This window comes from Xyrauchen texanus, chromosome 13 (genome assembly GCF_025860055.1).
Source record: "Xyrauchen texanus isolate HMW12.3.18 chromosome 13, RBS_HiC_50CHRs, whole genome shotgun sequence".
NCBI classification, from domain to species: Eukaryota; Metazoa; Chordata; class Actinopteri; order Cypriniformes; family Catostomidae; genus Xyrauchen; species Xyrauchen texanus.
The window spans coordinates 9,585,278-9,847,072 of record NC_068288.1 but is presented as its reverse complement, the minus strand read 5'-3'; the positions used below and the strand labels follow the sequence as shown (position 1 = coordinate 9,847,072).

General features: G+C 39.6%; 6 protein-coding genes and 1 pseudogene across 6 annotated transcripts in view; 1 reads left to right on the top strand and 6 right to left on the bottom strand.

The window, feature by feature from the left end:
• Positions 1-7,297: 7,297 nt before the first annotated feature.
• Positions 7,298-17,721, bottom strand: notum2 (notum pectinacetylesterase 2). The gene is made up of 11 exons (XM_052141377.1): positions 17,411-17,721; positions 16,852-16,904; positions 16,114-16,209; positions 15,945-16,005; positions 15,770-15,846; positions 15,598-15,697; positions 12,471-12,659; positions 10,093-10,193; positions 9,541-9,688; positions 9,187-9,234; positions 7,298-7,598 (listed from the first exon to the last, which is right to left on the bottom strand). The coding sequence occupies exons 1-11, from the start codon at positions 17,719-17,721 to the stop codon at positions 7,298-7,300; spliced, it is 1,485 nt and encodes a 494-aa protein (XP_051997337.1).
• A 42,224-nt stretch (positions 17,722-59,945) lies between these two features.
• On the top strand, positions 59,946-90,733 carry LOC127654172 (multidrug resistance-associated protein 1-like). Its single transcript, XM_052141221.1, has 31 exons — positions 59,946-60,115; positions 61,054-61,230; positions 61,645-61,770; positions 66,783-66,920; positions 70,003-70,122; positions 71,169-71,230; positions 71,316-71,447; positions 72,124-72,330; positions 73,216-73,393; positions 73,549-73,710; positions 73,913-74,005; positions 74,603-74,806; positions 75,029-75,175; positions 75,330-75,417; positions 79,396-79,465; positions 79,591-79,717; positions 80,201-80,377; positions 80,832-80,999; positions 81,101-81,293; positions 81,463-81,541; positions 82,102-82,219; positions 82,334-82,541; positions 82,958-83,268; positions 83,456-83,655; positions 84,366-84,492; positions 84,767-84,868; positions 85,092-85,238; positions 86,121-86,279; positions 86,468-86,634; positions 86,734-86,928; positions 88,346-90,733. The coding sequence occupies exons 1-31, from the start codon at positions 60,074-60,076 to the stop codon at positions 88,452-88,454; spliced, it is 4,533 nt and encodes a 1,510-aa protein (XP_051997181.1). The 5' UTR covers positions 59,946-60,073; the 3' UTR covers positions 88,455-90,733.
• Positions 90,734-90,881: 148 nt separating this feature from the next.
• Positions 90,882-95,444, bottom strand: LOC127653940 (small ubiquitin-related modifier 3-like). Its single transcript, XM_052140813.1, has 4 exons — positions 95,310-95,444; positions 94,240-94,368; positions 92,179-92,250; positions 90,882-91,960 (listed from the first exon to the last, which is right to left on the bottom strand). Exons 1-4 carry the CDS (start codon positions 95,328-95,330, stop codon positions 91,898-91,900), a joined length of 285 nt encoding a protein of 94 aa, XP_051996773.1. The 5' UTR covers positions 95,331-95,444; the 3' UTR covers positions 90,882-91,897.
• Positions 95,445-96,890: 1,446 nt separating this feature from the next.
• Positions 96,891-107,629, bottom strand: LOC127654251 (pituitary tumor-transforming gene 1 protein-interacting protein-like). The gene is made up of 7 exons (XM_052141362.1): positions 107,348-107,629; positions 106,947-106,999; positions 105,920-106,028; positions 102,981-103,083; positions 101,919-101,984; positions 99,281-99,327; positions 96,891-98,665 (listed from the first exon to the last, which is right to left on the bottom strand). Exons 1-7 carry the CDS (start codon positions 107,421-107,423, stop codon positions 98,619-98,621), a joined length of 501 nt encoding a protein of 166 aa, XP_051997322.1. The 5' UTR covers positions 107,424-107,629; the 3' UTR covers positions 96,891-98,618.
• A 2,977-nt stretch (positions 107,630-110,606) lies between these two features.
• Positions 110,607-209,550, bottom strand: myo10l1 (myosin X, like 1). The gene is made up of 40 exons (XM_052141214.1): positions 209,225-209,550; positions 176,222-176,320; positions 166,192-166,350; positions 154,740-154,927; positions 153,097-153,231; positions 152,661-152,785; positions 150,788-150,801; positions 150,505-150,589; positions 150,258-150,364; positions 150,017-150,146; positions 145,866-145,984; positions 145,582-145,728; positions 145,367-145,467; positions 145,076-145,142; positions 144,783-144,875; positions 144,588-144,656; positions 143,547-143,629; positions 143,287-143,395; positions 142,938-143,018; positions 142,617-142,741; positions 142,393-142,522; positions 142,151-142,257; positions 138,202-138,466; positions 137,193-137,984; positions 134,833-134,956; positions 133,262-133,505; positions 132,432-132,527; positions 132,243-132,336; positions 132,047-132,102; positions 129,644-129,786; positions 129,302-129,496; positions 128,200-128,357; positions 127,583-127,706; positions 126,438-126,735; positions 121,289-121,496; positions 120,984-121,120; positions 120,705-120,828; positions 116,656-117,135; positions 116,187-116,378; positions 110,607-111,325 (listed from the first exon to the last, which is right to left on the bottom strand). Exons 1-40 carry the CDS (start codon positions 209,243-209,245, stop codon positions 111,221-111,223), a joined length of 6,129 nt encoding a protein of 2,042 aa, XP_051997174.1. The 5' UTR covers positions 209,246-209,550; the 3' UTR covers positions 110,607-111,220.
• A 28,352-nt stretch (positions 209,551-237,902) lies between these two features.
• Positions 237,903-249,077, bottom strand: LOC127654313 (ubiquitin carboxyl-terminal hydrolase 40-like; annotated as a pseudogene).
• Positions 249,078-260,453: 11,376 nt separating this feature from the next.
• LOC127653975 (ubiquitin-conjugating enzyme E2 G2) overlaps positions 260,454-261,795 on the bottom strand; it is an 11,939-nt gene continuing 10,597 nt past the window's right edge. Inside the window, exon 6 of the mRNA XM_052140866.1 lies at positions 260,454-261,643. Coding sequence (XP_051996826.1) covers positions 261,531-261,643 — 113 coding nt within the window. The 3' untranslated portion in view covers positions 260,454-261,530. The remainder of the gene's footprint in view (positions 261,644-261,795) is intronic.

The following is a 261,795-nucleotide window of genomic DNA, read 5'->3' as shown; positions in this document are numbered from 1 at the left end:
CTGAGACAACTTGTGTTAGATCTTTGTATCCGACATGTAACATTTCGAACCAAGACTTTGATGACACAAACAGTTATTTTCTGTTATAATTTCATACCCTGATTAGGAAGTACAGGAAGTCAGGGTAGTTTTGCCTGCTTTCCCTCCACCATTGTCTCCCTCTCATAATGAGTTGTTTCCATGAATGTATATAATTGTGAAGTTCCCCTCTAGACTAATTGTTTTAACCTTGCTGAGAGGTTTATTAGTCACATCTTTGCTTAATCACGTGAAAACAACAGGTGAATATTTTCACTTTTGAAACTCCCAATCAGAGTTTCAGCTTGAATCTTTCCTATGAAACTGCATGGGAAACAACACCTTTTTGCAGTTACTTTTTCTAGATTAGCCAAAAATAAACATTGATCAACATCCCCATATAATAATATTCATCCCTTTTTCTCCCAAATTTGGAATGCTCAATTCCCAATGTGCTCTAAGGCCTCGTGGTGGAGTAGCGACTCGCCTCAATCTGGATGGCGGAGGACAAATCTCAGTTGCCTCCGCATCTGAGACCATCAGTCCGTGCATCTTATCACATGGCTTGAGCGCATTACCGCGGAAACCTAGCGCTTGAGGAGGCTTCATGCTATTCTTCGCTTCATCCACTCACAACTTACCACATGCCCCAGCGAGAGCGAGAACCGCATTATGGCGACCACAAGGAGGTTAACCCAATATGACTCTACCCACCCTAGCAACCAGGCCAATTGGTTGCTTAGGAAGCCTGACTGGAGTCACTCAGCACACCCTGGATTCAAACTTGTGATTCCAGTTGTGGTAGTCAGCGGCTTTACTTGCTGAGCTCAGGCCCCACATTCCTATATTATTAAATTATGTTTACATTTTAGAGTGCAGTGAGTGCAAGAAACAACTGAAAGAGAACAGCTAGTTATCTCTTCTTCCACCTCAGTAACATTGCAGTAGCCTCTAAAAATGACCAACTGCTGTTGAAATGTAGAAATATTTATTGATGTGAAATGGCACTCTATCACACTCTGCTTAAGTTAGTTTAGTCAGTATTTGAATACCTTCATTTTGGAGATGATGCACAACCTGGTATGTCTGAAACCAACTTAAAAGTGTGAACAGAAGATATATGATAAGATTGTGGTTGAACATGTGATTTTAAGACTGATAAATTTGAAACATTTGGTTTAATCAGGAACCACTCTGACCACCTTGATATCAATCAATGTTTATGACCAAACTTGCCACAATGTTTTGTAGTGCACCTAATTGTGCCATTCCTTTTGGGACGATTTTCATTTAAAAAGGGTCATAAAACTTATGTTAAGTCAACCGCAATCACACAATATTTTGTTCGTTTTTAAGATGTAAAATTCACAGTCTGATAAAACAAGTTTGAAAGCAATAAATGTGTCAAGATATTTTTGAAACATCTATTGATATTTAGCATGGCTTCTCTATGCTACTCAGACACATTAAACATACACAAAAACATTGAGTTCCCCTTCTGTCACTCACTCGACATTGTGTCAAAGTAGTGACACTAGGAGTCACCCATGGGAGCCCCAGACACCTCTGATCTTTGAGAAAAGGCCAAAGGGAATTGGTGAGTGGAATTTGCATGCCACTCCCTCGGACATACGGGTTTAAAAAGAGCTGGAATGCAACCACTCATTCATATTTTTCTTCGGAGCCGAGCGGTTGTGTTTCGTCAAGCTGAATTCCTCCTCTGATTCATTCACCTCTACAAAAGCTGTTGGATTTACTGTGCATTACAGTGGCTTCTCCCACTTTAGAGAATGCCCCTGGATGCTATCTCAAAAAGAGTATATTTCCCTTCTAAAAGAGTGGCACTCATGGAGAGCAACTTTTTAAAGATGCCTTTTCGTTTGTGTATATTTCCTGATTGCTATCGTTACCTCTCCATTACCTCTCCACGGGCACTATCACTGCCTCACGTGATGGGCGCTGCCCACACGGGGACAACGTTCGTGGACGGGTCATGTTCTCACTGCGAGAGCATGATTATTGCAATTTTGCAGTCGTGGCTTTCTCCTTCTACCTACGGATTTGAGGCTGCGTCGGTTTGCACTGGGGGTGATTTGGGGATTTCAATGGTAGTCACTCCATCGGGAAACCCCCATAGACCTCCCATTCCCAGCACGCTCGTTTCCCCAATTGAGTTCTACGATGGGCCCGCCGGCTCGTCTCAAGGCAAGTTTGCGATCTCATTCGCAGCTCGCGAAGCAGATGAGCTTTTGATTACAGCATCTGAGAGTGGGCTGGTTCAGTCTGACGCCATTCGTAGCTGACGGCCATGGTTGCCGAGGCAGCTGCGAGCGTCACTGGAGTGGATCCCTCCGCCCTGCCCTGAACCCTCGCAGATTTTTTAATTGGTTCCTGGGCCCAGAGTGCCGCTCAAGGCCCAGCCCAACCCCAATACCTTGGGGAACCTTTTACTGCCCGGACCCGGTCTCTGAGCTTCTCCACTCTCACTACCCTTGATGGTGGGGCTGCCAGGGGGCACTTGGCAATTCCCCAGGTGGATAAGGCAGTTGCGTTGCTCCTGTGCCCGCAGAGCGCCACCACCTGGCAGAACCATCCGAGACTCCCGTTCAAGGCCTGTAGGTTTACGTCTTCTGCAAGTACACCAAGCCAAGGTTTTTAGAGAACTGCACGAGGGTAGTTTTGACACAGATCGATGCAGGAGCTGCGCTCGGCAGCCGATCTTGCCCTCCGTGTGCCGAAGGTCACGGCACGGTCTCTCGAGCAGGCGATGTCCACCCTGGTGGTCCAGGAGCGCCACCTTATCTCGATGACTGGCTGATTCTAGCTCACTAGCAGGACTTGTTGTATGCGCACAGGGACCTGGTACTCAGGCATCTCAGCTGGCTGGGGCTTCGGGTCAGCTGGGAAAAGAGCAAGCTCTCCCTGGCTCAGAGCATCTCTTTTCCCGGTATGGAGTTAGACTTGGTCTCAATGATGACGTGCCTCATGTGCGAGCACATGCAGTTGGTGCTGGACTATCTGAGAACATTCATGCGGAAACCGACGGTCCCACTGAAGTTATTTCAGAGGCTCCTGGGGTATATGGCATCATGCTGCTCGGGTTGATGCATGTGAGACCACTTCAGCACTGGCTTCAGACTCGAGTCCCGAGATGGGCATGGTGCAACGGCGCACAAAGCGTGCTCGTCATGGCAGTCTGCGGAGGCTTTTGCCGTTGATCTGGGGCAAGCATGTGTTGCTCCAGATGGACAACTCTGTGACGGTGGCATACATCAACCGCCAAGGTGGCCTGTGCTCTCGTCGAATGTCGCAACTGGAGTCAGCAGAGACTCAAATCGCTGTGAGCCACTCACATCCCGGGCAACCATAACAGCACAGTGGATGCGCTGTCACGGTAGGTCATGCTCAGGGGAGAGTGGAGACTCCACCCCCAGGTGGTCCAGCTGAAATGAGTCGATTCGGTCAAGTGCAGGTAGACCTGTTCGCTTCCCGGAAATACTCCCACTGCCTGCTCTAGTATTCCCTGACCGAGGCTCCCCTCTCCACAGATGCGCTGGCACACAGCTGGCCCCTGGGGCTACACAAGTATGTGTTCCCCCCAGTGAGCCTACATACACAGATGTTGTGTAAGTTCAGGGGGGACAAGGAGCAGGTCGTCCTTGTAGCACCTTACTGGCTAACCCAGACTTGGACCTCACGCTCCTCGCAACAGCCCCCCCTGGTGAATTCTCCTGAGGAAGAACCTTCTTTCTCAGGGACGGGGCACCATCTGGCACCCATGACCAGACCTCTAGAACCTCCACGTCTGGCCCTTGGATAGGATGTGGAAAACTTAAGTGGCCTACCACCTGCAGTGGTAGACACAATCACTCAGGCCAGGGCTCCTTCAATGAGGCGCCTGTATGCCTAGAAGTGGCATCTGTTTGCTAAGTGGTGTTCTTCCTGACGCAAAGACCCCCAGAAATGCACAGTCGGATCAGTGATTTCCTTGCTGCAGGAGAGGGTGGAGGGACGGCTGTCCCCCTCCACCTTGAAGGTGTATGTTGCCACTATATTGGCAAATCACAATGCAGTGGATGGTAAGTATTTAGGGAAGCACGACTTGATTGTTAGTTTCCTGAGAGGTGCAAGGAGGTTAAACCCCCCAGATCACATCTGATCCCCTCGTGTGGCCTCTCTGTGGTTCTTCTGGACCTATGGGGAGCTCCATTTGAGCCCTTAGAGTCAGCTGATCTTAAGGCACTCTCTTTGAAGACTGCCCTCCTGACGTTGCTCACTTCCATCAAGAGGGTAGGGGAACTGCAGGCGTTCTCTGTCAGGGAAACTTGCCCGGAGTTCGGTCCGGGTTACTCTCACATGATCCTGAGACCCTGTCCAGGCTATGTGCCCAAGGTTCCCACGACCCCATTTAGGGATCAGGTGATGAACCTGCAAGCACTGCCCCAGGAGGAGGCAGATCCAGCCTTGGCATTGCTGTGTTCTTTGCGGATATATTTGGATCGCACACATAGCTTTAGAAGCTTGGTGGACAGAAGAAAGGGTGTGCTGTCCACCATCGCTATGGCATATCATGCCCAGGACGTGCCACCCACCTTGGGGCTGCGTGCCCACTCTACTAGGTGTGTGGCAGCCTCCTGGGGTCTGAACAATGGCGCTCCTTTAGCAGACATCTGTAGAGCAGCAGGTTGGGCAACACTCAACACCTTTGCAAGATTCTATAATCTCTAGGTGTAGCTTGTCAAGTACAAGCAGGTAAGTTCTGGGACAGCTGGCTGGCTGTACCCCTCCCATGAGGTGAAGATGTGTGCTTTTACTCCCAGTCATGTTCACAAAGTCCTTCCTCCTTAGCCCTGTGGCAGGTGAGTTTTCGGAGAAACTCACTGCCAGCCAGGTACGTGTGCTTACTGGCCCTGTACTGGGATAGGTGCTTTACATGCGCATGATGTATTTTCCGCAAAATAGTTTCCCCATTGGTAAACCGTGTCTTCCTTGTTTTCCTTGGTCCTTCCCACCCGGGTAGGACCTACCACAGGACTTCTCCACATGAGATGCTTCCGACAAGGGTCGGTAAGACCATGTGAAGTATTTCCACTCAAGTGAAGTATTTCCACTCAAATGCCCCTCCGGGCGGGGTGTGGTCCTTGCAGTGTCCTCCCATTCAGAGGGACACCACCCAATGCGGACCCTATATGGCCCCCAGCTGAACGATTTCATTCCTTTTGGGGAGAAAAAAGAGAAGAGGCTGCGGCTGGGTCAGCCATTCCTTATTTGTTGGGCAGTCCACTCGTCCCGAGGTGCAGGGGACTGTTTTTACGCCTATAAGAGTGTTGGGGGAGGTTAAATGACTAATTGCTTCAGGCAAAAAAGTAAATTTGTAACGGTTTGTGAAACACCTGATTGTCCTTAAACACCGCCAAGGGGCAACCACTTGAAGTAAAGGGTTAAAGGGTGTGTGCTATCTCCCATTATTTTATGTGCCATCCTCAACACTTGCCGCTCATAATAATGATGCTTTTATACCTGTATGTCTGGGGGAGTGGCATGCAAATGCAAAGCCTTTTCTCAAAGATCAGAGGTGTCTGGGGCTCCCAAGAGCAACCCCTAGTGTCACTACATCGACACAACGTCTCCTTCCCTCCATCAGGTAACGGAGGTTACAACAGTAACTGAGATGTTTTTTATACATTTAATCGTTTTTTTAAGCATGAAAATATTAAGTTTATTATACATTTGTACACAATAAATTAGTGCTCTATCTTCTAAGTAAATATTATTCATCTTAACAATGCGTCAATCATGTATCAATCCTAAAAATAGAAAACCTTTTATTTATTCACTTATTTTAGTAAATATAAGTAAATAAATTAAGTAAATTTTACTTATCTTTTCAAAGCTGGTGTTCCTAGCATGTTTGGTAACTTCTTGTTTTGTGAAATCTGTCATTTATTTTCTTCTGAGTATTACCCGTTCATGATAATAATAAATTCTGTTGATTTTTACCGTCATCATGTTTTATGCACCAAATGATGATGTCTGCATACTCAGACCTGTATCTTAATCCAATCACCAGTAATTCAATGTGATGTTGTCTTTTAAACTTTATAGCATACATTAAGCTTCCCTGTGAAAAGGCTTCCATGTGTCATCTGGAATATGATTAAATATGAAATAAGGATAATTCAAAATGTGAAATAAAATTGTTAAATACAATGTTCATTTAAGTTTAATAAGTTCCATGTACATCAGGTTTGGAAGTTAAAGGTACTGTATTAACTGAAATGTTTAAATTAAATTTACTCACTTTAATCAATATTATTTTATGAAGTTAAGTTGATTTTACTTAATTTCATACAATTACAATTTACTTAGAAAACCTGTGTGCATAAAAGTGAATATTACTAGTAATTCTTTCAATGCACTAAGATCAAAACATCATACATACAAAAGCTTCCATTTTTTATTTTTATTATTAGTGTTAAAGATAATTCAAACCAACCATACATGTCAAAAGAGTTTGATGGATATTACATATCAAGAAAATCATATCATACATATCATATCACTAATCTTATACAAGTCAGAAAAATATACAAATAACACATTGATAAATGATGCTTTTGGCAATATTCAATATATGTCAGCATTTTTATGACTTGTCTGCAAAATGAACAATGCACAATGCTAAAACAGCATGCACTTGCTAAAAAATATTTTTTAATTACAGTTTTAATCAACAAAGACAGTAGTTTGTTTGAAATCCACTGCTGCTAATATATCGCTCACAGATTTTCTTAAAATGGGATGGAAATAGAAACCTTCTAAAACTGCTTTTTTTGGGTGAACCTGTTAAAATTTAGTTAATTCTTCCAATTTAGTAAATAGTTTAACTTTTGGTAAAATCAATGGTTCTATTGGCAAAGAATAAACGTTACCCACTTTAGCAGTATTGTTAACAGAAAAGTTGTATCAGACAGTGTTAGCTAAAGCATTCAGACACTCATCCTCTTACTGAAGAGATGAATTGGATTATTTAGTAGTTGTCTAGTTATAGGCACTTAGAACTGATAAGTCGCTTACATTGATAACTCAACATCACTCCTGATGATAGAAAGTCAGACTGTCAGTATTGAAATCCAGTGACATGCTCACTAGAAAAGCATCCCAGGTCAGTTTGGAACTCAATAGAATGCTGAGTGGCCAGAGAGAAAGCCACTGAACAATCTCTAAATATTGCTAAGATGAACTGTGTTGATGAAGACACCAGCACCCATTAACCCCTTTAGCCACCATTGCTGATCAAGCCAGCTGAAATATCCCCTCTTCCATCCAAGCCAAGCTTTTGCAGGTCCAAGCCCATACTAGCCAGAACCTGGAGGAGAGACATCTCCTGTTGTGTGGCCTGGTCAATCAGGGCCGGACAGGTTGGATTGCACTGTGGCCATTGGCAGTTATCTACGAGATGAAATGGACAGCCCTTCAGGGCCGTTTTGCTGTTCTTATTGGCCTCCTGGAGACTTCTGTCCCAGCACTGCAGAGCACGGGAGAGTGACGTCCCCTTGACCTGGAAGTCCATCCAGTTACTGAAAGACAGACAAATTAATAATTAGAAATAGTGTTGTGAAGTGTAGAAAACAGGGAAGATGTTCAAACTGATCACAGTGTAAATTTGATGACAACAGGGTGAAAGTTCTACTGCTGAAATCAGTCAGTGCTAACCAAAATTTGAGCCAAGTGTTGTTGACTAGTTACCTGGACAAATGTCCAAATGATGGTGCCAAAATCAAGTTGTATTTTGGTTCTAAATGATGTTATACAATGAACAGGAATGTCTATTTTGTTAACAGTAATCCCTAACTCAAAGCCCAACCCCTAGCCTACCCAGTAGAGGAGAAAATATGTAATTTTATAGCAAAAATGCAACCTCAGAATCGCGCTCACCATTATTCAAGATGTTTAAGTCAACAAGATTACTTCCTAGATCCCATGGGACCAGAACCTGTTTCTTGGAGATTGTTCACACAACATGCTAGCATTAGCGCCACAGGGAATAATTAACAAGTTTGAAAACATGTAAAGATGTGTTATGGGAGATGATTCTTGTCGGTAATTTGGTAGAAAAGTATCGATTTCAGGGTACATGTACATTTGGAAGCAGCAGGTCGATTTCCTTTATCATCAAAATTAGACGTTTCCTTCCCAGTGATTTCTAGGTCTGTCTGAATGATATTGTGGGATTAACATCAAAGTGAAATGTTTTGGAACAGCATGAGTGTGCATAAATGATGAAAATGTAATTGTCAATTAAATGACAAATGAACATGAACAAGAATTGGGTTAAAGCTTTAGACTTTGGTTCTGCAGTTTTGTAGTTCTTTAACTTTCAATTTCTTAACCTCGTGGGACCCTGTGCCTGTGGCTTCACTATACATAACGCATCATTTAAATGAATTTAAACCAAAAGAATACAGTTCACAACACTCTAATTACACTGTAATTTAAGGGTTAAAATTCTGGCGCACCGAGTCACGTGACACAACAGAATGGTGTCGATTTCCGTGAAGCGCTTTTACGGGTGCAGATCCAACAAGAGTGCCTCTGGTAAGAAACCTCTTTTTAAGGGTTTTCTTTGTAACCTTTTTGGGGTTATAGAGTATTGTCTCTAGTTTCGTTTAATATTCTGCTTAAAAAATTATTAATATTTCATGCGTCAGCATACGTGAATATTGGGACATTATTTCTTAAAAAGTGGAAAAAACATGTTAGTTACACTAAGCGGTTTGGGGGAATAGATTGCAGCAATTTGATACCAAAGGATAGGGTTAGGGTTTAGGGTCAGAGGTTTAGAGGTCTTGCAAGCACTAATTTGTGTATGCATATTTAATAGGAGACTAATCAGCGAGTTTGTCCATCTGTCTCCTTATAAGCCACCTCTGCTGTAAGTGTGACCTCATCCTTGTTTCACTTTAACCGCGTGGTTCACCTCGCAAATCATCTGCCCCACTGCTCTCTCTCAGCTGAGCTCGCGGAGGGGGCTATTAGTTAAGTGTGTGAAAGCATGAAATGGAATTTTGGTGACACCCAGAATGCATCATGATTGATGAGTGTTTAAATGCAGGCGTATGAGCTCACCCTCAAGGAGTTTGTCTTACGGTGCCTGCATGTCCTTACCTTTTGGTTATCAAAGTGTGGGAAAGACAGGAGGGGGCAAACACAGCCCTAAAACAACAAACAGTGGGATATTTTCAGCATTCATAAGATACACAACATTGAGCAAACCATTTTACCATATTGTAAAATATTACAAAAATTATCCATAATAAAACGTAATCAAATAACACTTATTAACAATCAAACCATAATATTTATGTGTAAAAAATAATAATATTATAATAGTAATAATGCTGCTATTTATAACAATTTAGCAGTTATCTGAAAGCATCGATTAAAAGCACAAGTATGTAAGATCTCATAATAATATACTATCATATAAATGATATAGTCATATATTATAAATGTACTCACGTAACATCCTTGAGTGAATTTTTAAACTCTTTTCCCAGGTTCTGCATGTAAGTCCATTGTTGCTCAGAGAGTGACTGGCCACCCATATAAATGTTCTCTACTCGTAACTGTTCCTCATCAAACAACCATTGCACCACAAACAGCGGAGCTGCAATTAACACATTCTGTTATTCTAAAGGAAGTGAGCCTTAAAAACAGTTAAAGAACATTTATATTACTCTCTTTAATGTAAATTTATTTCTATAACCTGTTTGTTCTGTTCTTTGTTTATTTTATATAATTCTTTATGATGGTTTTGTTCTGACTGTTTAGTTTGTCCCGTGTGGGCTGGGTTGAGATGGTTTGGGGGATAGAAGTATTGGTGTTCAATGTTTTATGTTCTAGTTGTACTAGAATAGTGAGAGTGCTGCAACTCTATTATTGTGACCCCATAAAAAAACTAAACAATTGAATGACAAAACACACTTACAAAACTTACAAAACAAACAAAGGTATGAACACTTATTTCATTCTGTTTTGATCAAGACTAACTAAAAGACAGCAAGGCCTCACCGGTTATGTGGGAGTACAGTTTGTGTCCGAAAAAGCATTGCCAATCCTCGCCTCTTTTATACTGCTGCTTGCATTTGTCTGGAACAACTCCATTCCACAACCTAAATATATATTCATGAAAACAAACATATCATAACTGTGTGATGTATCTCGCTGCATCAGAAAATAGACAATAACTTATTAAAGCAACTACAGTTAAACTTGACATTAAATTGGTCATGTTAACATGCCGTGAAGTATTTTTTGCTTATCCATGCAAAACTTGCCACTACGATGCTAAAGGGTTCTGGCGGTTGCCAGTGTAACGGGAGCCAGCTGGTAGATAGCTGTGCAGTGTGTAAACCTCACTTTCCTGACCTCAAGAGGTGCACTAGCGACTGATCCTGAGGCTGTAGCCTTTAGCGTCCTTGTTAGAGCACCCGCCTCCCATGCCGGAGACGCCGGTTCGAGTCCTGTTCGGAGCGGGGTGATTAGGACCGGTTACAATGGTGCCGTGACCCGGATGGGAGTGAGGTTTAGGGAGGTGAGTGTAACAGGAGCCAGCTGGTAGATAGCTGTGCAGTGTGTAAACCTCACTCTCCTGACCTCAAGAGGTGCACTAGCATCTGACCCTAGAGGCTGTAGCCTTTAGCCTCCTTGTAAGAGCACCCGCCTCCCACGCCGGTTCGAGTCCTGTTCGGAGCGGGGTGATTAGGACCGGTTACAATGGTGCCGTGACCCGGATGGGAGTGAGGTTTAGGGAGGTGAGTGTAACAGGAGCCAGCTGGTAGATAGCTGTGCAGTGTGTAAACCTCACTCTCCTGACCTCAAGAGGTGCACTAGCATCTGACGCTAGAGGCTGTAGCCTTTAGCCTCCTTGTTAGAGCACCTGCCTCCCACGCCAGAGACATTGGTTCGAGTCCCGTACGGAGCAGGTAGAACAGGAGCGTCACACCAGCGGGTTGCTATGCAGTCGCTAAAGTGTTCTGGGTGGTTGCTAGCTATAACATTTGCAGGAATGAGTCGAGAGAAGGAGGATCTATGTGCAGATTTTCAATAAAGAACTCAAAGAAATAAACATAAAGAAATCAATACTCAACCACGGAACAAACCATTACATCCATAAAAGGAAAACAATTAACAATGACTGAGAGAACATGAAGGCAATATATACAAAGGAACTAACAAGACACAGCTGGGAATAATTAAGGAGGAACACAGAGAACAGAGACACAACAAAAACCAAAACAAATATTCAAACTAAAAGTCTTCCAAAAACCTTTAGTGGCCGCTAGGGAGAATGTCCCAATTGTTACACTAGGGTGCTGCTAGGGTATTCTGGATGGTTACTCGCTGGTTGCTTTCTGGATCAAGTCAAAAGACACCAACACTTTAGTCTTTATGATAACTGAGTGTCTGTTTGCACCCTGGTGTAAATAGCATCTGCCACACAGTGCAGCTATTTGCACCCCAATAGTCTAGTGGAACCACAGAAATATACGACAATCTAAGCATTCAATGTCATTGCAGTGGAGTGGGATATAAAGGCAGTGGGTAAATGTGCAGTTAACCATGGTTTTAGTACAGTAATATGGTGGCAATATAGAAACCATGGTTCATTTTGTGGTTTCTGTAAATGTACAAAAAATACCATGGTTAACCAAGATTATTTTTTCGAAGGTAAGGTTAAGGTTAATGTAGGTAATGTAAAGAAACACAATAAACACAATGCAGTGATGCCCATACTGTTATTATTTAAATATGGGCACAAATAGTATCTGACACGATTTGCAGCAGGATACAATTAGAATCTACCATTATTTGCACAAGGGTTGGGGTGCAAATAATATCTGCCACTATTTGCTATTTGGGTGTAAATAGCATATACTTTATGATAATCTGGTTCCTACATATATGGTCGCTCCTTCAATGTAAGTCTGTTTAGTTTTACACCTGTTTTATGGTCTGGTGAAAATCCAAATGCTTAGAAAAGTATAAGTACACCTTTCTTCAATAAGCTGCACAATTTGTCCCATGCATGTCTGTAGCAATAATAGTGCAGGACGAAGTGCACAGAAATCATTCAAAAAGTAGTTTTCAAATACCAAAGCATAATCAGTACATTACGCACTATTTATTGGCATTGGCTGATTGGTAATCAAAAATGTTATTTATAAAATGTAACTAATGTGATTATGTGCATTAAATATGTAAACTAATTACAAGTACTTTATTTTTGTATTCTGATTGCATAATTAATATTACATGTAATCCATAACTACCCAACACTGCCAACATACTGCATAATACTATAGACACTGTAATGTAAATCGGTTCTGTAACTATTCACTATTCTGGTCAATTTAAAACCACAATTTGAAATAACATGTACAATTTACCGAAGTCCTTTCTTGATGGCATCAACAGGGGTACACGAGGCACCGTCTGGACAGTCAGGTACTTTTTGCTGTTTACTCTCCAGAAACCAGCCTGAGTCAACAAGACCGCGGACCTGAGTATCTGCACCCAACTGCTCCAGAAGATTGGACACCTTATCGATGTTAAGCAGCACACCTGTTCCCCCGGCACTGCAAGAGAGAATATGCACCTGACTCTTGTTTCAATCAAAGGATTACCTCAGCCATCAAATATGGGAAATTACTTGTTTTTGTAGCAGCTGAATGGCCAGTTTTGCCAGCTGTATTACAGGTTGCCGGCTACATTGTCTGGTAGATAAGTGAAATAACCTGCCACCCTGCCCCTGCCCCTGCCCCAAAACTAAAGTTAAGTTATAAGACTATAAATGTCTCTGCTGCGATAAGAAATTAGCCTCAGTGTATTCTATTTTATTTGACTCTTTCATTGACCAAAAAACCCCAAAACATGTTGCTAACCTGGGAAGAATCCTCAGAACTCATTCTGCCTGCTTAGAAGGACATATATAGATATTATATCATTGTCTATAGTATTACAGGCTGCAGTAAACATTTTTATGGTAGACAAGAGGAGGCATTGAAAATAGGTTTCGGTCAGTGTTGTGTGTGAAGGTGGTGTTGTGGTAAAACTAGGGGGGTGGTCCATGGAGGGTTCTAACATTTTACAGGACCCTTACCAGATGGCTCTGTTTCAATTGTTCAGAGCATCTTGTTATTAGATCTAAATGTGTCACAACAGGTGGAAGAGTGACTGTTGTTATCTTTGCTTATCAGTGAATTCAAAACCAATTAGGGGATTTATAATAGCCACAGTTCTTGGATTGTGGAACTAAATCGCTTAGAATAAAGTAATACGTTTATGAACAATTTGTTTCCTTGGTCAACATGAGGTATTTGTTCTGACATTTTGGAAAGCTAAACTGTATTTAGAATTAAGAATTAAAGGTGCACTCAGTAATTTATTTCCTCATTAAAAAAAGTCCTCAAGAAATCAATTGTAATTTTGATACATGTATAAAATCATGAGCACTCACATGAGATGACGACTCCAGTCATATCAGTAACCTATAAATACTCTTTTATTCCACATGCAGAGGGTCCCCTCATGGGGGTTGCCATATTAAAATCACATGACCAGCCGAATACCACTCACTTATTTTCAGGATTAAAGTAATCATGGATGACTGTGAATAGTGAATTTTATTGTGGCGCAATGCTGCCACATACTTATAACTGAGTGAACAAATTAATGTCATAAAAATGACATATTTTCTCATAATAACAAGATAGCTGTCATAAAAACATGAGATGTTTTGAGCATCTTACAAATTAAATTAGGCTACGTATCACTTGTCATGTCCCGGCCCACCTGTGCTTACGGTGTAGAGTAGGCTACTCAGTGGTAAATGAAACCTACACATCAAACTGTTTTATTTTGTAACATTTTGTCAAGTCAGCATGGATTTGGGGATTTTTCTCTAGAATCGCCAGGTGTTAGAGGACCATATTAACAATGAACAATGTTTTCTGAACTGATGTTTTGGAGTGTTTGCAAAAAGGACGAGAATATAATATTATATAATAAAAAAAAAGAAAAGATAGTGTAAAATCATAAAAGTAGTTATTTTAATAATTAGAAAATAATGCAAATATTTCCTCGACAACTTATCAAACAATTTATGTAACAAATAATTGCATATAATAAATACTGTATATTGAACATGATTATTAGAGATTGTTCATTGTTCGTACACTTCGAAACAATTATTCTTTAAGCAACGTATATATATATAAATATAAATGCAATCCAATGTTTTGTCGGGCATTAAAATGAATAAATCTACAGAGGCACTGTAATGATAATAATACATAAAAATATATTTTTTGGATTGAGATTTTATTAGCCGCTTAATAAAGTGTGCAATTAATATTTTTTTTTCATATTAAAAACTGTTAAAGCTAAATTGTACATCAATATGTCGATGCATTTTCTTAATCTAAATGAACTTATACACTCAAAAAATATTTTAGAATATTTTTACGATTTATTTTATTTTTTATTAAAGATTACTCAATTCAATTTGATTGAATTTTGTTATGAACCTGAAATGCGTATGTTTTTTTTTTTAAATTACAGCTCAACAACCAATTCACAAAAGCCAGACCATTCATATTTTGTGTTACTGTTTACTTTCACATGTAAAATTTCTTTATGGCTTAAACAGAGAAGAAAATAAAAATGATTGATTTCAAATAACTGTTCTATGGTTATATGTTGAACTCATTTGTCATTATTTATTTGTCGTTTAAATTACCATAGGAACTGTCAGTTGTTATGTGTCATAATTGAGTTACTACAGGAAAATATATAATTTTTATGATTTAATATATCATTAATATGAGAACAAATTTTGTTTATTCAACATCATATCTCTATTACTAGAAAATTAGTAATTTTTACAGCATATTATCTTGTTATTTTGAGAAAAGATGTTGTTTTTACAACATAGTATCTCATTATTATGATAAAAGATGTCATTTTTACAACACAACTGAGTGAAAAATATAATAAGTACGTGGGAGCATTGTGCCACCTTAGATTTTGCAATGGCATCTGTAACCGAAAATTACTGAGTTTAATGATGCTACATCCACGCCACTAGGTGTCACTGTAAGTCCAAGATGACACGAACAAAAAGATGTTACTGAGTGCAGCTTTAATTAATCCCTCCTTCACTGTAAATGCACCCTGGTATTTTAAGAACAGCCAAAAGTTACACTGTAGAAAATGAAGGTGTGCAGTGGTTATACTAAGAAGCTAAAACAAATGACTTTTGTTGGGGTCACTTAATGTATTCAGGTTGATTCAGTTAGGTTGATTCCTAACCCAGTCATATAAAATAATAAGTTAGTTTAGAATAAAACCAGATAATTACATTTTCAAGTTTCTTGACAAAACATCTTTAACAATACATTTCATAAATAAGTATTTTAGACATGCTACATAATATGCATGTTTACAAAACAATAGTGAAACAATTATTCCTAACTCTGATCTTATACAGTCGTAACATGGACGGTGAAGTCTCACCTGGTTCCTGCCAGCATCACAACTTTGGCTTGTTTCAATCCTTTTGTAGCAAGGTCTTTGATCACCTCCCGAATGATTAGAGATCCCAAGAAAGTGTATTCTGAGGTGAAATAAAGAATTATGGTGACAAAGACTTTAATGGTCTGGCAAAGGCTACTAGGGAAAAATGTACCTGTTTCTTTTCCCTGTTTGGGCTTTGATGCTGCTTTGTTACCACTCCACACATCACTTGAACAGTAGGGAACAAACCTGGTTTCAAAACACAAGTCAGTTAGATGTGTTATTTATGAAGCTTACATGAAGTCTCACTTTTGCATTTACCAAACAGAACTTTTTCAGAAACCTACACAATATTGGCATTATACCAGTGAGGATTTTCTTCAGCTTGTGGTGATAGTATACCACTCCCTGCAATTAATCCAAGAGGGGATATTTATTAAGAAGCACTAAAGTATTGTTTGAATAGCAAGATCAAGAAAGGATGTATTAATGTGTGTCTAGTTAATATCAGCCCACCTTTGCGTGTTTGTGGCCAGTCAGTTGAGCTCATAAGGCGGGGGATAGTTTTGTATCTGGAATCGCAAGTCTCTTTGTTGTAGCAGCACCAGCCACCTAAACGTGATTAATAACAATTTGTTTTACATTTAGACACTAGGATAGCTTGTAAGATCATTGTGCTGAGTTTGAAAGCTCAGACTACTTAGCACAATTTGTCGAATTATTCCTCCCCTCTTGGGATGAAAAATAACAGCTTGTCATAAAGATCATACAGTTTTGTAGAACTAATAAATGTATTTTATTATTCTAAAATGTGTTTTTAATCCCCAAAAACTATACACTGTACAATGAATCAATTGCAGCCATCTAGCTAGCGCATAGCTATAGCTATACTATTAATACAAAAACATGTGCCATACCAGTAGGTATGCTAGTCTATAAACCTCCATTTAAAGTGTACTTCCTCATAGTGAAGCTTTCTAAGTAATGATGGTATGATATATGTGCTCTCATCTTGTTCTCTTTCTTGTATTGTATAATTCTGAAACTGATAATTCAACAGCGTAGCATGTTTCTTTTCTTAACCATTGACACCATATACCTTCTCTGAATACTGGTGAGCATGATATGATGTGCTCAAAAAAGCAAGAAAATGTACATGTTGAAGAAGATGACCAACAGTCAAAATAACGCAGAGCACTGCGTTTAAGCTTGCTGACCTCTCTCGACAAAATTAACTTTGTTTTAAATACTCACCTTCCAAAAATATCAGCCATCTCTTGCTTCCTTTGAACTCCTTTAGGTAAAACCTATGGGCCATAAATAAATATAGATGGTCTGGAGAACATTGCCATATGAGGGTATTTTTGAAAGTGTTTTAGTCATTAGTCAAAGGAAAATTATTATACATGACATTGTAACACCGCAACAATTTTGTATGTATGTCACAGTGAAATTGGCCATCACCATAGACAAATGTCCAAAGTTTTTACAGATCATTAACTTGACACATATCCCAGCTACAATTTAATGCTCCTAAAAGGTTTTCCAAATGTTACATTGTCGTGTGAGCATGAAATTTTTTCTTTATGAGTGAGTAAAATGCTATTTAAAGGTTAGCACATTTCTGAGGTTGTGAAAACTTCTTTATCAATTTTCACTCTCAGAAAAAAGTAAAGAAATCTGTTTTAAGGACATAAGAACAATGTTGTAGTAAGAATATTTTCTCTTAACAATTATAAGCCTTTTGATGTTTCCAAACATCAGTCAAGTTTGCTCTCAGCTAAAATGTGAGGATATTAAAACTGTATCTTACCCAGCGGCAGTACCGTCGTTGCATGTGACTAATGTGTTCTTTACAAAGTGTAGCTTCATTTCATCAGCAACCTTGTTGACAGATGCGCTTTGTTGTGTGGTGCTACGACCTCCGGAGTTTGTGTCTTTGCTGGAATCAACAGCACCTACTAGCCCAAGGTGTGGGTCATCTTCAGGGCCATGGTGGGTTGTGTCTGTAGCTTGGCTGTTAGGCTTTTTTGGAGCTTTCCCGCCTGGTTTGGCATTGCGGTTGTTCTGGCAAGAAATGACTCCCAGCAGAAGCAGGTACGTAACATGACACAGAATATTCATATCAAATCCAGCAGGACCTCCCTAAAAATACCAAAGAGAACAGACTGCATTGACGTCACAAAGACTTTAATCATCACCTTAATTATCTTCCATTGTGACCAAATACTGAAAAGAAGGAAGAGTGGTGGTAACCCTCATCATTCAGTGAAAGGATTCCAAGGCCATTTTCCATTCATCCTTTTTGAATTCATTTGCTAATGAGTCAGTCTATAACCACCATTGAAACCAGAAGAAATCAATCTCTAAAAAGTGATCTATCAGTCCAAAGTATTGGAGTGAACAAACTTACCTCTTTGAGTAAATGGTCCTGGTCCTCTTGGTGTCTTTCACACTGCACAAATCCTCAGTATTACGGACCACTGTGGCTGCTGGAGGAAAGCTAGATTTTTGGTGTCCTGAACCGTTCTTGGTCTCTGGTTGTGGTCTGGGCTAGACTTATAGTGCCACCATATGGACTGCATTTCTCAACATCCCCTTTGAGCTAGTGCCAGCTCTGGGCTTCAACCAATGACACACCAAACCTGGACGTCTAATGGCGAGGAGAAAAGATAACATGCACTCTCCCAACCATATTTCAAAGACTTCCCCTCCCCACCTAACTTGTCCCACAACAAGCCCTCCCTCCCTCGACTTTGATTTAAACACCTAAATGGTTGAAATACCTGCACAGCCCTGCTGCTACATGGCATGTGGCTTCAGGTCAGTGGAGCAGACCTCTCCCTGCTTACTCTAATGGGGAGAAACTCTTCACTCACTCTAAATAATCCTATTAGTCTCTCATCTCAAAATGTAAATTCCTTTTAAATTACAGAGATAACAGTTTGTAGAGTGGCAGTAAGTTGTGTGCAGGTTTATTAGGTACCTGGTGATTTTTATACCAGGCGGTTTGGGTTGGTGTCAGGCTGATGCTGCCATTAACTGTTCTGCTGATCTCTCATGGAGAAATCTATATGTAAAAGTTGTTCAGGAAAATGTGTGTCTCTACGTCTGACCATTAAAGTACACATCCAATACTTAATGCTTGAGTGTGCCATGTTTGAAAAACAGCTTTTTTATTACACTGTTTCATAAGAATTTAAATATATATTCTACAAACCTTTCACTAATCAAATGTTAATATAAAAAGAAAATCCAGAAATGTGCAAAATATAATTCAAATATAAAATACATCAAATTATATATAATATCCTAAAAATAAAAAGAGTGACAGGACTCAGTACAGGTTCAAAGAAATTTCAATTAAACCTATGACCAATTATAACTAATTTATACTGTTACTGGTCTGTTATAATCAAAACTCTACAACTGCTAGACATGAATTTCTTACAAGAAAAAAGTTATCTTGGCAATTATACCAGTAATAAAACCCACTGACAACATTTTACATCTGGGTAATTCCTACTAAACCTTTCACAAATTACATGTACATAATATTTTCCTGAGTATTCCACAGGTTGTTTCTGGATCCAGAATAGGGAGACAGCATGGAAGCATATTGGAACCAATGGGATATTTATAGGCTGACATAGTGATTAGCAAAGAGATCACAACTCTGGCCTCTGAAAGCTTCATCATTGAAATGTAGACAATCCTTTTATGTCAATCAAATCATTATTGATATCCCAAGTGGTTTTATTTATAAACGAATCAGTGATTCTAATCAGCTTTGGTTCATAAACGATTCTGTATCCAGACATCTTACTTGTTTCTTTATTACTGGACAAGTGGTTTCATATGGATAGTCTTTCACAATTAGATAACTTCGGTGTATCAATAAATCTACATCTTTATATGTTCAAAGTTTTCTTGTAATTAATGAGAAGGGCAAAATATAACAACATGCACATCTTATTCTTGACTCTTAGGTTACTTAATAAGGTTATACCTGGACTTAATGTTTGCAGGTTCTAGTTTTAGATTCAAGATGTTTATATCTTTCATTGTGTCAAGGGAGCTGAAGGCTTTAAAGTGTTGCCAGAAGTGCTTCGGCTATGTGAAAATATTTAGATAAAAAAATGTCTAAACAGCTAATCAAATGACATTGCTTTCTGAATTTGATCTACTGAGCTTAAAAATTCTTCATTCTTTCTGTATTTAGAAGCACGTAAAGTGCTCATGCCTTCCTAGAATTCACTGCAACAATCTGCGAAGCAGACCTCAAAATGCAGAAAAACAGAGAAAAAAAGATGTAAATCCTTCACTTTATTTTCCAATACAAGCCAGAATGTTTTGAAAAAAAACTTTTAGATGGCATTTCTTGTCTTTCTTGTCTTTGATATCTGCTTCAATCGATTTTTTCAGAAGCTGGCAATATGCGGAAGATTTTCAGACTCTGTCTGTGGGTCTGAACCTGAAGCAACGATGCATTGTTATGTTCCTCATTGATAATGACACGAGGAGGAGCCCAAAAATGTTACTTTGGTTAAAATGGAAAGCAATCACACGTCATTGGATAAACATTGGACCAAGTAATTGCCCAGAGGACAGAGAACGACTTGGTTTTGTTTGGAATGTGTTTTTCGAATCTACACCCAAGGTCAGTTTCTGACATTAAGCACTCGAGTGGTCCAAGCACTTTGTCTGTGGCAGTGTGTGTCATCACTGCATTTGAAGCTAAAGGCAGGCGAATGCATTTCTCAGCTGACAGGCATCAAAGCATGCCGCACCTATTCGAACTTCAATACATGTGATTTTCAGAGCAGAGTAATGTGTAAAGGTCATGATCCAGAGGGTATCAACATCTAAACTAAATGCCTGGGACTTAAACATCCACAATTTACACACCAGGCAGGTGTTCGGCCTGTTCAGAGCATGCAGATCCAAGTTCATTTGAAGCAGTAAGTAGAATTGAACCGTGGGAGTAATAGGATCATTTGAAAATCTCAGATACTTTTTACTGTCAACAGTGCTCAAGTGCATTTTATGAAAGTAATATATACGCAAATGCGCAGGTGACTTGCACGCTCACAGTGTAATCCCAAAGAGGAGTGATGATTTTTACTGAGAGGGATTCAGTGGTTAAAGCTGTTTGTCATCAGCACTGACATCTCAGGCTTTGCTGGATTGGTGCAAAGTGCGAGACTCCCACTGACGGGGACAAGTGTCCTTAAGCTGGCATTATGTTAGATGACATGCTAACCTTCTGTAAGCAGTCAGTGGGATTGATGGTCTTGGCAAGCTCCATGATGTAATAGCCATAGAAAACAAGTGGCATGTTTGAATTGAATGAGGTTAGGTACAACAAGTGCCGTACTCAAAAGTCACTTTCATCATGCCAGAGATTTAACCCATGACTACATATCTAACTGTAGTGTGGAAGAGTAATTGTCTTCAATAAAGTTTTGCACAGCATAGCAGTGCCAGAGTACTACCGCAGAACACAAGCTTCTATATACCATAATTACCATTGTGTGTACGGTAGAGAATTTACCAGATGGTAGTGGCATTTCGGTTGAACTGTGTATTTGGCTTAGACTCTGCCTAACTTTGAAAACAGCATGTATCAGGGCCAAGTGCTGCAATTGTGGTTGTTCACACAGAACGATAGATAAAGTGCAACAGAATGGAATGGAACATGGGATCTCCAACTTAACCCACCAAGAATTGATAGCTACATCATTCAGTCTGTCATTCCTGATCTGTCCTGTTGGAAATCTCCTAGTCTTTCCTCTGTGTGCCTACCTGGTCCACAATGCCACCATTGCCTTGCCGCCTGCCACTCTCCATTGTTCTGTGCATCCGGTGCCCTCTTGGTCTACCTAACTGTCTCTGTTTTGGTTCCCCGTAGGTTGCTTTTTTGTGTTTATGGGTTTCTGTTATCAATGTTCTGTGCCATATGTTTTGCCGTCCCTCTTGTTAGTCCTTGATTGTGTTAATTAGCTTTACCTTTGATTTGCCTGCCTTTTTATTTGTGCTGGTTCGTTTCATTGCCTCTCCTGTTTTAGAGTTTTTTTTCTTCTAGTTTCTAGTAATCTTGTTTGTTTTTGTATTCCCTGTTGGTCCTGACCTTGATTTCCTCATGTTTTTCCTCATGAAATCTACTTTCACCTCTAAGCCTGTGTCTGAGTCCTGGAGTGCGCTGGAGTAACCTCAGTTAAAGTGCTTTGCTCAAGGGCACAATGGTATTAACTCATGGATCACCCTTTGTGGGATTTGAACCTACAGCCTTTAACCACAGTCTTTAACCATTATACCATTGCACCATGCAGCATGCATTCAAATCATCATGTACGCAATATTGAGATCAATCTGTAAGCGTTTGTTACTGATCACTTGATGTGGGGCCTCAGCAAATGCTTGGGCAAATAGCTTGAAGAGCCAGCACAAGCTCATGACAGTGCTGAGCAGCAGAACGGCCTTGAAGTCATGTTGGTGAAGCCACACTCCTGTCAAAGCCACTGATAAATGTTCCCTGGGGTCACAGCACCCTCTGGGACCTCATATAGGCTGACTCATCTGATCAGAAACACAGCCGGTGGAGATGCCAACACAACTGCAGGCTCCCCGAACAGTGTAATGACTTACAAAGAGAAACATTCATACATTCACACATATGCTCCCCTGTTGTATAAGCTAATATTACAACCCTAGTCGTGTGTTCATATGAATGAATTTGTAGCAAAGCCATGACAGTGTTTTGTCATCCATTTAATACATTGATGTTTATTTTTAATATAGGCACAAATTACTTTTTTATCTATTAAAGATTCATATTTCTTATTTTTTTTAATACCAGTAAATCCAAGGAAAATATGAGGTTACAAAGATTGATAGAACAGTCCATTTAAATAATGGTCTTTGGCCATACTAATATATTTTCAGTTGAAACGCATATTGAATGGAGACATTCGAAAACGTTCTCTAGAACTGCATATGTTGGAAAACGATGATGTTAGAAAACAGAGAACTGAATTCTCAACCTAACAAGCTAAAATGTGCGCAAAACTCAACAAACCAGCCTGAAAAAGCTAAGACTAGTCAACTAGCTTAGGGTTGTTGATTTTTTTTCAGCAGGCTTAGCAAAGTAAGGCCTGAAACCTGCTCTACATACTCTTATAATGTAGATAGATATACTGCAAAAAACACAAGACTTTTTTGGACACTTTCTGGTTGTCATGTCATAATATTCAGCTAATGAATTTAGCTAATGAATACACATTTGTATATATGTTTCGTAAACACACATTATATTAAAAACAGGACTAACAATAGAAAAATTATCAGCTACACTTTCATATGTCAGGAAAAACATACTCTAGAAAAAAGGTGAGTCAGAGAGGGTGTCTGACATTATAGTCAGTGATTCATTGGGTGCTTCTGATGTTGCCAAGAAACAAAATTATCTGCATCCGAAAGATTTTATGGCTTATGTAGATTTATATTACCATTGTCCTAAAATTTATGGCAACAATTTTTCACAGATACAGGATCCATAATGCTTAAATCTCGTTTCTGTTGCTGATTTCCTTAAAATAAAAGTAGATTCCTCTGAGAGGTGAATTTAGGCAGTCGCTCTCCCACAAGTAACTGCATAGCTACAGAATGTGGAGGTTAGTATCCAAAAGACATTGTAACTGGACTGTAATGATTATTTATGAATTGGTTTTGATGCAGACCTATGTTTCCTCAAAAACTTTAAAATTATGACTGTATGTCTTGTGTTATACTGTTTTAACTTTTGTAACACTTTCTCTTAACTTCTGTAACAGTTTTAACCGACTTTCATGATTTAAAGGTCCCCTGACATGCTTCTTTTTGTAGGCTTTGATATAGGCCTTTGTGGTCCCTAGTACTGTATCTTAAATCTCTTTTACAAAATTCAGCCTTGGTACAGAATTATAGCCACTACAAGCCAACCCATAATGAGCTTTCCTTCAGACGTGCCGTTTCGGTGTCTGTAGTTTTAAATGCTAATGACGAGGAGAAAGGCGGGGCAAGGTGTAGTGTGGGTGTGGTCTTGACCAGCTTGCGGCAACGGTACCATGCATGTTTACATTGGATATATTGCAATGGCACTTAGACACGCAGTCGTTTGAATCAGAATCAGAATGAGCTTCATTAGCCAAGTATGTGCAGATAGCATGGGGAAAAAACTGTATTTTTGTGCCTAACGTTAGATGTTCTAGTACGCAGAGATCTGAAACGTCTGTAATTTTGTAAACATATCACCAACAGGAGAACGGATATCCAAATAACAAAGAAGTGTACAACACTTGCGTTACAGTGTGTGTATTCACACATATACCTGATGCTATCTACCTTTACATTAGCGACAGTAACTCGGCTGTTAGCTGCATAGCTAATGTTACAGCCACATTCTACGTGTAACAAGCTAGGTAACCATAAATAGTAAAGCAACACAATTATATATAATTAGTTGACTTACTTGTCCGAGGTTTGTAGGTGAGCCAAAGAGAGTTGGTACTGATCCAGACTTCAGTTTCAGACGTTCAGCATGCCCAGCTCTGAACTGACCCATGTTGTGAAAACAGTCGTCTGTGAAATGTTTGGCGCAGACATACAAAAATTTGGTGTGTTGTGTCGGTGCATTCCCAGAGTAAATGAAATTTATCCATTGATCCTTCTGGGGATTGGATGAAGAAAGTAAAAAAAGACTTCTGTGATCATTTGTGCATTCAATTATTGAGCAACTTTTGTGCTTCGATCGCTCACACGCCATGATATCTCTCGAGGATAAACTAAAATCGCGCGTGTTCGTACTTCCTAGCTCGAATTCTCTGGGCGGGCAAAGCAGAGAAGGGGGAGGTAACCTTTCCCCCGTATGACGTCATACAGGGGAGATTCAAGATCAGCCCGTCTGAGATCTCATTTTCTCACAGGCAGAGAAAGATAGCCAAAACTCGGTTTACACCGACTGAAATTTCTAGACACGAGGGGACCAAATACAGGCTAGGGGAACTAATATTAATGTTAAAAAACCTCAGAAAGTGAAAATTTCATGTCAGGGGACCTTTAATATCAAGAAAATATCCTTAAATAGTTACACTGTCTGATTTCAGTATTACAGACATACAGTATATAGAGTAACCATCTTTTTGCACAAATATGATCATATGAAAAATCGCTGTGCTAGTTCCGAAAACTTTCCCACCTAATTTCAGACGCAAATAACCTTATTCACGCAAGTGCCATCTTTGATTTTTAATGGGAATAAAAAGAGGCTGTGAGGGATAGATTTACTGTCTCTTCAGTGGGCTGTATTGCAGTTTAACATGTTTTTGGATCATTCTATGGACAAGCAGACCTGACCACCGACCTGAATGAGCTTACAGATACTGTGACATCATATATCAGTTTCTGTGAGAATATGTGCATCCCTACTAGGACATTTTAATAATTAATTAATGAAAAACCATGGTTTACAGGAAAAATCAGACAGCTTTGTCATGCCAAAGAGGATGCTTACAGATGTGGGGATGTAATATTGTACAACTAGGCAAGGAGAACACTGACTGAGGAAATCAGTGGCTAAAAGAAGCTACTCTGAAAAGCTGAAAAAAACTTTTTCAGTCAATGATCCTACATCTGTGTGGAGAGGCCTGAAAAACATCACAAAAGTACAAGACACCACCCCCTCACTTTGTAGAGAGTCAACTAATGGCTGATGAATTTAATGTGTTTTACTGCAGGTTTGAAAAGCCCAATCTCACACCCCTCTCCCACTCCGATCTTCAATTCACACACACACCAACACCTCCTGGAACCCCCCTTATCCCCCTTCCCGCTACTCAATCTGTACATATGATCTCTGAGGTGGATGTGTGCTGGGTCTTTCGGAAACAATAGACTAGAAAAGCTTCAGGCCAAGATGGTGTTTCACCTGCCTGTCTGAAAGTCTGTGCTGACCAACTGGCCCCCATCTTCACACAGATCTTGGAGCAGCATGAAGTTCCCTGCTGCTTCAATCAATCCACCATCATTCCAGTCCCCCCTCCCCCCAATTAACTTAATGACTACAGACCTGTCGCTCTCACGTCTGTGGTCATGAAGTCGTTTGAGAGACTGGTTTTGGCCAACCTGAAGGACATCACTGAAATCCTGATGGACCCCCTTCAGTTTACTTACTGAGCAAACAGGTCTGTGGATGATGCTGTCAATATGGGACTGCATTATATCCAGCAACACCTCGACAGACCAGGGATTTATGCAAGGATCCCATTTGTGGACTTCAGGTCAGCCTACAATACCATCATGCCTGATCTTCTCTCAGCCAATCTGACCTTGCTCTCCATGCCCACCCCAATCTGTCGATGGATCACCAGCTTTCTGACAGATAGGCAGCAACTAGTGAGACTGGGGAAACACACATCCGGGAGTTAGTTAGTAGTGAGTGCCACTATAGCACTGATGCTCTTCAGGGATGCCTTCTCTCTCCACACCTCTTCTCCCTGTACACGAAAGACCCCACTGTCAAGCTCCTGAAGCTGGCAGATGACACCACAGTCATCGGCATCATCTGTGATGGTGACGAGTCTGCATACAGACATGAGGTTGATCAGATGGCTGTCTGGTTTGGTCACAACAACCTTGAGTTGAACATGCTTAGAACAGTGGAAATGATAATAGACTTCAGGAAAAATCCCCTGAACTCCTCACCATCCTGAACAGCACTGTAGCAGCAGTGGAGTCATTTAGGTTCCTGGGCTTTGCCATCTCTCAGGACATGAACTGGGACACCCACATAGACTCCATTGTGAAGAAGACTCAGCAGAGTTTGTACTTCCTTCACCAGCTGAGGAAGTTCAACCTGCCACAGGAGCTGGTTACACAGTTCTACTTGACTGTCATTGAGTCTGTCCTGTGTACAGTGCATCTATACCTGTCTGGTTTGGTTCAGCCACCAAATTAGACAGATGGAAACTACAACAGACAGTCAGGACTGCAGAGAGGATTATTGCTCTGGACCCCACAAACCCTGCCCACTCCCTCTTTGAACTGTTGTCCTCTGGCCAGTGCTACAGAGCACTGATTGCCAGGACATCTATGCACATGAACAGTTCTTAGGCCATTTTCCTCATGAACAATTAAACTGTCTCAGGACTCCCCATAGCGCAATAATGTAAATACATATCTCATGTACATATGTAAATTCACATATTTCATTCAATAACGGTACATAACCCTACCTTGCACGTACATTACCTCTTGCACATGTACATACATACACCATTCTGTTATATGTCCTATTATTTGTATGTCTATTTATACTCTTTTCTTGTTTTATATACTGTGTCTCACTATAATGTTCTGTGTGCACTTGTTTCTCCTATCACCAAAAAAATAAAAACATTGATAAAATATATCTTCAAGAACATTCAGTATACAAAGAACTCCAGACAACATGAGTTGTGGAAAATCAGATGTGATCTAAGAGCTTTATACAGCTTTATACCGTTGGTGCCATTGAAGAGATGGTAGTCTATCCGTCACAGCCTCATTGTCATTCCCATTAAAAATCAAAGATTTTGGAAAAGCGCCACCATGTGGACATACCAAATATGTGCTCATTTTATGGTTGCCATTATAAATAAAGCACAATGTTGTTGCTTTTCATTTTATTAAATTTGTTGACATTATGAAGTTTTTGTAGTAATAATCGGGTCTATACAAAGGCATGATTCCGGGGGAATGGGGAAGGTAAAAGGTAAAACTCTCTATGTTTTATGATGTAAACACATTTCTGCATTGAAGCGTTTTTGTACTTGGAAGGCTCTGCACTCCAAAAGAGTGAGTTAATATAGATGTCGGTTTTATGGTTTACTGTTATTAACACCTGCAGCTTGACAGATTTCATAACTCATGTTTTTATGTTATGGTAATTTTGTCACCCAATATGCATGCCAAATATGCAGTTCAATTCTTGTTGCTTTATTTAACATCTTACATCATGCTATGAAGCTGTCAACACTATTAATCTAAAACAAAAATAATCCCCTGACATCGGCTATAAGATGTGCAAATTCTGCTGTCGTCCAGCGAAAAGATGGGCAGCAAAGAATATGCACTGTTTTAACATGTCTTAAGTCAAAACTTCTGTGATGGGACATATTATTGCTTATATTTTATTTTGCATTCCATTACACAAAGTAAACTAGATTAAAACAAAAACAAAAACTGTGTTGTTCAAAGGTTGCAGTAATCTAATACTGTAGTAATACCATTAATATCCCATTAGCTTACACGGTCTAGTTATAAACACTGTCTAACTGCATGAGCCAAGAGAATAATTTATATCAGTATTCACTGAAATCTGACCACAGTTGAGGTTACGAGAAATGAACACATCTCATGTAGAATGGGTTTGACAGCCCAGTCATTTACATAATGTCTGTTTCTAAAACAAAATCAGTATGAGAACACTGCTGTTTAACCTCTTTCAAACCATTTTAAATTTATAGGGTGTTTTGCAACAGGATCTAAACAGGGGACATGATTTATGATTTATGAACATACACATCACAGTTTATATATGTGAACTAGGGCTCACCAGTAGTTCAGCTCAGTGTGCTATATGGGTATAAGGTGATGTCATCCGAGCACTGAAATGTGAGATCCCTTGTCAGGTAATTAACAGGACAAACTCATTATCCCTGAAATCTAACATGCATATTACATAGATAATTGCATAAATGTGTGCATAAATGGCTATTTTTCAGCTTATTTTAGAATTTTGACCTTCGATGGTGAAAGTGGGGTGGGTATTTTCAGTAATGCAGGTAAAACTAAAGTATCAGTTTGGACCATGAACTTTTCAGGTCCTGTTCTCAATATTCTACAGTATTCTTGTAGCTTAACATAGAACATGATGCTAACAATGCCAGGCTCATGGGTTTGATTCCCATGGAATGCATACCGATTACCCTCTGATGCATATATATTTAAATCACAAAGCAAAATATGTTTCTTTTTACAGCAGAACAAGAATAAAATTGTTTCCAACTTTCATGCATTTTGAGAGCGTTATCGTAGAGCGGAACATTGTGAAAGAAGTTAACATGGCACCTATAATCAGTGTTGGGAGGGTTACTTTTGAAATGTATTCCACTACAGATTACAGAATACATGCTGTAAAATGTCATTTGTAATGTATTCTGTTAGATTACTCAAGGTCAGGAACGTATTCTAAATACTTTGGATTACTTCTTCAGCACTGGTAGATTTTTTCACTTGTTTTGATTATAAAAACTCTGCCAGTACAGTAGGACAAAATACACATGTTAAAAATACATTCTCTGAAAAACATAAATATCTTATGCAGTGTTGTTTCTAAAACAACATCAATCTAATTGATGTTGTTTTAAGGGTTTGTAGATATTTTTACAGGAAAACAATACAAAAATATTATCAAGAATACGATTTCTGCCCTAATATCAAAGAAATTATGATCCAACGTGAATTTTCTTGATAAAAAATATGATCGTGTCTGGTAACGTGCATGTAAAATGGCTAGAAATAGCATTTTAGCTTAGCTGACAAATGCAAAGTAATCTCTTCTGTAATTAAAATACTTATTGAATGTAACTGTATTCAAAATACCAATGCTTTAAATAGTAACTGTAGTGGAATATAGATACTTATATTTTGTATTATAAATACGTAATCAAGTTACATGTATGTCGTTACTCCCCAACCCTGCCTATAAGTAATTTATGTTGTGCATCACCACTTTCATCACTATGTTAAATAAATGTTGTTATAAATAAAAATCACAATGAAATATAGAAAATAATGAAATTAAAAAAAAAAACTATGGGATTACCTATAAGGTAATTATAGTGGTTTGGCTGTAACATCACACCCAGAATGGCTAAAATGGCTTTATCTGGCCACTGAACCAAAGGGTTAAATCTCTAGTTTGAATGTAAACCGCTTTAAATAAAAGCATCTGCTAAATGCAAACACATAAATGTTCTCAGGTCATCAAAAATCCTTCTCACGAAAAAAATAAATAAAAACATTTCAAAAAGGGTTCTATGACATCATACTACTTGTGACTATCATCACACCTTTATGCATTTTAACATTTCCAAGCATTTTACAGTCATCTTCCATTAAATGAACCACCAGGTGGCGCCATACAAACAATATATTTAGTTGTATTTGACCTTTTATTACTGGAATGGCTACTTTTTATGAGCAATTAGGTAAACATTTTAATATTTTATATTTTATTCAGAATGTTAATCAAGGACACAGTGTGTGTGTGTGTGTGTGATAATGCAAAAAAATGAAATGCCACTTATTTTTCTGTTATAGTCTTTCTGTTAAAGACAATGTTCACCCAAAAATGAAAATGATCTCATCATTTACTCAACCTTATGCAATCCCAGATGTGTATGACTTTCTTTCTTCTGTTGAACACAAATGAAGATTTTTAGAAGAATATCTCAGCTCTGTAGGTCCATACAATACAAGTGAATGATGACCAGACATTTGAAGCTCCAAAATGCACATAAAGGCAGCATAAAAGTAATCCAAAAGACTCAAGATTAAATCCATGTCTTCAGAAGGGATATGATCGGTGTGGGTGAGAAACAAATCAATACTGAAGTCCTTTGTTACTATAAAATTTCCTTCTTTCCCATTAGGTGGCGATATGCATGATGATTGAGAATCGGCAAAAACAAAAGAAGAGAAATGTGAAAGTGAAAGTGGAGACTGATTGTACAAAAGGACTTAAATATTGATCTGTTTTTTACCCACACCTATCATATCGCTTCAGAAGATATAGTTTTAACCATTCATATCGTATGGATTATTTTATGCTCTCTTTATGCGGTCTTTGAGCTGAACAGAGCTGAAATATTCTTCTAAAGATCTTTGTGTTCAGCAGAAGAACGTCATACACATGAACTATTCATGTGAACTACTGCATTCCTTTATGAATAACCTTATGCCAAATAAAAATGATCAAAAGATTTTTGGAATAACAATTCTGAACACTTTGAGAACAGATTTAATTGAAAGACAAAAGGCATATCATTTTGTTTGTATCCTTTAATTGTAAAATGGCATAAATGTTGCAGATATCTAAATTTTTTCTTTTCGATCAGAGCCTCTTTCAAAAATTATTGTTCTGACATCAGCTATTTACTGTAGATGATTGACAGAGATAAAACAATATTTACATGTCATGCATTGTTAAAATGACTCGAAATATGCTGGGAAATCTAGATTGCAGCTTTACAGCCAGCCTGTATTAATGCTTTCAAAAAGAAATTCAAATATCATGGCACCTACAGAGAGGAAAATGTTAAGAAAAGAGTTTAGAAAAACATTCCAACTTATCTAACCAACAAATTAACCTACTCACAGATTCAGGGTCGTGCTCCAATCCAGTGTCATGATGTTCTATTTCATCATCTTGAAATTCTTTAATAATCTAATTAAACTGAAAACATTTAGTCTTGACGTTGGCTTGTATTTTAGAGATTTACTTTTCACATTTGGTAGCTTGTACTTTTCCAGCCAATTTTGGAACTTTGCAGCACTCCTAATGTTACTGTCTCCCTAAGATGAGTAAATTCATAGGTCTACCTATAAAATACATGCAAATATACACTAGCAGCCAAAAGTCTGGAATAGTGTACAGGTTTTGCTCTTATGGAAAGAAATTGGTACTTTTATTCACCAAAGTGGCATTCAACTGATCACAATGTATAGTCAGGACATTCATAACATTCAAAAATGACTATTACAATTTGAATAGTAACTTCTATTACTAACTTCTAGAACTTCTTAAACTACTTTTTAGTAGCAGCATTTTAGCTGTCAGATTGTCCAGATACTCAGGTGACATTTCACCCCACACTTCCAGTAGCACTTGCCATAGATGTGGCTGTCTTATCGGGCACTTCTCATGCACCTTACAGTCTAGATGATCCCACAAAAGCTTAATAGGGTTAAGATCCATAACACTCTTTTCCAATTATCTGTTGTCCAATGTCTGCATTTCTTTGCGCACCCTAAACGTTTCTTTTTGATTTTCTGTTTCAAAAGTGGCTTTTTCTTTGCAATTCTTCCCATAAGACCTTTTCAGTCTTCTCTTTACTGTTGTTCATGAAACTGGTGTTGAGCGGGTAGAATTCAATGAAGTTGTCAGCTGAGGACATGTGAAGCGTCTATTTCTCAAACTAGAGACTATGATGTACTTATTCTCTTGTTTAGTTGTACATCTGGCCTTCCACATCTCTTTCTGTCCTTGTTAGAACCAGTTGTGCTTTGACTTTGAAGACTTTCTATGAAATCTTCATTTGTTTTTCTTTTTTTTGGTATTTGAAGCATTGTAAAAACAATGATTGACTGATGAGATTCAAGAGAATGCTGTTTCGTTTTTTGCTGTTGCCATTTTTGACCTAATATTGACCTTAAGACATGCCAGTCTATTGCATACTGTGGCAACTCAAAAACAAACACAAAGACAATGTTAAGCTTAATTAAACAAATAGCTTTCAACTGTGTTTGATATAATGGAAAGTGATTTTCTAGAACCAAACTAGCAATTTAGCATGTTTACTCAAGGATAAGGTGAAGTGATGGCTGCTGGAAATGGGATCTGTCTAGATTTGATCATAAATTACTTTTTTCAAATAGTGATGGTGCTGTTTTATTTTATTCTTATTTTTTTACATCAGTAATGTCCTGACTATACTTTGTAATCAGTTGAATGCCACTTTGGTGAATTAAAGTACCGATCGTCCAAAACAGCAAAATCTGTACTTTATTCCAAACTTTTAGCTGCCAGTGTAAATATTCAATTTAATTTATATTAATATATGAATAATATTAATTTTAATGTGTCTGAAAATATATATGGTTCAAATCCCTGTATTACAAACAAATGCTTTGCTCAAATTTTAATCCTCATCTGCAAGTTGTTCAAATTTAGAGGAGAATAAATAAAAATCCCATTCTTATTTTCTATATATAAGTGAGTAAGCAGCTGTCATGTATGCAAATGTTTACCTCTGTTAAGGGCAGGAGATTTTCTTACGTTTGACGAACAGAAAACAAGCCTGAACTGTAAAAAAATAATTAACAGAAAAATTAGAGAGAAATAGGATATATTATCACTATAGTGATGGCAGTAGCACTTTAAAAAGACGTCATCGTGGTGCTGCATAACTACACTCATGCAAGTATAATGTCATGTTTTAGGACCCTTTAATATTTATGACAAAGAAAACTCTTTGGAAAGACAAAAATAGCATCTCTTCTGTATCACAAAAGATAACGTTTTGGTGCATCACAACATAAGCCATGTCCTTTCAATATTTCACTCAATGGCCCATAGGTGGCTCTCCCACACAAATGGGTTGAAATGGAAAGAGCCCAGTGACATCAGTTTGATTACTTAAAATGGGCAAGTAATGCAGAAAACATTTGTCAACAAGACATTTACACTAAACCTGTGATTTGTTCAATGTATTTCCACCTTCTTCTTCCCATACTTTCCCAATTGTTTCCAATGGTACATTGCAGTGGTGTAGACAGACAGATGACCTCTACATTTACGTTCAACTTCAGGCCTTTGTAATTAGAGAAACAGTCTAGCGAATCAGTACATGAATTTTCCAAAAGACATTTTCATGGTGTGTAAACTATAGGCCCTTGGATACTGCAGTGGAGCTTGGCCTTCTGAAGAATGTTGAAGTGCTGACTGCTATGGATCTGCGACTAGCATTAGGTAAACATTGAGCTGTAGGTAGAATTTGCCCTGCACAGTAGATGCAGTGAATTAGTTATGGGAATCGGATACTAGATCAACATGACAAGACAGCCTCAGCTTTAAAGGAGACCTTGTCATTGTCCTTTTCTGCATATCGCGGCATCATTTTGTGGTCCGTTCTGCATAACACGGCAGCCCATTCGGCCCTTTTCTTGGCCGACCCACTGGCCCACTCGGTTCTCCCGATGGCCAGTCCACCTCTGATCGGCCCCAAAGTGCGTCGGCCCTGAACACACCCCCATCTGCTGTTGGTTGGACAAACAGATAGGCCTGCTCCAGTTGGTTGAGCCATTGTTGCTACAGTATGCCGGTGGGTTAGGATGATACCCCAAAGAGTGGGATAAGAGAAAGTATTTTAATATTGAAAAAAACTTACTCCAGCTTTAAAATCACCTGCATAGCACAGCAGACTCAGGGAAAAACTTGTGCATATAATAGTCTGTGATCAGGAACTGGGTTACTTGCTTGGGGCTGTTATGTAACACTGGTGTAAGTGTAAAAATTGGCCCAACAATATTTATTTTATTGTTGCTCAGTGGTATCCCCCTGGAAAAGACAAATATACTCATAAAAGCAATGACAACAGCACAGAAATCAAATTCAGATTTAAATATGCATTGTCTCCCTGCAGACGCACACCTCTTTTTATAGTCCACTATATAAGAAGGGAGAGTGACCGCCAATACTGAAGAGTTCGACTCAGAAATGCCTCTCCTCATCTGCAGACCTTGTTAAACCGCTCAAAAACAGGCTACTCTTGCAGACTGTGGGATTATCAGAACGATGTAAGATAAAACATGCCACTGCGTCTGTCTGTGCTCTTTTAACAAGTCGACTACTGAAGGGGAAGACGAGGTGTCAGGGGCTTGTCCAACATGTTTTGCATCTGCACCTGGGTGTGTGTCGCATGCTTTCATGTCCAGACAAATCTCTCTGTGGCTGGCTGCAATGAATCAGATTTCACAATGAGCTGGCAAATAAGCCATCGTCTGCATATCACAGACAAAATTATACACAAATGCTTATTACTAATTTTTGATTCACAGAGAACATTGTCATGTGATGTGACAAGCTTACTGTGGATCATTTTGAGCTATCAATCATTAATTATGAAGCTTATTTCTTTTTTGTAATCATACAATATTGTGTTCTCAAGAAGTTCCAAAGTGCAGGCAGTCGACCGGTATTGTTGAAAAGGTGTGGTTAGTCCATTATTTATGGAAACCTACAGTTTTATCCACGGTGAAATTTGCCTTGACACTTGTGTGTCCGAGATGCCTGGGCATCTGTGTCATAACAGAAAACTCTTACAAAGTATCTTTTGATGGGCCATTTAATACAGTACAAGTGGAAGACTCATAACACTGAACTGTGACTTTACTCAATACATCTTATTTTAAATCATGACCTAATTTTTTATGGTGTTCATAAATTCATACCAGATGAAAAATATGATTTTTGAAGACACTGAAAGGATGCCTGGTAAAGGATTTTGCCCTGTTATAATGGTTCTCTGGTGTCCCTCCTCTTCTATACAGACTGCGGTGAAGTCCATCTGGATGACAGCTGTGCCATTTGTTGTAAACACAACCCTGAAAAAAATAATACAGTAAAAATAGCTTTTTTGTAAATACAATTTGAAACCTTTCATGTTTAATTGAACAAAGTATACAATTGGTTAAAAGTCCCCTGTTTGATACAGTCATACCAGGGTAGCTATGGTTATGAATAAGGACATATATGTTACATATCTGAGCCCATGTAGTCTCAGTACCAATCACAATAAACTTATAAAACCGAGCACAAAATGGTTTAATAATTTGAACATTTTTAGAGCTCCATCTGATCCCAATTAGCTGTGGAAAGCAAGAAAATAAAATATTTAGACTACACTACAAAAATTATTTGATTTTTGTCGCTGGCCTCGTTCTTTGTGGAGAAACACTCATAAAGGACTCAGCGTTTCCGCTTACTTGAACAGTCCTGCAAAAATATTTTTAGCCGAGATACACCAATAAACATTAAGTCGTGTTTTTGTAGCATGAGTCCGTACCACGAATTATGTCATAAAGGAATGGATGTACGTCACTGAGCTCGGGGTGCATGAGTAGGTGGTATACTACATTAGATTAGAGGACAGACTCCAGTGAACTGTCTGCGGGCCGATCCCACGGATTTCCACAAGCTTCTATTTTGGAGCAAGAGGGCCTACTTTTAGTTTGTAAAAAGCCACAGTACCATATTAAGGAAGGTTAAAGTAATTGTACTTTGTTTACTCAAAGGCAGAGTCTTGCCACAGCATAGTGCTTCTTTTAGTTGGCATGGGTACTGATCAGGTTTTCCGTATGCTGCATGGATGCATGTATAGATCTGTGTGAAAAGTGTGGAGTTTTAAGTCTTTAATCAAGGAGACTTGACCACGTTTTTTGTGCTTGGCCTTTGATCTACAGTTTCGGAATAATAAGAGACACTAGTCAAAATGACACAGTGATGCATCCAAGAGTTCCAGTACCCTAAGATCAGCCACATTATGCTGACTCACCGACAAGTGGCTTCTCCTATCAGACAATTTTGCATCGTCTCCAATGTGTTTACCTTCCTTTGTGGTGTGACTAGAAATGGGTTGTGTCAGCAGTGTGGGAGACCCAGGTTCAGATCCATCATCCTGGTGGCCCACACATACTGCCATACTATTGTGTTCCTCTATAATTGAAATGCAATGCTACTTTAAAAATCTGCTAATGGGTAAAACGACAATGTAAAGGATCTTAGTTCGTGGGCAATGGAGGCGTCAGAATACAGAGAACAGTTGAGGTTATTATTTATTTCCACACACACAAACAGGTCAACAAAAACAACGGCTCTCAGTGGACGACTCAAACAGAGCTCATCGTACTAGAATTTGCAGTCTCTATTCTGTCGCTGCCAGTCGTTTAGACATTAGTCCCTTGCCACTCTCTCGCCCACACTGTTGCTATCAGGTCTCCCTCCTCCATCACTGTAATGAGAGGCAGGTGTTAGAATAATTACAGCCCAGGTGACAAGCCTTACCACTTTCCCACTCCCACAGACAGACACATGACCATGCCCCCATGCCACATTTCCCCACCACCAACTCAGGCCAGGCAACATCCAGCCCAATCGCTGTGCGAGTTGTATTACGCCAACTTCAAGTATTGCCTCCAATTCTTCTTGAACAACCTTTTTCTTGTGTTCAAGTAGACGATATGGACAGCTACAAACCACCACCCCCGGGGTGCTCTCAATATGGTGCTCTATAAGGTTCGAGCGACTGGGAAGGGGTCCAACAACAGGGATGAGATTATTTATCAAAATATACCAGTCATATTATCTTTGAATACAGATAAACTTTATTGCTATTCTAAACATAAAACTAATCTAACACATACAACATGAAACAGGTTGGTGAGTAGTGACAGAATATTAAGTAAATTATCAATACAGAGAAAATTTACTTTATTATTTTTTTATAACCATTTACCCTTCTTTGTGTCTAAATCGTTTTGCAGTCGGATTACCCAAAGTATTTAACTAGTACACCAGCACTTTGAGCAAAAGTCTTGGAGATGTACTTGCGTGTCGTTGCGTTTCCTTGTGTTGCTTGGCTATTTGGCATTTGTAGAAAGTTCATTCTGTCAATGTTTTGGATGCTGTTATGATCACGTATAGCTATTGCGAATTCCACGAATTCCACTTGAAACCTGGGAAAAGTCTGTAAGCTGCGACAGTGAGAGGTGGTCTCCACAGGGTACTGGGGTGAATGAATTTGTTTTTTGGAGTCACCTCCGGCCCGAGCTCCGCCCTCTCTGGGACTACCGTCACCTACCTCCATGGTTTGAGGAGGTTGAGGTGATAGATTTGCCGTGCCCCTCCCCTATTTGTTCGCCTAGCCTCATAATCGAGATCTCTAACTTGTTGCGTGACCTCAAAGGGTTCTTGCAACTTGGCGAGTAATTTGGAGCTCAAAGTGGGCAGCAATACAAGAACTTTATCTCCCTGTCCAAATTTGCGTAGTCGAGTGCCCCTGTCGTGCAGTCGGCATTGACATTCTTGTGCTTGGAGCAAATTCTCCTGTGTTACCTGACCCAAAGTGTGGAGTTTTGCTCTAAGGTCAAGAACGTGTTAAATCTGTTTTTGCTATCCCTCCTCACAAGCTTCCCATATGGCATTGAGCATGCTGCACAGCCGATGCCCATACAGTAACTCAAATGGGGAAAACCCTGTGGAGGCTTGAGGGACCTTTCATACAGCAAACAGCAGGGGTTCGAGCCACTTATCCTAATTTTTAGCGTCTTCGTGTACGAACTTACGAATCATGTTTTTCAAGGTATTATTAAATCTTTCGACCAACCCGTCGGTTTGCAGGTAATAAACGCTGATGCAAATAGATTTAATGCCTAATAATTCATACAGTTTGCATAGTGTATGTGATGCGAATGTTGTGCCTTGATCAGTGAGGATTTCCTTTGGAATCCCCACTCAGGAGATAATTTTGAAGAGTGCCTCTGCAACTCTACGTGCTGAGATGTAATTATTATTCTTGGGTATTTTAACAAAACAAACCTCACACGTGAACTACAATTACTGTATTACTGTATGAAATATATACTGAAATACAAACAGCACATTACATGCCAAACCAGAGACAGAATATACTGGATCATTGCTACACAACAATAAAGGATGCATATCGCTCTGTCCCTAGAGCAGCTTTGGGACTCTCTGATCACTGTCTGTTTCATCTTCTTCCAACCTACAGGCATAAACTAAAATCAGCTAAACCTGTAGTAAAGTGGAAGAGACAGTGGAAATTCATTTCCAGCACATGTACAATCAGCACTGGTGTCCCCCAGGGATGTGTGCTCTCCCCACAACTCTTCTCCCTATATTCAAATGACTGCACCGCCAAGGAGCCCTCTTTTAGCTCCTGAAGTGTGCAGACAACACTACAGTCATCTGCCTCATCCAAAATGATGGTGAGTCTGTATACAGAAGGAATGTTGAATGACTGGTTCACTGGTGGAGTCAAAAGAGCTGAACATGCTCAAAATGGTGAAGATGATTATGGATTTTAGGAGGAACACCACAACATTGAACCCCTCACCATTCTAAACAGCACTGTTGCAGCAGTGGAGTCATTCAGGTTCCTGGGCACTACCATCTCACAGGACCTGAAGTGGGAGCTACGAAATCAGATATCAGAAGACTGAAAAGAACAGTTTGGACTGCTGAGAGGATCATTGGTTGCCCCTGCCCTCCCTTCAAGATCTGTACACTTCCAGAGTGAGGAAAAGGTCTGGAAAAATCACTCTGGACCAAACTCACCCAGCCCACTACCTTTTTGAACTGTTGCTTTCTGGACGGCACTAGTCTTATTGTGTATTTCTATATGTACTTTATTTTCTATCCACTTTTTATTTTTATTCTATTATTATTATTATTATTATTATTATTATTATTATTATTATTCTATTATTATATCTAGGTCTTATTGCTGTATTGTTTGTGCACTGGAAGCTTCTGTCACCAAGTCAAACAAATCCCTTGTTTGTGTAAGCATACTTGACAATAAAGCTCATTCTGATTCTGATTCTAATAGACAATAATCTTTGTGTTAGGCCAATGAACTACATTGGCGGAAGAAATGTTTATTCTGATTATTGTTATTTATAATTAAGGCTGTCAATCGACTAAAATTTTATAGAATTAATTATGTGATGTGGCAATTAATTAATCAAATCAATCATAATTAATCGCATATATCAATATTTATTGGCCCCCACAAGATGATAATCTTAAATATAACGATTTAAATAATTATAAATAAAATATATAATAGTAATTCAGATTATTAAAATGTATTCTTTTTTTGTGGCAGACAATAAAAGTATTAGACTATACAAAAGTGGCTTTAGAATATATTTTCTTCTTCTATTTCCATATTTTTAATTCCATAATTTTGTCGCCACACTAGCAGACACACTAGCAAACAACTGGCTAAGGGTGACCCACATGCAGACTGTTTTGCTGAGATCTCACTCTCTTCAATCGTAGGTATGACACATGTGCCGATTGAGAATGGTGGAGGGGTGACAGAAAACGCAACTCTCTCTCTGATTCCCTGTCACTTGGAGCTTGCTGTAATAACAACAGTAGTATGACGTGAGCATGAAGAATTGTAAAAGAGTGATTTAGGATGTGATTCATGGAGTAACTTACCTTGTGAATGTGTGTGATTGTGTTTTTTTTAAGCAGGAGTAATGTGCTTTTTCAGTTTTTGAAGCCATTAACTTAGCAGGGAGTCCCAAAGTTCAAGTGATTAACACCCTCCCGCTGGCAGACGCTAATGTGCGCTTCTTCTCCCTGGTGGTTGATTATGCAAATGAAGCTCTCTTCTGAAAATCAGTGGAAAAATCGGCTAGTGTGGTGCCAGCTTAAGCTTATTATTGGCCTACTCTAGACAGTTATCCATTTTCAATTGAGTTTGTCAATCCCTCACAGGTCATGCATGTTTTATTAAACATATGCCCTAACCCAAACCACAGCCCTAAACCTAACCATCAGTAGTGAAAAAATGTAATCTTCAAGGGAAAATGCAACCTCATAATCATACTAATCATTGATTATGTGAACACGATAATCAATGCTTCCTGCTTTCCACAGGACCAAAACCCATGCCTCTGAGGCTGCTTGCATAATGAGCTTTAGCACCACAAGACAAGGATAACAGATTTGAATTGATACAAAGATGTCTGGTTGGAGATGGAACATGTCAGTAACTTAGTAGAATATAATTTTTTTTACATTTACAGGTTTTGGACCCTATTTTGCAGAAGTAAACTATTGTTTACCCATTTTCTTTAACCAAAAGAAAAAGAACAAAATATTAAGTTTGCTAGACTTACACTGCTTAATAAGGCAGAAACGCATCATCAAAGTATGGGGTTGGTGTCAGGGTACCTAAACATCTGTAGTTCCCATGTGATCAAGCAACTTAAGGGCATGAACTACTGTGATTTTACCATGGGTAAAGGTTTTCTTTAGAAGAAAAAAAAAGATGGTTTCCCAGCAGAGGGGTTACCAGGATATCATGTTTGGGGGGGCAACATAAACAATTGAAAAAATCGGCGCAAAATTAAGCTATACTACACACAATCTGTTTTAGTGCATATCTTTTTCTAAGCCAGGAACCCAGAGATAGGCACAGGGCCCCTATTAGTCTATAGGGCTTAAACTGGATTTTTGTTGTGTCAGACCTCACTCATCTGCTAGCGATGGAAAAATATGCACAAAACAATCCACTTTTAAATTGTAATTTATCATCAGATGCAGAGGTGTTTCCAGCATTGAAGGACATCTGGGGCTTAGCCCAAACAATTTTATTTTCACACTAGCAACCACTTCCCTGTAGTCCAAAGCTGGTGAGAGGGTATTCTTTGAGTTTTGCTCTGGCTGGGCCTGTTTCTACAGTTCCTAAATCTTCCACTCTAGTACTATCCTCAACATCCTCTCTCCTCCCTGAATCATCTGTGATGCAAAAGAACAGATACAGCACATAACTTATTGCAAATCAGCTTCAAACAACTAATTCATCAAGTGCTACATATGTCAAATTATAGACCAATACCATTGAAGAAAATGTATTGGGAAGAGCAGATCAGTGGGATTGCCCTAATATCTATCATGATTCTTGAATTTTCATGTACATTAACATAAAGTCATCACAAAAGAGTTATATTATAGTGAGTAAAGTGAGGTAAAAAATGTTTTGAATATAAATAATTTATATTTTTTGACATAAATAGTCAAAATGATGTATAAGATCCTAAGTTAAATCAATACATGAATGACTTTAGTCTAAGTTCATTGACACACTATGGCATCGAACTGTATATAATTCTCATCATCTCTATGAGAATAATTCATCTGTCAAAATCCTTTCATTAGGATCATTGAGATAAACAATGTTTCACTTTTAACTTTCTCTAAAGTAAAGTGACTTATTAATTGTTACCAGTTTCCATGCCTGATTCTGGCACAGCTGCTGCTGCTGCTCCTCAGTCTGTTGCTCATCTTTGCTACACTCTACAAAACCATTTAATCAAATCAAAGTGTATATTTCCTACAAACTAATATCACACATACATTTTATATTAATGCTTATTGGTTATCCTTAGCGAAAACAACACCTGATAAACAAGAAAAGTACGCTCCGAACGGGGCTCGAATCGCGGTCTCCGGCGTGAGAGGCGACTGCGTTAACTCAGAGCTACCAAGCTGCGTCAATCTAAACAAGGAGGTTAGAGGCTACATCTCTTGAGGTTTAGCCTACTGTGGGTGAAAGCCAGCTAGATGATGATCTTAAGACTTTAAGGACAAAAACAAATGTGAATTCTCACCCACTGACTTCTTTCGGAAAAATCCCCAAAGCCTCATTTGCTTAATTTTTGCTGTCTTTCCTGCTAATTGCCGTTAACTCGCCACAAAGTAACGTTAGTTGATGTCAACGACTGTGCAAGCTCCTCCTCTACCTGCTGCATATTCAACAGAGAGGAAGAAACGGAGTCGCCCATAGGCTACCGACAGCAAAGGAACTTATTCTATAGGCTAGATTATGCCTATGTCTATTTTTACAGGCTGTATGCAGTATGTGCAAAGCCAAAACACAATGAAATAAGGCAACTTATGATTTAGGGGGTTTACATAGGCTATTGTCCGGTTTCATATTTGTCAGTCAACTATTCAAAAAACATTCGGGGCTACACTCAAAACATTCGGGGCTGAAGCTCTCAAATTCTCAGGGGAGGCAGAGCTTATCCTAGGAGAGGCACTGCCTCCCCCAGCCTCCCCCTAGACACGCCCCTGTTTCCCAGGGGGTCTCTGGATCCAAAATGTTGATTACCTTTGCTCTAATATAAAGCTGTTACTACAGTTGATATGCCTGCCATAAACAAGTAATTATACGGTGGAACAAAATTTGTAGAGGCATAAAATTAAGACATATTTTCATTTAACCATCCTGTAATTAGGAGAGTGACTGCTGAGATGAAAGATCTTGACATAAATTTCCGGTAAAAGCAAACTATCATCTCATCCAGAGGATTCCAGACAGAAGTGCCCTCCGCTTAGCGTCTGCAATTTAGCAGGATTCTGTGATTTTCCTTTTCTGTTTACCAAAGAATCCCATCTGTTTCATCAGTAAAATCTCTTAAGTGATATAATGTTCTTTGAGACAATTCAGTGTAGGGTCATTAACAAAGATGGGATTTAGTTGGAAAAACCCTAGATGGGTCCTGATTAAAAACGTTTAAAAAAAAGCATATCTGTCAGTGGGTACAATGTGTCGCCCCCTTAATCTAGCAAACTGTGCATAATTTCTTTCACATGACCATTTATTTAAATGGCATATCATTTTGCCTGTGATTGTGAGGTGCACTTGAGACAAGAGTATATTTTTATGCTAAAACTATATGTCAAAGTGCATTTTCTAAGGCATGTTAAATTAATTTTATGTCAGATGATACCTATGAAGGTCTAAAAAAATATATGTAATTGCAAATGTAAAAAATATAAATTGTTTGGATAAAGACTGGCCATGAATTATCACATGAAGCATCGTTCCATATAGGGTATAGTACAAAATGCTAGTAACAGTAAGCTTTGCCTCCAAATGTAGGAAATACCATTAAAAATTACCATTTTTATTTTAAATAAAAGAATACAGAATATTTCAACTTTTCCTGGCTTGTTTATGAAAATGCTGATTTGATTTGAAATATAAATCATTTACATTGCTTACCCCTAATGTGTGGTACAGTTGTGTCACTACAACACTTTTATTTTTATTTTCTTCTTTTTTGAGAAATCATATTTATTTTTTCCTATGTACCTCACAAAGTAACTTTTGTCTAATTTCAATTAATAGCAGACATTCTGAAATATCAAATTAATTGCTAACTAATGTAACTAATTAGGCATATTTTATTACTACTTGCTTAAAAAGTGGCACAGATTACCCTACTTTCCCCATTTCCCATTATGAAGTTTACATTTATATATGATTCAAGATATACACATATAATACAATTTCAGTTATTAATATAAAAACTCAATACTTAGTTCTCAGAAAAGTCTGGTGGCAAATGGCTCAAGAATAGAAGGACTAGCCTAAACCTGTGAGACAGGTCTGTAGACACATATCCAGACACTTGATCCCCTCTGATTCATGAAAAGGGGCAGACAACACAGTAAGATGGAGGGAGGAGTGGAAGAGCGTGGCAGAAAACAACACAAGTCATAATTGCATGCGTAGGCTGACACATCTGGATTTACCACTGCTTGGCCTTTTGCCTACAGACTTTATGATGTTTTTTTAAGGATGTTTTTAGAATATTAGCATATTTTCTTACTTACTACAAAAAGCTGTGTCTTAATGGGCTTGGCACCTCTGCGGCCAGTGCTATATTTGTCTGCACTGGAGAGAGTAGGTAGAAAATGACACCATTATTTTCTGTAGTTTCCCCTCCAGAATAAATTAAAGAGAAAGAGATAGAAAAAGAGAATGGCTAAAAGAAATGCAGGGGAGTTTGACTGGTGAAATAATGCACTGGCACTGTTTCTACTAGATTGGCACATACAGTAGATAGACTCTCTGGTCACCTATATGGCAGCTCAAAAGACACTCTCTTTGACAGTGAGTAGGCACAATCCAACTACAAACTGCTTTAACTTCAGCTTCCTGCCCCACTTCCTTAGCCTTTATTTACTTTATTTACAGAAAGTGCAGATGTTGCAATCAGAGCTGAAGTTGCACTGATCTTGTACAGGTACTATTACGTAGCATAATAGCATTCTAACACAAATGGACAGCTTAAGTATAAAAAAAGTCCAGTAAGATTTCTTAGGACATGAGCAAGAATTTGGGGATTTTTACAAGTCTGACCCAGTTTGGTGACATGTTAAAGGAATAGTTAACCCAAAAATGAAAATTCTCTCATCATCTCACCCTCATTCCATCATGCCATCATGCCATCCCAGATGTGTATGACTTTCTATGTTCTACACACACACACACACACACACACACACACACACACACACATATGTTGTGTTTCCATGTTTTATGGGGACTTTCCATAGACATAATGGTTTTTATACTGAACAAACTTTATATTCTATCCCCTAAACCTAACACAACCCCTAAACCTAACCCTCACAGAAAACTTTCTGCATTTTTACATTTTCAATAAAACATTGTTTAGTATGATTTATAAGCTGTTTTCCTCATGGGGATCGACAAAATGTCCCCACAAGGTCAAAAATTTCGGGTTTTACTATCCTTATGGGGACATTTGGTCCCCACAAAGTGATAAATACACGCTCACACACACACACACACACACACACACACACACACACACACACACACACACACATTGTGGTTCCTATCACAAGCTGGGGTCGAACTCTGGTCTCAGATGTGGAGAGTTGAGTGTTCTACCACTTAGTCACAGAGGAGGTAATGTTGGACCTAAACGAAACACTCAAGGCAGTAGTCCAGGCAAAGTAGATTTATTAAAAAAAAGGGTACTTTGCAAGTCCAAAAAAATCCAACAAAAGTTCTTCTCAGAAAGAGTACAGTAGAGATAATGCAAATAATAACAGAAGAGAAATAAAATAACTCCACGAGGGGAGAAAAACTAAATCAAATAACTAAGAACATCTTACTTGGGATAGCTTGGATAACTTGGAAGGAGTCGGTGGGACACAGCAGGAGACACATAGCAAGACTAAAAAACCGAGTGAGGGACAAGGGGAAAAAAAACACAGCTAAAATACTCTAGGGGAAACAAGGCACAGGTGACCTGGATAACGCGAACAAGGACGGAACAAGGACGGTAATGAAACATGAAAAATGGGGTTAATTCTAAGTGAACAAGGGAGAAACAAACGATAAGAAACAGGGTTAACTTTCCTTGCTATGCGAAAAGGGCCGATGTATTTCTGGGAAAGCTTCTTAGATTTGACCCGGAGGGGCAGGTTCTTAGTGGCTAACCAGACTCTTTGACCAGCTCGGAAATTAGGGGCCATATGTTGGCGGCGATTAGCCTGGCTTTGGTATATCTGGGAGGTCCGAAGGAGGGTACGCCTGGCCTTCTTCCAGGTCCCCCTACAGCATAGGACAAAGCGCTGGGCCAAGGGAACACCAACTTGCGCCTCTTCCTCAGGAAATAATGGAGGGGTGTATCCAAACTGGAATTCGAAAGTGGGCATATTCAGCCCAAATGATATAGGTGGCCCAAGACGTGGGATTACTGGCCGCCATACACTGCAAGGTGGTCTCCAGATCATGATTAATCCGTTCCGTCTGCCCATTAGACTCTGGATGGAACCCAGACGACAGGCTGGCTGTGGCCCCAATAAGCCTGCAGAAGGTCCCCCAAAACCGGGACGAGAATTGGGGACCTCGATCAGAGACAATATCCAGGGGAATTCCAAATATCCGGAATACATGGTTCATTAGGAGCTCAGCAGTCTCCTTGCCTGAAGGCAGCTTGGGCAGGGGAATAAACCGGGCAGCCTTAGAGAACCGGTCTACAACCACCAGGATAACAGTGTTGCCCTGGGATGGAGGAAGTCCTGTAACAAAGTCCAGAGAAAGGTGTGACCATGGCCTGTGGGGAACAGGTAAGGGACGGAGCAGTCCCTGGTGTCGCTGACGTGTAGACTTTCCCTGGTTGCACACAAGGCAGGCCTCCACATAGACCTGAACGTCCTTCTTGATGGACGGCCACCAAAACCTCCGCTAGAGGATTTCCAGTGTGCGAGCACTTCCTGGATGGCACGTCAAGGGTGACTCATTACCCCACTGCATGACCCGGGCCCGAACAGATAGAGGAACGTACAGGCGTCCGGCGGCACCACTGCCTGGCTCGGGCTCATGGACAAGGGCCTCTCATACCCCTCTTTCTAGTTCCCACTGAAGAGGCGCAACTATCTTAGACCCCGGAATAATCGATGCCAAGGGCTTCTCATGTATTTCAGGAGAGTGGACTCGAGAGATGGCATCCGGCTTGACATTCTTTGTGCCGGGTCTATAAGATAGGAGAAACTGGAATCGATTAAAAAACAGGGACCATCGCGCTTGCCGGGGTTCAACCGCTTAGCCTGCTGGAGATATTCCAGGTTCTTGTGGTCCGTGAGAACTTGGAAAGTATGCTGGGCCCCCTCAAGCCAATGGCGCCACTCCTCCAAGGCCAGTTTTACCTGGCCTTGGTAGTTATTCTCTTGCCTCAGACAGGCTGCGAGACATGAAGGCACAAGGGTGTAATTTTCCATCCTCACCCCTCTGTGACAGGATGGCCCCCACCCCCACCTCTGAGGCATCCACCTCCACCACAAAAGGTCTTTCTGGGTCAGGGATCACAAAAATTGGAGCGGAAGTGAAGCGGCACTTGAGATCTTCAAAGGCCCCCGCTGCCTTTGGACCCCAGTGAATCTTGGTTCCTCCTCCCTTAGTAAGTGCTGTCAAGGGGGCTACCACAGAGCTGAAATTCTTAATCAGGGCTTGGAATACTGCGGGGGTGTAGGTGAGCCCGAACGGCATCACCAGATATTCGTAGTGACCCGTGGGGGTGTTGAAGGCCGTCTTCCATTCGTCTCCTTGCCGGATCCGCACGAGCTGGTAAGCATTGCGGAGATCCAGTTTAGTAAAAATGGAATCCCCTTGAAGCAGCTCAAAAGCAGTGGCCATGAGAGGAAGGGGGTATCGATTCCGAACCGTGATCTTGTTAAGGCCCAGTAATCAATACAAGGCCTAAGACCCCCGTCTTTCTTCTCTACAAAAAAGAAGCCTGCCCCAGCCAGGGAAGTAGAGTCACGGATGATGCCGGCTGACAAGGACTCCTTAATGTAGGTATCCATAGCTGAGTGCTCGGGGGAGGACAAGGAGAAGATCCGACCCCTGGGAGGGCAGGGAGTAGATCAATGGCACAGTCGTAAGTGCGGTGAGGCGGTAAGGAAGTAGCCCGGGACTTGCTGAACACTGCCATGAACCGATGGTAAACACTGGGGACTCGGGAGAGGTCGACAGACTCTTGAAACTCGGAACTAGGGGCCGAGGGACTCTGAAGCATGCAGATCAGTTGGCAAGTGGAACCCCAGCTTAGAATGGTGCCAGTATGCCAGTCGATCTGGGGGTTATGTCTGCACAGCCAAGGGTGACCCAGGATAATAGGATACTCGGGGGAGTCAATGAGATAGAAGGTCTCCTCCTGCTGGTGTTGAAAGACGGTAATTTGTAGGGACTGAATCGCCTCTGTTACTTTGCCTGGTTCCAGAGGTCTGCCATCCAAAGCTGTAACTGCCTGGGGTTGAGGAAGTAGTTGGGTAGGGATCTTAAGTTCCTTAGCCAAGGTTAGACCAGGAAGTCACCTGCGGCACCAGAATCGATCATAACCTGGACCTGATGCTGGTGGCCCTCCCAGGACAGAGTGGCTGGAATAGCTAGGACAGCGTTATTAGGAGGAGCTCTAATTTTCCCCATCACAGCCCTCCTGTAGCTGGGCGGGGACAGGCGTTTCTGGAAAGCTCGGGGCAAGTGGAGTGGAAGTGGCCGGCAACCCCGCAGTAAAGGCACCGACGCTCCCTCATGCGACGTTCCCTTTCATTGGGAGAAAGCCTGGAACGGCCTAACTGCATGTCCTCCGGGGAATCATGGAGCTGTTCAGGAGCCGGGGAAGCTCTGAATGAAGGAACACAAACTGGAGAAACAGAGTTGCTCAGAGGAACTTGGGACTGAGACATCTGGCGGCGAGCTGTTCTCCGCTCTCTCAGACGATTGTCCAGGCGGATGGCCAATGCTATGAGGGACTCGAGATCCCCAGCTGGTTCTCGGGTGGCTAACTCATCTTGAAGGGGCTCAGACAACCCTCCATGAAAACAGGCCCTAAGCGCTTCATCATTCCATCCGCTCCTTGTTGCTATGGTCCGAAATTCAATGGCAAAATCCGCCGTGCTGCAGGAACCCTGACAGTGAGAAAGTAGCTTCTCGACCACTGACAGGATGATCAAACACCCGCTTGAACTCTTCCACAAATGCCGCGTAAATGTTGCGTCACAACAAGCCTCCTGGGATTGCCACACTGCGGAGGCCCAAGAGAGCGCCTTGTCTGAAAGAAGGGTAATAATGTAAGCAATCTTGGAACGGTCTGTGGGAAAACTTGAGGGTTGGAGCACAAAGGTGAGGGAGCATTGGGTGAGGAAACCCTGGCAGGAACTTGGATCTCCAGCAAAGGGCTTGGGAGGTGGAAGTCAGGGCTCCACCACTGGAGAAGGCCTGTCACCACTCGGGGGTGATCTGGGGGAAGGTGAAGGACCAGGGAGGCATGCAAAGAGCTGGCAGATGGAACTCATCATATCAGCCAGGAGTTGAGAATGACTGGTCATCAACTCTTCTTGTCAGCTGAGAACAGCTTCATGGCACTGGAAAGATGCCTCATGTTGAGCGATCACCACCAATAGGTCCTTGGAACTTGGGTCCATGACTGACTCAGTTTTTCTGTCACGAGCTGGGGTCAAACTCGGGTCTCAGATGTGGAGAGTTGAGTGTTCTACCACTTAGCCACAGAGGAGGTAATGTTGGACCCAAACGAAACACTCAAGGCAGTAGTCCAGGCAAAGCAGATTTATTAAAAAAAGGGTACTTTGCAAGTCCAAAAAAATCCAACAAAAGTTCTTCTCGGAAAGAGGTATTGCTACAGTAGAGATAATGCAAATAATAACAGGAGAGAAATAAAATAACTCCACGAGGGGAGAAAAACAAAATCAAATAACTAAGAACAGCTTACTTGGAAGGACTCGGTGGGACACAGCAGGAGACACATAGCAAGACTCAAAAACCGAGTGAGGGACAAGGGGAAAAAAACACAGCTAAAATACTCTAGGGAAACAAGGCACAGGTGACCTGGATAACGCTGACAAGGACACACGAGGAAGAACTAAGGCAGAGGGGAACACAGGTGACCTCTAGAGGCCCAGAGACAAACAACAGGAGGCAGGATGCTGACAGTTCCATGTTTTATGGGGACTTTCCATAGACATAATGTTTTTTATACTATACAAACTATATATTCTATCCCCTAACCCTAACCGTACCCCTAAACCTAACCCTTACAGAAAACTTTATAAATGTTTACATTTTCAAAAAACATTATTTAGTATGATTTATAAGCTGTTTTCCTCATGGGGACCGACAAAATGTCCCAACATGTTCAAAAGGTTCAGGTTTTACTATCCTTATGGGGACATTTGGTCCCCACAAAGTGATAAATACATGCTCACACAAACACACACACACACACAAACACAAAAAGATTTTTAGAAGAATATTTCAGCTCTGTCGGCTCATACAATGCAAGTAAATGGTGATTAGACCTTTGTAGCTCCAAAAATCACAGAAAGGAAACAGAAATAAACAACAAGACTTCAGTGATTAAATTCATATCTTCAGAAGCGACATTATAGGTGTGGGTGCAAACAGATCAAAATGTTAAAAAAATTACTCTAAATCTCCACTTTCACTTTTACATCTGAAAGTCACATGCTGTGCCTTTTTAGTTTTACTTTCACATCTGAAAGTTAAAGTTAAAGTGCAGATTTAGAGTAAAAAAGGACTTAAATATTGCTCTGCTTCTCACCCACTTCTGAAGATAAGGATTTAAACACTGGAGTCATATGGATTACTTTTATGTTTCCTTTATGTGATTTTTGGAGCTACAAAGGTCTGATCACCATTTATTTACATTGCATGGAACTACAGAGCTGAGATATTCTTCTAAAAACCTTTGTTTGTTTTATGCTTCAGAAAGTAAGTCTGGTAAACACATCTGGTATGGCATGAGGGTGAGTAAATGATGAGAGAATTTTCATTTTTGGGTGAACTATTCCTTTTATGTGATTTAACACAAATATTTGTACAAAATGTTCACAATAATAAAATAAATAACTATAAATAGATCACATCCATTGAGGAAACATCTGCCACCACCAGAATTATTTGGCTAAGTATCTGAAGTCTATGTTAAATCCGAACATCCTGACTATTTTTAGCTTCCCACTCAATACCACAGACTAATTATTCAACATACAGTCATAATGGACTATACGTTCTAGTGGAGAAGACAGGATGTGATGCACAGTGCTATGCGTACGATACAAACAGCCCAGCTGTGGGAAACCGTTTGGCCCCACCCCATTGCATAACCATAATAGCACTTTGACTATTTGGTTGAAAGACTGCTATTTAACTGTCTAGTCTTAATTAACAACAACAAAAGTGGGCACCCATGATCATTTGAGAGTTTTAGATGAGAAACACATAGAGCTGTTTGTTCTCTCTGAAGTTTGAGCTACTGTAAAATGTAAATAGCATCTTCAGCAATGTCCCACAAGCTTTGCTGTTATCATGCAATAGATCAATGTGGCATTTTTCTCAGTTCACGTTGTTTTGGCTCATTTAATGCCTTAGGCGCTGTCCTCAAAACTATAGACAGAATAAGATGGTCATTGTTGTTTGGAGTCCATTTGCCAAACCCCTGGTGGATTCATGGTTGACCAGGAAGAATGCATCTATTCATCTCTCTGTGTAGTTGTTCTGACAGTATAATGTTATGTTTCTGTAATTTTGGCTTTTCTATAGGTGGTCTATCCACTGAGAGCTTGAGTGAGAGTCGATAATACGATTGAAAAGTGAGCGTGCTATTTTTTAAAAGTCCATCCATCCAACCATCCATCTTCTATAGCCGCTTGTCCTATGCAGGGTCGTGGGTAGTGCTAGAGCCTATCCCAGCTGTTTTTTGTTGTTGTTTTTTTTTAAGTGAGTTATATAAACATTAAAACACATGAAAAGTATTTAAAACTGATCATATGCTGTTTTGCAACAAACTACATGCTAGATTTAGATTAGGGGCTCTATTTTCAAACCCACTTTAGGTTCAGGGCTACGTGCTACAACCGTGCGCTACGTCATATCCAATTGTTTTCTAGGGCAACACACAATGGGTATAGGTGCTGTCTGTGGGTGTATTCGCTCAAACTGTGGGTGTGTTCATGAAAAAACATAGGAGGTTCTTGTCAATAGTGTCTATTTCTTGCGCAAAGTCTAAACTCAGTTTGGGGATTTTACTAGCAAGTACTATCAAAGTGCATGTCCAAACTATGGAATTATAGTGGAACATAAAATTAAGTCCCTTTAAATTACAGTAAATACCAGCCGTGATTTTGCTTGTCAGAAGATCAATATGATTAGCCATTCTTTATCAAATTAATTATAATTGCATTATTTAATGGATCTAACAACAAGTTAGTCCTGGTGAGCACCGCCTTTTTCATGGGTATATAATGTGCTTGTCATAGGACTATATTCAAGGACTCAGCTACTGAAAAATAACATAAGACAAAAATTGTATCATACGTTGGCTATATTTCTGTTGTCTACCAATGTATTGCATGCAGCCCATTTACACTTCTTCTTTTGAATTAGCTGTCTTCACTTATATTGTTTGCACTTTACCTGCCATTTTGCCAACCCAATTATGCCTAAAGGCCGAAACACCTTTGAGTCAAGTATGTGAATACAGATGCTTCTAGCAAGTTTGATTCTGTGCATTGTTGCGCTCCAAAATGTGTCAGACCACATTTTATAACACAACGCAAGTATGCTTTGAATTCTCAACATTGACGCAAGGGGCACTTTATCGAACATTATTGTGAACTCTCCGGATCTACTGCCATTTTTCTCTTTCAACCCAACTGCTGTTATGGTGGAGCAACAGTTTGAAGAAAATATTGCTGAGCAGGAAGGTGAAGACATATTAATAACCTCTTTTGTACTGAAGTTTGTTACCAGCACAGTAATGCAAGAACGCACTGTGTGCAAGCATGTTTAACTGGACTGCATGTTGGCAATGCGTTACACGTATTTGCGAATGTACGTTTATGGCCTAAGAGTTAGCGCATGCTTGCTCGAAAGCACCAAAACTCCTTGGCCATGGCCAATGACTTTGCTCAAATGGCCTATCACATAGCACTGTGCTTAAGATGTAGTGCTCTTCAAATTGGGCCCTGAGACTTATACTTCGGTTTTTCATGTGACTATGTGCACAGTTAAACGCTCCAGCCTATCAAAGTATACTTGATTTGACTATCGGGCTTCTCAATCAGAAGGCTGCAGCCTAGTTAGGCTGAATATCATGGCTGAAACGTCATCAAGCACCATCTAATCTTTCTCAATTGTGAGGACCCTTGCAGTCTTCATTCACCATATTTTGGAGGATGCATCAAGTGCTGAACTTTAATGGTAAATGGTCTGCACTTATATAGCGCCCTTTTAACCTTAGCGTTATTCAAAATGCTTTACCCTGCATCTCATTCACCCATTCACACACATGTTCACACACCAATGACGGCAAAGCTGCCATGCAAGGTGCTAGCCTGCCATTGGGAGCAACTTGGGGAGCAGTGTCTTGCCCAAGGACACTTCGGTATGTGGAGTAGTGTGCGCCGGGTATCGAACCACCAACCCTGCGATTAGTGGACAACCTGCACTACCACCTGAGCCACAGCCGCCCCATATAATCACCCACAATCCCTTACACTTGTCCAAATTTATTAATAAAAATTCCATAAAATGAGTCCTTCTGCATGCTATTGCATGACGGTGCACTGTCCTGGTTTCTTCCTCCATATCTACAAATAACGTGTAGTGTATCAGAACAATTTCCACATCTGTCATCTTCGATTCCGCTTATTTTCTCTTCAAAGTTTTCATACCATGACAGCGGAGGCGGAAACCTTTATGACATAGCCATGCAAACTTACTAGACAATCTCTAGCTCTGAATGCTGAGAAGGGGTCTAGCCTACAGCCTTAAAAGGTCTGGTCTAGGAAGGACACAGCCTAGGCTGCAGCCTTGTGATTGAAAAACACCCTATATGCATGTACAGAGGTGGTGGACGCATGCTCAATTGCACATTTCTTCCACTTCAAGTGTTAAAATCTTTAAAATCTTTCCAGCTAGAGTTATACAAATGCAGGTATCTCCTTACCTTCTCACTCATGTGTTCTTAACATGTAATTCCACTGTTTTTGTTCCCACCTTAGTCTCCTTTTGTTAACCGGTGTGTACGTTGTATTCCTGCACTCCTTCATGAAAGCAGTGGTCCAACTGTGAGTGTTGCCATCTTGTAGACCCACTTATTAGTGCAAAAAAATCCAGGTGCCTGCGCAGACTATGCGTACAGAGTATGCGTAGAAAAATCAGGCTGCCCTATCAGGGCCCTAGCAAGGTAATCTGGGCCCCCTGACTCTACATTGCTCTGGGCCCCTTTTCTATTAAAAAATAAAATGTATAATTTTTTGTGGGGCCCCCTGGACCTTTGGGTCCCTACAATCTTTAACACCTTTTGCCCCACTAGGTACGGCCCTGAGTACTAGCATACCCTGCTGATGACAGAATTTATGTCACGCACCCTGGCTGTATGCATACACTAGCATAATTAGTATAGAAGTATACTTTTGGCTTTAGTTTCTTAGACATTCCCAAGAACCATTCCTTTTGGAGTCTTCAGATTTGACTTCTGTCCTCAATTCCAGGTTCTTTCATAGTGATTTTGGTCAAATTGCATCAGTTTTTGCTTAATTTGTGAGCTTTACTAAAAGCTAATAAACTAAGAGGCATTGTCAACCAGCAAAGCAGGACAGATAATATCTGTGTCTCCACTGTGCCTACCTCCTAGTGATTATCAGCATGAGTGTTTTTTGCCAATATTTTACCACTTTCTTTCTAACAACCTTGCATCGGGGGCTGCACAAATACGCATTTCCCCCAGTGAGCCTACTTCCACACGTGCTGTGCAGGGTCAGGGAGGACGAGGAACAAGTCATTTTAGTGGCTCTTACTGGCCCACTCGGAATTGGATCTCAGACCTCACGCTCCTCACTACAGCACCTCCCTGGCGGATTCCCCTGAGGAAGGACCTTCTTTCTCAGGGACAGGGGACCCTCTGGCATCCATGCCCAGACCTCTGGAACCTCCATGTCTGGCCCTTGGATGGGATGTGGAAAATGGTAAAAAATGGTAAATTGTAAAAATGGAGCCACAGCCGCCACAAGATCTAAGTGGCCAACCACCAGCTGTCGGTGGACCCTAATCTCCCTTGGGCAGCTCCCTCTGACTCCGGTCGCTGTGTTTGTAGAGCTCCTTCCTCACCAGGCAGGACCTACCACTGCGCCACTTCCATGTGTGGCTTGTAAGCTGATGCAACGTATTTGCCACATGTTGACCTCCCCAGCCTGGGCAGGATGTGGTCTCTGCAGGGTCTTTTCCACCTGAAAGAATAGGATTGGAAAAGAACACCTTCCCCGATGCGTGTTATAGCGTTAGATGGCCCCAGCCGCATCTAACACTCTATGGAGAGAAAACATAGAGAGAAAAGGCCGCGGCTGGTGCGGCCTGCTCCCAAGCTTGTCACATCACTTGTTCCCTCCCTCAGGGATGCTGGGAACCTACAATGTATATTATGTTTTATGGGGCGTTGGGGAAGGTTACGTGCAGCATGATGCGGTCTGCTCCTTTGGCACACAACAGCTTGCTTGCACCTGCATCAGCAGTTCACGTAACACGGATCAGTGTCATGGCGTTATTGGATAGGAAACCATAGTGTCACTACATCAACACTACTTTGAGTTAGTGACAGTATGGGAATGTCTAGGTTACTGTTGTATAAAGCCTCAACAGAACCAGATATTATGTCACAGCTCAAGAGTAATGACTTCATGAATTTCTTTACAGATAAAATTGAAATAATCAGAAATAAAATTGGAATTATGCAATCATCTGTCATAGCACCTCAGAAAACAGTGTCTAATAATTTTCCTCATGTGCAACTTCAATCCTTTGCTATCATAGGTCATGAAGAGCTAACAAAACTTATCGAAACATCAAAAGCCACAACTTGTTTGTTAGATCCTATACCAACCAAGCTCTTAAAAGAGGTATCTCCTGTAATCTCAGAACCTTTTCTTAATATCATTAACTCCTCGCTATGCTTAGGACATGTCCCAAGAAACTTTAAAATGGCAATTATCAAACCGCTTATTAAGAAGCCACAACTTGATCCTGGAGAACTTGCTAATTATAGACCGATTTCAAATCTCCCGTTTATGTCAAAAATACTAGAAAAGGCAGTATCTTCCCAAATATGTTCATTTATACAGAGAAATAGTATATATGAAGAATTTCAATCAGGATTTAGGCCTCATCACAGTACAAAGACTGCACTTATCAGAGTTACAAATGACTTGCTCTTATCATCTGATCGCGGCTGCATTTCTCTTCTAGTGCTTTTAGATCTTAGTGCCGCATTCGACACGATAGATCACGACATTCTCTTGAATAGGCTGGAGAATTATGTTGGAATTTGTGGAGTTGCATTAGCATGGTTTAGGTCATATTTAGCAGACCGCTACCACTTTGTCTATGTAAATAAGGAATTGTCAAACCAAAGAAAAGTAAAATATGGAGTGCAACAGGGATCAGTTTTAGGGCCTCCATGTATATGCTTCCCCTGGGAGATATTATCAGGAATCGTGGAATAAGTTTCCACTGCTATGCTGACGATACACAACTTTATATTTCTTCAAAACCTGATGAGATTTCACAATTCTCAAAATTAGCAGATTGTATCAATGAAATAAAAGATTGGATGGCCAGAAATTTCCTTATACTCAATTCTGACAAAACAGAGGTTCTAATTATTGGACCAAAATACTCTAAAAATAAGCCGCTAAAATATAATTTGACTCTAGATGGATTTACTGTTACATCATCTTCAACAGCGAAGAACTTAGGTGTTATATTTAATACCAGTCTGTCCTTTGAAAATCTAATTACATATGCTCTCTGTTGCTGATGCCGAAAAACTAATTCATGCGTTCATGACCTCAAGACTAGATTATTGTAATGCATTACTGGGAGGATGTCCAGCAAGATCAATAAATAAACTTCAATTGGTTCAAAATGCAGCAGCCAGAGTGCTAACAAGAACCAAGAAATATGATCATATTTTATCATTGTTACATTGGCTTCCTGTTATATTCCGTATTCATTTTAAAATTCTGTTAACTACGTACAAAGCTTTGAATGGTCTAGCTCCGCAGTACTTAAGTGATCTTCTACCACACTATATTCCAACACGTTCATTAAGATTGCAAAATTCTGGCCTGTTAATAGTTCCTAGAATATCAAAATCCACAAAAGGAGGTAGATCCTTTTCATATTTGGCTCCTAAACTATGGAATAGTCTCCCAAACACTGTTCGAGATGCAGACACACTCTCTCAGTTTAAGTCTATACTAAAGACTCATCTATTTAGCCAGGCATACACCTAATTTATCCTCCAACCCACAATTAGGTTGCTTTAGTTGGGTCTGCCGGAACCAGAAACCAGAAACATTGATCATGATCTATAACTCTGCAATAAATTGAATGGCATCTACGCTAATATTATTGTATTTGTTTCCCTGTCTCAACCTCGGGACTCCTATCCTGAGGTCACCAGAACCAGCTGGATTAAGCTCCATTCCTGCTTTGTGTTGGACTCCACTGCTACATGTCGCTGAATGATGATGACTAATAGCAGCTGGTGCCAGTCAAACATCACTTCAGTCTATTACGATGGACTTCAGAGGATGAACTGATGCCAACTCCAACCTGCATCACCTCTGTCTATTGATGGATTTCGATCTTGAAATGGAATGCATAGACTAACTATTGCCAACAAAAGCCTTCATCAGCCAATTAAGAAGGACAATTGCATCTATGTGAACTTCTGCAATTAATCAAGATGGACTTCAAAGACTTTGGTCATTAATCTTACAGTTCAAACACAATCAATGTTTAAACACTGACCCTTAACACTTACTTAGTTTAATCATTTTAAACCATGATTTTAACTATACATAAGTAATATTTACATTACATTCATAATGTTAGCCAGAGGGGAACTGGCCCCCACAGTGAGTCTGGTTTCTCCCAAGGTTATTTTTCTACATTATCTACATCTTATGGAGTTTTGTGTTCCTTGCCACAATCGCCTACAGCTTGCTCACTGGGGTTATTAATACAATTATTATTTAATTATTTTTAAACACGATTAATAATCGTATTTTATCTAAATTACACAATGATGATTCATCGACTTTATAGACATTACAGTTTTATCGTCTGTTAATGCGGATCTTCTGTAAAGCTGCTTTGAAACGATGTGTGTTGTGAAAGGCGCGATACAAATAAAATTGACTTGACTTGACTTGACTTGTATCCCCCGTTCCTTGACGGAGGGAACGAGACATTGTGTCCCTCTTGCCACAACACTGTACCAACTGCTGTAAAACGCCGAACCTTATTCCCGGCTCCTCAGTGCAAAACCTGAATGAACAGCCATATTGCGCCCTCCTTTAGGAGTGGCACGCAAATTCTGTTTGCCAATTTTTCATTGGCCTTTTCTCAAAGTTCAGAGGCAACTGAGGCTCTCAAGAGAGACCCCTAGTGCCACTACATTGACACAACGTCTTGTTCCCTCCATCAGGGAATGGGGGTTACAACAGTAACCTAGACGTTACTTTTATATTTCCTTTATGTGATTTTTGGAGCTACAAATATCTGATCACCATTCACTTGAAGTGTATGGACCTACAGAGCATATATATGTATATATATATATATATATATTATTCTTTGTTCGTGTTCTGCAAAAGAAAGAAAGTCATACAAATACCATACCATATCTGGGAGGGCATGAGAGAGAATTTTCATTTTAGGGTTAACTATCCCTTTAAGTGCTTTATGAAGTCTCTTATATGGTCATTACAGTAAGAGAATTGAAAATGGAGCTACGATTTAATGTACAGATTTGATGTACAGATATATAAATATTTTCTCACCTTAAAAAATACCACAATACAGCTTGCTTTTTGCACATGACTGGCCAAAGGGAGTGCTTGTGGGTTTGTCCATCCATTGTTTTTTCATGTCTTTGCTGAAGCTCCTCGGTTAAGGTCTACCTAAAACTTTCCACCAGTATATGGGCATTTTCCAGTGTTTCTGTTGGACTGATGTTACCTCATAACAGACTACTGAGAGCTTCAAAAGAGACATACATAATATCTGACTGTCTGTTTAACTTGTGCCAGTCTGTGCCATATAAATGTGTCTATGTCTTGGTGTGTGAAAATGTATGCCTATGTGAATGTTAGTTTTTGTCAGTGTTGAATGTGTCTTAGTGTATCGTTTTTTGTCTATTTATAACAGAATTCTTGAGCACTTCTCAAATATTCTTGACCTTGAAATGTGACAGTTCTCACATTTGAAACTAACCTGTTTGAGACCAAATACAGCATATATATATATATATATATATATATATATATATATATATATATATATATATATATATATGTCACTGCATTTCATAAAAAAACACATTTCTGTATAAGGCCAATTGATGGCACAGATTAAAATGCAGTCAGTGTCTTCTGCCTCATTTGTGTCTGAAAATCGATGATTTAGCCTATTGTAGTGCTTCTCAACTGGTTCTGCTTCAGCACCCACATTTTGCATTGGACAACATGGCTACCAAATGGTTTATTGTACAAACCTGTATCTAACATAGTTTGGGTCATATTTTCTTCTACTTCATACTTTCATAGATTTGTTAATGGTTTTCAAGAATGTTCATGGTTATTCGAGGAGGGCATGCGACGCAATCTTTCCATGTTGGCATCTGCAGACAGATGAATTTGTGCCAAAACACTGTAGAGTTTGAATGGATGTAGTTACATTGGATAAAACGTCAGCTAAATGTCAAAGTAGTAAAGTTTTAAACTGCTTCTGATCTGAACTGTACTGACATACCTGATGGTGTAGAGTGTGGTAGCTTTGTTGTGTCTGATCTTACTAAGTGTTTCTCAGGTACATGCAAGAAAAGTGAAAATAGCACTTGCATAAGGACAAAGAAATAGCGCTGAAGTGCTACTAGCAGCACTTTCTGTATTTTGGATGAGGTGAATGCTTGGGGAGAATGTGAGTGATTGTGTTTTAAGGGGAGAGGAGGGAAGATCGTTAAGGGTGGGGATTTTTTTAGGATCGTGTCACAGAGCTTTGCACAAACCACAGTGCTGTTTTGATAAAGAACCTAAATTACGTGGGAGTCCGGGAAAGAGACATATAAACAGAGAAGGAGAGAGAGAGAGAGAGAGAGAGAGAGAGAGAGAGAGAGAGAGAGAGAGAGAGAGCTTAAGGAAGAGGGCTGGAAGGAGAGAGTGAATATAACCACCCACCTAAGAAGCTGTCAGTCCAGTGGTCAGAAAGCAGACATTTCCAGACGTTCTCAGAGACAAAAGTGAAAGAAAGAGTGAAGGAGATTCCAGGAGTATTTAACTCAGATATTGCTTCAGTGTGACAGAACAGTTGAAAGAACTAGGATACACAGCAGGAAAGGTACAGCTTCAGGACCAGACAAGTGAATGGACACCTTTTGCAGTCTAAGCGGACTTGATCCTCTGTGGGTGAGCATCTAAAGTCCCTGAATCATGAATAATATTTATATAGATCTTATAAAGGATTCTGTTTATTATTTGTAGGTTTCAATCTTATACTAATGAATAAATATTGTTTTTTAATTTTATGAACACAATGTTTTTAAAAAAAATATTTTGTTTCATAACATTTTTTTTTTTTTATTCTATAATTATTTTTATACTTACAATTTCTTATTATTTTTGTCATTTTTAGTTTTTTATTGCTTTAGTTTTTTTTTTTATATGTGCATTGAAAATTATTTGGAGACTGTATTTAAGACTTCACTGGTTTTTATGTGCGGCTTAATTTTTATACATTTCAAGAGGAATATTTAATAAATGTGTCACATTATGTTGTAGTAGTTGGAGATGTTGTATGTTGTATTTTAGAATTTTATTTTGCATGGCATTTTATATTTTGAATGAGCTTGCAGATGGTAATGCTACAAGTGTACACTGATTTCATCTGCTCCAATTGTCAGAATTCCTGGCAGGCCTGGATGAAACTGAATCCAGTCACTGGACTAAATTAATTGAACATAACAGAATAGAAACATCCAGTTGAAAGCAGCCCCATGTCATTGATGAGCTAGCTTGGCCAAGACAAGCAATGAGTAAACAAGTAAAAATGTGATTGAAACACAATGCATATTCTAGATTTTCCCAACTACCAGTGTCCTAAAAATGTACCAGCATGCTATACAAAAAGCACAAAGAGTACAAATTTGTACCTAATTTTGGATGTTCCGGACCATTCAGATCATATCTGGTCTGTGTGTGGACAGGGTTTGGATCAAGACAATGTTTTGAATGGCCATTGTATCTCTTTCTTCAGAGCCATTGTCAATGCATTGTATTTTCATCCATCAATTATCAAATAACTGGTAAAAAAAACACCAATACCACACCCATCTCTTCATCTCTAGGACTGGAACCAGACATGGTACACGCATAACCCTGAACTGAGCATCTGCTTCCAGAACACAGTCCTGGTGTGGGCTCCATGCATCTACCTGTGGGTCTTCTCTCCGTTCTACTGCCTTCATTTGTACTGCCATGGCCAAAATCGTCTACCACTCTCTTCACTCTGCAATGCCAAGCTGGTAAGACAGACGGCTAAAACCTATTAATGTAATACAAATCTGTCCAGGGCTCACAAGTACCAGTTATGTGGGCCAACCCAAACCAGAGAGTGTTAAAACAAAGTGAACGTGGTGGTCTGGGTAGACATAAGTGTCAGGTTCACGCAGAGGTTGAGGAAGACAGCAAAAGAGAGCAGTGTGTGTAACTTCATTTTGTAGTGTAAATGCAGTTAGCACTCTAGTGAGCTGTGATGTCGATTTTCATTCTCGTTCGAAATATAGTTGTTCCTCCATTTGTTTAGAGTCAAGTAGATTCCCAACTTGTCTTATCATAATGTAAATTGCACCTCGCCTCTACATGTCGGTGCTCACCGGAGCTTCCGGGAGACTGACTCAGTTCTCACACTCATATGAATTGTCTTTGTTCTTTCACAGTTGTTGGGGTTCTTCTTGGCATCCTTTGGTTTTGTGGAATTCTTTTACATCCTGTTGGAACGAAGACAGCAAATCGAGCAACACCTTGTCTTCTTCATCAGTCCCATCATACGCAGTATCACCGTGGTAATGTAACCCTTAGGTTCCATCCTTATTATGAATCTGCAAGTCAATATTATTGAAATTTCGTTTGGTGCCACTAGAGGCACAAAAATTGGCAACTTAATCTCATGACAAATCTTGGTAATTTGTATGGGATGGCGAAGAAGATTTCAAATATAGTACAGATAAAGTGTGTAAGATTAAGATATAGTATGACTTGACTCGTACGAATAGGTACGACTTTTATTACCATAGAGAACAAACAATCAAAAAACATAAGTTCAAATCAGTACAACACAGGCATCATATTTAATGCTAGCCTCCCAAGCAACACATTGTTTTAAGAAAGAAAACATCTGTGATTTACCTGTAATACGCTTCCCTCGTCTCGTTCCAAAGTCCAGTGTTTTCTTTCTTCCATGGTACATATATACACAATGCATACAAATACATTTTCTTATGAAAATCATGGTTATGGTTTGGGTTAGGTTTAGGTTTAGGCAAGGGCTTAAACTTAGGAAAAATCATAATAACATTGTTTGTTGGTTAATTAATGTTTCTCTGTAGGAGTAAAAAAGTAGAACGTTTTTGTACGAGCCAATTTTTTTTTCTTTTCATCCCCTTTCCTCCCAATTTTGAATGCCCAATTTCCACCACTTAGTAGGTCCTTGTGGTGGTGCAGTTACTCACCTCAATTCGGGTGACAGAGGACAAGTCTCAGTTGCCTCCGCTTTTGAGACTGTCAATCCATGCATCTTATCACGTGGCTCATTGTGCATGACACCACGGAGACTCCGCTTGTGGAGGCTCATGCTACTCTCCACGATCCACGCACAACTTACCACGCACCCCATTGAGAGCGAGAACCACTAATCAAGAGGTTACCCCATGTGACTCTACCCTCCCTAGCAACCGGGCCAATTTGGTTGCTAAGGAGACCTGGCTAGAGTCACTCAGCACACCCTGAATTCGAACTCGCGACTTTAGAGGTGGTAGTCAGCGTCAAAACTCGCTGAGCTAACCAGGTCCCCCCATAGCCAACTAATGTCTAACAATTTCACCATGTCACTATGACCAGGGGTGGAAAGAGTACTGAAAAATCATACTCAAGTAGAAGTACTGTTCTCATTCTAATGCATGATGCACAATTTTCTGAAGTTTGTGACTGGTGTAATGTTCTGCTGAAGTATTGCTCTGCAAATGTTGATACATTTCTATCTTTATAAAGGCTAATCATAATTATAAATTATTTTATCATCATCTCTTCCCAAAACATTTTGTGTGAGTAGATTAGTAGTAGCTGTCCTAAAAACTACCCAAGTAAGAGTAAAAGAGTAGCTCATTTAAAAGTACTCATGAGTAGTGAGTATTGAGTACCGAGTTGCAAAATCTATGCCTCATTATAATGAACTCTGTATACCAACTTTTAAAATACATCACTTATCTATGATAAACTACATGAATCTGATTCCAAAAAATAAAAGGGAGACATGATAACAGAAATGAAAAGATTAAAAAGTTATTTTCAATACACTAATCACCATTTTAAATTGTAATGTATGAAACAATTACATTAAAATCAGTTTATGTGGATCTAGATCACATAAATCAGCAAAAAAGTAGTCTAATCCATGTACCTCCAGTGGTTTAATCCATGTCTTCAGAAGCGATACGATAGGTGTGGTGAGAAACAGATCAATATTTAATTCATTTTTTACTAATTCTCCTCCCTGCTCAGTCAATATCCACTTTAAATGTTACTTTCTTCTTGTGTTTTTGTTGATTCACATTCTTCATGCATATCGAATAGAGAGAAGAATTTCTAGCAAAAATGGACTTAAATATTGATCTGTTTCTCATCCACACCTGTCATATCAATTCTGAAGACATGGATTAAACCACAGGAGTTGTATGTATTACTTTTATGTGCTTATTGGAGCATAAAAATGTTGGCACCCCTTCACTTACATTGAATGGACCTACAGTGCTGAAATATTCTTCAGAAATCTTAATTTGTGTTCTGAAGAATGAAAGTCATAGACAGATGCATGAGGGGGAGTAAATGATAAGAGAATTTTCATTTTTGAATGAAATATTTCTTTATGTAGCACATGGGGGGGCCACATTGTCCTCCTTTTGAGATACAATGTTCCACAATGATGGAATGTTTTTTTATCTTTTAAGCCCAGAAATATTTGTGTTCTCATTCTAATGCATGATGCACAATTTTCTGAAGTTTGTGACTGGTGTAATGTTCTGCTGAAGTATTGCTCTGCAAATGTTGATACATTTCTATCTTTAGAAAGGCTAAGCATAATTCTAAATTATTTTATCATCTCTATTTTCCTGGTAATTTATTATACCAATTAAAACATTCTCTACATCAGGGGTCAGTATTATTAAAAATGTAACTGGTTTATTCTATTACTTTAATACTTTTAAAGCTACTCAAGTTATTCAGTCAAAAGTAGTGACTGGTTTTCTCATTTCCTTGTTATTATTGTTTGAATAATAGACTTTATATGACATAGCCTACTAGACAGTGCTCAATTCGGTTACATGTACACTTCAAGTCTGACATTTTGATGCAAATATGCTTTTTGTCCCACTGTTTAAGTTCACTTTAGACATAAACGACTGTGTTTATATTAAATCCTCACCAAGACGGGCATTGGCGGAATTATAAAGTGTATTTGATCATTTAGGCACGTAACCGCATTAGAGCTCAAATATTAGCCGTCTATAAATCAAACAGCACGCTGCTACAGACGTCAGGAAATAAAAAGTCAATCTTTTATATTTCATCTAGATCAATCAACCAGTGGTGCTCTTGCTATGGCGATTGATGTAATGAACACCCCAGTTCTAGATGTAAAACATAGGCTTAATATAGAAAACTACTCAAAAGTTTTATCGAGGACATCTCTCTTTTTTTAGATAAACATCTAGATCATTTTATTGCCCAGCCCTTTTGATAACAATCTCAGTTATAGATAGTTAAATTACAGGCTACGTTAGACCCACAGAGTCTAGTAAGCAGAAATATTAGATTTACCTCGATATGTTTCTTCAAATCAGAGGCAGGATTAATGCTGATATCTGGCTTGAGCAAGTTAAACTCACATGACACGATCATTCAATTGTCCTTTTTCACTGTGAAAAGCCCTTTCAGTTGCATCCGTGATGTTCAGCTGTAAACTATGCTTGAGGAATTCTGGAAATGATACCCCTTTACTAATAAGATAACATATCTAAAAATCCTGCCCCAGCATCCAAGAAATATAAGCCTGAAAGATGGATGCTTCACCAACATAAAGGTTAAAACTTAATTCGTCAACTCTTACAACCCATCCTGGCCATCATTTACTTTTCAGCACACCTGCTTACGTCTGCAATATGGCTCCTAACTCTTACAGCGTAGGAACTGTTTTCATCTAATAGACTGTGACATTTTGAGCCGAGGTAGGTTAGGGGCACACCTACGCTCAAGCTAATGAACACAATCTCATCATCCCTTTCTGTTCCATTTGCATTCTGCAGAGACGGCCACCAGACCAGTCTCATGACCCATCTGTGGTCTCCTCAGACACCTAAGTCAACATTGGCTGGTGTCAAGGAAAAAACACTTAAAGAGTTAAACAGTGCACTTTTGTCCTCAAAACACCCTCATCAGATTGTGATCTTAATTGGACACATAGGAAAATAATATACTGTCATTGCATGGCCAAGCTCAGGGATGCAGGTTAATAAAAACACAGACACCATTTTGGGGATTTATTAACTTGGTGTTTAAAAATTGCTTTAAAATTGCCAAAAATAAATAAATAAATGCTTTGTTTGCCTTGTCCTACCTACTTTATCACCTATGGTTTCTCTTACGTAATATCTGAGCTTATGTTGTCAACAATTTAGAGAAGGTGAAAGAAACAACCATACAATTTAGCTCAACCAAGTCTCGGGTGTTTATTTGTCTATTTTCAACTTACAATCTAGGACCTAGTATCCTACTCTTAGAGTTCACCATTTACATTGATCTTAGTTCATCTTCCACAAAGCTAACTTTAACCAGTTTAAGACACCACAAAGCAGGTCTCAGACCTGTGAAAAAACAATGTGGAGCTTCATTCTGTCATGATTCTTAGCTACTGTTTCAAGCTGGCAAAAGCTGCTGCTGGTTTTACTATGTGCTGGTGTTTAGAGGCACAGGATGCAAATCTGTCCCTTTCTTCTATTGCTCTTAACACTCCAGGATAATTACTAGCTGTGCACCAAGTCTATGGTTTAAATGAAGCTTTGGCTTCCTCCCACTATCCAGAGGAGTCATTGAGTGCTCTTATGAAGCATGAAAACAAAACACATCATCAACAATGCAGATGTTTCATTTACTGCTCTGTTTCCAGGTAGTTCAAACCCTCCGCAGGTGTTTTTTATTAGGAGGTGATTAAGAGTTCCTCTTTAAAGTTTCACATTATTTTTGGTTATAAGGCTTTGGTTTGGAGGAGGCATTTGTGGAACTCATCCCAATGCCTCATCTGTCCCACACCAGAAGTCTCCTGGTTACATAATCAAATGATGTTTTGCGCTACCTAGGAGATGCTGCAAAAAAGTCTGTTCCCTCCACTAAATTTAGAACTGACATGCTCAAAACAACACATTATCCGAGGGATTGGGCAATAACCACTGTATGAAGGTCTGGTTTTGATAAATAGAGAATTTCAAATGGTTTTTGGAGCAAGAAAAAACACAGTAATTAAGAGAGATCTGGGACCAACAGATGCCAAACATTTCTGTTTTATTAGATGAGGAAGCTATGGTGGTTGACAGGGAAATCCCAGTGTAACCTCAAAAAACAAAACTGCTGAGGCAAAAAATAAGGTTTATTTATTATGTACTGTATAAGCCTACAGGTCATAATTAAGGCAGAGTAATTTTATTTACAGGAAAGTTTCCCAAACAGACCACATGAAATTACTCCCATCTTGAACTGTATTCATTGAAGTTGATAACAATGTCATTAACAACTCTGTGTATGACAGGTGTTAGCTGTGTGTGTGATTCATTGGGAGCGAGTGCGGGGATGTCGTTCCTCTGTCTTCCTGTTCTTCTTCTGGCTGTTGGGCGTGGTGTGCTCCCTGATTCCACTCCACGCAAAGATCCAGCTGGCTCTAGAGCAGGTGAGAGAAATGACACTGACGCAGACACCCCAATCCAAGGAAGTTCAATTTTACGCTACATTCTGAAAACCTTGGACAAACCACTACATACAGTAACATATGGCCACATATGGGCATATGTACACAAATTCACATATGGATGACTGCAGCAAACACAAATGCACATGTGGAAACATACACGTGTTCAAACACATACACATGCTCAAACATACATGTTCACACATACAGTACACAGATATAAGCAAATACATTATAGCACAGCACACCCACAAAATCACATCCTCATACAAAACAGCTCTGCATTCCAGCAGTGTCTACTGTACCCTTGTTGATTCACCCCATGTTAGGATTTTATTTGTCACATTCATATTATTATTAAGTTGAAGTGAATTCCAAGTAGGTGTTTGTTTGAAACATATGTTGAATTGAGAAATATGAATGATTTTTGCCCGTATTGGATTTGATTTGGAAGTAAAAGTGTTGTGTCTGTAAGACAATTTTTATTTGCATTTACATTTTTATTTGCATTTTTGATATAAAATAAGTAAACAACTCACTTGCTTAAAGGAATAATCCAGGTTCAATACAAGTTATGCTCAATTGACAGCATTTGTGGCATAATGTTGGTTTAATAACGAAACCTTGAGGTTACAGTGAGGAAATGGGATGTGGACATGAATGGGGCCAATATTTGGAAGGTTTAATAGCAGAAATGTGAAGCTTATCATTTTATTAAAGCACTTACATTAATTCTTCTGTTAAAACTCATGTATTGTTTAAACTGTAAAATCGTCAAAGTCGGATTTTAGGTTTTGTTGACATTGCATTGTCATGGCAAAGATAAGATGTATAATTGGCTATAACCTTTAACAGAAAAGGTTAGTAAGAGATTTTATCAAACTAAAATCATGTTAACATGCATATTGTTTACGTCTTGTGGCTAAACTTTGGAAACAGTGAGAATTTTGACATAAAAAGATTTGTGTACATGTGAACCCACTGAAACATGGCATTCAGAACAGCACTTATGTCAATAGGTATGTATAATTAAATTTTTCAAGAAGTTTTGATATCCTTCAGTCAGCAACTGAAGGAAAATATTATTATAATTTTTTTGCAAGGAAAATATCACAGCTAGCATAAAAACAGGTTTAATTTTAGAAACCAGACTAGGCAAAATTCTGACCCATACTGTATCACTCTACCCTAAGAAAATGGGTCAAAACACAAAGACAGATAAGAATATTTCTCACTGCATACATACTGTAGTTTATTTTTGGATAAGAGAGGAAAACATTTTGACTGACCTACATTTTGACCACCAAAACCACTCTAGCCTTGTTTTTTTTTATTTATTTTGTGGTGTGGATAAGAATATAGCCTCTATCTTGGCAAGGGGCTCCACAGCCAAGCGGATGTTTACTACAGGTAGAGTAGCCAGGACTTCAGATACAGCACTATATACAGGACACCAGGAAGATAAACTTAGAATCCACTATGTTTTCAAAATGCATGCAAAGCATATGAACAGCACATGTGATAAAGTTTTCAAATATAGCAGCTTTTGGCTCCTCACCAACAAATAGTGGCCGGAGGTTTCAACAGCAGCAATCTATGAGTTTCCAGATTGTAGCGTGACTTGAGGCCTTTTACAACTCTTTTCATACGTAATTCATTTATATAAAGCAGGCCATTAAAGAGTTTGGTTTTCACCATGATTTGCCTTAACTGTTCAAAATAAGCTTTACTATGTTGTTAATGCCAGCGCACACCCATGTCTTCTGACATTAGGCACAGTAAGAATGGGCAAGCCTGCTTTGCGCAATTTCTTATAGAATTAACAGATCATAATGTTTACATTGATCCTTAGTTTGGGACGTGACATCACTTAGTAAACAACATGTCTCCAGCTTTCTCCATCAACAAGCTCTTCAATGCATATTCAGTCAGAGTGATCATGCATAATATTTTTGTTGACCAGCTGTAAACGCCCTCAAAATCTGGCCCTTCAGCTACAAGGTTAATTAGATGTTGTCTTGAGTTTGGTGTTCATCAACAAGGTGAATTAATAAATGAATGAACGTTACCCTTATATAGCGCTTTTCTGACATTACACTCAAAGCTCTTTACATACTGAACAGGGGACTCTCCTCAACTACCTCCACCTGGATGATGCGATGGCAGCCACATTGCACCAGTATGCTAAGCACACACCAGCTGTTGGTAGAGAGAAGAGAGTAGAGTGAGAGAGCTAGTTCCAGGTGGACGGAAGCAACTGCTTTCAGGTCCTTGAATAACGTATAATGCGCGAGTAAGGGCAGCCGCTGGATTTTCTGGTGCCCCCCTAGGGAGTTGGTGCCCTACGCAGACAGCGTAGTCTGCTTATAGGGAGCGGCGGTACTGACTCACCCTTATGCCATCCCAGATCTGTATGCATTTTGTTCTTCAGCAGAACTCAAACAAAGATGTTTATAAAAAAATTATCTCAGCTCTGTTCATCCATACAATGCAAGTGAATGGTGATGAGACCTTTGTAGCTTCAAAAATCACATAAAGGGAACAGTAATCCATAAGACTCCAGGGGGTAGATCCATATCTTCAGAAGCGATATAATAGGTGTGGGTGAGTGTCCTTTTTTACCCTAAATCTCCACTTTCACATATGAACATCATATGTGATGCCTGTTTAGTTTAACCTTCACATCTGAAATTGGGATCATATCATACAATCAGTCGTAACAAACCATAAAAATAATGTGCACCTGGATTTAATCAAAAGTTATTCTAGATAACTAAGGAGGTCTTGATGATTAAACTAGATTTGTTGGGACACCAGCAACACATTTTGTGGACCAGCATACAAAACACAATGCCATTTGTTTTCTTCTTCATCAGGGTCCATGTAAACAGAATGTTAAGCAACATATAAACAATGTGCGTTGTGATGTCCGTAGATTGGGAAAGGAACATCATCACTTTAAGATGATGGGAAATCCCTGGTTGTGGTACTCATTTAAAATGGAAAGTCTGCCTGTGCTCATTCTCTCTAATCTGTATATCATTCTTGTGTCTCTGCTTTTTAGGGTCTCTCTCAGGATAGTGTGCGGTATCTGGCCTTTTTCTCTTACTTTGCCTTGCAGTTGGCACAGCTCTTTCTTAGCTGTTTTGCAGACCGGGCACCCTCAGGCAAAGCTGTCCTCAAGGTATGAACAGAAAAAAGTGTGCAGCTCAAAAAGTCATTCCCCAAAATAATAAATCTCAAACATTCCTGTGGTGAATTACTGTTGTCTACACTGAGTTTTACGTAAGAAAGTAAACAACCCCTCCTGAATTATGGTAATGGCTGGAGGACATCATTCTACCACCTTCCGCAACTCTGTGGTGCTTAGATATTAGCTACACTCACGACAGGATGTTTTTCAGAATTCAGCTTGACTCATCTACAGTACATATTAACTCAGGTTTTCTGTGGTCTTCCTGCCCAGATAATGATATATGCTTATTTTCAAGTAAATTCTTGACTCATTCCACCCAGTTTGTTTGTATGCAAATTACACACATAGCTCAAAGCAAAGAAACAATTTCACTGAACAAAATCTGCAGAAATTCGTTTTAAAATCCTCTTGTGAGATAGTAGTCCATCTCACTTTTCTTCTCCAGAGAAAAACAAGGAAACAAGCTCAGAGAGAAAGTAGTAAGTTTGTAATGAGGTTGTAGCCACAGATGTCTGTGCCACACCCATTGATCCCCTCCTGGCTCAGTCACTTCCTGTGCTGGGTTATTCACAGAGTCCTGAAGAGTGAGACCTCTGTTGAGGAGGTGGGAGAGAGAGAGAGAGAGAGAGAGAGAGAGAGAGAGAGAGCATTTGGGTGGATGGGTAAGGGGGCAGCACTGAGGTCAGCAGTGGGTGGAAGTGTGTTACTTGGCACATAAGGCACACACAAACATACACATAGAGGTCTACCACTCTTACTCATAAGCACTCTCTCACAGTTTCTCTGTTTACTCTCAGTTCAATGATGCCAAATATGATTTCTAGCTACTTGGTTTCTCCTTCCAAGAAAACAAAACTGTGAATCTCTTATAACTGACTGTTGACAGTTTCACACCTGGTTTAGTCTTTTGTGCATAATTTTCAAACAGCTTTCAACAATTCTTGTTATAGTATATTTAACAGCATTGTGAATATGATTTTGACTATTCGATCGTGCTGACAACCTCAGTCAACTTGTTTGTGTCTTTTTCTCAGAATGCATGTCCTGTTGATGATGCATCATTCTTGTCCAAGATCCTCTTTTGGTGGTTTACAGGGTAGGAAATTAAATAAATTAAATGCTATTTGGTCCAGTTAAAGTAATGCAATCATTAATTTGTGTGGGGTTGTTTGTGGTTCCAGGTTAGCATTGAAAGGATACCGTTCTCCACTGCAAGCAGAAGATCTGTGGTGTCTGAGGAAAGAGGATACATCTAAGAGAATATTATCCGACCTGGAGGAAGAATGGACAGCGGAGTGCACCAAGTTACAGCAGTAAGTGCTGTAAGAGGCTGTTCAGACTGAATGCATTCTTGTACTAAAAAACCCTAGACAAATCTCAATGAATATAACAGAATGCAAGTGTCTAATATAGTCTAAAAACAGGGTGCTCCTAAAGAAAACAGCAAGTAGTGGCATAATGGTCAAAGACGTCCATCTAGTGCATGAGTACATAGAAAATCAGTGTGGACATGCCCAAAAACATGTTTGGAACGACCCCTTTGGCCATTGAAACATCACATATCATTATTCTGAGTTGTTATGAATGAATCCTACAATCATCAGACATCTGGCATTTTGCACCACATAATATATGTTGATTTTGATGCCGTTGTGGATCTTCATGTTGATTTGATCAACTTGATCACATTTCCATCTGAAAGACCCCCACAAAAGAAACAAGCCCAACTGCATCCATTGTCGAGACAGGTCAATTGGCTGGCTTGTTAACACATTTCAGCTTTGAACATCCAGTATGTTTAAGTCCTCTGAAATGCTCTTTTAAGCCCTCACAGGTCAAATTTTACAACTGTGTAAACTTGTCTTGCGTTGTGGCGCAGGATCTTTTAATGTTATTCTGTTTCCAATTAGAACTTAAAACGAGGGTGACATGCTTAACCACTGTTTTAAAGCTTTACAACCAATTTCTTTTCCTCTTTTCCATCTACAGGCAAGAGAACCACCTAAGCACCAGTATTGCCTTGGGATCTCGATTACCAGACCAGGCTCAACTTCTCAGGAAGATCCAGAAAGAGCAGAGTTCAGGATTCTGCCTCTTACGAACACTAGCACGTAGCTTTGGACCCTACTTCCTTACTGGGACACTGTGCCTGATGGTGCATGATGCTTTCATGTTTGCAGTTCCACAGGTTCTAAGGTGAGAAAGTCAAACCTATGCGAGAGAGATGAGTCACCCAGGCCTGGTCTTCAGTTTGGGTTCATAAACCTTGGGATTTTAGTGTATCTAGGGAAACTTAGGCATCGGGCTGTGTTTATGAAAAGTTCTGCCTTCAAATAAATACAGATGGCCCCTATTGGCTTTTCAAGACAACTCGCAAGGTTATCAAAATATTTTTTCAAAGAGACATCTTATGGTTCACAATATCTTGGGACGAAAACAGGAAGTGGCAGTGTGCGGCAGGTGTCAGAGACGCCATACCAGCCAGACAGAGATCATGCTGTTTCTGCCCACAGAGATGTAATTATGGCTTCAAGTCTGAAAGCTTGAGAGAGTGAGAGATGACCACAGCACTCTGTCCACCATAGACGTGTTAGCTTCGGGGAGGGTAGAGGAATGCTGACAGGGTTGTGGTTGCTTTGGGAAAGCAGCCAGCTAAATGGGAGGTTCAGTCAGTTACCAGCGAACTGCAGCAGGATGATTCAAACTGTAGAAAGTAGATCTATTGTACTGAAATCTAGTGTTGAAAAAAGGTGGGCATTGGTGAGAACTATGGAAACATTCAAGGTCTCCTGCTCTCGGAATAACTGATGTGGATTTTGTAGCATTTGGTTAGCATTCAGAATCTTTTTTCCAGTCAAACATGCTACTTCTTGTTAGGCTCAAGACATCTACCATTCTTCATTTTCAAAGATTTTCAAAGAAAGCTGTGGGTTTAACACTACTGTAAACCTTGCGCTTGACCACAATGGTTGAATGTGGTCTCTTGGACAGAAATCCAGCAAAATGCTTAGTTACATAAGCAATCAGCAAATTTCTTCATATAGTGCCTTCATTCACCTCTCTTCTCTTTCTTTTTTGAAGTCTGTTGTTAGGCTTTATGAAGGACGAGGAAGCTCCGCTATGGAAAGGCTATTTCTATGCCTCTCTTATGTTCCTTCTCTCCTGCCTGCAGTCTGTCTTCAACCACCAATACACATACACCTGCTTTACTGTGGGCATGCGGGTGAAAACAGCAGTCATGGGTCTGGTCTACAGAAAGGTAGGCCATATCACCAACATAAGACCTTAATATTTGTAAGAACATGTGAGAGGATTGGTCCATTTTTAAGTCAATGGGGAATTTGCCGAAATGGTGTCTTGTTTGTCAACCAGGGACCTTAAATGTCTTTCTTTCTTTCCTCTTTCTTCTGGAAGTCTCTTGTCATGAATAGTGGAGCACGCAGAACATGCACAGTGGGGGAAATAGTGAATCTGGTCTCTGCTGATACCCAAAAGTTAATGGATTTTGTGGTGTATTTCAATGCAGTGTGGCTGGCGCCCATTGAGGTCACACTCTGTCTCTTCTTTCTTTGGCAGGTAAGGGCACTTTGACCACATATAGTTGCTTATTTTCATAACTATTAGTTCACCCCAGTACTATCTCCCTGGTCAAACTAATAATAACATAAAATTATTAAATGTATTCTAAGCATTTAGGGATATTGGTTGAATGGTTATTGCATCTGCATTTGTTTTGCACGAAGAAAAATGTATGTCAATCAAATGTAACTTCTTTCAGCATTTAGGACCATCAGCTCTTGCGGGCATCGCCACAGTGATCCTCATTTTCCCTTTGAATGGATTCATTGCAAGGAAGAGAAGCAAACTCCAGGTACTGTAGAGCTGTAACACAGGATTCATCCTCCCATCCGAGGCCCTGATCTCTTAGCTCTTGACTACTTTCACAGAGAGATGTCTCAATCTGAATGAGATTCTCACATTGCAGATAAAGATTAGTTTAGATCCTCGATCAGGTCATCCATTAAGATACTTTCTGAGAAAGCAGACTGTAGAGGAATGATAAGTTTCTTCTGAGTGACCGCTAACTTAAGTCAGTGTGAAGGGTCCACAGCTGGTTTGGATAGAGAAGTGAGTCCAGTATGGGTGTGCGGGTTGGATTTAAGCTACTCTCATTGTTTTGAAGTTTGAAGGGAACCACAGTGCTGGCAAATGACAATAAAAGCTTAAAGTTTCAATTCTTTTAAGAAAACAACAGACATTTGGCATGATGCTGCTCAAGTCAAGCTCAGAGCCATAGTATTCCAGGCTAAGCAGTTAGGAATTTCTTGCCCTCTTCAATTTTATAAATCATTCTCTCTGAAACTGTTAAAGGCATATGGTGCAAGATCAGCCAGGGCTTGTTGAACTTAATCCTCTCAAGATCTATTGATGTTTAGATGACTGTTGGCTGTTGTATTCCATTCTACAGGAGATACAAATGAAGTACATGGATGGACGGGTCAAATTAATGAATGAGATTCTGAACGGTATTAAAATCTTGAAGTTCTACGCTTGGGAAAAGGCCTTTCTGGAGCAGGTTCTGGGATACAGAGAGAAGGAGCTCAAAACTCTGAAGAAATCTCAGATCTTATACTCAGTGTCCATTGCCTCCTTCAACTCCTCATCCTTCCTGGTGAGAAAAGATAGTGTTTCTAAAATATAAGCCTCAAGGCTGTCACTTTTAATGTAGACATGTGGGAAACAAAAATAAAAATTTACATTAAACAAAGGTAATGACTGTAAACTTACCTTTATGAAAGACAGGACATGATATAAGTTAAGCAACTCATCTTGAAATTGACTTTGTGATTTGTTCTCAGTTCTGACAGTGATTGTAATTTCCATTCTTTGCCAGATTGCTTTTGCTATGTTTGGAGTTTATGTGCTTATTGATGATAAGAATGTTCTGGATGCTCAGAAAATCTTTGTGTCAATGGCTATCATCAACATCCTGAAAACTCCACTGAGCCAGCTTCCTTTCGCCATGAGCACAACCTTGCAGGTAAAGATGACATGAACTCTAATACCATTTACCTTCTGCCCTAATTATTTAATAATGCTGTTTCTGTTTAGTTAGCCTATTCCTTTATTTCAGGATTCTGACAGACTACTGATTTTTAATTGATTTAAATGTACAAATTATTCCTGTGTTCCAGGCTTTCGTCTCTCTCAAGCGTCTGGGAAAATTTCTCTGTCAAGATGAACTCAAACCAGACAATGTATCTAGAGATCCATTTAAATCCGGTGAGCGGTCACCTGATAACATACAGTACTTTTCAACAGATCAGTATGGCTAAAAACAGACTCAGTATTTTCGGTACCCAGTGAGACTCTGTCCCTCTCTTCCTTCTGTCAATAAAAAATATGATTGAAAGCAAGACTAACAATAGTTTGGCAAGAGCCTCGAAATTTCACAGTTGGATGATAGTACTGTCTCACTTCCTCCAACTGGCATTAGCTCCAGTGAGATCTCTGAAAATGTATTGGATAACCCAACAGGAGTGTGGTATCAGTGCGTTCTACTACAATAATGAAAGAAAAATACTTTTTTTAATTAATCAAAGGCTTGCTTGTTTTGGATAGCTGGTGAAAATAATTATTTTGAAGATTAAGCTAATTAGATTATGTAATTAAAGTGAGTATATGATATCACAAGCTGCTGTAGAAGTCTAGTTAGCCAGAAGAATTCACCTAAATAAGATCAATTATTTCCAGATCAATTTGTGCTTGCAACACAGGTGTTCATATTTCTTTCAGAAATTAAATGAATGGGAAGCGATAAAGGAATAGTTAACCCAAAAATGAAAATTTAAAAAAAAAGTAATCTCTCATTACTCACTTCCCCTGATGCCATCCCAGATGTGAATGACTGTCTTTCTTCAGCAGAACACAAATTATGATTTTTTTAGAAAACTGTTGAAGTTCTGTAGGTCCTTATAATGTAAGTAAATGGGTGCCAAATGGGGCTGTTTGATGGTCCAAAAGGCATATTTAGGAAGCAGAAAAGTAATCCACACGACTTCATTCGATCAATTAATGTCTTCTGAAACAAACCGATAGGTTGGTGTAAGAAACAAATCTATAATTAAAACGTTTTTAACTTTACATCGTTGCTTCCACCCAGCATTCATTCCTCCATGGCAAACAAAGTGCATGCTTCCAACGTATCGCGTGGACGTGCCATGGCGCTTACGTCACTGATGCATTGACTGCTGCCAGGAAGCGATTTTTTTACTTTAATAAAGTATTCATTATCGATTTATTTCTTATTTCAATTTGCTTCAGAAGACAATAATTGATCGACTGGAATCATGTGGATTTCTTTTGTGTTGCCTAAATATGCCTTTTGGACCGTCACATAGCCAGCAGCCTGATGGCACCTGTTTACTTACATTATAAGGACCTACAGAGCTTCAACATTTTTCTAAAAATCTTAATTTATGTTCTGCTGAAGAAAGACAGTCATAAACATCTGGGATGGCCAGGGGTGGAAAGAGTACTGGAAAATTATACTCAAGTATAAGTACTTTTACTTCCCAAAAAATGTAGTATGAACAGAGTAAAAGTAGCTGTCCAAAAAACTGCTCAAGTAAGAGTAAAAGAGTAGCTCATTTAAAAGTACTCATGAGTAGTGAGTATTGAGTACCGAGTTACAAAATCTATGCCTCATTATAATGAACACTGTATGCCACCTTTTAAAATACATCACTTATCTATGATAAACACTACATGAATCTGATTCCAAAAAATAAAAGGGAGACATGATAACAGAAATGAAAAGATTAAAAAGTTATTTTCAATACACTAATCTCCATTTTAAATCGTAATATATGAAACAATTACATTAAAATCAGTTTATGCGGGTCCAAATTGTCCTTAATGCCGACAGAGCGTTATTGTTGTGCAAAAAACATGATCAAAACAATGCAAGGAATGCAAAAAAATGCTAAATAAGCAGGATCACTTGGCACGTCATGTCCTGCACAATAGAGGAGGTAGAGCAGGCATGGGAAAAGTTGTTTGGTACAGGGACTACATCACGCTTAAAAAGGAATAATTCACCCAAAAATGAAAATTCTCATAATTTACTCACACTCATGCCATCCTGGATGTGTATGACTTTCTTTCTTCTGCAGAACACAAATTAAGATATTTAGAAGAATATCTCATCTCTTTTGGTCCATACAATGAAAGTGAATCAGTACTACAATATTGAAGCTCCACAAACCACATAAATCAGCATAAAAGAAGTCTAATCCATGTACCTCCAGATGTGGTGAGAAACAGATCAATATTTATTTCCTTTTTTACTATTAATTCTCCTCCCTGCTCAGTCAATCTCCACTAGATTCACAATCTTCATGCATATCGCCACCTACTGATCAGAGAGCAGAATTTCTAGCAAAAACTTACTTAAATGTTTATCTGTTTCTCACCCACACCTGTCATATCAATTCTGATGTCATGGATTAAACCACTGGAGTCGTATGGATTACTTTGATGTGCTTTTTGGAGATTGAATAGAGCTATAGTGCTGAAATACTCTTCAAAAATCTTAATTTGTGTTCTGAAGAAAGTAATAGACAGATGCATGAGGGGGAGTAAATGATAAGAGAATTTTCATTTTTGAGTCAAATATTTCTTTTAGTAGCACATTGGGGGCCAAATTGTCCTCCTTTTGAGATACAATGTTCCACAATGATGGAATGTTTTTTTATCTTTTAAGCCCAGAAATATTTGTGTTCTCATTCTAATGCATGATGCACAATTTTCTGAAGTTTGTGACTGGTGTAATGTTCTGCTGAAGTATTGCTCTGCAAATGTTGATACATTTCTATCTTTATAAAGGCTAAGCATAATTCTAAATTATTTTATCATCTCTATTTTCCTGGTAATTTATTATACCAATTAAAACATTCTCTACATCAGGGGTCAGTATTATTAAAAATGTAACTGGTTTATTCTATTACATTAATACTTTTAAAGCTACTCAAGTTATTCAGTCAAAAGTAGTGACTGGTTTTCTCATTTCCTTGTTATTATTGTTTGAATAATAGACTTTATATGACATAGCCTACTAGACAGTGCTCAATTCGGTTACATGTACACTTCAAGTCTGACATTTTGATGCAAATATGCTTTTTGTCCCACTGTTTAAGTTCACTTTAGACATAAACGACTGTGTTTATATTAAATCCTCACCAAGACGGGCATTGCCGGAATTATAAAGTGTATTTGATCATTTAGGCGCGTAACCGCATTAGAGCTCAAATATTAGCCGTCTATAAATCAAACAGCACGCTGCTACAGACGTCAGGAAATAAAAAGTCAATCTTTTATATTTCATCTAGATCAATCAACCAGTGGTGCTCTTGCTATGGAGATTGATGTAATGAACACCCCAGTTCTAGATGTAAAACATAGGCTTAGTATAGAAAACAACTCAAAAGTTCCATCGAGGACATCTCTCTTTTTTCAGATAGACATCTAGATAATTTTATTGCCCAGCCCTATTTATAACATTGCATTAATCTCTCACAGCAACCCAATAATCTCAGTGATAGATAGTTAAATTACAGGCTACGTTAGACACACAGAATCTAGTAAACAGAAATATGTAATTTACCTCGATATGTTTCTTCAAATTAGAGGCAGGATTAATGATGATATCTGGCTTGAGTAAGATAAACTCACATGACGCGATCATGCCATTGGCCTTTTTCATGCGGTCGAGATGTTCAGCTGTAAACTATGCTTGAGGCAGATGTTCAGCTGTAAACTATGCTTGAGGCATCCAGATCCATAACAGTTGGCGCCAGATCTGCAGCTGCCGTTCAAGTTTTTTACATGTGCTTTGAGTGGATGGGAGTTACAAGACTCGCCCAGCCAATCACGTTGCTAGATAAAATAAAATCAGGACAGATAATTAGCGAACAGAGATGGTGGGAAAATAGCACATTAAAAGTACAGTTACAGCACTTAAAATACACTCAAGTAAAAGTATACAATTTTTAAACTACTTAAAGTACAATTCTTGAGAAAAGGTAGTTAATTACATTAACATGAGTATTTTTAATTTGTTATTTTACACCCCTGGGGATGCCATCAATGTAAGTGAATAATGAGAGAATTTTCATTTTTGGTGAACTATTCCTTTAAAGAATAATATTTAATAATTTTCTTTTCCTCTTTCATTGATAATTTTTCCACATTGTCTTTCAGGTGAGGATGGTTTAGTGTTTGAGAATGGAACTTTCAGCTGGTCTAAAGATGGCCCTCCATGTCTAAAAAGGTATCATGATCCAGAACTTTTCCACAAGGCACCTCAAAAACAATTAGACAATTAGTATCAAAGCTTTTGCAACTCCCCACTCAGTTCCTCTTTTAGTTTGTGTGTGTGTGTGTGTATGTGTGCAGGATCAGCATTAAAGCTCCCTGTGGTTCGCTGGTTGCTGTTGTCGGCCATGTCGGCAGTGGAAAATCCTCGCTGCTTTCTGCCATGCTTGGAGAAACTGAAAAAAGAAACGGGACTGTCTCTGTCAAGGTAATTTCACTAATTAACTGTAGGTTTTTTTTTAAAATCATTTAGGACCAGTCAATGTAAATACTAAATACCTGCCAGGAACATTTAACAAAATATAATATATGCATTATATTGTCATATTTATTGATGGAATACATTGATTTGTTCAAAAAGCTCAAATGTGATCAAAATGATATGACATAAATATGTTCTTATTGTACCTATAGTAGAAGGTCCCCTGTACAATTAACAGCATTAGCTGGGAGAGAATTTATTTAATTTGAAAGCATAATGGACATTATAACTGAAATATACCCACATGAATCAAAATCGTATCGAATTGGGAAATCTGTATCAATACTCATTCCTAGCATTTTATATTGGCATGTTATGATTATAGAGTATGGTACTATAATGAGACATAAAATACAGCCCTATCTTTATTGTACATATACAGTACATTAATACATTGTAATTATAATTTTCACACTTCTGTCTATTTAGGGCTCCATTGCGTACGTTCCCCAGCAAGCTTGGATCCAGAATGCCAGCCTGCAGGACAACATTCTGTTTGGAAAGGAAAAGAAAGAAAGCTGGTACCAGCGAGTGCTGGAGGCATGTGCCCTGCTACCTGATCTAGACAACCTGCCTGCAGGAGATGCCACTGAGATCGGAGAGAAGGTAACAAATCTGGAATCTTGGCCAAAGTTGGGAACTGAACCAGTAGGAGCTGAAGTAAATAAGATTCATTAGTCATATCCATTCAAAAATAACATAAGCCCTGTTGAAAAGACCAGCACTGCTGATCATAAGGATATGTTCTGTTTGAGATGTTGGTCCCCAGCAAGGGATGTCCCCACAAGCTTCTCAACAGGCTTAACCAGCAAGAAGTCCTTGGTCAACCAGCTTCATCAGAAAGATCATGCTACATGCAAAAATGTTTGTTGGTGAACAACATCTGTCCACCAGTTAGACCAGCACTAAGCCAGCAAAAATCTGCATAAACCAGCATGGGAATTCATACTGGTCTTTTCAGCAGGGAGGACATCATCACTGAGAATGCATCAATATATAAATCTATTTAGATCGTTATATACAAGTTTTTTGTTTTGTTTTATTTTTTGCTTTTTGCTAGGGTATAAATTTGTCTGGAGGACAGAAACAGAGGGTGAGCCTAGCACGTGCTGTTTACCGAAAAGCTGATGTCTATCTACTTGATGACCCTTTGTCTGCTGTGGATGCACATGTTGGTCAGCACATTTTTAACAAAGTCATTGGACCCAAAGGCATACTAAGAGACAAGGTGACTATCACTGTAAGGTCTAGCCTGCAGTTGGAATGGGGGCATTTTCTTGCTCATATTCAAAAAATGTTCCAAAATCTTACATCAACTATTTTTAACAGACACGGGTTTTGGTGACCCATGGAATGAGTTTCTTGCCTCAGGCTGATTTGATCCTGGTTCTGGTAGATGGGGAGATCACAGAAAGAGGCTCATATCAGGAGCTTTTGAACCGGAATGGTGCTTTTGCTGATTTCATCCACACCTTTGCAAACTCTGAAAGAAAAGAGTGCCTTTCAGAGGCCTTTAAAAGAGGTAATTTTCCTGTGCCGAGAGGTCAAGTATTTTGCTACAACTTCATTTAACACCATGAAGCTAACTGTCATATCCAAATGAAATGGTTCAATAATTGAATTAACATAATGGAATAAACCTTACATTTAACTAATTTCATTGGTTTTATGTTGAAATCATTCACTTGCAGGCTCCAGAAAGTCCTTAAGATTAAGTGTTGCAGACTTCATGCCATTCTCCAGGGATCTGTCCCAAGAGCAGCTCATTGGGTATGTGATTTCAATGCTAATGTGGATAAGTGCCTGTGACTTTAAATGACACACAGAAAAGTGAAGCTTACTCTGATATTGGTGCTGAATGGCTGGGGTTAAAGTTGGCTGACCAAGATAGTCTGTTAAAACAAAAGTGTGAAATTTCAGCACACCCCATATACATTGGCTGTACAAACAGATGGTCTTGCCCCAAACTCCCACCATTGGTCAAGCTGATGTTACTGTATTTGGCTCGAAAGGCTGCTCAAATAAACAAAGGACTGTTTGGATAGTGCCACTGAGGTACACTTTTAGGTGAAATCAACCTTCAAATTGTTTACTTATGGTTGACCATGCATATGAAGCTGAAATATGACAGTGAATTTTAAAATGGAAAAAAGAACTCACATCAACTTTAAAGTTACAGTCTGTAGCAAATAGTAAAACTTTGTGGCTGAACACACAAAACAACAAAGACATCATACCACTAACATTCAGCTGCAACACTTACAGACCTGAAATGTCAGAAACAAACATTCTGATTACAAGTTGATTGATTCTAACTCATCTCTATTTAGTGGTGACACAAACAGCATTACAATGCAGAGCGTCAAGCCGCTACCCGATTCTGATGAGGACCAAATCCTAGAAGACCTAGGGAAACTGACTAAGGTTGATAAAGCACGGATAGGCAGAGTAAGATCATTAGTTTTAAAACCTAACTCTTAAAAAATTAGAAATTCCCTTTTTTATTAATCACAGATGTCTGACTTATGACACTTTGTCTCCATTTTTGCTCTATCCTTATAGGTCAAAATTGAGATGTACATTGAATACTTCCGCACCATTGGTTTGCCTTTGATAGTTTCCATTGTATTCCTCTATGCCTTCCAACAAGCTGCATCTCTGAGTTATAATTACTGGTTAAGCTTGTGGGCTGATCAGCCTGTCATCAATGGCACTCAGTTAAACATGGATCTGAAACTGGGAGTGTATGGAGCTCTTGGTTTTGCTCAAGGTCAGTAGAATTTAAAGAGTAGTTTTGTCTCAGATAGAACACTAATGATTGTTTTACTACACTTAAGCGTTTAGCATTTTTCTACTGACAGAAATGTCATTTCAAATGCATTTGATGTGTTGCTGCTAGCTTCAATCCAACACTTACTCTATATCTTAAATAACATAAGATGTCTTCCCAGAAGTTTCAGTAGTTGCCACATTCACCATTAATTACAATTGTTTTGTCAGGCCAGCATCGTGGGCAGGTAACCCTGCCCTACAGCTACATAGGACAAGCCGTAACTGTCCAACATGCAACACAGTTTCAGTTTTGATCTATGTTTACAAATTTAAAAAAAAAATTGGTGTCATTCCTGAATGTAACATTTCTTCATGACACCACTGTTCATTTTCTTCCTTTTTGTTGCATTTTAGGAATCGCCATATTCGGTACAACTGTGGCCATCTCCTTAGGGTGCATCATCGCGTCCCGTCATCTTCACCTGGAGCTTCTAAACAACGTACTTCACTCCCCCATGTCATTCTTTGAGTCCACCCCTAGTGGCAACCTCCTCAATCGCTTTGCAAAAGAGATAGACGCCATAGACAATATGATCCCAGATGGGCTAAAAATGATGCTGAGTTACTTCTTCAAACTAATGGAAGTCTGTATCATCGTGCTGATGGTCACTCCTTTTGCTGCTGTTATCATCCTCCCTATGGCATTCCTCTATGCTTTTATACAGGTATGCATGAATCTGCATTTATTGAGTTAAGGAAAGGAGGTTAATTAATTAACCGCAAATGCAGGCATTTCAGAACAACCCAACTGCTGACTCCAACAATAACTGAATCCACCGGAAAAAATCATCAAAGGTTCTGGTTGGGTTTTGACTGTAATCTCTCTCTATCTTGCTCTTTTGACCCTTGAAGAGTTTCTACGTGGCCACATCCTGCCAACTGCGGCGGCTGGAGTCAGTGAGTCGTTCTCCCATCTACACACACTTAAACGAGACTGTGCAGGGTGCCAGTGTCATCCGGGCATTCAATGAACAGTCACGCTTCATCATGGGCGCCAATCACAAGGTGGATCGTAACCAAGCTGCTTACTTCCCCCGTTTTGTAGCCACAAGGTTAGTCTTAAAGAGGTTCTAGCAAATTCAGTTCAACAATTACAATAACTACTCTAATCTACGCTCAGAAACAAATAGATGTAATGTTTGGTCACATTCATCTTTGCAAAGCGAAGTTTTGCTGGAGAAATACAGTCATCTCAATGGGAATCCATGTGATGAAGGTGGCGAAGACATTTGCCTACAGGAATTTCACATGGGGTTTAAGTTTGGTGCACTTTGACATGCAAATTCTCAGTGTTGATTAATATCAATCCGCTTGGTTTGGGAGTGACCACTTAGTGGGAGGTCCTTCGTACATAGCATGTTCAGGTTTCACACTCTCTTCTCATCCACCCACGCCTTCTTCGCCTGCACAATTTCGCTGTGCAAGGGTGAATATGTTCGAGCCGTTAGGTGTTCACACAAGATGCATACTTGCATTCAAAAACAGGTAGATGAAGTACAATGAAATGGAACAGAATGCAGAGGTCTGAAGAAAAAAAAAAACATGAGATGTGATGCTATGACCAAAGACGTCCATCTGTTCCATGTGTACATAGACCAACAGTTAAAAAAGAGTGCTGACAGAATGCAAAAACACATCCTGATTGAAAATCCCCTGACAAGGAACCTTACTATGTACTGTGGTGGGCATATTATGAAGTACATATTGATGTATTGGAATTGTGCAGACATTTAACCTCAGTTGGCGATGTCTTTCGGTGCAGGTGGCTGGGTGTGAATCTGGAGTTTCTGGGTAATGGCATTGTTCTTGCTGCTTCGATTCTTTCTGTGATTGCAAAAGGAACCCTGAGTCCTGGGATGGTTGGTCTGGCTGTGTCACATTCACTTCAGGTTGGAATCATTACAAATATTTCAATGTGCAATACAATATTACAAACACAAATATTATGAGGCATAATGAATAGATTGCATGTGGCAGCTTCTCTCTTGCAACGTTCATCCTCAAATCTCAACTTCAAAATTGACTTTTACTCTTGCACAAGTGCTGCTGCAGAGTATTTTTTCATTTGTGGTCAGCCTTTTTCAAATTATTATGTAGAGAAGAAAATACAGTCCAAGCAAAACAGATCATCCAATGTGATCCTTTTATTTTACTGTCTTTCAGGTGACAGGATTCCTGAGCTGGATTGTAAGGTCATGGACAGATGTAGAGAACAACATTGTGTCGGTTGAGAGAGTAAAGGAGTATGCAGACACACCGAAAGAGGTGAGTGTGAAATGTGCACCCTAATTCAAAATAAAAAACTAATGTATTCATTGAATAGTGGAAAAAGATCAGTGAGAATAATTTAGGTAACTGTTTGTTGAGCACCATCCTTTTCATTATTGGCCCACAGTATAGATATTGTATAGATATTATATTGTCTAGTCTGTGGTCAGAGCAAGCATTTTAAGAGTTACCTTTTCACTTTGAATGCTATTATTTACAGGCAGCATGGACCATAGAAGGAAGTTCTTTGCCAACATCTTGGCCTCAAACAGGGACAATAGAGTTTCATGAATATGGTCTTCAATACCGCAAAGGCCTGGAGTTGGCCTTGAAGGGCATCTCTGTCCGAATCCAAGAGCGAGAGAAGGTACAAGTGGACAGTTTGTTAAAATAAACTAATAATAATAAAATAAACTTCTCTACAAATATTACTACTTTTTTTCTTTTAAATAATCCGTACCTTGTGGTATTTAGAGGAATGGTTCATGCAAAACGTACCCTTCTGTCATCATTTACTCACCGTCATAGCATTCCAAACCCATATTTACTTACTTTCTTCCAATATAGGAGATGTTTGACAGATGTCTAGGCTGCTCCTTTCCATGAAATAAAAGCATATTTTGAGCAGGGGCTGTCAAATTCCAATGCAGAGCAAAGAAACATAAAATTACTTGTGCACTATATTCCAAGTCTTCTGAAGCCATACGACAGCATTAAATCTCTGTTGTTGTTATTCACTCGAAATATTCTCCCCCGTAGCTCTCAAATCTCATTTGTGCATGTGCATATTAAAATATTAAGATTTTGAGGGCTGCATAAGGGGAACATTTCCAGTTAGTAACCATTTAAATGTCAGTATGCTCATCACAGAAATATATGGAAGAGCAGCTTGAAGACTCAATACTCAATAATATCTTATTTTGTGTTTTATGGAAGAAAGAAAACCATACGGGTTGAAACCTCATAAAGGCGGTAAGTAAATGATGACATAATTTTAATTTTGGGTGAACCACTGATTTTAGTTCAAGAGAGGACAAAGATGAAGCAATATTTTCCTAACCATTTGATGATGTCATTAGGATGTAACAGTGAAAAGCACATTATGGTAATTATACTTATCAAACATTTGGTGGGATTGTGGTGATGCAAAGTCTTACTGATCATATCTTCTGTAATTTCTTTGTCTGTAGGTTAAGCAATGTTGAAAAAGTACCACAGTCTCACTCTTTGGTTCCTTTTATCCTCACAGATTGGTATTGTGGGAAGAACTGGTGCTGGAAAGTCATCTTTGGCTCTTGGAATTTTTCGGATCTTGGAAGCAGCAAAAGGAGAGATCTACATTGATGGAATCAATATTGCAGAAATCGGGCTTCATGATCTAAGATCCCGGATCACCATCATTCCACAGGTAAGTAGAACTGATATCTACCATTACTGTTGGTCATTTCTTCACAGTCAAATATTTAATTTATCTCTTTGGGCAAATGGGCAACTCAATAGTTGCTTCTCATCTTCTCACTGTGGCAGTATTTCAATATGTTATGAGGATCCATCCATTCCACACTAATCTATTTTGCAATTTTACTATTCTCACAGGACCCTGTGCTGTTTTCTGGATGTCTCCGAATGAACCTTGATCCGTTTGATACCTACTCTGATGAGGAGGTGTGGAATGCCCTGGAACTGGCTCACCTTAAAAACTTTGTGTCAAATCTTCCCGATAAACTCAATCATGAGTGCTCAGAGGGAGGAGAAAACCTAAGGTTTGAGGATCCAAACTTTCGAGTTGAACCATAGCATTAAATAATACATATCCAAGTTACTTGGTAAACTTAGTGCTGTGTTCTCCTTTAATCCTGCAGTCTCGGTCAGAGGCAGCTGGTATGCCTAGCAAGAGCTCTTCTCCGAAAGACAAAAATATTGGTGTTGGATGAGGCAACAGCTGCGTTGGACCTGGAGACAGACACCCTGATCCAGTCTACCATCCGCAGCCAGTTTGAAGATTGTGCTGTTCTTACCATAGCACACCGCCTCAATACCATTATGGACTACACAAAGTAAGTCATGACCATAACCATACAACAATGGTTCCCAAACATTTCATTCCACACAGCCCCTTTTTATCTTTGATTATTTTCAGTCACCGCATCAACCTCTCTCACCTAAACATGGAAATAGGCATAATAACATAGGCATAATAACAAGTTGAATTTATCAATGACATTTAAAGGGATAATTCACGCAAAAATAAAAATTCTTTCATGATTTATTCATCCTCCTGGCATCCCAGATGTGTATGACTTTCTTTCTTATGCAGATTTTTAAAAGAATACTTCAGCTCAGTAGGGCCATACAGGACAAGGGAATGGGTGCCAAATGTTTGGAGCAAAATCCTCATAAAGGGAGCATAAAAGTAATCCATATGACTCCAGTGGTTAAACCCATGTATTCAGACACGATATGATAGATGTGGGTGAGAAACACATCAGTATTTACAGTAATTATTTAGCATCAATTCTCCTCTCTGCCCAGTAGGGGGCAATATGCACAAAGAATATGAATCACCAAATACAAAACAAGAAGAATGGGAAAGACAAACTGAAGTGGAGATTGACTGACAAGGGAGGAGAATTTATAGGGAAAAAAGGACTTAAAAATGTATCTGTTTCTCACCTACACCTGTCATATCACATCAGAAGACATTGATTTAACACTGTTAAATCATCTGGAGTACTTTTATTTTGCCCTTATTTGGACTTTGTAGCTTCAAAATGTTGGCACCCATTCACTTGCAATTGTATGGACCTACAGAGCTGAGATATTCTTCTAAGATTTTTCATTTGAGTTCAGCAGATGAAAGAAAGACACACATCTGGGATGGTATAAGGGTGAGTAAATGATGAGAAATGTTTCATTTTGGGGTGAAATATCCCTTTAACTGTCTTAGTAGGCTACCAACAGTATGGCACTTACGCTTGGAAAATCCTGCCTTTTTCATCACCATTTTGAATCAAACAGTTCATCAGTGCCTTATGTGATATTAAAAATTAGAAAGTGTTTTAGTCGCAAAATTAAACGACAAAGTGGCACACTGAATGCGTTTTGCCTGTTTTTATGTAACATTCGTTTGTCTTGGCACCTGTTTTGCTGTCCAGTATGGCTGGGTTTGTGCTGAAGTGCCATGTTTTATTTATTTTTTAGCCGCCTTGTCAAATTAAAAATGGATTAAACTCTTACAAAATGCGTTTTCGAGTCGTGGTGCTGCCTCTAGCCTTTTGTAGCACAATGACGGGTTCTGTGTGAGTGACCCCGCTGACCCGGAACTTTTTTTGTCTATAAAATACTAACGTAACATATGTGACGTGTTTTAAAGACACACACGCACGCACCAAAGTTTTAGAGCGACATGGGGATGCATATTATGTACACGTTTGAATAATTGATTTGAACTTGCGATCTTCTCTGTTTTCACAGGGTAATTGTTATGGATAAGGGACATATACTGGAGATGGATTCTCCCACCAACCTGATAGCAAAGAGAGGCCAGTTTTACTACATGTGCAGAGAAGCTGGGCTCTTGTGAACTTGTGGCCGGACGCTGACATCGGAAACCAACTGTCTTCTGGCGCCCCCTTGTGGTGAAAGTGAAGAACCTGCAGCCTCTCGGTAATTCATGTAAGACGCACAGAGTGGACCTCAAATTACCCACCAACTGGTGCTTCACAAGGGAAAAAAACTGGAGACTTGAAGTCCAATTTACAACACACCTACATATAGAAGTGGTTATCTTGATAAGTTGTTACTAAAGCTAAGACGTAACCATCTACTCAGGTTTACAGCCTTCACCATGGGCATAGTAACTCTAAGCAGCTATTTAGGAATACGAATACTTAGGAATACTTTACCATTCCTGCTCAGATTTCAGGTTCTCCTGTCAGAAGATAAAGGTGCTTTTAACTTTGTTTGTAGGGTTACACAATATAAAGGTTTAGTTTATTGAAATCTGTAAATATTACACCAAATAAAATGAAAGTATCTATTCTAACTATGCATAGAACCTATGGTGAAAGAATGTGAAAAGCTGACATGCAAAATATATATATTTTTTATAAGTAACTTTGGAACAAATCAAAGAAGGCAATTCTATAAGCTCTAGTTGTTCCATACAAAGTTCTCTTTGTAGTATTCCAGACTGTAAGTTATGTGAAGAATCATAAAAAAGAGGACAAATATGTTTACAAACATATTGCCACATATATTGACCTGAAATTCCATGAAAAATACCAGACTCCCACTTAGACACCAATTAAAGCTTTAACGAGAGGGTTTAGGGAGCAAAACAATATGGTCGCCCAAGTAGTGTTTGTTCGTTTCAGCCAAAGGAAACATAAATGGGCAATAATGGCTGGATGAAAGAACATGCAATCTGTACACTATAAGATGGTGTTAATGAAACATCTCAAATAAACTGCTGAATGATAAAATAGTTGCAGTTTTAATATCTTAAGAAATATTGTTTACCTCAGTTTTATTTAGCAGTGTTGCACTTCACAGAGTTCCCACTCTTTTCAAGGCACAATTTTCCAGGATATTTCCAGGGCATTTTGTGCCCAACAGGTGTAATATTTAAACAAAAACACACGAGTGGTCGTTATGTAGTGGTTATTGTATGGTTATTTTTCCTAATTCCGTATTTGAGAGTTTAATAAAAATGTATTAGCAACCGGTGTCTAATAAAATCATTTAATACAAACGTATAGGCCTATATAATAAAACTTATATCAAATAAAAACAGAATTATATTAATTCATTACATTTTTCAACATAAAATTGGATTGTTTTATCAAATGAAGTGTCTCTCCTAATTCAAAATACAGTGAAAATACTTTGTTTTTTTGCCCATTTCACGTGTTCATTTAAATCGAGCTTTTATTTTGACATTTCTGTGTATTTTTGTCCTTAGTCTCACTTCCAGATAAACAGTTCCCAACATAGCCTTGTGTGATTATCAAACCCCAAACAAGGACACACACACACACACACACACACAGCGTGGGATGATCATGATGAGGTGTTTTCAGTGTAAGAGTGGTGGCTTCACACATTCACTTTAAAGCACGCAGAACATGAAGATTATATATTTATTTAAATTGCAGCCTTTTATGGTTTAATAAACTAGGACATATCATGATGTTAATGTAATTGTGCATTTAAACATTTATTTTCATCCCTAATATGTTATATGGCATTTTTACGACTAATATCAGCAATTACGTCCTCATATATACAAAATTAATTCCGAAGGTCTTTTTAATAATTTACAACTCAAATGTTTTGTAGTTAACAATACAGCATTGTTGGAATGAAACCATATTTTCCACGGTGTCATCATCCCATCATTATAATTATGAGTAAAAGGTTCAGATTTGTATGAGACAGGGCTGTTCATGTCAATCAACTGATGATGTTGTTTACCAATGTGAAGAATCTGGCAGTGACAAATCTGGTGTTTGACATCTATCCGGAGTCTCGATCATTACAATGTTTCTGTGCATGTTACAAAAACCTTGTTAGTGATAGTCAAACATTTTTTATATTATAAAATATTTTCCAGGACACGTGGGAACCCTGACAATTTGAGAAATCTCAATGTTATACAAATTCTGTAAGTTACTGTAGATACTTAGAATATACTTTAAACTTAAAAAGTGGACTTGAAAAGACAATGCATCTAATAACACTATGCAATAAAGCTACATGTGTGACGTGTACATTTGAGTGTCTTTATGACACTCCATACTTTATATATTTAATCTTTGACACTTCATCTTATGTTTTTTATGTTAATAAAGAATTTTTGACATCTTGTTAAAGGATGCATCATTGTGCTTATAGTTTTCTACAGTTTTAGACATGCCATCAAACAATAATAAACAATTTGTTTTGGACATGATGAAGAAGCCGCACCAAGAAATGAGTACCAAACTATATTTATTGTTTACAGTAGTAAAGGACAAAAAAAAAAAAAAAAAAAATGTACAAATCAGTACAGAAAGATGCCAACATCCGGAAATCTTTGAGTCAACCCTTAAAAGCCTCTCTCCCTGTGAACCATATGAATTACAGCGGGAGGGGTATCGATGATAAAAGAGATTAGACCAGTCCTTGAGTGATGGATACATTTCTGCAACAAAGCTTGAAACGATTCCCTTTTGTTTAGCTTCAAGATCTGGTAGTAGTTATGGGATTTAAAAATAAAAACGGGACATATTGGTCTTTTAGGACATTCCTACATCCTCTGTCAAGATATGTGAGGAAATGGGAATGGTAAAGCGATATATTTCTACACATTTAAAAAGTATGAACTTAGAAGTTGTTGGTATAATTGTGCCCTTGTCAGACAATCAGAGTACCATCTTTGGGGTTTGGTCCAGAAGGTTTGTCTGCAAATTGTGTCATGTAGCAAGTCTCTACACTTTTAAATGACCATCACAACAGTCCACAGTCCCGCTCTTGCAGTGAGCTCCAATTAGAAGCAGCCCCATTAAAAAAAGCAGATGAATACAACACTGATTGAACTTATTTCTACAACACATACAGGCAAATAGAATCTGAGCTGAAACAGGAGTACTTAAAGCTCTTTAGAATAAGGGATGAAAAACAAACAAACTAAGTGTCCCCCACCTTTTATTGGGCGAATAAACATTGGGAGTCAATTGGTTCTATTTTGGGCTTGTTCAGTGAATTAGCTGAACAACATTCAATCCAGCGGTCTAACAGATAGCAGACGAGGCTTGTGGACAATTTGAACAACTACACCCTCTGGCAGCCAGGTTGTGTTTGTTTTCCCACCACAGTAGCTGTCTAAAACATGTGTTTAAATATTGATCACAGGAAACACATTTTGATGCCCACTCTAGGAAAGCTAGAGACAACAAAAGAGAGAGAGAGAGAGAGCAGGGGAAATAATGTGAATGAAAACATCATGAGCATAAAATAGATACATGTGTGGTCCATATGTTGAGTTTAGCAGGAGCCGCCAGTTTGTTGCTGAAATACATCAATTGTGTCCTCGTCCTCCATCTCCAACTATCACAATACAAATGAGAAAACCTTTGATTGATGATTTGGTACAGACTATATGTTGCATTCAACATGCATTCTAGGCCTAGATTACCAAAATGTATAAATGGCAACATATAACATCCAGTCAACGTGTTACAAATACAATCCAGTTTCACCTGGGATTAGTAGTTTTAAGTCTTAAATCAAAAAATTATGATATAGTGCCTTCAACACACACTCACCTGCGCAGGTGTGTCTGTCTCATTTATTGGCTGGCCGTCAAACCTAAATCTAATCTGTCTAATTGACAAACCCTATAAGAGAAAAAAGTACTTGTGTTAGGGCTCAAGAGGAAGGAAAGTCCGATGGATTTACAGAGATGAATCAAGAGATATGCACATTAATAATACACTCCAGATGTTACAAATCTTAAGTGTCAGAAACTGTGATTATTATTTTTTTTTTTTTTTAATCAAGAGACAATATTTAGCCCACTCGATCAAACCTTATAAAAGCTGTTTTATTCTACATTGTGCAGGGGTGCCCTCATAGGGGCTGCCATTTAAGAATCACATGACCATCTGAATACTACTAGCTTAAACTCTGTAATCATCTTGTTATTGGACATGTACTCATGGATTAAATTAATCATGGCTGAGTGTTAAAAAATAATTTACACAATGGCATCTGTAACTGAAAACTATTGATTTTGAATGATGCTGAATGATGCTGCATCCACACCACTAGGTGTCACTAAGTCCAAGATAACAAACACTGTTCACCTTTAATGCAGACCCATTTTGAATTTTGGCAGCATTTTTGCCCCGATCCCCTCTACATTTCTGACCCTACATTATACTTAATATATACAACTAATGACAATAACAACAATATGATTCATTAAAATGTTTCTGCTTGTAGTGATTTAAAAGTTTTTCCAATTGTATTGCATGATCTGACTTAGCATAATGATCTGATCTACACGGATTGCCTACACCAGTGTTTCCCAAAAAAAATTCTGCCACGGCACACTTTTTACAATTAAACAAATCCCATGGCACACCTCTATCTCAATGTCCCACACAACCATCGTTGATAGTTTTCCTTTTCAAGAACTTCCATGTTTTCTGTCCATTTTAGTTGCGCGTTTACTCATAATGTTTGAAATTCGGCTATGTAAAAAACGCAAGTAAATACGGTAATGAGATCACAGGTGGCAAGAGTGCTATTTGGGTAATGAATAAAACAACAAATTTGCACCTTTTCTTATTTTTAGATTTGTTCTTGCAAATTAATTCTGGCAATGACACAGCAAATAATTTTGTATTTATCCATTTATTTACATGGCTTCAAACTAACAATTAAAAGTGGTAGCACAAGTGTTAAATTCTACAAATGGTCGCACCGGTCCAACTGAAAAAAAAAATTGTTTTCCTTCACGTTTTCTTTCTTTTTATCAGGATCTAGATTAAAATAGTCATCTGAAGACAAACAAAGCCTTTTCTACAATCAGAGGGCATTAGAAAAGGTTTTACACAGAAGGAGAAAGTTCCATTGTATTCATAGTTTTAACTGTGGCATTTTCAGTAAGATCACAGTAACCAAAAGTAAAACCATGATTAGCAGTAACCATAAAACAAATTGTCATTTTTCCTAAGAAACAATCATTCATTTTTTTTTTTGTGTAAATTGAAACCTTACAATTTCTGTCAGTTCGTTGTGCAGATTTCTCCATTATTCCTTTTAAATGCGGTTTAGAATGTTGGGGCTGTTTAAAACGATTTTAAACTGGTTTAATCATTGACACATTATGGCTTTCATACAGGTTTTAAACAAGTAATCAATTGCAAACTCGTGACTCAGCCCATGCTTCTCGCAGCTCTGTTTATGATGATCTGCACAGCTGAGACTGGCCCACGTGTAAATGAACATCTCCGCACTGATCTGTCCATTGAGCAGCGCTGACTGATCCTGGTAAAGCAGTTTACTTTCGTGTTTGCCATTTGATATTTGTCGTATGGAACAAAAAACGACAGAGCACAACCAGAGACAGCCAACTTTGAATTCGCAGCAATACGACCTCTTGCAAATTTTTATTGAACTATTAGGGGGGAAAAAAGTTGAAAAACGGAGTCTGGAGCCCTGATTTATTTAGTGGAATTTGATCATTTTTCACAGCACACCTGAGAATCTTTCACGGCACTCTAGTTGGGAAACACTGGCCTACACAGCAGTCCTAAGTAGGGTTCTTACCATGCATAGGGGAGATTAATTATCTAGTACAGACGCCTAACAGAGCCTACCTGTCTCTCACAGTACGCTTTCATTAATTTGCTGAGCGGCGTGTGCCTTTTAATTTTGAACTGGACCACCGAGCCATCCTGGCCTGCCACCTTCAGATTGATGTGGTCGTTCTCGGTTTTCACTCCCTCCTGAAATCACAATAAATGCATTGGGCATGAATAAGCAAGCATATTACACATAGGTCAAATTAATTTAATGCATCTAAAAGTTTGATCTCATTTTAGATAACCCAACCTACTGTAGAAAGTGGGATGCTTTTTGCACATCTTTTGAAGAATGGCAGAAATGAGCAACTACTGAACAACTAGGCCCAGTAAATGCTAAAAGTTTCTTTTATAAGTCAACTTATTATTTTGACTCCTTTTTAGCCCATCCTGGCCACACATTCATCCATAAAATGTGCTGTGAATTCAGCACGATGTGTAAATCCACATACATTCACATGGTTCGTCTGACCATTTGTACTGAAAATCAGCCGCCTTCTCAAACACGGTTGCGGCTTGTGCGCCATTTTTAAGCATCTGGCGCAGCGAGGTGCAACTCAGAGCTCAATACCCAGAACTGAAAAATTAACGAAATGAAATTTTAGGTTGAACGCGGTCAATTAATGTTAAAATACACTTAATTCGTCGTATTTATCGCCCAAAAGGAGAATTTTCATCGTGTACTACGGAGCTTTTTCATATTTCGTCCCGCTGTTCTTGCGGCACTTCCTTACGCCAATGGCGTAACATGGCCGGTCAGCGCCACTCCGCTCTCACAAAGAAAAAGCCGCAAACGCTAAATTACACCAGGAGAGAACAATACGCGGTACATACCACAGAATGGCGCACTTCTCTATGCCCTCAATAAAAACATGCGACGATAAAACTACATAGCTAAAATTAAAACGGATGGATTTCTAATGAAAATTAGACAACGATTGCGTGCCGACCGCCCGAGTCCCGCATAAATGCGCAATCTAACTATTACAGCAAGGTTGCACAAAATGAAACTGGAACTCGGCCGCACGCGGCTCGTTTCAAGCCACGCTTTAAAGTTACAATAAAACCACAAAACAGACACTCACCTTAGGTTTGTCTTCGGACATTTTAGCAGGTGGCTATTGGTCTGTATTAAGGAGGTATAATGAACACAAGATGCGCTCTCAGCACTGTAGAGCAACACAGCTGCCGACGGTGACGCGCTTTACTTTCCGTACTATATCAATGATTGGATGGTTCCGGGTCACGTGACAGTCCTCTTATTCACGAGAGCGCGCAAAGCTCTGACCCGGTTTATGGACCGCCCAGGTTATGGCAGAGTTAACTAGTCCATTTTCTGCTTTAAAATAAAAAGGCCATACATTTCGTCATTTGAAAACAATGGTGGTCAATGTAATGGGCCCTGTTATGTTTGCATGTGTTTTGTGATGGTGATGAAAATAACATTTCATAACTTTATTTATTATTGGCAATTGTAAGACATAAAAATTGCATTTATTGGAGTACAAACAAATTATGATGGTCCAGACTACTTATCCTGTGTTAAGCGAAACTGGCTAAAATAATTTTGCTAGGTTAACATTCTAAAAAAAAAAAAAAAATAGTAGCCTACGCAAATCTTAACACATTGCTTGCTGTAATATTTAGAAAATTTGAACAGTATTAGAATAAAATAAAGAATGTGGCCAGGGGTCTAAGGGTCCTAGGGATTTGTTTTTATGAGCTGATGGGCCCAGTGGGGCCCTAGTGATCGAACTGCACCGTATGTGCTGAGTGTCCGTGTTCAGCTTTCTTTGGTAGTCTTGACTTGGACCATGGAGGCTCTGGCACTGGCCCCACTGCTGATTCATAACCCAGTCCTGGTCACAACTATATAAAACATCTAAGTGGGCCTAATGCAGGGGTGTCCAAACCTTTTCTATCAGGGGCCAAATGCAGAATAAAATAACGTGTTGCAGGCCGCATCGCTGTAATAATGAATAAAGGGCTAATGTTATGTTGTGTTGAAGGATGAAGCAGCAAAAGTCAGAAAAGATGCAAAGTTGCTGTTGTTGCCAATATGTTGTATCCTGAAGAAGGAATTTATGTAATCTACTAAGAGAAACTCTTAACTTTGTCCTTGCACTTATTTTTTTTTTTGTTGTATTTTCTCCCTTTTCTCCACAATTTGGCATGCCCAATTACCATCTATTACCAACTATCTAAGTCCTTGTGGTGGCATAGTGACTAGCCTCCATCCAGGTAAAGGAGGACGAATCTTTCTGAGACGTCAATCCACGCATCTTATCACGTGGCTTGTTGAGCGTGTTACCAATGGAGACCTAGTGCGTATGGAGGCTTCACGCTTCTCTCCACGGCATCCACGCACAACTCACCACGTGCCCCACCGAGATGTCCTTACACTGATTTGAGATTGAAAGCAAAACATGCAGGCAACTTTGAATTATTTTATTAAAAACTATCAACACATTTGTGTAGGCTGTGGAAAACAGTCATGGACTAACATATCATCCTCCACTCTGTTCAAAATCAGCGGAAGAGGCTTTGTTTAATATAAATGCTTCAGATGACTGACAGAGTGACATTTTACAAGAATATTTTAGGTTTCAGTGAACCCCTCATGTGGTAAAAGAAAACAACACTGACAACACATACTTAGTTAGCAATTGCTTTTATAAAATAATGGGCCATTCTTTTATTCTATTCTTTTTAGGATGACATTGCAATCATTCACAGGTCATGAACAGCCACTGAACAGTCTAATCAACATGAGAATGATGTGTAAATGCATTGTCATATCAGTCCCCAAATCCTGACCCCATTCAGTATGGGGCCGGCCATGTCCTTTGTCAGTATATATTCTTTATCAGTATAGATAATAACAATTGCGCTTATTACAACTTTAAAACAGGTAAGTTTTATTAACATGAATAAATACATACAGGCAGTTTTTATAAGTAAGTGAAAAAGTTAAAATAATTTTAGTTGGTTCCTGAAAAAATATACTGGAAATTGGAAACAACTATATGCCATATAGCACATGTAGCATGATTGCGAGTGTGATATTTCTTATATACAACAGTTTAATGAACAAGTACATTAAAAAAATTAGGAAAAATTGAGTACAGTCATAAAAACACATTTGTGCCTGAACTACGTTCTTACGCGATGGATCAGAATCTGTCATTGCTGATTCAAACCAAATGATACATCCAAGCCTTCGTTATTAATTCAAAAATGTCACTTCAGAAATAGTATCACAGCTTGTGCTGTTTCTAACAAGTCATTGGATAAACAAGGATGTATGTGTGTGTGTGTGTGAGAGAGAAAGAGAGAGTGAGAGAGAGAGACCGAGTGTGTGTGATCCCCTGTTGCCACACCCAAGCAGAGATGCTGTCAGCTTTCTGAAGATCAGCTTTTTCAGTGGAAAATAGCATCCAAGCGGGAGTATTTCTCCATATTTTGAGGTAGCCGGTGCTCAAGAGTCGATCACTATAGAAACTGCAATGTCCTCCTCCATTTTAAACTGCACCTATTGTGTAATTAATCAGTCTGTTTTGTGTCTCGCCTGTGATGAGCCGTAATGCTGAAGTTGTTCATTTAAAGCCATTTAAAGATATTTCCTAGCTTTAGAAGTGTAGTTTAGACAAGCGATCATGAAGAGCTGTTTTATAGACACTGGCTGATGCGGATTTACTTCAATTCACCTAACTGGCTTATAATACACACAAATATTATATTTTGCCACCACCTGCTGGCTAACATATGTGATTTAAAAAAAAAAAGGACAAACAGTAGCTCTTAACACATATGCACTGCTCTTACACTTAGTTTAGAACTGCACAAACACAAGCGGAGTGATACACACACAGTAAAGTGTCCGAGTGCTGATGGTGTCTCACACACACACACACACACATGTTGGTCTACCTATCATTATGAGGACTTTCCGTAGACATAATGGTTTTTATACTGTACAAACTATAGATTCTATCCTCTAAACCTAACACAACCCCTAAACCTAACCCTCACAGAAAACATTCTGCATTTTTACTTTTTCAATAAAACATTGTTTAGTATGATTTTTAAGCGATTTGAATTATGGGGACACTAGAAATGTCCTCATAAATCACATTTATAGCATAATACCCTTGTAATTACTAATTTGTAACTTACAAAATTGTCCTCGTAAATCACAAAAACACGCGCACACACACACACACACACACACACACACGCAAAGGAGTTAAATATATAACACTAAATGTGAGAAGTTGCAACTGTAAAAATCACAATTTTGATTTGTTGTGTTGGTTTTGTTTATCCGTTTTAATTCCTGTTGGCATGGAAGTGATATTGTCAAAGGATTAATCTAAAAAAATGCACCCATAATTTTAGTTGGGATTCTCAAATCTGGCATAAGGGCTTGCCCTGCTGAGACCTGATAAAAGAGAGAGAGAGAGAGACAAAGAGAGAGAGAGAAATTAACACAAAAGCTGCAATAAAATACATAAATCCAATATACCTTTATAATCTTTGAATAACTAAGAACAATTAGCCCCCTGAAAGAGAGTTATTTTCTCAGTAAAACAGGCCTCAGGATAAAAGCTATAATTTATAGAGCTTGCTTAATTTAACAAATAGAAATAATCTGAATGTACTTGAATACTTCAAACATACTTTAAACTGAAAAAGTGTATCCTAAATGTTCTTTACTGCACAAACACCAGAGGGAAAATTGGGGGAGTGCAAATAAGTAAAGATTTGTGTGTTGGTTACAGTGCATTGTAAACACCGTCATGTCAGGATGATTTGTTGATTTAAAAAGTATTGTCCATATTTTTCTGAATTTTGGATACTGAGTGATTTTGCAACCTTGAATGTCATCATATAATTATTAACATCCCACTGTATTCCTTTATAGTGCTGAATACATGGTTTCTAATAGGACACTAATTCTTTTCATTTCTTTGAATATCTTAAAGAGGGTTGAGGAGGAGTATTGACTGATTTATACTGTTTGTGAAAGATATGGGGGATTTTTGGAATAACTCACCATATTTTTGCCGAATCTCATCATGTCTGATCTTCAACTCTGCTTTTCTGTGGCACAAAAAAACAAGGATATAAATTCCTGCTAAAATAACTCTCACACACACACACACCCTTGAGGTAAGCTGACAATCAGTTCCCATTAAAGTTGTTAAACAGGTTTCTTATGAAACATATTATTCTTCATAACATAAGATCTTTTGTCTGCTTACATCATCTGCATTGTCTGTATATAGTATATATGGATATATAAACCAGTCATAACCATTCAATGAACATTGCCATTATACCTCATCCCTTATACTTATAAGTAGTCTAATATATCTTGTATGAATTATTGGAGGAGAATTTATAGCAGTTTCACAAAGAATCCTTTCATATTACATGATAAAGCAGTAAGTTCTGGTACTCAAATCTGATTGGACTAAAGGTCTTCCAAGAGCACCGATATACAGTCGAACAGCACTGGGACGCGATGATTCATAGTCATAAGTTAATTTGATTTATAGTCAATTTTGATTTTATTCACAGACCATTTCAGGAGATTGCAAATTTACTCCAGTAGGTGGCGACAAATAAGTTATTTTATGCCATGAGCAGGTCATTCAATCATCGAGATTAATTGATCAATTTACGAAGGAAATACTAACGGTTGTATAAAAGCAAGATCACACTCGAAATATCACTCTTGCTTGTGTGATATTGCTTAAATAACAACAGCAGACTGAAGAATTGATAACCATAACTGCATGACAAACTGTTTTATTTGGTTGATCACTCAGTAATTGTAAATATGTGATCCTCATAGTCCCAGTGTTCCTTTACGGATGGTCAGTTGTTTCTTACTTGATAAACCTGAGCAATGATACATGACAAATTGGCCATATAGTAGTGATGTGTCGTTCATGAACGATTCGTTCATTTTGAACGAATCTTTAATATGACTCGGGACTACCGAGTTGTCTCAGAGAGTGATTCGTTCATTTTGTGTTGACCGCGCATGCGCGCAACATCGCATAAGGTACATGAAGTCATAAATGATTAGTTCATCTTTCGCGAGTCTTCGGGTTCGGCCGGGTCCGAAGTCTTTCGTTCTTCCTGTCAGTCCCATAGAGACTATGCTGTCAGTACCGGAAAGAGAAATGATTAGTTCATCTCTTCGGTTTCGAGTCGTTCGTTCTTCAAGTCAGACTCACAAACCCATAGCACTATGCATTTTGCATATTGTGATTTAAGTTATATGGTTACTCTGTGGCTTTATAGTGTCCTTTTCATTCTTATTTATTTTTTATTTATTTTTATTTAATTCCTTTTTGGATAGTTATCCAATTTTTTTAAAGCATTGTTGGCAAAAAATAAACAAACAATAAACATCCAGTCAATATAGTGTGTACAGTGTTGTAATAAGCTATGTTACAAAGATGTAGGTTTCATAGGTTTATTAAATAACTGCATATTTAAGTTACATACTGTGACTTTTCACAAAACAACTCGTAGACTTTTTAGGTGATTTTTATGGACTAAAAACATAGTGAATGGAAAAATGCATGAATACTACATTCTACATTACTACATTCAATGTTATAGAAAAGAATCTTCATGACAGAAATTCACAAATACATATGAAAAAAGATACAATTTGAGACCAGAAACGTAACATGTAACTGTAAAAGTAAAAATCAAATAAAAAACTAACTACAACATGTTTGTAAGAATGATGTGAATTATGAACTAGGTTAAGTATTTAATAGGGCTGTCACGTGACAAAAGAACGAAGGACTCGAAAGATGAACTAATCATTTCTGTCTCTGCATAGTGCTATGGGTTTGTGAGTCTGACTTGAAGAACGAACGACTCGAACCGAAGAGACGAACTAATCATTTCTCTTTCCGGTACTGACAGCATAGTCTCTATGGGACTGACAGGAAGAACGAAAGACTCGGACCCGGCCGAACCCAAACCCGAAGACTCGAGAGTCGAGACTTGAACTAATCATTTATCTTTCCGGATCCGGACCGGTATGCTGCATGTGCATGCAGTCAGTGAGTGCATTGGCTGCTGTGTCACACCACACGGCCCACACACAGACACTGACGAGTCGACATCGACAACTAAGTATTTTTAACGTTTTGAAGTTCGAACCCGATGACACAAGAGGCGGAGAAAAAGGAGGTGAGGTGAACTAACTGCAATAGCTTAAACTTAAGACCCAATTAATAAATTAACATTTCGGTTTCTTATAAATTGGCTTTGGCTGCATTACCCTATAGTTTATTTTTATTTATTTATTTCAAATTGAATCAACATTTTCGTAAGTAGACTACTTGATGTTTTGGGCTATTTAACATGACATTTAATTATATTCTGCTGAAATGAACGAAATGAACGAAATGACTCGAAAAAAGATTCGTTCATTTTGCTGAACGAGACTCAAAGATCCGAGTCAGTAAAATGATCCGAACTTCCCACCACTACCATATAGAGCACAAGAAAATGGCCTCATACTATCAGCAAGTCATTCCAGTGTATGAATCTAGATCTCAAATGTAAAATACTAGCCTAGATCATTACCAATAAACAGAATGGGAGTTTATTACAGTGCAGTGGTCTCCATTTTGAGTATTCCAATAAAAAATGCTCACCTTTCCTCTTGTTTTGTTTTCATCTTGTCTGTCTGCCGGTTCATCCTGTTCTCAAATCGAGCAGATCTGTGAAAGAAGTTGTTTCCCAGATTGAAAAAATTAGTTGACAACTTTAAGGCCCTTGAAAGCAGATTTTGCATGTTTTCTCCTTTTAATAATCTTTGGATCTTGTATTCTCTTTCTTAATTCCGTAAACCTCTTTACTCTTACAGAGAAGCAAGTTTTGATCAAAGTTCACATTTGGAATTAAAGGTAAACCACGGAATTCTGGGCTCTCTGTCGATATCTGTAGTTCAAACATAAAACTGCAAGTTACATGAGGCGGAACTTAATTTATTTTTAGCTGTGTCAGTTCTGTGTCGGGACTGCTATTCCATAGGGTAATACAGTATATTAGTAACGATAACTGTACCATGAGCATCGAGGTTGTTAATCAATGGTATGTGCTTCTGTTGAAGCCGTCAGTCTGTGATTTGAACTTTTTGTTTATTTTTTTTATTTTGTTTAAAAGTGAAATTCCTGGCAAAGATCTACACTAAATACAGTCCTAAAAGGGAAAATTCTCCAATCACAATATCCCGGCAAACAAACTGCTGCAAAAGAGCCCATCAGCAACCGCACACTCCCATAACGTACTGCAATATGACGAAGTTCGAGTGACCGAAACATTGCTTAATACATTTTGATACTTTTTTGCTAGCCGGGATAGTGTGCCGGATTTTTTCCATTTCGTTGACTTTGCTGAAGCTTGTGTCCTACGCAATCGGTTAATCATTTATTGATTATATTTAACAATTTGAAATAAAAAGTTGTATATTTTTCCATAATTTCTTATTTTGATTTTATTTGCATTCACAATGCTTCATGGGATTGTAGTCCATTCCCTCATTTAGAACGTTAAGTACACAGTCTTGTACTAGGACCTTCTTTGTTTATAGACATGATGCTTATGACTCAGGGTTTAGCAAGAACCCAGTATCGAACAATTATTTTTATAATGGTAGTTTGAGGGTGTGACCTATTTGTTATATGTTATGAAAGTTCAACAAATCTTAGACTTACCCAATGTTCTCACACTTGCAGCAACAGCAGATACACACCAAAATGCCAATGATGAGGAGTGCACCAGCCACTGACAATGTAATGATCAAAATCTGGAAGTTCACTGAATTTCATAAAAGAAAGAAATGGTGTCAAATCTCTACAACGATACCAAGGATGTACAGTACCTGTTCATATGGTTGGAAATGGGAATCGTAAGGAATTTAATCATTCTGGTTTCGATGCTGATTTCTCTTGACGCTTCCGCTTCCTTAACGGTTCCATTAACAATTCTTTTAGTACTTTTGAGGAAGAAATACATTCGATACATTAAGTATATTTTCACATAATTATTTTTGGAAATAAGAAATGTAATTCTTACTGGATTTACTGCCCTTAGTAGCCTAATGATGATTTGATATTTTAACAGAACAGCTTCTTGCAAATGGTGTGTTTATTTTATATAAATATAATCGCTCTCTCACCGATGTGGGCTCTTGTGTTCTCTTCAAATGACCAATGAGCTTTTTATTTTACCGAAGAACTGACAAGACGTCAAGCTGATCTAAATGTTTTCATTGCACTCAGCTGCATATCATCACAAACGCTGATTGTAATCCATAGTGATTCTGTCACAAAGTGTTTTTCCTGCGTTTTTCTCCTACACTAAAATTACTAATGAAATCAGAAAGCGGAGAAACAACAGTCTGTTGTAATTACTTTACTCACTGGCTATGTTTATATGCACTAATTTTCTTCAATCCGAAAAAATTAAATCCGATTGCAGTTTCCAAATGTACTGTTTATATGTCCCCTAAACTTTGCAATCCAACACAAATATTTGTTTACAGGTGCATTACATGTATTCTGAACAAAATTCTGCGCATGTGAAGAGCGTCAGTCGTTGCCCGTTCTGAAGAAGCGGAGAAAGGATGAGAAAATGAGAATGGCACCAAAGTCAGTAACTAGAGTTTTTGCTTTGTTAATATATCTAAAAAATGCCAGAAAAGCTTATGTTACTTACACTACTCAGCAAACTAAGAATCAGAAGCAGCATCTAATACCCTGTCTGACTTAACCATGCAATTGCCACATGCCCATTCCTCCTCCAATTTAACCACAGACATGTCTGGATGCAAGTACGAAGTAAAGACAGGTGGTTAAGAATTGTCCTTAAAAGAGTTTACAGATGTGGAATGTAAACAAAATAATGGAAACTTTAAGCAACATCTGAGGGCGGCAGAACAGAACATCGTTCAAGAAAAAAAGTTAGGCTATTCAAAACAGCAAGAGAAGGGATGCTTGGGGACCAAATTGGCCCGGTTGCTAGGGAGGGTAGAGTCACATGGGGTAACCTCCTCGTGGACACGATTAGTGGTTCTCGCTCTCGATAAGGGCATGTGGTAAGTTGTGCGTGGATCGCAGAGAGTAGCATGAAGCCTCCACATGCTGTGAGCCTCTGCGGTGTCATGGAAAACAAGCCACGTGATAAGATGCGCAGATTGACGGCCTCAGAAACAGAGGCAACTGAGACTTGTACTTGTTCCATGAGGACCTACTAAGTAATGGGAATTGGGCATTCCAAATTGGGAGAAAAAGGGGATAAAAAAAGAAGGGATGCTTGCAGTGTTCAATAACTGATAGAAGATGAGTTTTACCCTTGTATGATATAAACCGTCTAAAACCTAGGTATTATTATTAATAGGCTAACGATATTTTTATATAGTTTTTTTCAAAGCCTATAATCATGTGTAATTCAACAAATTTGGAGGATGTTTAGGCTATTTACTGTTCACTTTGCATCATGTCTTGTAAGACATATTCCAAAATGTACTTTCCTAATCTGTCACGTACGATCCACTGTCACTATGGCAAAAAAGAAACACTTTAGAAATGATGGTTTCTATGTAAAGAAGTGAGTCGCATACACGCAATGGAACACAGAACGCCATAACCGCACCTGCTGCTTAAAGTCCATATTAAACAATGTTTTTTTTTGTGTACTGCAGAATATTCAGTGTGAGCCCACATACCCTTAATAATGCATTTTGTCAATGCTTTGTATGAATTAGGTTCCTGCAAAAAGTCTCATGTATAAACATAATTCGCACCACTGCTCTGCGCATGAGCACAAGGTATTTTAGAAAATGATTCAGAAAGTAGTCGGATTCAAATGTTTACATGGTTAATATTTTATTTTAGGTCTACATCACCCCCTTCAATCTGATGGAAATGTATTTAAGATCTAGCTCAATTGGATCATTTTTGTGTTTACATAAAGGTTTTTCAATCCGATTGAACCATCAATTGGATTATAAACGGATTATTTGACTGCATGTAAACATGGCTACTGAAAGCTTCACGTGGGTATACGTGTTCTATGGCAAGCCTCGAGCAGATAAATATACAATCACACACTTTCACGTCCTAAATCACTCTTTTACAATTGTTTATGCTCACGCGGTACTCCTGATTCAAAAGAATCGACTTATAAGAGTAATTTGTATGGGAATTGGACTACACTCGATTGCACTGTATGTTTTAAGCCTGGTGTTGAGTCCTCATTGGCAGAAGAATGAGAAGAATGCATGTTCGAGAATCATTCATGGAACCAAAAGTCCTGAAAAGCATTCCGTTCTGGTATTCTTTATTTTTTATTTAAAAAAGGGAACGGGTTTTGAATAAGAACAGGTTCTTGGTTCCCAACCATACATATAGTACCATAATATTGATCAAGTACAGTACTTACTGTTAACTAATGATAGAATCATGGAAATGCAGGGAAAGCAGGTACAATCTGACAGTAATTATTTTGGACATCCTTTGGGGTGTTTTTTTTTCTTTAAACATATTTTTCACATTTTCATATGTGAATGAGAGGTTGAGAAATGCTGAAAGAGACAAAAATCTAAATAGGAAAGTAAGTGAGAAAAATCTTAAAAACATGAAAAAATTCTTACTTGAGCAAAGGCCCCAGCGAGCTTCATTCAGTGGGCAGAGGGACTGAGGGGGCAGGATAGTTTTGGCAGGGTATGTCATACACTTTTTAGTTTGGATACACCACAGACACTAAAAACAGATTGAAAACAAAGATTGTTATATGGATGAATCCAGTTAAAGGAGATTCAAAGCTCAAGAATTTTTCTCCCCCTCAATTTTAGGGCAAATTTGCAGATGGCAGCCCAACAATGAAGTTGACATTAATGACGTCTGTAGTTATGAGTCAACACAGGATTGGAAAGGATAACACAATGGACTGATACATGTCTGGAACTTTGAGAACACCTGTGTGTGTGTGTGTGTGTGTGTGTGTGCGTGCGTGCGTGTTTGTGTGTGTGTGTGGTATGTAAATGCTTGTCTTTAAGCATCTCAACAAACTGAATGTCAATGTCCCACATCTGCGTCATTTGGCATTCTACTGTCTAGCTAATGAAATACAAACAAGGGCAAAGTTTTACACTTATGGTTAAAGGTTTGTTCAATTCCCTAAAAGTAATAGCAAGCGCCACTATTTCAAAGGATGACTTGAGTCCAGATGGCCTTCCTCATTTTTGCCTTAACTATGACAGACTTTGTAGAGTAAATGGCTGATGAAAGTATTTAGAAGTGAAGGCACAGGCTGTTCCAGGAAAGCATGTGAAGAGCTGCACACATTCACAACAGCCCAAACCTGTTCCACGGGTAAGGTAGATGACAATCTGATAAGTGTTAAAAAAAAAAAAAGAAAAGAATCCTGGCAATCCAGCTTCCCATTGTGTACTACATTGTGTCTTCTAACTATTTTCTTTCTTTTTCCTTCTGATCTCATGTTTCCCCCTGTTTTAGGTCTTAGCTCTCAGGTCAACACTGTTATTTCTTCATGCCTCCTTTAGATCAGACAGGTGAGTGAACACAGAGTACATAAAACAGGCCAGTCCGTTTTGAGGGCTGGTAGTGGATAAAAATAATTAGGACAATCTCTAAAACCACAGACAGAGAGAGACTCACATTCACATCTGACAAGCATTCTTGACAGCTTGTGCTATTCTTGCTCTCACAGCCTAGAGAGTTAAGAACAGAGAGAACACATTAGTTAAGGTTTATTCTTAATGTACATTTAAGACAGGAAGGTCTAAAAACTACTGAAATCAGGCACCTGTGATCATTTTAAGCAAAATATACCTTAGGACAGACATCGCATGAAGTCAACAGAAAAAGACAAATCAGGTCAGGTAAAGAAAGTTAGATATAAACTGCAATTGGTTAGTGTCTGAAGGTCTGATTCTGTGTTTGCATATTTTTAAATTATTATTATATTAATTATTAACAATTATTAAATCTAAATTCTCTTGTTGGCTTTAGAAATTGATTGAGGATACAATATAGTCTATAAATATATATTGTCTTACTTGGAGGTGGTGCTGTAGTCTGTGCCATCGTTGAGCTCAGACCAAACAGAAGTAGGACGAGAGGAATAAAACTCATGTTGTCTTCTTATAAGTTATTACTCAAGGAAGATCGTCCGCTGGTAGTCTCCCTAAAGAACACCAAAAGTCCAATAATAGATGTAATTATTGTAATAATTTTCTAAGCAAACATCTCCCTTTTAAAAGTCAGCGAAGGTGAGATTTCATCCAACCAGGCAGTTGAGACTGCGTAGTTTCCCCTTTGTCCCGCAAAACTGGAATTACTGGACTAAATTACAGTCCATACACGCGAAGGCGTGGCTCATAAATATTAATTAAGTCCTGTTGACGTGAAGTTTATAGCCTCAAATGGTGAAGGCGTTGCTCCTGAATATTAATTAGTGCTGACGTTGCGTTGACAGCTTCCAATGGCAAGTCTTGCTTATGATTATAAAGCAACAAATCTTCACTATAGTAGGATTCATGTTTTTTTTTCCCCGAGAGACTCTATCAGGCCAAGACCCTATCACAATCATGATTTCAGTAGGCATGAGATTTTCATTTCTTTAACCTTTTTTATTTTTATTTTGAACTTGATACATTTGACAAGTTAATTTAGTTTTACCGATATTTTATCAAATCCACAGGTACTTTTTGTGTTCATTTATAAATAAATGGCGTCCTCTAGTGGTTGATTGATATAACACATTCCATCACGAGAAATTGTGACAATTTTCAAACAGCGAAACAGTCTACTAGACACTCGTTACACAAATGAAACCACTACCTGCGATAAATTACAATAATTTATTAAATACATTTGTAAAGCCAGTTACAAAAGAAACATTTGTTTTTCCATCTTTCAATATTTTATCAAGCACAATTATTCTATTTGTGAGCATTATTTATTGTATTATAACAATGATAATGATGAAATGACATTCAGGCCTTGTACTGGCTGCCAGCAGCTGAGCAAGTACCCCATTGTGAATGTGTGAGAGAGACAGAACAAACCGTGCTGTGTGTGTGCATGTTAAATATTGATCTTTGTGTGTGAATGTATGTGTGTGTGTATAAGAGTGTGCGTATGTCTATGATCATATATGTGTTTGTATGTATATATTTGAGGCCTATATATATTAGCACCTGAGTGCTGAAGCTGATGAACTAGGCTGTAGCAAGGTATTCTGGAGCCCCTTTCCTATAAAAAAAATAAATAAAAAAAAATAAATTACGTTTTAATTTGTTGTGGGGTCCCCTTGGACCTGTGGGCCCCTAGAATCGTTACCACATTTCACCCCACTCGCTGCAGCCCTGCTGATGAATGTGAGGTTATAGACAACTGCGATAGAATTTGACAAGCCACCTCCTTTAAATACACACAAGCACACCCAGAAACACAAACACACACCTATTGTTGCACTCTGTTTCAAAACACAATCGCATGAAACACATCCATCTTTTCCTCTGATTCTTGTTCCTTCACAGTGCTCACACAATTAAAAAGTGTTGGCAGAGGCTGCCCTTTAAAGCTGATCAGAGTGCAGTTTTGTTTTTGTCCTTTAATGGTTAAAGAAATAATTCACCCAGAAATTAAATTTCTCAATTTTAAGTTATTATTATTTATTTTTTTACTATGAAGTCTCCTCACAGTCCAGTAGGTAGCGATATGCACAAAGAATTCGAATCACCAAAAACAACCAAAGGAGAAGGTGAAAGTTAAAGTGGAGATTGATCGTAAAAAAGGACTTTATATTGAATATTCAACTGTTTCTCCCCTTATCATATCGCTTCTGAAAATATAGATTTAACCGCTGGATTTTAAATTTTAAATTGTGGGTGAACTCTCCCTTTAAGAATAGCATGGTAAAAAGGTGGAATGATTTGAGATCAGAATGAAAGGGCAACTCCTGATACTTTTTTCTCCAAATAATATCTATAACATTGTAATAGCATATAAATACACCAAACCCTCACCCCTTCTCAAACAACCTTAATAAATATAACAATAACAATATAGTAATAGAAATACCCATACACATAAACTCTGTATCCATCATATTCATCATTATCATCCTGAATCCTCCATTATGACCCCACCACCCCCCTCAATTACTTGCATTACACTGACAAATCTAGTTGCATATAAAACAGCAAAATTACACATACTGTTGCAGGTTTATACTCACATTTAATAAAACATAACTGGACTCATTGTTGATAGAGAGTCAGTGGATGATGTTTCATTTCAATATGAGATGTTATCAGAAGTTTATGGTGAGGTTTGCTGGGGAGTTCTGGTGAATCGGTCCAAGGCCGATGATTTGAGATTAGCTTCTTGTTGACCAAGATTTCACAGTCCAGTAACAGGTCTATAAATGTATGTTTAAGATTTAAATGCTTCTGAAGCACTTAACATTTTTCCTAAAATCAAAAACCAACTTGACATTTTTTTGCATTAATCCTGACATGACACTGATCTATGAGGAACAGGCTCTAATCAAATGAGCTGCTTTTATCAACTGAACACTATCAGTGTAGTGTTACACAATTAATGTCACGCACACGATAGTGAAAGTACAAAAACATGCCAATTGAATCTTGACTGTTGCAAGATTAATAATCCTTGTTAAGCGGTGGGCCTCTTTTAATTGTTTGCATTGGGCAGGCATACCTGGGACTATTTTATATAATACTCGATAACCATTTGATCCCTGCAATAGGGTGCAAACGTGCCAAGGACTTGTTTTTCCTCTAACATAGTAAGTCACTTGCTCTGGCTGGGTTTGCCTTTGTGTAATGGAACAGATTAAGTTATACAAGGTTTTTATCACTGGCAAAAACAAAAAACTAAAAGAAAATGTAAATACACAGTTTTAGACATATTAGCATATGCATGTACAGTATAGACTCTTTTTAAATAGACATTTAATACAAAATAGGATGTTTGTTATGTTGAAAATGTGAAATGTCACATATCACTGACTGATCACACTGTGAATTTGGCGACAGGAGGTCAAAAGTTCTGTTTTTGAAATCGGTCTGTGCTTACCACAATTCAAACCACTGCCCCACAGTGGCCGAAGCTGGAAGTGTTGTTGAACCCATGCACACATTTGAACTCGTTTCTGGGTAAAGTGTCCACAGGGTGGCCCCAAAAGCAAGTTGTATTATTTGTTGTAAATGATCCAATACAATGAACCAGAATGCATATTTTATTAACCCTACTCCCTAACCCAAATCCCAACCCTAAACCTAACTATTAATGGAGTAAAAATGTCATTTTACAGTGAAAATGCAACCTCAGAATCACGTTCACCATTGCTAATGGAAACTTGATTACATCCTGGTTTCCATGGGACCAAAACCAGTGTCTCGGAGATTGCTTGCACAAAACACTATCAGTAGCGGCACAGGAAAAGGTAAACACATTTCAATCAATGCACAATTTTCTGATGGGGTGGCGCTTGTCTGTAATTCCGAAAAATGGGGTTGATTTCAGGATTTCAGGGAAGCAACATATTGATTTCCTGTGTGATCATGTTGCATGTAATGAAAAGCCAAATGGAGAACAGACAAGAAAACAAATAGGTTTGGTCATCAGTTAAGGTGCTGGCAGTGAGGGGACAGAACAGTGAGTAGGCTGTCGTATTGTTGTGCTTTGAAGAGAAAAAATTATTACAAAATAAACTATGTGATGTGCTGTTGAACATAGGACAGATAAGAGTTTTTCAGCAGTTAAATTGTCGGAGAGGTGATGTCTCTAGTTCCTCTGTGCTCTCTCACTCTCTTTCTCTTATGATACAGGTCAGAGGTTTACTCCACTGTCATCACACTCATCTTGCTGGACGCTTTGATCTCATCGGTTGGTTTCGATCACCTCATCCAGGCGCTGCTGTTGCTGGTGACTGACATGATACTGCAGCGCTTTTTGACGATCATGTTGATATACGCCTTCATGATTTTAGTCATTTCACCCACCTTAAAGCACACAACAAAACACACTGGTTAACCCCTAGTTGAAAGGTTAAGAGTGTAATTTCTCTGCCATTAGCAACACTACATGAAATAAATAAAGTGAATAAAGATAAACTTTGATGTTGGATTGACAAAGCCTGCCCTGAAACATTAAACCGTTTTAAAAGCTTGAAATTTGAAGCTTGTTTCATCTGGTTAATCCTTGGGAGCAATTTCCAAACGCCTGAAAGTACCACATTCATCTGTACAAACAATAGTACGCAAGTATAAACACCATGGACCAGGTAGCCATCATACTGCTCAGGAAGGAGATGCATTCGGTCTCCTAGAGAAGAACGTAGTTTGGTGTGAAAAGTGCAAATCAATCCCAGAACAACAGCAAAGGACCTTGTGAAGATGCTGGAGGAAACAGGTAGACAAGTATCTATATCCACAGTAAAAAGAGTCATATATCAACATAACATGAAAGGCTGCTCAGCAAGGAAGAAGCCACTGCTCTAAAACCACCATAAAAAAGCCAGACTACAGTTTGCAAGTGCACATAGGGACAAAGATGTCTAGAGGACATTTCTTTTTGGAGAAATGTCCTCTGATCTGATGAAACAAAAATTGAACTGTTTGGCCATAATGACCATCATTATGTTTGGAGGAAAAAGGGTGAGGCTTGCAAGCCGAAGAACACAAACCCAACCGTGAAGCATGGGGGTGGCAGCATCATATTGTGAGGGTGCTTTGCTGCAGGAGGGACTGGTGCACTTCACAATATAGATGGCATCATGACATGGACACGTCACAATTTCAGTCAGGATTTAGGCCTCAACACAGTACAGAGACTGCACTTATCAGTTACAAATGACTTGCTCTTATCATCTGATCGCAGCTGCATTTCACTTCTAGTGCTTTTAGATCTTAGTGCTGCATTCGACACGATGGATCACGACATTCTCTTAAATAGGCTAGAGAACTCCACATTTGTAGAGTTGCTTTAGCACGGTTTAGGTCCTATTTAGCAGACTGCTACCAGTTTAAAATGTAAATGAGGAATTGTCAAACCAAACAAAAGTTAAGTATGGATTGCCACAGGGATCAGTTTTAGGGCCGCTGCTTTTCTCTTTGTATATGCTTCCCTGGGAGATATTATCAGGAATTGTGGAATACGTTTTCACTGTTATGCTGACGATACCCCACTTTATATTTCTTTAAAACCTGATGAGATTTCACAATTCTCCAAATTAGCAGAGTGTATCAATGAAATCAATGATTGGATGGCCAGAAATGTCTTTTACTCAATTCCTACAATACAAAGGTACTAATTATTGGACAAAAAAACTATAAAAATAAGCCGCTAAAATATAATTTGAATCTTGATGGATGTACTGTTACATCATATTCAACAGCGAAGAACTTAGGTGTTATATTTGATCCCAATCTGTCCTTTGAAAATCAAATTACAAATGTTTGTAGAACAGCATTCTTCCACCTAAGAAACATTGCTAAATTATGACACATGCTCTCTGTTGCTGATGCCGAAAACTAATTCATGTGTCCGTGACCTCAAGACTACATTATTGTAATGCATTACTGGGAGGATGTCCAGCAAGATCAATAAATAAGCTTCATTTGGTTCAAAATGCAGCAGACAGAGTGCTGACGAGAACCAAGAAATATGATCATATTAGCCCCATTTTATCATCGTTACATTGGCTACCTGTTAATTTCATATTCATTTTAAAATTCTGTTAACTACATACAAAGCTTTGAATGGTCTAGCTCTGCAGTACTTAAGTGAATTTCTACCACACTATATTCCATCATGTTCATTACGATCGCAAAATTCTGGCCTGTTAATAGTTCCTAGAACATCAAAATCCACAAAAGGTAGTAGATCCTTTTCAGATTTGGCTCCTAAACTATGGAATAGTCTCCATAACACTGTTCGAGATGCAGACACACTCACTCAGTTTAAGTCTAGACTAAAGACTCATATATTTAGCCAGGCATACACCGAATGTATCCTTCAACTCACAATTAGGCTGCTTTATTTAGGTCTGCCGGAACCAGAAACAGTGATCATGATCTATAATTCTGCAATAAATTGAATGGCATCTATGCTAATATTATTTTATTTGTTTCCCTGTCTCAACCTCGGGACTCCTTTCCTGAGGTCACCAGAACTTTTCTGCTTTGTGTTGGACTCCACTGCTACGTGTCGATGTGTGATGATGACTAATAGCAGCCGGTGCCAGCCAAACATCACTTCAGTTGATTATGATGGACTTCAGAGGATGAACTGATGTCAACTCCAACCATAAGACATGGGATACTTCATATGCCATTGCCTGAACCTTGGACTTAGTATAGACCTCACTGAAATTAACGGCCAGGTTGAACTGTGATGCACTTCACCGATCTCTGCCTGCATCACCTCGGTCTAATGATGGACTACACTCTTGATATGGAATACATAGACTAACAATGAATTGCCAACAAACAGACAATGACCACAAGCATACCTCCAAAGTTGTGGCAAAATGGCTTAAGGACTATAAAGTTAAGGTATTGGAGTGGCCATCACAAAGCCCTGACCTAAATCTGATAGAAACTTTGTGGGAAGAACTGGAAAAGCATGTGCGAGCAAGGAGGCCTACAAACCTGACTCGGTTCACCAGTTCTGTCTGGAGGAATGGGCCAAAATTCCAGCAACTTTTAAGTTACCCAAAAAGTTTGACCCAAGTTAAACAATATAAAGGTAATGCTACCAAATACTAACAAAGTGTATGTAAACTTCTGACCCACTGGGAACATGATGAATAAAATAAAAGCTGAAATAAATCATTCTAACTGACCTAAGACAGGCAATGTTTTCTACGATTAAATGCCAGGAATTGTGAAAAACTGAGTTTAAATGTATTTGGCTAAGGCAGGGGTTCTCAACCTTTTGCAAGCTGGGCCCCCCCAAAGCTGGTTCATTGCAGTTGGGGCCCCAGTGCCCCCCGCCCCGACCCATGCTTTATTGTTGTTATTATTATTATTATTATTGGCAGTAGCACCAGACTTCTAATGTGAGCTTGCAGGCATTATTATTATTATGAGTAGTAGTAGGCCTATCATCATTACTAGGCTATTGCTATATAATTATGAGGTTTCATGCTTTATTGTTGTTATTATTATTATTTATTATTATTATTATAATTGGCAGTAGCACCAGACTTCTAATGTGAGCTTGCAGGCATTATTATTATTATTATTATGAGTAGTAGTAGGCCTATCATCATTACTAGGCTATTGCTATATAATTATATGAGGTTACATGCTTTATTGTTGTTATTATTATTATTATTATTATTATTATCATACTACTATTGCTATATAATTATATGAGGTTACATGCTTTATTATTATTATTATCATCATCAGTAGGCCTATTATCATTCCTAGGCTATTGCTATGATTGGGAATTGGCACCAGAATTTGTTGGGAATTTGTATATAGTTTCTGTATATACAAAACTATAACTTTTTATGACAGTAGTTTAGTGATAAAAAAAATGTGCCCAAAAAATTTTTTTTCCAAGTTTTTTTCCTTCCATCGTAGCCTACTCGCGCCCCCCCGGGAGAGTGTCCGGGGGGCGCGCCCCACCGGTTGAGAACCACTGGGCTAAGGTATGTAAACTTCTGACTTCAACTGTAGATAGGTAGATATTGCGCATATTTTTATATGACAGTTTTTTGGCTTTGTCAAGCCAACATAATGAATATTTTCAAACAGGTTTCCAGAACACTCTCCCCATCTTCCATTGGTCGGTTAAAAAGATATTTCTGCCCCAAACTAACATCATTAGTTGAGCCAATGTTGCTGTGTCGGGTTGCAGTGATGGGATGCTTAAACAAACAGAGATTCATAGAGCCACAGTTATTACATGTTTGGGGAAATCCGCCTAAAATGGACCACTTATAGCTGTCTATGCTTAATAAAGGGATAGTTCACCCAAAAATGAAAATTCCTTCATCATTTACTCACCCTCAGGCCATCCCAAATGTGTATTACTTTCTTTCTTTAGCAGAACGCAAACCAAGATTTTTATAAAAATAGGTTCATACAATGCAAGTGAATGTGATCAGGACTTTGTAGCTCCAAAAATCAAATAAAGGCAACATAAAAGTAATCCACATGACTCCAGTGTTTAAATCCATATCTTCAGAAGCAATATGATAGGTGTGGGTGAGAAACAGATCAATATTTAAGTCAGTTTTTACTCTAAATCTTAACTTTAACTTTCACTTTCAGGTGAGAAAGTGAAACTAAACATGCACCACAAGTAACATTCAGATGTAAAAGTGAAAGTGGAGATTTAGAGTAAAATAAAGGCCTTAAATTCTTTTCTTTTTCTCACCCACACCTATTATACCGCTTCTGAAGATATAGATTTAACCACTGGGGTCTTATGGCTTACTTCTGTTTCCTTTATGTTATTTTTGGAGCTACAAAGGTCCGTTCACCATTCACTTGCATTGCATGGACCTGCAGAGCTGAGATACTCTTCTAAAAATCTTTGTTTGTGTTCTGCAGAAGAAAGTCATACAAATACAATGTTCAAATAATTTTTATTTTTTGGTTGAACTTTCCCTTTAAGCTGGTATAGAAGAAAATATTACAACAACGAAAAAAAAATGCACACTTTTTTATCTCATGCAAATCTTTTAAAAACAGCTTCAATGAAGGGAAAAGCAACCATTGGGATTGTGATATAATGATGTGTCGACTTTGCCAAAGATTCAGTTAACTTGCACTGCTTCAATGTAACAAACTAGCATTGATAAAAGAGGAATAAAGGCATGTTTTCTCAGTGGATTTTCACAATTACCTGAGGCGTCTCGAAGAACATCTCCCTTTCATCAACAATGATTTTGTATGTGCTGGGCTGAGGTGCTCCGAAGAAAACGATATGCTCATACTGGAAAGTCTCGAGTGGTTTGGGCTCGCCCCGTTTGTACACAGAGACATTTTCAGCACTGACACCCAACCACAGATCATGAGGGAAACCACCTTCTTTACACTGCAAACAGATAAAAAAACACAAATAAGCAATTAGAAATATAAATTTACATCAGTGGCTAAACATTGAGACCAAACACAAACCCTAATATCATAGTATGTTATACCATGGAAATACCAAGGAAAATTATTCCTGTTGAAAAGAGCATCTTAAATTTCCATGCTCATTAAAGAATACACGGGATAATGGTGGGTGGGAGCTGGCATCCCCCTGTGGTTGTGCTCCAATGTCTATGCACACTTGCATCCAAACACCAACTTACAGAAATGATTCTCACCTCCACATCAAACAATGTGGACCCATAACCGGGCCACTCTTTGATGACAATCATGTAATTGAGCATGGCCTGGTGCTGAGGCATCCCCTGCAGACGGCTCCATTTCTCCAGCACACTGGTTAGTGTGGCTGACATCTCCTCCTTAACAAACATCTCCAGCATCTGTTCCTCCTCCACACGCTGTTTCTTCAGTGACCCCGTCTTGAAGCTGCGTCTCAGGGTCCCATCAAGGAAGTTGGCCTTTCGGCGCTCTAAAGTGTGAGCTCCTGGCCCGACTATACCTGCCCCGGGTACTCCGGCACCCCCTGCCTTAGTAGACTGGAAGATGCGTGTGCGGAGTCGCCCCACGGGGTACACGCTACTCAGGCTCCAGGGCGTACGGGCCACGTCACCGTGGATATACTGCAAACGCAGGGCTGCTAAATGCTGGAGGGTTTCCTCAGGGGCTGGGAAATGACCACTGATTAGACTCTCATGAGCCTAAGAGAAACGGTGAACAAATGTTGAGAGAAAGTGAGAAAACAAGAGAGCAGAGGCAATGATTTAAGACTAATAAGATTTAAGTCGTAATATTATCACAATAAAGTCTTAGAAATGTATGATTAAAGTAGCAATGTTTTGAGAATAAATTCATAATGTTACAAGAATAAAGTTTTAAATTAGGAGCTTAAAGGTGTAATAATGTGTGAATATCTGTTCTCCAACATATTGCTTTTATATTACTTCCCCTATGACTTCATTAATATTATGACTTCAATCTTATAATGCTATGACTTTACTCTTGCAATTTTCACTTTATCCTCAAAATACTCAATTTTGTTTGGTCAATGGCGCCATCTAGCGGTCTGATATTTCTCAGTAACAACCGCACATCTACATTTCAGACCGCTCATCCGGGTATTGCGAGCCATCTCTCCGGCTTCTCTGATTACTGTGAAATCTCTGAGTAAGCTTATTAAATAATTTCAACTCAAATCATTGTTTTGTGTGCATTTATTTATTTATTTGGCAAATAGTCTTGTAATAAGATGCAAATCCGCTTCACATCAAAGTCCTGATATCCCTGTCAAGGTTTGTTTTGTGATAACAACAGGCTGACTGTACATGATCCCTTACATATTTTAAATACAGTATATCGATAGATAGATAGATAGATAGATAGATAGATAGATAGATAGATAGATAGATAGACCTCCTAAATGCTTTGTTTACAACTTATAGTATGTAATAGAGCAGTATGTGTGATAGGCTAAATCTTATAAAATGTTAAATACTTTGGGTCAAATCTGATTCATAGATTTATGAACAACTATTTAAATATGCAAAACACCTTGTAAGGTTGGTATGTGGTATTTTTAACATACTCTATTGGAAATGGCAATAGAAGGGTTACATAAGGTGAGGTAACAGCAAGAATGCTAGCCTATGCTATCCTATAATGTTACAGTTTTTCTCAATTGCTTTGGCTCAGTTCTCAAATGTTTTTTTTATTTCCCAAAACATTAAGTTCAGATCTCTGAACAATTCGCTTCTTTTTCACATCAGATTGGAATTTCTTATTGATTTGAGCAACTTGCAAATGCTTTGGCACATGTGTGCAAAGAGTACATACAACTGTCTGCAGTTTGGACAACAAATAATTGCATATAGCTTGTTGATCAAAACTGATGACTCGATTCTCACTTACACTGTCAAACACTTCAGAACTTCTCAGACATTTTTTATTGTGTAAGCCATCACATTCAAAACGATCTATTCAATTATCATAATTAGTATACATGAATGTATATTCTAAAATATATCTGACATTGACATTGTAATGTGTGCTAAATTGGCACATGACCTCTAATTGCATTCGCAATCTAATTGCAAATTACCTCTAATATGAATCAACCATTTAACCATTTAACCAATCAACTTTGGGAGTATATATATATATATATATATATATATATATATATATATATATATATATATATATATATATGTCTATATATATATATAGATTGCCCACAGCACAATCACTGCTGTAGAAGTTTTTGAGAATGGAGGACATTGACAACCCTGAACTGCAGCAACATGCTCATGGAAGAGCAATTGGAAGGCGTGTAAGAATACGTGGTGGTGGTAGGAAGAAATAATCGAGGAAGAGGTGGAAATAGAAGAGTCAGAGTCTCTGATGAAATCAGAGCCACACTTGTGGATCATGTCATAAATCATGGTTTAACAATGGAAGAGGCTGGTCGAAGAGTACAGCCTAATGTAAACAGGTCCACAGTGTCATCAATTGTGCAAACCTTTCGTAGGGAAAACAGGTAAATATGTTTTTTTGTTTTGTTTTACAGTATGTAAAGTATTTTTACAGTATAAACAACAATATTGTAAAGGTAAATGCAAGTCTATTTGTTTATTCTATAGAACTGCACGACAACCTCGCGCTGGTGGCAGAGCAGCAGTATTTAACCAACTGCAAGAACAAGAAATTTGCAACATGGTCATAGCCAACAATTCCATCAGGCTAAGAGAGATCCAAAGTGCAATCATAAATGACAATAATGTCTTTGCAAATATAAATTCTGTCAGCATTTCCACCATAGACAGAGTTTTAAAAAGACATCAGATGACTATGAAACAGCTCTATAAGGTGCCATTTGAGAGGAACAGTGAAAGAGTCAAGGCGTTATGGTACCAGTATGTCCAGGTAAACCATTGGTGTGCACTTAGTGAGTTTTCCTGTTTTTCTAAGATGCCTGTATTACTTTACTGTAAGTTTCAGAAACCCATAAGAAAAAACATTTACTGTTACATTTTTTTCTGTGTTTCTTCATAGAGAATCATGGAGTTAGAAGTACATGAAATGACCCACATTCTTGTTTTTTGTGGACGAGGCTGGGTTTAATCTGTCCAAAGGCCGGAGACGTGGTCGCAATCTCATTGGACACCGAGCCACAATTGACACACCAGGCCAACGTGGGGCCAATATTACAATGTGTGCTGCCATTTCAGAGAACGGTGTGAGCACACATATTCCACACATTGGGCCCTATAATACCCAACTTCTCCTGGCCTTCCTAAATGCACTTTACAGAGACCTGATTCCAGAACAAGAAAGAGGTTTAGTTAGACCACATTTGCCTAATTATGTTGTTGTCTGGGATAATGTCAGCTTCCACCGAACCAACAGTGTTAGGGACTGGTTTGCTGCACATGAAAGGATAACAGTGGAATTCCTTCCACCATACTCTCCATTCCTAAATCCAATAGAAGAGTTTTTTTCAGCATGGAGGTGGAAAGTGTATGATCATAGACCACAAAATCAGATTTCTTTGTTGGATGCCATGAATGCTGCATGTGAGGACATCACAGCTGACCATTGCAGGGGATGGGTGCGGCATTCAAGGAGATTTTTTCCACGGTGTGTGGCAATGGAAAACATCAGATGTGATGTTGATGAAAATCTTTGGCCTGACCAACGTGAGCGACAAGGTGTCCACCAAGAATAATTTGTTTGTTTTGTTTTTTTTCCCATGAATGTTATTTGTTGTTTGTGTATTTGTGGTAATACACAAATATGAAATGTAAAGTGAAATCTTGTTACTCTTGTCAGTTACTTTACATGTACAGTAAATACACTTGTATTGTGTATATACACATGAAGTACAAAAATAAACACTGTAAAAAATACAAATGTTCATAGACTTTTTTTTTTTTCTACATACTATTGACTTTTCTCAACAAATATGAGATTTGTTTACAGTAAACCCTTAATTTTCATGGTTGACTGTTGTGGCTCACACAATGACAAAAATACTTTAGATTTTGGTGGCCTTGGCCAAATTATTGACACAATAACTAGGTTTTGAAGCATGAATTAAATGTTTTGGGTGAGTAACTACATTTTGCAGACATGCTATAAAGTTTTGAAGTTCCTGCAAACAGTTGTGACATTTGCACTCACAGTTTAGAGAATGTTAAGACTGTTTCGAAAAATGTGCCAAAGCAATTGAGAAAAACTGTAATTGAAAATAAAACATACTTCTTTAATTCACCTGCTCAAACATAAAGGCAAATTCCACTCCCTCTTTTGGCATGCTTTCAACATCAAGGAAGCAATAAAGCTTAAAATAGAGCCGCCAGGGGCCTTCTTCCTCCTCATCATCACCACCTGCCAACCTAAGAGAAAAAATATATATGTGAATATCATGATCAGAAATGTTCAATGGATGCTATGGGTGTTTTAAAAACGGGAGTGGAGCAACACATCACTCAAAATTGCCTAATTAGCAATAACACTCAATACAACATATGAACTGTCACTATATCGATACCTTTCAAACTTGGCGAGCACATCTGCCACAATGACACGGCTCTCTATGGCCCTGCTTTCCACTTTATTGTGTTCAAAGAGAGAGAACATGTTCCTGCTGTTTTCCATCGCCAGACCACGAATCAGCTTTTCCACCACCTTGACAAACAATAATTTTTTTTTTTTTTATGCTAATGCAATGCAGGGTAAGTTAATTTCATAAGGTCATTATAAAGCACAAAGCAGAAAGGTTTGAGTGATTTATGGGTTTGTTAGTATTAAAATTGTCCACCTCTCTCTCTCTCTCTCTCTCTCTCTGCCTCTTACCTCTCCAGCTGTGGTGTGTGAATTAATGGATATCTTGCAAGATCCTCCTCCATGGCAGTACACAGTCGTTGTCATTTCCTGTCTGTTCAACAGGGCAGCGATCTCCTCCTGTGAGGGCACATACTCCCTGGTCTTTGTCTTCTTCAGGGACTCACCAATGAAGTGGGCGTACTTCTCAATCTCTGTGCCGGAGTGACGCTCACGAACTCTGTTAAGTTATTTATAGAAAGAGGTCAAATATGAAGTGTTTGAAAATATTCAAAAGGACCACTGTTCAACACCAAGATGCTAAATGAGTCTGGCTTTTTAGAGATAATGACCATGTTAACATGCAAATTAAAATTTGGTATAATACGGACCTTATTTACAGTAGTGCTTTTTTTTAAACATTTTTACTGGAATGACGAGGCTGCAATGGGTTGTATGGTTTTTACAATGTTCTGGATAGCAGTTCTGATGAATCATTGAAAAAAAAAATCTCAACAGGAAATTTAAGTTGTGGAAAAATCGATGATATCTAGAAGCTTTATACAGCCCCATACAGTGCATGTAATTGAAGAGACTGTCAGTATTTCCCTCACAGCCTCATTTTGATTCACGTCCAAAAAAATAAATACAGACAGAATTCCCATTAATACAGGCAATTGCCAGCTGTCGGAGCATGTTTACATGATGTATTTATAATCAGAATATGAATACATTCATGCTGGCATTTGCCTGTATTAATGGGAACACCACGATATGTTATGACACAGAGCCACACAGCTGCTTGATGGTATTGTTATAAAGCACCATCAAGGTATGCCTTTTTAAAAGGTTTTTACAGTGTTACAGTGTGTGGTTATGTTATAGAATTTTAATGACCACTGAAAATCCAAGAAAAAGAAACCCACAAGTACTCGTCCACGCGACAGCCAGCGCACTGTTTACTGTTTACTGTTATCGCGCATATTATGGATTCGCTATTTTTCTTAGAATCTTGCGCGTGAGCGCGATATTAATCCGGCATTATTGAAAAAGTTGTCTGTAATTTTTACACATAAACATCAAGCAAGAAACTATCTTCACGTGGAATATCGTATCTCTCCATCGGTCTCTGCATGCCTGTGAAAGAAAGCAAGAGAGGGAGAAGACAGCGCCAACCCGATCTCATTAAAATTCGTACATAATTTACGAGTTGGCTATTTCGTACTTCGGACATACTTATTAATATTATTCCCTTACCCAAACTATAACTATTAATTAACTATATTTAATTAATTATTAATTCATATATTTATTAACTCATTCAAATAAATGTAAGCCTAATCTTATTGCACTGCTTTGTATCTGTGCATGATTTAGAACCAGCATAATTCATCATCTATACACGAAAAAACTAACTAAAGTAACGGTCATTTATTCACGGCTATATGTGCTTTAAACAATCTTTTTCTTTTTTAATTTTGATATCCGAATGGGCCCTCGTGCTCAGACATTTCTGCGCTGAAGGAGAACGTTTTCTAAAATACAGGCAGACTTTTGTCGTGTCTCATTACCATTCAAGGGCAAATTGCACATTTGTAACATTGGTTTTTCTGCATTGATCAGGACCTATTAAATGCGTCTTTTTCTGTCCAGCAAGCGGTGAAGCAAGACAATTTAAACTGTAATGTGTTGTATATTTCTGTGCTGAAGTGCCATCTATAGCCACTAGAGGCCCGCCGCACTCACACATCTCTGATTCAAATAGAAGCACTGTTGTTTACAAAACATGGTGAAGCGCTACTGTGCAGGGCCAGACTGTGATTTCATTAGTTCAGTCAATCGTGCAGCCTTGATAGATACCATACCGATGTCTCAGAGGTCCAAATCCGGAGGTTCCAGAGTGTGTTTTGAATGGGTTTCCCCTTATTATTCAATAAGTGCTACTTTTACTGTCACTGTCATGTTTGAAACGTCGTTTCCCCATCTGTCGCTCACTTTGACATCTGATCTTGAGAAAAGGCCAACGAGAAATTGGCAGACAGAATTTGCATGTCCCTCCCCCGGACATAGAGTATAAAGGGAGGAAAATATGCATCTGTCCATTCAGATTTTTTCTTCGGAGCCGAGCGGTTTTGTGATCAGCGCGTATGCTGTTGGATCTTGAGTGTTGGTGGCGTAGTGGGCTAAAGCACAAAACTGATAATCAGAAGGTTGTTGGTTCAATCCACTTAACTCCAGGTTGCTTCAGGGGGATTGTCCCTGTAATAAGTGCTCTGTAAGTCGCTTTGGATAAAAGCGTCTGCCAAATGCATAAATGTAAATGTAAATGTAAATCTACGGTGCATATCAGCGGCTTTCTCCTTCTCTGCCCATGGGTGCTTCGACAGTGTTGCTCAGGCACCTCAGCCGTCTAAGGCTTCAGGTCAACTGGGAAAAGAGCAAGCTCGCCCCGGTTCAGAGCATCTCTTTTCTCTGCATGTAGTTAGACTCGGTCTCAATGACAGTGCGCCTCACTAACAAGCGCTCGCGGTCAGTGCTGAAATGCCTCACCTTGTTCAAGCCAGGCACAGCGGTTCCTCAATCAATTACAGAGGCTCATGGGGCATATGGCATCCTCCGTGTTCCCCTGTTCCCCTCCTGGGATCTCTCAGTGGTCCTCTCTGGCCTTCAGAGACCCCTCTTCGAGCCGCTTGACTCAGTTGCGCTTGGGAAGTCCCCGCTGCCCCCCCCCGGTCGCCGTGTTTGTAGCAACTCCTCCCTCTCAGCAGGTAGGATCTACCACTGCACCATTTCCACATGTGGCCTGAAAACCCATGTGATGTATTCCGCCACTCTTTACCTCCCCCCAGCCTGGGCAGGTGGTGGTCTCCGCGGGGTTGGAAAGAATAGGAGTTGGAAAAGAATGCCTTCCTCGATCCGTGTGATAGCGTTAAGATGGACCCAGCCGCTTTGACTCTATGCGAGAAACATATAGAGAAAAAAGGCCCCATGCTTGGCACGTCGCTTTGTTCCCCCTTCGGGGTGCTGGTAACCTAAAAGGTTTATGGCGATTTTATAGGCCGTTGGGGAAGGGTATGTGCAGTCTGATGCAGCTTGTCACTTTTGCACACAACTGCCTGCCCGCACCTGCATCAGCAGTGCACGTACATGGTTCAGCGCATGGCGTGATTGAATATGGACCCCTAGTGTCGCTCCAGGGAAAGACAGGGAACGTCTAGGTTACTGTTGTAACCTCCGTTCCCTGATGGAGGGAACTAGAAGTTGTGTTGAAGAAGCGACACTAGGGGTCCTTATTCAATCACACCATGCGCTGAACCGTGTACGGTTATATATGTATGTATATTAAAGGAAGGGTTCACCCAAAAATACAAATTATCTCATTACTTTCTTCTGCAGGACACAAATTAAGATTTTTAGAAGAATATCTCAGCTCTGTAGGTCCATACAATGCAAGTGAATGGTGATTAAAACTTTAAAGCTCCAAAAGGAATATAAATACAGCATAAAATTAATCCATAACACTCCAGTGTTTTAATCCATGTCTTTTGAAGCAATCTAATTGGTTTGGGATGAGAACAGATCAAAATACAATTCCTTTTTCACCATAAATCTTGTCATGAGCAGCCTCCTTAGCGATTGTTATGGATGTGGGAAGCAGGAGAAGGCAGATGGGTGGTTTGGATCCAAAAGCAGTTTATTTTATAAATAACAAATAAGTAAACACAAAGAAAAGTCCACGATGGGAAAAACTAAACTTTAACACAAAAGAACACACAGCTGGAAGAACAAACACGAAGGGCAGGAAACAAGGGCAAAGGCACGACAAGAAACCATACAACGAACGACAAAGGAAAAGGAAAACAACAGGGTTTAAATACACAGACACAATGAAGACTAAACGAGACACAGGTGAGAACAATGATGCAATGATGGCAGTGATGAGATCAGGGAATTGTGGGAAGTGTAGTTTTTAGACAGACAAGTGAAACACGGGGCAGACAACAAGGAAAACGTGACATGGAATATGAACAGTGACGAGTGAAACAGAAAACACAGGGCAGACAACAAGGGATCATAACAGCGATCATGATTTCAAGCTTGATTATACTTTCTAGCGCTCTGGGCATGTGTTAAGAACTATAAAGTGTAATCGAGCTTGAAATCACGTCCGTGCCTAAAGACTGCAATGGCAAGATGTGCAGTGAAATAGTAGTTATATTTTGGTCTGTTCTCATCCAAAATTGATTAGATTACTTCAGAAGACATCGATTAAACCACAGGAGTCTTATGATTAATTTTATGCTGCCTTTATGTGCTTTTCGGAGCTTCAAAATTTTGGTCATCAATCACTTGCATTGTGAGGACTTACAGAGCTGAAATATTCTCCTAAAAAAATCATTGTTTGTGTTCTGCAGAAAACAGAAAGTCATACACATCTGGGATGAATGAGGGTGAATAAATGATGAGAGAATGTTATTTTGTGGGTGAACTATTCCTTTAATTTCCACCCAGATTCTTTTTACATGCATAAAAAGAAGTTAACAAAAAATTTATATAAATAGTCTCTTGACCTACATTTTGCTATTCATTCTGCTCTTGAGGGACAAGAAGAGTTGTTTAACCCTAAAAAGGTAAGTATAAAAAGATACCTCTGAAAATGAATTAATTGCTATTTTCCACCACATTAGAGCCCACATAATACATTTCCATGTTTTTCCCCCTAAAATATTGCTTTTGTTTGAAATTTTATGGCTTGTGGAAATCATGAAAATAACATTGAAAAGATAGTGTTTGCCTCTAGGTCAGCAGCCTTCTCAAAAAATGCTGCCTTTTTACATTTAGATAAAGATTGTGAGTTGATCCCAAATTGTATATACAAAGTCACATGTCCTCAGTATTTGCAGGGACCCCCTTTTCAATATTTAGCAATTTTTCAGCCTCTTAAATGTTTGTATCCCCCATTATAAAAAAAAGTGTATAAGATTATCAAGTATTCCCAAAAGAGAAATTGTGGGGAAAAAATGTGCAAGTATTACTTTATTTGGATTGTTTACCATATAATAAAGAATTTTCCAGTAACTTCTGAGATTAGGCATCACCAGAATACAGACCTTCGTCGAATGATGTGCATGTTAACGTGGCCTCTGAGCATTTCTTGTAGTGCCGGATGCTTCTCAGTTACCTTTTCAGATGGAATCGCAGGTACCGCAGGATGGCACGGCTGGGCAGGAAGGTGCAGCTCATGCAGGTGAGCAGGTGCCAGTGAGCGCGGTTTGCAGGGCTGTTGGGTTGGGGCACGTGGTTGGTCTGCTTGATCAGCTGACAGTACACCTCATCTCTTAGTGGCCGCAGGTCGTGGCAGGTCTGCAGGATGCCCTGGATGATGGCAATTGGACCTGACATGATCTCCATCTCCTGGAGTGAGTTAAAGATCTTCACTGCCTCATCCTGCAGGCTTCCGTAACCCTTCTCCTTTTGCACTGCAAAGAAAAAGAGACCTATAGGCTGATACAGATGTTTTGCACATTTACCTTATTTTGTCATCAGATCACTGGTTTACTAAGGAATTATCTTTAAAAATGTTCAAAGATGTACAAAAGCTTTTTTTTTACTGTTCTAGCAATAAATAATTTCCATTGAACACAGACTGGATCTTTTGAACACATGACAGGCAAAACTTTAAAAGAGAGCCACAATGAAAGATAAAAAGATACACAAATAACTCAATATGATATAATGATGATTGATATACAAAAAAAAATTATTTTGCACTTCTAAAACATTTTTGCACTGGTTTTTGAAGTTAAAAACAACAGAACTCACATTTTACATGTATGTGCTGTAGAATTACAAATTCATACTATGCATATGTTGGGCAATGTCAACATCATGGAAAAATAAAAAAGTTTTAACCAAGAGAACAAAACCCCCTTTTAAAATCTGTTTTATAGTGGTATAATGGATAATTCCATCCAGACTGCTAGAGGGCGCTGCATGCTCACACAGCACTGACTGAAGAGCTGAATGCAGACTCTATTTAAAAAACAGCCTTTTAAGGTTCAGTACTCTAAGTCTTAGTAATTTAAATTGGTCAATATTGGCAACCGATACATCAGTACATTTATGTAGATGTATGTTTTGTTGATGGATAACAAGAGAAATGCTAGAAAAAGAAAGATGATAAAATAAAAACATAGTAAAACACAAAAAACACCTCAGCATCAAAATAAAACAAGTCAGAAACTACTTGAATGTATTTGTTGTTCTGTTTTTGTGAGTTCCTTTTATTGGTTTTGGTTTGTTGCATATGTGAGTGAAGATACTCACAGCTTTCGCTGACCTCTCCGTAGGGCAGGGGAAGGAGAGGTGAATGCAAGGGATGCTGTGTATATCTGAGGATGGGGTTCCTGCGGTACATTTGTTCCACAGCCTCAGAGTTCACACTGTTCTCCTAGACATGGGTCAAAAGTCAAGTAAGATAAGAGTTAGTATATTTTTGAATGATGATGAAGATAAAACAGCAATATAATTACAAAAAATTGGGCCAAAAAGTTACATCAAAAGCCAAAATATATGTACCCCATGATACTAAGAGGGCTCCCACACTTTTTGACAAATTCATCTCCATGACCTTTTCAGTAGTTCTTATTATTGGATAAGGATTTTTGAGAATCATTTAATAGGGATCACACTCATGAAGGGAAATTTCAAATCAATGAAATGTTCTAAGAGCCTGACTAGACAAATTTATCATTTTCCCACTACTTTTAAATCATGTCTATGTCATTTCCAGGCCTGGAAATCTCTATTTTAAGATTCTCTGATATTTCCTGGTTTTCCATGACTGTGGGAACCCAGTAGTAAGCAACAGCTATGTTTATTCTTACACTCAGTGCCAAGACCAAGCTAATTTAAAACTGATTTCATGCATAAGGATATTTTACCTTGATGTCTCTAATGAGTTGCTGGGTGGGGGTTTCAATGGGCACCTTGTTGTCAATGACCCCCTGAATGGTGGACACCCAGCGCATTGCCTCATTCAGCATCTTGGTGTACAGACGGTATGAATGCTTACGTCCATGGACTATGATGTTCCAATAGCCTGCAGTGTAACCACGTGTCAGCATCACAGTGTTACTCAGTTTGTAGAGTACATTTTTATATTATTTTATCTAAACACAGCATTACTGCCAAATAGCCAACAATAATATTTGGGTAACACTTTGTTACACATTAATTAACCACAATAGTTAACATGAATTAACAATGAACAATACTTTTTCGGCACTTGGATGGTGTTAATTTCTACATGTACTTCTGGTAATACATTTATAAAATTAAAATTGCATATTGTTAATGCATTATAAAAAACGCACTAACAATAAATAATAGTATTTTGATAAATTAACATTAACCAAGATTAATAAACGCTGTAAAAATATATAGTTCATTGTTATCTTATGATACTAATGTATAACTAATGTTAACAAATAGAACCTTATTTTAAAGTGTTACCAATATTTGTTTTTGTAATCAATTATAACCTGTATACGATTCAAACAATATACCAGTCAGTGTAATTTCTGAGGAAATGCAAAAGTAATCCCTGTTTACAAACAGATTCCAGAAAACATCCATTCCTGTCTCCATACAGATAGTCCTTCCCCAAACTCACACATTTGTTGAGTTAATGTTACTTTGTTGGTCTGGATGGGCCACTAAAATAATTTTGCTACAGTGACACAATGTTACACTTTTAGGCGAAATCAACCTGCAAAATGGCGTATTATTTTTGACTCTGCAAATTAAGCTGGGATACAGAAAGACATAAATTGAAATACAAATTTTGACATTAAAAATGACACATCAGCTTTAAAAATACAGTCTGTAAACGATAATGCAACAAATGCATCCAAATGCATTTTTATGATTCTTTAATGGTGACTCAAACGTGTGGTATGAAATTGTTCTAAACACAAGACAAATCAAGCGATGTGAGCTGTGATTTTATTTTATTTTTAACTGACTTTGACTGGTCACACTCACCTGTCTCTTTAAACTTTTTCTCCTCAGGCTGGACAACAGAGCACAGGCTGTTCAGTACCAGAGTGCCCATCTTGGATGCATTGCGTTCAGAAGACTTGTAGTAGTCCAGAGAATTGTTGGTCAACACAAACCAGCGCTTTTTCAGTTTGAGAGCAGAACTCTTGGCCCCCGCCTTCATCTCCTTGTGCAGCCAACCTGGTAACACACAAACAGAGGTTAAAGGGTAATGCAGTGTTAGCTAAAAGCACCTAGTCTAGTTAGAATTGCCTTTCTGTGGATACAATCTCCAGGTTTTTGCAACCTAAATGTAGGTTATACCTCAGTTAAAGATGAAAAACACACCTCTGACCAGGAACTCCTGGCCATCACTTTTAGAGTCTCCTTTGGCTTTCTGCAGCAGACTGATCCAGTGATGCATCTCCTCTGGCAGATCTGAGTTACAGTGAATCACACGATTGGCTGTGATGATAACAAATGAATTGGGCCTTTTGGGAAAGAAAACAAGTTGTTTTAGCCCCAGATGTAAAACAGTACACACTATTGCATACTCTTATTATTTAGCTGTATTATTTAACAGTACAAGGCTAAAGGTGCTCTAAAGGTGTTTCCACCGTTTCAATAACTATAACCATATGCCCTTCCTCCAATAATCCACCCTACAAAGACAAGTGCAAAATCGTTGACAGGTTGTTGGGACATTTTGTGTATTGCCATATCTCAGATATCTTTTTGGATCAGCATAACCTGTTGAAAAGCTTTGCTCAACCATTTAAGTAAAAATGACAAACTTTAGGATATCATGTAACCTCACTTCTCTGATAGCAGGAGTGAGGCTTCTCACTATGGGACCTCAGGTGTGACCAATCCTGGAAGCACCAATAACACCACGTTTGTCAGTTGACAGACCAAGCTGTGTTAAGTGAGTCCCACCTCCCTCATAAGTCAGTGCCATTGGTCCCTTCATTCTCTGCATATCTCTTCTCCGTGCAACTGCAAGAAGGGAAGTCTGCTGCAGCTGTGGCTCACTGATGGTGCTGCAGCACCATCTAGCAGCAGAGCCGGGGATTACAGTTCTAAAATGGACATTATTTTGTGCATTTCTATGTGTATTTTCACACATTGCTGTGCCCTCTGCCCATTGTCTTGGTGCACAGAGAAGCGTTTGTGTTCTAATCCTAACCTAGAAGCGCTGGCTGAGGGGCCCAAGCAGTGAAATTCCAGGGAAGACAGTTTTCGAAAGCTTCACCATCCTTATTACTTAAGACGCACAATTGCTGCATTGTGAGCACCCTAGCCCTGAAAATAAATTATTATCCCTGCCCAGTAGGGGGCGATATGCATTAAGACTATGAATCACAAAAAACACATGGAGAAGAATGTGTAAGTGAAAGTTAAAGTGGGTTTCTCACCCACACCTATCATATCACTTCTGAAGATGTGGATGTAACCTCTGGAGTCGAATGAATAACTTTTATGCTGACTTATGTGATTTTTGGAGCTTAAAAATTGTGGCACCCATTCACTTGCATTGTATTGACCAAAAACAGCTTATAAATACTTCTAAAAATCTTAATTTTTGTTCAGCAGATGAAAGAATGTCATACACATCTGAGATGGTATAAGGGTGAGTAAATGATTAGAGAATTTTCCTTTTTGGGTGAACTATCCCTTTAATATGCATGTAGTTTTGCTGGTATTTATCTAACACAACATGTTAGCTCACAACCAAACAGTTGTAAAGCTATTATATGGATGTTATGTGGAGAAATACATTTTTCAATAATTGTGCTATGCCCATGACAAGAGGCCCTTGGTCAGGCTCTTTAAATACGCAAGCAAAACTGATAAATGATAGTGACAAGAGACATTACAATTAATTCAGGCATGTGGTACTCAAGAAATCGAGCTACGTCTAATTTATAACCCTACCATACACTATGTATCTCAGTCATGATGACCACTATTTAAGTTCTAAAAATTATAGTCTATTATTAAGACTAACATCTTACTCTTGTCTTACAACTCATTAGAATAACAAAATGACTTATATTAATCAATATATTGAATTATAATTTTTTTGCGTGAGTCTGAATTATAAATGTTCAGTTCTCACTGATTGCAAACCACTACGAAACCACTGAAAATACTGTATCATGAGCCCCCTGCAAGCTTGAAGAATGAGCAACATTGGTGCATATTCACTTGAAATCACGCCGCATGCAGACTACATATTTATTTAATTAAATTACAGCCTTTGTCAGTGTAATAATCACATTAGGCCATATCGTAATTCCAATCTTTCCGTCCCCAAATTTAAGACCTCGTTGAAAGAAAATTACAACTTTTATATTACCATTTTAGATATTAAGGCTTTTAATAGCCTTACATTTTTAAAACAGAATATATGACATTTTTAAGGACCCGGGGGAACCCTGAAAGAGCCTGTTTGCCCACCACAGCGAGACCCATGCTTTGGCCACAGCTCTGGACTGCACCTCTTGACTTGCGCAGGTTGAGATCCGCAGAGAATGAGAATGAAGTACCTACAGCAGTGACTTAAGAGGGAGGTGGGACTCCATTATCACTGCTGTGATTGGTCTGTCAACTGACAGACGTGGTGTTATTGGTGCTTCTACAAATGGTCACTCCCGAGGTGATTTCCCATAGTGAGATACCGAACAAATGTTAGAAAGAGAAACCATACTATAAATGAAATGATGATTCTGTAACAAAGGCAACCCTTACCTGTCAGGATTGTCTGAAGCACATACTGAGTCAATCAATCCAACATCCAGTGTGCCCTAAAAGAGAAAGAGAATGAGAGAGAGAGAGAGAGAGAGAGAGAGAGAGAGAGAGAGAGCAAAAATGGATGGACATTTGTTGAGAGAAAGGTTTACTTCCAAAGTATGGAATGCAGGACAAAATGTGTAATGACACTAACCACTGCGTTCTTTGGGTTGGCCTGCTCATGAGACATCTCCAACAGCTGCTCTGGTAATGCACTGTGGACCCGGCTCAAAACATTAAACCAACCACTGAAGATAGAGGGCACCAAAAGGCAAGAGAGCAAACCGTGAGAGCAATTAAGTGATGATATGAAAAAAGAAGGAAAATAATGACGCAAGTTTACCTGGCATCCTCTGGTGACTCTGCAAACACCTGGTACGTTCTCTCTTCTGTCACAATGTTTAGAGCATTTTCCTTCTCATGATTATCCACAATCTCCCTGGAAAAAATTCTCTCTGTTACTTGTTACAAAGTCTTTAGTTTACATACACTCACCAAGCACTTTATTAGGAACACCTGTACACCTGCTTATTCATGTGATTATCTAATCAGCCAATCATGTGGAAGGAGTGCAATGCATAAAATCATGCAAATACGGGTCTGGAGCTTCAGTTAATGTTCACATCAACCATCAGAATGGGGAAAAATGTGAACTCAGTGATTTGGACTGTGGCATGATTGTTGGTGCCAGACGGGCTGGTTTGAGTATTTCTGTAACTGCTGATCTACTGGGATTTTCACCCACAACAGTCCCTAGAGTTTACTCAGAATGGTGCCAAAAACAAAAAAGATCCGGTTCAGTTCAGCGGATGGAAACGCCTTGTTGACGAGAGAGGTCAGCTGAAAATGGCAAGACTGGTTCGAGCTGACAGAAAGGCTATGGTAACTCAGATAACAACTCAGAGTAGCATCTCAGAATGCACAGCACATCGAACCTTGAGGTGGATGGGCTACAACAGCAGAAGACCACGTTGGGCACTTTATTAGGACCATAGTGTTCCTAATAAAGTGCTCAATTAGTGTACAGCCTGGGTACATTGAAAAGTAATACCTTTACCGATTAAAGACCCCTGATACAAAAATGAAATGCAACAGCACCTCAAGCAACTTTAATAACAATACACTGTCATCTATTTAATTCATAAAGCCGTCTCCTATTCCACTTATTCTTACTTGGCTGAGTGGATGTCAATGGTCCCTTTCAGCTTCTCCTCGCTGTCATTCTCAAAATACATGAGTTTGGAGTCCCGTAGGACAAACCAGCGCATCTTCCAATTCCTGCGGGACAGTGTGGACAGACCTCTACCCTTCTTATACAGCCAGCCCGACTTAAATGACTCCTGCTTGGAGCGAAACCACATGAAGGTTTCATCCTTCAGAACACACCAACGCCTGCGCCATGGAATCATCAACCCTGCTGTGAAACGAATAAGAACATTTTAGTCAATAAATATAGAGTTATATTATCATTGAACTCATGTTCTTTGCACGTTTTTGTTAAAAGGGCTGTGATTGGTTCTTGGTTGTCTGGAAACAACATGCAAAGGGCTGAGAGGAGGGCTTATAAAATAAGTAAAACAGTGAGGACTGTGTAACTTGCTTTTGGGTGGACTAAATCTCTTTTATTTTATGGAAGAAACAGCTTCATTTTCTCTAAATCTGATTTATTTGATCATGAGTTTTATGACTTATGGTGGTTTCCTTATTTGTTTTTTTTTTGGCACATTCGCACATGTTATCTGCGTGTGCACGGTGCAATTCCAATCTCACAGGCCGGTTCTGAGCGAGGATAGAGTGGAGAATGCAGCAGACCACCACAGTCTGACAAACTTTTCCGAGACAGAAACACTCCACTACTGCGATCCAGACAGCCGTTTCATCAATTTAACATAATGAAAGTGCGCTTGACTACACCGCGCTTCTGGACATATGTCAGGTTAAAACTAGGGATGCACCGAAATTTCAGCCACTGAAAATCTTCGGCCGACAATATGAGCCAAAAATATATGCCTCCCCGCCCCTCATTGCTCTGGTTTCACTCTTGATTGATCTAGTCATTATCACGGCACTACCAAGCAAAGGCTGATGTCAGCGGTGTGGAAAAACACTCCCTATATGCATACTACGCAGTCTGCGTAGGGCATCAATGCACCAACTCCCTAAGGGGGCACCAGAAAGCCTACACAGACGATCGCTTCATGCTCATATCATGCGAACGCGACAATCCTCTTGACTACTGGTACATGAATAACGATTGCGGACTGCGCGCAGGTATTTATCTGCCCCAAGCACCAGCACAGAGAGAGAGAGAGAGACTATTCAGTTCTTGATGAGAAGAGGAACCGTCTCTCCTGCCAGAAAGCTGAGCAACTTTTGTTCTTGAAGAGAAACCTGCCACTTTTACTTAAATAGAAAGCAGTCCAATTTGCTATGTGTATAGCAATTACATTAAAATAGGTTTAGCCCCGCAAATCTTTGTTCTTCACTTGAGGCTACATCTGTCATTTATAGTTTGAGGTTGATTTTAGTTCTATTACTGCTGTTTTGCACTGTTGTTTTGCACAATACTTATTTTTTTATATTAAATTGGAAATACGTTTACATAAACAGAATAGAGGCCCTCTGCCGTTCTGTGTTTTGCCTGATGTTTTCATTAAAATGACTGTGTAATGTTATGATGTTTTGCTGTATTGAATCAGAGAAACCTTCGTACAAGTTGATGATGTCATAACATGATTTCTTACCTTTCATATAGAGGTAACTGTGGAAATATGGAGGTCCGTTACCATTTAAGATGCTGACTCTACCATTGGACACCTCCTCATCTGTGTCCACATAACCATCATGTTCATCATCACTCTCGGCATACTGAGTGAAAGAAACAAACTGAATGTTCAGACAGTGTGCATGCATGTTTATGAGCATATGTGTTTGTGCATATGTTTGTCAGAGGGTGTTTTTGTGTAAATGTTCATGGTAGTGTGTAATGTGTACATATATAATCATTAGAGCTGTTGAGGGTTAGCACATTAACATATGCGTTTAAATAAATATCATTATCATTGATCAACTCATGTATATAGAGCCCAAATCAAATATGGTGACAAATCAATAATATCAAACCTTATTGGTTCTTGTGCATCTAGTGACCAAATGTAATAATGTGATAACACAAAGAGGTATGATTTTAATGACATGTCACCATTTTTGATATAGAGCATTTTGTGCTACATATACAAGAGTTGATCAATGATTTGATTTAATTTGTGAGTGATAATTACATGATTTTGGACTGTTCATCATACAAGGTGGTTGTTTGACTTCAGAAGATGTATGAATGTGATGCACCATCTTTGACACTTTTGTTTTTTTTTTAAGCTTCAAAGTGAGACACTATGAACTACCATTGAATTAAAATCAGCAATCGCGAAATTCTTTGAAATATATACTGAAAAAAAACTAAAATATGTACATTATGTAGTAAAATCTCAATTAACTGGTTTTATTTGAGTCAAAAATATTATTCAACATCACTGAATCAACTAGGGGTGTGCACGAGTAATCAAGTAGGCTAATCAAGGACTGGCTCTGCAGCAGCTACTCGAGTATTCAAAAACTACTAGAATATCAGAAATATATTTTTCTTTCTGCATTTGCCTGCCATGAGCAGCACTGAATTACACTGTGTTTTCCCTATAATCTCTCAACACATCTTGCAGATACAACTGAGGGAGGTGCTGTGGATGTGTGTCGTCGAGGTGTTGAATGGGAGAAGATGATATAATGGTGTCTGTGATTTTGAAAGCAAAGTGTGACAATATTATTTAGATTCTTATTGAATTCTACTCTTTTTGAATTCGGCTCATGTTGGAGCCATGCAAACCAATGGATGAGGATCTGCTTTAATAGTGGAAAGATACGACCCTGAGGCGTTCCCAGGCCAGTGTGGAGATGTAATCCTGGGTCTTCCCCGAGGCCTCCTGCCAGCTGGACGTGCCTGAAACACCTCCCTAGGGAGGCGGCCAGGGGGCATCCTTACCAGATGCACAAACCACCTCAACTGACTCCTTTCGACGCAAAGGAGCAGCGGCTCTACTCCGAGCTCCTCACAGATCACTGAGCTCCTCACCCTATCTCTAAGGGAGAAGCCCGCCACCCTTCTGAGGAAGCCCATTTCGGCCGCTTGTACTCACGACCTAGTTCTTTCGGTCATGACCCAGCCTTCATGACCATAGGTGAGGGTAGGAACAAAAATTGACTGGTAGATCGAGAGATTTGCCTTCCGGCTCAGCTCTCTTTTCGTGACAACGGTGCGATAGAGCAAGTGCAATACCGCCCCCGCTGCCCCGATTCTCCGGCCAACCTCCCGCTCCATTGTCCCCTCACTCGTGAACAAGACCCCGAGGTACTTGAACTCCTTCACTTGGGGCAATACCTCCTTCCCTTCCAGTATGTGTATGTGTGTGTTAAATCTCTAAACACTTGCAGAGCTCATTTTATAAAAAGCCAACTTTAACCACTTGTTTTTATGAATAATAGCATATGAAATGCTGTGATAGCACTTTCATGAAGACTCAGAGTATATAGGTTATATGTGCATTAACTTTATGTCATCAGTATTGGTTTCTAAGTTACTGCAGCTCCAGGTAAGAGCAAATATTTTTTGTTTTCCAATTTTTATTAATGCATATTATTTATTTCATTTTCCCCCAAAAGAAAAGCACAGTTTGTTGAAGTTATCTAATTTTGAAACCGTTCTTAGTAATGTTTGTATATAAAACAAAATATAAATTTCACGTACGGGTAATAATCGAGTAGTCGTCTTTTATCGGTGAGAGTAATCGACTACAAAATTACTTGAGAATGCTCATCCCTAGAATCAACCTGATTCATACCTAACAAAAAGTATATAAAAGGGTTATATCAGGTAGAAATAGCTCCTTAAGGTTACAACTTTTTACAGTGTGTCCATTTGTATTCTGCAGAAGAAAGAAAGTCATATGGGATTGGATTGACATGAGGGAGAGTAACTATGACATAATTGTAATTTCTGGGTGAACTATTCATTGAAGACATGTGTGCAAATAGTCCATATGTAACTCACAGAGTCTGAGCTGCGGTTGTTGGACTCCTGGCTTGCGTTAGTGCAGGTAGACTTGCGCGCATGTTCTATGTCTGTTGCTGTGATGCTGCTCTGTCCATCTTCCATGTCATCTTGGTCATAGTCCGACTCGTCCCCTGGCACACTGTAGATGGGTTCCTCTGTATCCGGCAGAGGCTCCACTGCAGTCAGCCTGCTGGTGCGGTCCACATCCTCTACTTCCTTCTTCCCATCAACCTCTTTAGCTGATTTGGCTTCCTCTGGCTTTCCATCTTCCTCTTTGGATCCACCAGGGAGAGGGGGAGGAGGTGGAGGTGGAGGTGGTGGAGGAGCCCCAGGTGGAGCATTAGGTATGGATGAGGCCACCGTGCCTTCGGCAAAAGCAGGTGGTGGAGGAGCCAGTGTGGCAAGGATCTCCTGATCTACAGGGCCTTCTGCTGGAGGAGGGAACTCTGGAAGGGGTATGTACTCTTCCTCCGCGTGGAAGCCTTTGTCTACCTCTTCCTCTGTAGTTTTTTTGGTGATTGCCGGACTGGAGGCAGATTTTTTAGGATCACCAGGGATGACCTCTGGACCTCCAGTGTCAAGCAGCTCGAGGAATTCAGTGGCAGCACGAGAGGCTTGTTTTTTCTGACGCAGAATCTCGGCATCTCTGCGTAAACGGAGTTCCTGTCTGGAGCTCTCGCACAGCATGGACACGCCGTCCTCTCTCTGCTTTTGCAGGCGCTCAATCTCTCGTTCCAAACGCAGGATCTCTTCCATCTGATGGGTCTCTTCCTCAGCAGGGCATGGAGACTGAGAGAGAGAGATGGAGGAAGAGAAAGGAGAAAAAAGAGACATTAGGTTAAAAACAAATGTTAGGAACATGCGAATGGTGACTGAGGCTAACAATTTCCTTTTGTGTTCCACAGTGGAAATACAGTCATACGGGTTTGGATTGGAACAATGTGAGGGTGAGTAAATGATGACAGGATTTTCAGGAGTTTGCTGAACTATGCCTGTAAAGACAGACCTCTTTATCTTGTTCCTTTTCCTCTTTGTCTTTCTTGTTTTGTTTTCCCTCTGTCTTCTTCTCTTCTTTCTTTCTCCTCTCCTCCTCTTTCTTATGCTTTTCCTCCCGTAGTTTGCGGCAGATTCCTCGGGCCACTTGTCCTCGCCTGTGTTTCTGGAGGACCAGCGCAGCTGAACGTTTCCGTAGATACCGTTGTTTATACAGATGAGCGCGGTAGTTCTTCTGGATGGTTACAATACTAGCCAGAGACTTCTTGAAGTTCTTTCTGTGGTGAGGAAATAGTACAAGATCCCTTAGACAAGTTTTTAGCTTTAGCAAAAGCTGAAAGAAACTACCTGGCATAGAAAACTTAAGGTCTCATATTGATTTTTTTTTTTGTCATGACAAGATGCGGATTAACAATCAGAGATTAAGCAGTCACACAACAACAACAAAAAATTATTTTGCCCTCAGAAGCCTTCTTGTTGTCTTTCATTGTACCGTTGAAGTCAGAAGTTAACATGCACTTAGGTTGAAGTCATTAAAACTCATTTTGTAACCATTCCACAGATTTCATATTTGCAAACAATAGATTTGGCAAGTCGTTTAGGACATCTACTTTGTGTATGAAACAAGTCATTTTTTTACAGCAATTGTTTCACTTCTAATTGACTATATCACAATATCAGTGGGTCAGAAGTTTACATACAGTAACTTAACTGTGCCTTTATGCAGCTTGAAAAATTCCAGAAAATGATGTCAAGCCTTTAGAAAAATTAACCAATTAGCTTCTTATAAGAGGTGTACTGAATTGGAGGTGTACCTGTGGATGTATTTTAAGTCCTACCTTCAAACTCAGTGCCTTTTTTCTTGACATCATGGGAAAATCAAAAGAAATCAGAAAAAATTGTGGACCTCCATAAATCTGTTCATCCATGGGAGCAATTACCAAATGCTTGAAAGTACCATGTTCATCTGTACAAACAATGGTACGCAAGTATAAATACCATGGGACCACGCAGCCATCAAACCGCTCAAGAAGGAGATGCATTCTGTCTCCTAGTGAATAACGTAGTTTGGTGCAAAAAGTGCAAATCAATCCCAGAACAACAGCAAAGGACCTTGTGAACAAGCTGGAGGAAACAGGTAGACAAGTATCTATATCCACAGTAAAATGATTTCTATTTCGACATAACCTGAATGGCTGCTCAGCAAGGAAGAAGCCACTGCTCCAAAACTGCCATAAAAAAGCCAGACTACAGTTTGCAAGTGCACATGGGGACAAAGACCTTAATTTTTGGACAAATTTCCTCTGGTCTTATGAAACAAAAATGTTTATATTGACAATTGTTATGTTTGGAGGAAAAACAGTGATACTTGCAAGCCATAGAACACTATCCCAACTGTGAGGCATGGGGGTGGCAGCATCATGTTGTGGGGGTGTTTTGCTGCAGGAGGGACTGGTGCACTTCACAAAATAGATGGCATCATGGCAAATTATGTGGATATATTGAAGCAAAATATCAAGACATCAGCTATGAAGTTAAATCTCGTGTCTGGGTCTTCCAAATGGACAATGATCCAAAGCATACCTCCAAAGTTGTGGCAAAATGGCTTAAGGACAACAAAGTCAAGGTATTGGTGTGTCCATTGGTGTCGCCATCACAAAGCCCTGACCTCAATCCGGAAGAAAATTTGTGGGCAGAACTGAAAAAGCATGTGCGAGCAAGGAGGCCTACAACCTGACTCAGTTAAACCAGTTATGTCTGGAGGAATGGGCCAAAATTCCAGCAACTTGTTGTGAGAAGCTACCCAAAGTTAAAAAATTTAAAGGTAATGCTACCAAATACTAACAAAGTGTATGTAAACTTCTGACCCACTGGGAATGTGATGAAAGAAATAAAAGCTGAAATAAACAATTCTCTACTATTATTCTGACATTTCATTTTCTTAAAATAAAGTAGTGATCCTAACTGACCTAAGACAGGGGATGTTTTCCACAAGTAAATGTCAGGAATTGTAAAATAAACTGAGTGTAAATGTATTTGGCTAAGGTGTATGTAAACTTCTGACATCAACTGTATATGTACTGTATATGGGGGGGTGTAAATGGGATGAGCTTGTGTCTGAGTTAAGCATCAGTGTTTTCCCGGTGCCGTGTTTCTCTACAGTCTTATAGAACAATTCACAACAATTTATAATATTCATTATAAAGTATCATTTATACGTGCACAGTGCCAGCACTCAAAGCAAAACAACCTTCCACATAAACTTTGGGAAATATTTTATGTTACTTGAATTAGAATTAAATTGCTATTTTAGTGCATTTCTATTTTTAACTGTGGATTACTTTGTTTGGAAATTTTTAATAAAACTGTTACAATACATCTTGTTTCCTTTTCTAAGAAGGAACTAAATGCAAGAAAAGTATGTATAGTGTCAAATTTAAGCACAATCAAAATCTGCGATAAATCACGATTAACTATGAAATATCATGTGATTAATCGCGATTAAGGATTTAATCGACTGACATTCTGGAAGCCTGAGCAAAATCTAAATGTAATGTAAGCACTTTTAAAATCTGTGATTAATCACGATTAACTGAACAATTATGCGATTAATTGCGATTAGGTGTTTAATCAACTGACATTCTGGAAACCAAAGCAATATCTAAATGTAATATAAGCACTTTCAAAATCTGCAATTAATTGCGATTAAAAGGGTTTAATCAACTGACATACTGGAAACCTGGGCAAAAGCTAAATGTAATATACACTCACCTAAAGGATTATTAGGAACACCTGTTCAATTTCTCATTAATGCAATTATCTAATCAACCAATCACATGGCAGTTGCTTCAATGCATTTAGGGGTGTGGTCCTGGTCAAGACAATCTCCTGAACTCCAAACTGAATGTCAGAATGGGAAAGAAATGGGATTTTCACGCACAACCATTTCTAGGGTTTAAAAAGAATAGTGTGAAAAGGGAAAAACATCCAGTATGCGGCAGTCCTGTGGGCGAAAATGCCTTGTTGATGCTAGAGGTCAGAGGAGAATGGGCCGACTGATTCAAGCTGATAGAAGAGCAACTTTGCCTGAAATAACCACTCGTTACAACCGAGGTATGCAGCAAAGCATTTGTGAAGCCACAACACGCACAACCTTGAGGCGGATGGGCTACAACAGCAGAAGACCCCACCGGGTACCACTCATCTCCACTACAAATAGGAAAAAGAGGCTACAATTTGCAAGAGCTCACCAAAATTGGACAGTTGAAGACTGGAAAAATGTTGCCTGGTCTGATGAGTCTCGATTTCTGTTGAGACATTCAGATGGTAGAGTCAGAATTTGGCGTAAACGGAATGAGAACATGGATCCATCATGCCTTACCACTGTGCAGGTTGGTGGTGGTGTAATGGTGTGGGGGATGTTTTCTTGGCACACTTTAGGCCCCTTAGTGCCAATTGGGCATCGTTTAAATGCCACGGCCTACCTGAGCATTGTTTCTGACCATGTCCATCCCTTTATGGCCACCATGTACCCATCCTCTGATGGCTACTTCCAGCAGGATAATGCACCATGTCACAAAGCTCGAATCATTTCAAATTGGTTTCTTGAACATGACAATGAGTTCACTGTAATAAAATGGCCCCCACAGTCACCAGATCTCAACCCAATAGAGCATCTTTGGGATGTGGTGGAACGGGAGCTTCGTGCCCTGGATGTGCATCCCACAAATCTCCATCAACTGCAAGATGCTATCCTATCAATATGGGCCAACATTCCTAAAGAATGCTTTCAGCACCTTGTTGAATCAATGCCACGTAGAATTAAGGCAGTTCTGAAGGCGAAAGGGGGTCAAACACATTATTAGTATGGTGTTCCTAATAATCTTTTAGGTGAGTGTAAGTGCGGCAAATTAACCAACTTCCATGAAATTCTGTGCAAAAACCAAGAAATGCACACACACCTTGCACTGTATCTCAGAATATAGGCTCGTATAATAAGCCCAGCTTGGCTTCGCACTTCATCTCTCTCCTTTTCCAGCTTCTGTTCCAGAGGCTCTTTTAGGAACACCTAGAGGTCAAAGGTTATTATAGGTCAGTGCCACCAAACATAACATATTCATGTGTGCCTACCCTTAATACCTTAAAGCAGCATAAAGAGAGAGAAGAGACATAAGAACAGTTAATGAGGTCAAAGGTCACTCACCTTGGTCTTTCCAAGCTGCCACTCATTCTTGGTGCGGTTGTAGATGGTCAGTAGATCTGAGCTCTTCTTCTTCTCATCTCCATTTGAAGCCACGGCCACCTTTTCTTTATCCTTCAGGATTATCTCATATCTGATGTACGCAACCACAAACAAACAATAAAAAGCATCCTGAAAAAATATGAGCCCTCAAATATTCATGCAACTGTGTGTACTTTGCAATTTACCTGCTGAAGAAGTCTTTAAAAGTGCGGCGGACAGGGAATCCGGCTCTGCGGATCTTCACTGTCTCCAACATTCCAGAGTAACGCAACTGATTCAGAACCACATCTGGGTCGAACTTGCTGGGAGTCTACAGCAGAGAAAAAACAAAACAGGTGAATGGCATTTACAACACTGTGTGTGGAACCAGATGCCATTATTTAATTTAATCAAGCAGCGAGTGGTTTTGAAAGAGCACAGAAATCGTATTGATCCAAAGTGACAATGATCTCACCATGATGTATGACACATCTTGCATTCTAATTGGTTCATGTGACTGCTCTCACCTTGTCCATGTTTGGTTTGATGCAACGCACAAAGAAGGGGTTGGACACACTGAGAGTGGCCATTAGGGCATGAAGAGAGTCCTGAGAGACAGGAAAGACAACCAATTAAAAGTCTTTAATCAGTGAGAAGTCATAAGTGGTCATTCTGGGCATGCATTTTCAGTGCAGTGCACTGCTTTGTTGTCTGAGAATATAGTCCCACTACAGATAAAAAGTTATGAATCTTAAATTCATGAGTTTATCCTTGGGATTGAAAAATTCTATAATATTCTCTAGTCATGTAACTAGCAGGACTTATTTTTGTTGTACAACTTGAATTAAAGGTCTTATTAAGGCAGTTGTAACTCACTCTGAACTGAGAGCTGACGGTGGGCTTTCTTCTGGCTGTGCCCATCTTCAGAGTCTCCTCATTATTCCTGCTGCTCACTTGCTCAAAGAGGTCATAGATGAAATCCAATCTGTACACACGCACACACGCACGCACGCACACACACACACACACACAATAATTCATAGATTAATGCAATGTGAGTGTGTGTGGGTGCAAAACAATGTACACACGAGTATGAATGCCTCAATATGTTGTTTGTGCAAATGCTTGTGTCTTACCTACTATCCTTCAGCATGTTCAGGATATCATCTCTAAATGTGTCTCTGTTCTTTTCTAAAATCCCTCTCACATCATATAAAACCTACAAAGCAAGAAAAGAAGGAACATAGAAAAGTATAAATATAAAAATGCAGAGTAAGAAAAATAAAAGTCATTCTAATGCAGGATCTACAAGCAAAACTACAGGAACAAAAGTGCCTTGTCTGAAAGTTTACACATTTTTTAAAAGCCTTGCAGTTTGTATAAATTGTTGGTTGGTTTGATGGAAGGATTTATGGATGCATGGATGTAGAGGTCTGCGCGGGACTGTTTTTTCCATCCCGTTCACACAAGTTCCTAACCCACACCCGAATGTTCCCGCTAAATTTTACTCCATGTTCACCCGCTCTCTGCCAGCAGTGATTTATTTTCTGACCTCTCCCGTTCCCGCAACTTGCATGTGTTTTCCACTCTGGGCAAAAGCTATATAAATAGTACACAAAGTATGTTTTAGTTTTCTATTATTGCTATTATCAGATGACAAGTGACATGATGCCCGTCTGACTTGTCTGTGGTCAATTTCTTTACAGTGAACTGACCATTTTCCTGTCAGAGTTTCCTTTGATTACACAGTCTATCAATGCTTTGCTCTGCCATTCTTCTAAAGCCCCATTAACTACCTAGATAGCCTGCTCTAAATATTAGATCATTTGATGCACGTGCTGTGTTTATTTATTTTTTGTCTTCTTTCTGTTTATTGTTATCAACAATAAATTAATTGTAAAATAATATAATGATTGTTTTCTTGCCTTCATAAATTAATAACATAAAAAAAATATCCACATCACATTTTTCAGGCTCTTTATTTTCCCCTAGTGCAAACCACTTATTGGAAGTATTGTCTGCTCCCGGCATCAACAACAATTTTATCCTGTGCAACAAGTAATCTAATCAGTGCCGTGGGAGTTCAACGGGAATGCAGTCTTCGGGATGGGTGGATGGATGGATAGATGTTGCAGTTGTCAAGCCACAATCAAATATACAAACACACTTTCACTTACCTCTCCAGCATAGTGTTTTATACCAAACTGATGGTCTGCCAGTCTGGGTTTCACATAGTAGGGATTGGTCTATATGGAAACAAATATGAGCAAATATGTGTTTAAACAGGGCACATTCATCTTATCATGCTAAAATCACTGGTGAATGACTCAGTCAAATGCGTTTTGTTCTTTTATTATAAGAATTGAACTCACAGAGTGTCTGCTGTGTAGTTTCTCCAGCAGGGTGAAGTCAGTGCCTTTGGGGAACCGGCTCTCCTCGTTAACTAGAGCTAACATGCCCAGTTTCTGCACAAACATCATGAAATAAACACATCAGTCAATACAAATGTGAAAACCTCTACACTTGGAATAATCAAAATGAACTTTAAATGACTAAATGTAGAATGTAACTGAATTAGTGCCTGAGAACAACCAAAACAATCAAATGAATACTTTAGGTAAAATAAATCGAAATTGTCCCATAATGATGACCGTTACTTGTTTACCTTCTCTATCAGATCTAGACATTCTGCATTGTCCATCCAGTCAATGGCTTCCCAATGAATGGCTTCCCTGTAAGAAACAGTCAATCAGTCTTTGCAAACAGTTTAAAAAAGCTTAACAAAATTATTTTCAATAGTTGAAATTGGCTGTTGAAGTGATTTAGCATGTAAAAGTAAATAATTATAATGTATTTGTAATGTATTAGCAAGCTGGCTTAGGTTATAACATGTTAATAATCATGTTATAACACACACTCATCATCAAAATGGTAATATCATGTAATCATACTTTACCTGTTATACTCCAGTTGCTCCAGAGAGAAGATGTGCTTGTTGAAATATTCTTGTAGTTTCTCATTGGCGTAATTAATGTTGAATTGCTCAAAACGGTTCACCTTTAAAACACACACAGACTTGGGTTACATTTGAATAAAAATATAAGTGTGTGAGTCTTTCTGTGTAAATGTGCATGTGCTCTGTGTGGTGAATTGTGTGGAGGGGCCTCACACCTCAAAGTTCTCAAAGCCAAAGATGTCGAGGATTCCAATGGATTTGAAGTTGTCTTTGCCCTTTATCTTCTGATTAATTTGCATGATGATCCACGAGAAACACTGAGAGTATAGTGCCATGGCAACCGAATCTCGTGAATCTATCGCCTGCCGGTCGGAATTTAGAAAAGGAAACAGGATTAATCAGGAGTAGACAGCAAAGAAGAGTTTTTATCTTCTGACTTGTGCATTTTTGATTATAAGAAAGTAGTAGTGAGTAGAAACTTGTTATTAAAGGATTGTACCTGTTCCACTGTGAGTGGTGAGCAGATCTCCTCTCCTCTAAGGATCATGGAACGCTGAGTCAGAACCTCAGACAGCTGGAAACAGTCCAGTCCCAGTAAATCACTTACATTAGTGACAACTGCAGGTAACAGAAAGAGAGATAAAAGCCCCAGAAAACTCACAGCGAAGTGCTTCTTTGTTCTTAGAAGCCAAAAAGAAGTTCAAAACAGCCAAGCAACATCATACTGTTTGCAAACATTCAGACACCTGCCACAATGCAGGGGGATGCGTTTAGAGGTACATTTAAATATGAAGATGCTCAAGACTACAAGATGTAAAACCTTAACTAATATGACATTAAAATGTTTTTTTAATGACTTCATGCCTCATTCTGAGTAGAATTTAGGTATGCACCGAGCCGAAACCTGGATCAGTATAGGCTCCGATAACGACGGGCCCGATCTAAATCCGATACTGTGTGTTAGTCGTACTGTGTTATATCTTACAACTGAATTGAACAACAAAAAAAGAGATCTGAATCCTTTAAAGTCCAGATACAAGTTGAAAACAATGTGCAAAGAAAACTGGCTTCTTTTCTACTGAAGGCTTACAATAGAATTACTATAAATTTTGCTGCTACATTATCCAGTTGACTACTTAACAATAAAGTTTTTCTTAATAGGATACACATTTATAGTTAAATAATGTGAGTTAAAGGGTTGTTTCTTTACATATAAAAGAATACCCCAAATAGTATCAAACAGTGAAGTATAGATATTCAAAATAAATTTAGAAAAAAAGAACAACACTGGTATCAGATTGGGATCAGAATCGGATTGAAAGAGAAAATTGGTATCAGTGCATCCCTAGTAGAATTCACACAGAAGCTTTATTAACTACTCAATGATAATTTAAAGTAATCTATATTCAGTAGATCATTTGTAATGTTTACCTTGTGCATTTATGGTGCTAATGTGCTTATACAATATACGCAGCTGTAATATGCAGCAATTACACTGCATTGTAATTTATATTGACACTGATACTACTGCAAAGATGTATAAAAGAGTGTTAATGATTAGAATACAGACAAAAGAATGATGACTGACAGACCTTACTTTGGGTAGATACGTAAATGCTTTCAGCTTCAGATGGCACATGAGTGAATGGGCACTTAAGAGTATTTGAGTACATTTTATTTCTTTTGTAAACTAGTTAAACCAAAAAATCTCATGACTTGTTCTTGGAAAATGTATCTACGGGAAAGATCGTACAGATGTAGGTTAGTTTTCACCAGCTTGCTAATAACGCCGTTGTTTTCATTTTGACTGATCTTAACTGACTGAATGGAAATCAGTCTGTCTCAAAGTACCGGTGGTCTTACTACCGGACCAATGGTAGTAAGAACGTGTTCCCCGTCTGTCGCTCACTTCGACGTTGTATCGAAGAAGCGACACTAGGGGTCTCTCTTGAGAGCCTCACACATCTCTGAACTTGAGAAAAGGCCAATGAGAAATTGGCAGACAGAATTTGCATGTCCCGCCCCCGGATATACGGGTATAAAGGGAGGGAAATGCGTCTGTTCATTCAGAAATTTTCGTCGGAGCCGACCGGTTGTATGATCAGTGAGCTGCGATTCACAAAACTGTTCACCTCATCTCTAAGAGCGTATGCTGTTGGATCTACAGCGCATATCAGCGGCTTTCTCCTTCTCTGCACAGTGCAGTGTTGCCCCTGGGCGCTTCGACAGCACTTTTAAAAGAAAATATTTGTAAAAGAGTTTGATTCTCTAAAAGAAATACATAGTGGTGTTGAACATCCTTTTCAGGACGCGTTTTTATAAAGATGCCCTTCCACCCCTGTGTAGTTCCTGGATGCAGTCGAGTTCTCTCCGCTCCTGATGGTCACAGGCACTGCCTCGTGTGTCTGGGCCGCGATCACACCGAGGCAGCGTTTGTGGATGGTTCGTGTTCTCACTGCGAGAACCTTACCATGGCAACGTTGCAGTCGCAGCTTTCCTTCCTAAAAAGGAACGCCACTCTAGCCGGCCCCCGCGTTGCTCCTTCTTCCAACGGGTTTGAGGACGACCTGGCTGGCAATGGAGGCTCTGTTTCGCCGGGTACATCCCCACGAACCACCCGCCCCCCGACACGCTCGTTGACTTCTGCCCGGGCTCGGGGTGACAGCAGCTTGCCTCACGGCCAGTCAGTATCCTCTTGAGCCCCCGAGCTTGATGATGAGCTCGCCGCTGCATCGGAGAGTGTTCCACCCTCGGGTCAACACGCCCAGTCAGAGGCTGATGCCCAGATGGCTGACATGCTTGCCTGGGCTGCCGTCAGCATGGGGTTGTACTGGAAACCTCCATCCTCCCCACAGCCTTCGCGGCTGGATGATTGGTTCCTCGGGTCTGGGTGCCATTCACAGCCACCAACTCAATGCCTGCTCCCTGCCGCCAGACTTTCAAACCCTGGACAGACCTTTGTTTTTTACAGACAGGAGTCCCTTTACAGCAGGTGTCTCGGTGCATTCTGGTCACCACAGACACCTCCAAACAGGGTTGGGGTGGCGTGTGCAATGGGCAAGCAGCCGCGGACCTCTCAAAAGGGCCCCCGCTGCGTTGGCACATCAACTGCCTAGAGTTGCTGGCTGTACTTCTTGCCCTTCAGAGATTCCTCCCGCTAGTTTGGGGAAAGCATGTCTTGATCAGACAGCACCACGATGGTAGCGTACATAAATCGTACCAAAGTCTGCTTTGGTGGACAGCAGAAAGGGAATGCTGTCTCCAAACAGAGGCTTTTCCATTGGGTGGTTGACGCCATAGCATTGGCCTATCACACCCAGGCCGTGCCCACCCCCTTGTGGGTTTGAGCACACTCGATCTGGTCTGTGAATTCAGCGGAGGAATTTCCCGACCAGACCCACTACGAGTACTCAAAATACTCTGTACTGGAATAGGTGCTCCACAGGTCGGGCCCCCATGTGGACTTGTCCCCCTGTGTCTATTTTCTGCGGTACGGTCCCGATGCGAGCGGACCCGCGTCTCCCTTGGGCAGTTCCCGCTGCAACCCGGTCACCGTTTTTGTAGCAACTTCTCCCTCCCAGTAAGGTAGGATCTACCACTGCGCCATTTTCCACATGCGACCTGGAATCCCATGTGATGTATTTCACCAAAATAGGAATTGGGAAAGAACGCTTTCCCCGTGCGTGTGATAGCGTTAAGATGGCTCCCAAGCTTGGCACGTCGCTTTGTTCCCCCCTTCGGGTTGCCAGGAATCTAAAAGGTTTATGACGATTTTATGGGGCGTTGGGGAAGGGTACATGCAGTCTGACATGGCCTGTCACTTTGGGAACCAACTGCCTGCCCGCACCTGCGTCAGCAGCGCACATACACGGTTCAGTGCATGGCGTGTTGAAAATTGGACCCCTAGTGTCACTTCTTCAACACAACGTCGAAGTGAGCGATAGATGGGGAACATCTAAGTTACTGTTGTAACCTCCGTTCCCTGATGGAGGGAACAAGACATTGTGTTCTCCCAGCCACGTCGCTGAACCGAGCCACTGTTACGGCCGAACCTCATTTTTGTCTCCTCAGGCAAAATCATGAATGAACAGACGCATTTCCCTCCATTTATACCCGTATGTCCGGGGGCTGGACATACAAATTCTGTCTGGTAATTTCTCATTGGCCTTTTCTCAAGTTCAGAGATGAGCGAGGCTCTCAAGAGAGACCCCTAGTGTCACTTCTTCGACACAACGTCTCATTCCCTCCATCAGGGAATGGAGGTTACAACAGTAAATTAGACGTTTAGCAGCCTCCTGAAATTTCAACCTTGCGAGCTGTTGTGAACCTTGAAATGCACTCAAAAACACCTTCTTTTTGGCCAGATTTTGTTCGTAATGTTGTCACCTGTTCGTTCTTTGATTTTGAAGTGTGCAAGAGCCCTTACTAACACACACATATTAGTGATTTCTATCTGGCAGTAAATGTTTCACAATATTGTGTTCCAGTACTTCAACTGGCAGAGCATGTCAAACAATGCCAAGGCCAGGTTTGATTCCCAGGGAACGCATGGAGTAATAAAACACATAAACACTGTTTAGAATTCGCTTTGGATTTAAGTGTCTGCCTAATGGGTATATGTAAATGTAAAAGAGGAAAGCCACCACTCACCCTGTTGGGTTGTGATCTGAGCACCACCTGCTGTCATGAACTCCACATTGCCAAGCTGCAGAACTCCAGACAACAGTTTGAACATATCTCTGATCTCCTCCTCTGTGAACTCCATGACCTTGAGAGCCTCCTACAGAGGTGGAGGGAGATCAAATCATTATGCAATTCTTTATTTATTTTTCCCGACCAGCTCAAGAATGTGTATTATCAGATAAACTGAAATATTCTCCACTTTTTGTACCATGACGTCGTCAAAAAGCTGCTTGTCATCAAGACTGCGGTCCTTCACACAGCCTGACTGATTCAGGTAGTGAAATGACTCTGGGGGGTCTGCCAGAAAATATGTCTCTAAAAACAGACAGACATGTCAAATACTTCAGAAGGCTATGACTGCTCATTGGTCTTGTGTTGATACATGGATGAGTACATGTCACATCTTGAGTGTATGTGAGTGTTTGTGAGTTCGTGTGTATTGTGCAGTTGTTCACCGTCTTGACTTTTGTTGGCCCCGGCCAGCAAAGCATAAAAGATGTGGTAGTTTCTCTCCCCCGGGTTCTGCCTTACCACCCGATTCTGGAACAGATCAGATCACACATGCTGAGTGGGCGAGAATCTCACTTTGGCAAACACTGCTTCTACACAAAATGGTGGACTGATTCTGCCTTTGACAAGATTTGAATTGCCAAAGCATTTTAACAGAACAATGGCCTGTTCTACATCATGTACACCTTTACGTTATCATCAAAGATGAGCAGCAGTTGCAAGGTTTACCTTTTCAAGTAAATCTGAAAAAAAAAATTAAGGAAAATGCAGACACATTAAACAGTAGGTTGTTATACAGTATCTTACAGAAAGGGCCTTAGTCATGGTAGACACCATTTTTAATTTGATGCGAATGAAACAGAGACTGTGAGGAATAGACAGTCTATTTCATTTGTCATACTGTCCTGAAGTTCTGGGTCAAGTCTAATGATTTTTTAATTTTTTGTCCAATCAAATTTTTTGAGGGAAAGACAGACTTTCAATGTATTTGATAGATAAGCAAACACATTGAACAGACTGTACGTCTATCTGAGACAGCCCAGGTTTTATTTGCATCAAATTAAAGGCAACACTTTTTTCTACATTAGCAATACGCATGCAAGTACAGCTTCTCATCCACTTAAATGGGGGAAGACTGAAATCTCCAAAACAATATGTTTCAATAACATCTGTCTAACCAGAAATTTCAGTAGCTATTTCGATTGACTATTTAAACTAAAAGGCATTATGTGTTGCAAATATGTCACATATATTTTTTTTGGTCCATCCAGAAGAGGGTCTGGGCAATGTTCATCATACAACGATTTGGTAACACTTTATAATAACTACACAGTATAAAGCATGTGAAGGTATTCAGTTTTAAGGTATATCACGGTAATTAACATGCACAATATTGTTATCATGGGCACTTCAAAATACTGTAAATAATTCTAGATAACGATTTAGCCAAATTGTTAATATTTTCCTATTTGCACAGTAGTTTTTATCCCATCCTCGAATTGAGATTTACAACACTGCGTGTATGCGGCACAAATGACACATGCGCACTCTGATGTAAACAAACCAGCATGAACTAGAAGCATGGTTGAAGGAGGAATGCAGCCGACCCTTTATCCGCCTTCTAATAGGGTTAAGGTGGAAAAGTGGAAGTATTTTGTGTTCCATAAAAATGTAGAGGGATTGTTGGTGGAAGATGGCTTCCCTTTGTGTAAAACTTGGCAGAAAAGTTACAGCGAATCACGGAAACACCTCACACATGTTCTCATTTGCGGGACAATCATCCCGTGCAATTCAGCAAGATAAAAATTGTGACAGTTCTGCTATGTTTTCCAAACTGTTATTGAAAACTGTGAGACAACACTTTAAGCGACACCTAGCTAAGCGACAACTAAGACAACAAAGAAAGTGAAATGTTGTACCATGGTAAAGACAGTTTTCGGTTTGAAATTCAGACTTTATTGGCTATGTGCTGTCGTAGACATGTATATGTGTCACATGTTATTCTTCGTGATTTGCGAATTCAGATGACATCATCCTTCGCTCTGCAATCGGTTGTTTAAATTTTACTATTCTTAATTTTCTTATGCAAGTTGAACACCTAGAAGACTGAAACCACTCTTATATTGACCAGTCTGATTTGTGAATTTTTCACAGCAGTTTGTTTTCCTGTCCACCCTTTTTAAGTCCATGAGTCGGGACGGTGACAAATAAGTGCTCTTCACTTTCCTGTATTGATCTGTAATGATCAGTGGACCTGTGCATTAAATACACTGAAAATGCTTATTCAGTAACACTGACTGGATTATTAAACTTCACTGAAAAAATGTTAACCTACAAAATGTGCTCCATGTGGTATAATCTAAACTAACTGGTATTATTCAAGTAAAAAATATTATCTAACATCACTGAATCAACCTACTATAAATACATCAGGTTACACCAACACATTTCTTTAAGGGTTTAATCTGGTATAAATAGTTCCTTAGGGTAACAACTCTAGGTTACCACTTTTAACAGTGCACAGCAGCATCTGTAAAGAAGAGACAGGTTGTCTCATATACAATAAGTGAGTGTGAATGCTTGTGTACAATGAGAAGGATACAGTCGACGATGCAGCCTCCTTGGATGTTCCCACTTTGAGAGAAATGAAGCTGGATGAATTTCCCAAAGCGACTGGAGTTGTTGTTATAGACTGTTTTGGCATTTCCAAATGCCTCCATGATGGGGCTGCACAAGAGAGAAAAAAGTGTAAAGGATTTTCAATGTGTGAAAGTGTGTTTAAGGATGTGGTTTAGAGAATGTGGAAAAATCACAAATGAGATCTCAATGGTTTCTCTTACACTGAAAAAGTTGTAACTTTAAAAATATCCTTCATGTGGTAACATCTACATGAGCTTGAAAATATTATTCGACATGTCTCAATCAACCGGAATACATTAGAGACAATGTTGATACTCAAATGAATATAACAGAGACCTCTATTCAGTCTACTATGAAAGAGTAATCTCTGTTTTTCTTCTTCTTCTTCTTTTGTTTACCTGCTCTGTACGATGGCTTGCTCAACGCATGTGCTTTTCTCTGCAGGTGGCATCCCAGAAGAGTTCTGGCTCATGACGGACAGGAACTGGAGCAGTAGTTTGGTACTTTCTGTTTTTCCAGCTCCACTTTCACCACTGTTGTACACACACACACACACACACACACACACACACACACACACACACACACACACACACACACACACACACACACACACACACATACATATTGGTGCAGCTATCATTATGAGGACTCTCCATTGACATAATGATTTTTATACTGTACGAACAATAGATTCCATCTCCTAACCCTAACCCTAAACCTAACACAACCCCTAAACCTAACCCTCACAAAAAAAACTTTCTGCATTTTTACTTTTTCAAAAAAAACATAGTTTAATATGTTTTTTAAGCGATTTGAATTACGGGGAGACTAGAAATGTCCTCATAAACCACATTTATACGTAATACCCTTTAGGTGTAACCTAAAAAAAAGTCCTCTCTATAAAGAGAAAAGCAGATAAAAATGCTTTGTAATGCCACACTTCATCCAACTCAATTTATAGCACTTTATGAGCATATTGTACTGAAAATTGCACTGTTTGTGGAAACCTCCAAATCACTTTTATGGGACATTCTTAGGCCTGTCACGATTATTAAATATCCATCTGATCGCTTTTATTTGAACTAAGCGTGGTTATTCGAGACAACCGCAATTTCTGGGCATTCAAACTCCAATCACATTTTAATGCCCAAATAAGGTAATTTTAAGTGAATATACAGTATAGATGCTATGAACGGCATGTTTGTGTGTTGAACTCCGAGTTCGAGCATCACTGAGCCGCACTGCGGATGTCAACCAGCTCCTGTCCTCTGATGCGTGCTGTCAGCAAATATAAATGAACAAGTAGAAACTGTGATAGTGAATGCAAAGCATGCACTAAATGATCATGTTAAGGCAAATTTTCCTGGTTCACACACGCAATGTTAACGACACAGTGACACTGCAACACTTGGAGTCGCAAGTTCAAATCCAGGGCATGATGAGTGACTCCAGTCAGGCTTCCAAAGCAACCAATTGGCGCGGTTGATAGGGTGTGTAGAGTCACATTGGGCTAACCTTCTCGTGGTCGCTATAATGTGCTTCTCGCTCGTGCGTGGATCACGCTGGAGAATAGCGTGTGCCTCCACATGTGCAACTTCTCTGTGGTAATGCGCTCAACTTGCCACGAGATAAGATGCGTGGATTGACAGTCTCAGATGCGGAGGCAACTGAGATTCGTCCTCCACCAACCATATTGAGGCGAGTCACTGTACCACCATGAGGACTTAGTGTGCATTGGGAATTGGTCATACCAAATTGGGTAGAAAAGAAGAGAAAAAAAACGACACGCAGTGACAGGAGGAGATGCACGCTTATTTCTGTGGAGTGATAAAATTATGAAACTAAATCTCAAAGATTTTGCTTAGTGACAAATAAGGGCTTGTGGGTTTAATCAGAGCATTAAAATAAAGTGTGAAAGTAAAGAAAGTAGGAAAGAAATGTTTTAATTTTGACTTACACCTGTGTCCAATACGGGTCGGAGAGTCTCTGTAACAAGACCACAAGAAAAAGAGTGTAGTGCTTGGAGGGGTTACGTTACCTGATCAGCACACATTGACTGTCATGTCTCTTCCATAAGCAGCGGTAACACTCATTGGCAACAGCAAAGATATGTGGCGGCAGCTCGCCCAAATGATGCTGACTGTATAGCTCCACTGCGGAGGGATCAAACAGCCCTGCAATCTGCTTATAAGGGTTCACAGCTGCCAGGATAGAGCCTATATTAGTCTAAGAGATAGAGAGAAAGATAAATAGAGAGAACAGGCATAAACATTTGTTTGTAAACTATTCAACACTGAGCATTAGAATAGATACAGAAAGACATCTAACTCGGGACATATCATAGACTTCTGTTGTGTTTATATAAAGCTAACTAGAATTACTTTCCATTCTATACATACCCTAACCCTATCCATTTTCCTTTGAGAAAATCTCTCATGAGGGAAATGTAATAATCAGTATGTCGGTTAGGTCATACTTTCGACATCAGAAGCTGGCTTTTTCAGGGTTAGTGGGCCACAAGAGGATTGTGGGTGATGTGTGTTCTTATTTATGAGTGCTGTGACATCACAAATCCACCCTATTTAATATTGACTGCATTAGCATATACTGGTCCTATTAATGTGTCTAGGTATGGTTGAGTGATTGTGTGTCATTTTCATATATTGAGGCTAACAACAACACAGTAAAATGATTTACTTATCTTAGAGACAGCACAGTGATTAGATTAAATAGAGACATTCCTGGAAGCTTGGAGAGAAACCAGACTGGACCAGACATACGGTACTATGGACCAGTGAGGGCAGGAATAAATAAATCTATGGAACATAGCTAATCACTAATGGAACAGAAGAGATTGACCACCTGGTACATTAATTGCTTACTAAATGCTGAATCAAAAGCATGTTAAGGAGTAAAACTAATGATTGAGAAAGTATAGATGCCGATATTGTGTAAAATGACATCAAATTGGTTGTTGTGGGTCTAAAACGCGTCCATGTTTTTTTTTTTTTTTTTCTCGCTACAGCCTCAAGAGGGCGCTAGAGAGGACAGCCATTCTTATTCACGTGGTCTGTCTCAGATAAACCAGACAACCACTGCTGTCATTCATCAAACCTAGACACTGGCTGTGGGAAGGGTACATATCAGTATCTATTTACCCACATGGAAAAAGAGGGCTTCTTTACATTCACTCCAATGAGAACAACATGGCACAAATCTGCAGTCCAAAGCAAGATAAACAATACTTTAGATTCTTTATTGAAATGACCTGAAAGCTATTTTCAGACACTGATAGTGAATATTACTCAAGATGTGCTATTATGAGGATTTACAATCTGTCTTATTGTATCAGAGAACTAGAGCTATTCATCATACTGTGTCTCATAAACCCTGGTATTCTATTACCTACACACATACTGAGACAAACACCCCTACAGCCATTATGTCACTTGTTAGAGTGAGATAATAGATCATGTAATGAAATGGGCTTGAATTTCTTAAAGGGATAGTTCACCCAAAAATGAAAATTCTGTCATAATTTACTCACCCTCTTGTCGTTCCAAACCTGTCTGCTTTCTTTTTTGTGAGAACCACAAAACGATGTATTTAAATGAAGATAGCCCCAATACAATTCCAGTTGATAGTGTCTCATTTTAAAGCTTAAAAAGGTCCCAAAAGTGTAATATATGTATAGCAGAGATCTTTAAAAAATCTGTTTAAAACAGAAGTGTTAATAGAAATGTAATCTTTGTGTCTAATTTGGTTTAATATATTTTTTTAAAGGGCACCTATTATGGAATTTTGAAAATTACCTTTCATGTAGTGTGTAACATAGATTTAAGTGAACAAAAACATCCTGCAAAGTTTTATATATGAAAGTTCACCATAAAAAAAGTTATTGTTTCTCAAAAGTAGGAGTCGACTCTGAGTCAATTTAATGAATCGTTTTTCCAATGAGTCATTTTCCTTTTCGTTGTGACGCCAAGACGAAAAATTATCAAATTGGCCGCGCCCACTCATTGCGCGCAGACACCAGGGAAAACTTGAAAACATCATGTCGACAACAAGACGCTGTGTTCTGAAGTGCGTATCAAAAGCGACCTTTTTTTCACTGCCCAGGGACGAGCATGTGAAGAATCAGTGGTTAGAGTTTGTATTTACAACTTTACCACACAAGTATAGCCCGAACCTTGTGCTGTGTTCGCGTCATTTTAATGACGATTGCTTTACGAACATGAATGCTTTCAAGTGTGGATTCGCGAGCCGGTTGATACTGAAGGAAGGTTCAGTACCAAGTTTATTTGGATCAGCTTCCTCCTCCGAATCACAACCTGTAAGTATTATTAATAATTGTTGCTTTTATGTGTTTTTTAGCATGCTTAATAAGTATTTGTGTGTGTTGTGTAAGTTACGCTCAGCGCAGCTTCTAGGTCTCCAATGTCAATTTTTTTTAAATATGTGAAATGTTTGTCGATGTTATTGGAGTTGTCATAAAGAATAGAGCAATAACTTGTAGTGATGCAGTGCTTTATCAATATGTTTATGCGTTGGGCTAACGCAAACAATAACTGATTGGGGGTTTACCACCGAACTTTGGGCTATGATCTAATTTTCAACACTTAACAAGCCATAATCCATTAATGGTGATGGGTGTTCCGTTTCCGACAATCTCTGCACAGAGTATACCAATCACAACTGACTGGGTCATCAGACCAATCACCGCAGATTAGCGTCACGCAAAGGAGGGGTTTGGAAAAATGAGTCGTTGAACGAATCATTTGGGAGTCGGTGAGCAAATCAGGTAAACATAAATGCATATTATAAGACAACAAAAGTGTTTTTTGTCATTGCATGCATGTAAAACTGTTGTTGGGGACTCCCAAAACAATATTAGGAACATTTTAAATGCCATAATAGGTGCCCTTTAAATAATTTATACATTTCCTTCCAAATAGAATCATATAATGAATTAAAAAATGTTAAAATATAATATTTAAAAGTTTCAAACATATGTTTTAGGAATAATAATATTCTTTGATGCTAATTTTTGCATCAAGGGATATCAAGTTTTCACATTTACATTTACATTACATTTATTCATTGGGCAGACGCTTTTATCCAAAGCGACTTACAAAAGAGGAAAACATAAGCGAATCATCTTAAGGAGACAGTGGTACGAAAAGTGCCATATTACAAAGTTTCACTATCATCAGAATAGTATACAAATCAGATTTAAGTGCAACAAGAAATGTAAATAATTTTTAATTTTTTATTTTATTTGTGACCGGTTAATTGCTTTTGGAAAAGATGTGTTTTTAGCCGTTTTTTGAAGATAGAGAGTGAGTTAGCTTCCCGGATTGAGTTGGGAAGGTCATTCCACCACCGTGGTATGATGAAACTGAAAGTCCGGGAAAGTGTATTGGTGCCTCTTTGTTTTGGTACGACAAGGCGACGTTCCTTAGCCGGCCAGAGGCTTCTGGTGGGAACGTAGCTCTGCATAAATGTTTTTAGGTATGCTGGATCAGACCCAGTGACTGTTTTGTATGCCAGCATCAGGGCCTTGAATTTAGTACGTGCATGATCCGGCAGCCAGTGGAGAGAGACAAAGAGTGGTGTAACATGTGCTCTCTTAGGTTCATTAAAGACCAGACGTGCTGCTGCAGGATCATTTGGATCATTTTCACAGGGTTATACCAAAAGATGGTCCTCTGTTTTATTTATTTATTCATTTTGGCAATTTGATACAACATGGCAACCAATTTGGTGTATTAATGAATCATATTTTAAAACAAAATTGTTTCACTGCTTATTTTTTAAGAATTATTAATAAATATTTATTATGCACTACTCATGCCAAAATTGTGTTTTTCAAGAATTTCAACTTTTACAGTTTTTCCTCAATCGCTTTGGCTAAATTCTCGAAATTTTTTTTCAAAACAACAAGTTCAAACCTCTGAACAATTAGTTCCCTATCTGTCACTCACTGACACTAGGGGACACTCCTGTGGAGCCCAGACATCTCTGATCTTGAGAAAAGGCCAATGGAAATTGCCGTGTGGAATTTGCATGCCACTTCCCCGGACATACAGGTATAAAAGTATGTAGATACCTTCAGATATCTTCTTCGGAGCCGAGCGAGCAAGTTCACAGAGCTGAATTCCTCTGCCGCCTCCATTCATCTCTCTATGCTTTTGGATCTACGGTGCCAGCGGTCCTCCCCCTTGCATCCTTAGAGGCTTGGGTTGATGCATATGAGACCACTTCAGCACTGGCTACAGGCCCGAGTGGAGAGACGAGCATGGCGCCACGGCACACACCACGTTCTCGTCACGCAGGCTTGTCGCCGTCTATTCAGCCCCTGGTCAGACCTAGCTTTCCTACGGGCAGGAGCTCCTCTAGGCCAGGTCCCCAGGCACGTCGTGGTTACGACAGATGTATTCCACCTAACCCCCCCCCCCCTCGGGACTGGGTGTGGTCTCCGTGGTGTCCTCCTCTTTGGAGGGACACCCCCCAGCTTGGACCATATATTTGGCCCCCAGCCGAACTATTTTGTTCCTTTTTTGGGGGGAGAACATAGAGAGAAGGCCACGGCTGGGCCAGCCAGTCCTTATACTCCTGAGCAGTTAGCCATTCCCCTAGGTGCATGGGACCACATCATGTCTGCCAGTGTGTTATGCAACGGCTTGTTGCGCTGGCTACGAGGCACACAGTGGTCTGCCCGTCTCGCACCGCCAGTCTGCGTAACTCCGTTCAGCTCTTGTGGCGTTTTCCATTGGGACCCCTAGTGTCAACTCATTGACACAACAATTTGATCAAAAATCAGTTGGAGGGCCAGACAAAGATGATTAGCGGGCCGGATTTGGCCCACGGGCCACCAGTTGACTAGCCCTGATCTAAACAAAAAGATGGGTTGACAGAGATTTTGCTTAAAGCAAATAATGCATTTGGAGAATTCTAATATCAATTTGTACTGGGTCAGTTAAAACACACAATCTATGGGTTTAAAAGTGTCTGTAATTACACTGAAGGGATGATCCGCACTAACATAAAAAACTATGTATAAAAACAACAGTTGTTTATTATCAGAGTGTGGATCATCCATTAAATGTTTTACTAATGCCACATGGATCGACACACCCAAAAAATATAAAAGCAGTACAAGAAGATAGAGCGCTGTGTAAAAATAACTTTGTTTAAAAGTGTCTGACAAATCTTAAAAGTTGTTTAATGAAGAATTGCAGTTTAATGATGCTGAAAATAGTCGGTATTATAGTTTTTGACCCAGTTGACCCTTTCAAATAGGAGTTAACTGGCTGTATTGTCTCTTTCTATGGATTTTAAAAGGTCAATGTTGAATGTTTGTACCATAATGCAGACAGTGAGTCATACACATCCCTCCAGGCTAAAACTCTAAACCAGCAGTCTGGGATGTATGGCCCTGTTTGGACCAATGAGGTTATAACTGTCTGCCATAGTCACCCAATCACGTGACCCTTACTTGTCCCTCTCTGTGGGAGCTGCAGCATCATCAGTAAGATTCTAGATGGCACACATTTATGTACACATGTCCAGAGGGCCACTTCTTTGGTCTCTCTCTCTTTGTCTCACACACGCACACACACTGGCTAAAAAGTGACGAGTTGAATTACCCACATCCTGTTGAGGCATCATCTCTGCAATTTGGGTGAATTATTTATAATACATATATATATATATATATTTGTGTGTGTGTGTGTTTCTTTTGGGGCACTTGTGAAAGGTAAATTAAAGTATAGTTAACCCCAAAATGGAAACATTTTTAATCATTCATTAACCTTATGTTGTTCCAAAACCATATGACCTTCTGTGGGACACTATTGTTAGTGTTCACTAATGTTAGGAACACAGAATGTTAGTCTCAGTCACCACTTACTTTCATTGCATCCTGTTTCCATAAACTGAAAGTGAATGGAGACTGACACCGTCATTCTGTCTAACATCTCCTTTTGTGTTCTGTGGAAGAAAGAAAGTCATACAGGATTGGAATAACGAGAGTAAAATATGAAAATGATTAAACATTTTTTGGAAATCAATTAAAGAACAGATGGTTTAAAGAATGCTCTTAAATTTAGTTATTCACTTTAACAATCAAACTCAGAGGTATTTTTATTCTATTAATCAATTATGTAAATCTGGCTACTACACAGCTGCAGTTTGCCTTCAACAGTTTTTAAAGTGTCTTAGTCTAAATTGTTTGTTATGGTGTCATAAACCACTTCAGTACAAAAAGGTTCTCAATACAATATAAAAATGCATTTAGGATAGCTTTTGAGACTGTTATATATATATTATATGTTTATGTCTATATATATCTTGTATGTGGCCTGATCTGTTAACCCACTTGCTGTCTGTGATTCCGAGACAACACTGTAAATTATTTTAGTTGTTTTGACAGTATTATTACTGTATTTTCAACTGCAACTTACTGTAGGTACTGTTTACAGTATGTTGCTGTCAAGCTAAGCTGAGTGGGAAAATAATTACAGTAGTTTATTGTTAAAGAGTTTAATGTTGAGATCTGGCCCAATTTCAAACCTGCACATACACAATTTAGAGGGGACATTTGTGGCATTATTCAGAGATCTATTCTCAAAAAGATGAAGCCCAAGAGATGTCTTCTTTCTGACTGAATCAGGTGAGCACCAAAAATCACACCAAACATCTTTTAGCAGTTTATAATTTTTTCAAACATTCATAATTTCACAATGAGGATCTGCAAAGTTTACGTTCTCAAGCAGATACTAGCATTAGTTAAAACAGCCATTCTTTTTAGTATTGAAATAAGCACTTACACATTTTGAAATATTAAGTAAACAAATTACCTTGTCTGTGAACAAATGTTGTTGTATTTGTTGTCATGTTGATATAAAAACAAGACTAAAGTTTCATGATATTAATTAAGTTTTGTATTTTAGTTTTCTAGGTCTGGACAGGTAGAAAATTGGAGTATTCTTTCAGACATTTGGAAATCTGGTAAAATTAATATTGAATTAATATTGGACATTTTATGTGTGTAGTCACAATTTACCTTTATGATAACATTTATGTGATATTTGAGTTGTCATTGTGTAATAAATATTATGTTTGAAAAAAGGCCTCAATTCTTTCATTTCTTTAACTTGTAATATAAATTTGTTACTCTACTCTGTAAGCTTAAACTGTGCTTACTGTGGTTAATTATATGGTATGGACACTGCTATTTAATATACAACATACAAATAATTACCGTAATTAATTTGACTGTACAGCTAATTTAATGTATTTTAATATATTTCATGCAAACAACTACCGTAATTAAGATTACAGTACAGCACAAACTGTAAATCATTATAGAGTATGCTGTAAACTACTATAGATAGTTTTACAGTAATTCTGCAGTGGTATGGAATACAGCAGGTTGCTGGCTATTTGTTGCCAGTAAGTTACTGTTGATGTTACGTCAAATTGTTTACAGTGAACAATTTATCCTATCCACCTGTCCATAATTTTAGAAATTATCAACGTCTTTAACCTTTAAAAAATGCATGTTGCATCATTACCCTCAATCACATGCAACACATATACAGTATTTCTCTTTAGGTCGATAGATATACAGACGAGACAGACAGACGGACGGACAGATGGACGGACGGATAGATGGATAGATAAATAGCAAGCTGCTGTATTCCATACCACTGCAAAATTTCTGTAAAACTATCTATAGTAGTTTAGCTTACAGTATGTGCTGTACTGTAAACTTAATTACGGTAGTTGTTTGCATGAAGTATATTAAAATACAGTAAATCAGACAGACAGACAGATAGATAAATAGACAGACAGACAGGTAGGTAGGTAGATGATAGATAGATAGATAGATAGATAGATAGATAGATAGATAGATAGATAGATAGATAGATAGATAGATAGATAGATAGATAGATAGATAGATAGATAGATAGATAGATAGATAGATAGATAGATAGATAGATTAAACATTAACTTCAAATGTAAACAGTCTAGCTTGATCTAATTGGAATATAAATATCTGGGCTAATGATAAACTCAGTTTTAAACAATGGAAATAAAACAGTGCTCTAACAGTAACTGGAACATTTGGGCTATCATTGCATTGTTTCAATACATCCTGTATCATATCAGTTTATTCTGAAAACAGTCTGAGTTATATTAGCTTTCGGATGTTTCGCTTGAAGAAGGAAAACACTTAAGTCAAACAGGGTTTCCTTTCAGCCTCTGACTGAGATGTTTTGAGTTAATATCTCTGCTACACTAAGACAGGAAACTCTGGTTCCTCTCCCAACCAATCAGAGAGTTGTCCACTCTCAAATTCAGAATCGAAAACAACACAGGATTGATTACACAGGAAAAGACTCTTATGTATTAACTGCCACCCTCAGAGACACTTAGAGAAGATCCCTGGTGAAAATGTGCAAACCACCAATGACAGATTAAATCATTACCAGTAACAGAAGTTCTTGGATAGCCCATGAAGAATATCAAAATCCTTGCTTGAACCAAAAGGGGAACCAGGTTTTGGTATTTGTTTTTTGGGTTATGGTAAGGGTTGCCATGTTTGAATTTCAAAGAAAACTGCACTTGGATTCAATCTCACTTCAAGAGTCTCATATAACAGGAAATGACACAGTCTGGACCCACGGCACCCACATTAGCATTACTGCTTAATGTGTCGGAGTACATGACTACCGGGTCACGGCTCTGACTAATCCATCCTTTTTAATTTGCTCTTGTTGACACAATGAAGACAAATCCTATTCCAGCAAAATATCATGATGATATGCATATTGCTCCAGGAGCATTAATATTAGGAGTTATTCAGAATGTTAGTCTCAGACACCATTCACTTTCATTGCACAGCTAAACAACGTCATACTGATTGCGAACATTCAACCACCGGCCACACCACTGTGGAAGGCATTAGTCGGTACATTTAAATATGAGTATGCACGAGACTACATGAAAACATCTAATATGATATTAAATTGTGTTATCAATGCCTGAGTAGAATTCACATAAGATCAGTAAAAGTAGCTGATTTAACTACTGGATGATGATATAGAGTAATATATTTGCAGTATCTAATGTGTAATTACAACCCCAATTACAAAAGATTTGTGACAGTATGAAAAATGCTAATAAAAACAAAAATGATTTATTTGTAAATTACAGTCACCCTTTGCTATATTGAAAGCTCTACTACAACTACACATTACATTATGTTTTACACAGATGTATCAGGTGGGTCAGGTGGTCGCATTTGGTGTACTCGCACAAATATTTCAACGTTTCCAAAGCTCAAATCAGATCCGAAATTCCGCCTCTGCAGATGGACGGAACTCTACACAGTTGCCGTGCGACCCTGCATTTGAAATGACTGACCGCTAGTCTGTCATCTGTTGTTTGTCAGATGCAGTAAAAGGCAGCTTTAGTCCAGTATGACATAAGAAATATAAAAAATGTAGAGTAATTTATTTATTTTTTATCCCCTTTTCTCCCAATTTGGAATGCCCAATTCCCACTACTTAATAAGTCCTCGTGGCGGCTCGGTTACTCACCTCAATCCGGGTGGCGTAGGACAAGTCTCAGTTGCCTCTGCTTCAGAGACAGTCAATCAGTGCATCTTATCATGTGACTTGTTGTGCATGACACTGCGGAGACTCACAGCATGTGGAGGCTTCATGTTAATCTTCACGATCCACACACAGCTTGCCATGTGCCCCATTGAGAGCGAGAACCACTAATAGCGACCACAAGGAGGTTACCCAATCTGACTCTACCCTCCCTAGCGACCGGGCCAATTTGGTTGCTTAGGAGAACTGTCTGGAGTCACTCAGCACACTCTGGATTCGAACTCACGACTCCAGGGGTGGTAGTCAGCGTCAATACTCGCTGAGCTACCCAGGCCCCAATGAGTACATTTCTTAAGTTTAAATAAAATAGTAAGGAATAAAATGTAAAACTTTTCTTTGGAAATGTAATTAAATTAAAGTACAATTATTCCATTTAAATTGTACATGATTAAAGTACAAATAATACTTAAGTATTTTTACTCAATTACTTTACACCCCTGGGCGGTTATTTAATTGTCGCGACAGGCCTACGTCCGTAACATTGCAACGCGAATGCATCACATGAGAGAACATGTGAACTTAGTGTTCTCGTGACATGAACATGCATTCTGCTGCTAACCAGAAGCAATTATAGTTAAAGTATTTAAATATTGATCTTTTTCACACCAAAAGTGATCGTATCACTTTAGAAGACATTCATTTAACTGCTGGCGTCATATGAATGACATTTATGCTGAGTGACTGTTCTTTTTGGTGCTTCAAAAGTTTGATCACCATCCACTTACATTTTAAGGACCTTCTTAGCAAAGATATTTTTCTATTTTCCTTCAAATGTGTTTTGCTGAAGAAAGAAAGTTATACACACCTGGGATATCATGAATGTGATTAATTGATGTGAGAATTTTAATTTTTGGTTGAACTATCACTTTAATGGGAGGAATAAGAACAAAATAATTATCTTTGGGCAGATGTGTGAATGTCTTTCATGTCCAGACAGCATATGAGTGAACGGGCACTTAAACGTATTTGAGAAGATCTGATTACTTTGTAGAGTAATTAAACAAAAACAAAAAAAAAAATCTCATGACATGTCCTTGGAAAATGTCTATCGCGAACAATCGTACAGTTGTAGGTAAGTTTGCATCAGCTCGATAATAACTCTGCACACCATTTTATTCATGTTGATTGGTTGTTACTGACTGAATGGGAATTAGCTGTCGGCTTTAAAGTAGGTCACACCTACTGATGATGTGGACCAATGGCAGTAAAAGGGGTTTAGCAGCTGGTAAGACATTTTCTTTTGCCCTGGCGAGCTGTTACTATCAACCAAAAACAAACTAAAGAAGTGCTTCTTTTTGGCTAGATTTTGTTCTAAATGACATCACACCTGCTCGTTCTTCGATTTCATTGGAAGTTTGCAGGTGTAACGGGAGCCAGCTCATACATGATAGCTGTGCAGTGTGTGTAAACTTCACTTCCCTGGCCTCAAGAAGCACACTAGCGACTGACTTGGGGTTGTAGCCTTTAGCCTCCTCATTAGCACACATGCCCACATGCCATCCCGTTTGGAGCGTGTAAAGCAGGACCAGTTACAGTGGTGCCGTGACCCGGATGGGACTGAGGTTTAGGGGTGAGTGTAACGGTCCAGCTGGTATGTGATAGCTGTGCAGTGTGTGTTAACCTCACTCCCCTGGCCTCAAGAGGCACACTAGAGACTGCTAGGGACTATAGCCTTTAGCCTCCTCATTAGCATGCCCGCCTCTCATGCCGGAGACGCCGGTTCAAATTCTGCTCTGAGTGGGTTGAGCAGGACCGGCTACACAGGGGCCTTTAGGATGTATCTGTAAGTATCTGTAAGGTGCTTACATAGATGTTGTCTTTCTGGTATCGCTGATGAAGGTTGTGCATGATGGCGGACTCATGGAGCTCTGCCAATGTGGACATGTCCTCTACTCCATCAATACTGCTCTGGTGCATGGGAGACACCTTCTCCCTGTTGACCTCCGCCTGCTGCAGGTATACCACCTAAAACAAATAAACAGAGAGGGAGATAGTGGACTTACAGGTTTAATACAGAAATCTTCAAAGTTTCCCCTCTATATTTTATTTGAGTGTGCTGCACAAAAGGGAGACTGACACATGCACAGCTCCCTCGTTCTGTCTCTCTCCTTCACATTCAGTCTATTTCAGTTCAGCTGAAACCTCACACTTGCGCTGCCAATTGCCATGGCAACCAGAGAGCACAGCCCAGTCCATGAAGAGCTGAGATACTGATAGATTAAGAATCAATACATCCACTAATGTGTGTGTGTGTGTGTGCGTGTGCATAAGTGTGTACTTTTTAACTCAGGTATGGATTTATGTGCTGTTCCTATTCAATCCCATTAAATCAGCCACAATCACTTAAAGTCCACACATGCACGCATGTATAGACCAGCACTGGAAAGCAAGACAGAAGGAGAGAGTGATGTTTGTCTTTTAGTTACATGCTGTTAAATTGGAGCTGGCAGCCACCATGCATAGAAAGGAATGGTCAAAGTTTTTGAGCTAAGACAAGTTACTGCTAATCAATACGACAGACGGTAATGACATTGACCTTCCAGAATCCTGGACACAATCAAACAATAGAGAGAAATACAAACGAAACTGTCATATATAGAAGCTTGATCTACATTGAAATAAAATTGAATGTATTTATTCTGATCTGTTTGAAAGAACAGCCTCCCTCCCATTATCATCACTGTAATATATTGAACTACGCTCAAAGTCTCAACCGTAAGGCACTTTAGCACGATGCCAGACATAAATAAATGAAATAAAATAACAGATTGTAATTTCATTTGCATGATTCTGTCCTCATTCAAAAGCACATTACAATATTCTGAAGTGCTGAAACCACTTAAGAACCACAAAAACGAATCTCTGCTTTCTGTCTTCAGTTCATTTGTGTGTTTGTGTGACATACTCTCTCAAACCTCCTCTCTGTCAGATGGTTTCTGGGGGTCTGATTACTGTAAACAGAGTGGTGATAGCAGCTGAACTCAGTGTTTAAATAGCTCTCTTTATCTTAAAGAGTAATTTAAGATTTTCACTGATACTGGGTCCAGCACACTGAGGAAGTTACACCTAAAAGCCAGAATAAATTAAAGTCTCTTATGAGATTTGACACCACCCTCCTCATCACTGTAAAACAATTGTAAAAGAATGCAAAACTGAAACAGAAAAAAAATATATTGGTATATTGTAGACGTTAAGGCATATACTGTATTTAATATATACTGTATTTAACAAGACAATACACATCTGTAAATAATTTTTTTATGTAAAAAGTATAATTTTACTGTATAATTAATGGTACAAATGTAGATTCTATTTATTAAGAGAATACATGTACTTTTACAGTAAACTTTTCTTAAAATCATGAACCAAAAACAATAATCAGGTTTTCCCAGAAGTCCCTGCGTGACCATCACATTTTGGCCACGTCGACACTAATACGTTTTTGTTTGAAAACGCATAGTTTTCTCTACATTATGGGCCTTCCGTCCACACTGCAATGATGTTTTTGTCAGCAAAATCTGAGCTTTTTAAAACTCTCTCCCAAGTTGACATTTTTTAAAACACTGTCGTCACGTTGTAGTGTGGACTGGGAAAATTGATATATCTAAAAACGATGATGTATTTGTTGTCATGCGCGGCAGTCATGTGATCCACTCAACCAAAACAATTAAGATGGCTGCCCATGTTATAGTGATGTTGTGCCTGACAATCACTTGATAGCGTTGATGTTACTTTTTACAACATTCACATTGCATTCCTTCAAAAGCGACAGGAAGTTTAATTGGAGTTAATGTCCAATGACAGAACAAGAGGGCAATTGCTTTCAGACCATACGTGCAACGACAATTTTACACACGTGCAGTAAGAAGATTTAAGCGGCAGTGTGGACGGAGAGCATTTCAAAAACAAAAACAAAATTTTCAAATGTATCATAATTAGTGTAGTAAATTCAAACATTACATTTGAAGAAAATAGTTATGTTTCTTCTTATTTTTAATATTTGTTATGTACACTGGGGTGTTCTGTGTTAGATTTTATGTAGTTTAGTTTATGTCTTTTGCATCATTTTAGCGTGAGCAAGTGTCGACCAAAACAATGACATAACGTACAAAGAAACAATCTGATTCACCGGCATCATGCTGACAGATGAGGTAGCATAATTAAAATTACACAGTTTTTTCTGCGGGTGGCTCCATGCTGGGGCCGGCCTACTGGGGTGGTTTGTGGCGGAGCCGGTGTTGCCGCCGCAGGGGGACGCCCTTGGCGACGAGCAGACAGAGTGCAGGATATTGAGCCGCACCGGGGCTGGATGTGCTGGATAGCCTCCGTATGCTTTTTAACTGTCGAGAACTGCTGGGCAAAGTTCTCGACAGTGTTGCCGAATGGGCCAACCAGGGAGATGGGGGCGTCAAGGAATCATATCTTCTCAGCCTCCAGGTTGAGCCAAAAGTGGTGCTCCTGGACCACCAGGATGGACATCGCCTGCTCGAGAGGCCATGCCGTGACCTTTGTTGCTTTCAGCACCTTGGCTTTGTGCACTTGTAGGATTGCCTTGGCTTGCAGGGCGGAGGCGGCCAGTCCAGCGGCACCGTAGGCCTTAGCCACCAGTGATGACGTAAGCCTAGAGGCCCTAGATGGGAGTCTCGGACAGTTCCGCCAGGTGGCTGTGTTTTGCAGGAACAAGTGCACCGCAACCACATTATCCACCTGGGGAAATCGCCGAGTACCCCCTGGCAGCCCCACCGTCAAGGGTAGTGAGAGCGGAGGGGCCCATAAATCGAGCTGGGCAGGTGCCCGCCATGAAAAATTGAACGGCGCTCTGAGCCCAGGAACTAATCGTCGAGCCACAAGGGTTCAGGGGGGAGTGGAGGATGTGTTACAAGCCGTTCACACAATGGCAAAAGAAGGACAAATATTACATCAAAATTGTTATATATTGCACCTTTAAATGACTTTTTCATTGAAAAAAGTAAAGTAAGGGATTACTCTTAATTTTTCAGTAATTTAATTACAGTTACTTCTAATGTAATAGTGTTAAATACTGTTTAGACAATAGAACAACTCCCTATAAAACAATAGTGAATTTAAAATCGAATTCAACAAATAATTTTTAAATTTATGTTTTCCAATTTAATGCAGCCCCCTTAAATTCTTTGGCCAGTTCATGAACAATTTATTTGATTTTATATGATTTATTTGAAAGAATTAAAATAACAATTACACGCCTATCCTTGTATTTTTCATCTGTTCGAGGTTGATAAGGGTTTTAGAAAGTAATTAGTAATAATTAATGCAATTACTTTCAGACAGTAATTAGTACAGTAATCTAATTACACTGTATAACATGTAATTAGTAGTTAGTGATTAATTACTTTTTTAGAGTGACTTACCCAACACTGGTCATTGCACCTGGAAGGGCTCTTGCTGAACTTTAAGTCAACATATGGCCTTCTGTTGTTACTATGGAGTTACAAATATATTTGAAAGTGAAAAGCAGATTTTTGTAGTTCCAGTTGGTTGGTATATTACGCTTATATCATTTAATAATATAAACAGTAAAGAACTGTAAAATACAGTATACAGGCACCAACTTGACATTCTGTAATGCCTGAGACATGGTAACTGTATTTTTAATATCTAGCAACCACAGCTGCTGGCTTTTTCCAAACAGATTGGTATATACTCAAAAGTGCCTTAACACACGTATAAGAAAATGTGTGAAAGAACAAATACATCAACACTAATAAGCTAACTATTTTTTCCTAAGCCAGTGAAAAGTTTGTCACAGGAAAAAAGACATGTACAGATATTTACATATACAGTGCCAGTCTAAGTCCACATTGAAACAGCAGAATCAACTTTGTCACGCTTTAGAAATAGAATAAAATAGTTTGTATCCACAGCACATTGATATATTCATTTCACAAATATGGCATGTAGATATGGCAGTAACCTCATGTGATAAAGATGAGCAGAAAAGGCACAACAACTTGTGTAATTTAGAATTGTCTGTGTGTGTGTGTGTGACCGTATGCTGAAATAGATGAAGACGTCTTTATGCTCCATTTCTACACACACACACACACGAACATCCCCTCCATCTCTTTCCCCTCAGCACATGGATATTCCTGCAGAGCTATTTGATGTTTGAAGCTGCTTTGCATGATTTAGAGAAAAGCAGATAAAAAGAATGTGGGAGAGAAAGGGTGAGAGAGAGAGAGAGAGAGAGAGAGAGAGAGAGCGAGAGAGCGAGAGAGAGAGAGAGAGAGAGAGAGAGAGAAACTACATATACACCTAGAGAGAAATATACAAGTTTACCAAATTTTATTTGTGCCTGTTAACTTCTGAAATGTAGGTCATGGATTCTATATTTGTGCTTTAGAGTTCATTTTAAATCCTGTAACAAACCTGTGAATGCTTTATTTGAGTATGTAGTCAGACAGACACACACATACACACACACAGCCATATACACAATGAAAAAAAAAATCTAAAATATATGCTTCATACGTAACATCTAAATTAACTAGCTTTATTCAAGTCAAAAATATGATTAAATCATCCAGATTACATAAGGTTACTGTACATCAAAAAAAGTCATTATTAAGGGTCAGATAAAGTAGAAATAGAACCCAAAAGTAACAATCGCATATTCCCTCTTTTTGCAGTGTACAGTTGTACACTACAGATACTGTATAATTCTAAAATGGAATACACACAAGATATATTGATTTACTGACAAAACATACAAAAATCTAGGGCTGTCAATTTAATGCATTAATTTAGTTAGTTTACATAATATAACAATTAAAAAATGTACACAATTAAATCACGTCCCCAGACCTTAATGAGGAATGTTCCATCTAGAATTGTTGAAATGAATGCATTAACACATGCAATTAATTAAAAATTTAAAAAATTATTAAAAATAGAAATTATTCTGTTATTTTCTCAACTCTGTGTGAGTTCTGAACACTGGATGGAATAGTGTGGAAAGTGTCTGTGTCCGGATTCATTGCACTGATACACACAGAGAATAGCTACTGTATTTTGTGTCACTAATGGAGGAAGCACCTCTTGGTTTGACGTTAGTACAGCTGCCTGTTGCCTATATACCGTTTCTGACCATTTTGGCACCCTAGGCGAGATCCCAAAAATCTAATTTTTATAAAATTTCAAACCACCTATGCCTCCTTGTTGCAGTTGTTCTGCTGTTTCAAACTTTTTTGGCTTTTAGCGAAGATCAAAGAAACAGTTTTTCCATGAGTGTGCCGGGGCCTTAAGTGGGAGGTTGACTAATTGAAAGCACTAGTCCCCATAGGTTGAAAATGTGTTGAAATGCACATTAAATCTCGTAAACCGTCCCTCATCCTCCACAATGTTAATCAGCCGGTGTGGAGAACAATTGAGTCTGCCCAGACATTCTAATGTGATTCATTCTAGGTGACCTTTTCCATATCCTCAAATTCAACTTGAGCAGACAAGGCCGACAATGCAATCTATCAATGTCAGAATCCAACTCCACAAATAAAAGCCCCGGCGATAATGTGAGAGGAACTCGGCACAACTACATTGTAAAAAAAAATGTCAAGTCATGAAAAGAGCTAAGATTTTTAGCCTTCACCCTTCAATACACTGTAAAAACTGGTAACCTGCAAACGTTCCCTTACAGACTGATTACACCCTGGCTTTTGAGGTTGAATGTTCTGCTGCTGAAATTAGTCTGTGTTTACCAAATCTAACCATTGCCCCCAGTGGCTGAAGCTGGAAGTGTTGCTACTGCGGGTGAAATGTCCACAGGTTGGGGCCAAAAGCGAGTTGTAGTTTTAGTTGTAAATTACAGTATGTAATACAGGGTTGCCAATTCAAAACAGATCCCCCACATGTGCAATACGCTACATCAGCAAAACCGTTTCTCCACCCCACAGGACCGAGCGCTGGAGATCAGCACTGCGATATAGCAATGGGTGAGAGGACCTGAAGGGGGCCAGTGGGGAGATGGTGGGGTTTTCTAAAGAACCTGCATTAGACCCAGCAGAGGGCTGGAAGGTTTTGGGGGTGTCTGGAGGAGAGTTCAACAACAGGCGCTTCTATAACTATATTTTTTGCATTGCTAATTGTATGTCTCATGGCAGTTTCCTGGTGAAATGAACACTAGAGGCGCTACAACAACAATGACTTGATTTATTTACTTTCCCACAAATCATGAGTAAAACAGCAGTTTATCAGTTCATAAACACCTACTTTTCACACAGTTCCTCACACAATGCTATCTAAAACAATTTTACTATAGTGCATGACTTATAAGTGATATATTATAACATTTGCATTACATAACCAATCACATTTACAAGATTGTTCGAGCACAATCAGAAAGTGCAATAGATCAAGTAATGGAATGTTGCTTTTGCAATGCAAAAGTCCAGGGATCAGACTAGCTCGCTAGCAGTGCTGGTTAGTATTGGATTACATGTAATCTGTATTACAGAATCAGATTACAAAAATCAAGTACCTAAATAAAAAAAACTTTAAACATTCATGCAATTTTAATAAGATCAGGCTGAAGATTTTACATGTGATTTTGAGCCCACACTGGGTTCAGGTTTAGCATTGGGAAGTTATTCATTTAAACATTTCAGTTTAATGGTCTAGACAAAAAAATAAAATAAAAATAATAATAATATTTATCGATTAATTTGGCTCATGGCATTTTACATTTTCTTTTTGTAGAGAAACAAATACTTAGTCGTATTCTATTGATTATCACTATATTTTCGAATAAGCTATCCATATTGTGTCAAATGTTGCTAATGTAACTTTGCATGACTATAACTCAACCAAAACTCTTTCCTCGATATCTGTTTGTATGTGCACCACTATCAAAAAGGCAATTTATTGACAAAGTCACATTTATGAGTCATTCTAGATGACAGATTCAGTACAGTACTAGGTAAATCGAACCACAAACACACCCACACATTGACAGGGAGACACGTGAATAAACACGCATGCACCACACACACGCAAACACAAATAGATGCAGATAAACACAAACACACTTATTCTCTATACACATAACCCTTCCCTGCTGTGCTCTCTCTCTCTGTGAGCCGAATCCAGGCCAGCCCAGCTGTTATTATTAGCCTGAAATCACAGCTCTGCCAACAACCCACAGCCATCAAAAACTACTTACCTACATCTGCACAGTGTGTGTTTGCGTGTGTGCTTGAGTGGAAATTTTAAACAGAGAAATAGTACTGCCCAATAACCTGTACAGAAATGTAACTGATATCTATGATGTCATTTAAAGGGATGCTGCACAAACTCCAAAACATGGCAAAAGTTAGGGGTGTGGAAAGTTTTCACTCGATGACCATGCACTACACGGACGAGTTTAGCGTTGCGCACCATCTCTGTGTTTACATCAGCGTCTTCTGCTGAATGCTTGTCATACGCACCCTCCCTTGAAAGTTGACGGGGGAGAATATCATAGTATTTTAGATGGATGTTTTTAAAACATACCTCCCTAACCTAAAACTTTTGCCTGAACCTAACCAATAGTGTTTTAAAATATGAATGAAACGTTAAAAAAAGACATTTTACCAAATCAAAGCTTGAACCTAACCAATAGTGTTTTGAAATGCAGAACTTAAATGAGAAAGCATATTTTCTAAAGCAACCACTTCATGTCATGCCGCTTCTATGACTCTATTGTGTCTTGTGCCACCTTGAGTTCATGGCTGGACTTAAACCGCAGACTTCAGACTATTATTACTGCCAATGTGGCAAGTTATAAAACTATTTAAACATAATTTCCTAGCCATATAACTACTGACACCATGTAAGCAACATATTATTATCCAGACCTTTGCTGGGAAGGAAATGTAGAGACCGGACCTTTTGGAACTTTTTTTTGAGTACCCCTGCTTTATCAGGTGAGCTACCATGTAAGCTGTTTGCATAAGAATAAGTGTGTATATGTAAGTGGGTCTGTAATACAGGCATTAAAATGTGTCATTTTTCAAAAGATGCATTAAGAGTAAAAGTTTGCTGATATCATAAAATAGCAGGCTATGAGTAAGAGCCAAAAATAAGTATTTATTAAGACATAATCTGCCATTAGTCATGATTTGATTGAAACTGAATAAAACACACAGCAGTTCTAGCGCCTCTAGTGTTACTGCAGGGAATTGTACCTGGAGACACGTATAACAAGTTTTTGGAAAATTTTTCATAGTCACATTTTCACTATGAGACCAGGTTGATTATTTCTGTGACCATTTCTTCAGATTACATATTAACGCCAGTAGGTGGCGACAAATAAGAGTATTTTTTGTTTAATGATAAATAAGTCATTGAATCATTCATTCATTTACATTTACATTTACATTTATGCATTTGGCAGACGCTTTTATCCAAAGCGACTTACAGTGCACTTATTACAGGGACAATCCCCCCGGAGCAACCTGGAGTTAAGTGCCTTGCTCAAGGACACAATGGTGGAGGCCATGGGGATCGAACCAGCGACCTTCTGATTAACAGTTATGTACTATAGCCCACTCCGCCACCACCACTCCAAATCACATTCAAGTGATTTGATGAAAAGTCATAGAGTCATTCATGACTGAAACAAGTCTTATTAAGCTTTATTTATGGCTATAAATCTACTAAAAGACTTCTGCAGCCAAAGGAAAATAGCAAATCAGCCATGTTACCACTGCCAAAAAAGAACCATAATATGAATAAGTGGCAGCTGGGATTTTGATTCATCATTCAAATCTTTTGAAACCATCCTCCAAAAAGATTTGTACAGATTTGTTCACTGATTCGCTCAGTGACTGTTCCTTCAGATAACATATTTACGACAATAGGTAGCGACAAATAACCATCTTTTGTGTGTTTTGATGAGCGAGTCATTGAATCATTAATTCAATTAATTTGAAGCACTACCACTCGTAATTTCCACTTGTAAATACCATCATTTTAATTGTGTGTTCTTCAGTTATTTTTACACATTGATAAATTGGGGATTATGTTTCAAGCATATCTATAAAATAGTGCTATACTATTTTGCAGATCCTTGTTCACGAACGAGATGACTGATTCCCGCATTTCGTTCATGAATGAGATGACTCAAATCACTGACTGGTTCAGTGAAGTGGTGTGTTCATTTAGTAGGTCCAACCCAATATTATGCTCCTTCACACAGCCTGTACTCACATGCTATTGGTTATGTCCACAAACATAACAGCTCGTTATAGGCACTGGTTTGTTTTTCTTGTCATGTAAAAAGCCTGGGACAATTTTCTCCAGCCGCATCACCTTTCGGATGATATACCGTTACCATGACAACATGTATTAGTGGATAACTCTGGAAGGCAAAGGCTCTAAAAGCAGAGTGTTTTCTCTCTCTCTCTATTTCATGTTCTGTCTCTGTGATAATTTCTCTGAATATATCACATTGCACCAGAACAGGCCAGAGCAGCTTGTATTGAGTGGAAGTGCACTGCATTTGATAGTTATGTGATATCGTCTGAAGATGAGGATGCAGTGGCCTAACACACTCATATGAACATTCAAGGGAGGGTGCATGTATTGATTTAGACTTGGGGCACTAAGACGCCCAGTTGGCAGACATACACACACACACACACACACACACACACACACACACACACACACACACTGCAGCACTGTTATGATGACATTCACAGCACAATACCACATCAGCATAATGTCTGACTCACACAACATGCATTCAGCCATAAAGGGCAAGATCTGTGTGTTAGCATGTGTGTGTGTTTTTATGAGAGAAGCAGACTGCTTAGAGTCTTACCTCCCCATAGTCTGTGGTGAGTACAAGGGTTCCATCTCCACATGAGTTCACTGTTGACGGTACCAGCTGATCTTTATGATTCACCCACACCCGAGCACCCTGCAAAACACACAAACAAAGAATAACACATAAATCAACACAATCCCATATAAAATGCCACAGTATATCATGAGAATCTGTTCAACAGAACCACAAAACAACACACATTCTGTATGTAGCAATTCACTATTGAAGTTCACATCTTTCAGGGTGGCCTGTGGGTGGCTTCTTAATCACAGACACTCACGGTTGGCTTCTTAATCACACATGCTCATGGTTGCGCCCCCCCAACACACACACACACACACACACACACACACACACACACACACACACACACACACACACACACACACACACACACACACACACACAACCCCAAGCAAAGAACAGTTTGAATCAAGCCAAGAAAGGAGTTTCTAGCCTTTCATTGTTCCAATGGAGGTGGATTAAAGGCTGAGTTAATGTTCCCAGAGCACATTATAATGTTAAAGAAACAAGCCAGGTCTCACCCAAATGTACATCTAAATTTGTCACACTAAATAAAACAAACAGTCTTACAAAATCGAGCACGAAAGATTCTGGGACAAACCAGAATTTTTACTGTAAGTGTGTTTGCACTTTACTGAAGTTTCTGAAGTTATTATTTTTCTATCATGGTAGAGACTTTCCATTGGCATCTATTTTTATACAAAGCTTGTTAGATTTTCTATCCTGTAAGGAATAGTTCAACCAAAAATTTAAATTCTATCATTGTTTATTAATTTTCTTTCTTCTGTGAAACACAAAATGTGAATTTTTACACATTGTTTATTTGTCATAATGTAATTGAATATAATCTCTAGTATGTCAAGCTTGAAATACATTTATATTATATAGTCTTTTATAATATAAATATATTTTATTATATAATCGATTGTGATCGACCGTTCAATGATATTTATTTTTAAAGTGCCCCTTTAAAAGGCCTACTGATAGATAGACAAATAGATAGACAGATAGATATGTAATAGAGATAATAAAGATAAAATAGATAAGATAATATAGAGGGTTAAAACGAGACATCACAAGGAAAACGTCAGTGTTTTTGACAACATATCATTCGACACGCCGTCGAAAAGCCTACAGCAGGACCGCTAAGAGGACGGCGGCGCCTTCAGCCGCCTTCAAAGCCTTCTGCTACGCCATCCGGCGCTATCCTTTTACTGCAAGCGCTCGCCTCTGCGACGCTTTTTGATTGCGTAAAAGAGTAATTTTTCAAGGCGTTGTTGCAAATGCCTTCAGCCTGCGCCTCGTGTAGAGGCCCTCTTCCTGACGGGGATCGTCACATCATTTGCACTTGCTGCCTGGGACCTGACCACGCAGAAGCTGCTCTCACTCGAGGCGGATGCCCCGAATGTGACTCCCTGGGCCTCACCGAGCTGCGCGCTCGCTTTGCCGCCTTCGCCGCGAACGAGCCTGCTACCACCGTGCTGCCGTCCCCTCTGTTCGAGCCGCGCAAGAAAAGCGCCGCTCACGGAGGCCGCCAGAGCATCGCGGACTTCAGTGACGTCACGCCGGGCCAGTCCGCGTGCTTCACCACTACCGAGAACTCCCCGCCGCCAGTCCATTTCAACGCAGGCGGACCAGCACCCCTCCAACAGAGCGGTGGGTCTCATCTCGTTCGGCGCGTCAGGGGACGACGGTGAAAAGGATGACAGCCTTTCCAATTGACACGAGCATGGGCACCAGCATGGACTCAGAGATCGTCCGCATCCTGTCTAAAACGGTAAGAGAGTTCACTGAACGCTTCACTGAAGCTCGGAAGGATTCGCAGGCTATGCGTCACTTCCTGCCCAAGCGCTCCAGCTCGTCACAGAGCCGCCAGAAACCACCTCAGCAGCAGCAGCGAGCCAGGGCGGCGCCTCCCGTCTCCAAAACGTGTAAAACATTACCCAGTCCCCTTACAGGCGGCTGGAAATGTCTGTACAGCAGTCAATGGGCCAGTCACAGAACTCGCTCACCTGCAATCAAACGCCGTTTTAACGGCAACACACAGAAATCACATTTTCTGAAGTGTCACTAAGGGGTCACATGTCCACACTAAAGTGCGCATTCCAACATATCAATACTGTCCGCGAGCGGGAGGCTTTATGAAAGTGGCGCGCGTGCCTACTACAGTATATGCACCCCCACCCATAAGCACTGCCCATACAGTTCCAGACAGTTCTCTAGCTCATGCCACGAGCATCACAGATGCGACGCGCGAGCCAAAAGACTCCCCGCTAAGAGCGGGAAGCTTTATGAATGTGGCGCGCGTGCCTATTACAATGTATGCACCCCCACCCGTAAACACTGTCTATATAGGTTTCAAACATTTCTCCAGCTCATGCTGCGAGCATTACGGAGATAGCGCGCATGCCTGTGATTTCACACACACCCCTGCACTCGGCACTCAACACAGCTGCTCAGCGCGCGCCCGCGCCTCTGAGAGCTGTAAGCTCAGTGTTAGCACATTTTCTGCCTGTGTCACTAAGGGGTCACATGTCCACACTAAAGTGCGCATTCCCACATATCAATACTGTCCAAACAGTGCCGAATACTTCCCCAGCTCAGCTGGACGCTCCATAAATGTAGATCGTGTGCCTATTGTCATGTATGCACCACTACACACAAGCACTGTTCCCACAGTTATAAACACTTCCCCAGTAAAAGTGGGAAATACTATAAAAGTAGCGCGCGTGCCTGCTGCCATGCATGCACCCCTACACACAAACACTGTATGCATAGCCAAAAAAACCCTGCCGCGAGCGGAACACTTTATGAAAGTGGCGCGCGTGCCTACTACAGTATATGCACCCCCACCCATAAGCGCTGCCCATACAGTTTCAAACAGTTCTCTGTCTCATGCCGCAAACATCACAGATGTGATGCGCGAGCCAAGAGACTCTAAGAGCGGGAAGCTTTATGAATGTGGTGCGCGTGCCTATTACGATGTATGCACCCCCACCCGAAAACTCTGTCCATACAGTTTCAAGCATTTCTCCGACTCATGCTGCAAGCATTTTGGAGATAGCGCGCGTGCCTGTACTCTCACACGCACCCCTGCACTCAACACGGCTGCTCAGCGCGCACCTGCGCCTCTGAGAGCTGTAAACTCAGTGTTAGCACAAGGCAATTTGCCGGTGGGGCCCATACGTCACTGCGACACGCCCCCAGCCAGCATTCAGCCCATATCTGTGCGAGCAAAAGCCTGGGAAAAAATCCCCTACATGCCGAAATGGGTTTTGAACATAATAAAACACGGTTACTCACTTCAATTCGCTCGCAGACCACCCCGCTTTTCAGCGGTGGTCGAGACGAAAGTGAGGAAAGATGTGTCACATGTTCTATGCACCGAGGTGCTCAAACTGATAGAGAAGGGCGCTATAGAAACTGTTCCTCCCTCTATGAGCAAGGCGGGTTTTTACAGCCGCTATTTTCTCATCCCGAAATTGGACGGTGGCCTCCGCCCCATCCTAGATCTCAGATATCTGAACAAAGCTTTAATGATTCGCTCGTTCAGAATGTTAACAACCAAACATATCCTCGCGCAAGTTCAGCCCGGGATTGGTTTCTATCAGTGGATTTGAAAGACGCTTACTTTCACATTCCGATAGCGCCTCATCACAGGCCTTTTCTGAGATTCGCTTCGAGGGACAGTCATACCAGTACACAGTACTACCATTCGACCTATCATTGGCCCCCGTACATTCACGAAATGTATGGACGCGGCACTTTCCCCCCTGAGACAGCGGGGAGTGCGAATACTGAATTACCTCGACGATTGGCTAATCATAGCACAATCAGAGGGTCAGTTAACGACGCACATATCTTGGATTATTAGCCATCTAGAATGCCTGGGTCTGAGAATCAATTTTGCAAAGAGCGTGCTATCCCCCAGCCAGAATATCTCTTTTCTGGGAATAGTGCTAGACTCAGTGCAGATGACAGCGCACCTCTCATCAGAGCGCGCGCTCTCTATTCGACGCCTTGCAACATCATTCAGAACGGGCGCGCGCACCCTGTCAAACGATTTCAAAGAATGCTCGGTCTCATGGCCTCGGCATCAGCTGTACTCCAGCTAGAATTGTTGCACATGCGTCCTCTCCAGCGCTGGCTCAAGAGCCGTGTCCCCACTCACGCATGGCGCTCGAGCCACTTTTTGATCAGAGCGAATCACGGCTGTATAAAAGCCCTGACGCCCTGGAAAGCCGTCAACTGGTATCAAACCAGCGTGAGTCTGGCCGTGAATACGCGGAGAAAAATGATCATGACAGATGCCTCCAAAATAGGATGGGGGGCCCTTTACGAGGGCAGGCCTGTCTCCGGTTTTTGGGTCAAACCCGACGAATTACCTCGACGATTGGCTAATCATAGCACAATCAGAGGGTCAGTTAACGACGAACAGATCTTGGATTATTTGCCATCTAGAATGCCTGGGTCTGAGAATCAATTTTGCAAAGAGCGTGCTATCCCCCAGCCAGAATATCTCTTTTCTGGGAATAGTGCTAGACTCAGTGCAGATGACAGCGCGCCTCTCATCAGAGCGCGCGCTCTCTATTCGACGCCTTGCAACATCATTCAGAACGGGCGCGCGCACCCTGTCAAACTATTTCAAAGAATGCTTGGTCTCATGGCCTCGGCATCAGCTGTACTCCAGCTAGAATTGTTGCACATGCGTCCTCTCCAGCGCTGGCTCAAGAGCCGTGTCCCCACTCACGCATGGCGCTCGAGCCACTTTTTGATCAGAGCGAATCACGGCTGTATAAAAGCCCTGACGCCCTGGAAAGCCGTCAACTGGTATCAAACCGGCGTGAGTCTGGCCGTGAATATGCGGAGAAAAATGATCATGACAGATGCCTCCAAAATAGGATGGGGGGCCCTTTACGAGGGCAGGCCTGTCTCCGGTTTTTGGTCAAACCCGGAAAAGCGCCTACATATAAACTGTCTGGAAATGAAAGCGGTCGCCTTGGTTCTCAGAGCCCTGCTTCCGTACCTGAAAAACGAACACGTCCTGGTCCGAACGGACAACATGACGGTAGTTTCGTATATAAATCGCCAGGGTGGACTCAGGTCGAGCTCCCTGCACTCTATGGCCAGGGAGCTCATCTTATGGTCACAGCACCACCTGCGCTCACTGAGAGCAGCGCATGTGCCAGGCGCCCTGAACCAGGGAGCGGACATGCTGTCCAGAGACAAAGTTCTCCCAGGAGAATGGTCTCTCCACCCCCTGACGGTTCAGTGGTTATGGCAAACGCGAGGCAGAGGTCGACCTCTTCGCCTCCAGGGAAAATGCGCACTGCCCCCTTTTCTTCTCAAAGAGCACGGACGCGCTCGCCCAAGTCTGGCCGAGCCGCCCCTTGTATGTTTTTCCCCCGACCGCGATGCTACCTCAGGTCATCAGTCGGATCAGGGAAGTGAAATGTGCAGTGCTCCTGGTAGCCCCACTCTGGAAAAACCAGACGTGGTTTCCAGAACTGATGCAGATGATGCAATCTGCCCCATGGCCGATTCTGTTGAGGCTAGACCTCCTCAGGCAGGCCAACGGGATGATTCTTCATCCCCGCCCCGATCTGTGGGCCCTCCATTCATGGCCCCTCAACGGGTTCCCGAGAACCTCCCCAGTGGAGTTTTGAGAACCATCACTGAGGCGCGAGCGCCCTCTACGAGGCGCTTATATGCCCAAAATTGGAAAGTGTTCAGTGACTGGTGTGATACCAAGAGCTTGAACCCCAAATCGTGCGAGATACCAAGTGTACTTGGCTTTTTTTGCAAGAGCTGCTGGAGGCGGGCCACACACCCTTCACTCTCAAAGTCTATGTGGCTGCCATAGCGGCGTCACACAATCCTGATAAAGGACATTCATTAGGGAAAAACAACCTAATCATTCGTTTCCTAAGAGGCACTAGGAGGATGAACCCTCCTCGCCCCCCCTCGGTGCCGATCTGGGACCTGGCCACGGTCCTGGATGCACTCAAGAGTGCCCCGTTCTAACCTCTCCGAACCGTGCACCTTAAACAGCTCTCGCTCAAAACTGCGTTCTTGCTGGTGATCGCCTCAGTCAAGAGAGTGGGCGACCTGCACGCGCTGTCATCAAGCGCTGCTTGCCTGGAATTTGGACCTAACGACTGCAGAGTTGTCCTTAGACCAAAGCACGGGTATATTCCTAAAGTGCTCTCCACACCCTTCAGAGTACAGGTGATATCTCTGGCAGCGCTATCCTCCCCAGCAGACGAAAGCGACGCTAATTTACTCTGCCCGGTCAGGGCGCTCAGAGTATATTTGGAACGTTCTGCCCTGTTCAGACAGATGGAACAATTATTAGTATGCTTTGGCGGCCGCACTAAAGGTCTCGCAGTTTCAAAGCAAAGAATATCGCGCTGGATAGTGGATGCTATAGTGCTGGCTTATGAAGCCAAGGGCCTTCAATGCCCCTTAGGCGTCAGAGCTCACTCTACGAGGAGCATGGCCTCCTCGTGGGCGTGGTCGAGTGGGATACCCATTGAAGATATTTGTGCGGCGGCAGGCTGGGCCTCACCTTCGACATTTATCAGGTTTTATAACCTACAGGTCCCCTCATTGCATTCCAACATTCTATCAGCCTGACTATAGAATGGACTGGAGTATGTATATGCTGAGCATTATCTCCTCCCTTATAGGTCCGTCTCTGACTGACTTAAAGGATTTTTTATGCATATCAGTACATAAAAAACTCAGTACATAAGATATGTGCTTGTGTTTGTACTATGAGCACCCCACCATGGACCACCTTGGAAGGCGCTCTATACTATCCCATTATGTAGCTCGCCGTTGGCCGGCTCGAGGAATAATCACTTTGCTTTAAGGCTCAGGCATCTGCCTCTGGCTTTATAGAGCGAAGTCAGCACGCACAGCATTTTGCATGGTGTTCCCATAGCGTAAGCTACTTACGCAATAGGAGAGACCTCTCGATAGGGAACGACTCGGTTACTAACGTAACCTCGGTTCCCTGAGAGGAGGGAACGAGTATTGCGTAAGCTGCCGTGCTAGTGCTTGGTCAGTTTGCTTCAGTCAATTGAACCTAAAGAACTCTCATGACGGGGCGCCTAATATATAGCCCTAAGCCACGCCCATCTTGGCAGGCTCTGAGCGCGCGAGCGCGAAGCACGCCCCCATTGGTCGCGCGTTCAGAGTCGCCCCGTCATTGGTTCGAGCAAGTTGCTGCAGCACAGCCAATGACCGAGCTGCCTCGCTCATTGCTGTCTGCTGTGCAGCTGCAATGCATTTTACATAAAGACTTCAATATTTCTCGAGAAACTGAGTTTTCCCATAGCGTAAGCTACTTACGCAATACTCGTTCCCTCCTCTCAGGGAACCGAGGTTACGTTAGTAACCGAGTCGTTTTCCTTGCTCTTCTGGCGGAAAAGAAAAAACAATTAAGAACCTTATATAAAGAAATAAATCACACAAGACTCGTCTTCACGAAGACAATCAATACAAAGGTCATTTCATTGTAGATATCTTAAAGGGACAGTTTACCCAAAAATGCAGCCTGATCTCATCAACATTCTGTGATTGTGGCAACATTTGAAATTACATGCTGCTTTACATGTTTCGCTGCAGTTTTCTAGTGAGATGTTCAGCAGGGGGCACCAAAAGCGAGTGAAATGGTAACATTATCTGACAAGGTTTTTAAGGTGAATATTGGAAGGAGGTTTTAAAGGGGTAGTTCACCAAAAAATGAAAATTCTCTCATTGTTTACTCAGCCTCTACCATCCCAGATGTGTATGACATTCTTTTTTCTGCAGAATACAAATTAAGATTTTTAGAAGAATATCTGAGCTCTACTGGTCCTCACAATGCAAGTAAATGGTGACCAGAAATGAGAAGTTCTAAAATGAACATAAAGGCAGCTTAAAAGTAACCTATAAGACTGCAGTGGTTAAATCTATGTCTTCAGAAGAAATATGATAGGTGTTGGTGAGAGACAGATCAATATTTAAGTCGTTTTTTACTCTCAATCGCCACCTTTGACCAGCGTGAAAGTCACATCCTCACCTCGTAAATAGGTGATCTGTTTCTCACCCACACCTTTCATATAAATTCAGTAGATATTAATGAAACCACTGGAGTCGTATGGATTACTTTTATACTGCCTTTACAGTTTTTGCAGAAGAAAGAAAGTTATACACATGGCATGAGGGTGAGTAAAAACTTTAACTTAAACCTAACCAAGAGGATTTAAAAAAAGCAAATGAGAGGTAGACACAAAACAGATATTGTTACAGTAAACCAACACTTAAAAAAAAAATATAGAATTCAAAAACAAAATGCAAAATGAAAAGCAATTTAGTTCTAGTAACGTTCTAGTAACGTTCATTCTATAAGACTAGGTTGCAAAAAGGAAAATTCTGGCATGCATGCTGTACAATGAAAGTTAATGGTGACTGAGGCTAACATTCTGCCTAACATCTCCTTTTGTGTTTCAAGGAAGATAGAAAGTCATATGGGTTTAGAACAACATTAGGGTGAGTAAATCATGACAGAATATTCATTTTTGGGTGAACTATTCCTTTAAAGGTACCAAAGCATAAACAGGGTAATTCAAAGTGTTTTTAGAGTATGAAATGTCTTGGTTACTGTCGTAACCTCCGTTCCCTGATGGAGGGAACAAGAAATTTTGTCGATGTAGTTGGGTCGCTCTTGGGAGCCAATGGGAATTGGTGAGGGGCGTTTGCATGCCACTCCCCCGAACATACTCATTCAGGTTTTGCGCTGAGGAGCCGAGACAGGGTCCCGGCCATTTCAGTGTAGTTCAGTGTTGTGGTAAGAGGGACACAACATCTCGTTCCCTCCATCAGGGAACGGAGGTTCCTACAGTAACAAAGACGTTTACTATCTGTCACTCACTCGACGTTGTGTCGATGTAGTGACACAAGGTGTCCCTATACCAAACGTCACAAATAGCTGAACTGTGATACGTGGATTGGCGGTGCAGGTGCGGGCAAGCCACTGCGTGTCTCTCGTAGCAAGCGCGCCTTCCTTTACATAACCTCCCCATACGGTCCCCTGCACCTCAGGGACAAGCCGACTGCCCATAATGGGGACAGGTCACCACAGCCAGACCGAACTCCAGGCAGGTGTCTCTGACAGAGAACGCCTGCAGGTCCCCAACCCTCTTGATGGACGTGAGCGCTGTCAGGAGGGCAGTCTTCAATTAGAGTGCCTTTAGCTCAACTGACTCTAGGGGCTCAAACAGGGCTTTCCGCAGGCCTCGCAGGACCACGGAGAGATCCTGCGAGGGAATGAGGCGCAGCCTGGGAAGATTCAGCTTTCTTGCACCTCTAAGGAACCTGATCAGGTCATGCTTACCGAGGGACTTACCGTCTACTGCATCGTTGTGCGCCGCTATAGCGGCCACGTACACCTTCATGGTGGAGGGGGACAGCTGGCCTTCCAGCCTCTCCTACCGCAAGGAAAGCACTGTCCCAACTGTGTATCTCTGGGGTCTTCATGTCAGGAAGAACACCAGTTGATATGCCAATGCAGTTGTTGCCCTGTCCAGGAGCCCACGGCTGTGTGTCGCTTGGAATCATCTGTCGTAACAACGATGTGCCTGGAAACTTGTGCTAAGGGGACCCCTACCTGCAGAAATGCAAGTTCCGTCTAAGGGCTGAACAAGTGCCGGCAGATCGGCGTGATGGCCTCACGATGTGTGCCCTGGCACCATGCCCATCTCGGGACTCGAGTCTGAAGCCAGAGCTGGGCAAGGTCCTCAACGTATCACCAAATAAAGTATCACCAAATAAAGTGAAAGTGGCATAAAAGCGACAAAAAATTATATGGTTCAGTTAATGTGGTTTTTTTGTGGTTGTTTGTTTGTTTGTTTGTTAATTTTTTCGAATTTGAGTTTTAAAACACTATCGGTTAGGTGTTGGTTAAGGGTAAGGATGTCTGTTTTGTTAAACTCTCATTTATCTTTTTACACTATTGGTTAGGTTTAGGGTAAAGTTTTAGGTTAGGAAGGTACGATCTAAAATCAGCTTAAAAACCTTGTCTGATTACAACCTCATTTCATTCGGTTTTGGCGCCCCCCACTGGACATTTCTCTGGAAAACGGTAGCCAAATGTGTAATGAAGCACGTAATTTCAGTTATGCAAATGCTCACGTAAATTTCATGGAACCAGGCTGAAAATGAAACCTAAAGGAATAAGTGAAATAATCTAAAAGCTATTGGAGTAACCAAGTATCTATATTATATTCCTTTCTGTTTCCAATCTAGATAATTAAACCTGAAAATACCTTATCTATTTTTCATCTCAAATGGGCTTTTTATGACCCTATCAGTTAGTTTTAGGTTTAAGGTTTAGGGTAGGGAGGTAGGTTTCATTGATTTAAAACCCGATGGAGCATTAACCATAATAACTGTTTTAAGGAAAAAATGTACTTACTTTTAGCATCAAACAGTGCACATCACCCCGGAGCTGCCACGATACATAATATATATATATATACCACGTAATATCATTTATCAAAAATGACATCACATTAAATAAATTTTTCTTTCGTAATGTCCAAGAAATGTGCACAATTCAAGGATCTTAAACAAAAATGGTGTTTTAAGGACTTCAATGGTCTTGAAGAAAGCAGAAATACTGAGATGCATCAAACATGACAATAACAGAAATACATATCCAGCAGATCAACAGCCTCCTCGCCTCTTTCATCTTGCTTTTCTCCTTCCCTTTTTTCTCCTTTATTTCACTCTTATCTCCTAGCCTCATGTTCACACACAGTACTGTGAAAATGTCATTACAGTGCACTTCCTGTGCAGCTATCAAATATACATGACAGAAAGAGAAAAAAGGAAAAGAGAGAGAGAGAAAGAGTGAGATAAATTAAAGATAGATGAAGCAGTTAGCGTAAAAGCTGTGTTTGAGAGAAGAAATTCCCACCACACAGAGAAAAACAGAGAGAGAGCGAGATGATGAGGTTAGAAGCCTTACATTGCAACACCTCTCTCATCCTTCTTTAATTTATGGCCTACATACTAACGTTCACTAAAGACACATATGCGCGCACACACACACACACACTAGTTTTATGGTCCATTTTATTCTCAGCCTGAACAAGGTCATTAATGTTAACAGCAGTAACTGGAACTTGGTGAGATTACTGCTCTGTTTCAAAACCTAGTGAGTTGCCTTTGTAAGCAACATTTTAAGGCATCATAGACACAGTCCCAATGTGAAGGCTGTTCCAAAAGGTAGGCAGTGTTACTAGACCTTATTCACGCTAGAGCCATCTTTGATTTTTAATGGGAATGACAATGAGGCTGTACTATCTCTTCAATGCATGAACAGTATAAAGCACCTAGATCACATTTGATTTTCCACAACTCATGTTGTCTGGAGTTCTTTGTATACTTAATGTTCTTGGACACATATTTTGTCAAAGTTTTGTCCGTAGAACGATCCAAAAACACTTCAAACTGCAGTAAAGCCAGTTGAAGAGATGCTAAGTCTATCCCTCACAGCACCGTTGCCATTCCCATTAAAAATCAAAGATGGCGCTAGCATGAATAAGGTCTATATGCTACCTTATAAGATATCTCATTTTGAAATTCTAAGGCAGCATCGTATGTATGCTTCACGTAGAAGGCAAAATCAGCAAGCTCTGGAGGATGAAGCGATAGAAATATTGATGAAGTGTTTTTTAGTGCTGAGAAGTATTGGTACAAATAGTTCACTCTAATTAAAGATGGGCTATTTTAGCAAGTATTTGTATGTGCTATTTATTTTTATGCTTATTAAAGTATTGGGTTGTACAGTTGGGGTACTCAAGTTCGGCCTCAGACTCGGAACAACTCGGACTTGGACTTGTCACAGTCTCGGATGCATTTTTACTCAGACTTGACTCAGACTCAAGCCTCTCGGACTTGGAATTTTTCTGAGTCCATAGCATTTGTGATGCAATGAAAAACAAACAAACAAATAACGTAACACAGGGTAACCATATGTCCTCTTTTCCCCAGATATGTTGTCTTTTCAGACCTGAAAAAATGTCCGGCTGTGATTTCAAAATTGCCTCTAAATGTCTGGGATTTAGCCTTGTCTTCATATTGATGTGCTCTCTACAGTTTGTACTATCATATATTCTGTTTATCTGATACTGCAAATCAGTTTTCAAGCATATATGTCGTTACGCGTGATTATTCTGGCTGAGAGCAGCAGCGTGAAATCTTTCGAAGTACTTTTTTACGAAGTACTGTGCTGAGATTGCCATTCGTCAGACGTGCTCTGCCGCTCTTATCCAGAAATATCAATAACGCAAATACACTTTTAAAAGTATGTTCCCCAACTCTGCAAATTATTAAATAGAACACGTTTTATCAGATTCACACTTACTAAACTGAAAATGTTGACTATATCAAGACAAAATAAAATGTACTACATATCAGTGAAATTTTATCTAATATGACGGATGAAATAAACCGTGATGGAAATTGTACAACTCAGTTTGTCGCATATTTGTGGCACAACCGCTGTGTGTTATCTGTAAAGCTGGCACTTGTGTTTCAGCTGAAAAAAAGTCAGAAAATACAATGAAGAACACAAGTGAGGGGAAAAGTATCTTGACTTTAGGGAAGTAGGCTACATCTGGACACAACAGGAGGAATGAAAAGTCTGAAATGTAGTACTGTAGCATATAAATATTGTTTGAATGGTATATGATCTTTTCTGTTTTTATTTTATGTTGTTGTATTTATATGTATGCAACATGTATTAAACACATTAAATGTATTTAATTAATTACATTAAATGTATTAAATTTCACCCATAATTTTAGATAAAACTAAACTAAATTGAATGGACAAATTGAAAATAAGTTAGAAATAAAACCAAATTAAAATTCAAAATAATAATAACTCTGGTTGTAATGACTAAAGCAGCTTAAATTATTAAAGCAACAAATAACTGACATGTCAACAGAACGCAATAATAAGTGTGTTGAAGGACAGTTTTGTCTTCATACACCTAAAGCATTTTATTTCATACTGTAACCACTTTGAAATCAGCAGGATACTATTCATTTGTTTTTTTGCATTTATATTGTGAAGGTTAAAATAAGCTTCAAATATTTTTGTTTCATTTACGGTTACAATTTTAATTCAGATTCTTGAACAGATTCATTCGGACTCGACACTGACTCTGAGCCTGTTATGGACTCGGTCTTGAGTTAGACTCGGCTCGCTTTGGACTCCGACTCAACTAAGGTGGACTCGAATCCAACACTAAGAGAGACAGAGATTTCTCTAAAAGGTCAAATGGTTCAACATGGCAGTAGAGGAGTTAATTGTCCAGCAAAGGAAGATATATATTTGCTGGGCTTGAAAGTGTGGGATTGTGTTTGTGGACTACAGTTTCTTCTTAAGACTCATTAGCCCGCCCTTACAAGTAAGTACTGTGGCATAGTGATGATATCAGTGGATAATATAATGGTACATTGACATGGTCCTGAATGATTATCATATTCATGTACCAAGATTTTTTATGGTGTGGACTCCAACAGCTTTAACACATCCAATAAACTGAAGATGTAAACCCCTGCATCTGAAAGTGTTCTTCCCCTTTGATGCTGCAAACACACATCAGGTATCGCACTGAGGAGCCGAGCCAAAGACCCGGCCATTTCAGCGGTTGGTTCAGTGTTGTGGCAGGAGGGACACAAAGTCTCGTTCCCTCCATCAGGGAATGGAGGTTACGTCAGTAACCGAGACGTTCCCTATCTGTCACTCACTCAACGTTGTGTCGGTGAGTTGACACTAGGGGTCCCAATGGAAAACGCCACAAGAGCTGAACTGAGTTACGCAGGCGGCGCGAGACGGGCAGACCTCTGTGTGCGCCTCGTAAGCAAGCCGTCGCATAACTACCCCCAACACACTGGCAGGCATGAAGCGGTACCCTGCACCTAGGGGAACGGCTAACTGCTCAGGAGTATAAGGACTGGCTGGCCCAGCCGTGGCCTTCTCTCTATTGTTTTCCCCAAAAGGAACAAAATCGTTCAGCTGGGGGCCAAATATATGGTCCAAGCTGGGGGGTGTCCCTCCAAAGAGGTGGACACCACGGAGACCACACCCAGCCCCGAGGGGGGGGGGGGGGGGTTTAGGTGGAATACAACACACGGTCTTTATCGGACTGAAGCGCCCAGGGGTATTTACTCAGCACAACCGTGGTGTGTGAGGGGGAGGACCGCTGGAATGCGCCATAGATCCAACAGCGTAGAGAGATGAATGGAGGCGGCAGAGGAATTCAGCTCTGTGAACTTGCTCGCTCGGCTCCGAAGAAGATATCTGATGTGTGTTTGCAGCGTCACTCCTTTTATACCCGTATGTCCGGGGGAGTGGCATGCAAATTCCACACGCCTATTTCCATTGGCCTTTTCTCAAGATCAGAGATGTCTGGGCTCCGCAGGAGCGACCCCTAGTGTCAACTCATCGACACAACGTCGAGTGAGTGACAGATAGGGAACACATCACTAGATCATTATCTGGCAACTTTGGATAATTGTTAATGTACTGGATGCTTAATTGATTTTTCACCACTTAAAGGAGTAAAAAAATGAAAATTATGAACAAATTAGTTTTGGGTGAGCTATTCCTTAAAGATCTAGCAATTGTTATACATGGACACTTGTGAAGTCATCTATTTTGGCAGAGTGAAATCACAGGGGAAACAACTGATACTAAATCAGGTAAGCTAAAGCTGCAGTTTTGATGACAATGGGAGTTAATTTCACGAAGGGCAAGATGTTTTGTGGTCTGATAATTATAAGCCTTTACAGCCAGCAAGAAAGAAAGAACACAAGCTGGTAATCTACCAAAAGACTACACTTTAGCTTATGCAATTTGAAAAGCATGCTTCAGGTAGTGTTAGAGACATCTATCTACACAAGATATTTCCCATGAAATGTTCCTTGGAATATCCAGACAGATGATCCAAGCCTCTATGAGAGTTACAAAGGCTATAATCACCATAATAACTAGCAGTGTTACAGTAATCCCACAAAGCTGCCACCTCTCCATAAAAGGGTTTAGCGCATGCACACAGCTGCCACAGCAACAGAGGGGCAGGGCAGTGGCAGCAAGTATGTGTATAAACTAGGGCAAAATTGGTGTGGACAGTGCTGTAGGCTAAATATTATGGTTGAAATGTTGCATTGAGGAATTGGGTTGATTTCTAACACAGATGGATATAGACTAAAGCTGAATGGATTTAATGCTTGTGCAGAGGATGAAGAAAAGTAATACAGGTTGCAGAGTATTCAATGTTCATGCCAGCAGATAGAGAAAAGACTGTCTGTACAGTCATCCATCAAATCCACTTGCACGCTCCATCCCATGATGTGAGCGACACAAAATAAAAAAAAACACAGGCGCGCATCCCTCACTTCCTTCACTTGATTTCTCTTTAGATGAACATAACATTTACTGCATAAACCGCAAAAGTGTGTTATAGTACAACATGACAACAAGCATTGTTGATCCACCGGTCACCCTGTATCATACACACAGACAACATTCCTGAAATCTCACCATCACCAGTTTAGAGGCATATTATTTACTGTATTCACACAGCATGCTATTATTTGCCTTAATTTATAATAAAAAAAATAAGGTCTAGATTATCCCACGGCCACGATAGCGTGAAGTTGGAATTTACTTGAATAAGTTTCTTCTGTCAAAGTAATTATTAACAGTAATACATTAACAGTTAATTAAACAATACACAAATTCATACAAAACATAGCCTGAGTATATTAAAATACACTGAACTGAAAATACCAATACTTGTATTTTGTTAAGTGTATTTATTTAAATTATATTTAAACTGTAGGCTACAGGCACATACTTTGTTGCTGTTTATTTTAAGTGTTTTATTTGTTTAGGGACAATTCACAATAAATATATTGTAACAGCATATGCTAGAAGTTACATTTCAAACACTGTCCCTCTGAGGCAGTTGCCGTACTGCTCTGAAAAGCCAGGTGAAATCACATTTGATCATTAATAATAATAACAATAAGAATAATTACTCTAAACAAAGTTAAACATTCTAAAAATACTACATATACAGACATGTTCAATATAAAGCAATCCACAATCACATCAACATACACAAATCATACCAACTCAATCTAATCACATGACTGTTTTTCTTTCAGCCAATTTTAACACCTAATTTAAAGGGGGGGATGCCCAAATCACAATGTGCTCTAAGTCCTCGTGGTGGCATAGTGACTCTCCTCAATTCGGGTGGCAGAGAAAAAATCTCAGTTGCCTCCGCATCTGAGACGTTAATCCATGCATCTTATCATGTGGCTTGTTGAGCACGTTACCGCAGAGATGGAGCTCGACTCACCACGCGCACAACTCACCACGCGCCCCACCGAGAGCGAGAACCACACAGTGACCATGAGGAGGTTACCCATGTGACTCTACTCTCCCTAGCAACTAGGCCAATTTGGTTGCTAAGGAGACCTGGCTGGAGTCACTCAGCACGCCCTGGATTCAGACTTGTGACGCTAGGGGTGGTAGTCAGCATCTTTACTTGCTGAGCTTCCCAGGCCCCAATTTAAATACTAATTTAATTTAAGTACTACACTCTCTAATATTTCTTGGCAGGGAATTCCAATATTCTACTGCTCTAACTAAAAAAAATTATCAACAAAACTTTGTTGATATATATTTAATATAGCGATCACCTCTAGAAGAGCATGGCCTTTTATTCTTCCCGAACCACTTTTTTTTGTGCTCGGGTAATTGGTAAGTACGACTGCGTATAACTACCCTTGGGGTTGTTTTGAAATAGTGTTCTATGGAGGTTCATATGACTGGCAAGAGGTGAGAACACCTCCGGACCAAGCTCCTCCCTCTCCAGAACCACCGTCACCAAACATACGGGGACCGCCTCCCTCCATGGTTTTAAGTGGTTAAGGTGGTAAATTTGCTCTGCTATGCCCCTATCCATTTGTTTAACCTCATAATTGACTTCCCAGACTCACCGTGTGACCTCAATGGGCCATTGCCACTTTGCGAGTAATTTAGAGCTTGATGTAGGTAGTAATACAAGGACTTTATATCCCTGTGTCAATACCCATAGCCGAACTCCCCTGTTATATAGCTTTTTTTGATATTCTTGAGCCTGTGATAGCTGGCCCAATCTGTTGAACTTTGATATCAGGTCAAGAACGTATATTAAATTTTTTCTGTTTGAAGGTCCCACCTCCCAATTTTCCCTTATGACTGCTAAGACACTGCAAGGCTTATGCTCATTCAATAATTCAAAAGGGGAGAACCCCGTGGAGGCTTGCAGGACCTCTAGAACGCCGAATAACAGGGGTTCAAGCCACTTATTTCAATTCTGAGCAGCTTCGTGCACAAACTTACGAATAATGTTTTTCAGGGTTTGATTAAACCATTTGACCAAGCTGTCCATTTGTGGGTGGTACGTGCTTGTCTGAATCCATTTAATACCCAATAATTCATACAGCTCACATAGTGTATGTAACATAAGTGTAGTGCCTTGATCAGTGAGGATTTCTTTCGGAATCCCCACTCGGGAGATGATTCTGAAGAGTGCCTTCACAACACTGCATGCTGAGATGTTGCACAGAGGCACTGCTTCCAGATATCACGTTGCATAATCCACCAGGACAAATGCAAAGAGATGCCTGCATGCCATCCGTTCTAATGGCAATGGCACAGCCGCTGGATTCACTAGCTGACATTCACGGCATGCTGCAAACCACCTGTAAACATCCCCGTGAATGGCCAACAGAAACGGGCCATCAGATGGTTTAGTGTTTTTTCCTGCTTCAAGTGGCCTGCCATCAGATTATAATGAGCCGTCTGAAATAACATTTCCTGATGGCTCTTCGGTACTAACAATTTGGTGGTATCCTCCTTTGTCTGAGAACCGATCCTTAATAATTGAAAAATATGGATATGTGAGTGCAACGTCTGGCAGGAGGTGTTGACATCAATCACATTCACGGCCCTGGCTCCACCTCCCCAGCCAGCGAGTCACACACCACACACTTATATGATTTGTTACAGGATCCTTCCACGCACATTACCCTTAATAAGTTAGTAAATGCCAGCTAATTTGTTCCCAAGATTAGTGGATGGGTGAGGCGGAAATTAACCACAGCCTCTAAATTGTGTTTTTGTCCCCGAAATTGAATATCGACCGTGTACGCTATTCATGTACCCCCCCCCCAATACTTACAGGAATCCGGTAAGCTCCTGCTCGATCGGGGGCAGCCTGTGGTGCGTCGGGGACCCGTACTAATGTCTCCACCTCCATCGTGGGGTATCAGTCCTGGAAATGACCGGGACTACCGCAGCTCCAGCAGACTAACCCAGACTTCACATCTTGAAGCAGCAGATTCATCAGCCTGTGGTGGGGAGGGGAGAACCGGTTTGGGGGAAGGAATACCCCATTTCTGGCGAACAGGATGGGAGGAAGGGGAGGGGGGATAGGGGAGAGAATGAGAGAGAGAGAGAGAGAGAGAGAGAGAGATAGAAGGATCTCGGGGCTTGCCGACTCCCGAATATGCCGCCATATGATCCTCTGCCAGCTAGATGGCTGTTTGGAGCAACGCCGGGTGATTGCACTGGACCAACTTCACCGCCCCTCTCGAAAACCAAGCGATAAACTTCTCCAGTACCACCACATTGATCACAGTCCAGACGCTGCGTTGCTCAGCCAGCCACCACCTCTGGCAGGCGTCCCGAAGCTGCTGGGCAAATGCAAACAGGTGGCCAAGCTCGCCAAGTGTCAGTGATCAAAAGTGTTGGCACTTTCACCTGCTCAAAGAGCTCCAAGAAGGCCTCCAGTTTTTCTTGGGCACCCATCTTGACAAGAGGAACATGGGGCGGGGTGGTCGTAGGGCCCCCTCATGGGGTAGCAAGCTCCGGAGCACCTAAAGGTCCTCCACTTGGGCCTGGATAAGCGCGATGAACTGCTGCTCCTGCTCTTGTGTGCAGCTCGAGGAAGGCCTGATGCTGTGACTGGTGGATGCTGGCGAGGGTCTTGAAGACTACCTCCAGTGGAGAGGCATCTATGGCAACATTCTTCCTCCTTAAATCCCTGGTTTCGGCATCAGTGTAACAAGTTCACATGGAGGGGAAAGAAGGACACAGGAGATGGCAAAATCTAACTCAAAAGGTAATTTTATTTTTCACTCATATTTGTTTTTCAGTGGACTTTAATAAACACACTCTCTGGGTGTGTGTATCTCTCTCTCCCTCTCTGGCGTCTGGCTCACTCTTAAATCCCTCTCCAACTCTCTCTGCAATGACAGGCAGCTGTTAGAGATAATCAAAGACAGGTGATGATCCTTACCATTCTCTTCTCCCGATCTCGCTCTCAATTCACAAGCTGACGCTCAATCACGAACCCACCTCCACGCACACTTTTGTACCACTTCCACTCCCTGACTTTTCACTATGATCTCTTATGTAGTAGTATAATTCTTCTTAATAGAAAAATACATGCAAACTGTTTTAGAGGCATTCGTGTCAGACAAGAATAATTCATCCAGTCAACAATCTTTCCATTGCTACTTTAAGTAAAGATGCAGCTTGATGTTTCAACTTTGCATGCACGTAGATGACTGTATCACCTGCGTACATCAGCATTTTAACACCTGGAGCAACTGACTGCAAATCATTAATATATATACTGAACAGTTAGGGGGCTAAAATGGACATTTGTGGAACCCCTATTGAACAATCTAAAAAAGAAGACAAAAGTCCATGGTTTCTAGTGCAAAATTGTCTATTATCAAAATAAGAGGACATCCATTTTATTGTCTTTGGGGATGTATTATGTGTTGATAATTTAGACAGCAACAGATCATGATTACCCATAAAATGTTTGAACTCATGATGGAACCCATAAAATGTCTTCAACAGATTATTTTGTTAGTCCCAGCATGCAATGCTCACTCACTTGTGGTGCCATCTATCCAATAAAACACCAGTTCTTAAACACTCCCTTTTCACATGCTTTGTCCTTTCAGAATTGCACCACAACCGCATCTATATATTTCCTGCTATATACCACTTTTCCATTCTTGTCTTAGTATGAACTTAGTATCAATATTTCAACAACTAAGACTGCCAATCATTATGTTGTTTATTAGAAAAAAACAAAGAAGCTGCACTGCATTTACTGCCCTGATTTTGGGGTTTTCAGTAGATGGAATCAACTATTTTTTAAACAAGTACACATTTGTATATTGTTTTGCTTATTCAGAAGATGCAAGTTCAATTCCAGCTTGCAACATGTACCTTTTGACCCAACCCAACCCAACCCCTCATTCTGAATTGAGCCAGGATAAAAACCCTGCAATGATCAAAGGCTGAGAACTTGTGTTGGGACTGAGGCACCCTGGTCTCTATCTGCGTGGGGTACAGTACATATTTCTCAGAAACACAGCATGCCCTGCAAAATGACGACTTGAATAAAAGAAGAAGCTATCACTCCAGACAACTGTGACAGTATGAGAGATGCTCTAATTATACACAAGGGACCTGAACAATGACTAGACCTGATGGTTATGTCTTGGATGTACAAAGAAAGAGAAAAAAAAGGAATGGAACAGGAATGGGCACACATGCATCAGCTGTGTTGGAAAGGCATTTGCACTTTTCCCTGCAGCGGTTTGTCAGATCTGCTCTTCACTGGTAGGCGGAGGTGGCTGATCTGGGTCAGGAAAGAGAACTTTTGCTCAGTGCTTATCACTTCTGGTCTATATAGCTGGAAATGCAAGCACATCCACACACATGCACTGTTGGATCTCAGTCTTCCCTCCATCCTGATTTCAATGAGCTCACAAATCCCTACATAACCTGCTTGTGTTTCTGTGTCAAACTAAGGGTAGGTGCGAGAATTAGAATGACGCACAAATGTGTGCACACTCTAGTATTTCTATGTCTGTGTGAAAATATGTCAGTGGATCAGGCTATACATATAGTATGTGATATACTGGCTACAATATGTGAGCTGCTACCTCATTTTGAGTCACCTTGACCCAGAAACACATTTTGAGTTTTATGCAGATGCAGTAAAATAACAGGGAAAGTCTCAGACAATATTTAAATGATTATTTCTGGGCAACAGTTTGGAGAAGAATCACAATAATTATATAATTAGAAACCTGAGACTTGATGTCAAAATTCAACTGGGTGAAAAACATCCAAGGGGAATATTGTTCAGATGCTGCTCTTTCATTCCTCAAGAGACATAATAAGATTTTTCTTACAGCTATTTTTTAATCTTTTAGTTATTCATGTATCAACTTTGCAACTGATGTTTTGACACACAAGACAACTGTTGATGTATAATGAGAGATTAGTGCTTAAAATGTTGATAGAATAGCTCAGAAATTAATTTGATAAGAAATATCTAAGTTTTTAATGAAATATCTGACTATGATGTGCAAACGTTTTGTATATTGATCAATTTTGGGACCTTTTTGTAAAATAAATATCTGAGAAGCAGGAGACAAAAGCAGAATTCTCCATTAGCTCTCCAGTTGATCTCATGTATGTCCATCTCCAACATGTCACTCCTCTCTGTAAAGATCCAGAGTTGAACCTTCAACTGAGAATCCAGAAGGACTGCAATTCCTAATCTGAAGCTGAGAATCTGGCAGAGAATAGAGTAATGCCCTTAAACGATAAAAATTCCCAGGATTTTTTGAGACAAGTAGAATATCCTCTATCTGAGAGCTTTTCCAATACTATGAAAACAGAACACAAAACAGAAATAGAAGGGAATCATGACTTTGGGAATGGAAACCCAGATGGTAACAATTAAGGAAGTGCAAAAATACATATTTAAAAAAATCGAATAGAATTCAACAAAACTCTATCAGTCATTCTTCTAAGTAGCATTAAAACAGGATGTTCTTAAATTCACAAATAGACAGAATGTAACATAATGTAACACAACCCAGGGGTCTTGAGATGTTCTTCTTAAAAGTCACAAGATGTGGAAAAACACAGCATGAGGCAACTTAAATATAGACCATCCCAGACTGATTGCACTATGAATTCAGCAACAGTAGGTCGAACGTTCTGCTACGTTAATCAGTCTGCGCTTACCGAAATGTGTTGTTCAACATATTGACATGTATGAGCTCCAGTTTCTGAGTGAAAAGCCCACAGAATGGCGCCAAAAGTACATTTTGAATTGAAAAATAATTTTTTGTAAATTATGTAAACAGTCAGCAAGAATACATATATTATAACCCAACTCCTTAATTAGGGGTGGGTAAAAATATAAACTTTCCGATGCATTGTGATTTTCATTTGAACGATCTCAAAATTGATTCTTAAATCCCAAGATCAATCTTTTACTCTATGTACAACACTCCACTATAATGAGAAAAATCACTCACATTAGCAACCAACTTTCATGCTAGGCGACTAAAATTTACATTGGCAACTTGCTGGAAAATGTTTAGATTTCACTTACTAGTAATTGTGTGTAGTACAGCGGTGGAGTATTCAGCAGTGAGATCATTTCACAACGTGTTGAGTAAAAGTTGTTGCAAATGTGTGAGTGTCCAAAGATGAAAATCCACATCACCCATTTGTTATTGAACAATATCTCTTTTAATACTGTTGATTTTCTGTTCTCTATAGTCAGTTGTTGATTAAAAACAATTTAATTCTAAAGCTGTTCAAGGCTCTCGTTAACATGCACTCATTTATATATGCCGTTTATAAAAATAACTTCTTTCTTAAAGACAGTACCGGTTTTTAACACGTGTTCAACAAATCAATGTAAATACCTGTAAATATTGCAAATTATGTTATTAAACAATAAACGTGTAACAAAAAATTATATATGCAATATATTATCATATTTATTGATTGACTACATGGATTTGTTAAATTTTTAAAGATAAAATGTGACCAAAATTAAAGAAAAAACTATTAAATATAATTAGTAATTCATATTTTCATTATATACATTGTTAGAAGGTCCTTAATTTATATGTAAGCAAAAGGGACATTATAACTGAAATTTACCTATATGAATAACTAATTGAATTGAATCGAATCAGTCTAATCAAGAGCTTGTGAATCGGAATCGAAATGGGAAAACTGAATCAATCCCCAGCCCCATCCCTAACCCAAATTCCAACCCTTAACCTATCTGTCAGTGGAGAAAAAAATTCAATTTTAGAGCAAAAATGTAACCTATGAATTGTGCTCACTATTGTTTATGTGAATATGATTACTTCCTGGTTTCCATGGGACCAGAACATTTGTCTCAGAAATAGCACTAGAGGCAAAGTTGATCTCAATTGATGACATGCAAAAATGTCTGATGGGAGATGCAGCCTGTCAGTAATTCAGCAGAATGGGGTCGACTGCAAGGTATGTGAACATTCAGAAGCAACATGTAGATTTCCCATGTGATTTAGTTTACCATCTGGCCTGTTAAAGCTACACTATGTAACTTTTGGCCCTCTAGCAGTTGAAGAATAAAACTGCAAGTTACTGGTGATTACACGAGTTGGGCTTCGCCTCGGCTCTTCTGCCTGTAACCATGGTTACAGGAAATCTTATATCAGAGTGAATGTCACTATGGACAACAAGCTTTCAGCTTCAAACTACTACCACACCAATCAACGCACATATACATGCACAATAGTAGCTCCGGACCTTCTTTACTTTATTTACAGACATGATGTAAACACACAAGGATGAATGATGGAAGTGTGCAATTTCCTGCCAAATCAGTCCTGACTCTAAAATATAAATCATTATAATTGGCTTACCATTGTGAATCAGGGTAAGGCAAAAACATGACTTGGAAGACAGATGGTGTACTTACTAAGATAAAAATCTTACATAGTGTAGCTTTAATAGATCAAGTGTTGCTCAATCCTGTTCTTGAAATAAAACAAAATACACTAAAACAAATAAAGCAAAACAAAGATTGCAATATCTTAGCTCAAATATGACCTGCTCCAATATTTGGAGTCACTTTGTCCAAGAAACACATTTTTAGTTCTATGCACTAAAATTAAGAAAAGTCTCAGATTTCTTGTGATATAATTTTGTTTTTAAACTGTTGCCATGATACAATCATTTAGATGTTAGATTATTTAAGTGCCTTCCACTTATAATGTGTTTCTAGGTCAAAGTGACTCAAAATGATGGCGCAGGTCACAAATAACATAAAATCCAATCCACTGTTAAAGAGTTAGTTCACTCAAAAATGAAAATTCTCCCATCATTTACTCACTCTCATGCCATCCCAGATGTGTATGACATGCTATCTTCTACTGAACACAGTCAAAAATATTTTGAAGAATTTTTCAGCTCTTTATGTCCATACAATGTAAGTATTTGTGTGGCAAAATTTTGCAAAAGCTCCAAAATCCACATAAGGGCAAAATAAAAATTCTCCAGACAACTCTGGTGGTTAAATCCATATCTTCTGAGGCGATTTGATAGGTGTGGGTGAGAAACAGATAAGTATTTAATTTTTCCTTCACTTTCACTTTTCACCCACACCTATCATATTGTGTCTGAACACATGGATTTAACTACTGGAGTCATATGGTTTACTTTCATGATCCCTTTATGTGTATTTTGGAGTTTCAACATTTTGGCACCATTCTCTTGCATTGTGAGGACCTACAGAGCTTAAATATTCTTCTAAATATCTTCATTTGTGTTCTGCAGAAGAAAGTAAGTCATACACATCTGAGATGGCATGAGGGTAAATCATGAGACAATTTTCATTTTTGTGTGCACTACCCCTTTAATGTCTAAAAGCGACACCAGCGGGTCAAGGTGAAGGCGCTTCTTTTGACTCCCTTGAGCTCCCTTGCCTTCTCATTGTAGCATGGAGCAAGAGGAGGTATATCTCTATAGCACTATGATTGATTGATTGATTGATTACCATGTCAATGGGATAAGGTCTGGCTATAATGTTCACAGCAAATCCAAAAATCATCCTGATTGCATCAAACTAGCAGAAATGGACAGTTTAATTACAGAATTAACAACTCACCAGCAACAACATCATCACTTTCGGTCATGTTTTAAACTAAATTAAATTAAAATCTGTGAGCCGTTTTTTTTTTACCAACCATTCAATTAAATTAAAACTGCACCACTGAGCATGCAATCAATATATTTGCACATGCCTATACGAAAGCACCATCTGTGTAATACCAAGAATAAGGGCTTTTGACACATCTGTATGATCTTTAGTTTCTGCTCTGTGAAATAGCTGAATACCAGCTGAAGCTAACACACACACACCTGCCATACATAGATCATCAGTCAACACATATCCCCCCTCTCTTTCTATCAGTTGACATGCCTTATTAGATCTCAAACCTAACATTCACTGATGCGTCTATGATTTGGGTGAGTGTGTGTTTGTGTGTGTGTGTGTGTGTTTGCAACTTTCATCAGCAACAGTTATCAGCAACTGTGTTTTTATATTTTTCTTTTTTACAGCTATTATGTTTTGCTATTAAAAAGAGTGCCATTAGAGTCATTTTGTGATCCTTCCTTACCTAGAAAGATAGAAGATATTTTAATAGCATCTTTGATTTAAATTTATGTTGCAAAATGGCATTGATAAGCTGGTACTGAAAGTTCATGGAAGCCTCTGTGTGGCATTTTTCATGTATTTAAATGTTTTCCTAAAAATGTATCTAGGTGAATATGGTTGTTTATAACTACATATTAGTGCACACATGGTTGCATTCAAAAAGAGGATGCATATACATTTATTTAAAATGTTCTTTTTCTCATTAAATGGATGGTTAAAAAAAATATTTTGAAGAATATCTCAGCTCGGTAGGTCCATGCAATGCAGGTAATAATTTGACCTATGTAGCTCCAAAAATCACATAAAGGAAACAAAAGTAATCCATATGACTAAATTAATATCTTCAGAAGCTATATACTGTTATAGGTGTGGATGAGAAACAGATAAAAATGTAAGTCCTTTTTTACCCCAAATCTCTACATTCACTTTTACCTCTGAACTTTACATGTTGTGCCTGTTTAATGTTACTTTCACATCTGAAAATGAAAGTTAAAGTCGAACTTTAGAGGAACAAATTACTTTTGTACTGAACAAATTCCCACACCTATTATATTGCTTCTGAAGATATGGACTTAAACACTGGAGGCATATGGATTAATTTTGTGTTTCCTTTTTTGGAGCTAATAAGGTCTGATCACCATTCACTTGCATTGTATCGACCTACAGAGCTGAAATATTTTTCTAAAAATCTTCGTTTGTGTTCTGCAGAAGAAATACAAATTTTTACACATCTGGGATGGCATGATAGTGAGTAAATGATGAGAGAATTTTCATTTTTCACTACATTTAAGGCTAGTGAAAATCAGTGTGGAAAACATGCCTAAGAGATATATATAGTCTATATAAACACATCTGATGGAGCATATTGTGAAAAACATTGTAGAGTCTTGATCAGATGCACAGCCTTTAATGCCATTTTTTGGGTCGCAACACTCAACGATGCAAAATCCCACATTACAGGACTTAGACCTACTCTCTCACACTGTTCTGTGACACTTGACATCAAAGTGAAGGATGGATTTGCCAGATTATGACCCCATATTCATAATCATTTGACTGTTAGACAACACGTTGGAATTTATTTCTTTGCAAATGAGAAGTTTCTACAAATGAAATTTGATCTTTCTGTATGTTTTCTTAATGAATGAAAAAGGGCAAAGTCTGAGAGAATGATGTTTGAACAGAGATTTTTAAGAAAAATCCAACCTAGTCTCATAGAATGAACACTACTATAACTACATTTTTGCAAACTGACTTTTATGTGCCGCTTTCTACATTTTGCTGGAGTTTCCTTGTGAAATTAAAGGAACAATAAAAAGATTGTTGATTAGCTTTTGTGGTAGCTCACCTCATATACTGTGTTCCACTCAAGTCGGACTTGGGATATTCCTACTTGACATCTCCGATCTCTGACCATAAAGGCATTCCATTGCAAGATGCTCAGAAGATGATGTGTAAGGAAACCTAACTGCAAAGCTCCCTTTACCTTAGCAGGTGTTTGACTGTAACCAGAGATGTCTCCAAGCAACCCAATTGATAAAACAATGCTGCAACACTACGATTATGAACATTATGTACAATTATCAAAAGACAGTATAATTTATTCACCTGATTCACCAGGTGTTTTTTAATCAAGCTGTAATAATATGTAATGTAGGAACTTTTACTCATTTATCTATATTATTTAATAAAAGTTAATGTTTATCACTTACTTTGTAAATCTTCCTTGGTGCCATCATGTTTGTGTGATATCACACACCTGCACCTCGGCAAAATTGTTGCTAAAGTTTTTCTGCATGAGTTTCCAAGTTGGAATTTCGAATTCAAATGGTGTTTCATTGCATTTTTCCTAGTAGGAAGTTGGAAAATCCAACTTTCCAAGTTGAATGGAATGCAGCAATAAAGAGTTGGATTTGGAATTCAGAAGACCACAGTCCGGGCCCAGCCAACGACGCTCGAAACCAAAGTGACATAGAAGCAACACAAAATGGCATGGTTGCTTCAGAAAATGAGTTTTTTTTTTTTTTTTTGAATTTGCTTTAAAAACCCTATCGGTTAGGTTTAGGCATTGGTTAAGGATGTCTGTTTTGTTCACCTCATTTATCTTTTAGTACACTATTTTTAGGTTTTAGGTTAGTGAAGTATGTTTTACTCATTACATCCATTTAAAATTCAACTTACAACCCGTGTCTGATCATAACATTATATCACTTGTTTTTGGTGCCCCCGCTGGACAATTCACTAGGAAACTGCAGCCAAATGTGTAATACAGCACGTCCTTTTGGTTAACAAAAACTTTGCTATGGTCACGTAAATTTAATGAGATCAAGCAAATAAAAATCCCTGCATAAAAATAGAACCTGTTGAATTTAGGTCTTCACATTCAGTTGGAAACTGAGCAGAGATGTTAACTTTGCAGGTTCTTTGTGTCCTGTAAGAAGCAGTTTGTCCACTAAATAATTACAGGCGTAAAAATGGCAATTCAGTCATGGACATGTTAGACAAATTGCCTCATTCAATATTTACTATCACAGCATGTTTTTTTCTATACTACAAATTAAATAGTGACTGATTTTTGGATTCTTCCAAACATTTCCTTTAGCAAGAAAGAAAGTCACACAGGTTTGGTACAACATGGGGTCACCATCCCTTTAATCTATGGCTCATAACACATTGCCTTTATATTAACAGAGCTGTCAATAATATCAACATCATGGCAAACATAAAGATCAAAATGTCAATCCTCTCTTACAGAGGAAATCTACGTAATCTAGAGCACTCTAGATTTCATCATAAATTAACACTCGGCATTAGGAACATGGGGTGACCCAGTAAAACAAGCCAACCTTCCAATGTTGCTGTGGGGACTTGAGGTGTGGAGTGTTGAGTCACCAATATGATAACCTGAACTGTCACTACAGAGCAGACAGCAAAAAGGAGGTGTTGAAACAAAGTGGGAGGATGGAAATGAGAAAGAGAGCGGTTTGGATGTTGTTGTGCTTTAAGTGTCACTGAGCTACTTTAACGAAACACCTCGGGCCTCAAAATATAATTTTGGTTGATGACACATTAGGATGTTGGGCATAGATAAGGATCTTATGGTAAGGGCTGATCAGGCAGGCCTGTATTTTTGGGGAGCTTAACATTGATTTTTTTTTTAACATCCACTGAATCTAACATATTTTATCAAATTTAAATGTGTCAGCCCTACACAACCCCCTGGGGGAAAAGTTAAACGTGTAGCCCCATTACTAAAAATGGTGCTGGCTAAGTAAAGCATCACTATTACAATTGTTCATACTTTGGGATACTCTTTTTTTTTTAAAAGGATTTATAATTCACGAACCAATAAATGAAAAACTTAGTCCATATGTAGGGACCAGAATATTATCGAGACTTTGTTGTGGCCTCTTTTGCACATTCAATGCATCCATGGCAGACAAACATATGTGTTGTTCTGTGCATGTAAAAGTTTTGATGGCAAATCCAAAAAGAGGAATACTTCAATAACACAGTGAAGCTGACATCTTCTCAAGTTGTTACCTAGTTAGAGTGCTAAACAGCTGCTGCTTGTACTCGCACTGATGACGCAACTGGACCATGGTTTAGTCCCAAGGGCAGGGGGAGGTAGAAGGAAGCAAACGGGTTCGGAACAAGCAAACTAACCAAGTGTGAAAGCACCATTAGTAACCACCCAAAACAACTTAGCAACCACCCAGAACACCATACCAAGAACATAGCAATGTACTAAGAAATCATTCAGAAAACCATAGAAACCACAAAGCAATTTTCACTGTAATTTCCAGCCTGATTTCATGAACATTACATGACTGTGGCAACATTCTTAGTCTTAGTTTCCCAGTGAAATTTTCAATGGGGGCGCCAAAAGCGAGTGCAATGGAGTCGTAATCAGACAAGGTTTATAAGGTGAATATTAGATGGAGGTTTCAATGAGTAAAACATACATCCATAACATAAAACTTTAATCTAAACCTAACCAATAGTGATGTTAAATCAAATGAGAGGTAGATACCAAACAGACATCTTTAACCTTAACCTACAAAGAAATGCAAAAAGGAAAAGCACATTCTCTGAAACAACCACATCATCTCATGATGATTCTATGACATTCTCATCTCACGCGTCAGACTGCATGCTTGTCTTGTCTCGAATCTGTGGTCTTCTGAGTCCAAAGTCCAACACACTGAGTTGAGCTACCGCGCAAGCTAATTCCATTGGAATAAGTGTGTAAAAGTAGGTGAGTCTGTAACACAAGTGTTAAAATGTAGCATTTTTCCAATAATGTGTTGTAGTAAAAGTGTTTTGATTTCATTATATAGCAGTGTGCGAGTAATAGTGTGAAAAATAAGTGTCTATAAAGTTCTAATCAGCCACAGTTGTCATGGTTTGTGTGAAAGTGAATAAAATGCAGTTGTTCTAGTGCAGGGGTGCCCACACTTTTTTGCGTGGTGATCTACTTTTAAATGACCAACTCAATACGCTCTACCAACTAAAAAAACAGTTTCGTTTAAAATAAAAATAAAAATGCTTGTTGGGACTACTGCATGTATCCCTACATGGAATTCATCTTCAAATTAATACAAAAAAAAATAATAATGTTCAATGTTGATATCATCCAGTTTTAACACTAAACCCAAAACACCTAATAGATTACAATAGCCAGGGCATTTACCTTATTCTGATGACTTGCACTGAATTGAATCAGACAGTTTTGCATAATCAGGGCAGTAGCTGCTGGTAGCTAGTCTCAAACACTGTTAGCTTTGCAATTTTGCACTCTGGTTTCAGAAGCCCTTGGAGGGCGCGTACCTAGTTGTCATGGCAAATAAATAAACAAAAATCTTGCCTGGTCAAAATTTACTTGTCAAGTTCAAGTCAGACAGAAACTAAAAGAAGGTTTATATTTATTTTTATTAAAATTTAACGAAAGCACATTTAAATTTTGTGCGATCTACCAGCATTGCCTTTGCGATCGACTGGTAGATCGTTATCAACGTATTGGGCACCTCTGTTCTAGTGCCTCCATTGTTAATTTCACCAGGGAACTGCGACGAAACAGAATTCTGCACGTAAAAAGTAAGTTTGCAAAAATGATGTTATAGTAATCACGAAGGGTGCAAAGATCAATCTCTCTTGCTACCTATGGGCAATCACATGGGCTACTTTTGCCTTTTACTGTATTTCAGTGTCAACAGAATATGCACTGATACCCTTCTGGTAAATACAATAACCAGTGTGTACATGATCATTATTTAATGTAATTTACTCACTAAGTCTTGTGTTGGTGTGCTATAAGACACATATTAAATGCTGACCACTTAAAACCATCTGTGACTCAAAGCATGTGCTCAAGAGGATAAATGGCATAATGAGGATGCCGTAATTCTGTCTTGGATAGGAGATAAAATGCAGGTGTTTTTGTGTGAGTGACTGTGTGGACTTGACAGATAGATTAAAGAGAGGCAAACTGTGATAGGCCTAACAATAAAATAATCAAAGAAAGAAAGCACTGGGCATTTATTACTCATCTAGTCTTTTTTGACAGTAAATTTTGATGCCTACGATATAGGCGGCCGCTCTAGGGTCCAACATGGCCACACGGACCCGTAACAGAGCGAGAATTCAATAAACTTAGTAAAGTCCAGCATTGCCAACTACTTTCAATAAAAAGTTATGAGTCATTTGAGTCTTTGTTTACAAGTTAGGCATAGGGCTTTTCACTTTTCCTCAAGAATAATCTGGGGAAGGCATTAAAACACTGCAGATATAAAGACTCAACATACTACATAGAGTGAAAATATGAGCCATTAATCTGCAAATGCAAAGATCTACACTGTAAGAAGTATGTTTATTTATTTTATTTTATATTTACATATATGTTTATGTTTATATTTATATCTGTACATATTCTGGCCAACTTTGTTTTTTGATTTTTTCTAAATAAACATTTACACATATTTAGCATTGCCTTCAGTGTCCTGTGTCGTGTCGAGTGACACTTTCTTCATATAACTATTTTAGACAACAATTTATGAATTTGTACAGCTACAATATATACATATACAACATATTATTATTATACTTGTTGATTCCTGAACCTCATATTAACTAAGACATTAGTTTTTTGCACTTCAAGAAAAAAGTTGAAAAGTCATTAAAAATTTTGAAGAAATGCTGACTTGTCACAGCTGACAATTCTTTATTTATTTTTATACACTGGTGAGGCTTGTTGTCATGACTATTTCTTCTTCTCTTTTTTTTAAAAACAAAAATCTGAAATTGAGCCAGAAAATGAAATCATTGAGCCATTATGTTAAGGTCTGTTGCGGGCTGGGCTTGGTGGGCCGCTCTGGGCCAGAAAGTCCAGGGCCACTTTTTAGTGCCAGTCCGCCCCTGGTAGAGACAAATACACAGATGAAAATGCTGTCTGGAGGCCTTTTCTGCAGATCAGGTAAACAAAACCACCATCCATGCAGTGGGTCAGGTTCAATACGAAACATTGCATATACAGTATTTTTCCAAACTGTTCCTGTAATGAAGCTCAAGGTGAATGCTTTGAAAATGGAATTTGGGAATCATCTCAAATATGTCAAAACAGCCTTCAGCTACCAGCTGGTGTGCAATCTATGAAGACATTTCATATATATATATATATATATATATATATATATATATATATATATATATATATATATATATATATATATATATATATATATATATATAAACATAGATGCATGAAAATGCCAAAAGAGAAAAATATGCAAGGTTTTGTAAAATCTTGAAAACACACCATATCAGCCTCTGCTTCAATGCACGAGTCCCCTTCCCCCTCACGCGCGCCACAGCCCATGCGAGCGCGAGACACCGATGCACGCGACATCACAACACCATCAACTACCGTGACTGGGTAAAATAACGCACTGGTTATTTTTAATTAATCACCTGAAAATGACATTCAGTTAAAAAGACAGGTGTTCGACAGCCGATTGAGATTTTATATGTAAACGGTATGACACTGTTTAAAGGTGGCACATCATGAAGGTGGGTGTAAACCAGCACAGCGCCGGGTTGTTGACTTTTTATATATATATATATGTATATATATATATATATATATATATATATATATATATATATATATATCTATATATAAAAAATAAAAATACTGTATACTACATAATATATTGCTGTTGCCATACATACACCACATGAGATTAATTAATCCGTTTCCTTCACACACAAAAAATTAAATTAAATAAAAATAAAAATTAACCCACCTCTGCGAAGAAGGTCTCCATCTTTCCTCAGGAGCTGCAAGCAGACGCTATCCCTTCTCCGGCTAATCAATCACAAAAATGTAAATGATTTGAGAAACGTTTGAAAAGATGTACGGCTCTTCTGTAGGAGTTTTCCATTCACGAATGCTTATAAAAAGCCGGGCGCTGCAATCCTGCGTAAAGTGGCAATGCTGTCAACTGACGGCCAGAGAAACGACTGTTATCCAATATCACAGCTGATAGAACAAGAAAACGGGCAGGTGTTTAGTGTCTGTATGGATATTTTTTAGTATTTCAAATGCCGCTCACCACACACATGCCTTGCTGACTCCGGTGTCCGCACCAGAGAGAGTGAGTCAGTGTCCGCTCGCGCATCTTCGGTGAGGCGGCGCACCGCGCGCAAATACAGCCCCTCTATTTCCCCCCTTATTTAGAAGTATAGGTCTCTGCATAACAGTAATGGGTGTTTTCAAATCTGTGGGCGTTTTCAAACCGGTATGGGTGTTTTTAAACTAGCCGATGAAAGTAGGAAATCTCAATGGTTTGAAAACGCCCACATATTGGGCAAAGCCCATTTTTATTCTGCAGAGGTGTAAGTCTCCCTTATTACCGCACATTCCCGAAGTGAGATGAAAGAAATAGCCTCCACAGACGTAAACAGTGTAGAGTCCCTTTAACCACTTTAACATTAATAATGATATATTGCTGCTATACTCGCATATCCGAAATCATATAAATCATATAGTGTCTAAAATATGATAATCAGTGCGTTTCGCATTCAAGCTATACTTGATATACTGGGAATCACTCAACTATTGCTGGAAATAGGCCTACAGTGTAATAGCAAAATTTAAACATATTAACGATCTGGAATTCCATGTGTTGCTTAGTGGGATCTTACATGAATCAGTGTTGGTTGTGGTACTGATGATGCCCGCCCCTCAGGTGCGTTTCCATGGCAGCACTGACACATTTTTCTGCATGATCCATGCACAGCACATCTGAAGTTAGACTGATACAGTGGGTGGGTCTGAGCTGATCCACTCATCATCAATAAAGATGAGCTAAACCCTTTAAGAGAAAAAGAAGGTTGGCTGTAGGCCAACAAGTTCATATTTGCAAAAATAAATTACATTTAATATGAGACAAAGCATGTTTTTGCTCTTTCGGACACTCTGGGCATCAGAGTCAAATAAAGCAGATGGTAGATCTATAAATCATTAAACTCATATATTTCAGTTTGAGAAACAGACAACTGTAATCCTGAACCAACATTTCTATTAGAGAGATCTCACAATTTTCAAACGTAGTCTATTTTAGACCAGTAGTTTTCAAACTTTTTGATGCAGAGCAGGACCCCTAAATATGACTATACTTTGCGAGGGACCCCCTTCCAAAAATAAAAAGGCAGCTATGAATGTTCACATATAAAGAAAGATCCATTTATACTGTGTGAGAGAAATAGTTAGGGTTCCCACGCGTCCTGGAAAACCTGGAATTTTGCAGTGCAGTTTTCCAGTCATGAAAATGTAATAGAAAATTAGATAAATACCTAAATGTCCTGGAAAATCGTTTGTCCTGGGAAATGTTTTAATATAATAGAACTATTTGTTACATGTACTAAAACTTGGTAATGATTGGGACTCTGAATGGGAGTCAAATACATCAATTCGTATTGATTTGCCACTGTCGGCCCGGCGGCTGCACATTGTGAAACAACATCTGCGTTTAACTGTCATGAACGGATCCCTGTCACATACTTTATCTGCTCATCTGCTGTCATCTCAGCTTAAGTATTGATTTGGTAAAAAATTGCAACATTGCTGTTGTTAACAAATAACATTTGAGTTATTAACTTTAGACAATGATGATGGTCGGACCACTGATTTTTATTTTTTTTAAACGAATTCACCCCCAAAGTTGGTAGCATGGTGATTCAGCCATCATACCTCAGGATGTTAATTAAGTTTCAATAATTCAATGATTAGAGTCTGCTTATACCACAGTTACCACATGTAGCATGCAGAACATTTTTCAGAAAATCAGGACTCATGTAAACTAGTCATAACAATTGCATTAGCTATTAAATGTATATTGTCACAGAATATGACTTATTTGGATGAAAATTTTTGGTTGAATGCTCAATTAGGCTAATTAAATAAAAATTGCAAAATGTCCTAGTGTGATAGTTAAACTGCAAAAGTCTGTGATTTAATTAAATCTATAATCTGCACATGATGCATGCTTCAAAAAGCCACTCATACACCGAAAACACCTCGTCATGATCATCATGTGTGCTGTTGTATGTGTGAGATGACAGTAGCAGAGCACTCTGAAGTGCACAGCACATACAGACTATTTATTTAATGAAATCACAGCATTTTTGCTTAAATATTACAGTTGTTGGGCACATAAAATGTCCTGAAAAATTGTGCCTTGAAAAAAAGTGAGAACCCTGATTGTAAGTGTGATATTATAAAGAAAACTTGTTGTTAGCAAAATTAAATAATGTAATATTAGTATTGTACTAAACCCAGAAATGATTACATTATTATCTAGGAAATATTTACTTTGTTTTAAGTTGACAGCATATCTGTTACATTCTGGCAATCTGAAGACAGAACAGATGGAGACGAAGTAACTGAACTGTGAACCTAAGTGCAGTTTATTTACAGTGCTGGTAACGGAACTAAACAAACATAAAAGACTAGACTTAATTATGAACCGGACAGAGTTCAACCAACAATACTCGATAAGGGACTAATGCAAATTAGATGCATGCCGGACCTGCACCTCTGACCCCCGACATGAATTAGATGCGATGCCGGGGAATTGAAGCATGTATCATGGCCGATGCTGGTGTCTTAAATCTAGTCCCAATATGACATCACAGCGATTGCACTGGCTCAAAGATCTAGTAATGGGTACTCTATTCAGTGCCTTATTAAATACCGTACAAATTCACTTTATAGTATATGCAGGAGCGGTGCCAGAAGGGTGGCATGGAAAAACGACCTCGCTCGTGTTCTGGAGGCCGTCCGTGTCCCGCATGGTCCATAACAATGTTCCACCCATGTCGTTCTACCTCAGTAGACAAACACAATCCAAGACGCATACCTCCGCAATACATCACCACACAACTCCCTGCCCCCGTCAGATAACCTTACTGGATTCCACCCCTTACTCGACTCTTGCCACCCATGGCAAACAATCCTGGACATGCCCCTGGGTATATGCCATCCTGCAGTTTTAACTATGTAATTACGACATTTAATATCTTTTAAATCATAAGTTACACATAATAATATATAACTGAAATTATAGATTGTGAAATTAAAGATGTGTCTTTGTTTGTGTTTTTTAGTTAGCCTAGACTTCAATGACATGTTATCATGAAAACATGCTAGGTGTTTGCTCAGGCATTACAAATGTTTACCCCCATGGGGACTCGATTTACCAGGCGGACTCAATTGATCAAGACACTGTGCCGCTTTCCTTTCACATACACTGTGGCCCTGGAAGGACAGGCTGCTGAGGAAGCTGCTGCCCCACGCACCATGGACCAATGAGGGGAGCGAATGTGGTCACCGCTTGCTCACTTCCTGGATCCTCGGACACTCCCCATCCGACATGACACCCCCTTTCTGTGTCTGTCTCTTGCTCATCCCGCTACACAAGGAAAGTGACTACATTAAAAGTATGCAATTTTTTTACATGAAATGTATATTCAAATTAAAAATAGACAAAACAATAAAAATGCATACACACAATCATCAATAAGTTGCAACATGGGTTCGAAAATGTGCCTGTCTGTGTTGCGAGTCAGACTTACAGTATATAGAAGATTGATGTCTGTATCATCTGGCAAACAGGAGCTGTGATAACAACATTGTCAAATCCCCCATGATCATTTACATCACTATTATTGAAAGCCATGCTCACTTTACACCCTGAGGCACACACATTCACTCACTCATACACATATACACAATAGTCATTTGGGGTTTTATTAGATTATTTTTTGAGATTTTATTTCAGGCGTTAAAATATCTTTAGTATTGACACTTACAGAGCTTCTTTGCAACAGAGAACCAAAACACAATGGTAAGACTTTACAATAAAATATAAACAGATTTTCAGTATTAGTGTGTTGAAATGAACATTAACCAAGATTGATGTATTGTTCATTGTTAGTTGGTGTTAACTGATGTAGTTAACGGATGTTGAAACCTTATTGTAAAGTGTTACCAATAAAATGTATGATCATCCATTTATGGTGGTCAAAACTATCCAGTCATGTGATGGCAAATTGCTTCTTCTTCTGTGCTCCAGTCAGTCAGACTACACAGGCCCAGCTGCAGTTTACTCTACCCAAGAATGAGTCTCCCTTGCCTGGGCCTCTCTATTGTGTGCCTCTGAATGTCACTGGAGGCCCTGGAGGTTTTAGGGGCCACAGCGTTGTAGCCTGCAGCACACCACCCGAATTGCCATTGCATCTTTGTTTCCTCCAGCCTTTCATCCCTTGCCTCCCATTGTGGTACACGGACCAGGATCACACCAGCGTAACAGAGCCTCACATTCAGCCCATCTCTTTTGTTTCATCCTGCTGAATTTAACTGCTTTATTTTTAAGTGTTAGTGGCAGTTCCACATGGTTCCCCCCTCCACTGTCACCACTCTCCTACTGTGACAACTCAATACAACATGAAAAGACTTCACTTCTTAATCAGTCACCTGATAATCTGCTTTCAACCAGCCGATGTTACACGATGCTCATGAAGTCCCCTAAAACAATAAAACAAGCCCACACACCGGCACACTTCCAGTAAGGAGGAAGACACAGTTAACGGATAGTTCACCTCAAAATGAAAATTCTGTCATGATTTACACACCCTCATGTCGTTACAAACTGGTATAGTGAAATTCTTTTCTGCAGAATATAAAAGGAGAATGATCTAAAAAAAAAAAAAAAACTATTTTCATAATAACAACAGGAAATAGTGTCCACATCTGTCAAGCTCTAAATTGAAAAAAAAAAAGTATTACAGACGACTCATGCACAATATTCTAATCATTCCAGAATAGTCTTCTAAAGCCATTTGTAACAGGTAAAGGATGGGGCAAGGAGGAGGCTGGAACCAGCTGAACAATCAACATAAACCTTTAATGCATAAATTAACTTAAACATAAACACACACACACACTGTGGCTGAGTGTGTGTCTCTCTCTCCGCACACAGCGGCTGAGTGTGTGTCTCTCTCTCTCCACCAACTGTCACCACTGGCTCATATTTATCCCCCTCTCGGCTGATTAGCCTGATTCAGGGTCGGGTGTGTGTCCTCACGGCGTGGCCCCGCCCTCCTCCTTGTCACACCATACAATAGCTTTGAGTGAAATACAGACTGAATTTATTTTTCTCTGATAATCTAATTTGATCACACAGAAAATTGACATGCTGCATCCGAATGTACATGTACTTTGAATCTAAACCATTCTGCCAAATTAATAACCAGCATTCCCCATCAGACATTTTTGTATCGATTCAAATGTGTTTACCTTTCCCTGTGGCGCTACTGAGAGGGTGTTGTGCAAGTAATCTCTGAGACGAGCTGTGTCCGAAATCACCTCCTATCCACTATATAGTGTACTAGTTTGGCTGTTGGCCATTTTCTAGTGGTGTCTGAATCTGTTCCCTACATCTCGTTCTCTACATTTGTTCACCCAATCTTACCCACAATGCACTCTGATTTTGAGTGTACAACTGATGTTTGGGAGTAGCGTTAATTCCTTTCATTCCTTTAATAGGTCACTAGGCTCAACAACTGAACAGGAGACAGAGAAAGAGACACATCCAAACAAGAGTCATATCCCAAGTGGAATCAAATCTCATTTTAATGTGCCATCAATCGCTTGATCAAGGTGATGTCATTATGTGTGGAAAGCCAGATGAGAAGAATGTGATATACTATATGACAAGCCCTGCGTGGTAGAACCATCTTAGACGTTTAACTGGTTTTGTGCAATCAGATTATGATTTTTGCACTGTGTGGATAAGCAGATATGAAGTAAAACATGTTCTCACTTCTAAGTGTGAAAAAAATGGGTTGGAAAAAATGAAAGACAAAAGCTATCAAAGCTATTTGCCATCATTGACAAGTTATGTAACCATGACAGCCATGCTGTTAAAAACCTTAAAGTTGCCTTAATAGAAAGACTGAGGTAGAGAGAAATTATGACAGAATTTGAATTTTTAATTGATTGCTGCAAAGTAGCAGTGGCATAGTGGGCTAAAGCACATAACTGGTAATCAGAAGGTTGCTGGTTCAATCCCCAGCACCACCACCATTGTGTCCTTGAGCAAGGCACTTAACTCCAGGTTGCTGTGGGGGGATTGTCCCTGTAATAAATGCACTCTAAATCACTTTTGATAAAAGTGTCTGCCAAATGCATAAATGTAAATGTAAGTGGGACACTGACATGCCTGTGGGACTGAGGCTTGGCCCTGTCAGTTGTTTAACATATACTGCGCATTTGGTAGACCCTTTTTCACAAAGTGACTTCTGTTGAATTTAAGCTACAGTATACTGTACATGTTCTCAGTTTGTGTTCCCTGGGAATCGAAATCATGACTTTGGCATTGTATACAACTGCTCTATTACTGTCTCTCTTCAATGTGCTCTCCTCTCTGCAGTCTGATGTTTTAGTGCTGAATCAGAAAATCGTATCTGTGCAAGTAGCTCATAAATACTCTTTCCTTTTTTTATTTATTTTTTTATTGGGTGAGAAACAAACAGATTACTGTCAATCAAAAGCACTAGCCAATAGCCATCACCATAAATCCCTCTGATTCAGTGAATCAACAGAGGCCTCAACCTAATGGGATTTACTGTTATTTGTCTAAGGCTGATTAAGAACTGATTAAAATCTCACTATGCCCCTGCCAATATGGCATCCCTCTCCCAGTTCTGTCCAGCCAATTCAATGACATGTGATGGATGTAATGAAGCAGACATTTTTCTATTTGTTCAATTAGCTGTTATAGAACAAACATACCAGAGAATCAATTAATTCTGTAATTGGAATTTAGAATCAGACTCAAAAATGTTTGAGTGGTGCCCCCAAGTCACCATGGTATTTGGTACCATAGATACATATGGATATTTTAGCCCATTTTGATCTATGTCAGGTTAAAGTGTGATCATTTTAAGTGAAGGCTCACTTTTCCTCATCAAGTCACACAATTTGAAGAAAAGTCTTATTTATGTCCATGGCATAAATGGTGCAGGATGAGTTATGTGCTGAAGTTTCATATTAAGGGTTAAGAGTTTGTTCAAATCCCTTGTAGAGCACCACTAAGCAAGTAAAAAGTTTGGTATTTTCATGAAAGTTTAGGAATTTTAGAGAGACTTGTCCATTCACTTCGTAAGTATTGATCTTGGATCAATCTATAGCCGTTATTGGACCAGACAGCCATAAGACTGATAATGCTGTAGTAAAGTGCTGGGTGTTGTGTCTGGAGGTTTAATGGTGCTGGGATAGACAGAGTCGGTGTATTTTATGACTTCAGATATCATTTACATTAATCACCATGCTGAGTCTGTGTAAAATCATTTATATTTGGCTAGTTGACATGTCCTGAAACGTAACTATACTTGCATAAAAATGGAAACCAGTTACACCATAAAATATAATTTTTCCTTTACACATTCATATAAATCCATCCATAAATCCATTTTCTATACCGACTTGGGCCGTTGGAAGTGCTGGAGCCCATCCGAGATGACTTCAGCTAAAGGCTCCCGACATCCAGGGCTGGACTGGTAATCTGGCATACCAGGCATTTTCCCGGTGGGCCGGCGCACTTTGGGGCGGACTGGCCATCGGGAGAACCGAGCAGGCCGGTGGGTCGGCCGTGAAATGTGCCGAATGTGCTGCGATAAGAAAAATGTGCCACCGCGTTATGCAGAACAGACCACAAAACTGCGTCGCGATATGCTGAAAAGGACATGACCCAGTTTTGGGCCAGTTGCCATGTAAAATCCCAGGCTGATTTCTGTTCCCAGTCCATCCCTGCCGACATCCTAAACAGGTGGTCAGTCCACATTCATATACATGGTAAATTAAAATCATATGAATATTAACCTTAAAAAAAGCTCGTCAACATGTTATGCATCAACTACACATTTGTTTTTGTTTACCTTTATTTGCTTGGCTTAGCCTGTGGTGGCATTGGCAAAATGATTTGAGATCAGTCTGGTGCTGTCTTACCAAACTGAACCACAAAAATGTGCTTGTGTATAGAAGTCTTGTCACATTGAGTTGATTTGGTATATCTTTCGCACACTTCTAAAAGTCCTTTGATACTTACAGTATGTCTCCTACTTATCCTTTTAAGACAAACTGTCTAGGAGTCTCTATGACTGTCCTCGATTCTGGCTTGCATTGAAGAGTATGTGTGTGTTCTGAAACTGTATCCGGACTGCAGGAGGAACGTGCGTGGGAAAATCAACATGTTTATTTTGTTTACAGAGAGTTATGATGAGGAAATCAAGATGAGATGCCTCGGATCATTGCAAGGCTTGAGAGGGTCTTGAACAGAATTAAAGAGGCTTTTTGAAAGTCTGTATTTACGGATCACTATTGCTGAGAGAAAGTGTGTAGCGTGTGTAAAAACAGAAACAACAGACCTCTATTCTGTGAATGTATTGGATTGTTGGAATGCATCTCTTTCCAGATCTACCATTAAATATGATGATATGAATTGGAGTATGTATAATAAAAACATTTAAATAAATGATTTCCTGAAAGACTGCCTTAATAGATAGAGCTATTATAGTAGATTATAGCTACTTCCCACGCAAAATCCAAGATTACTCAATCTTTCAAATGAGCACCCACCCCAAAATATTCTGCAGGTTAAAGCCCCTCTCTTTTCTATTATCCCTCAATACGGAAATGATTGTTTGCCCTATAAATGTTCCTTTTTAATCCTTGATATGAAAATGTCAGATGCACAACACTGTAAAGCCCTGTGACCTGTCTAGCGCACATAAGCATGCACACACTGCCCTCTGAGATGATTTATCTGCAGATTGAAGCACAGACAACAGGAAATGAATACATGTGGTGTTCAGCCTCTTCTGCAGATAGGAGAGCCATAGTCTTTACATCAGCATATACATACAGTATCACGACGCTATCGTTTTTACAACTGCACTGGTACTGTATGTTAACTGGAAAATGTAGAACTTGAATTGCACTACTGTCATGACTTTTCTTCTCAAATCACTTTTCAAACAACTAACATCTTATAAGATATTATTGATCTGAAAAAAAAAAAAAAATTCAACAATTTTGTCATCATAGCTAGATCAGAAAGCACATCAGTACTTCCACTCCATCCTTCTTATTTGTAAAATATGCCTGGAATCCAAGATGTACATACACTGATTAATTTACTAAAAGAAGAAGAATAAAGTTTTTATTGTTGTACAGAAAGCTCGAAATTTTCAGTGCTAAAAGGGATTAAAGAAACGAGCAGAAAATGGCCCACAGAAAAATACTTTCTTAAATAATTGGAAATGTTTCTTCAAATATTTTCTTTTGTGTTCCGCCTAGCACAGAAACTCATATGGGTTTGGAACTGCATTTGGGTGAGGAAATTATTACAGAATTTTTTTTATTGGGTGAATTTTCCTTCTTCTTCAGCCCCTCCTGTCCATCAAAATGTATTACAATGTGGGAGCACAGAAAATATTTTTCACCAGTTTGTTTTTCCAACACCCATGGAGGTAAATTGGACCTTGCAGATCACAATAAGACAACTATGACAAACTGCACCTTTTTCTCGATTTGTATAAAGCGTTTAATATTATGTTAATTCTGCTTAATTTTTAGGTGTCTACATGTTAATAATTTGTGTTAAAAAGTGTAGTTGAGATGAAATTTCAATAAGTAACAGCTCATATCATTTTAAATGCATGCTCATGTAACCGGTCCTGATCGCCCCGCTCCGAACGGGACTCGAACTGGCGTCTCCGGCGTGGGAGGCGGGTGAGCTAACAAGGTGGCTCCCGTTACACTCATGACATTAAAGGTTCACTCAGTAATTTTTTTCTTCTCATTTCAAAAGTTTTACTTGTAATTAAATGAATATTAATTTTGAGAAATATGAAAAAAATAAATAAAAAAATCATGACCACTCATGTGAGATGAAGAGTTCAGTCATATCAACAACCTTACAAGAGCTGTTTTATTCTAACATGGAGTAGGGGCGCCTCATGGGGGCAGCTGCATTAGGATCAACGTTACCACCTGAATACTCCTTGCTTAATCTCAGTAACTGCCCTGTTATTGAACACTTTCAATCATGGATTAAATTAATCATGAAAATGACTGTGTTTGAATGATGCCACATCCAGGCCACTAGGTGTCAGTGTAAGCCATACTTCGATATACTTAAAAATTACTGAGTGCACCTTTTAAGAAGACCTTGTACGTGTTATTAGTCGTTGATGCAACAACTAGCCACATGAGGGAGCCATTATACAACTAGACAGAGGGAGATGTTGCAAAGAATCAGTTAAACATTGATTTAATCTAAGTTTATGATTGTAACCCACCCTGTGTTCTTATTGTGAACCTATAGAAATTAAATTACACATTGTATTCAGTTATTTTTTCCAGCCATCACCTGAAACGTCTGCAGCAGCAGAATTTCTTCATGCTGTGTAAATGTTCAAATTCTTCACATATATTCAGGATGATCTCATGATCTTCAGTGGAGAAGTAAAAAATGCCTCATTTGCAGGTGTATAAAGTAACAAATTATAAATACTCACGTTACTGTAATTAACTACATTTTCCCAAGAATTGTACTTTTTTAAGTAGTTTAAAAATTGTATACTTCTACTTGAGTACATTGTAAGTGCTGTAACTGTACATTTACTGCACAATTTCCACACTGTCTGTGTTCGCTTCTTCTCTGTCCTGATATTATTTTTATCTATCAACATGGTTGGCTAGGGAGAGTCTCGTGACTCCCATCAAATCAAATTACTCGTAAAAAACATTTGCAGAGCAATACTTCAACAGAACAGTAAGTCACAAACTTCAGAAAATGCATCATGCATTAGAATGAGAACACAAATATTTCTGGGCTTAAAAGGTACAAAACTAAATCATTATGGAACATTGTATCTCAAAAGGAGGACAATGTGCCCCCCATGTGCTACTTAAAGAAATAAGTCACACAAAAATGAGCATTTTCTTATCATTTACTCCCCCTCATGCATCTGTCTATGACTTTCTTTCTTCAGAACACAAATTAAAACTTTTAGAAGAATATTTCAGCTCTGTAGGTCCATTCAATGTAAGTAAATGGGTGCCAACATTTTGAAGCTCCAAAAAGCACATAAGAGCAGCAAAAAAGTAATACATACAACTCTAGTGGTTTAATTCATGACTTCAAAATTGATATGACAGGTGTGGATGAGAAACAGATCAATATTTAAGTCGTTTTTGCTAGAAATTCTTCTCTCTGCACAGTAGGTGGCGATATGCATGAAGAATGTGAATCACCAAAAACACATGAAGAAAGTGAAAGTTAAAGTGGAGATTAACTGAGCAGGGAGGAGAATTAATAGTAAAAATTTAATTTAATATTTATTTGTTTCTCACCATATCTATCATATCGCTTCTGAAGACATGGATTAAACCAATGGAGGTACATGGATTAGACTACTTTTATGCTGATTTATGTGATTTGTGGAGCTTCAATATTTTAGCACCGATTCACTTTCATTGTATGGACCAAAAGTGCTGGGATATTCTTCTAAAAATCTTAATTTGTGTTCTGCAGAAGAAAGAAAGTCATACACATCCAGGATGACATGAGGGTGAGTAAATTATGAGAATTTTCATTTTTGGGTGAATTATTCCTTTTTAAGCGTGATGTAGTCCCTGTACCAAACAACTTTTCCAATGCCTGTTCTACCTCCTCTATTGTACAGGACATGACGTGCCAAGTGATCCTGCTTATCTATCTTTTTTTCTTGCATTGTTTGAACATGTTTTATGCACAACAATAACGCTCTGTCGGCATTAAGGGAAATTTAGACCCTACACCTAAACTGATTTTAATGTCATTGTTTTATATATTACGATTTAAAGTAGTGTATTGTAGTTTAGTGTATTGAAAATAACTTTTTAATCTTTTAATTTTTGTTATCATGTCTTCCTTTTATTTTTTGGAATCAGATTCATGTAGTTTATCATAGATAAGTGATGTATTTTAAAAGTTGGCATACAGAGTTCATTATAATGGGGCATAGGTTTTGCAACTCGGTACTCAATATTCACTACTCATGAGTACTTTTAAATTAGCTACTCTTTTACTCTTACTTGAGTAGTTTTTAGGACAGCTACTTTTACTCTACTCACACTACATTTTTGGGAAGTAACAGTATGATTTTTCAGTAATCTTTCCACCCCTGCTCATTTGTCACAAGTAGTAGGCTAAATCACACAAACTCTCCCCAAACTTGACTGTTGATGGCTAACATCACTCATTTATGTACATGCACTTCAGGGTTAATCATAACTCAGGATTAAACTTTGAGTTGACTGGGAACGAGCTCGCTAAACCAGATATAAACAGCTTTGGCTCTATCCTGTGTATCTTGTGATAAAATCTTTTCTGTGTAAAGTTATATCCAATTTTACAACTTCGTTACCATGACGATCTAATCTCAATACACCCTAAAATTACCATTTTAGGGTTATTATTAGCACAGCTAAAATAATATAGTCAGTTGAGCATACTAATGTACATGCTTTTATAAAATTATAAACTACACATTTCTGTGCTTAATACCTTCGAGTCTAGAAAAGGATTACTGGGCAAGTAGTAGAATGACAATTGTACTCACCTGTGAGTCATTAAGAAAACAAACAGCCACTTAGAAAAGGGGTGATTGTTACAAGAGAAGGGCAGGTGTGTATTGGAGGTGTTTTAAAAGTTCATACTCCTAATTCATTTTAATTTAATACTTCACATATATTATAAGTTCATAATATGCACACCATTTAAAGATTCTTTATATTTGATGGAAATTTGGAGTTTCAGACAACTTTGATATTTTTGTGAATTTAGAGTTGTCCTAAATGTCCTTTGTGGCATGATTTGCAATCACATTATTTATTTAAACCGCACAATGAGGACTTTAAGACATTACAGCATAATTTTTGTGTTACAGCAACATTTTCTGTAAAGATGTGTGTTGTGAAAACTGCTGTATAAATACATATGACTTTAATTGAAATGACTTTAACGTGTCATATAAAATGTCAGGATGGAATATAAGGAAAACAAATGCACATCTGTGACATTTTTTGTTTACTATTCTTTGTTTATTGTTTACTAATTTGTACTTTTATTTTTATTGTGTAGCTAATTACATTTGTAAAAATGTGGACATATTTGGTAATTTATTCAATCATCATTAATATTATTGTATAACCTGTTGATAATCGGCTACATAATTATTTGATTTAGGCAGGTAATCAATAAAAATAAATCAATAAAAAACAAAAAAAATATCAACAAATATAAATACACCACAATGTGCTGTACTTGTGTTTACATAGTAATGGTTTAAAAGTGTTACGCATTGCATTTTTATTTTATTTTATAATGTTCAATGAGGTCCACTTAAAATTTTTGTTCGATTTTTTTTCATCAAAAACAGTCTAAATAATTTAGAAATAATTGTGCATTTTCTATCCTGTTTTTGGCCCTCTGATTAAAAAGCTCAATTTTCAGGTTGTGTCCCCTTTAAGAGTTAATTGTAAATGCCCACTGCTATGATTGTGTAAAATGTTTGCATATGAAATATGTGTCAACGCCCCCACCTTTATGCTTGGAATTGTTTTGAAAATCTTCTGCAGAATAGCTGCTAAAGAAAATGTACATTGTTTTAAAAGAGTTTTAGATATTTATATCGGAAAACAAGGCAAAACTAAAACAAATCAAAAACCTATTTTGTTGCAGTGTATAATGGGGCGAAGACTTTCTCTCTCACTTTTCTGTTCACTTCAATCCATCTATAACTCACTAAAAAACAAGCTCTCTCTTATTAAAAAGCTGCGTATTGCCAATATTCTTCACGATAAGAAATGCACAGCGACATATATTTTGATAAGTCACGAGCCATAATGTTATAACCTAGCTGCATTAAGCGTGCACGCTCCAGGGATGAGCCTGTGTGGATCAGCCAGGTAGTTTCAATCTCACCCCCTTAGATCGGGACATTTGAGCAACTCACAGAGGCACTGGCCACAGAGAGAAATGCCAGTTTCGGAGTTTGTAGTTATTTACATGATCTGCTTCTGCATTATTTGAACTTTAATAAAGCTATAACGGATTAAATATAACTGCATTTAAGATGTAACGCCAGGGTGTTTCCTTTAAAGAGCTCCGGCTCCGCTTATTCCACAACGAGAGTGCTTCTGTATTTACTTATTAAGTATTTTTGTATAATTCCCTGAAGCTGAAAGTTTAGAGTGCATCTGGACTGTGATCTGTGTAATTTTTCCTCTCCTCAGTCAGGCGCGAACTGCAGTGCTGCTCTCATGCGTTATCATTAGAGTTTAATGTGATCTCATATTACATTAAATGAGATCAAACGACTATTTGACAACGTACATTTTTGTTGACTTTTTTTTTTTTATTGTCGAAGATGTCGATAACGTCAACTAGTCGTTTCAGCCCTATCTAATATTAAACTTGGAAATTTTGATGAAAACATTCAAACACTCAGTAAATAACAGTCTACATTTGAAGCAATACAATTAACATGGATACTCACACTTGTCTGTTGCAACATTACTGTCGGGTTCAATATAGTTGGCACTGCATCAACTTTTAATTGAAGGTCTCTCTGCAAAGCCTGCGTCAAACTGTGTCTTGTTTGAAAAAGAATCCACAGTAAAATTAAGCGAAAAAACAAACACTGATGCGTCTAAACGTCAGCCACTCTTTCCTCATGTTATTATCATTATGAATCAAATGCAAAGAGTCGGTTTTTCCACAACGTTTTGTTAACTTTGCCGGCATCTCGAACCTCTTGTTGCTCCAATAATCCCTGCCAAGCCCACACTTATCACCACTCTAACCGCGAACCTGTGGGCGAGCCAAAGAGGTGATGATGAAGAAATAGGCATTGACCTGTTTATGCAGAGGCAGACTTGTGCTGATGTATTCATCTATATTATGTAACAGATACAAGGAAGTAGAGAACGGGAATATTGGTTTCAATAAAGCATTTTTTTGGACGAACGAATACGTTTTGAGTTCTGAAACTTACAGTATGTTTTTATAGTAGCCTACTATGACCACTTATATATGAAAAGATCATGGAAAATGTTATTCCTCAGTGCATGACACCTTTAAATTGATTAAACTTGATTTATATGTGGTTTAGTCATTTTTGAAATCACTGAAAAATAATAAAGGCCTCTCAAAAACTTCTCTTGTTGATGTAGCTTGCTGTCATCACAAAACACAGTTGCAGGAGGATGTGTACATGGGATGCATTTCTGTACTCTCACATGTAGCTCAAACATATATGTCACCCCTATATATGTTAAAGAATGACTCGATTGGTTAGTCTTGTAGACGTGTTGCTTTGCTGGACGTTATAATGATGAGCTGGACAATACATTTTGGAGAATGATCTGATATGCCCTTGTGAGTATCCGGATTGAGACAACGAGTGCAGACCTGACTTGATACTTAAGGGCCAATTCTAAAAATTCCCTACAATCGCTGTTAACCATTAAATAAAAATGGGTTCCATTATCTGAGCAGCACAAGTCTTGCTTAATTTACATAAATGTGCTTATTTGCAGATAAAAAAAAAAAAATGAAGGGTGAAATTGAGTAAATAAGATTTAAAAAAAATTAAAATCCCAAAAGAAGTGAATAATTTGATTTTAGTTTTTTTTTTAAATGCTAACATTTCTTTCTAAAGTAAAACAAAATGTTACACCAAAAAGTTACAATCGTGAGCACCTTGACATTTCTATTGATTTTTTAAAGGCTTTTTCAAATCGGACACCACATATCAGGTCATAATATTGAATTTTAATCAAGACAATAATGAAATCAAAAAATACTGTTAATAGTAGGATATTAAACAAACTTCAGAGACAAATCCTTGTAAACAATTCAATTCTAGCACATAGTCCCTCATGACCTGTAAGATCAAAAGATGGCAGTCGGATGTTTTCAGAACTCTTCTCTCACACTTCTTTCAGCAGAATTCCATATGGGCGAATTGACTTCTCCACAATCTCCTTCTCTTGAGTAGGACGCGTGCCTTGGGGAACCTCAATCAGCCAATAGTCCTTTCTCTGACAAACTTTCCTCATTTGTGGATTGATCCTGTTCTGCATGATCACGCTGTAGTTCTTCCCGGTCGTTTTAGATGTGAACTCTTTGCTGTAACCTGAAGCCTGATATATGTCATATGTTGAATAGATTCCTCTTCCATACAGTTCTCTAGGACCTGTTCTGTAATGGGATGCAAGGATACCTTTAGCTCCCTCAATACTGGTTCCATGATAGGAGACAGGCCACTCCCCAGCCACCGAGTAACTCCTCCATCCATTTGTTCCAAGCCAGGCATTTCCATCAGGGTACTTTCCCAGAACATTGAGAGCAATACGATACCATCCACATGGCCGTTTGTATGGTTCATCACCGCGCATGCAAATTGAGTCATCTCTCAAGTGTGTAAAATCATAATCAAACTTCGGATCAAAGAACACATCAGTGTCCACAAACAGCCCCTTGTGTATTCCGGAGTTTAAAACTCCTAGTACCGCATGATCTGTCAAGGCAGAAGTCACAAAATTATATATATTGAGTTCTCTAGTATTGCTTGATCTTGTCAGTTCACTCTTGGACTTCACATTAACACCAGTGAGGGCAGAAAGTACCTCTAGACGAACTTCTGTATCAACTTTACCCATCGTACTTTCCAAGTTTGTTATTTGCTTTTGTGTTTGCTCCAAATTGTGGTGAGTTCAGGGTTCATGAGGGCAGGTCTAGAAAAGGATTAATGGGCATCGTAGTAGAATGACAATTGTACTCACCTGTGAGTCATTAAGAAAACAAACAGCCACTAAGTTAAAGGGTGACTGGAGAGGGGCAAGTGTGTATTGGAGGTGTTTTAAAAGTTCATACTCCTAATTCTTTTTAATTTAAAATGTAACATTCATTCTAAGTTCATAATATGCACACCATTTAAAGATTCCTTCATTTTTATGGAAAACTGTCATACAACTGCAATGGGTAAATCCTAAAAAGTGTGTTTTGAGTGTGTCTGGATTGCTGTTTTGAGTAAGCAACACATGATGAGTTTTTTTGTTAAAGGATTATTGGAATAAAAAAGATATTTAAGGATCTAACCGGTTAAGGGTTTTAGTAGGAGTTTTGTCAAGAGTTTTGTTGTAGCATGGTTTGTTTACAGGGAGAGACATCCTTTCATTGGAAAAATAAAGGCATTTTAGCAGTAAAGACCTAGTTGCATATTAGAATTTGTTTCCATCTTTTTACACCTGACAATCACTTGTGCTGGGGTGTGCTTTGCTGTGATTGATCTGTTAATGTTGACCTGAACTTTAACAGCATTGTAGGGTATGCACAGGTCAGGTTTGGGGAATGTACAATTAATATTACTGATCGAAATCAATGATTAATCATACAGTGTAACACATGATGAGTTTTTTTGTTAAAGGATTATTGGAATAAAAAAGATATTTAAGGATCTAACCGGTTAAGGGTTTTAGTAGGAGTTTTGTCAAGAGTTTTGTTGTAGCATGGTTTGTTTACAGGGAGAGACATCCTTTCATTGGAAAAATAAAGGCATTTTAGCAGTAAAGACCTAGTTGCATATTAGAATTTGTTTCCATCTTTTTACACCTAAAAGGTTTAAGCCGCTTTTACACCCATACATGTAAAAGCGGCTTAAACCTTAAAAGGAAGGCTTATATAGTCCTTTATTCTGCTTCAAAAATATATAGATAATTAAACACAACGAATTATATTTAATTAGGAATATATATTCTATGCAGACAAGCTATATTAATTTTAATAACCCCGTAATGGAATTGACCCGTAGGATACCGCAACCAGTCAGTTCGTCCGCCGAACCACTTAATTTGGTACTTTTGATCAATTCTCTAGAGGGGTTATTCCTAGTTATAAGCTCACTCATCAAAAGCACGTTAACTTACTTTGATAATATCAGCTCGTAGCTTAAAATCGCACATTAAAGAGGCTTTGTTTTATGACCAACAAACACAGACAATTACGAGTATAATTGAGTTTAATACAAGGCACTATGATATATCACTTACAATTGACAAACATACATATAACACAGAATAAGCATAAAATAAACGAAATAAATGCAGTAAGGGAAAGTGAAGAATTATTGGAGGTGTGGCAAAACTTATTTCAACAATTAACCCTTTAAGAGCCAGCAACTGGAATTACACACTTTAACGCGTTGGAATTTCAGGTGAAATCATACTTGCACACTAGACCTTTTGTGTTGCTTGAGCGAGACTGCGTGTCCTCGTGGCGTTCTTGAGACAGAGGACTTCGGTGCGGTGTTTCCAGAGCGTGGAGTTGAATAGTTGACGAGTGTTCCGGGAGTTGCAGAAGATCGGGAGTTGGAAAGACAAGGCCGTAGCCTGGCGCACGCTTGGGAGTCCTTGAGGGCTTCCTAGTTCAGCATCATTCAGCAAGAGGGCAGGAAGCAAGAGAGAGAGAGGAAGAAGATCGGAGCGTTCGAAAAAGAGGGTTCGAAGAAAGAGAGGGAAGGTCCATTGTTGGTGCAATTTATGCCCTTAGAAAATGTGTCCCACCTCTCATTGGCTCAACCAATAAGAAGAGTGGAAGTTTCAGGCGGGAATTTGGTTTATTGCCCCTTTGTTCGGTCACGGCTCATTTGCATGTTTATGACCGGGTTTATGACAGTAAGAGATTTTGGGCTGAATGACTCAAAAGATGGTAAAAACCTAACAGAACACACATCTAAGATGATTTTCTATTCATATTCGGCTAGGGCAAGTCGTAAGCTTTAATTTGATACCAAGAAAAGTATATTTGGTACCTTTAAAAGTGGGTTTAACATTCTTACACTCAGGCTATTAAATATAAAGCCTCTTATTAAATATAATGAGTTTTACTACACTACTAAACAATTCTACTAATTTTGATCTAACACCAAAGATACACAGTACACAGGGATTAAAACATATTTCATTAAAAATAAGCCCTTTTAGGCTTTATAAGAAAGACACACACATTTTTACGTTCAAAGTTTCCCCCTTTCTTTCCACACAATAAGCACGTGGTGAGCGGCCAGTCACATGGGCAAGGGGGTTTTTGCAGGCACGAGGATTTTCTGTCAATGGCTGGATTGTCTCTCTGACAACAGTTCCTTGTCCTAACACAGACCATTTCCGTGATCTTACAGAGGTCCTTTTGTCTCCAAAATAGCCGAGTCCATGATTCTCCATTCATTGATTCCTCCAGACGCTACAGCATGTTATCATCAAAAGTGTTTTTTTTTTTTTTGTTGTTGTTGTTTTTTCAGACAACTTTTCTTTTTGGGCAAGTTGTTGCAAACCACATGCTGCTGCAGAATTGTGCATCAGACAGGTCTGTGAGCAATTCAGAGGTTTCTCAAGGGACTGTTTTAGTAAATAGTGAAGTTAATCATTCTTATTATCATTACACATCTCAAACTTCAGATTTAACCCTGCAACATGCTGACAATGAGGATATCAGCATACTGTATGTCCCATACCAACATCTACTCCATTTACTTGTATTACACATAGACAACTAATATTACCATTATATTCATGCTATATAGTCAGAGGGGAACTGGCTCCCCCAGTCAAGCCTGGTTTCTCTCAAGGTTTTTTCTTCTCTTCAATAACCAACATCTTATATAGAGTTTTGTTATTGTTGCGACAGTCACATTTAGATTCCACACTGGGGGCCTAAAGACTATTAATTTGTATGGCATGATTTTCAATCACATTATTTATTTAAAACACACAATGAGGACTGTAAAGGTTTAGACGGGCATGGAGGAGGCTTGACAATATAAATAATAGTTTTAATGAAAAATGTAAACAAAAGACGCGTGCGCACACACAACGGAAATTCTCTTTCTCTTTCTTTCTCTCTCTCTTTTCCGCAGTCTACCTTTATCCCTCTTGGAGGCTTGATTAGCCTGATAAGGGACGGGGTGTGTAGAATCACCACCCACACGGCCCCGCCCTCCACTCTGTCCCAAGGACATTCAGACATTACAGAATTCATTTTCTGTAAAGCTGTTTTGAAAGATGTGTGTTGTGAAAACTGCTATACAAATACAAATGACTTTAATTGAAATGACTTAAACGTGTCATTTATGTCTTTATGTAAAACGCATTGCAGCTGCACAGCAGACAGTGATGAGCGAGGCAGCTCGGTCATTGGCTGTGCTGCGGCAACTGCTCGAACCAGTGACGGGGCGACTTAGAACGCGCGACCAATGGGGGCTCGTCCGCGATTCGCGGCTCAGAGCCTGCTGAAATTAGCATATGAGGGCTATATAATGAACGTCCCGTCATGCCAGTTCTTTTAGATTTAATCTCCTTCAGCGAAGACCTTCTCTTCGCTGGATCCTCCGGATTTTTGGAGTCTTTCGCCGCCGTGGACAAGCTTACAGCGGGACTGCTGAGAGGACGCCGGCATCTTCAGCCGCCTTCAAAGCCTTCTGCTACGCCATCCGGCGCGCATCGCATATCCTTTACTGAACAAGCGTTCGCCCCCGCAACGCTTTTAAGAGTAAAAGAGTTATTTTCCAGGCGTTGTTTCAAATGCCTTCAGCCTGCGCCTCGTGCAGAGGCCCTCTTTCCGACGGAGATCGGCACACCATCTGCACTCGCTGCCTGGGTCTGGACCACGTATTCAGGGCGACTCCTTGGGCCTCGCCGAGCTGCGCACTCGCTTTGCCGTTTTCACCGCAAGCGAGCCGGCTGCCCCCGTGCTGCCACCTCTGTTCGAGCCGCGCAAGAAAAAGCGCCGCTCACAGAGGCTGCCAGAGCACCCCGACTCCAGTGATGTCACGCCGACTCAGTCCCCGCGGGCATCACCGCTACCAGATGTCTCCCCGCCGCCAGTCCATTTCGCGAGAGCGGACCTGCACCCCTCCAACAAAGCGGTGGGTCTCGTCTCGTTCGGCACATCAGGGGACGATGACGGAAAGGATGACAGCCTCTCTCTTGACGCTGCATCCGACGACGGGCACCAGCATGGACTCGGAGATCGTCCGTATCCTGTCTAAGGCCGTGGAAGACCTCGGGCTCGACTGGTCTTCTCCGGAAGAACCCGCCCGCAGCCGGCTGGATGAGTGGTTCCTGCAGGGCGCCGGCAGGCCCCGACAGAGACCCTCTCCTTTCTTCCCTGAGGTGCACGACGAGCTCACAAAGTCATGGAAAGCCCCGCACTCGGCTCGCCTAAAGCCTTCTTTCTCTTCTTCGCTCTCCTCAGTGGACGGCGCGAGAGAAAGAGGCTACGAGGCAACTCCGCCCCTAGAGGAGACTGTGGCCAACCATCTATGCCCACCCTCCACCGCTGGATGGAAAGCCAGAGCTTCTCACCCATCGAAGCCGTGCAGAACCACATCAGCTCTCACCGGTCACGCATACGCCGCCGCCGGTCAAGCTGTGTCAGTGCTGCATTCGATGGCGGTTCTACAAGTGTTTCAGGCCAAACTTCTCCGCTCTATGGACGAGTCTGGACCTGAACCCGACATTTTTAAGGACCTGCGCAGTGCTACGGACGTAGCTCTGCGAGCCACAAAGGCCACCGCCCAATCCATTGGCCGGGCCATGGCTAATTTGATCGTCCTTGAGCGCCATCTGTGGCTAACGCTAACGGAGATGAAGGACGCGGATAAGGCACCCTTCCTTGACGCACCTGTCACTCCGAGCGGCCTGTTCGGACCTACGGTGAGAGATTTCACGGAGCGCTTCACTGAGGCGCGGAAGGATTCGCAAGCTATGCATCACTTCCTGCCTAAGAGCTCCAGCTCATCTCAAAAACCGCCCCAGCAGCAGCAGCGAGCCAGGGCAGAGCCGCCCGTCTCCCAGCCGAAGAGCAGACCTGAAAAGGACGCTCGACGCCGCTCGCGTTCCGCTGGCCGAAGAAAGCCGCAGGAGCAACGAGGCCCTCGACCCAGAATCACCCTGAACACAGAGCCTCGTAAGTCTTCCTAGCAGCAGGAAGAAAGAGAGGGAGTACGCGTCTCGCCAATGCCGGACCGCTCCCTCGCAAACATTTAAAACATTACCCAGTCCCCTTACAGGCGGCTGGAAATGTCTTTACAGCAGTCAATGGGCCAGTCATAAAAACTCGCTCACCTGCAATCAAACACCGTCTTCACGGCGACACACAGAAATCACCAAAAGAGTCATTTTTTGCCTGTGTCACTAAGGGTTCACATGTCCACACTAAAGTGCGCATTCCCACATATCAATACTGTCCAAACAGTGCCAAACACCTCCCCAGCTCAGGCTGGATGTCTCAAAAATGTAGATCGTGTGCCTATTGTCATGTATGCACCACTACACACAAGCACTGTTCCCACAGTTATAAACACTTCCCCAGTAAAAACGGGAAGTGCTATAAGTGTAGCGCGTGTGCCTGCCGTATTGCACGCACCCCTACACACAGCTACCCACACAGTTTCAAACAGCTATGCCGCAAACATCACAGATGCAATGCGCGAGCTAAGAAACTCCCCGCTAAATGCGGAAAGCTTTATGAATGTGGCGCGCGTGCCCATAATGATGAATGCACCCCCACTTCAAAACACTGTTCATACAGTTTCAAGCACCCCTCTCACACGCACCTCTGCACTCGGCACTCAATACGGCTGCTCAGCGCGCACCTGCGCCTCTGAGAGCCGTAGATTCTGTGTTAGCACAAAGGGATTTGCCCGGCGGGGCCCATACGTCACTGTGACACGCCCCCAGCCGGCATTCAGCCCATATCTGTGCGAGCAGAAGCCTGGGAAAAAATCCCCGACATGCCGAAATGGGTTTTGAACATAATAAAACACGGATACTCACTTCAATTCGCTCGCAGACCACCCTGCTTTTCAGCGGTGGTCGAGACGAAAGTGAGGAAAGATGTGTCACATGTTCTACGCACCGAGATGCTCAAACTGATAGAGAAGGGCGCTATAGAAACTGTTCCTCCCTCTTTGAGCGAGGCGGGTTTTTACAGCCGCTATTTTCTCATCCCGAAAAAGGATGGTGGCCTTCGCCCCATCCTGGATCTCAGACATCTGAACAAAGCGTTAATGATTCGCTCGTTCAGAATGTTAACAACCAAACATATCCTCGCGCAAGTTCAGCCCGGGATTGGTTTCTATCAGTGGATTTGAAAGATGCTTACTTTCACATCCCGATAGCGCCTCACCACAGGCCCTTTCTGAGATTACGCTTCGAGGGACAGTCATACCAGTACACAGTACTACCATTCGACCTATCATTGGCCCCCGTACATTCACAAAATGTATGGACGCGGCACTTTCCCCTGAGACAGCGGGAGTGCGGATACTGAATTACCTCGACGATTGGCTAATCATAGCACAATCAGAGGTTCAGTTAATGACACACAGATCTTGGACTATCAGCCATTTACAATGCCTGGGTCTGAGAATAAATTTAGCAAAGAGCGTGCTATCCCCCAGCCAGAATATTTATTTTCTGGGAATAGTGCTAGACTCAGTGCAGATGACAGTGCGCCTCTCATCAGAGCGCGCACTCTCTATTCGACGCCTTGCAACATCGTTCAGAACGGGCGCGCACGCCCCCGTCAAACGATTTCAGAGAATGCTCGGTCTCATGGCCTCGGCATCAGCTGAACTCCAGCTAGGATTGTTGCACATGCGTCTTCTCCAGCGCTGGCTCAAGAGCCGTGTCCCCACTCACGCGTGGCGCTCGGGCCACTTTTTGATCAGAGCGAATCACGGCTGTATAGAAGCCCTGACGCCCTGGAAAGCCATCAACTGGTATCAAACCGGCGTGAGTCTGGGCATGAATACGCGGAGAAAAATGATCACGACAGATGCCTCCAAAATAGGATGGGGGCCCTTTACGAGGGCAGGCCTGTTTCCGGCTTTTGGTCAAGCCCGGAAAAGCGCCTACACATAAACTGTCTGGAAATGACAGCGGTCGCCTTGGCTCTCAGAGCCCTGCTTCCGTACCTGCAAAACGAACACGTCCTGGTCCGAACGGACAACATGACGGTAGTTTCGTATATAAATTGCCAAGGTGGACTCAGGTCGAGCTCCCTGCACTCTATGGCCAGGGAGCTCATCCTATGGTCACAACACCACCTGCGCTCGCTAAGGGCAGCGCACGTGCCAGGCGTCCTGAACCAAGGAGCGGACATGCTATCCAGAGACAAAGTTCTCCCAAGAGAATGGTCTCTCCACCCTCTGACGGTTCAGTGGTTATGGCGAACCTTTGGCGAGGCAGAGGTCGACCTCTTAGCCTGCCTCTCTTCTCAAAAAGCACGGACGCGCTCGCCCAAGTTTGGCCGAGCCGCCCCTTGTATGCTTTTCCCCCGATCGCGATGCTGCCTCAGGTCATCAGTCAGATCAGGGAGGTGAAATGTGCAGTGCTCCTGGTAGCCCCACTCTGGAAAAACCAGACGTGGTTTCCAGAGCTGGTACAGATGATGCAATCTGCCCCATGGCCGATTCCGCTGAGGCAAGACCTCCTCGGACAGGCCAGTGGGATGATTCTTCATCCCCGCCCCGATCTGTGGGCCCTCCATGCATGGCCCCTCCACGGGTTCCCGAGAACCTCCCCAGTGGAGTTCTGAAAACCATTACTGAGGCGCGAGCCCCTCTCAGGCGCTTGTATGCCCAAAAGTGGAAAGTGTTCAGTGACTGGTGTGATACCAAGAGCTTGAACCCCAAAACATCGCGAGATACCAAGTGTACTCGCCTTTTTGCAGGAGCTGCTGGAGGCGGGCCACACACCCTCCACGCTCAAAGTCTATGTGGCTGCCATAGCGGCGTCACACAATCCTGATAAAGGACATTCATTAGGAAAAAGCGATCTGATCGTTCGTTTCCTAAGAGGCTTAGGAGGATGAACCCTCCTCGCCCACCTTCGGTGCCGATCTGGGACCTGGCCACGGTCCTGGGCGCACTCAAAGGTGCCCGTTCGAACCTCTCCGAACCGTGCACCTCAAGCAGCTCTCACTCAAATCCACGCTCTTGCTGGCACTTCGCTTCAGTTAAAAGAGTGGGCTGACCTGCAGCGCTGTCATCAAGCTGCTTGCCTGGATTTTGGACCTAACGACTGCAGAGTTGTCCTTAGGCCAAAGCACGGGTATATTCCTAAGGTGCTCTCTACACCCTTCAGAGCACAGGTGATATCTCTGGCAGCTATCGTCCTCAGCAGGCGAAGGTGATGCAAATTTACTCTGCCCGGTCAGGGCGCTCAGAGTATATTTGGAACGTTCTGCCCTGTTCAGACAGACGGAACAATTATTCGTATGCTTTGGCGGCCGAACTAAGGGTCTCGCTGTCTCAAAGCAATGAATATCGCGCTGGATAGTGGATGCTATAGCGCTAGCTTATGGAGCCAAGGGCCTTCAATGCCCCTTAGGCGTCAGAGCTCACTCTACGAGAAGCATGGCCTCCTTAGCTTTAGGAGGGAGAGGAAAAGACAAATAATTTTTCCTAATTTTTTTTTATTTCAACCTTATCAAAATCTTTAAGCACGTATTCCCATCTAATTGGGTTTGGGTAATAAGCCTGTAAAAAAAAATTCTAATGACTCTATTTGTACATATTTTATCACAAAAATCATAACCTTCTAAGGAGAGCTGTCTCAGCACTGGGGAGATTTTGGAGTACAACATGTCTTCTTTAACCATTAATCTTAACGGAATTGGTATAGCTCTAATCATTCTATTAAAAATATTAACGGTACACTTTACTTGGAATTTCTCACAAAACACTCTATACAGTAACCAATTTCCATTATCATCTAAGAAATGGGCAATAGCCCAAATCTCTTTAGATATCCATTCTTCAAGATATACAGATTTTCTGCCAAATTTTATTTATCTACTATTCCAAACTGGAGTGTTGTGAGGAGTGAAGTTATGTTTGAACAATAGTTTCCAATAGAGCAGCACTTGCTGATGGAAGGCTGAATGTTTAACTGGTAACGAGGTGCACTCAAAGTCACAACATAACAGAAAGTGTATTCCCCCAGTTTGTTAAAGATACCATTGGGGACAATAAACCAAAAGGAGTGGCTATTCTGAATGAAGGATTTTAACCATTTCAATTTCAAAACACCATTCATAATGTCAAAATCGATAGCATTCACCCCACCGTCTTCATATTTTTTAATCATGTCCTCCTTTCTAATGTACTGACACTTATTTCTCCAAATAAATTAAAAATTCACCTTATTTATTAATTTAATCATTCGTGTCGATATGGGCAAGGAGAAGGCTGGATAGATGAGTCTGGACAAACTATCCATTTGAGATAAAAGAACCCTTCCAAAAATGGTAAGATCCCTCTGCAGCCATCTATTCAATATGGACTTACATTTATCTATGTTATTCAACACATTTTTATTCTCCATAACATCTTTATCTTTAGAAATAATAATTCCCAAATATTTAACTTCCCTTTCAATTTGTATATTAGGTAATGACTGCAAAGGAAACTCATGCAGTGTTAACATTACACATTTGTTTAGGTTTAAATGTGCCCCGAAGCTTTAAAAAACTGCTTAATAGAATGTAAAGCTCATGGAATTTGATAGTCATTCTTTAGAAACAATGTTGTATCGTCAGCAAACTGACTTATAAGTATATGTCTATCCACATTATAGACATATACTTATATTTATTTTTAATCAATATAGATAATAACTCTGCAACCATTATAAATAATAATGTTGAGCTTGCCAGTCACCCCTGAAACAGAAGAATCCAGCTGTTTTAGTTGAGGTCTGCCTTCTTTCTTTTTCGACTGTTTTCCTCTCTTTCTGCTACTGTTTTTATTGTTTCTAAACTAAAGACTGTTCCTTAATATATTAGCAGAGCACAATGTAATGGTTCCATATTTTATTTTTAAACTGTGGTGTTTTCATTTGAACTGTTACAGTGCTAAAACTTTAACTCTGTGTTACTCAGCTTTTTTGTAAATTAATCTGAAAGAAATGTTGAATGAAACACTATGATGTTTTGGCCAAACCATTTGAATTATTACAGTGGGGGGAATTTCTTTTTTTTAATTATTATTATTTGAAAGAGATTGTGAATAAAACTACTGTATATTGTAATGGCCAAACTAATTAAAAGAAAATAGTTAACACCGTTTGCTGCTTCTGGGTTTTTAAAATTGCTCATTATTAAAATTGCTTTTATTTTATAAACTTGTTAGTTTTATGAAAACACTAAAAATAATAAACACTGGCTCTCAAATTTAACTTAATGGATATATACAGGGATGACAAAAAATTAAATTAATCAAAAATGTGCTTTATTACTACATTTGTTTACAAGTAACTTTATTCAAGTTAAAAAAAATAATAAAATCAATAGGATTTACGTAATATACTGTAGAATTTAGCTTTTTTTTTTGGTCACTGGTGGCCACCCCGTTTGGAGGCAGTGCCCCAGCATGGCCCCCCCCCACTGAAAATGCTCTAGACACGCCCCTGGCTATATATGCAGATGCACCCTCTATGTGGAACAACATTTCTCATGAGAAAAAAACTGTCTTTAAGACCTTTGTCTCTGTGAATTCGTCAGTCTAAACCTTTATATAAATTATTCCTTAACAATTGCATATAGTGAGTAAAAAAAATTTTAAGGTATGACTGTGTTGCTTAAGAAGTTTGTATTAACAAACATGCTATTTGTATTTCATCAGTGCCCACATGTTGAGAGCATCTTGGATCAGCAATCAGGTGTGGAAAGAGTACTGAAAAATCACACTCAAGTAAAAGAGTAGCTCATTTTCCTGGTAATTTATTATACCAATTATCACATTCTCTACATAAGGGCTCAGTATTATTAAAAAATTTACAATATTTAAAAAAAAAAAACATTATTATTAAAAATGTCTGTTTTATTCTATTACATTAATTATTTTAAAGCTACTCAAGTTATTCAGTCAAAAGCAGTTAGTTGTTTTCTCGTTTCCTTGTTAATGTTGTTTGATTAATAGCCTTGATTTCTACTCAATTCACTGATGACGTAGTGAATTTTGATCACGTCTCACTTAAGGTGTGGTTATGAGTGTATCAGATGACCCCTCCCCCTTTTCAATACGGGGCACCAGTTAAGAATACTATCTTAAAAATGTACGGACACTCCCAAAAGAGCTGTTAGATAATTTAGAATTAATGTAAACTAGAGGGAGTTTCTCTGCTGATTTATCTGAAGGAATTCTGTCTGGACAACTAGTGGAGTCTTTTATCATCAACACAATGAAGACACATTTTTAATAAAATGAAGGACATTTATTAACAATAATAAACAAGATATGCATGGACAACACCAAATTAAATGGCCATTGAGACATGAGGCAAAAATGTCATATTTGTAATGCAATTTTTGAAAAGATTTTACCCATTACCCTCTATATCTTGTAATCTTTGCAAACAAAAGGAGAAAGAAAAATGCACCTGGTCTTACGATTGGCTGCCTCCTCTGAGTTGGCTGAGTCTCTGCTGTCCCATCTCATCTTGCAGTGTACTGAACTCTTTATTATTGTCTACTAGCAGATTCTAAACACAAAATAGACAGGTATGCACTGTTGAAGTCCTACTGTCTTAAAAATATTCCTTTAAAGGCTAAGTGTGTAATTTTTGTGATTTTCTGCCTTTCCAGTGTAATATACAGAGACGACTACTGTACAAATAAGCCATTAGTAGGTTGATTTCCTTGAAGGGTAAACACTGATTAATTGGCACCAACAGAACATTGCTCTGTTTGTTTGTTTGTGCATCCCAAACAGCCCAACAACGCAACATTAGCTCAACCAATACAGTTTGCTTGAGCTGTGGGACTATCCATTGGATCAACCAATGGATGACAGAGTTCAGGGACTCTTTACCTTGCTCAATTTCCAATTGCCCACTTTCCAAAGCGCCATAAGTCCTCGCAGTGGCATAGTGACTCGCCTCAATCCGGGTAGTGGAGGACGAATCTCAGTTTCCTCCGCATCGGAGACGTCAATCCACACATCTTATCAAGTGGCTTGTTGAGAGCGCATTACCATGGAAACAAGGTTTCACGCTATTCTCTGCGGCATCCATGGGCAACTCAAAGACGACGCGCCCCACCAAGAGCGAGAACCACATTAGTGACCACAATGAGGTTCCCCTATGTGACTTTAGGACTAATTTGGTTGCTTAGGAGACCTGGCTGGAGTCACTCAGCACACCCTGGAACTCGTGACTCCAGGGTTGGTAGTCAGCGTCTTTACTCCCTGAGCTACCCAGGCCACAGCCATATGGCTTTCTTTATTGGAACACAAATGGTGTTTTATATAGTAGAATGTCCAAGCTGCTCTTCTCCATACAATGAGTTAATGTGAATGGTGACCCCTGGCAGTCCATAATATTTCAGTCTGTTCCTCACATAAAGCTATCATATGTCTTCAGAAGACTTGGAATATAGTGCACAAGTTGTAAAAACAACTCTAAATGGTGCGTTTATCTTTTTTGGATCCTCTGGTCACCATCCATTTGCATTGTATGAAAGAGAGCAGCTCTGACATTCTACTAAATCCCTCTTTTTGGTATTCCACTTAAGAACGAATGTCATTCAAGTTTGGAATGACATGAGGGTGTGTAAATGAAAGACTTTTATCCACTATTCCTTTTGGTTCATCTCTCTATTGCCATTTTAACTCTCTTTTCTCACCCAGTAGGAGATGGGCACCCAGGTGTGCTTGTCAGACAGGTGTTTAGACAGGAGTAAATTGTCAGGAGTGAGACCGTACTGTGAGGCCAGAGCAGCGTACAGGCCCGGGGGTGCCATCCTGCCCTGCGTTCCACAAAAACTCCTCTGCGGGATAATATGCTTTCTCTCCAGGCACCCCCATCTGGATCCTCAGCAATAAATCCTTCAGCCTGACCAGGTAAAGAATAGAGAAATCAGTTTCCCCTTCACACTGTAAAACATCTAATTTGTTGATGTTCTCACATGCCTTTGATCATCCCCTTATGTATTTGACATGCTGTCAGAATGCCTCACCCCAGTTCCTCCTCTTTCATCAGCCTCTGAACACACATCTCCATCCCATTCCCCAGCTTCAGCTTTCTGTAAGAGTAGAAAGACATTAAATCCAGATACAAATGGGAAGTTTTGTCCACTTTTAAGGAGAACTAAGGGAGTCTGTGTTAAAGCTCCACAATGTTATGCCCACCTGGAATGTTATTCAACCTCTTTTTTGCCTTGAAAATATTGAGAAAAATATTTGTGTGAGAAACATTTTCAGGTAAAATATTGCAATAGTTGGAAACAGGACTACAATAAGTATACGAGTTTACATGCTTGTCAAATTGGAAATAAAATTGTAGCAACTTGTTAGCAAATTATGTCTTTTTTATTTTCTCCCCAATTTGGAATGCCAAATTCCCAATGTGCTCCATGTCCTCCTGGTGGCATAGTGACTCGCAACAATCCGGGTGGCGGAGGATGAATCTCAGTTGCCTCTGCGCCTGAGACCATCAATCCGCACATCTTATCACGTGGCTTGTTGAGCGAGTTACCGCGGAGACGTAGTGCACGTGGAGGCCCGCGCTATTCTCCTCGGCATCCACGCCAAACTCACCACGTGCCCCACAGAGAGGCGAAAACCACATTATAGCGACCACAAGGAGGTTACCCCATGTGACTCTACCCTCCCTAGCAACTGGGCCAATTTGGTTGGTTAGGAGACCTGGAGTCACTCAGCATGACCTGGATTACAACTCGCGACTCCAGGGGTGGTAGTCAGCAGCTTTACTCACTGAGCTACCCAGGCCCCAGCAAATGATGTCTTTTAAAAGCAGCTTCAAAATTGTAGTATTGACTGTGTGTAAAGTTAACAGACCTTGTTTTACTCACAAATCAAAAGCTGCTATTCTAAAAACCCATCAGAAATTTCAGAGTGAACCCATGGAAATTGTATTGTTTGCCTTTATCAACATTACTTTGGGCGTTAAAATATGTTCTCTGAACTCATAATAAAAAGACTAGGTTTATTATTAGGCTGTACAGTAACAGTCCATTACGTCATCACTCCAGTGGAAATGTGGGCCAGTTCCGAGATGTTCGCAGATTCCTCAGGCAGCAGCACCATTTAAGTGGAAAAGAAGTAACAGAAAGCATATACAAAGGAGAGGAAAATGAAGAAAAGGCAAAATTATCAACCTGAGTGTCTGCAGTTTTCCTCTGAGTATCCTGATAAGCTTCTTTCCTTCTAGCAGCCACACACGCAGGAATGCAGGACTGGGCACACACAAGTGCCGGAAGAGGGTTGGGTTGGTAGGATAAATTCTGTAATTATTTTCCATGCAAAACAAAATGTGTCATTTCTTTTCATTTCCATAAAACAAAAGTGTTGGGCAATCATAACGGTTGTCAAGCTGTCAAATGGTTGGTCAAAAAAGCAACATAAAAGAACCATAAAATAGTCATAATAAGGAAATTACCATTTTTCTTAAAGTTGAAACTGGTTTGCGGTGCTATGGGCGAGGACATCGTTCACTGAAAATCTTGCTTCCATTAGGTCTCAAATCCTTTACATTACATGTTTCATGTAACATGAGGTTGTGTAGATGATTTCCATGTTCCATTTCCATGTCAATTGAAGGGATATTTTAGGTGTGGGTTAGAAACAGATCAGTATTTAAGCCTCTACTTTTACTTCCACATTGTCACATTCACAGTTGTCTTTTGTGTACTTTTATTTTGAAAATCTTGTTAATTTCCTGTTCCCCAGTCATGTGATGTCCAGTTTTCCCTCTGTGTTCATGTGTCTTGCTTTCATTTGTTCATTGTTTGATTACTTTGTTATCAGTTCTAGTTTGTCATTGGTTTTAGTTCATTGCCTTGTTATCTTGTTTAGAGTTCTGTTTTTTCATTGGCTTATGTTTCCCCATGTCCATGTATTTAAGCCCTCATGTTAGCCATTGTCTCTTGTCTAGTATTGATGTTAGTTTGTGTAAAATAACTCTAGTTATGTCCTGGTCATAGTCTAGTTTCAAGTTCCTGTTTCTAGTTTAGTCTACGTGTTTAGTTCCGTGTTCATGGGTATAGATATGGTTTTCTTGTATTATCATCATTTTGGCAATAAATCTGCACTTAGGTCTTACACATCGTCATTGCCTTTGTCCGCTACACATCGTTACACGATTTTTTTTTTTTTGCAATTCTGGTGAGTAAATGATGAGAATTTTCGATTTTGATTTTGTCATTTTCAGCTTCTGTTTGTGAGTGTGGAGGCCAACCTGAGATTTGAGGTAATCAAGTGACGCCTCCTCTGATATCTCCACATGTCCAATGAATCGCATCTCTGATTCAGGCCACTCTGAAGCATCAAGACACACACAATAGCAAACATAAACATTGGTGGCAAAAAGTTTGGAATAATGTACACATTTTGCTCTTATGGAAAGAAATTGGTACTTTTATTCATCAAAGTGGCATTCAACTGATCACAATATATAGTCAAGGACATGGCAATAAAGTTCATTCTGATTCTGATATATTGACAATGACTAGGCTGAAAGCTTTAACCTGTGGTGAGCACCTCTGCCTGGTCCATCTCTGGAAAGCAGGAGCTGTCAATCATATCATGTACATCCTCACAGGCAGCTTTAGGTAACCCTGAGGTTTAGGTTAGAGAAAGAAAGAAGGCTTTATTCATGGGCATTGTTCATGGTTTCTGGATAAGGATAAAAAAAAAAAAAAAAAAGGTTTCAGAGATTGTACTTTCAAGTTCGCCAATTAAAGGAATAGTTCACCCCAAAATGAAAATTCTCTCATCATTTACTTTTGCCATCCCAGATGTGTATGACTTTCTTCTGTAGAACACAAACAAATATTTTTAGAAGAATATTCCAGCTCTGTTGGTCCATATAATGCCAGTGAATGGTGACAAAAAAATAGGAAGCTCCAAAAAGCATATAAATGCAGCATATATGTAATCCGTAAGACTCCAGTATTTAAATCCATATCTTCAGAAGTGATATAATAGGTGTGGGTGAGAAAGATCAATTTTAAGTCCTTTTTAACTATAAATTCTCCCTGCCCAGTGGCTGCCGATGTGCACGAAAAAAGTGAATTGCCAAAAACAAAAGAATGGATGTTGATGGCTGTTTGAAATTGGAGATTTAAATACTGATCTGTTTCTCACCCACACTTATATCACTTCTGAAGACATGGATTCAACCACTGGAGTCTTATGGATCACTTTTATGCTGCCATTAAATCTTTAAAGTCTTGGACCCTGTTGACTTGCATTGTATGGACCTACAATGCTGAGATATTCTTTAAAAATCTTCGTTTCGGTTCAGCAAGACATCTGGGATGAGATCAGTGTGGGTAAATGATGAGAGAATTAACATTTTTAGGTGAACTATCCCTTTAAAGATGAAGTGTCAAACCAAATACATTTACATTTATGCATTTGGCAAATGCTTTTATCCAAAGCGACTTACAGTGCAACTATTACAGGGACAATCCCCCGGAGCAACCTGGAGTTATATGCCTTGCTTAAGGACACAATGGTAGTTGTAAAATAATTCAGTTAAAGCTAATGCAAGTATTTATTTCTAGCCAGCCAGGCAGACTAAACTAATGGTGTGATTTTGATGCGAGACTACCTGTTTGTTAATCCAAGTGTAGAAAGAGGAAAACCTGTTTGAAAACAATGTTTATTTTCCAATTCCATTTGGTGACACTAGTGTTGCAAAAATTACACACTTCAGCTTTAAATGGGCACTTAAAAAGCAAACATTTTCAAGTTTTTACCTTCTACTCTTGCCATCTGCAACATTTCCTTAAGACACTGGAATAAGAACCAGCATTTTTAAACACATTATTATTACTTTATCAGAAGTCACATTACAAAATTCATATACAATCTAGAAAGCTCACCTCTTTGACGGTTAGAGACTCCTCTACAATAATCTCCAGCTCCTGACCAGTTGAGGGCGCTAGACCAACACTAAATTACAAGAACAACTGCAAAGGAGAGATGGACAGTAAAAATTCAACCTAAAAAATTCAACCAGATATAAATCTGTCATAATTTACTCACACGCACGTCGTTCTAAACCCATTTGTCTTCCTTCCATGAAACACAACAGAAGAAATGATCACTTAGCTCTTTTCCATACAATGATCAGGGACAATCAAGCTTAAAAAAGGGCAAAGAAGCACCATAAAAGTAGTCCATTCGACCTAAGCATTGTATGATACAATGAAGTCTTCAGAATTAATACAATACCTTTGTGTGAGAAACAGGCCGAAATGTAAATCATTATGCATTAACAAAATCTAGTCATATTTCACACACATTTTTACAAATGAGATTTAAAAGCTACAGCGGTGAAGAACAACTTTTCTATGGCTTCAGAAAACTTGGAATATAGTGCACAATTCACAGGGGCTACTTTCATGGTAATTTTATGGAGCTTTTCCATCCTTTTTTGAGTTAGATTCCCCCCAGTCGCTGTATTATTTTGTTATATGCGAAAGAATATCAGAATATCTTTTGTGTTCCATGGAAGAAAACACCAATTCTCAACACTTTTCTCACCAATTTGGAATGCCCAATTCCCAGTGCACACTAAGTCATTGTGGTGGCGTAGTAACTCGTGGCGGAGTGTCTGAGACACTCAATCTACGCATCTTATCATGTGGCTTGTTGAGCACGTTGCCATGGAGACATGGCACATGTGGAGGCTTCACGCTATTCTCTGCGGCATCCACGCACAACTCACCATGCGCCCCATCAACATTATAGCGAACACAAGGAGGTTACCCCAAGTGACTGTATCCTCCCTAGCAACCTGGCCAATTTGGTTCACAAGTTCTGTGAAATAACCAGAGCTTGTTTCTTGTTTTGGATGGACAGAAATGCTTCCTTTACCTGCTGTCCAGTTCCTCTGGCTGCAGCAGAAGCAGAGCATCTCCGTCTTTCAATGACAGCTCTCTCAGCATCCTCTGCATGTCTTGAGGTGGGAAAACCCTCCAGCCACTTGTCCCGCCACCATTGGCCCCTGGACAGTTCTGTTCCTGGCATAGAAAGGCCTCTTGGGGGCCTAGGGCCTCAAGCAAGGTGCCCAGTGTGGCCCCACCAGCAAATCCCTTCATGGAACACACCAGTCCAGATCAGTTAAGATCTTGGACCCCTGATCCGCCCTCACACTCTCTTCAGCAGAGGGATGCAAACGGTAGTTTTGAACTATTAAAGGAATAGTTCACCCATAAATGAAAATACTGCCATTGTTTATTCACCTTCATTCTAAAACCAAACCCACTTACTTTCTACCATGCTGCTCTTTTTAAACACTGAAAGACACTCTGATTCTCTAAAACTGACCAAAATGCACCATAACGTAAAAGTAGTTCATACCACTTAGGTGGTATATCACAATCCTTCTGAAGCCATATGGTCGCTTTGTGTGACAAAAAAAATTGACCAAATTTAAAACATTATTAATTGTTCATATTTGGTTGAACTATCCCTTTAAGTGTGTTCCCAGCATTAGCCACCAGGAGGGGCCACTTTTCAAGTAGTTCCTTACCTCTCTTCCATTCAACACACATCACTCACTCCTGCACTGTACAGGGACATCTGGTCATCTGGAATAACACAAGTGACAAATTATCAACAGAAATAACTGTCAGAACATGGAAGTGTGTGAGTGCAAATAAAATCTGACTTAAAAGGAATAGTTCACCCAAAAATGAAAATTCTCTCATCATTTATTGAGCCTCATGCCATCCAAGAAGCACTTTTTTCTGCTGAACACAAACATAGATTTTTAGAAGAATATTTCAGCTCTGTTGGTCCATACAATGCAAGTGAATGGTGACCAGAATTCAGAAGGTCCAAAAAGGACAGAAAGGCAGCATAAAATAAATCCATACGCCTCCAGTGGATTAATCCACATGTTCTGAAGAAATATGATAGGTGTGGGTGAGAAACAGATAAAAATGTAAGTAATTTTTTACTATAAATTTACACTTTCACTTTCACTTCCACATTCTGGTGTGGAAGTAACTTTTACTTTCACAATCAGCCACCTACTGGTCAGGGCTGGTCAAAGGTGGAGATTTATAGTAAAAACGAACTTAAATATTGATCTGTTTCTCACCCACACCTAACATATCACTTCAGAAGATATGGATTTAACCACTGGATGCGTACAGATTAATTTTATGCTTCAAAATTTTGGTACCCAATCACTTGCATTGTGAGGACCAACATAGCTGAAGTATTCTTAAAAAAATCTTTGTTTGTGTTTAGTAGAAGAAAGAAATCATGCACATCTGGGATGGTATGAGGCTGAGTAAATGAGAGTTTTCATTTTTGGGTGAACTATCCCTTTAAGTAACCACTTGAAAGAGTGTGTTTCACCTGTCAGCGTTTCATATAAATGTAACCCAGCTGGGACATTCTTAGCCAAGGTCAGTGCCATGTCTCATTCCCAAAGATCCTGCATCTACAAATAAAGGTCAAAATTCAGAGAACTCGAGACATTTATTCAAAACATAATACTCCATCTTGCCAACACTCGACTCCAGTATCTTCCAAAAGATGGATTACGTGTAACTGTCCCTTTAATATGGCTGTAGAGGGAGGACTAGTGACTGACAAGTGAGGTCACTTGTTAAATGGCCAATCGCAGGTCTCCGACAGTCTTCCTGTGGTCAAAGGTGACTGTGATGATGGAGTCATTGTCTGGGGCCGTAGGGTGCAGGGCTCCATTTTGGCAGTGGTAATGAGGGGCCAAATGCAGCCGCACCTCAATGCTGTTACTGCTGGCATCAAACTCGGCTCTACAGGAGACACAAAAGATTTTGAAATAGCAAAAAATGTGCCATGTTAATGTGCGAGTGTTTATGTGTGTATGTGGAGCCACCTTCTCTGCTGTAGCCTTGCATTCTCCTCTTGCACCATCTCCAGCAGGTGAGGAGGCACTTTGTATGCAGGGTTCCCTATGGCTGTGTAACACAACACAAAAAGAGCCATTTGTATGAGCATTTATTAATGAAACAAATTAATTTGTACCACAAGTGCACATACAGGGCCCAAAATTAACAAGTGCCAAACGATAAAGGCGATTAAATTGGCTTTAGTGAGTTAAAAGGCAAAAGGAATAGCAAAATAATTCATGCCTGCACCAATATATGCACAACATACCTTCTGGAGGTCTTTTCATTGTTCGCTTCCTGTAGAAGAGCATGTAGGCACTCTCTTTTCCCTGAAACTGCGTCTCTATGTCCTTCTGTGTAATGGCTGTCGCAGTGGAGTCATTCAGGTCAAACCAATTGTATCCGTCAGCAGCGTCAGGGTCTCCTTCTGTTACTGGCTCCATGTTCTCTGGGCCACAGTTGATCAGGGTTGGACTGATTGGTTCTGTTGCCACAGGACCAGAAGCCTTTAAAGCTACACTGGTTCCATTGGACACTAGCATAAACACTTCAGGGTGGTTCTGAAGAAACTGGAGGATTACAAAACTGTGAACTTTCCAAAGGATACATCTCAGTACAGCTATTTTGTAAAGTCTTGGTTAATGTAGCAAATAGAAAAAACCCTATGTCTTTATAGTGTGAAGTAAACAGTAGAACTTCAGAAGCCAAACCATGCTGATGGTGCCGTGCTGTTTCTTGTATTTTTTGCTCCATGGTGTGACAGTTTTATTCATCAGCTTTTGGCCCAGCTGGTCCATGAGCACAAACTTTGACGCTTCCTGAGAAAAGGAACTGAAGTATTTATTAAGTACAGTTCATTAGTATAATTTGTATAATGCTTTGTGACGTTTCATTCATTCAAGTAAAGGATAGGAATGAGCTAGAATGGTCCACTACTCATCCACTAAACCGAATGGTTGATTAGTGAGGTCAATCAGTTTATCCATCTTCTCGGATATGCATTTAGCATACTGACATCATTGCTGTGCTTATGCTACAGATCACAAATATACATGCAAGTAACACTTAACTTCTAAAAACTACTTAACACCTCCCATGGCTGTGAGCTCTACGGCGGTAAGAATAGGGAGTGGATCCTCTGGCAATTCTGTAGAGACACTCTCATTCTTTCTTACATTGGCCTCATGTTTCTGGGTCTTGACTCTCACCTCTTCCTCCTGAGGACAAATCACATACAACAAAAAAATGCAAATGAGATTGGATCAGTGTTGGGGAAGCTGCTTTGAAATGGTAGCTTTCCAAGCTACAAGCAACTCATACATTTAAAGAGCTCAAGCGGGTTCTGTCATGTTACCGCACTGGAGGCCTTTTCTTCTGGGTTTGGGGATCTGAACCAGACCCCTTTTCTATTGGGGTTTGTCCAGCCCATACAAGTAAATATCAGATTATATTATTTGTGGTAATAATTATGTAGAACAGAACTTATCTAGCACAAAAACAATAAACACTATTAATCAAGTCCCCGGACCTTAAGGAACAAAGTTCTGGCCACCATTCACTTGCATTGTATGGACCTAAAGAGCTGAAATATTCTTCTAAAAATCTTTGTTTATGTTCTGCTGAAGAAAGAAAGTCATGCACATCTGGAATGGCATGAGGGTGAGGAAATTATGAGAGAATTTTCCTTGTTGGGTGAACTATTCCTTAGTAGCATCGGTCATTTTATTTGATCTCAAACACTGCTGAATGAGATTATTGTCAGCTGTAAAAACAATCCAGTAAGGAAAACAAAAGTACCCAAATGGAAACACCGGGATCGTCTTCTCACACAACACACTAGGTACAGCTTCATAAATAAAATAGTTTAATAAAATATAAAATGCTAAGAAAAGACCATACATAAATGTGCACAAAACATCTTCATTATGCAATATTCAGTATCTTTTAAACATATTCAGACACAGTAATGTAAGTGTTGTGGGTAGTCGTGAAAACAGGCCCTAACTTCAACAGAATTTGATCACAAGTGGTCGCAGGAGACCATTTGAGATGTGTTTATACCAGCCAGGGACAGGGTCATACATAGAGATTGCGGTGAAACAGAGACTTACCGGTGCTTCCCAGTGGTCAAGCTGATCAATGTCTTCGAGGTAGACATGATAATGGCCTCCGTAACAACCTCCTTTATCTATGATGACAGAGAAGAGTTCGTAAGAATACTCAGAGTCTGGACAATTGCTCTGTTAAAAAAAACAAAACAAAAAAAACTTTTACCTAAAGTGACCCTTGTGTTAGCAGTCCACATCTTGCATCATTAGGGTACCACTTTACAGCAGGTTGCTAAAAAGGTATCTGCAATTATTCGCTGATGGAAGGAAAGCTCCAGCTAATTTGCAAGTAATTAAAGATCATTAGAGTCTATGTACCTCATTGTTGGTCCAGGCAAAACTGTCCGTCAGGTCTGTAGTGGAGGACGTCTGTTCATCCACCAGCAGCAGATGAGCAAACAGTCTCTGAAGCTCCAGAGGAATCAGGCAAACCTGAAGTAAGAGGAAACTTCTATCCATCTGCCCATTTTTTTTAGACTTTATGTTTAGCACTACAAACAATGCAAGTTCTCCCTTGAACACGCATGCCACTATGAACGAGCCTCTCTCATAGTCCTCATGAATGTGCAACGGATGTCAGGATTTTCACTTAAAAAAGTGAAAATTATAATTTACTCCATCCCAGATGTGTATGAATTTCTTTCTTCTGTACAACACAAATGAAGACTATTTCAGACTATTTCAAAACGTTTAAACTCCAAAAGGCACACAAAGGCAGCATCAAAGTAATCTATAAGACTTGTATAGTTTAATTCATGTCTTCTGATGTGATGCAACTGGTTTTGGGTAAAAAAAAAAGATAAAAATGTAACTCCTTTTTCACTGTACATCTTGACATTGTAGTCTCTGAGCATGATCATGATTTCAAGCTCGATTACAGTTCCTTGTGTTTGTCGCATGCGCAGCGCACTAGATGGAGCTATGAGGTGTAATCAAGCTTGAAATCATGATTGCTAAGGAGACGGCATATGTCAAGATTTATAGTAAAAAAGGAGTTTTTTTTGTGTCTGTTCTGGTTGGATCACTTCAGAAGACATGGATTATACCACTGTAGTCGTATCGACTACATTTATGCTGCCATTTCGTGCTTTTTAGTCACCATTCATTTGCATTTTATCAGCTACAGAGCTGAAACTTTTATGTAAAAATATTAGTTTCTGTTCAGCAGAAGAAAATTTCACACATCTGGGATGGCATGAGATAAGAGTGAGATCATTTCATTTTTGGGTGAACTATCCATTACATTTCAGGAATCATTGCCTTCAGAAGACTGGGAATATGACGCATGAGCTTCTTGGACTGCGTTTATGATACTTTTAGGATCTTTTTAAAGCTTTAAAGTGAGTTAGCCAGACATCCTTAATTCGTCTGGTCTGAGGCAGAACAGCTCCTCTATGATACACAGTCACAAGACATGAGTAAACAGTAACAATCACAGACATGATTCCATTTACTTTTCAACCTCCTTTATCTAACTCACCCCTATACTCTGGTGTGAAAAGTAGAGTCTAGATCAGGGAGTTCAGATAACTTAATCCCGCAGAGTTTGATTTTCCCTCTGGGCAGAGGAGAGCCCATCCCCGTTCTCTTCAAACAGATCTCCAAATATGGCCACGGCTGCCTTGTGATGCTTTTTTGTCGGTATACCTCAGTCAGGAGTTTCGTTTAGAGAGAGAAAAGAGAGTTTCACCTCTTGCTATCTCATCTTGGTCTTCCCCAACTCTCGATTAACAATCAATGGACTCACTCTGGAATAAGATGATGTCACAGGGCTAAACATCGCTTTTATAAACCAACCGAGGTACGAAATGCACTTTTCGCTCTGTTCAAACAGCGTGACGTGCCTTTGGATGAATCATGAGTGTCATGAAAGTGGAAATGAGTGGAAATCTGAGTGTTGACAGCACTGCTTCCACTTTTCAACGTTGAGATTTAATAAAACAGGTATTATTTGTTGACTGTTGACTGCCACTGTATTCGATTAGTTTCGATTTATTACGGGACTACCGTATTAACTAAAGAGTTCAGTCATACGTGATTAGCACATGTTTTCCCAGGCAGCAGCAGGTAAGCACCTGTTATCAGCTTAATCAAATGAGCATGTTAACAGATCAGAACTACAACATCTCTCATCTTTGAAGCCCTCTACATTCGTCGCCATCGAAATACGCAAGTCAATGGATGGAATCTTCGCAAGCTTAGAAGAGACCCCACTCCCCTGCAGTGTTCTGGCAGACATTCTACACCTCATCGTTGGACGCTTCGTTGATGAACGGGTCCTCGCTTCAGCCAGTGTTGGGTAACATTACTTTTAAAAGTAACTAATTAGAATATTGCGTTACTCCTTAAAAAATAACTTAATTAAATAGTTATTTTTATGGAAAGTAAAGCTTTACTTTTGAGTTACTTTTTTCTCACAGCCAATCTCTCTTCTGCTATGTTATTAATTCCATACAAATAAGCCATGCATTCCATACAAGAGACATTAAAGGTCAAGTTAGCTGCTGAACAACACTCCAACACTTACAACTGCATCATATAATTTATGTCATCATATGCGTTTCTCATCGACAATGCCAAAGCCATCTTGAGATGTTCTTCAGAAGTCAGGATAAAATTCAGTTGGGAATGCCAGTCTAACATGTTCAAGGAATACGTCTGATTAATAAATAAATATTTTCCACTTAAGTCATCTCAATGCATGCTTGTTTTGAGTTGATCCACATTGCGTACAGATGCCACAACTTCAAAGGCGTATTTTGATACAACTTGAATGGAATCGTATTTAATGCTACCAAAAAGTTTGTTTCATGAATCAAACTACTTATTATAAAACAAAAATGTAGAATATTAAAAAAATAAGACATTTTCTCTGCATACACAATTGATGTAGAACGTTGCTCATAGCCACTGATACAGAGTCAGCTTTTTTCATCCCATTCTCCCAGTTACAGGGGAGCTGTAACACGGAGCAGTTCGGCTGCATAAGTCAGTGAATTGAGCGAGTATTTCACCCTGTGTATCATGTCGTGGACAGTGGAAGACTGGTCTTATAATCCCTCTGCCTAAGTGCGCTTACTGATTTTTTTAATGCAGTGTGTATTAACACATGCATCAACCACATGCATCAACCACGTTTCACTCAAACACATTTTGACCTCCTATTACTCTAAAAAATGAAATGTGCATGCATCCATTGACTGTTGGGTGCTAGAGCTTCTTGGTTGGGTGTTCCAATTTCTCCCATATATTTAAATAGAAATTACTCATCTCTGTTAAATAGACTCTGGCCTCTCTCTCTATAGAACTACAATGCCAATCATGCACTACTTCTCCTCCCCGAAGTTTGCACATTTATACTCCTGATTTCTAGCAATACAGGGACAGTAGAGGTGTACAAAAGCAACACGTTACTTTATTTAATGGGCTTTAAATAAAGTATTTTATGGTCTAAAATAAATATAAAATATATAATATAAAAGAGCCACTTACGTGTTTACATCTTTTAAAGATGTCGTTCCATAAGTGTTCCTTATGCGAGGGGCACATCCTGCCGTCAGATCCATATGAGAGCTGCATTCACTATCTGGGCCGCGGCCATGCAGAGGTAGCTCTCGTGGAGACCGACTGCCCTCACTGTGAGGACATTAGTCTCAAGGCACTTCGCTCATGAATCGCCCTCGTTCTGAGGGACAATTCAGCCCCCCGTGCCCTCCCACCCACATTTTCTGTGACTTCCGAGGGATCACATGTGGAGACACGTCAGGGACCCGAGGTCGATCAATGATGAATTTGAGGTGGACCTCGTGCTGGCACACGCCCTGCAAGCCTCTCAATCTCAATGTACTGCATCTGTGCCGGTACAGTATGCGTGACAAGCTTCGGCCATCTGCAGGAGTGCACAACTTCATCATGTACGGTGGTTCTGACATTGTGGATGATGTTATGTATCTCTCTGCATCTGACACTGGTGAGTGGTCAATGGAGCATGTCGCTACCCCTTCCCTCAGTTAGAGCGAGGAGTGTGTACATGCCACTGACAAGGAGATGCTTCATATCTGGTTGAAGAACACAGTCTTGAGTGGTTTCCTCCAGAGGAACTGGGAAAACTCTCACTATGAGTGGTTCCTGTAGTCTAGACGTCGTCAAGCGACCGTGTCCTGCAGATCTGCCTGTTCTTCCTGGAGGTTCATAATGAACTGACAAAAACCTGCCTTGTGATTCCACTCTCCTCACTAAAGTGGACCACGGGGAAGACAAAGGTTATGCTCAACTACCCCCTGTGTAAGAGGCGGTAGCAGTACCCTTCTGCCCTGCGAGTAGCAGGGCATGGAAATCACACCCCATTCATCTTTCCAAGCCATATCAACTAACATCCACACTTTTTGGAAATGCATACTCAGCAGCAGAAATGCATACTCCCAAGCTCCGTTAAGAGTGGACGCAATGTCCCACAAATGGCCTACAAAATGCAAATATGTATTTCCCCTTGTGTGCCTCCTTCACTCTGTCATTTGAAAAGTCTGAGAGGACAAGGAAGCTTTTCTATTGGTTGTGCCAAGGTGTCCCAATCAGTCCTGGTTTCCAGAAATTATAGAGATTCTGGATGGCCCTCCTTGGAAAATACCACTGAGGAGGGATCTCCTCTCTCAAGCGCAGGGCACAATCTGGCATCCCCAGTCCAAGTTGTGGAATCTGCATGTGTGGCCCCTGAACGGCGCATACTAAACGTGCCAGAACTGACTCAGTCAGTTATGAACACCATTTTACAGGCTAGAGCGCCATCTACGAGACGCCTTCATGCACTGAAATGGAATGTGTTCACTAATTGGTGCTTCACACTCAGAAAGACATTTCCATACCTGAAATTCCTAAATTTCTTCTAGAGTAATTGGAGGCAGGGCTCACTCTGTCAAAGTTCAAAGTTTATGTAGCGACTATCTCTGCGTATCACATACCTGAAGCCGGCACCTCTATTGGCAAACATGATTTAATCATAAAGTTCCTTAGGGGAGCAAGGTGGCTAAATCCCCCTCGCCCGGCTACAGTTCTGACTTGGGACCTAACTTTGGTCCTAAAAGCGCTCACGGGGCCCCCCTTCGAGCCTCTGGACTCTTTTGAATTGCATGTGCTTTCTCTTTAGGCCGCATTACTGCTGGCTCTGGCCTCAGTAAAATGGGTCAGTGATTTGCAAGCACTGTCAATCGACAATTCATGTCTGGAGTTTGGTCCAGGTTTTTCAAAAGCCACCATCATACCCAGGAAAGACTATGTGCCTAAGGTCTTATCCATGCCTTACAGAGCTCAGATGGTTCACCGTCAAGCCTTTTCCCCTCGTCCATTTAATTCAGATGAGGAACAGTTATTGCATTTGTTATGCCCTGTTTGAGCACTACACACATACGTTGAGCTCAAGACATATGTTTTGCAGCAGGGTGATCTTCTCAAAACACATTCACAAGGTTTTATAACCTAGATGTAATGTCTCTCTCTTTACAAGTCCTTTCTGTCTAGAGTGCTTGCTATTTCGTTGGCCAAAAATAAACTTGTGCCCTTTTTAAGTCTGGGCTCCCCTGTCATTTGACACAACACCTGCTTTCAGGCCATTGTAATTTCCCATAAATTCACAAGCACTTTCATTGTTAATAAAACTTCCAATTGATGAAGGGATTAATTCATACTATATGACTATAGTTAATTTATCCATTATAAGTGCTTCCCTCCTGGCTCATCATGAGGGTTATTCACTGTGGTATACTAATATCGGTCGCCGTCCCACAGGACTGTGGCGTCATGTTCTTTCAAGTATTATGCTTCATCATCCCTCTCTGAGAGAGTTATGTCATGTGGTGTGGCGTGATGGGATGCTGTTCCCTGTATGCGTCAGCATGACGCAATGTCGAGTGAACTTTAATCGTAAGGGAACGCACGGTTATGTATGTAACCTCACTTCTCTGAGATGACGGGAAGGAGACACTGCATAAGATGCACTCTTTGTCCCTTAGAAAATTTGGAGAAATGGTGTTTTCGTGCCCCTCATATTCTGGACAGCTTCGCGCCTAAAAGTGCAGGGCTTAACACCATGGCCAATTTTAGAATTGCCATTATTGTAGAAGTGTTTCATCTAGGTCGTCGGAAAAGAAATTACCCATATGCATGACGCAATGTCTTGTTCCCTTCATCTTAGGGAACCGAGGTCGCATACATAACACAAAACCTAGAGCGTTTTTGGTGGAAATTTGCAGTTTCACCATGGTGAAGAGAAGTCAATAGCAGAGTTGCTCCGCGAGGCAGCAAATAGTTTGGAAAATCGTAAAAGCAAGATCCTTTGCTAAACTTTTATTAATTGATTGATTGATTGTGAAAGTTCTACACTCACCTAAAGGATTATTAGGAACACCTGTTCAATTTCTCATTAATGCAATTATCTAATCAACCAATCACATGGCTGTTGCTTCAATGCATTTAGGGGTGTGGTCCTGGTCAAAACAATCTCCTGAACTCCAAACTGAATGTCAGAATGGGAAAGAAAGGTGATTTAAGCAATTTTGAGCGTGGCATGGTGGTTGGTGCCAGACAGGCCGGTCTGAGTATTTCACAATCTGCTCAGTTACTGGGATTTTCACGCACAATCATTTCTAGGGTTTACAAAGAATGGTGTGAAAAGGGAAAAACATCCAGTATGCGGCAGTCCTGTGGGCGAAAATGCCTTGTTGATGCTAGAGGTCAGAGGAGAATGGGCCGACTGATTCAAGCTGATAGAAGAGCAACTTTGCCTGAAATAACCACTCGTTACAACCGAGGTATGCAGCAAAGCATTTGTGAAGCCACAACATGCACAACCTTGAGGCGGATGGGCTACAACAGCAGAAGACCCCACCGGGTACCACTCATCTCCACTACAAATAGGAAAAAGAGGCTACAATTTGCAAGAGCTCACTAAAATTGGACAGTTGAAGACTGGAAAAATGTTGCCTGGTCTGATGAGTTTCGATTTCTGTTGAGACATTCAGATGGTAGAGTCAGAATTTGGCGTAAACAGAATGAGAACATGGATCCATCATGCCTTGTTACCACTGTGCAGGCTGTTGGTGGTGGTGTAATGGTGTGGGGGATGTTTTCTTGGCACACTTTAGGCCCCTTAGTGCCAATTGGGCATCGTTTAAATGCCACGGCCTACCTGAGCATTGTTTCTGACCATGTCCATCCCTTTATGGCCACCATGTACCCATCCTCTGATGGCTACTTCCAGCAGGATAATGCACCATGTCACAAAGCTCGAATCATTTCAAATTGGTTTCTTGAACATGACAATGAGTTCACTGTACTAAAATGGCCCCCACAGTCACCAGATCTCAACCCAATAGAGCATCTTTGGGATGTGGTGGAATGGGAGCTTCGTGCCCTGGATGTGCGTCCCACAAATCTCCATCAACTTCAAGATGCTATCCTATCAATATGGGCCAACATTTCTAAAGAATGCTTTCAGCACCTTGTTGAATCAATGCCATGTAGAATTAAGGCAGTTCTGAAGGCGAAAGGGGGTCAAACACAGTATTAGTATGGTGTTCTTAATAATCCTTTAGGTGAGTGTATATTGTCCTTATTAATGTCATAGTCATGTGAAACACTTTTAAAATGATCAGCCAATGGTATCATAAAGTTCACCTACTGATGTTTGATTGACTTCCTCTCATTAGTATGTTGCACAAGGAAAAATAAATTATTTCTCATGGGTGCATTACTTATTTATATATGCATCTGTGTATTTATTATTTTTGCAGGTTTCATCCTCCATAACTCTGGTCGGGAAGGGCGGGTCGCTCAGACAGAGCAATTTTGGAAACCGCTACAGAGCCATAGTGTTTACACTTTTCAGGGAAATCAAGTAATAGGATAAAGTATTTAAACATAGAAAAAATTACGCACATGTTGTTTAGATATTTTTACTGGAAAACAAGAAAAAATACTGATTATACTTATTTTTTTGGAATGGACAACCCACTAATGAGCTGAATGATGTGGTATTAAAAGTTACTGAGAGGCCTTTAAAACTCCTCAGTTTGTAGCTTCCCAGTGATGACGAAAGGAAAAAGAGTGTTCGAGTGTGGAAAACAAATTGTAGTTTGACTGAGTACATAATAAATGCATGAGCACTCATAAAAGTAGCAGGGTTCATGAACTAACAAAAACAAGATCTGAGTGTAGCTTTTGAAGGACCAGCATGCAGTGCACCTGACCCCACTTCACATTTTCTCTTCAAAGCTGACAGAAAATTGTGTGTGTAAATAATGATAAACATATTAACATAACATAGGATGCAATGACCAATGACCCTATCAGAACAGACCTGCAACCCATTGGCAACCCACCAGTTGAAAACCACTGTTTTCTGAGCATGTAGTCAAAGGACCAGAGCTTTAATGGATTAACAGTGTACAAATTCTCAAGGGTGCATTTCACACCTACTCACATACATATTTTATTTGGAATCAAATGTACATAAACATGTCAGATGGGTCATTACTGATTAACCAAAGTTGTGCTGGTTGATCCAAGTCAAACCTGATGTCAATCTCAAGGTTATGTGAATGAAACGCGAACAACAAGATGGACTGTAGTGAACTGGTTTCATATGAAAGTGGCCACAAAGTTCAGAAGTGGTGTGCCACAGCCATGATGCCCTGCTGAAAAGATCAACTGAGACCCACATTCATTTTCTATGCTGGTCCAAAAAAAGCTGGTCAACAAGCATGGTCTTTTTGTTGATGCTAGTTGACAGGCAAGGAAGTCTTGGCGCTAAAGCTAGTTAAGAATCCTGGTTGAAAAATCAGCCTACCAGCATCCAGAACACAACATATGTTGGTCTTTTTAATAGGGTGGAGAGAAAGAAGGGAGTGATAGTGATAGCTTTTCTTTGAAAGCTGTTATGGTCTTACGTTTGACCCTAAACCTGAGCTGTACTTTGAGCTCTATTTATGTTTCATTATCAGCACTGTGAGTGAAGTATCAGACATCTTTAGACAGGGAAACTCATCAGTTAACTGCAAGGTTCGTGTTCCCATAGAAGAGATTGCAGGAGAGATTGCCGCAGTTTTGTTCTTGAGTACCAAATTTGATAAGTTCAGCGAGCGTGTTACAAGCTGCTCTGTGTAATAGCTTATAGTTCAGCAGTTCAAAACTGCTGGGTTGTGACCCAAAAATGGATGGCAAATGGGTATTTCTCAATAAATGACCATTCAGAAGTAGCCGTGTATTATTATTAAGTAGTAGATGCCGACCGATAGTGGATTTTGACCATACCGAAAACGAATGTGGTGGAAAATGCTGATAACCATTTAATAGGACGATAGTATTTAAAATAGATTAATAGAATGTCAAAAAAAATGTTTTTACTTTCTTTACTATGGGATAGGATTGTATCGAGGCACAGATCTGGGTAAAGGTACAGAAAAATTTCTGCAGCAATGAGCACAGTGGCCTCCATCATCCATAAATGGAAGAAGTTTGGAACCACCAGGACTCTTCCTAGAGCTGACTGCCCGGCCAAACTGAGCTATCGGGGGAGAAGGGCCTTAGTCTGGGAGGTGACCAAGAACCCGATGGTCACTCTGACAGAGCTCCAGCGTTTCTCTGTGTAGAGAGGAGAACCTTCCAGAAGAACAACCATCTCTGCAGCACTCCACCAATCAGGTCTGTATGGTAGAGTCGCCAGACGGAAGCCACTCCTCAGTAAAAGGCATATGACAGCCCGCCTGGAGTTTGCCTAAAGGCACCTGAAGGACTCTCAGACCATGAGAAACAAAATTCTCTGGTCTGATGAAACAAAGATTGAACTCTTTGGCCTGAATGGCAAGTGTCATGTCTGGAGGAAACCAGGCACCGCTCATCCCCTGGCCAATACCATCCCTACAGTGAAGCATGGTGGTGGCAGCATCATGCTGTGGGGATGTTTTTCTGCAACAGGAACTGGGAGAATAGTCAGGATCGAGAGAAAGATGAATGCAGCAATGTACAGAGACATCCTTGATGAAAATCTGCTCCAGAGCGCTCTGGACCTCAGAGTGGGGTGAAGGTTGATCTTCAAACATGACAATAACCCCAAGCACACAGCCAAGATAACAAAGGAGTGGCTACGGGACAACTCTGTGAATGTCCTTGAGTGGCACAGCCAGAGCCCAGACTTGAACCCGATTGAACATCTCTGGAGAGATCTGAAAATGGCTGTGCACCGACACTCTACATCCAACCTGATGGAGCTTGAGAGGTCCTGCAAAGAAGAATGGGAGAAACTACATCATACACAAAAAGACTTGAGGCTGTAATTGGTGCCAAAGGTGCTTCAACAAAGTATTGAGCAAAGGCTGTGAATACTTATGTACATGTGATTGTTTTTTATTTTTAATACATTTGCAAAGATTTCAAACAAGCTCCTTTCACGTTGTCATTATGGGGTATTGTTTGTAGATTTTTGAGGAAAATAATGAATTTAATCAATTTTGGAATAAGGCTGTAACATAACAATATGTGGAAAAAGTGAAGTGCTGTGAATACTTTCCGGATGCACTGTATGTGTGTACCTTCATATTAAATCCTGCAGGCACCCATGACTTTGCTAGGCAGTTTTTTTAATGGAAAAATAATTTAAAGTTTACTTCGTGCAGGCTATTGTTTGATAGCTTTTTAAAATAAAGATTGTTTTGCCCTTATCTCAAAAATCAGTGTGCGATATTTGTTCACTTTTGCATGATGAGAGTATTTTGGAATATGAGAGTAGAGGCATAGCTGTTTAGTCAGCAATGACAGCAAAGCCATCATATTTGACATTAACTTAGAGTGTGGGAGGTAATCGCCATACAGAAATACAGCTCACACAGTCACGTCAAAGTAGACTGCAGTCTCTGGTATGCTGATTTTAAAGTATATACACATGGAAGCAACTGCTCTATAATGAGCAACATCAGCTCAAATCCGACCTCTGATGCAGTCAGGTTTTGCAAATCCTGAATAAGCTCCGCCAACTCAAACAGGTTTGATATCCAAAAGCCTGGACTTATGTTCAAGTCCACCTCTATTCACCTGAAGTTGAGCCAACTGGATTTTGAAATGTCGGGGAAAAAAAATGTTTGTGTATCTTTATGAAGTTGCACATTGTTGATTATTATGGTTACACTTTTTAATAAGATTCTATTTGTTAACATTAATGTATTGAGTATCATGAACTAGCAATTAAAAATGTATCTTTTTTCTGCATTTATTACTTTTGGCTAATATAATTTTTTTTTTAAAATACAATTGTTCATTGTTGGTTTATATTAGTTCATAATACTAACTAATAACTTTTATAACTATTCATATTTAAATTGTATAAGTAGAAATTAACAACCAAGACTAAAAAGTGCTGTAAAAGTATTGTTCATTGTTACTTTAACTATTGTGTTGATCTACCCACTCTCCATGTCGCTCAAAACGTAAATCCCACCCAGTGGAACCCAAAAGGAGTTCTCAAAATGTCTAAATTATTTTATTCCTTGCGACAAAATTGCATGGTGATCACGTTCAATTTGAGACTATGTTACATGTCTAACATTTATAATAAGTGTTTTTCTTTCTTTTTGTTGTTGTTGTTATTATTCTGTCTAAACCAGGACTGTCAATGATCCCCCCCTTAAAAAATAAATAAATAATAAAAAAAAGCCCCTGGAAATGTGCCAAAGTATCAATCTTTGAAAGGGCAGCAGACAGCATCAGTCCTCTTTGTACGTTGTAAACACGAAAACCAACGCAATGCATTTTTCATGCCTTAACAGAAGAAGAAAAAAAGTCTTTCATAAATCAATTTTTTATTTTTACTGAACAATTCTTGAGAACAAATGATAGGAAATATACAAATGTTCAAATCAATTCAAAATGTATTTGACAGAAGTAATTATGAAGTTGGGGGAGGGGCTTGTCTTCACCAGGAGGTAATTCCAGCTTTAAAAGTATAGTTTGGCCAAACATGAAAATTCTGCAATTATTTACTCTTCCTAACGTTATTCCAAACCTATTTGACTTTCCTTCATGGAACACAAAAGGAAATGTTAGACAAAATGACTGCCTCAGTCACAATTCTCTTTCATTGTATGGAATGAATATCAATGAAAACGAACTGAGACTGAGAACATGAGAGTGAGTAAATGATTTCAGAATTTAAATTTCTGGGTGAACTATCCCTTTAAATAAATCCAAGTAGGATTTTAAAGAAAAGACTCTGAATATGTGCATTACAAAAATGTCAAACTTTGTTTCATATGAAATGTAATTGATTGTTTTAATAATTATTATAACTATTACAGAATTTGCATCCATATACATGATCGTTTACATCATCCCAAACGATCAGTAATATAATCCATTTATAAACAAACTGTTGGATCTGATAGAGTCTAAGTTGCTGCCTTGTATGATTTTTATTACAATGCTTTTTATTATAAGGCATTGAAGCATGCATCAGCATACTGCCATCAACACAAAGCCGCATTCGTTAGTTATCTCATAAAACTATGGACAGGTAAAACAAACAACAAATATAAAACCAAGACGGCAGTCCAAAATGGCTGTGAATCACTACCTTGTGTACTTGTTCTGTGATTGATGCCTGACCGTCTGTTGGAACAATGTTTGGTGAGTGTATAACATTTTTGCATTTTTCAACACAAGCCATTCTTCCACTCACCCACCCAATCACAGCAGAGGGAAGAGAGTATGAATAAAGTGCTCACACTGGTGGATGTACGGGTAGATAGTACACTACAACACTCAGCACAGAGATTCTTCTCTTCTGAAGGAGGTTTGTGTTCTCATAGATGTTCAACAGTCAATCCTCTCTGTCCTGGAGTGAGAGTGTGTGTATGTATTCAGGAGAGTCAGAGACCCAGAGATTTGCGCACAATCTGCTTGGCTAGCCGATTGAACTGTTCTCTGTCCTCACGCCACATCTTGGAAGCATCCACATTTGCCCCACTCTCGTCATTCGGCTCTGTAGAAGCAAAACAATAAAATAAGGACAAGCTGGATTTAAGGATGTACATTATAATATGGATATTTTCTGTGTTTCTGCTTGTAGATACCTGAGAGTTACATCCCATCTTATAAAAGCTTAAAAGAATGAGCTTCTGTTGTCCATACAAT

What these genes read in the sequence shown, in the direction of transcription:
- LOC127654172 (XM_052141221.1), top strand. Translation starts at nt 60,074, where the DNA reads ATGGACACCTTTTGCAGTCTAAGCGGACTTGATCCTCTGTGG. An exon ending in TCATACGCAGTATCACCGTG is followed by an intron (nt 61,771 to 66,782) that starts GTAATGTAACCC and finishes TGTGTATGACAG; the next exon opens with GTGTTAGCTGTGTGTGTGAT. An exon ending in CCACTGAGATCGGAGAGAAG is followed by an intron (nt 80,378 to 80,831) that starts GTAACAAATCTG and finishes GCTTTTTGCTAG; the next exon opens with GGTATAAATTTGTCTGGAGG.
- myo10l1 (XM_052141214.1), bottom strand. Translation starts at nt 209,245, where the DNA reads ATGGAGACCTTCTTCGCAGAG. An exon ending in ACAACCGCAGCTCAGACTCT is followed by an intron (nt 134,957 to 137,192) that starts GTGAGTTACATA and finishes TCTTTCACTCAG; the next exon opens with TATGCCGAGAGTGATGATGA. An exon ending in TTGCCTTTATGTTTGAGCAG is followed by an intron (nt 117,136 to 120,704) that starts GTGAATTAAAGA and finishes CGTTTCTCTTAG; the next exon opens with GCTCATGAGAGTCTAATCAG.
- notum2 (XM_052141377.1), bottom strand. Translation starts at nt 17,721, where the DNA reads ATGAATATTCTGTGTCATGTTACGTACCTGCTTCTGCTGGGAGTCATT. An exon ending in AACGACGGTACTGCCGCTGG is followed by an intron (nt 16,905 to 17,410) that starts GTAAGATACAGT and finishes TATGGCCCATAG; the next exon opens with GTTTTACCTAAAGGAGTTCA. An exon ending in ACTGTACTCCCACATAACCG is followed by an intron (nt 9,689 to 10,092) that starts GTGAGGCCTTGC and finishes TGTTAATTGCAG; the next exon opens with CTCCGCTGTTTGTGGTGCAA.
- LOC127654251 (XM_052141362.1), bottom strand. Translation starts at nt 107,423, where the DNA reads ATGAGTTTTATTCCTCTCGTCCTACTTCTGTTTGGTCTGAGCTCAACG. An exon ending in GACTACAGCACCACCTCCAA is followed by an intron (nt 107,000 to 107,347) that starts GTAAGACAATAT and finishes TTAACTCTCTAG; the next exon opens with GCTGTGAGAGCAAGAATAGC. An exon ending in TGCAAGTGTGAGAACATTGG is followed by an intron (nt 101,985 to 102,980) that starts GTAAGTCTAAGA and finishes CTTCTTTCACAG; the next exon opens with ATCTGCTCGATTTGAGAACA.
- LOC127653940 (XM_052140813.1), bottom strand. Translation starts at nt 95,330, where the DNA reads ATGTCCGAAGACAAACCTAAG. An exon ending in TGTCCGAAGACAAACCTAAG is followed by an intron (nt 94,369 to 95,309) that starts GTGAGTGTCTGT and finishes TTGTGATTTCAG; the next exon opens with GAGGGAGTGAAAACCGAGAA. An exon ending in AAGCGTACTGTGAGAGACAG is followed by an intron (nt 92,251 to 94,239) that starts GTAGGCTCTGTT and finishes TTTCTCTTATAG; the next exon opens with GGTTTGTCAATTAGACAGAT.